This window comes from Urocampus carinirostris, chromosome 3 (assembly GCF_059441175.1).
Source record: "Urocampus carinirostris isolate Australia breed hairy pipefish chromosome 3, RoL_Ucar_1.0, whole genome shotgun sequence".
NCBI lineage: Eukaryota > Metazoa > Chordata > Actinopteri > Syngnathiformes > Syngnathidae > Urocampus > Urocampus carinirostris.
Genome location: NC_142351.1, coordinates 36,519,119 through 36,768,203, shown reverse-complemented (window position 1 = coordinate 36,768,203; position 249,085 = coordinate 36,519,119). Strand labels below are relative to the sequence as shown.

General features: G+C 39.6%; 13 protein-coding genes and 1 long non-coding RNA gene across 29 annotated transcripts in view; 8 read left to right on the top strand and 6 right to left on the bottom strand.

Moving 5' to 3' along the window:
* The first annotated feature begins 1,125 nt into the window (after positions 1 to 1,125).
* gpr61 (G protein-coupled receptor 61) lies at positions 1,126 to 10,623 on the top strand. 2 transcript variants are annotated; one of them, XM_088331673.1, is made up of 4 exons: positions 1,126 to 1,159; positions 5,647 to 5,709; positions 5,858 to 5,900; positions 8,921 to 10,623. In XM_088331673.1, exon 4 carries the CDS (start codon positions 9,134 to 9,136, stop codon positions 10,490 to 10,492), a length of 1,359 nt encoding a protein of 452 aa, XP_088187799.1. In that variant the 5' UTR covers positions 1,126 to 1,159; positions 5,647 to 5,709; positions 5,858 to 5,900; positions 8,921 to 9,133; the 3' UTR covers positions 10,493 to 10,623. The 2 variants fall into 2 exon arrangements, with proteins under 2 accessions (XP_088187799.1, XP_088187800.1); XM_088331674.1 differs by lacking the exon at positions 1,126 to 1,159 and having other exon boundaries at positions 4,460 to 5,709; positions 5,861 to 5,900.
* A 10,400-nt stretch (positions 10,624 to 21,023) lies between these two features.
* Positions 21,024 to 53,328, top strand: gnai3 (guanine nucleotide binding protein (G protein), alpha inhibiting activity polypeptide 3). Its single transcript, XM_088331671.1, has 9 exons — positions 21,024 to 21,565; positions 35,495 to 35,537; positions 35,897 to 36,038; positions 38,060 to 38,217; positions 40,986 to 41,114; positions 42,484 to 42,613; positions 42,706 to 42,859; positions 46,317 to 46,517; positions 47,883 to 53,328. The coding sequence occupies exons 1-8, from the start codon at positions 21,448 to 21,450 to the stop codon at positions 46,505 to 46,507; spliced, it is 1,065 nt and encodes a 354-aa protein (XP_088187797.1). The 5' UTR covers positions 21,024 to 21,447; the 3' UTR covers positions 46,508 to 46,517; positions 47,883 to 53,328.
* On the bottom strand, positions 51,854 to 58,706 carry gnat2 (guanine nucleotide binding protein (G protein), alpha transducing activity polypeptide 2). Its single transcript, XM_088331672.1, has 9 exons — positions 58,399 to 58,706; positions 56,391 to 56,433; positions 56,076 to 56,217; positions 55,732 to 55,889; positions 55,514 to 55,642; positions 55,310 to 55,439; positions 55,084 to 55,237; positions 53,173 to 53,381; positions 51,854 to 52,601 (listed from the first exon to the last, which is right to left on the bottom strand). Exons 1-8 carry the CDS (start codon positions 58,502 to 58,504, stop codon positions 53,191 to 53,193), a joined length of 1,053 nt encoding a protein of 350 aa, XP_088187798.1. The 5' UTR covers positions 58,505 to 58,706; the 3' UTR covers positions 51,854 to 52,601; positions 53,173 to 53,190.
* A 9,515-nt stretch (positions 58,707 to 68,221) lies between these two features.
* On the top strand, positions 68,222 to 104,175 carry ampd2b (adenosine monophosphate deaminase 2b). Of its 5 annotated transcripts, none has more exons than XM_088331669.1 (18): positions 68,222 to 68,563; positions 83,483 to 83,607; positions 83,709 to 83,822; positions 89,085 to 89,153; positions 89,235 to 89,337; positions 89,402 to 89,600; positions 92,477 to 92,618; positions 92,756 to 92,845; positions 93,813 to 93,942; positions 94,029 to 94,223; positions 95,139 to 95,270; positions 95,958 to 96,121; positions 96,184 to 96,310; positions 96,391 to 96,554; positions 98,914 to 99,034; positions 99,177 to 99,350; positions 101,166 to 101,276; positions 102,725 to 104,175. In XM_088331669.1, the coding sequence occupies exons 2-18, from the start codon at positions 83,582 to 83,584 to the stop codon at positions 102,938 to 102,940; spliced, it is 2,277 nt and encodes a 758-aa protein (XP_088187795.1). In that variant the 5' UTR covers positions 68,222 to 68,563; positions 83,483 to 83,581; the 3' UTR covers positions 102,941 to 104,175. The 5 variants fall into 5 exon arrangements, with proteins under 5 accessions (XP_088187795.1, XP_088187792.1, XP_088187791.1 ...); XM_088331666.1 differs by having other exon boundaries at positions 83,692 to 83,822; XM_088331665.1 differs by lacking the exon at positions 68,222 to 68,563 and adding an exon at positions 76,081 to 76,248 and having other exon boundaries at positions 83,692 to 83,822.
* Positions 104,176 to 106,295: 2,120 nt separating this feature from the next.
* On the top strand, positions 106,296 to 111,960 carry LOC148369584 (glutathione S-transferase Mu 3-like). Its single transcript, XM_088331664.1, has 8 exons — positions 106,296 to 106,454; positions 110,688 to 110,763; positions 110,834 to 110,898; positions 110,966 to 111,047; positions 111,211 to 111,308; positions 111,373 to 111,468; positions 111,550 to 111,660; positions 111,736 to 111,960. The coding sequence occupies exons 1-8, from the start codon at positions 106,425 to 106,427 to the stop codon at positions 111,826 to 111,828; spliced, it is 651 nt and encodes a 216-aa protein (XP_088187790.1). The 5' UTR covers positions 106,296 to 106,424; the 3' UTR covers positions 111,829 to 111,960.
* On the bottom strand, positions 110,480 to 130,219 carry eps8l3b (EPS8 signaling adaptor L3b). 2 transcript variants are annotated; one of them, XM_088331663.1, is made up of 19 exons: positions 129,999 to 130,218; positions 129,516 to 129,614; positions 127,911 to 128,148; positions 127,696 to 127,766; positions 126,557 to 126,621; positions 126,315 to 126,473; positions 125,164 to 125,313; positions 123,907 to 123,992; positions 123,677 to 123,801; positions 123,105 to 123,223; positions 121,554 to 121,692; positions 121,415 to 121,485; positions 121,265 to 121,339; positions 117,187 to 117,332; positions 113,998 to 114,232; positions 113,819 to 113,932; positions 112,507 to 112,595; positions 112,300 to 112,432; positions 110,480 to 112,227 (listed from the first exon to the last, which is right to left on the bottom strand). In XM_088331663.1, the coding sequence occupies exons 6-19, from the start codon at positions 126,366 to 126,368 to the stop codon at positions 112,186 to 112,188; spliced, it is 1,578 nt and encodes a 525-aa protein (XP_088187789.1). In that variant the 5' UTR covers positions 126,369 to 126,473; positions 126,557 to 126,621; positions 127,696 to 127,766; positions 127,911 to 128,148; positions 129,516 to 129,614; positions 129,999 to 130,218; the 3' UTR covers positions 110,480 to 112,185. The 2 variants fall into 2 exon arrangements, with proteins under 2 accessions (XP_088187789.1, XP_088187788.1); XM_088331662.1 differs by lacking the exons at positions 127,696 to 127,766; positions 127,911 to 128,148 and adding an exon at positions 128,450 to 128,574 and having other exon boundaries at positions 129,999 to 130,219.
* Positions 130,220 to 130,373: 154 nt separating this feature from the next.
* Positions 130,374 to 137,083, bottom strand: atp5pb (ATP synthase peripheral stalk-membrane subunit b). The gene is made up of 7 exons (XM_088331661.1): positions 136,929 to 137,083; positions 133,758 to 133,794; positions 133,529 to 133,674; positions 133,288 to 133,451; positions 132,478 to 132,603; positions 130,842 to 131,021; positions 130,374 to 130,633 (listed from the first exon to the last, which is right to left on the bottom strand). The coding sequence occupies exons 1-7, from the start codon at positions 136,954 to 136,956 to the stop codon at positions 130,556 to 130,558; spliced, it is 759 nt and encodes a 252-aa protein (XP_088187787.1). The 5' UTR covers positions 136,957 to 137,083; the 3' UTR covers positions 130,374 to 130,555.
* A 2,538-nt stretch (positions 137,084 to 139,621) lies between these two features.
* On the top strand, positions 139,622 to 171,508 carry traf3ip3 (TRAF3 interacting protein 3). 5 transcript variants are annotated; one of them, XM_088331656.1, is made up of 14 exons: positions 139,622 to 139,763; positions 141,402 to 141,773; positions 145,651 to 145,726; positions 145,808 to 145,856; positions 146,042 to 146,069; positions 146,140 to 146,169; positions 150,822 to 150,917; positions 151,098 to 151,169; positions 153,297 to 153,455; positions 154,634 to 154,771; positions 154,845 to 154,977; positions 157,949 to 158,082; positions 159,642 to 159,758; positions 171,139 to 171,508. In XM_088331656.1, the coding sequence occupies exons 2-14, from the start codon at positions 141,426 to 141,428 to the stop codon at positions 171,352 to 171,354; spliced, it is 1,596 nt and encodes a 531-aa protein (XP_088187782.1). In that variant the 5' UTR covers positions 139,622 to 139,763; positions 141,402 to 141,425; the 3' UTR covers positions 171,355 to 171,508. The 5 variants fall into 5 exon arrangements, with proteins under 5 accessions (XP_088187782.1, XP_088187783.1, XP_088187784.1 ...); XM_088331657.1 differs by having other exon boundaries at positions 157,956 to 158,082; positions 171,139 to 171,358; XM_088331658.1 differs by lacking the exon at positions 141,402 to 141,773 and having other exon boundaries at positions 139,625 to 139,763.
* Positions 171,509 to 172,931: 1,423 nt separating this feature from the next.
* Positions 172,932 to 179,784, top strand: dnase1l1l (deoxyribonuclease I-like 1-like). 2 transcript variants are annotated; one of them, XM_088329982.1, is made up of 8 exons: positions 172,932 to 173,156; positions 173,226 to 173,314; positions 175,227 to 175,313; positions 175,379 to 175,500; positions 178,270 to 178,382; positions 178,480 to 178,637; positions 178,752 to 178,848; positions 179,647 to 179,784. In XM_088329982.1, exons 1-8 carry the CDS (start codon positions 172,989 to 172,991, stop codon positions 179,725 to 179,727), a joined length of 915 nt encoding a protein of 304 aa, XP_088186108.1. In that variant the 5' UTR covers positions 172,932 to 172,988; the 3' UTR covers positions 179,728 to 179,784. The 2 variants fall into 2 exon arrangements, with proteins under 2 accessions (XP_088186108.1, XP_088186107.1); XM_088329981.1 differs by having other exon boundaries at positions 172,932 to 173,314.
* A 2,707-nt stretch (positions 179,785 to 182,491) lies between these two features.
* LOC148369579 (uncharacterized) lies at positions 182,492 to 185,854 on the top strand. Its single transcript, XM_088331655.1, has 6 exons — positions 182,492 to 182,905; positions 183,011 to 183,112; positions 184,542 to 184,573; positions 184,661 to 184,686; positions 185,079 to 185,135; positions 185,360 to 185,854. The coding sequence occupies exons 1-6, from the start codon at positions 182,821 to 182,823 to the stop codon at positions 185,574 to 185,576; spliced, it is 519 nt and encodes a 172-aa protein (XP_088187781.1). The 5' UTR covers positions 182,492 to 182,820; the 3' UTR covers positions 185,577 to 185,854.
* LOC148369578 (uncharacterized) lies at positions 185,050 to 195,218 on the bottom strand. 2 transcript variants are annotated; one of them, XM_088331652.1, is made up of 8 exons: positions 194,861 to 195,217; positions 191,652 to 191,690; positions 191,260 to 191,568; positions 190,180 to 190,488; positions 189,472 to 189,786; positions 187,524 to 187,673; positions 187,249 to 187,315; positions 185,050 to 187,077 (listed from the first exon to the last, which is right to left on the bottom strand). In XM_088331652.1, exons 1-7 carry the CDS (start codon positions 194,889 to 194,891, stop codon positions 187,269 to 187,271), a joined length of 1,200 nt encoding a protein of 399 aa, XP_088187778.1. In that variant the 5' UTR covers positions 194,892 to 195,217; the 3' UTR covers positions 185,050 to 187,077; positions 187,249 to 187,268. The 2 variants fall into 2 exon arrangements, with proteins under 2 accessions (XP_088187778.1, XP_088187779.1); XM_088331653.1 differs by lacking the exon at positions 187,524 to 187,673 and having other exon boundaries at positions 194,861 to 195,218.
* A 7,425-nt stretch (positions 195,219 to 202,643) lies between these two features.
* Positions 202,644 to 216,490, bottom strand: slc25a33 (solute carrier family 25 member 33). Its single transcript, XM_088331646.1, has 7 exons — positions 216,226 to 216,490; positions 214,042 to 214,215; positions 208,212 to 208,289; positions 205,549 to 205,649; positions 205,307 to 205,373; positions 203,557 to 203,837; positions 202,644 to 203,489 (listed from the first exon to the last, which is right to left on the bottom strand). The coding sequence occupies exons 1-7, from the start codon at positions 216,264 to 216,266 to the stop codon at positions 203,290 to 203,292; spliced, it is 942 nt and encodes a 313-aa protein (XP_088187772.1). The 5' UTR covers positions 216,267 to 216,490; the 3' UTR covers positions 202,644 to 203,289.
* A 1,789-nt stretch (positions 216,491 to 218,279) lies between these two features.
* spsb1 (splA/ryanodine receptor domain and SOCS box containing 1) lies at positions 218,280 to 226,670 on the bottom strand. Of its 4 annotated transcripts, none has more exons than XM_088331647.1 (4): positions 226,509 to 226,656; positions 224,018 to 224,077; positions 220,432 to 221,286; positions 218,280 to 219,530 (listed from the first exon to the last, which is right to left on the bottom strand). In XM_088331647.1, the coding sequence occupies exons 3-4, from the start codon at positions 221,120 to 221,122 to the stop codon at positions 219,403 to 219,405; spliced, it is 819 nt and encodes a 272-aa protein (XP_088187773.1). In that variant the 5' UTR covers positions 221,123 to 221,286; positions 224,018 to 224,077; positions 226,509 to 226,656; the 3' UTR covers positions 218,280 to 219,402. The 4 variants fall into 4 exon arrangements, with proteins under 4 accessions (XP_088187773.1, XP_088187774.1, XP_088187776.1 ...); XM_088331648.1 differs by having other exon boundaries at positions 226,447 to 226,550; XM_088331650.1 differs by lacking the exon at positions 224,018 to 224,077 and having other exon boundaries at positions 226,509 to 226,670.
* Positions 226,671 to 238,609: 11,939 nt separating this feature from the next.
* The window catches only part of LOC148369575 (uncharacterized), a 10,553-nt gene continuing 77 nt past the window's right edge, over positions 238,610 to 249,085 (top strand). The window contains exons 1-4 of the long non-coding RNA XR_015850024.1: positions 238,610 to 238,913; positions 242,486 to 242,667; positions 248,125 to 248,267; positions 248,660 to 249,085. The exon at positions 248,660 to 249,085 is cut by the window's right edge and continues 77 nt beyond it. This is a non-coding gene — a long non-coding RNA (uncharacterized LOC148369575). The remainder of the gene's footprint in view (positions 238,914 to 242,485; positions 242,668 to 248,124; positions 248,268 to 248,659) is intronic.

Sequence of the window (249,085 nt, the reverse complement as noted above, 5' to 3'; positions counted from 1 at the left end):
GAAAAGGTACACACAATACAAAATCTAACTTACAGCAATGTCTGGATATTTTTCGACATCCGAAAAAAATGATCTTATCTACCGTTTTGCGTAGGTCGAATGGTCGTGAGTAGGGGAGCGTCTATATTTTTGCATCACCCACTGATGATACCTGATCATGACAATGGCGCCTTGAGCTTGCAGTGTCATGTGCAAGTAGATCTGTATTTTCCACACCGACTGGAGCTTAGTTCTTTGACTCCCAACCAAGCATAGCAACTCTTACTTTAGGCCTTCTTTGGACTCCGCAGCAGATTAGTCTTTTATTTTTTTTTTCACACGGTCGAGTAAAATTTCATGCTGATTCAGTTAAGTACTATTCTATTTTATACCTCAACTGTGTTGGATAAAGATGCACTTTATTTGGCCATTTCTAATGAAATATTTTGTGACGCGTTTTTTTTCTTATTTTGTATGGCGCTGTCACCCTTAATGTGGGTTTTGTCATACCTGGATTTACATACAGAATAGAACTTTTTAAGTGAGCATTGTTTAAAACTAGATTAGAGGACAGGCTCCAGGATGAAAAAATTAAATACTGTATAATGTAAATAAAGAAGGATTCTCAATATTTATAAGGTTTTCCCGTAGACTAGCCTACAGTTTTGCATGGCAAAAGTATTGCACCCCAAAAGTCTCCCCCCACCCATCCGGAAGAACTTTTTGAAGTGTTGCCATATTTCAGGCTTCAAATTTATGGTTAGAAAAAACGTTGTTTTTTTTTTTTTAAATTGATTAATTTCTTGGTGTTTTCCTGGTTGTAGGAAATTGGCAATGTTACTCCTGCGCCAAACGTAACGTTTTGCATTCATCACCAAAAGTTTAGTTTTGGTCTAACCAGAGCACCTTGTTCAACATTATTTATTTCCTTATGTGGCTTCTTCCAAAGACTAAACATGCCTTTTTTCTGTTTTTTTTACGGAAGGGCTTTCTTCTTTCCACTTTTCCATAAAGGGCAGATTTATGCCCAGTACGACTAATAGTTGTATTATGCATAGATTGTCCCATCTCAGATGTGTTTGTCGGCAGGTCATCCAATGTGATCATAAACCTCTTGGTGTCTTCTGAGATTAGTTTTCTTCTTCTTGGGGCGAAAATTGAGAAGGGAGGCCATGTCTTGGTAGGTTTGCAATGGTTTAATGCTCTCTCAATTTTTATATTATTGCTCACACAGTGCCCCGGGAGATGTTTAAATATTGTGAAATCTTCTTGTATCCCAGTCCTGCTTTGAACTTTTCCAAAACTTTTTTTCTGGACCTGCCTGGTGTGTTATTTTGTCATCATAATGCTGTTTCTTCTCCAGGGTCTACAAGCCCATCACAGAGCAGATGCAGTTAAACTAAGACTTAATGACTGATGAGTGTGCTCTGTTTGTCATTGTTAGTCATTTTTGTCGACATTTGACCCTTCAAAAGTCAAGAGGGAAACCGGAGTCAGTTGGCTGGGCTGAGAGAACAGGGGGACAAATGTTTAGCAACACCGACTTTTAGTTTTTTTTTTTAAATATTACATAAATTGTTGAAATAATTTAGTTCCACTTCACAATTGTGTCTCACATGTTCTAGATTCTTCGGAATAATCTTCAGTTTTTCAGCTTTACGTTTGAAGCCTGTAAGTTGGCAGATGGTAAAAACGTCCTTTATTAAAAAAAACAATATTGATTTGAATAATAACCTAAAATACACACACTATCATAAATGTGTTCTTTTAAATGCTTGTAGTTCAATAAATTTGTATTTATTTTACATAATATGAGGCTAACCCAGAGGGCATCTAGTGGTCAAATAGTACGCATTGTCCCTAGAAGAGAAAAACAGTTTGTTGTAATAAGTTATGTATGTTCTGGATATTTATCATTTGACCAAGGCCCCAAAGCTTTTGCGTTACAAAACTTTGTGTTAATGTAGTTTCTGTGGATGGCAACATTGTAATGCTGAAGCCTTTTTGGTCATCACCCTGGGATAGACCGTCGGGATGGAGGATGCTTGGCTGGTTAATGGTGAAGGTTGTTGTCAGAAGGGCTGCCGGCTGTACGCGGAAAGGCTGGAATAAGTGTTGCTATGGAAACCATTGTATTTGCCTCCCCTGTGATCGGTGCTGCTGTCTTGTGAAAGTATCTGCTATCTCTGTAATGCAACAAGGCCCCAGACACGAGTGCAGTCACAGGACACACACGGGTACGCCACAAAAACCTTGTACTTGGAACTTTTTGAGACGTTCATTGGCATGTTGCATTTCTTAGCCCCTAATAGTCACAGCAGATTGCGAAACCAAAACCAAAAAGTCTTGGGAGCTCTATTAAAATGCCCGCTCACAAGTATGGTTGTGCGACAAAAATAATAAAGAGAAGAAAAAAAAAGGGGGGGGGGAATAAATATATATATATATATATATATATATATATATATATATACTGGACCGTCTCAGAAAATTAGAATATTGTGATAAAGTTCTTTATTTTCTGTAATGCAATTAAAAAAACAAAAATGTCATACATTCTGGATTCATTACACATCAACTGAACTATTTCAAGCCTTTTATTATTTTAATATTGCTGAATTTGGCTTACAGCTTAAGAAAACTCAAAAATCCTATCTCAAAATATTAGAATATCATGAAAAAGTATACAAGTAGGCTATTCAACTAATCACCTGAATCATCTAATTAACTCGAAACACCTTGCGAGGGTTTCCTGAGCCTTAAAAACACTCAGCTTGGTTCAGTAAACTAAATCACAAGTATGGGGAAGACTGCTGATCTGTCTGCTGTCCAGAGGACCATCATTGATACCCTCCATCAGGATGGTAAGACACAAAAAGAAATTTCTCAAAGAGCAAGCTGTTCACAGAGTGCAGTTTCAAAGCATATCCACAAAAAGTCTGTTGGAAGGGAAAAATGTGGCCGGAAACGCTGCACAACCAAGAGAGATGACCGCAGCCTTAACAAAATTGTGAAGAAGAGCCGCTTCCAGAATTTGAGGGAGCTTCAAAGACAGTGGGCTGAAGCTGGAATCCAGGTATCAAAAGCCACAGTTCACAGACGTGTCCGAGAAATGGGCTACAATAGCCGTATTCCCATGGTCAAGCCACTTCTGAACTCAAGACAACGGAAGAAGCGTCTGACTTGGGCTATGGAGAAGAAGCACTGGACAGTTGCAGAGTGGTCCAAAGTCCTCTTTTCAGACGAAAGCAAGTTTTGCATTTCATTTGGAAGTCAAGGCGCCAGAGTCTGGAGAAAGGCTGGAGAAGAGCAAAATCCAAGTTGCTTGAAATCCAGTGTGAAGTTCCCACAGTCAGCTATGGTTTGGGGAGCCATGTCAGCTGCTGGTGTTGGTCCACTGTGTTTCATCAAGTCCAGAGTAAATGCAACTGTGTACCAAGAGATTTTAGAGCACTACATGCTTCCATCTGCTGAAAAGCTCTATGGAGATGAGGATTTCATTTTCCAGCATGATCTGGCACCTGCCCCCAGTGCCAAAACCACCAGTAACTGGTGCACTGACCATGGCATCACTGTCCTTGATTGGCCTGCTAATTCCCCTGACCTGAACCCCATCGAGAATTTGTGGGGTATAGTTAAGAAGAAGATGAAAGACACCAGACCTACAAATGCAAATGAGCTGAAGGCCGCTATCGAAGCATCCTGGGCATCAATAACACTTCATCAATGCCACAGGCTGATTGCCTCCATGCCACGCCGGATTGATGCAGTACTCCGTGCAAAAGGATTCCCAACCAAGTACTGAGTGCATCAATGGACATTTTCAAATGTTTGATTTAGTTTTGCTGTTATAAAATTATTTTTTTTACTTGGTCTGAGGAAGTATTCTAATATTTTGAGATAGGATTTTTGAGTTTTTTTCAGCTGTAAGCCAAATTCAGCAATATTCAAATAATAAAAGGCTTGAAATAGTTCAGTTGATGTGTAAGGAATCCAGAATGTATGACATTTTTGTTTTTTTAATTGCATTACAGAAAATAAAGAACTTTATCACAATATTCTTATTTTCTGAGACAGTCCAGTATATATACTGTGTATATATATATATATATATATATATATATATATATATATATATATATAGAAGATAATGAAATGACAGCCCTGCAAATAAACACTGGCTAAAAAAAATATTATGTGTTAGCATTTCAGAGTCAGCCAACTTTAAGTAATACATCTTTCACAACGCCAAGTGATGGATTTGATACAAGCACCAGGCTAAAAAGTGATTTTGTTGACCTAATCAATTACAATTATTGCCAATATCCTTGGTTTTATTTAACCGCTTCAATTATCTAAATATCAAATATAACAATGTTTTAGAACATTTTGCTGTAGGCAATAGTGTAGTTTGTTATGAAAGTTATCATTTCCCAAAGCATTTGTTTTCATTTATTTATGAACTTAATACCGCCCTTTTGTGATTACTCCACATGTGTACTTTCATGGTTACTCGGATCAGGCACTCCGGGAATCATCAATTTATCAAATCATGAAAGAAACAAAATAAATTATTGATACTAAATTCGGGAAAACGGTTATTAATTACAGTTACTAGTTACTTCATTCAAAAAAATATTTTATTGGCAATCAGCCGCACCCACCCCGAAGCGACAACATGTGTTTCGTTATATCATATATATTGTTAATTAACATTTTGTTGTGAGATACTGAGTTGCTCTACATGAATGAGGTTTATTATAAAAAAAGTTCAAAAATTTAGTAGCTTGGACGTTCACTGTAGAAGGAAAAAATACATGCAAATATAATTAAGTAGCATAATACATTTTCTTATTCAAATTATTAATTCATTTTCTGCATTAAATTATTGTTGCTAACATACTGATTAAAGGGATAACTACAAATCTGTGTTTTTTCATTTTCTCATTTTATACTTCCTTTTTTTCTTAACTTCTTGATACAACATAATAATTCGTAATATAATGCATCAAAGCAAGTGAGCTGTTTGAGAGCCGGCTCTCTTTAATGAGTTGAGCCGAAAAAGCCGGTTCTCTAAAAGGAGACGGACCTCCTTTCACTACATCAAACTGCTCTCTTCGTTTGCGACGAAAAAAAGCATACTGAGATAGAGGCTACCACGACAAACTCGTTTGACTTGAATAATTTGCCGTTTCGTGATAGTCGGTGTATACCGGATGGTACACATAATTGACAAATTTGCAGTTTTACGTGCAGATTTTGTCGTACACGTCTTAAAAAGCATAATAAACGTACTTTGTACGGCAAAAACGTACAGGATGACAGGTATGCTTATTTTTAGTAGGGAAATAAAGCACTCTAAGTAATTCTTTGTTTCCATTTTAAATCAATATATATTTTATTACGAAGAAGGTTTTTTTATCTCGACAAGGCGCTGAATAATACACACGTCCCTTAAATAACCTTTTTCTAATAGAAACGGGAAAGCGGACAATAAAACAGACTTAGTTTAGCGCTAGGACCCAGCGGGGAGCTGTGAAGCTGATGCTGGCTGCCCACCCATCCTGCTTCTGAGCGCTGCATGCTGATTTAGTTGCCCCGGGCGCACAGTGAAGCCACCACATGTGTGCATGAAAGTGTGAGCGTGTGTTTTTGTGTTGGGTGTAGGCGGTCAGTCTTTCAGAGGAGGAGGCTTGGAGTGGGAGGCCATGACAAGATGAAAGGGGGCAGGTGAGAAAGAGACACAGGACTATAGCACTCTTCTTTGACCCCTCCATCCCCTCCTCAGCACTCACAAATTCATTGTTTGTAGAAATGCATGAATGTGCTTTCTGTGTGTTTTGGACAAAGATCAAATAAAGCTCATCGTTTTTTACAGCAGACTCGTCAGAGCAGAAGTGAGGAACTCTTGACCAACTGAGGTATGTTGCATACTTATTGCCATTCACACATCCTTTTCTGTTGATGGAGTGTGCATTGAGAATTAAAGATTTGGGTCAAACGCTAAATCGGATGCGATCGTCTGCTTCTAGTTTCATGTTGTTTATGAATGCGTGTGCTATGAGTAAAAGTGAAAATTTGTTTCATTTGCATGTGAACAAGTTAGGTGGTTTCCCATTCTTACACTTGAGAGAAACTGCGGGGAATATTCCGATGACCTCTGAGGTCGAGTTTCACTGCTGTGTGTAAAGCTGTGGACCGGTACCGACACGTGGGTTGTTTAATACCGGGCTGCCAAGAGAAACCCATTTATTTATATGTATAAGAATTTTTTTTTTTTTTTACCAAATAAATGTAAACGTTTTTGAGGTTTTACGCGTGTAAATTGTGGGTGATTATCTTTTTGCAAACAACACTTTGGTGTCGTGAGTTTTGAAAGAAAGAATCCTAAATTTCCTGGTTTTACGATTTTATTACAAAACTCATACGTTTAACACTAAGAAAGACCAAGTGGTCAAGCTCAACTTTTATTTATTATTTAAAAGGTGTCTCTATATGTGTTACATCCTAACAAACATTTTACCAACAAGGGTTTTTTATGTTTTGTTCATAAACATATACACTTATACTATATGAATTTAAAAATATCACTATAATATTAATAATATAGAATGATAGTATTAGTATCCTAATTCTCATATCCCAAATTGCTAACATTTAATTTTCAAAATGAATTTATGTTTAGTGCCGTTTTTCCAATTATTGAAGAAAAAAAATATTTTATAATTTTCTTGGGGAAGTTGATTGACTTGCACTGGGGACACAATAGAATTGAGCATGCGTGTCACCAAAAAGTTATCTAAAATACAAAATAATATTTTTAATTGATTTTATTAAGGGTTGAATGATTGACAACACTTAAACAATATTTTTGAAACATTTTGCAGATTTTATAGAAAAATCCGGGTAAGAGGAAGATGCGGACATGAAATGTTGCTCCCTTTTAGTATTTGGACAATGGTTAATCAGTCGACGTATAACGCATATCATATTGTTTAGCATAATATGCAACATAATTCAAGCCTGGATCATGGTAATGAAAGCCTTGTCGAAGACATAGGACTCATCGCCTCGTCATTATCACACTATATTTACTCACGGTATCACGTTTTCCTGCCTTTTTTCATAATGCTCCATTACAACGTCTTAGAATGTGGCACCCACTGTAATGGAGCATATGGCGAATATGTTCAGCCAGAACAACATTGTACAAAGATTGACTAATCTCATGCACCTTCAAGATAAAAAAGGCGAGGCCATGTGGTATCATGAGTAAAAATAGTCTGATGAGATATAATTGAAATATTTTCCCCTTGTCATTTAGATCCTTTGTGATATTGGCAGGTTTAGGCCTATTATTGATGTAGTTGTTTGTATTATTACTAATGTTATTGTTGGGTTGTGCAGTGAGAAAGATATCACACATTGAAGCAGTCGGTGGTACAGAAAAAGTTGCCGACCACTGTAATAAGGTAACATTTTGGCGTTTGTGTATGTTTTTTTTTTTGTCAGTTAAAAAAAAAAACATTGATAGAAGATTTTGTTCTAACTTAAACGCAAAATTATTTTATACAACACCAAACAATAGTTTCTTTTTATCCACTGCCACATTGTGATCGCAATCACAAATGGTTGCTTCCCTGAAAGAGTAACAACATTTCAACTGGATTTACTGCCTGCCGTGTTGGTAGCGCTAACACCCCAAGCATCATGTGTGTATTTTGCAAACACGCTACGAAAAAAAGATGGCAAAAACAATCGATAGAAGACGCGAGAGGCAAATTCCATTCTTAAAGAGACGCTCTGTGTTCGTTGCGCATGCTGAGATGTTGTTTATGCTCCGTTTAATTAGGCTGAAGGTGACTGTGACCCATTGACCCTTTTTATTATTGTGACGCTAGCTCTGTACATGTGGGCAGGAAAAGAGCAGGCGCCTAGCTAGCATGCCGGATGGAAAAAGGCGCCCGTGCAGGTGTGCAGCATGTGGAAATGTACTAGAGCTTTAAACTTTAACCGCCATGGACTGTCTAAGCCAGGCCACGAGAGGTCCAAAATAATTTGCTTTTCAATTACTACAGACAACACAAAGTTCAACAAGTTGGGTTGGACTTTTGAAGGGAACATATGGTGTTTTGAATTCGTGGTGTTGAATTGGTGAAGCCCGAAGTGCTGTCACTTTAATTCTTATGACTTGAGAGTGTTGTGTGCAATTTCCAAAGCAGAAATTGCAGAAAAGTTAAATTCATTTTGAATGTATGTATAGCAGCATCTAAACATCCCTTTTGTAGGAAGAATTTATTGTTAAAAATCTGGGTGGTTTGGGCATCAACGGAGGGGACGTGTCCCCCCCAATATCAAACAATCAGTATGATGTGATCACTTAAATTTGTGTTCCGTCGCTTAAGGAGTCCTTAAAAAAGTTGAAAGTTTAATATTTTCTCTATTAAGTGTCTGTTACCGACTGAGTTCAAAGACCCCTTATGTTTTAATTTCCACCATGCCTTTCTGCTTTTTATCTTACTTTTGGGGCAGAATAATTACATAGGAGGAATGTGGTTTGGGGAAGAGTTGGAGACTGATGTCATGCTCCTCTCTTTTTTGTTTATTACTGTATCATGAAAATAGGTGTGAGTAAGAAGCGGCCTGCACGTCTAGGAAATGCACATACTTGCACGCGCATCATGAGGGAGTTTCCTGAGGCTGCAATCATGACTTAGGCCAGGAGATGGCAGCAAGTAAAAAAAATCCATACAGTTCTTTTGCAAAAAAAAGTCCCTACCAATGCCAATAGCAAACATATGCCCTTGTTGTTAATTGTTTATTTTTCTATTGTTGTTATGAGTTATTGAATGTTTTTTTCTCACAAATGTCACTGCTTTTTTTCTACTGTACACTGCTTGTCGATTGTTATTTAAAATACTGTACTTAAATTATCTTCCAGATAAGCCTGCTTACACTTCATGGTGGAACTTCTAAGCAACGCCATCTTTTAAAGGGTAATGCTCCCTGTGATCCTCGCGGCCCAATGAAGACCTTCATTTCACGGACCGGTGTCGGAGGATCAACTTCCTGATCTCCTGTTTATAGCCCTACGTCAGGGGAGGATGGGTGATGGGCCCGTGATACTCAGCGGACTCTCTCAACCCGTCCTCCCATGGAGCCCCCACAGAATGCCTCCTTGAAGGTACTCTCGTCACCTCCCCCCAATGAAGAACTGGCTGGAATAGACCTTAACCAGACTTTGGCTCTGTGCGCCATGCTCCTCATGGATGTTCTGGCCGTGGTGGGGAACCTGGCGGTCATGATCGTCATAAGTAAAACGCCACATTTGCGCAAGTTTGCTTTTGTGTTCCACCTATGTTTAGTGGACCTGCTGGCGGCACTAGTGCTGATGCCCCTGGGGATGGTGCCCAACCTGGGACTGGCAGACGAGGCACTGTGCCGAAGTTACCTCTGCCTGAGCGTTGGCCTGGTGAGTGCCGCCATCCTCACCATCTGCGCCGTTAATGTGGAGCGCTACTATTACATTGTGCACCCCATGCGCCACCAGGTGAAGATGACGGTAGGGGTGGTGGTGGCAGTACTGGTGGTGGTGTGGATCAAAGCTGCCATCATGTCATTGTTGCCTTTGCTAGGGTGGCTTTTCCAAGGCAACCAGGCCACGGCTTCTCATTCACTGCCTGTCCCCGTTCAAACCCGATGCTCTCTCCACTGGGCAGGGGGCCAGACCACACGTTTGATCTTCATGGTCTTTTTCACGTTTATCTATTTCCTATGTCCCATGCTGATCATACTGGTGGTATACTGCAACATGTTCAAAGTTGCACGAGTGGCAGCTATGCACCAAGGTCCGCTACCCACCTGGATGGACACGACCAGACAACGGTCTGAGTCGGCCAGCAGCTGCTCCACGGCGGCTGCCAGTCTTGCGGGGACTGGTTGCCGCAGCACCCCCCAAAGGAACTTTGGCGGCGGGAAGGCGGCAGCGGTTCTGGTGGTCGTGGGAGGCCAGTTTCTCTTCTGTTGGCTGCCCTATTTTTCATTCCATCTGTACTCGGCCGTGGTGTCTACATCGCCCGCCTCCCTGGCCCAGCTGGAAGACGTGGTCACGTGGATGGGTTATTTCTGCTTCACCTCCAACCCTTTTTTCTATGGCTGCCTCAATCGGCAGATTCGGGAGGAGCTAAGCCGACACCTTGCCTGCCTTTATAAGCAGGCCGGATCCGGCCGGGAAGAACAGCTGGCCAGCCGCGAGGCCTCAATCGAAGAGAACTTCCTGCAGTTCCTCCAGGGCACGGCGTGCAATCTGGAGCCGTGCGACTCTCACAGCCTGGCAAGTCAGGAGGATGCAGAACGTGAAGGCCCAGATGAATCATCCGCTTTGCAGAATATGCCAGATGACGTTCATGTCCCAGGGCAGATACTTGAAGAAACCTCAGAGTTCATTGAACAGCAAAAACTTAAAAATCCTATCAATGCATTGGGAAATTCCAAAATGTTAACAGAGACCTAGATATTCCAAACACATTATCAAATTCATATACCTCTACTTTGAAATGATACATCAGTTGTTATGTTCTTTCAAACAATCTTTCTGAACCATACCTCTTACGAAACATTAAAGGAGACATGAATGAACTTGTAGAGCTATTTCTGACTACATCTCAGCAAACATGTGTTTTGCTTCAACCCCCAGTCTGAGAATTCGGTGCCCCCCATCTTATCTTGTGAAAACTTCAGGGTGCGTACTTTTTTACGTACAACTATGGGGGTCCTTCACTGTTTTATTAATTTATACAATTAGTGAAGCTCATTTGAAATCTTGATTGTGAAAAAAAAGACTCAAACTTCAAATATCCAGATCATTGTGCCCCACAATTTTTTTTTCGGGGGGTGGGGGTGTTGTTCTGGCTGTTGAATACACCACAACTATAGCACAAAACATGATTGGTTGCGTCACCTGGGCGGTTTTCATGAGCAAAGTGTCCTACTTTCTTATTAGTATAGTCTGTTCCAAAATAGCTTATATTTCATAAGACAATGTTTCGCCATTGCATTAAAAGTAACTATTTATTGCCAATATTTTGAAAGTATTTAAAATCAAATTTTATTTTTCTGTAAAATATGCAGATATTTTGCAAAAAAGCATTGGCAACCACAGTACATCATGTGCTGCTGTTGCTCTTGGCATTACATGCTCAAAAGACCTGGAACTGCGCTTTACTGTATCTTCAGTCACGTCAGCATGACATTTTAATCCAACTCCTTCATTTTATGGTACAAAGTTTGGTCTTCTATTTCTGGCTTGTGATCATTATCTCAACAAAACCTGTCACATTTTGAGACTTGTGATCTCGGACAAAGAATTGTGCAGTTCAAATTTAAAAAGGCATTCCGACCTGAGGCTGTTTGTGCAAATTTACAACAGTAAATTGTAGTGACTTGTAAGTTTCCAAACAGCATATTTAAAAGAGGACATTTTCTGTATTTCTAAACCCTTTCAAAAAGCGTAAGCGATTAAATAATTAGACCTTAAAGGAACACTTTGTAATAGTTGACCACTATATGGCACTGTATTGCGTTGTGCAACAGAAAAAGTGCTACAATGTACAAGGAAGAATTCAAACTACGGAGAGCTCAATTTTTCTTCTCACTTTTTTGCCCAGCATTTCACAAGATTTTTGTATTTTGGTGTACCCATAGTAGCAAGATGGCAGACAATTATGTTAGCAACCTCAAGGTAAGCCTAATGCTATGTAAAATGAATACAAATTTCTATTAGTATTTAACAAAAAGGCACATTTATATAACAGTTTTTATGTAGTTCTGCTTGTTCATCCAATTAATATTGTTTTTTTTATTAAATAAAGTTGTTGTTTTCTTACCACTGAGAGGCGCTTAATGACAATGTCCTGTTAACATTAACATTAATGATAAAAATAAAATAATAATAATACGTTCTACTTCAAAGCGCCTTTCAGGACACCCAAGGTCACTGTACACAGAAAACCAAACAACAATAATACAAAAAAAAACAAGCAAGTATTTTATATATATATATATATATATATATATACATAATATGTATCTATAGTAGTGTAGTAAAAATGAGAGACTGTATACATATATATATGTGTATTTATATATATAGGGCAGCACGGCGGCGCAGTGGTTAGCGCATGTGCGGCATAGTTCTAAGGTCTTGGGAACCTGTGTGGGCTCAAATCCAGCTACCGGACCTACTGTGTGGAGTTTGCATGTTCTCTCCGTGCTTGCGAGGGTTTCCTCCGGGCACTTCGGTTTCCTCCCACATGCCAAAAACATGCATGTTAGCTTACTTGGCCGGACCAAATCGTCCCTAGGTGTGAATGAGCGAGTGTCTGTCTTTGTGTGCCCTGCGACTGGATGGCAACCAGTTCACGGTGTCCCCTGCCCACTGCCCAGTGATAGCTGGGATGGTGGGATGGGCTCCAGCACCCCCGCGACCCTACTGAGGATAAGCGGTGCACCTAATGAGATGAGATATGTATATAGATATAGTGTTGTTTTCAGAGCGTGATTTACACCACACCCTTTTACAGCATGCACCAACATGTTATGAATTTTTCAAAAACTAGTCCACTATTCTTAAAGGTGAGTTGATATCTTGTCGCATAGATCATCTTCATTATAACGACAAAATTCTGTGACCTTGGAGTCTATGATCACATACCTGTCAACCTGTACGTTTTTGCCGTACAAAGTACGTTTATTATGCATTGTAAGACGTGTACGACGTACAAGAAAATCTGTACAGAAAAACGCAAATTTGTCAATTATGGGTACGATCCGGCATACACCTAATATCACGAAACTGCAAATCAATCAAGTCAAACGAGTTCCCCAGTGTAGCCTCTATCTCTGTATCGTTTTTTTCGTTGCAAACGAAGCGAGCGGTTTGATGTTACTGTGCACATGCGTCTGCCGCCTGGGGATTTGCTATCATGCATCATTCCGATTACACATGGACAAAGCAAAAGCAGAGCAGTAGGCCTACATTACAACATAGTTTTGAATTTTCTTTGGATACAATCATCAAGTTGCAATGGCCGAACCTGAATTAAAACGCCGTAAGTCATTCTGATCTGAAAACAACAGGCCGGGTTGATTGAGTGAATTTGACATGTGGTCTTAAAAAACATCGGATTTCATGTGGTAGTTGTGCAGTGAAAGGAAGTCCGTCTCTTTTTAGAGAACCGGCTTTTTCGGCTCAACTCATTAAAGAGAGCCATCTCTCAAATGGCTCACTTGCTTTGATGCATTATATTACGAATCATTATGTTGTATAAAGAAGTTAAGAAAAAAAGGAGGTATAAAAGGAGAAAATGAAAAACGAAAAATGAATTAATAATTGGAATAAGAAAATGTATTATTCTACTAATTTGCATGTATTTTTTCCTTCTACAGTGACCGTCCAAGCTAATTAATTTTTGAACTTTTTTTTATAATATACCTCATTCATGTCGAGCAACTCTTTATCTCACAAAAAAACGTTAATTAACAATATATATGATATAACGAAACACATGTACAATATAACATGTTAAACTACCTAATTTCATCCATCCATCCATTGTCTTCCGCTTATCCGAGGTCGGGTCGCGGGGGCAGCAGCATTAAAAGAGAAGCCCAGACGTCCTATCCGCAGCCACCTCCTCCATCTCATCCGACGGGACCCCGAGGCGTTCCCAAGCCAGCCGAGAGACATAGTCTCTCCAACGTGTCCTGGGCCGCCCCCGGGGCCTCCTGCCGGTGGGACATGCCCGGAACACCTCCCGAGGGAGGCGTCCAGGAGGCATCCTTATTAGATGCCCGAGCCACCTCAACTGGCTACCCTCAACGCGGAAGGAGCAGTGGCTCTACACCGAGTCCCTCCCGGATGACTGAGCTTCTCACCTTATCTCTAAGGGAGAACCCAGCCACCCTGCGGAGGAAACTCATTTCGGCCACTTGTATCCGGGATCGAGTTCTTTCGGTCATGACCCAAAGTTCATGACCATAGGTGAGGGTAGGAACGTAGATCGACCGGTAGATCGAGAGCTTTGCCTTTCGGCTCAGCTCCCTCTTCACCACGACAGACCGGGTCCGAATGACAGCAGACGCTGCACCGACCCGTCTGTCGATCTCCCGTTCCATCCTACCCTCACACGTGAACAAGACCCCAAGATACTTGAACTCCTCCACTTGGGGCAAGACCTCCTCCCCGACCCGGAGGGAGCATACCACCCTTTTCCGACTGAGAACCATGGCCTCGGACTTGGAGGTGCTGATCCCCATCCCGGCCGCTTCACACTCGGCTGCGAATCGCTCCAGCGAGAGCTGAAGATCACGGCCTGAGGAAGTCAACAGCACCATGTCATCTGCAAAAAGCAGATGATGTGGTGCTGTTGGCATATTTTATTTCGTACTTAAAAAAATAATTCCTAAAAAAATATAACGGTTTTAAAATGACCAGATAGTTTTCTATACACACGGGTTTCCTACTGTGTTAGACACTGTGAATGCAACACTCCTCATTATCCCTTCGCACGTGGGGTCACGTTGCATTCCCCAGAATGATGGCGTAGTCGAGGAAATAAATCATCTTGAACATGTGTGTGAAGTATTTCCCTGTAGGGGTTGATTGCTTTATGGGGCTTCATTTTGCAATCACTGCAAAGAAGTCTAACGAAGTCTAACGAGGCTCCACTCATTTTTGACTCACTATCGGTATTAAGACACTTGTTCACAGCCTCGGTCAGTCACACTCCTAACTCCACTATGGCCAAGACCAAATAGCTTTTGAAGGACACCAGACACGAAATGCTATGGAAAAGCGCTTGGTGCAAAGAAATCAACTGCAGTAGGAATTTTAAGAAAATAGAAGACATACAAAACCACTGATTATCTCCATCAATCTGGGTCTCCATGCAAAATCTCAACCTGTGGCGTCAAAATGATAATAAGAACGGTGAGCAAAAATCCCAGAACCATGTGGGGGGACCTAGTGAATGACCTATAGAGAGCTGGGACAACAGTGACTGAAAAGTAATTAGTTACAGCTATAGTTACTCCGTTTAAAAAGTAATTACATACCCTCAGGTTACTAACACACAAAAGTAACTGGTTACTCTTAAAATAACTATATAGTTACAAATTATTTTATATACTTGCATTGAAGCCAATCCTGTAAAAATGCTTAAAAATCATAAAATAAGTAGAAGAAAATGTGAACCACAACCTATGGAAGCAGTAAAGCCTTCAAATTTATTTGGCTGGTTTATGCAATCCTGAGAGCCTGCAAACGATCCCTTAGCCGAGGCACTCTATATCCATATTTGGTTCAGACCACTTAAAAGATTTACTTCTCCATTTCTAGGTCCTTTCCAATACATTTTCTTTTTTTTTATCTCCAGGCAGGCTGTTTTGCGAATAAACTATTTACATTTAATAAGACAAGTTCAGCACACGTTTACTGTACATTCTGTGCTCACGTGTTCACTATTATTTGAGTAGTTCCTGTACTAGCCACGCTCCATTTGTTACAGGAGACACATAACCAAATATGCTTATATAAACTGACCCCTGATTTCATCATTTTGTTTCATACTTGTTGATACAGCTTGGATGCGAGTGTATAGTTTTGAGAGAGTACATGAAAAAAAATTCAGTGTCCCTCATATTCTGTGCTTAAACCAGCGCTACCGTAACTGTAATCTGGTGTGCTTTGAAGGTATATAAGTTGGTGGTGATGACTCGTGTTGTTACTTTGTGTGCAAAGAACTGACAATTAGCAAAAAGAGGTCGTTGTTACTTATTATTTGTCCTTTGTAAGCAGTGGAGTAACGCACCGTATTGTAACAACAGTTGCGTTACAATATTTTATTACTTAAGCGTTAGTCTTTGTTACAGAGAACAGTAATTGCATTCCAGGAACGTGTTTCTTTGTAATGCGTTTTGTACTGGAGGTCAGTAGCTGTAGTTGAACCCAAGCGCTTTAAGCTGTGAGCCAGATGTGCTAGCTAGTCGTCCATCATGCCACAACATCTGACTTTTTATTCACAATTACATTTTTCAAATGAGCTCCACTTGGTGAACTCTAATGGATTTTGGCTCGATGTGGTTACACTGCAACTTCATTAAGTCTTCCTTACTGTAGGATTGGCGTGTTGACTGGTACACAAAAAAAGAGCAAGCGCTCCCTTGTTTGTGATTGAAACAAGCCATGGTGTTGTGGCTACACAAATGTGCAGTTGTGACAATGCATCCCCATTTGCAAGCTTGTTGCCTTTGGCCTTATTCAGCTTGACAAAAAGTCTTGAGACTTAGATTGGAAATACAAACACTTGGCACAAGCCGTGACCAATGTTCCAAAGAAAATGGCAGTAATCGTTATAGATTTTATGCCTTCTTATTGCTAATTTCCATATTCCGCATGTGTAAAACAGGTTTGTGGCTTGGTCACAAGATGGGATTGTTGCCCTTTTGGAAAGATCCCAGCTTTGCTCTAAGTAAAACACAAGTCAAGTCAAGTCAAGTCATTTTTATTTGTATAGCCCTAAATCACGAAGAGTCTCAAAGGGCTTCACAGATTATTACACTATATTACACAGACTATTTTTCAGCCGACGAGAAGAGTAGGTTATTCATATGCTATGGAGTAGAAGTGAGTTTTAAGCTTAGATTTAAACATTTCCACTGAGGTTGCAGATCGGATCTCAGGGGGAAGAGCATTCCACAGCACCGGTGCCCGGATGGAGAACGCTCTCGAACCAGCAGAACACTTCTTTGCTCTTGGGATCACCAGAAGACCGGCACTCTCAGATCGTAGGCTTCGGACCGGGACATAGGGGCAAATCAGATCTAAAAGATAAGAGGGAGCAAGTCCATGTATGATTTTGTATAATACTAAGAGAACCTTGAAATCACATCTATGGCTAACTAGGAGCCAATGCAGGTTAGCCAAAATCGGTCTTATGTGATCGTACTTTTTTGTCCTAGTTAAATGCCTCGCTGCGGCATTTTGCACCAGCTGAAGAGACTTGATTCTAGACTTCGGGAGACCAGAGAGTAGTGCATTACAGTAATCGAGACGGGAGGTAACAAATGCATGAATTATAATTTCCGCATCAGACTGAGACAGTATAGAAAGGATTTTAGCAATGTTACGAAGATGGAAGAAAGCGGTTCTAGTAATTTTCTTTACATGTGTTTCAAAGGATAGATCAGGGTCAAATGTGACACCTAAATTTTTAACTGAGTCACTCTGTGTGATGTGACATTTGTCAATGTTCACAGCAGTTTTTGAGAACAAGTCACAGCATTTAGATGGACCAATGATTAACATTTCGGTCTTTTCAGGGTTAAGACGCAAGAAATTGAGTGACATCCACTCTTTTATCTCAATGAGGCAGGCCTCCAAGTTTCCACAGTTTAGTGTGAGAGATTCCTCCAACGGAAGATATAGTTGAAGGCAGTGATGTCCGTACAGTAAACTGGGTGATACAGTCAGGTGAAGAGCAAGTTCATTCAGAGATGGAGGATAACTCACTAGACAGCAGATCTGATGTCCAGTCTGACTCTCTCACAGTCAAGGAAGTCAGCACATCCCCGAACAAGATGATGATCATACTGCAAGTAAAAGTATCTTGTTAAGATGTAAAAGTGTATTGTGATATATATATATATATATATATATATATATATATATATGGTCCCTTTTTGAAAGACCATGATGAAACAGTAAGAGATTTTAAGCCTGTTTGACTGCTTTAAAGATATTTTAAAACCAGTTTGAAGAACATTTTGACCCAAAATATTGAGTGTGAGTCAAAAGTCACTGTCACTGTAAGTTCCACAGTTTGCATGTGGTTATTTATAACAAGCACACTATAGCCCAGCTGTTCATTAACAAAACCCGTTGTTCCAAATTTTCAAATTAGATAATTGTGCTGGACCAGACACGTTTGGCACCCAGTAAATGGCGGTTAATAAAAACATTAGTAAAACCTGAGTAAACTTCACTCTGTTTTATGAACGTAAACTTTCTTTAACTTATTCTACAGTATTTTGAATTTAATTATAGGAGAAATTTCAATCACTATGAATGTTTTGAATGTTAAATCAATGGGTTTTGTTTTCAAATTAACATTTCAAAGTTGAAAGTTGTATACAGCATCTTAAAAATGTTAGCTTAGCTAGCCATGGATCAGAACTGCATTGTGGGAAAATCTGCTGCTACACTGCTGTATCGACCTATCCATGTGACAACACCATGACGGACATCAGTAAACCGCAGTAAACCGTATTCCCCGTGGGTGAGGCCAGTCAACAGTAGACGACAACGACAACAAATTATATAAAATTCCACACCATTGGCCATAACTAGCAAAACAAATATTGGTTAGCTGTCAGTTAAGCTGGGTCATCTTGTCTGAAAGCACAAAGAGCGGTATCCAAATTGTCCAGTCTGTCTGACTCCATTCCACATGATCTGTATCAGTAGCCTATATTGTAAACGGAGTATGCCCATACACTGGCGCTGATCTATAAACTTGTAAAAGTCTGAATGCTTACCAGTTCTTCGTAGCTGGTTGGGTTACCTGGACGCGTTGCTGTTCCTCATAATGGCAAAGGTAAGACATCAACGTTAGCTGTATATTCTAATATGTTTTGTAAAGGGTGCCATCAAATCTCAAAAGTTTAATCATTTATGGTCATTTTAAATTGTCCAATGTGTTGATCCACTGCAGATGTCAGACACACTCAACTACAGTAGCACTAGCTAACTTATCGCTAGCTACATAGAATGTCTTTGACGTGGCTCGTACCTACTCAACATAAATTCTCTCGGAAACACGAAAAGCGTAGCTGGTAAAAAATGCTCGCTGCAAATCCTGGGGTATTTTGAGGGCTGCCAGTCCCTCTGATTGATTTCAAATGTCCATCGCTGTCTTCTATTTTCATAAGAAGGAATGCGATAAAATGCCAAATCTGGCAGAATAGCAAAAATAACCATTGTAAAAAGTTGTGGTTATTGTCTTTTGTCATGTTATTGATATTTGTTTCACCTCAACTGGTTATTCAATTGATGTCCGCTCAGGTGCTTTGGCCGTCCGTCATGGCGCTCAAACTTCTGGGGAATGCAACGTGACGTAACGTGCAAAGAGATAATAAGGAGTGTTGCATTCACAGTGTCCAATACGGTAGGAATTTTCCGAATTATCTGAAATAGAATATAGCTTGCATCCATAGGATGGATGAACCTTCCCTCCATTGACAGCAAAGTACTATGTCTGTGTTCAGGCACAAAAAAGAACAAATTGCTTTTATCGTACTGTGCAAGATTATGAAAAGAAAGTATAGGTCCAAAGTCATGCTCAAAAGAGCCCACAACCCCTTTTGGTTGAAGTACTTATGTATTCCCCATTCTCTCTATCATTCAGGGTAGCATGGCTCTGTTCAGAAAATCTGCCACATAGTACAGATTCCACTATGCCCCAACCAGAGGCTCATGATCCACATCCTGACGTTGTTGTCTTCCAATTCCTTGTACCTGCGTCTCCCACCAGATAGAATGACTCGCGGCTTTCATGTCAGGCTGTGGAGCAAAGGAGCAGTTCAAACAGCCTGACCTTTGCTATGGGCAGCAATTAACCTGAATGTCTCCTAGGAAATGGCTTGTCATTGTTGAGCAGAGCAAAGGTACATTCAAGACTCTCTTTTAGCATGTATACTGTATTGACATCATCTTCTCTAACTGTTCTAAAAGGTGTCCCAAAAATGTATAAACATTTAAGCAACGGATAATTGAATTATTTATTCTTTTTTGATAGACTGAACCAATTGAACTTAGAGATAACAGCTAGACTTGACTTGGAAGAAAGGATTTATTTCTAAACTGCCACTGGAAGTATGAAAACAAAATAGAAGTGCAAAGACAATTTTGGAAGGAAGTTAACAAAAAATCAACAACACGAATTACCATCACTCGAATTTGACACATGTTTGAAGCTGATGGGACTTTTTCAGACATCCATAAGAAGTGTTATTGAAGACCACGTACATCGACAAGCCCCACAAAAGAAGAAAGATTACAGGAAAGGTTTTAACAAAGTCCACGAAAGTCTTTGCGGCAAGCTAGTTAGGTAGGCATTTCATTGCCTCATGAAACATTGTCAATGGAAAAGTTACATTCCAAGATTAGTCCGTGAATAAGATACACTCTCCCACAAAAATTGCATGGTGTAATGAAGGCACATTGAAATGAAATGATTCGAATAACAAAAGCAATTGCACCTCCTGTGGGGCATCGAATCCTCACTTTATGCTCAACTACCATATTAATTTACCAATTGGGTTTTGATACTTCCCGTAGCATTTTAGATTAAATCACTTTTCTTCAAAGCCAAGTCTGTCTGCCATCACTCTGCTCAATTTAGTCCATAAAGAAAATAATGGCGTTATCAGCTACTTAATTCTAGGCACATTTTGGGACACCCTGTATAGGAAGGTTTGGTGGTTCTTGACCGCTGAAAGTTCAGTAATACACTTATTATCAATGTGCAACTAAGTAAAATACCAAGCTATTTCTTGGTACCTTTTTAAAAAAGAAATAAAGAATTCTTACCTGACCAACAAACTTGCCGGTAGGATCCCTACACCACCTGATTTTCCCCAGTGAACCTTACTAGAATCGTCTTTTTATTTCCATCGCTTATTTTCAAAAGGATTCAAACGAATTTATTTCAAGTTTCTATTGATCATTGAAAAATTAAACAATAATTATTCTTTTTTTTTTGGTTTGTGTTACAGTGACGCAAATAATCGCGAGAGGGTGCTGTCACACCGCGCACACGCGCTCCATCATTGGACCCGAGTATTTCTATGAAGTTCAAAAACACGAATTGTTTTTGGTTGTCAAATAGCACCAAGTGATAGATTTGCATAAACATGCAACAGGATAGTTAATGATGTTTGGTTGTTGGACTACAATTCCCACGCATCAAAAATGCAGGGAGGGCCCACATTTTTTCCTGGTGTGTGCGCTTTTCGTCTGCGCCTGCTTCAACTAGTTGACGAGAGTGCGTTTAGCGAGCGCTCTGTTTCAAGGAGAAAGTAAGCACGTTTTAGTTTTTAATCGTTATCCGTTCAAAACATGTGTTTGAATATTTCATAGCGTATCCAGTTTTAATGTCACTCTGAATTTAGTCGTGTTTCGAATACATCTTGGGGGAAGACCCTGTAAATTGTCACGCGTTTCCCTTGCTTTCTCGTGGAGAACACTTGTGGCTGCAGAGTAGGAGTTGAGCATCGGACTGTAGCGCAAGTTGGAGAGCGAAGCTTGCCAACGCCTTTCTGGAATCCTCACAGTTCGACTTACTCTCCACGACCCATGAGCAACTAAAAAGGAGCAGACGACGGCTTTGAACAAGTAGTTTCAAAGTCACAATGGGCTGCACCATCAGTGCTGAAGATAAAGCTGCGATTGAGAGGAGCAAGATGATTGATAAAAACCTGCGCCAAGACAGAGAGAAGTTACTCAGAGAAGTCAAGTTGCTCTTGCTCGGTAAGAAAACAGTTTACTCTTCGGCATTAAAACGCACCGCGCCTTACTTCCGATGAGCGATGAGCTAACTTGCGCGTTTTGGTGAACCAGGTTCTTGTACTGAGCTTTTCATTCATTAAGTTTGGAAGACATGGACCAGATGTTGCGAGATAATGAATCTCCACTGGAGACTAGGACAACAAGGTCCTAAATTACACATCCAAAGTTCAAAACCTTTCATATTTGGGTTTAGTTTGAAAAAGCTGTGTCTTATTGTAAATCTAATGAATAATGATCAATGATTGAAAATAATAAACGATAAAAAAAAATAGGTGTCATGGAAAATGCGTAATTGCATTTAATGGGCGTTTCCAAAAAAGTGATGGGATTTGAGTCAGTGACGTGCTCTGAGGTTTGTGTCTGGTGAGGCACAGTCAGATTTACAAAATAAATGAACCTAAGTATGAATGAGTGAGTGGATTGTCTGTCTCTGTGTGGCCTGCGACCGGCTGGCAAGCAGTTCAGGGTGTCCCCTGCCCACTGCCCGAAGATTGCTGGGATGGGCTCCAGCACCTCCGTCACCCTACTGAGGATAAGTGGGGCAGATAATGGCGAATGGACATCCCTTTCATCTTCTAATTAACAGGACAAGAAAGCAATATGCAAACTGTTGCAAAGGGAACAAATGTATTACCCTATAGATTAGGGTGGTGAACATGCGGCTCTTGACCAATAAGAATGCGGCTCTTTGCCTCATCATATTTTCTATATACTGTGGCTCTTTGTCCTGTTTCATGTTTATTCTTTTTTGTGTGTATTTTCTTGACATCAACACAAGAACAATACTTGTTGTATTGTAAGTAGAGGAGTGTGTTATGGTGTTTTAATAGTGTGTGTTTTTGTGTGTCTGTCATGGGAGGTCAGTGCGTGGTGTGGTTCTTTGACTCTCACAGTTAAAAATTTCGGCTCTTTGTGTCAAACTTGTTCGCTACCCCTGCTATAGATGATCGTTTCAGGTGTCCTTTAAATATTTGAAAGTTAAGCACTTTTTCCATTGAGCATGTGTTAACAATTTCCAAAGTGAGTTCTTATGCATTTTCCTTACCACATCTATCGGCTTTTATCTTACTTTTAGCAAAGCCGTTCCGACAGGGTTGATGTAACAGCATTACGTAAATAGTATACAACAAAAACCTAATTGTATTCTCTTAAAGTTTCAGAAAAAAAGATGCAATCGATTTACAGGTACATTTAGCTAAAATAAGTATTGCCTTGCACGACTACAATTTTATTTAAAACAATATTTCGTATGCATAACGCGCTGATGGACGAACTGTGTCATAATTTCAATCGCGGACACGAAATAGACAGAGAGATTAGGTTTACACACGGCATGTGCAAGCCGTATCTGTTTCGCAGATTATACGGACCGGCACATTATCCACCAATGCAGGTTTTTCGGAATGTGTTGCAGGTAAAACCATTTTCTTTATGTCTGTATTTTATTTCTCGTAAATGTAGCACTTATTTTGTTAAATTGGGGCACGCTTACAGTCTCGTGAGGCTGCTAACGTGTGTGTATTGGGCACTAGGCAGGCTCTAGCGGTGCCTTCAGGGACATTTACATATGACATATTTACGGCCGCAGCACGGCGGCGCAGTGTTTAGCGTGTGTGCAGCACAGTTCTAAGGTCATGAGATCGAACTTTCCTGTGTGGAGTTTGCAGGTTCTCCTCGTGCTTGCGTGGGTTCCCTCCGGGCACTCTGGTTTCCTCCCACGTTCCAAAAACATACATGTCAGGTTAATTAGCAGGTCAAAATTGTCCCTAGGTGTGAGTTTTATGAGTGTGAGTTGTATGTTTTTTGTGCCCTGTCACTGGCTGGCAACCAGTTCAGGGTGTCCACTGCCCACTGCCCGAGGATAGCTGGGATGGGCTCCAGCACCCCCGTGACCCTACTGCGGATAAGCGGTGCAGATAATGGATGGGTAATGGATGTTTACGGCCATACCAAAGTGAGAAGGCCCGATCTCTGCAAGCTAAGCATGGTTGGGCCTTGTTGGTACTTGGATGGGAGACCGCCTGTGAATACCAAGTGCAGTAAATCGGTCACTTGGCGCACTCTCAACTGAATAAAATATTAAATTGATAAAAAAAATTCGATTCTGGAGAATAGAGCTAGATACCGGACAGGACAAGACAAATGGGATCAATACCGGATACTAGAGACTGGAGGAGGTTACCGGAACAGGACGAGACAGGCCGAATCGATACTAGAGACTGGAGCAAGATATTGGACAGGATGAGACAGGTGGGATCGATACCGGATACTAGATACATAAGCAGGATACCGGACAGAGTCAAAATACACGTCTTGCATGGCCGGAGGTTCGTTAACCGACTGACATGGAGTGAATGAGAGCACCGAGTTTAAATAGGAGGGAAGCCAATCAGGCAACGAGCCACAGCTGGTGCCAAAAGCGCGGGGCCAAGTGAGGGCAATGGGCGACCTTGACAGTATGAACTCATCTGGTTCCCCTGTATGCACGGCTCTGGTGAAAAGTCACGTGAACAATAGAAACAGTGAATACAAAGGAATAAAGGCTAAAAAGTTAAATTGGGTCTCATAGAAAGTGCAATCAATCATACATCTAAATAGGAGGTTTCCATGTTGTATTCGATCTGACTTCTCCTGGACATACCCGTTTATTAAAATTCAAAGTAAAAAAGTCTCATATGAGGTTACACACGCTCGTTGTTTGTCTACTTTGTGTTCATCGTTTGTCGCTTATAATTGTGAACGTTTTTGGCATTTGCGTGTGGAAATTCTCCAGACATATGTCAAGGACAACATTTGAATTGTGTTAAAAAATTAACTGTTCTCACATTGGAAAATACTGGAGGGATGGAGTATCAAAGGACTTTCAAATTGGCAGAAATGGCATGGCTATAAAGAGTAGTTACAATTACCAAAGAGATAAGGATGTATAATTACACAAATATTCAACAGATTTAATTTTTACTCATGCGTTTAGCAATGAAAGCTTTCCTGACAAAGGACAATGGCATAATATAAAATGAAAAATGTGTACACATTTTGCTGGTTGTGATCAAAGATCAATGTAAAATATCTTAATATTAATGATATATGAACAAGTAAAATGAGGGTGTAATACTCAACCTGAACCAGATGCATATATGCATATTTCACAAAGTGTCCCAATTACCAGGCATACACTGGAGGTGAGGACTACATATGTGCATATTGGTGAGATGCCACTTGTATGAGCACTGGTTTCTGTCGCCTCCTGTAACAGAAATATTCTGAAACCAGCCACCCTTCGAAATAAACCAGAAATGACCTCATATTGGTTCCATGTGCATGTTTGTTGGAAGTTGTTTCTGCTCATCATCTCCTGTCAGGACCTGTTGACTTGACCTATAATTTTCAACCCTGCATATTTGGATTGCTGTAGTGAGGAAAATCGGGAATCAAAACAAAAGTTTGACTTGGAAAACAATCTAATTAGGACTATTATATATGATCCACAAGTGACGGGTTAACCAGCCATAGATCTTTCGATTTATCACAGATGTTTAAACAAACAAAACAAAAAAGCACCTCCTCAAAACAGAAGCCATGTCTTGTGCGTGAAGGCATAAGAAGATATGGTTTTCAAGTAACCAAGATTGCTGCATTGTATTCCACTGCTGTCAGTACAAGCAAGCGAAGGATAGACTGTTGGTCTTTTAGAGGCTGCTGCCAAAAATCTCATCATTCATTGACCGCACCCTTGCATCCAATTTGGCGGAAGGAAGTCTCTCCATGTTGCTTATTAGCTAAATGAGTACCTGATATTGTAAAGTCAGGTCTATTTTTCAAAATATAAGTGACAGCAAAAGCAAAATATAGTTGAGAAATATCCAATACATTTTTAGCGTTTTTTGCAGTGTTTCTCAACCAGTGTGCTGTGGCCCACTAGTGTGCCATGAGACTTTGCCATGTGTGCCGCAGGACAGTGTTCAATTTCATCTAGAGCAGGAGAGTCAAAGTCAAACAATTTAAAGGTCAGAATGAAAAATTAAGCTACAGGACAAGGACTGGACGGATCGAATGTTAAACATGTTTTAAAATGACGCATATCGTCTAGAAAACATAATTAAAGCTAGTAAAAAGCTATGAAATACATTCCAATATGATCAGATAAATAAAGCAATATTTATTTATGGGTGTCAGTAATGTTTTATTTTCAAAAATCACCACGACACATTTTCTTTTTTATTACCTGGACATTAAGTGAAAGAAGCTGGTATTACTCAGCCAGCATCAGAAGCCTATATTTTAACAAAAGTGTGCTCCAATCACTTTAAAGAAAAAAAAATGCAATTATCTATCTTCACTAAACTGCAGTAAAATGAAGTGAGTGGATGAGTGTAAAAAAAATGAATGACTTAATGAATGAATGAGGGAATGACGCCATCTATTGTCATTATATAATCGTACATTAAAAGAGAAGAGGCTCTCCTTTCTAGGGGGCCAGGTGCGGCCTGCGGGCCTTAACTTTGAGAAATGCGATCTAGTGGATAATTGTCACTGTCCAATATTTGTGCTGTCTTACAGTGATCAGGAGAGTAAATTTAGTATTTTTTTTATATCGATTCACCGATCCCTCTACCAACAGGGTAGTAGGGGCACCACTTCTTGTGATGTGTCTTGGGCAAGTATAGCATGGCGGCGCCCATTCCTCTCCAGTCTTTTGTGTTATTAGTCTACTCCTGCACATGAAACAGATAGTACTGGTTTCCATGGTTACCAGTAGCAGGGGAACCCTCCTGATTTGACTCAGATACAGCACCTTCAACATATGGTCGCTGTTCTTTTTTAGTGTAAAGCGTTATCCAGCTCTTTAGAGATGATCTCAGCACTGACATGCAGTGTTGTGTGAGGGTTACAGCAAATTTCTCCCTCTCTCTCCTTCTCTCACTCTTTCCCTCTCACTCTATGTATCTATCTGTGGGTCGGTTTGTCTGTCTGCCTGTCTGTCTGTGCAACGCTTCTTATGTCGTCAAAAAATATATAAAATATTTGAAACATTTCTAAGTTGACAGGTATGCAAGCACAAGTGAAAAGTCAAAACATAATTGTGACCTGGGCCTTTCTAGAGAAAAACCTCTGTAACATGCTTTCTGCAATCCGATTCTACTCGAACATGCTACTACGATCCATGGAAGATATATAAACTCCACACACTTTTTCCAAAGCCTGCTAATATGATCTCCAACATAAATAAATCAGTTGAAACAGTAAAATATAAATCAAAAATGTCAGGAAATGCCCACTAGACCATATTTTCAGCCTAATTTGCAGCATTTGAAATGGGAGCAGGTGTGCTTTGACTGGCGGCATCAATGTATCTTGACTTGCTTGCTCTTTTCACACAAATAGGCATCCCCATTTAGAGAGGGGGGTGAACACTTGTGCGGCCATACACTTCCAGTTGGTCACTTTTTCTTCATGTCATAATTTCCCTACGGGGATGAATAAAGTATCTATCTATCTATCTATCTATCTATCTATCTATCTATCTATCTATCTATCTATCTATCTATTTACCTATCTATCTATCTATCTATCTATCTATCTATCTATCTATCTATCTATCTATCTATCTATCTATCTATCTATCTATCTATCTATCTATCTATCTATCTATCTATCTATCTATCTATCTATCTATCTATCTATCTATCTATCTATCTATCTATCTATCTATCTATCTATCTATCTATCTATCTATCTATCTATCTATCTATCTATCTATCTATCTATCTATCTATCTATCTATCTATCTAAAATCTCATTTTTCTATGTCAGTATGTGTGTGTGTATCCTCTGGACCTTTCCTGATTATAGTTCCAAAATCACATTAAAAGTTTAACATTTTTTCAAATAACTCACCTTTTTTGGGGATACATGAGCTGTAACAGTGTTTAGCCTTTTTTGATCCAAAGAACACTTGTTCATACACTGTGCTTCCCCAAAAAAACCTTAAATTATCATGTTGCCAAAATTGACAGTGTAAGGTTTTTCTTTATCCTGCATAAAAAAAAAAATAATCAAAATGAGAAGAATTATTAGCAAGATATTTACTTTATTTGATTATTAGATTATTTTATTTTGCCGCAGAATCTTAAACAGCTACATAAAAGAAATGTGTTGTTTGATATAATTGCCTGTGCAACCTCATGAGCAAATAATTATTATATAAAAAGTATCACAGGAAAGAAAGGAAAGATACATTGGCATTCGATTTTGTAATGACAGAATTTTCCTGCAGCACTTTACAATACTGTGCTGTATTACCCAAAAGTCTTTGCCATGCTACTTTAGATATTATTTTCTTCATGACATACTTTACCTCCTTCACATCCATCCAAGTTACTGTCAAATTAAACTTAATGTCTAGAGCCAACATTGGCAGGTCTCAAATGTCTTAAATAGGAATTTTATTTATTTTACAATAAAACTTTTTCCAATCCATTTTTTTGTTTTATGTTGACATTTTTTTGGTGTATGATCTGCAACAGTGGTTCGCCACTGGTTTGACCTGTATTGTGTCAGGACCAAAACGGAGACAGGACCCACTTGCGTTTCTCTCAGTTTTATTGGGAAGAAGGGAAATGATAGTACACATGATCCGTAGATCGCTGGTCGCAGGGCTCAGGTTGCTCAGACGCGGAAGTGGTATTTCCGTGGCGAGCAATGGAAGTGTCGAGAGCGGAAAAAACAGATCAGTAGCCGGGACGGGGGAGCAAAATTGTAGTCAAGATCAGAAAAGGGGTCGGAGACGGGAAACAGACGGGAACGGGAACAGGAGAGAGTCAGGGTCGAAAAGCTGGCCTAGCATAAGCTGAGGTTCGCAGACGGACTGACATCCGGTGACAGGAAGACGGGGTATAAAAAGTGACAGGGAGCCAATCAGCGTCCGAGGCAGTTGGCGCCAAAGGAGCAGGCTCAGGTGCCTCGCATAAGTAATCATGACAGTATTCAATAATTGTGCGGTTTAGTGAAGTCTTTTTATGGACAAAACGACCAGAAAAAACATAACAACTTCAAGTCCTAATATTCTCTCAATTGGTTGCATTTTTAAAGGAACAATATGTAATATTTAGCACCTCCTTGTGGTGAAAAAAACGTGTAATTCGTAAAAGAAAAAGCCAATATTGATTTCAATAATAATCAAAAACTCATGAACTATTATATAAACATGCAATTTTAAAAATACTCATAGGTCGAGAAATTAGCATTTAGTTTACATGACATCAGCCTCACCTAAAGCAAGCTGACCTACTTGTCTACCATCTTGTTGGTACGGGTGCCCAAAAACCTCTAAACGGGTGGGTAAAAAAAAAAACGAGACTTAAAGTGGTGCCGTTTGGTCACTTTGAGGCTCCGTTGTTTGGATTCGTCCTCATGTTTTTCAGCACTTTTTGGTAGCGCTACATCATACAGTGTCCCTTTAAGGAAATCCAAAAGCGCTTCAGTTGAGTAGCTCAACATGCACGAACATGAAATGAAAATGTTCAACTACTGAGATATATGAGGTCTTTGTTCTCAAGATAATACAATCCATATTTCATGTATTTCGTACTTTATTTTCGTTTTGCTATGCTCAACTTATGTAAAAACAGCGGTTACTGCTCTTTTATCTGTGTTGTCAAATTGCAGGTTGTAGCTTGCATTTGCGGGACATTATCGTCATCTACTGTTAACGAATGTAATTGAACCTCAGTTATTTTTTGTTGAGAAACACTGATGTACAATACATGGTAGAACACAAGTATTCCTGTAAGTTAAATTCCTTTTCATATGCTTGGCTTGAGTTGTACCCTTGTCTCTTTTAAAAACATCTCTTTGAGTGTTGCAGACAAAGAAACAGCAAAGCTCAAATCACTTTCACATTATAATAAATAGATGCGTTCCAAAACTTCTGGTTTCTAGTTCAATGTCAGGAATTCATCGTATCTTCATTGTATGCTTGTGATCAATGTTGATGAGTGAGTTGTTTTTCACTCTCTTGCTCTTGAATGGTGCATGAACAGGAGAGTTATGCAGGGAAGCAAAGTGAGGCGCAGAAGGTTGTTGCAACAAACCACAAAGCTGGAAAGATAACATGCCCCACCAATGAAAATGGTCTTGTCAAACCACAGAGCAATTCACCCCCACAAAAGCGGATCCCCCCCCCAAAAAAAAAATTCTCGTCAAATGAGCCCTTGCGGTATCATTCCTGCGTCCGTTCCGGTAACAGTGAATGCGAGTTGGTTTGGCTGGTTGCCACGCTTGAAAATCACTCCTAAATTCTTGAGGAGTTCAATATATTTTGCTGAAACCACTGTTTTGATTGTTGTTTAGAACTTACATTTCACTAACTGTTTAGTTTTGATGTGTGACAAAGTGACATGTGTTTCTCCTTCAAGGGTCAAAATGCTTGTCTGTATGACAGGTCGTGATTTTTGCCTAATACTCTCATCTCATCTCATTAGCTACACCGCTTATCCTCAGTAGGGTCGCGGGGGTGCTGGAGCCCATCCCAGCAATCATCGGGCAGTGGGCAGGGGACACCCTGAACTGGTTGCCAGCCAATCGCAGGGCACACGGGGACAGACAACTCACTCGCTCATTCACACCTAGAAACAATTTGGACCGGCCAATTCACCTGAAATGCATGTTTTTGGAATGTGGGAGGAAACCGGAGTGCCCGGAGGAAACCCACGCAAGCACGGGGAGAACATGCAAACCCTGCACAGGAAGTCTGGAGCTGGATTTGAACCCACGCAGGAGGTTCCCAAGACATGAACTGTGCCGCACATGCGCTAACCACTGCGGCGCCGTGCTGCCCTGCCTAATACTCAAATAAATAAATTAATGTATTTTAAAATATAGTTTTTAACCACTAGGAGGGACTTAATAATACACAATGTCCCTTGAATGAGCCACATCTAAATAGTATTTTGACTTGGGACTAAAATCTCTGATAGTCTTTCCCGTTTTCTTAAATGTTTAAGCAGGGTTGGGTAGGGTTACTTTAACTGGATTACTTTCAATTACTTTTGGATTACTCCAATACCAAATATGCTAATAAAAGACAGAAGAAACTAAATATGAATGAAATGATGACTCACAACATGTGGTAAGCTTTCTCTCCTGGCTTTGATCTCTTTGATCTCCGGCAAAACTAACATAAAATACGACAGAAACAAAATGAAAATACATCCAAACAGCTTGCCAACATCATTTTTGCCGTTCCATGTATTCCGTTACTCCCCAAGCCAGCACAAAATGTAGTACTTTTATTCATATTTAGTTTCTTTTGTCTTTTATTAGCATATTTGGTATTGGAGTAATCCAAAAGTAATTGAAAGTAATCCAGTTAAAGTAACCCTACCCAACCCTGTGTTTAAGTCAAGTCATGTTTATTACCTTCCTTAATCTTCTCATCAATACATTAAAACATTGTCAGACTAGATGTGAATGGCTTTTCCTGGACTGCAATCTAACTGATTATTCTCGTGGCATGCATGGATGGATACTAGGTGGTGCTGGAGCTACTGCCCTTTTAGAAAGTTAAAAAAAATTAAAAAAATTTATGAAACCGTCTATTGAGGTCAAGATCATTATTAGACGGGACGGTGGATGAGTGTTTAGTGCGTCAACGGTGCAGAGGTCCAAGGTTCATGTACAGCTACCAGCTTCACTGTGCTGAGTTTGCATTTTCTCCCTGTGCCTGTGTGAGTTTCCTCGGGCACTCTGGTTGCGTCCCACATTCCAAAAACATGCATTTTAGTTTAATTGGCCGTTTCAAATTGTTCCTATAGGTGTAAATAAGCAAGTGAGTTGTATGTCTCTGTGTCCCCTGCCCACTGCCCCAAGATAGCTGGGATGCTCTCCAGCACCCCTGCGACCCTACAGCGGATATGCTGTATAGAAAACGGATGGATTGGTGGATATTAATATTTGTATTTATATATTTATGTTAACCTGGTCCAAAATGTATAGATTTTTGGATGATTTTACAGTCTAAATCAAAGAAGAATTAAAAAAAAGCTACAATTTCCCAGGGTTGTATAAAAAATGCTAACTATTGCAGCTGGGAGCAAAGTCCGTCACAGGTCCAAATTGGGAAACCCCAATTATTAGAGCATTTACTCAGATTGTAATGTCTGATCTAGTGTTAGCTGTAAAATGTTTAAAATAATCTTGTGTAGAGTATTTCACACCCCCAAAAAATAATATATTGAAAATGTACGAAGCCTGTATTTGCTTTCCTTTTGCCGAGCGGATGCCCTTCAGATCTCTCGATTGACCTGTAACAATTGCTAAGCTATTTAATTGATGATCTAAATTTAGACTCCTAAACAGAAAGTCAAAAAGACACATAAATATAAATGTTCCAAAAACAGCACTGCAGTATATTGATTTTAAATATGTTTATTTATACATGCAGTATAGCTCTGCATTAAATATTCATACAGACTCTACTCATCTCTCCCCTAATGTTGGTTGCCACTGCTGCTTCGTGCCAGTAAAAAATCGTTTTGTTCAGGCTTATATTGCGCCCCAGTTGGAGATTGTAATACAATCACCGATGGGATTGCAGTATATCGCTCAGACAGGCGATGTCAGATCCTACAAGAGGAGAACGATAGTAAAAAAAAAATTATACTATCTACTTTGTCTTTAATTGATTTCTATAAAGATTGTGTCACTGACGACAATGGTTCGTTATGGTTTTCATTCTGGTCAAATATCCGTTATCCTTGCTGTGCAAACAAAATGCTTTGTCAGCCAGATGCATCCTGTGTGTCTTAATGTTGAAATTCTGAACATTTTAATTATAGGAAGTGATTCTCACACCCTCTGTTGCGACAACCCCAATGTCTTAATCGTTTGCGTAAACCGTCACGATTGTTCTAGCTACAAAGGAAATGCGTACAGTGAGGCTATCTGCTACTTGTATGCCTAATATTGTCAGGTTTATGCTATCATTAGATTTCTTTTGTAACAAAACATCTTTATGACAGTGTGCTCATCAATTTAAACTCGGACTTTAAGAGAATGTAGAAAACATTCAGGCTTGTTTTAAATGGACTTTTTGGTCACTGTATAAATGCAAACTGATATCCTTTGAATAATTGAATATTGTAACCAAATACATGTATTTCCCTGTACTAACTCACAAGCAGAGTGTTTTTCATATAAAAACAAAAAAATAGTAATCTGCTGGAGACTGTTACCCAAGATATGCTTCAGCGTGTTTGTCAGGAGCTGGAATACTGACATGACATGTGCCATGTCTCAGGCGGTGAACATATTGAACATTTTTGTCAGACCGTTCACATGATTCACATTTTTTTAAAATTCTCATTCAGATTTGGATGAATAAATCTTATGATCTTCAACATTAATACTTTTAAATTTAGTTTGCCTTAACCCCTTAAAATTATGCCGGCCCGCCGGCAACCATCAGGCTATTGAGAAGCAAAGACGTGTCTTCACAATGTCACAAAGTATTATTGGAAAGCATTTACAACTATTTCACAGTGTCTAAAAAATCGCCAAAAAAAAGTACGCAGCTGCAGAGGTGTAGAGCTACAAACACATCATCTCCAAATGGTTTCAAGGTGTTGCTTTTCAAAAGAGACCAAAACCGTCGTCGGTGTTCTTCAAACGGTTCAAGAGCAGCATTAAATTTACTTTGGGAATGTGTTGTTTCAGGTTTTTAGACAAATTTTACAGGATTGTTAAAGGGTTTTAATCATGTACGTTTGGATATCTACATCTCAAAGGATATTAATGTAAAACACACTGTATTTTGACGCAGAAGGATAAGCAGTTAGACAATGAAATGGTGTCACTTTTATCCCATTTTGAAAGATTAAATTAATTAATTAAAATGGGCATATTTATTCGATATGGCAGAGAGTGATAATTCTGATTATTTTGTGTAGTCCTGTATTCTTTGTAGCTTGGTTAAAAAGTGGTATTAATTATTTGCCATAAATATTTTAAATCTTTCTTTTTTTAAAACAAAAAACATTTTAATACAATAAAATAATCATTTAAATTCTGCACATGTGTACCGAATTAAGACATAGTAAAGTAAGAAAAAGTTTTCTTATGTGGCACATGGCAGATAGTGGTGCCAATTTCATTTTTATTTTAAAAAAAAAAGCCCTCTGACAAGATATTATTGATTTCATTCGAATGTTGAATTTCATTTATTTAAATAAAAAATGTAATTAATAATTAGCAAAGTTGTCTGATAAAGCAGGGGCAGGAATTGATTTTAATTCAATTAATTCAATGAGTTTAAGCTTAATTGTATCTTAAAATTAGGTAATTTTATAATATGTTATTTTTATAATCTACCATTTTAGGTAAAATTGCCAATTATAAAGATTGATTTGTGTAGGGATTGTATTTTTTTAAGTTAAACATATCTAAGACTAGTGTTTAGTCTACTGCTGCATTATTTTTAACTTTGGAGAACCCATGGGTCACAATTTTCAAAAGGAGAAAAGTTTTTGAAGGATAAGCGAGACTACCGTAAATTCCGTACTATAGAGCGCACCTGATTATAAGCTGCACTCACCACATTTTAAGAGGAAAACCGATTTTGTACTACAAGCCGCACCTGTATGTAATAGCCGCATGCGCCCACATTAAAACATGTATCACAATCACAAAATTAGCCCAAACCCGGCTTTTGAGTCATGTGACTGAATATTAAGTACACAGTCTAAAAACCACAACCGGCAAAATGAACAGTAAATGATACCGGTACTTAAGGTTTGATGCAGACCTGCAGAGTCCGGGTACCCGTTGAAACTAATCCAAGGAAAAAAAGTCTATATTTCCAAAGGTAAGGGTGGGAAAAATATATATCCACTATTGTCCGCCGCGACAACAGGTCTCACTCACCTTTACCCCACTTCCTATCAGCCCGCGTTTGCTCCGCCCCTCTTTTATTAATACGCAAAACATATCAGAATAAGTGTCTCAAATAAATACATTACAAAAATATACAGGTGCAAATACATATTATACATCGGTTACACATATTTACAAAGAAAGACGGTATACCGAGAGAGTTTTCAAAGCTTTAATTATAATATTATAACTTTCATCCCAAACCGTGCCTGTGAAGGGTAGCAAAACGCTACGAGGAACCAGCTCACAACACAGTTAACGGGTCTGTTAAAACAAACATATCGTAATTGTAGAAGCCACGGTAAGCCGTCCTCATATTCCTCCCTAAAACTGGCATCATCAAAGTCGTCTTCCCCAGTATGGGAAAGAGACCTTGTCGTATAGAAATCGTCCAACGCTCCCTTATTCATAAACACGCTGGCAACACGCTCGCAAAGTGAAGTTTACATGCAGTAGCCCTATTTCCTTCTTTATCGGACTGCTCGTTTGCTTTTAGTTTGAAAGCCACGTCATGTGCCTTTCTTTTTTCAATTTGCATGATGAGGATATGTCTACGCTAATTTAATTTGTGCACAAGATAAGAAGTTGCTGTCTTCCTCGGCGCATATATTCCACCGGTCTAAATCTTACCTTTTGTAGTCGAGCGCCGCTGGCGGCTGTTAGAAAAATTACATAAAGTGGCCGCATCACTGAATAAGCCGCAGGATATAAGGTTTGGGAAAAAAGTAGCGGCTTATAGTCCGGAATTCACGGTAAGTCTATACGTGTGAATAAACTACTCTAATGATTGTATGCGATTTCCGTTTTGGTAAAAGTTTGCCACTTTCAATTGGAAATAGGCACATGCTGTTTTTCCTTTTTCTTTGTTTGTATTTTAATATACTGGAGACAGATTATGCTTTATTATCAGTGAAATCTGTGGCTGTGTTCCTACCTAATCTGTGTCATTTTCTTTTGTAGGTGCTGGGGAATCAGGGAAAAGCACACTAGTCAAGCAGATGAAGTAAGCATGAACTATGCATTGTACAATTTGCATTTTTTTGGGGATCCCCATTGTATGCGGTAACAAACAAGGTTCCCCTGTGTGGAATTAAAAGAGAACACTCATTTTGATGCCGCCTGGCAGCAAAAAAGCCCTACTGTTTAGCACAACATGTTAAACAAAGGCCACCGGGGCCAGTCATAGCCTGGCAAGATATGAATGGCTTCCCTCGGTTCCCACATTAGACACACTGCCTGCTCTCAGGAGCCTGAATTCCATCTCTAATGACATCTTTCATCAAATGTTGCCCCACATGAGTTCAAGCCGATCTTCTCTTTTAAATATTTATACAACCTGAAAGCTTTTTCTTTTATTGCTAGAATCATTCACGAAGATGGCTACTCGGAAGAGGAGTGCAGCCAGTACAAAGTGGTGGTCTACAGCAACACCATCCAATCAATCATGGCCATCATCCGGGCAATGGGCCGTCTTAAGATCGACTTCGCCGAGGAGTCCCGGGCGGTGAGCTTCCGGCACAGAGATCACTCCAGCCAACAAGAGGGGTCGGGAACGTATGGCTCCTTTCATGAGCTTAGAGATAAGTTAGGGAGCATAGTAATCTTCTCTGTGACTTTCCAATTTTAGTGTATGCAAAGCCAACGTCACTCAGCTAACCAATAGTTAAGTCAAAAATATATAGGGCAAAGTTTCGACTTCAGTGTACATTCGTAGTCTTACACCAACAGAGCCAATTTGGCTGCCTTTCTATAAGGAATTATTTATATAGAAGCTCCTTTAAAATCTTTGTTCACTGTTGAGACACTTTTTGATGAAAACCCACAGAACAAACAGTAAACACCCAAAGAAAGTCAGCCTAACACCTGGAGCAATTTGATTGGGTGAGCAGTAGGGGTGGGCAGATCACTGCACACATAGCGCATTCCTTCTTGTTTGCAGTATTTTGTGAAGTTTTATGATAGGAACTTTGCTCGTGCCCTGCTTTAAAACCATTATTTAAGGCAAAAATGACGGTCAAAATGAGCCTCAACGATCTTAAGTAACTGTAGGACAGAGACAAATTTAAGGTGGTTTGTTTCTTGATATGGGACACAGGCTTTATTATTATATTATGGATATTATATCATCAAACGTCACACAGTGAAAAAAATGTGCTGAAAAGTTACTGTATTTTCCAGATTAAAATACACACTTTGCACTTAAAACACCCGATTTGGCCAGACATTGTTTGCCTTTAAACCCAGTACACATTATATACATGTAAGAATATGGCGGATAAGATTGGAATTGCATACAGTAATTATAAGTATGTGTTACCATGCAAGATTTTACAGTAATACTGTATTCAAGCAATGCATTTGCAATGATTCATCAAACTGTTAAATATTGCTGATCCAAACTGCAGAACGTTGTATGTAACTAGAATCAAACCCTAGTTGTGGCGGTGGGTGTGCCGACACTTGACACTTTACCACTAGACCACTAGTGGTCCAAAAGACATAGGACAAGGAATTAGATCTTATCTCATTATCACACTGTTATTACTCACAGTGCCAGGAACACAGATTTGTCTGGTGCATTCTGATAGATTAAACGGTCACTCTACTTCTTCATCAACACATTTTGGATTTTGGAGAATGAAAACAGAAAGTCTTTTAACACAATACTATACAAGCACTTTCACGTCAGATGTACGCTTATTGTTGCAAAGGTGAACATGTGGAAAGACTGTTTATCCGAATGCACTATGCAAATCTGTTTTGTGACACTGTAAAAATTGTGTGATAATGGGACAAGCTCTAATGCCATTTTGTATGTCATCTGTACCACTGATGGTCTAGTGGTAAGGTGTCGGTGCTCTCTCAGTCAATACTCGGGTTAGATTTCCAGTACATACAATGATTTGCAATTTTTGTCAGCGACGCATATTAATGCCATCCATCCATCAATTATCTGCACCGCGTATCTTCAGTGGGGGCGCTGGAGCCCATCCCAACTATCTTCGGGAAGTGGGCAGGGGAGCCAGTCACAGGGCACTCAGACAGACAACTCACTCCCTCATTCACACCTAGGTACAATTTGGACCGGCCACTAATGCATATTTTTGGAATGTGGGAGGAAACCATGAAAGCACACTGAGAACATGCAAACTCCGCACAGGAGGATTCGATCCCATGACCTCAGAACTGTGCCGCGGACGCGCTAACCACTAATCTGCTGTGCCGCCCTCATATCTATGCATTACATCAATATATACCTGTCCTGTACACACAGAAGCTCATGCACCTTAAATACTGGTTTCAAGAGGCTATTCTTGGGGGGTGCGCCTCATAGTGTGGAAAATACAGAAGCTTTTGTCTGGACAGCAGATTTGGTGGTTTAGTTGAGTTTTGTCTTAAATGTTTGGTGTGATTCTCAAAAAAAACATCAAAATACTTAGCTTTCTTTGAGTCAAAAAGGTTCCCGACCCCTGAACCAACGTGTCGTGATCTGCACTTAACAGAAAGGAATGTGCTCGTACTCAGGACGACGCCCGGCAGCTGTTTGTGCTCGCCAGCTCTGCGGAGGAAGGCGCCATGTCGGCAGAACTCGGCGGCGTGATCCGGCGCTTGTGGGCCGACAGCGGCGTCCGAGCTTGCTTCCAAAGATCCCGAGAGTATCAGCTCAACGACTCGGCCGCATAGTGAGAGCCCTAGATTGCTTTGTTTCGATGAAATGTCTTCCCACCTCTGTGCAGGGTTCCCACGGATACTTGAAAAGTCTTAAAAGGCATTTAAAAGTTTTACATCCAACTTTGGAAAGTCTTATAAATATGAACATATAAATATGATTTATATTTGTTTGAACTAAAAAGATTTAGTAACATTTACCAATTGTGTTTTTTTTAATAAATCACAGATTGACTTTGGTGGCAAAAAGTATCAAAACGGTGATGTGGTCTCAGTCGGACGCAAGTCTTAGGTCACAATACACATAACAACATGTTTAGAAGTTTGGACCGTGGGAAAGTCGCCATGGTTAAATGCGGTGCCTGGTCATGTGTCTGTGGGAATTGGAAATAAAACATTGGCAACAAAATACATTGGTACCTCTTCATAAGAGCTAAATTCGTTCATCGATCACGCTCGTAGCTCAAAGTGCTCGTGTAACAAGCAAATTTTCCCCGTATGAAATAATTTCCTGAAATTCCTTAAAGCATTGAAGTGAAGCCTAGATAGCAATACAACGCATCTTCCTGATCACTAAAATCGCATTCAAATAGTAACTCAACATAAAAATATGGTAATAAGATAAATATGATATTAACAGGATAAAATGCGAGTTTGGTATGAGCACATACCATGAGGCGGGTGTGGAGAAAGGGCTGGCCGAGTAAAGGTGATCGCAAATTTGCCAACTTGTACCTATTCCCCTTATTTCATACATTGTTCTATCATTTCAAATTGTGTACGCCATATAACAATGATTATATAGGAACATTTTTTTCTCAAAAGACCGAGCTGGTCTAGAACATTTCAGATCTAATCCAGATCATCTCTGTCACTGGTAGCAAACGACAAGGTTATCGTAGATTGCTAATATTGGCGCGGTATTTTACATTCTAGTCTATATTGCTTTCAGTAAATAGGTGCTGCATTGTTTTTGTAAGTTTTATTATGGCAAATGAAGAGAATTTGGATTTGTAAAAAAGGGGGGCAATTGACGAACGTCGACAGGTACGTGATCAAGAAGGTGTTGATGATACTGAAGCACTTACTGTAAAGTTAAAGTTACTGTAACTTTAAAAGAACATAAACATGAAACTTTTTTCTAGTAGTAGCCTTTGGGATTGCTCATGAACTGGATTATCCTTCGTAAAGTTTGAGAAATTTTTCGTTTTTAGTTTAAAAAAAACTCATATACCGATATTCTCGTATTTAAAAGTGTTTGCAAAAAGACGTACCATTGTATTTCATTCTGCTGCTTTGGAACCTTTACTTTATTCCGAGCTATTATTTGTATCCATTGGCTTCTTATGACATTTATATCAGTTTTTCTAGGCATTACACCTTCATTCTTGTCAGATTTTAATACGAATCTCGCTTCTGCCTCCTTGGTGCATCGCTTCCACTTGAGCCCAATTCAAGCAAGACGTGTCTTGTTTTTAAAGGTCGCTGTGTACGCTTGTTCCTCACTTGATCGCATTCCTCAGTAGGAGCAGAGAAGGAGCACCTACGGCCATTTCACGTTCAAGGCGAAATTTATCATACAAATGCCGCAAGGAAAGCATGACAATATACTGCATTTAAAAACTTCTTCCTCCCTCACACCTCGGTGTTGTCTCCTTCACTCTTGCGTCATCTACCAAAGACCTGAGAGTATATATATATATATATATATATATATATATATATATATATATATATATATATATATATATATATATATATAGATAGATAGATAGATAGATAGATAGATAGATAGATAGATAGATAGATAGATAGATAGATAGATAGATAGATAGATAGATAGATAGATAGATAGATAGATAGATAGATAGATAGATAGATAGATAGATAGATAGATAGATATAGAATTTGAATACGGCATTTTTGCTAATCTGGAATAAGTGTCACTTTCACTGTAAAGAACTGAAGAACATGTAGGTTGTTTTGAAAACAGGCAATCCATTGAGACACTTTGTCTCTACGCCACGAGAGAAGAGGGAGCAGTACAGTCTGCTCTTACTCGACTCATAATGTTTATCAGACACCCAAATAGAAGCCCATATTTAGCAACTGTGTTTAGAGGCCTTGCTTTTACAAAATCCACACCTGAGAAGAAAATACTTAGGCCAGAACGGATGTTGCGTATAACCTAGTTAGCGCAGACACTGTTCAGAGATATTTTTTTTATCCTTTGTGTACTGTTTTTTTTTACACATTCATTTATTTTGCTAAATCATGCTAGCTCCCAAGTTAAGTCAGGTGAAGACATGTATCAGGATTTGGTTTTCTTCGTGTCTGTGTGTAGGGGAAAGGCAAGGTTAAAGAATAATTCAGGCCCCATCATGCTCTCTTGTTTTATTGAAAGTGTTTATGTGTTCCAGAAACAAACCTTCATGTTATACTTCTATAATTTGTGGCCTGATTTCTTTAGCCTGTGACCTTTTTTTTATTAAGTGGCTTCTTCTTAGCCTGGCCATGACACTTAGCAAATCACTTATTTACACATTTGAATTTGTATTATTATCATTATTAGTTGTGTTAGTTTTAGTATTATTAGTTGCAGTAACAGTAGTAGTGGTATAACTAGTCATAATTTAAATAGCAGGGCTTCACCCAATGGCTCAGTCCTGAATCCCAAAACCAATGTTCCTTGGAATTGTTCTCGGAGTTGAATGAATGAATAGTTCTTAACGCTGTGATGGTATCACGTAATCGCACTTTTTCCAACTTTCTTGTGCTGCAGTTACCTTAACGACTTGGATCGGCTCTGTGAGCCCAACTACATCCCGACACAGCAGGACGTGCTGCGGACGCGTGTCAAGACCACTGGCATTGTGGAAACTCACTTCACCTTTAAAGAGCTATACTTTAAGTCAGTAATAGTTACATTTTGGGACAGGTGGATAAAGGTCTTGGCACCTAAAACAGGCAATCGGGGTCTTTGAATCTTGATTTTGCCATGTTGATCATATACTCAGATTGATGGGCGCCAAATCGATTATATCATGAACCAGTGACGTACGGTGGAGTTTGTGCCTGGTGAGGCACAATAAGATTTATAAATAAATGAACCTACATCTCTTTGAACTTTCGATTAGCAGGGCAAGAAAGCGATATATAAACAAAGCACAGTAAAAAAATTGTCTGTCTTATCTTACCTTATAAATAATGTCTGTGTAATGTTATATAGGTATTTCTTCCTTATGAAAAAAACTCCATGCAACAAAAAGTCTTGACATGCTGTTAGCTTGGTAATACTACCATAAATTAACCTGTTTAGAGCTGAGGTGTGCGGCAAATCAGAATCCTTGGTCCCAACATCCCCTCTGTATGAGCAGTGTTGGGCACATTACCTAAAAAAAGTAATTAGTAAGAGTTACTAGTTACTTTATTTAAAAAGTAATTGTGTCACCCGGAGATTCCAAAATTAGACTCTTACTCTAAAAGTAACTATCTATTACAAATTACAGTATACACATTGAAGCCAGCCCCCTAAAACTGATTTTAAATAATGAAAATAAAGAGAAGAAAACAAGTACACCAACCAGTGGAAGCGGTGAAGCCTTCATTTTTTGAGGCTTGTGCAATCTTGAGAGCTTACAGTTGAGACACTCCATATTCAATTTGCCTTGTGTCTTTAAACTATATATATAATTCCTTCTGAATTTCTGGGTAATGCCTTAAGACATTTTATTTTTTTCCTCTAAGCATGGTCTAGTAAAAAAATAATTTTATAAATAAAAAGACCAAAATTCAGCACTCTTTTACCGTAAATTCCATGCTCACGTTTTCCACATTGATATAGTGGTTCCTGTATGAACCCCAAAATGCAGTAGACTTTGAGATTCAGGGTCTCCATTTAATAAGTAACACAATCGAGTTACAATATTTCATCATTAACAAGTTATAGTACTCGTTACAGAAAAAAGTAATTGCGTTCCCCTTTAACGCGTTACTCCCAACGCTGTAAATACGTGACATACTATTCGCATCAATAATATAATTCAATGAGTTTAAAAAAAAAATCCCGAAATCATGAAGTTAAATGAGAAATAATTTGAACACTGAATACATATAACCATTGAATATATTTTTGATTTTATGTTTTGATTATGAACGTTGAAGCACAGCTTCACCTCCCTTCCCTGACTGCACTCCGCTGCCATGAACCACAGTTGACTTTTTTCAATGATGTTGAGACTAAAGAGATATAAATACAGCCTTTGGTTTTATCCGTCCAGGATGTTTGATGTAGGAGGTCAGCGCTCGGAGAGGAAGAAGTGGATTCATTGTTTTGAGGAAGTCACAGCCATCATTTTCTGTGTGGCTCTCAATGACTACGATCTGGTCTTGGCAGAGGATGAGGAGATGGTTTGTCAGTTTTTCTCACCCCGTTTCGGACGTAAATGTTAACGTGCTTGGGTGTGTCAGACGCCATTCTGGTGCTTTCTTTTTCCTCTCAGAACCGCATGCATGAAAGCATGAAGCTGTTTGACTCAATTTGCAACAACAAGTGGTTCACAGACACCTCCATCATCCTCTTCCTCAACAAGAAGGACTTGTTTGAGGAGAAAATCGGCAGGAGTCCGCTCACAATCTGCTACCCGGAGTATACGGGTAGGATAAACCGCTGTATCCTTGTTATGTTGTATTAATACAGATTTTGTTTTCTTAAAGGGACAGTGTGTATTATAGGAATTTGCATTTATTTGACATAACATGAGTGGTTAGCGCATGTGCGGCACAGTTCATGTCTTGGGAACCTCCTGCGTGGGTTCAAATCCAGCTCCAGACTTCCTGTGCGGAGTTTGTATGTTCTCCCCGTGCTTGCGTGGGTTTTCTCCGGGCACTCCGCTTTCCTCCCACATTCCAAAAACATGCATTTCTGGTGAATTAGCCGGTCCAAATTGTCCCTAGGTGTGAATGGGTGAGTGAGTTGTCTGTCCCCATGTGCCCTACGATTGGCTGGCAACTAGTTCAGGGTGTCCCCTGCCCACTGCCCGATGATTGCTGGGATGGACTCCAGCACCCCCGCGACCCTACTGAGGATAAGCGGTGTAGCTAATGAGATGATGAGACTCCCCGAGAGTGACCTGACATAATTGTCCGCCATCTTACTGCTACAGGTACTCAAAAAACAAAAAACTCTTGGAAGGGCAAGCAAAAAATGAGAAGAGAATGTTGCAGTTTGGTCACTTTGAGAGTCCGTAGTTCGTATTTTTTTTCCGTGTGCTTTTCAGTACTCGTCCTCGGTTGCATGACACAAAACATCGACATTTAGTGGTCAAATTATACACAGTGTCCCTTTAATTCATCAATATTTATGTCCTTGTTTTCTTATGATTGTAAAATTTCTCATTTTGTAAACCTTTAACCCCTTGACGGACTTTTGCTAAACAAATACGTGTCCTAACAATGTCACCAGTGACTGAAAAATGTCATGCCACATATCATTGGGAAGCTTAAACTCTTGGGATTCAAGACATTTCAATATATACTCATCACAGAAACATTACGATCAGTCTGAAACAAGATAACCGAAAACTGTAAAAATCGGACAGTTCAATCAATAGCGCTTGGAACCATTCTCTGCAAATGTGGTGTCGTTACATTCACGAGGATTCAGTAAATCCAACCGTGTAGAATATTTAGTCCAAAACACGCAACACCGACAGATAAAAACAATCCGCTTAAAGGCATTCCTGGATTGTTTGATAAGCGTCATTGTAATCCATCTGCTTGGCTTCAGTACTCCCCTTTAAAGATAAATAGATTCATCAGATAATTTTCAATAATTACATTAGCCTCTGAACTTTTGATTAAACTCCTTTTGGCCAATTGCAAGCTTTTTCCATGATATTTTGCCTGTGACGACCTATGAGGGCCTTATTGAAGAAAAAAAAACGGCAAGACCCTTTCAGGTTCAAAAATCTTTAGCCAATAGTGACCGATTTAAATGTGGATTGACACATTGGTTAGCCAAAGAAATTTCCAATGTAAATATGGACAAATTTACGGTGTATTTTCTGATCAGAGCCAAAAGTAAATTGCGCAAAGCTAATCATGATTCATTTTTTACATACCATTATTACACGCAAGTGTGCACAGTCACTGTTTGACTCCTGGAAAGAGAAGTCAAACCTTTACATCTCTTTCACAATGTCTAGAAATTGGCTAAAGTAGTCCGAGTTGGTGTGTGAGGTTGAGAGGTTCCTTCTAGAAATAGTCGGACTCACCTCCACACACGAGTTGGCACGACTCGTAAAGGTCTGTGGGGAAGGCCTAGCAGAATCTCCTGTTAGAAAGAGTTTCTATTCACACCTCTAGCAGAACTTTGCCCATGTCCCGAGAGAGGCGGGGGATATTGAGTCCGACTGGACCATGTTCCGTGCCTCCATCGTCGAGACGGCTATTTAGAGCTGTGACCGTAAAGTAGTCAGTGCCTGCCGTGGCGGCACCCCTCAGACCCGTTGGTAGTCACCGGCGGTTAGTGATGCCATCAAGCTGAATAAGAAGTCTTATCGGGCCCTCCTGGCCTGTGGGACTGTGGAAGCATTTGGCAGGTATCAGCTGGCCAAGCGGAATGCAACTTCGGCAGTCAAAGAGGCAAAAACTCGTTCATGAGAGGAAATTGGCGAAAGCACGGAAGGCGACTTCCGAATGGCTTTGAGGAAATTTTGGTCCACCATCTGCCATCGTAGGGGGGGAAAAGCGGTGTGCCATCAACACTGTGGATAGTGAAAATGGGGCGCTGATGAGCAAGACTCGGATGTTGTGAAGCGGTGGCCAGAATACTTCGAAGATTTCCTCAATCCCACTGACGTATTCCTTTGTGGAAGAAGATCCTGGGGACTCTGAGGTGGGATCTCGTATCTCTGGGGTTGAAATTACTGAGGTGGTCAAAAAGCTCCTCGGTGGCAAGGCTCCGGCGGTTGATGAGATCTGCCCGGAGTTCATTAAGGCTCTGGATGTTGTGAACTTGTCAAAGTTGACACGCCTCTGCAACATCGTGGACATAGGACACAGTACCTCTGGACTAGCAGACTGGGTTGGTGATCCCCCTCTTTAATAAGGGGGGCTGGAGAGTGTGTTCCAATTACAAGGAAATCACACTTCTCGGCCTCCTTGGTAAAATCTATTCAGGGAGGGTCCGTCAGGAAGTCGAATCTTAGATTCCAGAGGAGCACTGTGGTTTTCATCTGGGCTACATGTGTTTTGTAGACTTGAAGAAGGGATTTGACCGTGTTCCTTGGAAAGCCCTGTGGGAGTATGTGTTACCGCACAGACTTAACCGGGCTGTGCGGTCTCTGTATGCTAGGTGCCTGAACTTGGTTCGCATTGCCGGCAGTAAGTCAGATTCGTTACCAGTAGGAGGTGGACTCCCCCAGGGCTGCCCTTTGTAACCAAATATGTTCATAACTTTTATCAGGTCTTTTACAAGTCATTTAGCACCCGGTTCCCTACGAACAAGTGGTGATCGGTGTAGTGGAGAGGGAGCTCCCATAATCCGGGCGCCCCCCGGCCCAGTATCGAAAGGCAGGCGCGGCTGGAGTGCCAGCGGACCCTGTACCTTTCATTGTTGTGAAGAAAGGGCTGAGCCGAAAAGCAAAGCTCTTGATTTACCGGTCAATCTAGATTCCTACCATTACCAATGGTCATGAACTGTTGGTTTTGACTAAAAGAAGTTTCCTCAGCAGGGTGGCTGGGCTCCCACCTTAGAGTTAAGATGAGAAGCTAGTTAATCTGGGAGGGACTCAGTGTAGAACCGCTGCTCTGCTGCATTGAGAGGAGCCAGTTAAGGTGGCTCTGTCATTTGATAGGGATGCCGCTTAGACGCGTCCCTCGGGTGGTTTTCCTTGCCAAAGTAACGTTTCCTGTTAATATGAGAAGAATCCACCAATGCATGAAACGTGTAAACTAAACAATCACACTTGGCTCTAAACAAGTGAATTGCCTCATCCAGTGATGATGTTTCCTTTCCTTTCATTAAACGTACACACAATTGAAGTTTATCTTTGTCTCCAAAGTTTTGTTCTGTTTAACCATTCTATGCAACCTTTGTGCATGTGTGAAGGAGAGAACACATATGAGGAGGCAGCAATGTACATACAAGGCCGCTTTGAAGACTTAAATAAACAGAAGGGCAGCAAGGAGATCTACACACACTTCACATGTGCAACGGATACCAAGAATGTGCAGTTTGTGTTTGATGCCGTCACTGATGTCATCATTAAACTCAACCTGACTGACATCGGGCTCTACTAAAGCCACAAAGGTAAGAGTGGCAAATAACTGTATTATGCAAAAATATGTACTATTATTCAGAGCACCTGCCCTTTTACACAAGTAGAACAAACTATAAGAGTGGAACATAGAAATTGCTAAAAGATGGCATCCATATATTTTAATTCTATTAAAAAAATAGTTTGAATTAATACAAAAATACTTGTTTTGAAACAAAAGATGCAATATTTTGCTTTGAGTCCAAGCAACTTATTGCAACTTTTTGGGTAACACAGCAAACAACATTATGTTTGTATCTTAAATCAAGAACCCCGGTTTTGGGGCATTCGATCAATAGTAAACCTTTTTTACTTCTTTTCAAAAAATTGATAAGTTATAATCAAAAAACAGGATTTAGGGGAGTTTACATTTATTTAAGTTTTTGTACAATCCGACCCATTTTTTTAGATTGTGACAATAATTGTTTGTTGTGTCCTCCAGTCCTCTGGTTCTTAGTTTGAAGTAGAATAATCTAATCTGATTGTTTAAAAACAAATTGCACTGGATGAAGCAATATGACCAGCTTTTTGTTAGCTCTTAGTTGTGTTCTCCACACAGTTTCTTAGTTTGAAATAGAATTACCTAATTGGATTTATTCAAACAAGCAGCACACAGCATGAAACTAAATGACCGGATTTTTTGTAATGTTTTTTTAATCACAACAAGCCATTTCTGAGAGGTTTGCTTTTTATGAAACAAACTAATTTATTTATTAATTACTGAAAAACAGACACAATTGTTGAGAATATGTTTTACAAAATAACTGAAATCCGGGCCGAATGAACAAATTCTTGCTCAAGTGTGGATCCCTAAAAATACAATTGCAGTCTCATGTCTGACTGCTAGAGATGGCAAATGTAACATTTATTTGTGTAATACGAGTGGCACCAAAACTAAAAAAGTATTTATTTATTTGTGTATTATATCGGTCAGAAGCTGACATTTATATCTCACCATCTCTATTCATAACGTTATAAGTATTCAAAAAGAAAAGTTTAGCTTGAGTTCGATCTTTCCAGTAGCGCAAGAAAAGAAACATCTCGTTTTCTATTGCAGTATTCTTAAGCAGGAAATACTTCTTGTTTTAGTAAAGAAAATCCCTCTGCTAGAAATATTATTGCTTTATTTTTATTTTTGTACATTTTATTTTATGGATCAGTATGACAGTACTGTCATGTTTTTTTTGCCTGCAAATGGTCCAAAGATTGGTTTGCTGAATTTTTTTCATCTAAATTGGATGATGAGGCCTATTGAATGGTATGAGAATAAGAATAGAATAATAAGAGTAGAATCAGTCATCATCCAAAAAGAGTCTACAATAAACTAAAAAGTATTTACCTTTTGTATTCCACAACAGGAGTCTGGTCATCTGGCTGCTATGCGGTATCCGCATATTGTCCAGAGTTTTTTAGAAGGACCAAGCTGGTGCCGTCTGCAACGACAGCCATATCCACCCAGTTGGGGATTTGCTGCCAGACTCCCTTTTCTCGACCTGTTTTTTTTCTGGGACGAACTGATTGGTGAGAGTAGCTGACGACTACTTGTGGCTCTATCCATCCAGAGACCATCAACCTTCAATTATTTCAGTTTTGTCACACACCAATAGCTGACCCATTGGTACACTCTTTATGGTTGAGTGTTTTATGCACGTTTTTCATTTTTTTAATTGGATCACAGTTGTGCTGTCGATTTTACATTGTATCCCGAGTTTACTTATCAAGTGTAATAAATTTCACAGCAGCACAATCTGATTTTATTGTATTGTAGATTTCACCACTTCACTAAAGTTATTAACTAGTTCTTTTTTCTGAGGAAGCTCAATACTCAAGATAACCCTTGTACCTTTTGTTTCACATCCGTCCTCATTCCCAATGAAGCCTGCTTTTTCTCCCAAGTCCTGTTCAAAGAAAATTCCGTTACCATCTTCTTACTTTACAATGTGCATGTATTTGCCCTGCATTTATATTGACTCATTTTAACATCATCATGCGTAGGAAGAGCACTACGCTCCCTTTATTATGTTTGAATCAAAAGCTCCCAACAGACATCTGATTTTCACCTTGAAGACTTTGAAAGGCCACTTGCAAACAAAGCGCTGAGGGTGAAATGTACATTACAAAAATGTCAATATTAGGGACACATTTAAAGCATGTTGACCACAGGCCTGTGTGGTGTGAGGCGGATATCAAAAAGGAAACCGAATTTAAATAGAGGCACATAAATGTTGCTGTTTTATTATGTTCCCTAATAAGATTTAAAAAAAAAAATAGGGATGTTGTGATTATGTATGTGTATTTTTATCTCTTGGTAACTATCTTTTCATGCTTGCAGACATGAAAATCTCTCACCTTTTGTAGAGATTCACCGTTTTGAGGTCAAAAATGGTAACCTATGTGAAATGTGTAGAACCCAGAAGAAAATGTTTTGATGGTGGTGGGGGGCAGTTATAAAGCCCATTATTTTTCACACTCAAGTAGTGCCTGATTTATCTCTGGGGATTATCTTAGCCTATTTGCTACCTTGTTCAGGAGCAAGCTAGCTGTAGGGAACAAATCACCACAGTAATTGAGCTAAGCAAAATGAAACCTGCTTTCAAGCAACCGACTTGAGGCTAAATTCAGCCAATATAATAAACTTATCAATATTTTTTTGGGCTGTAAAGTGTCCTGGAATATATGTCCTCCATACCTCTCACCTTTTAAACCACTGACCCATTTTCTGACATTATTTACACTTCTGATGTGTCCTAGATTGCCTCAGAGGGTATAAGTCATCTGACTATCACTTACCTCACATGACTCTTTGTTTCGATTTGCGGATAGTTTTTAAAACAGAGGATTCTAATGAAAAGAAAACTGAATGCTGAATGTAATAAACAATTTGCGTCATTGCATTTCAGCTTATTTTGCAGTGGGGGATAAAAAACTTAAAGGAGGATTTTTGACTGAATATTGCTCAGTGAATCCATATTAAAGTGTGAGACATCCCAAAGGATATCCTAACAAAAATCATATAATATTATAAGGTCATATGGTATTTTGTGATTTTAGAATATAATTAAAATTTGCAATATTGATCTATTTTTTTCTATTTTTTGGGACAGACATTTGGAGAAAGAGTGTTAATTAGAGGTAAGATCTGGCCTAAAAAAATCCAGCCCGACGCGGCCCCCAGTTATTAAATTGCAAACCAGCCTGAGCCAAACCAATTAACTTGATTTAAGGGACCGAGCCGGAAGCACACACGAATTTTCATATTTTATTTGTGAGGGCTCAAGAGGAGGAAGGGTGTTTTTGTCCGTCTCCGAATTTCAGGTGAGGCTCGTGCCTAAGATCTTACCTCTAGTGTCATTGTATCTCAGTCTATGACCAATCATAGCTTTGCCACAAAAAGCAAAAGAATGGTGATTGGCTGTTAGCCAAACTGGGGCAAAATCAAGTAATGATTCCTAGACACCGAATTTTATGATAAAAGGTGGACTTTTTTTCTAAACTCAACTCTACAAACAAGCTGTGCATTATTTATTTATACGAGTGGTAGCCCTTATAAACTATAATTCAAGTTGACCTTTACAATGAGGTCACACATCATACTTTCTATGGGATTGGTATTTGTATTTATACCCTCTGTGGATTAATTATGAGAGACATTTATTTTCAAAGCTTTATTAGCAATATAAATTTAAATTGCCAGGATATTTTTCAACATGATTCTTGATTTAATTCCTGACATTCAACCACTTAGCAGTTTTCCCCCAGTAAGCATTATTCTTAAGTTCAATCACATTAAATAGAATTAGTGTTTAGTGATAGGTGGAAACCTATACCAGGTGTCATCAACAGTCCCAATACCAGCATTTTTAAGGTATAGGTTCTTGTTAGAGGGCCCCTCTAGTAGCTTTTTAACAATCACAAACTTGAAATAAGAGGAAAAGTAAAATGCCATTAATCAAATGTAATACTGTAATCCCTCGGTTATCGCGGTTAGTCGGGACCAAATCCACCCGCGAAAAGTGAAAATCTGCGAAGTAGTGACGCCCCTTCAAAAATGCTTGAATAAAAAAAAAAAAAAAATATATATATATATATATATATATATATATATATATATATATATATATATATATGTGTATACACATATTTTTTTTATTTTTAGGTTAATGGGGACCAAAACCACCGCAAAAAGTGAAAATCTGCGAAGTAGCGCCGCCCCTTCAAAAATGCTTTAAAAAATAAATAAATATATATTTTATATCTATATATATATCTCATCTCATTAGCTGTACCGCTTATCCTTATTCGGGTCGCGGGGGGGCTGGAGCCCATCCCAGCCATCTCCGGGCAGTGGGCAGGGGACACCCTGAACTGGTTGCCAGCCAATCGCAGGGCACACGGGGACAGACAACTCACTCGCTCAGTCACACCTAAGGACAATTTGGACCAGTCAATTCACCTGAAATGCATGTCTTTGGAATGTGGGAGGAAACCGGAGTGCCCGGAGGAAACCCATGCAAGCACGGGGAGAACATACAAACTCCGCACTGTAAGGCCACGCAGGAGGTCCCCACGACCTCAGAACTGTGCCGCACACGCGCTAACCACTGCACCGCCGTGCTGCTCTCTCTCTCTCTCTCTCTCTGTCTCTCTCTTTCTCTCTTTCTCTCTCTCTCTCTCTCTCTCTCTATATATATATATATATATATATATATATATATATATATATATATATTTATATATATATATATATATATTTATTTTGTATTTTTATTTTATTATTATTTTTTCAGACCCGGTTAATGGGGACCAAAACCACCGCGAAAAGTGAAAATCTGCAAAGTAGCGACGCCCCTCCAAAAATACTTAAACATTTTTTTTAAATTACAATATTTTATTTATTTATTTTTTTAGACCCGCGAAGCTCTTAACCCGCGAACGTGGAACCGCGAAGTAGCGAGGTCCCACTGTAAAAAGGAAAATATGGCAGGTGATAAAAGATGTTATTTTGTAAATATGTTATAGTGGTATCAGTATGTTGTATCAGTATGAAAGCCGACAGAAGAGTTTAGTATTGGTCAGGAAAAACGATGTTTTGAAAATCCATAAACATTTCATAACCTTTGGCATTGATGTGATGCTTTTGTTCAGCCAGGCCTATCTCTGGTTTTGCATGAAAGATGATATTTCTCAAACAGTTGAGTTCTTTTTCTTCAAGTATGTGGTTCGTATTCCATCGGTTTGTTGTTATCTATATATTCTTTTCCATTTGGAACAGTTGAGCCTCTGAATGCTGTGAATGAGTGAGTATCACAAAAACACAAGGAGAGAGAGATCTGTGATGCAGCTTTAATTCAGGACTCTACATTTCATAAGAAAGGACAAACTGAATGTGTGTATTCCCTTTTAATATTAAAGCTTAACCATTCCATATAGTTTCCCTCTTGCTTTCTTACACTCTCTCATATACACTGTGTATATGTAAAGAATACATCGCATATGTGTTTGATTATTGTTCAAAACAATGATGGATAAACTACTCTTATGTACAAATTTTGTCTAACATGTTTGCCCATCCGGAATAGATACTTCAATGTATGGAAAACATCAACTCTATTTTAAATTAGATACAATTTGGTTTGTAATCTGGACAGTCTGCAAACACTGAGAATCAGATATTTGCTCTGCAACAATTTACAGTTATATTAAGACCACACAGACTACGGTACTCAAAGACAAGGATGCAGTGATGCTACACACAAGTTTTAGCCTTTAACTCTTGAGTCATTGTTTTTTTTTTCATTAAAAGTTGGTTGTTTAAAAAAAAAACTCTGTTGAAGTGAAGCAAAAGAGTCTTCAAATAGCATCTGCAGTTTTTTTCTTTGCAACTGAAGAACCAGTAAAAATGTGGATGTCCGTCAGGGGGGTGTTTGGACCCAGTCGGGCATGACCAGCCCTGTGTTGCAGGAGGAATGTGAGATTGGACATAGTCTCTTGGCATTAACACAATGAATAGGGAATCTTTGCCGCTCCATTTGTATACATCTCAGTTAATGCCAGTACGAAAGGGACAAAGTGAAGTTCTGCAAAGACGAAAGAAAGCAGAAATTCAGTTGAATCTCTGAACAGACGTACAACTGATAAAAAATAATATTTTTAATGCTGCTTCAGTGGTCTGGTTGCAATGCAAAAAATGTTTCTTTGACTCACATACACAAAAATAAAAACTTTTTTTTTTACTTCCACCAGATTACTGGCCAAATTGGTTCAATACAAGCAGAAAAAACAAATTTTTCATGTAATGTGGTGCTTAATTTTTTTGGGGGAACCAGAACTTTCTAAAATATTTTCATAAAGGAACACCAAAGAACTATGGTCTTTCTTGGTGGAAAGCTAAATCTAAAGCAGGTTTTTCTTGGTGGAAAGCTAAATCTAAAGCAGGTTTTTGCTACTCTCTGTGGCAAGCGTGACTGATTTGTCATGCTTATGCTAATTATTGTCGTTTTTGAATACCAAGCAAACATTTTCCATTGATGTCCCATGACTAGCAGCTTACTTTCCCTTTTCGAATTTAGGAAAAATCTAAAAAGTCAAATCAAATGAATGATTCTGACGTCAAGATCTTTCTTGTATGACATGAGGGTCCTTGCATACCTACGACTTTGGGGCAGCTTAGAAGAGACCGCAGTCCTTAAGGTTCTCCTTGATGATGATGTCTGTGACAGCGTTGAACACAATTTCAACGTTTTTAGTATCCGTGGCACAGGTCAGGTGCGAGTAGATTTCCTTAGCGCCCTTCTTCATGTTCAACTCCTCGAACTGGGCCTTGATGTAGTTACTAGCGTCGTCGTACGTATTTGGACCTACAACACCATACATGGAGTGAAGATTCTTTATATGACTCGGGCATTACTTGACTTTTACAAAATATTATATAGAAAGGTTGTGCATTGTGATAATCTGTCCAAATTATATTGTCAACCTCAACAAACAGATCTCATTTGTGTTTTAGTTTGCAAATGAACCAGGTCAGTGACCCCCAAGTTCATAGCTTTTATTTGTTGTTTTGTAGGAATTTATAATTTCCATTTGGTTCTAAAAAGATAATTTACATTTTTTTCAACAGTCCATGTCATTGATATATTGCCCATTTTGCACATCTGGTTAGCTGCTTCTCTTGCACATCTGTTCTCCCCTGCACTATCGTACTCCAGTGTTATTGTTATTGTATAATGACCTGTTTACCTGACTGCCCATTTTGCACATCTGGTTAGCTGCTCCTCTTGCACTCTTTGCACTACTGTATAATACTATACATAGCTATAAATGATTTAGCATATTATTAGTACTTCAATACTCTAACTCAGTACAACATTTATTTACATCAGTACATTCAAGAAAACTGTGCGGGTCAGATGTATCGACATTTCGTTTTGTATACACGTGTACAAGAATGACAATAAAGTATATCTGAATCTGAATCTATTTCCCATCTCATCTCATCTCATAAAAATTGATGTAAATGCTAACAGTGTGGCATCATAGAGCTAAATTTGGGATAATTGGTAGTGTCTTGTTTCAATATAAATGTGTTTCTTTGGATAAAGGATCTACAGGTATATGTCAGAAGGTAACAGTTCACAGAGAACAGAATGTCAAATAAGTTAAATTTGAGAAATCAAATCCTATTATCTCAGAATTTAGAATTACCACAAGTTCATACATATATGTGCAAAATGAGAACTAAAAAATACAGTACTTGTCTTTTGCCCTTGCGAACTGAGATACTCCATTTTGAATTGTGGTGAAGTCCCACTTAGTCAAATTGAATCAAATCAGTTTATTTTTGAATTCAACTTTCAACCATTTACTTATATTTTATGTATCGAAACCTTTGGGGAATTGTTTACACTCCTATTAGTTTTATACTTCCTTTCTCTCCTCCGGCTGTCTCAAAACCATCAAGTCTCGCGATTCATAGTTTTTTAAAATACCACCAGGCGTACTTTCATACAGTTTGTTCCTTTAACTCAGGGATTTCAATCTCGGTTTGACTCTGGGTCCGGATCTAGACTTTCTGTTCTGAAGCGGGCCGGATAAGTAAAACAATGTTGACTCCAAAATTTTAGATTTGTCTTTCAATATTATGCTTTATCATTCAGCATACAACCTACCCTACATATTATAATCATGGAAGATAAGGGATCTTTTCTAAACACAACACACTTATTCACATATCAACGACTGGGGAGGCGGGGGGCCATGTTAATGTTTGCCATTAAATGTGTTAATTGGTGTATTCTAACAGTTTAGTAAATGCAGTTTTACACATGAACCAACTCACCACGCAAAACTCAACACTGCCCTCTAGCGGCTGGAGTGAGCATTTGGTTTTGATGTATTTATAAAAAGATAACCTTTGATAGAAATGACTTAGAGACTCGTTTTTTTGACATACTCAAAAATGTATGGCAGGCCAGATTAAATCATTCAATGAGCCGGATCTGGTCTGCATGTTTGAAATGCCTGCTCTGACTGATATCTTGATTTTCTTTTTTTCTTTACCGTCATAGTCCGGGAAGCAAATGCTCAGGTGGACTTTCTTGATCTTCTCCTCAAAAAGATCCTTCTTGTTGAGGAACAGAACAATGGAGGTCAGCGCAAAGAACCTGTGGTTGCAGATGCTGTTAAATAGATGGAGGGACTCGTGCATTCGATTCTGAAAGGGTCAAATGGGAAAAGTGTCAGTATTTTTTCAAGTTCCACTCCCAGGACTATGTGGCCGACTCACCACTTCGTCGTCTTCTACCAGCACCATGTCGTATGCACTGAGGGCGCCGCAGAAGATGATGCAGGTCACACCCTCGAAACAGTGGATCCACTTCTTTCTCTCAGACCTTTGGCCTCCCACGTCAAACATCCTGCGCACCAAATAGGTTGTTAGCGCCCGGATTCCCAGGAGCAGGGTGGCGATGTATCCGCGTCTGACCCTTACCGGAAGTGCAGCTCTTTGCAGGAGAACTGTTCTTCGATGATACCAGTCGTCTTGACTCGAGATCGCAGCACATCCTGCTCCGTGGGAAGGTATTCTGGTTTGCAGATTCTATCCATTTCATTTAAATAGCTGAAGGATAAACACAACCATCTGACTTCTGCGACCTTAAAACGATTTTCCACCCTGTTTGTTTTTGAGAGCTATAGAGGTTGACTCACTAGCCGGCCGAGTCGTTGAGCTGGTACTCAGCGGCTCTTTCGAAGCCCGACTGTACCCCAGAGTCCTTCCACAGCTGCTGGATGACATCGGCCAGCTCAGGCGGCATCGTGCCTTCTTCGATGGAGTCTGACAAGTTCTGCAGTTTCTGTGCGTTCTCCTGCAGTTATTCCAGAAGCGAAATTCTGTAAGAGCTCCTTGTCACCATACCTCATTAAAGTCAGTATAACTTTGATTATTACTGTATACGTGTCTCTAATTATAAAAAATGAAGGCATGGATAAGCTTGTGTTTCAGAGTTTGCATTGTAATATCAAGACCATGTTGTCAAAGTTTCATAGGAGACCTGGGCAGACGCAGAGCCAAAATCAATCCCCAGCATTTCCATGCCTCTGATGATAGCAAGAGCGGACTGCAGTATATTGCCATAGATGACGGCTCGAAACTCCAGTTGTTCCTCTTTGGTATAACCACCCTGATGCAAAATCCTGAACACAAAGTGCAGCGCAAAATGTTTGAAATAACATACATTTATCTTCCGTTCCTAAACGGAAGGGAACTGCTTGTCTTCCAAATTAAAATTGTTGCACGACTCAAAAAAAATAAATACTGAAGAAACTGTGATGGAAAAGTAATTGCAATTTAGTTAACGTTTGCTTACTTCATTTGCTTGACAATGGTGCTTTTGCCCGACTCACCAGCACCTGCAACAAGAGGTTAATGTTAAGCAGATGTTGGTCGTCTGCAGCATTAACGCCCTTCGGTCCATAAAGGGCAGAAGAATGCGTTTTAATAAAACCTAAAGGTGCAGTCTGGAGGACATTGAATACGAATGTAGCTTCCTTTACTCCCAACTTGCTCTGTCAGTTCGGTAGTGTACATTTTACTCTTGGTCCCTATCTAAAATGAGGTATATTTTCAGTTGGAAAAGATCAAAATATTCAGAGTAACAAAATATTTTGTCAAATCGAAAAAAATCCAAGGTTACTTTTTACGAGCATTTTTTTTTAATGTTTTAATCTTAACTTGTAAAAAAGTAAAAGTCACTCAAGCTATGAAAGAGTCCTTCGCATCCCTGAGATTTGTTCAAGCCGCTGAGCTACTTCTTCCACAGCTATATCAACGAGGTCAGATAGAATAATTTGGTCAAATATGTTTACAAACTCAGATTGTTGACTCTCAGCCCTACAAAAATCATTCTTGGAAAATTTAGTTAGATTAAAATATATAAAAATAATTATAATAATCTTGTGGTGAGGTAAAATTTTCTTGTTCCTGTGTCAGATTTTTTTGCCCAATGAATGCAATTTCTATTGGAGAAATATTTGTTGCAAAATGACAATAAATATGCTTCAATTTGGATGAGATAGCATAGGTAGCTAGAGTTGCTCCATTTGAGTCTCATTTTTTAATTTGATACAAAAATACCTTTAAAATGTGTTAATTGTTGAGAAATAATATGAGCATATAATTAGCGAATGGAAAAAATATTTTAGGAGGGGCAATGTTAAACCTGAAGGTTGTGTAGGTTTTTTTCTTCCTCTATACATCTGGATTTCTTTGGAGGTTTTTTTAATTACATTTTGAACATTTACCAAAGGAAAATGTAAATCCAATTATTTTTAAATTTTATTATAATGAAAGGAAAATAAATGCTGTTTTGCTAGTTACATTTTTCTGTATCTATTTTGAAAATATATCTTAAAAAAATGATTGGATTACCGGTATTTGTACCCATTCAAAGTCTTTTGGGGTATATTTTTTCCAATATAATCATTATTTTGTTTAGAATAAGATCAAATATAGCCTTTTTAGAGAAAAACATTTTGTTCAATAAAAACTGCCAAGTATTTTTCTTTTGTAAATCTTGACGTCTCAACATGACCTGAAGGATATTACTTGAAGGTGAGGTGTCTTTTCGGACTAACGCGTTTGCAGTAAAATGGGAGGAAGGTCTCCGAAATATTCATATTTTTGTGTCATCTGAAGGTTCAGCAGAGTCCTCTGCAAGTAGATCTGCCTTAAACCTGTTAGTTAATTGGATTGGCTGCTCTGTGATTCATTTAGACCAAAGGCTATGATCTTTTAAGCGCCAATGCCCTTACATAAGAGCACAAATGTCTTTTCCAGCTAATTTGCTTTTCACACTTTTCCACTTTTCTTTAAGAACCTTATTTGGAGTCCTGGAAACTGCATGATATCATTCGTTTTTGTTGTTTATTTTGCCTTGAAGCCTTACTTCAGTGTTGCCAAGAAATCTCTGATGTTCCAAGGTTCCATTGTAGAAGAAAAATGTCTTGTGCAGGAAAAGAAGCCTACACAACATCTCAATTATCCTCTTGGAACAGAGTTAACAGGAAAAGGAGAGCTTCTCTCCAAGTTCCGAGATATATAGCAAGCCAACCTGAATTATTATATCTCAAACACTATATGTCACAAATATCTTAGTACTGATTCCGTACATCCATTCTGATTTAACTAAATGATTTCTAAATCTTAAGTAGCCTCTTTAGGTTAACCAATCAAAATATTATTTTATTTTTTTTACTTTCTGACTCCTAGCTGACTTCCTTGTTCCAATCTTTAAGAAACAACGAGATCCTCAAAACATTATTTTTTTTTCACCGACAAAAAAAGAGTTTCTTATGATGTCCCTCTACTTCGCTTACCCAGCAGCAGAAGCTTGACTGTTTTGGAGTCTTTGTCAGCATCTTCTTGAAGTTGCTTTTCCAGCTCCTTTGATTTTTTGTCTTCGGCACTTGCTCCAGCGCCCATTCTCTCTGCCTCCTCACACTCAAGATCCTCTAGGAAAGAAATTTTGCCGACCCTATGTGAGCTGTTGCAGAGAATCCTGGTGGAGCACTAATCGCGCCCAAAGGTGATTTCTGAGCGGAAGGGATTGGAAGGGAGGTGCTTGAGTCTGTTGGCTTGGCTGGCGTCTTATTGAGTCACTGATCAGATAGGACTCTCAGGTCTTCTCAAACGTAAAACCACAGTATAATTCCTTGTTCTTAAACCCTTTAGGAAGGTGAGGCCTCTTCCTGATTGGCCAATCAATATAATTAGCCTAATGAATGTGAATGATGTCAACAGAAGGCTGACTACATTATGCACACTTTCACTTCTTATGAAATTCGTACAACATTTAAAAGAGGATCGGTTTGGATTTTACACATATATATACAGTACTGCATCTTTGTTGGACAAGTATTGTATTTTCTGGTCTATAAGGCGTGCCTCAAAGCCCCAAAATTGGCCAGAAAAGTAAAAGTGCACTTTAAAACATGGTGCGCCTTATATACTGAAGAATACAGAGGATAAGATTGGTAATGCATTCAGTGCGGCCTGTAATTGTCAACATTGGTAAACCCCAACCATGAGAGACAGAATGTGGGGGTAAACAGAAAATCGCATTGGTTGATTTTGAAATAATTTATTGGTAAATCATAGTGGAAAATTAGAATTTGGTCAGTACCAAAAAGTTCATCTCAATACTTTGTTATGTACCCTTTGTTGGCAATGACAAAGGCGATGACTTTGTTGGCAATGACAAAAAGATTTTCACTAAAAATATCTTGATACAGGGCGGCACGGCGGCTGAGTGGTCAGAGCAACCCTGGCACAGTTCAGGGTTTCCCCTGCTACAACCTGAAGATAGCTGCAATGGGCTCCAGCACCCCCGCGACCTTACTGACCGGTAGTCCTGGTCTGTTTACTAAAAACAGCCCCAAATCCTAATTTTTCCAACCCCATGCTTCACAGTAGGTACGATGTTCTTTCAATGCAATCTAGTAATATTTCTCCTCCAAACACGAAAGCCTATGTTTCTACCAAAAAGTTTTGCTTTGGTATCATCTAATCATAACACATTCTCCAGTCCTCTTCTGGATCATCCAAATGCTCTCTAGCGAAAAACAGACGGGCCTGGACGTGCAATGGCTTCAGCAGGGGGGGCACGTCTGAGTTCCTGTCGGCACATTGCGTGACTGATAGTAGCCTTTGTTACTGTGGTCCCACTTTGTGGTTCTGGGATTTTTGCTCACCTTTCTTGTTATCATTTTGAGCCCCGACGTGAGATCTTGAATGGAGCCCTAGATTGAGGGAGATTATCAGTGATCTTGTATGTCTTCTATTTTCTAATAATTGCTCCCACAGTTGATTTATTTTACACAAAACTTTCTATCTATTGCCGATTCCCAGCCTGGTGCAGGTTTGCAATTTTGTATCTTGTGTCCTTTAAAAGCTCTTTAATCTTGGCCATAGTGAAGTTTGGAGTGTGACTGACAGATGTCTTTTTTATCGATGATGAGTTAAAACAGGTGCCGTTAATACATGTAACAAGTGGAGCCTTGTTCGACCTAGTTAGAAGAAGTTAGACCTCTTTCTTAGCCAGTCAGAAATCTTGCATGTTTGTATTTGACTAAATACTTATTTTCTACTCTAACTTGTATTTCTTTTTGTATTTTTATCAAACACTGTGATTTTCTATTTTGTAGTTTTTTTTTCCCCCAATTCCGTTTCTCGTGGTTAAGGTTTACCCATATTAATAATTGCTGGCCTTTCTAATCTTTCCAAGTAGGAACACTTGTACAATTGGTGGTTGACTTAAAACTTATTTGCTCCGCTGTACAATGGAGTGTTAATACACATGTTTTTGCGATATTATATTTGTTCTGCTAAGGATCAAATGATAAACATCACGGAAAAAACAAAATATGGTATGCAAGGGGATTTGAAGCAGGGTTGTTGCAGAGAGGTAGCCGAGTCTTTATCAGCAGTATAAAAGCTGTTAGAAAAGGCATTCAATTTTATCTCATGATCACACTATTTAAGGGTGCCGGAAAGGAACGTTAGATCATGGAGGAATCCGAAAGTATTTTAACAAAATAATATTCAAGTTCTTTCATGTACATATACAATATACACAGCATTATTGAAGCAAAGGTGAAGAAGTGGAGAGAATGTTTAACTTATCAGAATGCAGAACAAAATGCACCATGCAAATCATTGTTTTTAGCACCGTGAGTAAAAATAGTGTGATAAAAAGATAAAATCAAATGCCTTTTTAATGTAATTTGTATCACTGGTGGTCTATAGGTTAAGTGTTGGCGCGCTGACTGACTCCACCCATCTTTAAGTTAAGTGTATAAAGAACCCAACGGTCATACATCAATAAACACACAAGCTTTTACTGTAGTCTCAAATTGATGCACCTTATAGTCCAGTGCGCCTTACATATGAAAAAGATTTTACAAGATACTGTTTTTAGATGCGTCTCATAATCCGGTGCGCATTACAGTGCAGTAAATACAGTGTGGGATTTGTTTATTGGTAGGTTGATTTACTTTGTAGCGCACGTAAATCTGTTATGACTGCCTTTTTATTGATAATTCACAAAAAAATATTTGTAATAAATCAGAGAGCAGTGCCCCCAACTATCAACAGAGTTCCCTTGCTGGGCTCTTGACTCAAATCACGTGGACGAGCAAGGAGGGAGGCATTAAAGTCTCCTAAACTCCTTACAGTTAAGACGTTTAAATATCAGGTGGTGTGGTGACTGCTAAATAGAGCGACTGCCGCCGTTCAGTGTTCTTTACTTCGATGTGAACGTTAGTATGACCTAAATGTGTGCGTGATTGCTTACATAATCCTCTCTTCAATAAAAAATGTGTGTTTTATGTGGACTGGAAGTTTTGAGGTGAAGATGAATGTCAGTGAGGCAAGAGACCCAACTGCGACCCATTCATTATGGCTGACAAGTTCATGCTGTGCGTGTGGTCCATCTTGCGTTGACATGCTGTTTTTAGTGAGACGTGAGATTCCAATTTTTATTTAGAGCCACTAATGATATCACAAGCCTTTATAGTTTTTTTTAAAGTACCTTTGAGTCAGGAAAAGTATATTTTGACTTGGAAATCTGGATTTCAAATTTATGGTTGTCATTAATGTGACAAAGTGTAATAATACACTCCAAGGAGGTGCTCTGTCATAGAATGGAGCCCAAGTGTGTGCATTCAAATATATCGCACCATGGAATCCCAAAGGGGGCAGCACGGTGGCGCATTGGCTAGCGCGTGTGCGGCACAGTTCTGAGGTCATGAGATCGAACCTCCTGTGTGGAGTTTGCATGTTCTCCCTGTGCTAGCATGGGTTTCCTCCGGGCACCACGGTTTCCTCCCACATTCCAAAAACATGCATGTCAGGTTAACTGGCCGGTCCAAATTGTCCCAAGGTGTGAATGAGCAAGTGAGTTGTCTGTCCCTGTGTGCCCTGCGACTGGCTGGCAACTGGTTCAGGGTGTCCCCTGCCCACTGCCCGAAGATAGCTGGGATAGGCTCCAGCACCCCCGCAACCCTACTGAGGATAAGCGGTGCAGATTATGGATGGATGGATGAATGGAATCCCAAAGGATACAACTTTGCTAGCCCACTCCAAATTTTGATTTGCTTAAGGAAAAAAACTGTCACATGACAGGATTTAAGAGACAGTACGAATCCTTGCAAGTAGCAACTGAAGACCAAGCGGCCGCTGAAATAGCAGCCGGCTGGAGATGGTCAAAGCTGAAGTAGGCACTGGGATTCAATTCAATTGGGGAAATGTGGTTGGATTCTTTCTTTGCCCCAGAATAAGAAAAATGATTTTTGGTGGCTACCGTGCTAGAGAGCACGTGTACAGTAGAGGTAGATGTAGACCACATGCATATATTTTGGCTTTGTCAAACAATACAAGACTACTGGAAGAAATTATGGTATGCTTTAAAAAAATATTTTGGGACACCCAAGAATCTAATAGGACAAATATTGCAAAAAAGGGTGATTACAAGGTAAATGGTCTTCTGAGAGCAAGCAGAAAAGAATTAACAAGACTTGGAGCAGTGGATGTGCACTGTGGAAGAATTATTTGCAATAAAGAGGACGACCCTTTGAATAAGAATACAGGACATCAAGGTCAAATGGGAAAAAAATTGATGGGATATAGGAAAACAAATGGCAGTACTTCTGAACAATGAAGACTTGACTTTGAAAATCATTTGGTCTTGGTTAATATTCCCTAACACTGCTGTGTTGTCACTTTTGTTGTTGTTTTTTTTAATGGGTGTTTAAAAAATAAAGCACAATAAAAAGCAAGTTACAAGAAAAATTGTGAGAAGGCAACAGTCTAATTTGAGTGGCAGGAAAATGGGACTCAGCGACATTCACTTGGAAGTGACACCAAAAGACTAACAGGTAACAATTGCCATGGAGACTTAGGCCGCAGCAAGTGGCTAACATGAGTGGTTTGCAGTGAAAATTGGTAAAAAAAAAACGCTAGTAAAAGCTTGCTTAAGTAAAGTACGAGATGACAACTAGTGACAAGTATGCCAGAAAAACGGGACTCATAGACCATCACCTCCTGTGGAACGTAACTGGGTGTAAAACCAGTTCTAAAAGCACCAGCGGATCAAGCAAACTTTGCAAAATTGGTGATTTAAGTCAAGTCACATTTATTTGTAAAGCTCTCAATTATAAAAAGTCTCAAAAGCTTGCACAGACCACCATTAAAGTATCAACATTCAATATATGTAAACAACATGGTCACTCTATCAGAGCTAACCAGTCTTTTTTTATCATGAAAATCATTTTTTTCTCAGACTATGAGAGAGAAAATAACTGTTTTCTGACAAGTCAATGATGGAACATTTTACTTAAATGCCAGGTTCTAATTATGAAGAAACCAGACACTGCCTTTCAACAGTAACTGGAAGAAACAGTCAGGCCCAAACCATAAATGTTCATAGGCATGTTTGATGAAGAGATTAATCAAATCAAGTCAAGTCATGTTTATTTGTACAGCCCTTAATCACAAGGTCTGCAAAGTCTCAAAGGGCTGCACAGACCACAGATGATTGCAAACCACAGTCTATCACTACACCATCCCCTGATTTAAAACCTACATGAGGGCAAATAAAAATTCAAAAACCTCAGCATGAGGAAAATGAAGAAACCTTGAGAAGGAACGGTACATGAGGTAATCTTTTCCAGGATGACCAGGCTGCAACGGATGTTGCAATAACAAATAATACACAGATATTGTCAACATTAAATATAGGTCATTCATAAGCTATTGAATACAAGTGTGTTTTAAGCTTAGATTTTTACAGTTCCACTGAGAATCTCAAATTATCCTGTCAAAAGTAACGTGTGGAAAAATGAAACACTTTCAATACTTCTCATTTACTGCTATTGACGACAATAGAAGTCACAGATTTTAGCTATGATATCTAATCAATTAGCAAGATATCATTTGAGTTTTTAGTGTGTTGCAAAAAAAATCCTTTTCTAGTCCTGTCACTCTATTAATCTGGTACTGTTAATTAGAAGGGGGAAGATGCTTCAAAACGGGCTAACGCTAGTGGCACATTGAGTGACGGCGACCAATCCCATTAGGAAGGGAATGGCGCAGCCCCACTTTGTGCTCCGTCTCTGCAGCACTGATCTGTTGACGAGATTACTCGGGGAGCTTCAGCTCAGGCACAGAAGCCGAGGATTAACACTTGCCGTTCTGCTCTGCGCTCAACAATCTTTCATGTCGGATTCAAGATGACCGTTACGGCAGAATTGATGAGGACGTGACGAATCGTCAAAAGATGTCAAAACGCTGACTAGTGCACAAAACGAGGACAGGACACAATGGCGAGCAGTAGGTGTGCCTCCTGTTCAAGTGCGGGTCTTCATTGAGGTTGGCCTTCCCTTGGTTTCATCCTTTGGAGAGATCATATAGATTTTCTCCACGTTAATCCAAAGAAGGGCCTTACTCTCACTGGTGACGCAACGGCGAGCTATCTGACGCCATGTGGTCACATTCACTACTTAATCAACATTAAAAATTACACTGACTGTTGTTGTCAATCGTTAAAGTTCGCGTTGTTTTGTGTTGCAAATCCAGTGGTGGTGATGTGAGAACATTGTACTTGGTGGATTCCTCTAGAAAGACCTGTCAGGAAGACTATCAACACATATAATTTTCATATGTACGCAAGCCAAAGTAGTTGCTGAATCCCATTCAACGAGACGTTAGATGTTACCAATTAATAGCCCACTTGTACAAGGCAACAAACATATTCTTGATCCATTGACAGATTTTGCTCATTTTGATCATTATCTTAATTAATTTACTGAAAAAAAAGTTAGGAACGTGGCAACATTGAGCATGCTAGATATTTTCATATTCTTTCGTGACATTTTCCAGTTCTTTTTTTCTAGTGAAAATTAACAGCAATACTCAAAATGAGGGAAATGATCTAATACAGCAGTTGGATGATCATCTTGTTCATTTTAAGATTTTCACTCTTTTTAAAAAAAATATATATTCTAAAACTAAATATCCAAATAAGAATAACTATATTTAAAATAAGAAACAGGATGTATTATATTTGAAACAAATAATCCTTAATATATGTTTTGCAATGGAAAAACAAAACACAAAATGTAAAATAAACACATTTATTTGTAGGTGGATCAAGAACCACATATCTTTATTTTGAATTCCTCTATTTGAGTTTTAAACATTATTATTCAACCAGTTCCGGGTCTCGCCCACTGCCCGGAGATAGCTGGGATTTGCTCTGGCACCCCCGCGACCCTACTGAGGATAAGCGGTGCAGATAACCGATGGATGGATGATGGCATTATTATTTACTTAAGTTGTGTAAAGGATACATGCATAAAAATCATGAAAAGAGGTGCGTAGACATTTACCAGCAAGTTTTTTTTTCTTTTGTGATTGCTAAAATGTAAATCTTAACAAACAGCTGTCTATAAAGTCTTTAATGAAATCACATATGTTAAATATTTTCAATGGGGTAATTAAAATTAAACAAAATAATAACGTCTTTCTGCAAAATTTATAAATAGGGTAAAATATGCCTTGCATTTAGTTGCTTAATATCAAAGCTCTATTACCATCAAAATAATAACCACTCTGGATGGCATGTCATGTGCTGATGTGACTGGGGAGGCAGGATCGCAAAAGTATCCAAGGTCAGTTTCGATGGCGCTTAATGATTCTTTTGCTGCTGCCAGAGACGGATTAGCCTCAGAGACAGATTAGCAGTAGTGAGTTCAGTGTGATTTCAAACAAGGAAACACTTCATTACCTTCTTCTGTGTCAGCTCGTTTTTCACAAGACATCACAATACTTGAAACACAGAGAAAATCAAAAAAGTAAACACTTCTTAACATGTATCTTGTTAAAATGTTATCATCTAAAATAGCTCTATATAGTTTTGAGATGAACTTTTTTGGAAAACAATAATGCATGTCATACAATGATCGAGTTTATTTTACATTTTTCAATGATATTTCATCGCAATAGACGCCATGGAGGAGAAATGCGAATTCAGAAAAATATAACAATCCAAACATATGCAAATAAAACAATTTTTTGGTGGCTTTTTATTTAGAAACAGTACACACTAAAACCACATAAAGCACTAATGATTCATAGAAAACAAGGACATATTTGCACAAAAACAGCTGTACAATACAATGGTAAATGGACTGCATTTATATAATGCTTTAACCAGTCACTGAGGACCTCAAAAGCGCTTTACAAGGCACCTTACACTCTACCCATTAACACACACACTCACACACCGATATCTGAGTCAGCCTACCTGTTTGTTCGTGGCATTGTTCAGTGGATTGCCCAAGGACGCTTCAACATTTTACTCAGAGGAGCCAGGAATTGAACCTGCAACCTCTTTGATTTATCACAACATGCCCCCAAAAGGAGAAGTCGGAAGCATAAGCTTTTAGTTGTCTATCTCAGGGGGTCAGCATCAGGCAACTCAGGAACCACATCCGGCTCTTTGGCGGTCTCTAGTGGCTCTGCCACTTTTTCCAAAATGTTTTATCATGGAAAATCATATGGTTTCTGTAGGAGGAAAAACATAACGTAAATATTTTCCAATTAATTAAAAATAAGACTTGAAAGGTCCCTGGTTTGAGACTGGGTGGAAGCATCTATTGGCCTGGAGAGGGATGGGCGCCACCTGGCTGTACTTGCCCAAGACACATCGGGAAATAATGTCCCTATGTTCGCAGTTGTTAAGGGATCCAACCAACCAACCAACCTTAAATTTTTATTCTTATAATACCTACTGGATATGAAAATTTTATTTTTTGCAGCTCCAAACAAATATTTTGTTTCTTATTTGTCATATATGAATCTCTAAGGGCAGCACTGCAGCTGAGTTGCTAGCGCGCAGCCCCACGGTGCGGGGGTCCAGGGTTCAATTCCAGCTACCGCAGCCTCCTTGTGTGGAGTTTGCATATTCTCCCAAGTGCCTGCGTGGGGCTCAGCTACTCCGGTTTCCTCCCACATTTCAAAAATGTGCATGTCAGGTTAACTGGCCAGTCTAAATTGTTCCTCTGTGGGACTGAGCATGTGAATGGTTGCCTGTGTCCGTGTGCCCTGCGACCGGCTGGCCAACAGCTCAGGGTGTCCCCTGACCACTGCCCAAAGATGGCTGGGATGGGCTCTGGCACCCCTGCGACCTTACTGAGGAAAGCAGCGCAGAAAATTGATAGATGGCTCGTTTAACATTTTGGGTTGCAAAACCCTCTACCCCCTATTACATTTTTTCTTGCGTGAAAAACATATTCAAATCAAAACAAGAAGACAGAACACAGAAGGAAAATTAAAAAAGCAAAAAATAATAATAATTTCATTTCAGACCTGAAATTATAACGCTGGAAACTCCTAGAACATATAATATTAAAACAAACAATTGATATTAATCCTATTTGGCATACGTATCAACTGTTCTTTGTACCCAGCGTTATGCACAATGTTAATAGCTTTCTTCTGTAGTTGAATAAGTATTTCTTTACTGGTTCTACGTATGTATTTCTCCTGAGTCTTTACAACAGCTTAAACAAGGCAACATTAATTAACTGCACTATACAAATATTCACCCTGAGGTTATTCTTTTATTTGAATTCTATTTTCATTTTTAAAGTCTTTATCACATGCTTATCCTGAAGTGTCACGTTTTTGTGCGCTATAAACAATATTCACTGGGTTGTTGACAATTCTCATTCTGGAGAATAGGTTATAGTTTTCCACGGGAGGGCGCTGTCACCTTTCTGTTCACAGTGGATGGAGAACGCCGCAGGGACAAGTTAAATAGATGGCTGGAAACATTTATCATGGTCCAAACGTACGTTTTTCACTCAAGATTAAAAAATGTTTTTTCCACATGCTGCCTTCTGAAACCTGTCATGTGTCTTATAAGGCTCCAGGTTCAAGTGTCGCCAGCTCATTTTGGAGCTGTTTTCATGTTTCGTTGAATACACATTTTTGTTAGACCCATGCATTACATCTGTTTTTAATAAAAACAAACAATTTTCGATATCACGGGGGGCGGGGGATCACAACAGCCACGCCTCTTTGCTCCATTCCCCCGCATTCAAGAGCTTCTTGTGGGCGGGGCCAGATTTTTCTGCAGAGGGATGCTCTGATGCGCTGCAGCTTCACATCGTAGCAACCTCCAATTTCAAAAACGCACACACCTAGGCACAACGAGACTCTAATGACCCGCCTCAAATCCAAACCCACCTTACCCCAAAAGCCCTCAGCAACTCTACAATATCTGCTATTGCCTGCACTCCACCACCATTTCCCCATCGAATCTACAGCCTCCGCAGCTCTGACTCATCCCGTTCGTCTTGTTTCCAGTGGATAAACTGGCAACTGGTAGCATGTCCTCCAATGTGCCTCCAGGGGCTTCCAAAAGCAAGCCCCTGTCCCCGTTCAGGAAGCGAGGAAGCCTCCAGTACACAGCCACGACAGGTGAGTGGAGTGCGATGTGACAGAAGCCTAGTTTACTGCAAGGTTTGTTTTTTCAACATGCCGGATGACCTGTTGAATGGCAAGATTGCAGCCTTATTTGATTTTCCGGGTGCCGATACAAGAAAACATCCATTTTGCTTATTTTTATTCAAGGAGCGTTTACCTTTTGAGTGTTCAGAGTAGACTTTTACTACAAGTGTTGATGGCATACCTGTCCACTTCTACGTTTTTATGGTTTTTGATCATTTCAAATTTTGTACGCTGTATTAACATGGGGGGAAAATGTATACAATTGAAATAAAAATACAGTAATGAAACGTCTTTTTTGTTATACCAAGCTCGTCTTGTCCATTTCGGCTGTAATCCGGTGTTCTGAAATTTCTTCTTACCCATCAAAACGTCCCAGCAATTGAATTTTTTTTCAACCTACCTATCTATGTGCCTTTGAAAGCCATGATACAGTCAGTTGAAAGTAGAGTAGTAAGTACCTATGATTTGGTTTTTATTTCATTCTGTTGACGGTTGAAAGCCAGCTACCTATCAGGAACAGAACAAGAAGAAGACCCAGATGCGTAACATTTACTCACAAGTTTATTGAGATATAGAGGAAAAACAAACGCCAGTGCTCGCTGGACGAGGAAAGCAAGCCGCTCAAGGGATCAGAGCGTGTTCGGAATGCGGAAGTGGATCTCCCGTAGCAGGAGATCGTAGCGTGGTCAAACGGGAAAAACATGTCAATGGCCGGACTGGGGTATAAGAGCGTGGAGGGTGGTCAAAAACGGGTCGTTAGCCAGGACGGGAGATTAGAACGTGGTCAGTGGTCAAAAACGGGTCGTAGCCGGAGACAAAAGGGGAATCAGGAACAGACGAGGTGTATACGGATGAAAAAACAGGACCGACAGGAGCCAGAGTCAAAGTGCTTGCCTTGCGTAAGCAGAGGTTCTCTGACGGACAAGGGCAAGTGAGAGCAGTGAGCTTACACAGGCGGCGGTACCAATCAGGTAACCAGCAGCAGCTGGCGCCAAACGAGCGGGCACAGGTGAGTACAATGAGTAATCATGATACTACCAGCCTTCCTGTGTGGAGTTTACATGTTCTCCCCGTGCCTAAATTGGTTTCTCTCTGGGGACTCTGGTTTCCTCCTCCATTCCAAAAAAACATGCATCTCAGGTTAATTGACCAGTCCAAATTGTCCCTAGGTGTGAATGAGCGAGTAAGTTGTCTGTCCCTGTGTGCCCTGCGACTGGCTGGAAACTGGTTCAGGGTGTCCCCTGCCCACTACCTGAAGATAGCTGAGATGGGCTCCAGCACCCCCATATCCCTACTGAGGATAAGCGGTGCAGATTATGGATGGGTGGGTGGATTTTTTCTGACGTAGCTTTCAAGCCGTGTGTTTTTTTTTTTTTTTTGTGGCAGCTTTTTGTTTGTTGACTAATCACGCAGTGTATGTATGCATGCATGCTTACCTTCATTTTTTGTCATCAGTAAAAGTTCTATTTGCTATAATTCTGAGTTTCTGTATTGCTGGTTATACTTGGTTAGAGAGAAAACAAAATTGCTGTCAGATTAGAATACAGTAGGAGGTCCTGTCAGAATAGAACGTTTCGACAGAACACCGGATCGTCACGATCACTGGTGGAAAATAACGTCACCAGGTTGCTAATATTGTCGTGGTACACAGGCAAATATTTTCCTCGATATGGGATTTATTTGGTAAATAAAATAAACTAGTTCAATAAAAATATCTTCGCTTTTATTCTATATCAGGGGTTGCTAACATTCTTATACCTGGGAGCTATTTTTTTGTTACTGAGTAGCGCAAAAGGCTACCAGTGTGGAATGCATTTATAAAATAGAAACTTAGGTTATCAACTATGTTGTTAAAATGTTATTATTGAGTTAATAACAAGTTGTAAATATTAGAAATAGGGTTAAAATAAACACAGTCAACCTCAGTCAAACATGTTTTTTAAAGACACTTATCATGTCAACGATTTCTATTCCCAGTTACCAATCAAATACCCTAGAAAATCCTCTTGACCCATGCTTGGTTAGCTATTTTCAGAAAAAGGACGCAGGCTCTTCAGGTGCTATCAACAGTTTACCTGGTGCCCGCAGCTACCATGTTGTAACCCCTTTTCTACATAGTTTGTTTTGAGTAAATACTGTGTTTGTAATGTTTATTATTACTTCATTAGGTGAACAATTGACTGAGGTTGACAGGTATGTGATGCGAATCCCCCCTGTTTCAGGGCAGTGGAAAGTGTCCTGCAGTGAGTCCTGCGTACCGGGCTTGATCCCCAGCATGAATGAGTGGATTAGCGTCCCGTCCCGTACATAGTGGGCACAAACTGCCCATCGGTCAAATGTAGAAACAATTCTGATTGTTCATTAAGCCCTAGTCCTGTTTGGAAACAATGCCGCCTGTTTGCTTTATTGAATCATTGAATTATAAATGACCAGTGACACGCTGTCAGTGGAGTCACATGATGGTTGTATTGACTCATTGGGAAAGTTATTTCTCATTTAACATCACAATTTTGAGAACTGTTTTTTAAAAATCTCTGAATGTTCACAATGTATTATTAATATTACTAATGTAGCGTATTACTGTGCGGAGCGTCTGCAGATGCTTAGTGAGGCCTACATTTCTCTTGCCTTGGCAGAGGGAGATAGTGGATTCTGATTTGGTGCATATATCAGCCTAACTGCACATCCGTAGCTACCAATGGGCCAAACGAACTGCCTTAATGGACTGAGAGCAGTAGCCCTTTTTGAGCTGCATGAGAGAATAAAATAATCCAGGAGCAGCTGTCTCAGTCCGTCCAAACTAAACTGTTGTAAAAGTGCTATGCTTCAGATCTGGGATAGAAGTCTTTGTGGTAGTACCAGCAGATTGCGATATAGGATTGGCATGTCACATAAGAGCTTCAGAGGGTATTTGGCCAAAATAGAAGAGCTGCAGCTGATTAGATTCGGTTGTTTTTCATTCTAGGTTCGGTCATCTTCTTTGTTTTATTAAAAGTTGCATTGAGGTAATTTATGCTTATCGATTGACATACACAAAGACACTTCAGTTGTATGCGTTAGACAACCAATTTTCTCCCCTAATAATGCCTACTGATTAAAAAAAAAACACTTTTTTCATTCAAACAACAACAAAAATCTTGACTCAATACTAGTATTTTAATCTATGGCTGCTTTATATTGAGGCGAGACGAAGTCTTTGTGCGCGTATTAACCGCTCCGACGTTCGCTTTAGATTTTCGTTATGGTGAAAGTTTGCCTCCTCTGGTTTTAAATAAGCACATGTTGGTGTTGTTGCGCAATAACATCTACCGCTTTTAACTTTCAAAAGGTAGGCATGTATGGGTGGAGGTTGCTTTTCGACTAGTATAGTTTAAAAAAGAGATTTTCTCATTACAGACTGTTTAAAGCAGGGGTTAGCCACCTTAAATGTTGAAAGAGCCATAACAAAATATTTTTTTAATGTCTGGAAAAAAAAAAAGAGAGAAATAAAAATACAATTCAAAAGGTAGTCATACATGAAATTTACTCATCAATATTTATTATAAAACTTACAGCCTTGGAATACAAATAATACTATTTTTGGCCTCCTAAAAGGAACCGATTTTAAAAATGTATTTCCCGTTTCAATAAGGATTCATGGAGCCAAGGGCGGATCTAAGAATCGCATGCGGCTCTAGAGCGTAGGTTTCTTATCTTCGGTTTAAAGTGTCCAAGTTGTCAAGGGTACAGGAGAAAGATTAGCTGCAGCTTGACCCTCTGGACATTTTGTTTTCATTTAAATTATTTTGTTAACTTCTATTGTTGGACTTTTTGCTGAAATGCATTGGAGGAGAAAATAAAATGGCCACAACAACAAGAACACAGCTGACTCCTGGGCAATAAAAGCGGTTCTACACTTTAATCAATTTATGTCCTGAAAAGGTTTAATTGAAGACCTTAAAAAATGTCCTGTGGCGTTCGTTCGATGTCAGCCAAACGGTGAGAGCGACTATAATGAGGATAAGATGCAGCAGAATGCTCATTGATTCTTGTATGTCGATGATGAAATATCAACCAAGAGACAAACAACAAAGCAGTGAATCTACAGAATAATCCTTGTCACGCTGTCAACATGAACTCACATAATGATCTCAATTATGCTACCTTTGCCATCCCGTTCAGTCCTAAGACACAATTAACGCGTAATTGCCACTCTTTGTGCATCTCGAACAGCCATGGAGAGGAAATCAATGTGTCAGTTGTGAAAAAGCTTCTTGTAATGTTCCACTTCATTATTTTTCTCGTTGGCACGTATTGTGTGCCACTTAAACTCAATTAGCTCCAAACCTTCAAGTCCAAGGTAAATATGTCGTTCAGGGGGAATGCATGGGGCATACTTTTCATTGTACATGAACTCAAGGGAGCACAATTGCATTTTCTGTAGTCTACTAACAATCAGGCTGAGCTCCCCAAAATATTCAATATTTTTCAATCATTTGGACCATTTACACTTGTAATGAATAAACCTAACCCAACAATCCTTTATCTAAACGTGAAGTCAACCCAAGGGATTTTCCTATAAACCCCAAACACAGAGTTATTTTGTATTTTTTGAAAAAAGAAGTAAAAAGCTTGGGAGAAAAAAATAAATAAGTAAATAAGAAAAAAAAACAATGGAGAAAAAGGAAAATAAACAACAGTTGTACTTTAGGCCTCCGCGAGTGTCTTAGTGGGTTTCGTTTCAAGGCATCCCCCAAAAATACAGACAAAATCAATAAACATCTACTTTCGTGGGGTCTCTAATGTCTTCTGGCGGGCAAATTGAGTACTGTTACTCCAAGAAGCCGATCCAACCTTCTATCAGCCTTGCAACGCTGGGCCATTTTGTTTGTCCAATACGTTTTAACAAATACACTACTGTTCAAACGTTTGGGGTCACCAAGACAGTTTAGTGTTTTCCATGAAAGGTCACACTGTTTTGTTAAATAAATGAGTTGCAAAATAGAAAGTGTAGTCGAGATATTGAGAATGTTAGATACAAAAAGGTATTTATTTGAGAATATAATTTTATCCTTGGAACTTTGCTTTTGTCAAATAATGGAAATTTGGAAGTGACCCTAAATTTTGGAACGGTAGTGAACTTAATACCCAGCAAAACGCAAATTCACAGCTTATATCCCACCACAATTAAGTTGTTCATGAACTAGCCTCAGGCTAGTCTGGTTTTACGCCATCAAATCCACAATTCTGCCACTTTCAATAGTTTTTAATAATCTGCACCAGTTTTGAATGATTTAAATGTAACTCTCAAGTAATGAATTTTTGAAATTGTCAGATAATAAAAGGCTAAATATGATATTTGTTTTAATACATTTTAGAAACCACTCCCAAAAAAAGAAAAACGATTTTTTTTCCTTTCGAGAAGCTTGAATATAAATCTTCTGATCCTTTTGAACTCTCACTTCTATCATCTCACACAGTACCTCCATGTGCAGTAAAGCCTAATGAAATTATGCAAGGAAAATCATGAATTATAAATCCCTGTCATGCCCTCCCATGACACAACCAACATGAGAAATGTGTCATCTTGGATTGAGTGGTTGGTTAAAAGCCGAGCATCCCACTCGCCAATCTTAGCTTGATCTGCGCTCGATTTATCTGCTGCTGCTCCTGCCAACGTGTGTTCAGTTGGAGGCTTTATTGACGTGTCTTGACAATCGGTAGCTATGCGTGGGCTAAAACATTATGTTTTCATAAAGGAGGAATCAAATACTCACGCGCTCTTACGGCAACAAAGTAACTGTGTTTATTGTCAGGGAATGGTCAATTTATACATACAAGGTCTTACATCCAACTAACTACTCATGGGGTCGGAGGTTTGTCACTCAATGACACTCAGTGACCTGTTGGCCTGTGTTGGGCGCATTACTGAAAAATGGTTATTAGTTAATGTTACTAGTTACTTCATTCAAAACGTAATTCCGCTACCACCCAAATTACTGACACCCTAAAGTAGCATGTTACTCTGAAAGTAACTATCGAGTTACCAAATTACTGTATATGTTTGCATTGAAGCCAACCCCCGAAATAGCGTCAAAATAACCATATAATAACAGAACAGCAACCTGTGGAATCAGTGAAGTCTTCACTTTTATTGGCTTGCGCAGTCTTGAGAGTTTGCAAATTAACCCTTTGCCAAGACACTCTATATCCATTTTGTCGCTCCACACATTGGAGGAGGGGGAAAAATGATGAACAAAAAACTGTCTGTAACAAACACATGGCTGGCAGGGTACAAGAAGTCTTGAAATGGACACAAAAAGGTGTCAAGGGATCGGTAAACAAGCGCAGGCAGTACATTAATGAGGAAAGCAACAATCTAGCAGTTTCTGCTGTCGGCACAGACATTATATGCAGGACTTTTAATGAGCATCGGCTGTGGGAGATTAGTAGCAGGCATGGGAATCCTCCAGTCAATTGTTTGCTGGCACCCTGTGGGCTTCTGGGGTTCAAGCAACTTTCCTAAAAAAAAAGAATACTTACGTATAAATACATTAAAAAATATATATTCTTGTGTGGGAACTACAATAATATCAGGAACCACAACCCATTTACTCATTATAGGGTGTCCAATAATGCCTGTGTCTTTGTCATTTTAGACACACTTTGTTGTAACTCGAAATTATAAAGAGAAAAATTTACTGTACCTTGCATGCAGCCAGATAACAACAGAAAGTAACTGTGTCTTTCGCAATACTTGGTCAATACCGGGTAGTGTTGGTAAACGGTCTGCATTTATATAGCGCTTTTAAAGTCACTGAAGTCCTCCCAAAGCGCTTTACAATATTCTTCACACTCACCCATTCACCCACACACTGACCCCCCCCTCCAAACACACACACACACACACACACACACACACACACACACACACACACACACACACACACACAGATAACCAGAGGCAGCCATGCAAGGCGCCTACCTAACCATCTGGTTCAGTGTCTTGCCTAAGGACACTTTGACATCAAAATAACAAACAAAAGTAATAGTCAAAATAACAAACTGGCATCCTATGCAAGCACCTTTGCAATTAAAAAACAGAATAAATATCACTGCCTATGGTCCTAACTTAAGATATGTATTTTGTGATGAATCTGTTCTATAGCCACCCATATTATGTGTAGGACTTAAACAAATGTAATCTGTTTAACCCATGCTCATCTGGGATATGTTGTTGCCCCAAAGCATTGTGGGTCTTGTCGTACAGATAGTAATGTGTTTTTGTACAGTTCAAATGCATTCAAGGGAACGTGCCCTCCCTTAATTCAAATGGGGTCAAAGTGGTGGCTCCTTAGTTTTATCCTTGTGAGAAGGGATGGGGGCATTCGAAGAATTTAGCACATTTTTTCATAAACATACTACACAAAAGGTGGGAGAGGAAGTGGCGGGAGGAGGTCTATACTCTGAGCTGCGGACCTTCCACATCCTTTGGTGACAAATGCCTTTGCACGTCACCCCCCTTGCCTGAACTGGCCGTGGTACATCCCAGTGAGATGTCAGAGGGGTTTAAAAGAGGAAAATGTGCTCCAAAGGCAGGCAGTGCAGCAACGGCCGGCCTGAACCAGAAAGGGGGACGCGAGGGGGAGTTAATGGATCTGCTGGACCTTCTCCTTGTATGTATGACAGGGATGAAGCGAGAATGCAGATGAATGTGTGTGAGTTTTTGGGATGTTCTGTGTTTCACGTTATCTTTATTCTGGTCTGTAAATCTCGTTCTTGGCTATTGGTTTGCCTTTAGGCAAGAATGCTCTAGCTCTCCCTTTCCTCCTATGCTATGTTTCTCCCTTTTTGGTCTCCATCTATGTATTGAGAAACAAGCTTTAAAAAGACCGTTCCTCTGCTGGATAGCCTTTCCCCCCAAAAAATAAAAACATCCCGATGTCCTGCTTTGACCTGATAAACTCACCTACACCCCATTCTCACCCCAACTCTTGACTGATGTTCTCATTTTTAGTACTGTGAGTGTGCTGAATTGTATTTTAAAGACATATTACATAAGGGTAAAACTGATTCTTGAACTAGTTTAAAAAAGACTGTAGAATCCACTTTGCCAATATACGCAGCACTTGGTTGTTGGTTTTATTTTCTTCTCAAGACTTCATATCTGCTTATGTTAGGGACAAAATTGGATTTTTCATGCAAGTGTTTGCATAAAGAGTGTTCCAGTTTAAGAAATCTCTTATGGGCTCAACTTTAAAACAGTGTCTTCGAAAAAGGAGATATGGCAGCTGCTGTGACCCAAAATGTAAACTGCAAATGTAAACACAGAAACGAGAGTTTACTTTTTACTAATCACTAATGTAAAAAGAACAAAACTTGCATGTGTGTATACAGAGCAGTATAAAATTATCATGTTTTTTCTGAGATGGTTATTGACTTATACAGTACCACATGTTTTCAACTAGTACAGCTCAGTTATATATGACGCACAAAATACACCTTTTTTATAAGGTGTATTTAAGTGACATTCGAGGAGAGTTTATTTTCTTAACTGTATTTGAGCAGTTTTAATATCCAACACCAACATAATATTACATTTGGTAAAGAAAGTTCTTCAACATCCAAGCCTTGCAGCATTTTAATGTTGAAGTGATGGTTTGAAAGCCTTGGACCTTGGAGAGGACAAACATTGGTATTGGTTGTCTTTGATGTGATCTCGAGATGTTTGTTGGGAACAATTTATTGTTGTTGGTCCGGAAGAATACTTTTTTGTAAAAATTTTCGCTGAAAGGACAAAAATGGGATCTTAGTAAGAATTAGAGAGTAAATCTCTTTGCTTAAAATGTGTTAAATGTTAATGAGAAAAGAATCAAAGTCAAGATTCAAACAAGATTGAACTTAATTTCAAAATAGTAAATTGCTGGCAACATCACCAGTTGATATTTTCTTCAGCAAGAGTCCCTATCCAATTAATTGATATCAGATCCAGGCAGATCCAAAATAGGTAAACTATTGAGACAACGGTGTTTGTTGAACACTCTGTTTTCTGTATTTCATGCTTCATAGCGGATTATCTGCTGAAACTGATGAAATATTATTGCGCATGCTGTCTCTTGACAAGGTTTATGAATCTGACTCAATACATGTCCAGGTTCGCTGATAGAGAGTGGAAAATTATGCGGATGATTTTCAGACACCCGACCCCGTCTAAAGATTATTTGCAGTTTTTGGTTTTCAACCTCAATGCATTTGTTTTTTTCTTTCAGGCCAAAACAAACCCACTATGACGTGATTATGTGGCATCATAGGAAAAATCATCAGTGTCATATATTCAGTAGATAGACAAATGGTGCTGCGTAACCCCTTAAGGTTCTGCCGGCCCGCCGGCGGTCCTCCGGACTTTTAATAAACAAATACGTGTATGCAATGTCACAAGTCACTGAAATGCCACATATCATTGGAAAGCTTAACTCTTGGGATTCAGGATATGATGACAATTTTAGATTATACTCATCACGGAAACATCACAATCAGTCTGCAAAAGGATACCCGAAAACTATTAAGCCGGCGTATCTAACCAATAACGTCCCCTCAATATGGTCGCAAGCCCCTCTCCTTTCGATTGACACCCTTCTCGGCCAATACCAGGGTATTTTTCACGGTCCACAGCCCGTATTAGCCTATTCGGACCTGTTTGATAGAACGGATATCGCCTCTGTACCTCCGAATATCTTCAGCCAGTAGGAACCTTTTGAATGATGATTTACACATTGGTTTGCCAATGAAATTCCATACATAATTTGATGCCATTTTCCGGGGGTGTATTCTTATTAGTGCGCAAGGCATTTCTTGATTTGTTTTTACACACCATTATTACGCGCAAGTGTGCATAATAATTGATTTGACTTTTGGAAAGAAAGGTCAAACATTTACAAATCTTTCATAACGTCTTAAAATCTCGCCAAAGTAAAATACTAATTTGCAAACATTTTAGTGTAGTAAAGGGGTCGTCACCAAAAGGCCACTTTTGGAAAAGTCTAAACCTAACCTTAGAAAAAAGTATAAAATACAATGTTTGGTTATTTAGATTGAGATGACATTTGTCAAGGTACCAGGTAAGGCTTCAAGCTATTGTCTCACATGTTTTGCAGCTAAGATGCCCTTGCTACACTCATCTGCAGGCATTTAATTGCAAAAAACTTGGGTGAGGATAAAAACCTTCTATTTTTGTGTGTTCCAATACAGATTACTTAATGTTAGTTGCACTTTCAGTGATTAAGCTGAGTTAAGCTTTCCCCAAAAGTTTCTGCTTTGTAAAAAAAATAATTTTAATTGTTTACTGATGGTATTTTGTGCCTTTAATACTTGTCTTGAATTCAACATTTAATGCATTTCTTTTTTAATGCTGAAAATGAAAGGTACAAACAGGACTTAAGATATAAAGTTGTGGTAAAAGGGTCTTATGTTCAGAATGGCGCCATTTTGTTCTTCTATACAATTGCAGCTGGGATCAAAGTTTTGTTCTGACACAACATGAAAAACCTACAATTTTTGTGGTGTAGACATCCATTGTACTTCTTAATTTTACCCGGGTATAAACCTGTTGTGTGAAATGTTGAAAAACTTCAGAGAAACTGACACATTCTTCTCAGATAGTATTCAACTACCTATACATGTTGAAAAGTTAGCGTTTTTCTCTCTGAGCCCCCAAAACATCTGTGCAAGCTACTGTAAATCATGAATGACGTTGTATGAGCGCTCGCCTCTCGGCTTTTGTGGGGATGAGCCATTACGTAAGCATAGATGCATCTGATCCAAATATAGCAGCAATTGGGAGATTAGCTGCGGGTGCGTTCAGCTTGGCTTCACCATGGCCCTTCTTGGATGTCTTTGCCGCTGGTCAGAGGCTGTACTGCTCAGCGGTGTCCTTTGATATCAGCAAGAACTGATATGGCCCAAAGTGACGGGCAGCGAGCATGACGTCTTAGCGGGCTGCTACTTTACATGGCACAAGAACATCTGCGGCTTTTTGATTCAGGATCATGAATTACGGCTCTCATTTAGTGAATTGCAGTATTATTTGAAAACCTTGTCCAATTAGTCAAGCCAGATTTATTTGTATAGCCTGTAATCACAAAAAACATGTTTCAAAAATGTTTATTTTATATGATTTTTACTTTTTTTGCATCAGTAAACCTCTCCTATGGTGAATTTATAGGAAATCGTTGGTGCCAGGAAGCAACTTGATAATGTTCACTCCCACACTGATTCGAATTGTATATTCTAGCTGTGCCTGTCTACGAAAACAGAAATAGAATAAAATAAAAGCAAGGCTGTAGGGACCAGGGAGTGACGGTTAAAAGGTGTCAATTACACTAATTGTGTTCTCCAGGCCAATTTGGGAGATGCGTTGAGTAGGATATGTTGAGAAGAAGTTGCAGCACATCACAATTTTTGGGGAATATGTGGTCTTCTTTTGTCTTTGCTTGTTTTCACTCCACTTTTTATAGAAACGGTGTCTGATATTACTGACTGTATATGTATACAGTAATATATATATATATATATATATATATATATATATATATATATATATATATATATATATATATATATACTATTACATACACTTCTAATCAGTGCGACTTCTGCAGTCACTCAAACAGTGACTGTAGCCTTCAACCAGGAGAAGATGTCTTCAGGTGGTGTCCAACCGTCACTGGGCGTTTCGACCCTTAACCACAACGCCCTCGAGTTGGCGGGCCAGCAGTGATGGCCAGTCACTGCCCATCTTCTCCTGGTCCACAGCTAAACTCCTCTCTCCTACTCCAGAGTCAGCAAGAGGCTCTCTCTGCGGCTTCCCCCACCCTTTTGGTAGCTGCCTTCCTCTCCCTTCCACTTATTCCCAGAGCTGTTAATGTGTCCCATACAGACTGTGTTGGGAAGCCCCTGCACCCGACCTCCAATGGGAATAGCCAGGTCTGCCATCCCTTGTCCCTGCACTGTTGGACCAGCTCTTGATATTTGGCGTTTTTCCTTTCATGGGCTTCGCTGTATCCTTCTTCCCACGGTACAGTTAGCTCAATCAGGATGATTTTTTAAGCCTCTTCTGACCAAATCACGATGTCTGGCCTCAAGGAAGTTTGGACTACCTGGGGAAAGTGTAATTTCCTTCCCAGGTCTACCTTCATCTCCCACGCTGGTGCTGTTTGCAGGAGGCTCTTTTTGGTCTTCTTGGAGGATGCTGGTTTCTCCCCTTCCCTGTCGAACTGGATGGAATGTATTGGACTGGGTTGAGGTTGGTGCTTCTTCCGCCTTTCCTGCAGGCCAATTTGGGAGATGCGTTGAGTAGAATATGTTGAGAAGAAGTTGCAGCACATCACAATTTTTGGGGAATATGTGGTCTTCTTTTGTCTTTGCTTGTTTTCACTCCACTTTTTATAGAAACGGTGTCTGATATTACTGACTATATATATGTATACAGTGATATATATGTATACAGTGATATATATGTATACAGTAATATATGTATACAGTAATATATATATATATATATATATATATATATATATATATATATATATATATATATATATATATATATATATATATATATATACAGGGTTGGGTAGGATTACTTTAACTGGATTACTTTCAATTACTTTTGGATTACAGTACTCCAATACCAAATTTGCTTATAAAAGACAAAAGAAACTAAATATGAATACAATTATGACTCGCAACACGTGGTAAGCTTTCTCTCCTGGCTTTGATCTCTTTGATCTCCAGCAAAACTAACATAAAATGCAACAGAAACAAAATTAGAATAAATCCAAACAGCTTGCCAACATCATTTTTGCCGTTCCATGTATTCCGTTACTCCTCAATCCAGCACAAAATTTAGTAATTTTATTCATATTAAGTTTCTTTTGTCTTTTATAAGCATATTTGGTATTGGAGTAATCCAAAAGTAATTGAAAGTAATCCAGTTAAAGTAACCCTACCCAACCCTGTATATATATATATATATATATATATATATATATATATATATATATATATATATATATATATATATATATATATATATACATGGAACATTCATTCCCCCTTCGCTCTTCCCAACCTAATACTGAACAGTAAGCCCACAGCACAACAAGGGTGAGTTGCCTTCCCATGCAACCCTTCATCAGCAGAGAAGCCCGATAGCAGACTGGTTTACCCCCTCCGCATAATGTGCGTCAATAACAGTCATTCCTGCATCCATTAATATAACCGACCTCATATCCAAAGCACGTTTCACCCCATACATCCAACCATATTCAGACCCTCCTCTTGTTGTGTTTCCCACCACCTTTTCACAACATACTCCCTGAGCCGAACAGCCTTCATCCATTCTTTACATTTGTCCAAACCATCTCAAAAGATTTTCACCAACCCTCTCAGCAAGCTCTCTCACTTCACCGGTCATCCTCCTTACTTCCTCACTCCTTAACCTATTCAGTCATGTTGCGCCAAATATACTTCACATACATCTAATTTCAAAGATATTAAAATTATTAAGATCATTTACTCCCAAACCCATGTCTCTGAGCCATACATCACTGTTGGTACCACTACAACTTCATACCATCCTCACTTTGAATCAAATTACAGATTTTTACATTTGAATAATCTGTTAACCACATGTGTATTTTTATGTTAGTTAGTTAGTTAGTTAGTTAGTTAGTTAGTTAGTTAGTTAGGTAGGTAGGTAGGTAGGTAGGTAGGTAGGTAGGTAGGTAGGTAGGTAGGTAGGTAGGTAGGTAGGTAGAGATATAGAGAGAGAGTCTTTTAAGCTTGCCTACCAAAGTGCATAATAACATTGACTCTATTAGATAAAATTAAAAGAAAGATTTGACCTACCAAGAGGTGCGCAGAATCAAGCGAGAAATGTTTTCCGGCCAATTTTCATTTCGATCATTTTCCACAAAGAGGCTCGAATAATAACCCATTTTTACTGATCTTACAAGAGATACAGAAAAATACTGTGTCAGGGCTATATAACACAAAGATTACCAAATTAAAGACTACTCCCTCATCTTTGACCAGAAAAAAATATTTCGGTTTCAAACCTATTCTGTCTTTCTGCCCTAGGAAACACTAGGTTTATTGCAGCAAAATTCTAAATTTATTCGCAACATTCACAGAAAACAAGCATCAAACAGACAAGTTAACAGTAAGTTTGCCTGATTTCTTGGGTTACTGATAATGCCAAGACACTGTCGAATCCAAGCTTTTAAAAGTAGATTTAACACAATTTAAAGTACTCCTCATCAGATGTCAAGTTTGGGCTGTGCAAAATGTTCTGTTATGTATCGATCGTTCCGGAACTAGCATCACAAATGTCCAAGTAGGTTTGTTTGCTGGTCGAGATATGTTAATTACAAATCTTTGTGCCTTCATTGCATGCATACAGCAGCCAATGGTTTGTCAATGCTGAAATGTTTGCTTCTACTCCATGGATGTTATTTTCTTAGAAAGTAAAACTGATCACTTCTCCTACTTCTTATATTCTGTACTTTTACTTAAGCCTCAAGTTGATTTGCTCAGAAAGGGACATTACTGCTTCTGTGATTTAAGGCCCTCTTAGCCTACTGACTAGAGTTAATCAGAACAGTATTGGACAGGCTTGATGCTCTCAGCAGAAATGACCAAGGTATTGCTCAGTCTGTTACAATCATAAAATGTCACTCGATGGCAGTGTCGACAATGGCACACAACACTACGGCCTCCCTTGACGGTCATGTGCTGTCAATGGCACTCAAAGAGGTAAAGAATTATACGATTATAATGGATGAAAAAGCAGTGCACTGGTTTTAATTGTACTTTGGGTGTAACATATTTACTTGCTTGCTTCTTCCCTAGTCGACCTCCGTGGTTCCTGCCACCTCCTCACGCCGCAGCATTCCTTGCCTGGGATCCCCGTAGCCTTGAAACAGTCCATAGACCTGCGGACATCGATGGATGGCAAGTACAAGGAAATTGCTGAGGTTGGTTCTAAGCGGTAGTATACCTTATCGGTGAAGTTTTGCATTTGTTATTGTAATCCTACCTGTACATGTGCCCCTGTGAAGGAACTGTTCTCTCGCAGTCTGGCGGATAGTGAGATGCGCAGTGCTCCTTATGAATTCCCGGAGGACAGCCCCATTGAACAGCAAGAGGAGAGACGTCAACGTCTGGAGCGGCAGATCAGCCAGGATATCAAGTGAGCGAGCGGTAAAACGAAGAACAAGCTCAAGCTAAGCAAAGCGGTCATCGGGGCTTCCGTATTTAAATCACATGCTCTGTCCTCCCACCGGTGCCCGGATGGAGTACGCTCTCGCACCAGCGGAACACTTCTTGGCTCTTGGAATCACCAGAAGACCGGCGCTCTCAGAACGAAGGCTTCGGATCGGAACATAGGGGGAAATCAGATCTGAAAGATATGAGGGAGCAAGTCCATGTATGATTTTGTATAATACTAAGAGAACCTTGAAATCACATCTTAGGCTAACAGGGAGCCAATGCAGGTTAGCCAAAATCGGCGTGATGTGATCGGACTTTATTGTCCAAGTTAAAAGTCTCGCTGCAGCATTTTGTACCAGCTGAAGACTCTGGATTCTGGAGTTCGGGAGACCGCAAAGTAGTGCATTACAGTAATAGAGACAGGAGGTAACAAACAGGTGAATTATGATCTCCACATCCGACTGAGACAGTATAGGACGAATTTTAGCAATGTTGCGAAGATGGAAGAAGGCAGTTCTAGTAATTTTCTTCACGTGTGTTTGAAATGACAGATCAGGGTCAAATATGACACCTAAATTTTTAACTGAGTCACTCTGTGTGATGGGACATTTGTCAATGTTCACAGCAGTTTTTGAGAATAAGTCACGGCATTTAGATGGACCAATAACTAACATTTCGGTCTTTTCAGAGTAAAGACGCAAGAAATTGAGTGACATCCACTCTTTTATCTAAGTGAGGCAGGCCTCCAAATTTCCACAATTTAGTGTGGCAGATTCCTCCAACGCAAGATATAGTTGAGTGTCATCTGCGTAGCAGTGGAAACTGATATTATACTTGCGAATAATACCACCTAATGGATGCATGTAAATGCTGAAAAGAAGGGGGCCAAGCACTGAACCCTGCGGAACACCACAGGTAACACTAAAGGGCTCAGATGTCATTTCGCCAAGGTAAGATCTGAACTGTGAGAGGACGGTTGCTGAGAGACCAATCCATTTTTCCAACCGTTCTAGTAAGATATTATGGTCCACTGTGTTAAAAGCAGCACTAAGGTCCAGCAGCAGCAAAAGTGATGAAGCGCCAGAGTCCATTGCCAGTAGGAGATCATTGGTTACCTTAATCAAAGCTGTATCAGTAGAGTGGTCAGCCCTGAATAAGCTTTCTGGATCAAGGTTAGGTCGTTTCAGTGTAGGTTTAATAACAGCGGACTTAAAAGCCACTGGAACTACACCTGAGGAGAGTGATATGTTTATAATATATAGAACTGAAGGTCCAAGGACCCCAAAAAGACCTTTAATATGGTTCCCCCTATGTTCCGGTCCGAAGCCTTCGTTCTGAGAGCGCCGGTCTTCTGGTGATCCCAAGAGCCAAGAAGTGTTCCGCTGGTTCGAGAGCGTTCTCCATCCGGGCACCGGTGCTGTGGAAGGCTCTCCCCCCTGAGATTCGATCTGCAACCTGAGTGGAAATGTTTAAATCTAAGCTTAAAACACACTTCTACTCTATAGCATATGAATAACCAATACTTTTCGTGGACAATATACAGGGAGTGCAGAATTATTAGGCAAATGAGTATTTTGACCACATCATCCTCTTTATGCATGTTGTCTCACTCCAAGCTGTATAGGCTCGAAAGCCTACTACCAATTAAGCATATCAGGTGATGTGCATCTCTGTAATGAGAAGGGGTGTGGTCTAATGACATCAACACCCTATATCGGGTGTGCATAATTATTAGGCAACTTCCTTTCCTTTGGCAAAATGGGTCATAAGAGGGACTTGACAGGCTCTGAAAAGTCAAAATGAGTGAGATATCTTGCAGAGGGATGCAGCACTCTTAAAATTGCCAAGCTTCTGAAGCGTGCTCATCGAACAATCAAGCGTTACATTCAAAATAGTCAACAAGGTCGCAAGAAGCGTGTAGAAAAGCCAAGGCGCAAAATAACTGCCCGTGAACTGAGAAAAGTCAAGCGTACAACTGCCAAGATGCCACTTGCCACCAGTTTTGCCATATTTCAGAGCTGCAACATCACTGGAGTGCCCAAAAGCACAAGGTGTGCAATACTCAGAGACATGGCCAAGGTAAGAAAGGCTGAAAAACGACCACCACTGAACAAGACACACAAGCTGAAACGTCAAGACTGGGCCAAGAAAAATCTCAAGACGGATTTTTCTAAGGTTTTATGGACTGATGAAATAAGAGTGAGTCTTGATGGGCCAGATGGATGGGCCCGTGGCTGGATCGGTAAAGGGCAGAGAGCTCCAGTCCGCCTCAGACGCCAGCAAGGTGGAGGTGGGGTACTGGTACGGGCTGGTATCATCAAAGATGAGCTTGTGGGGCCTTTTCGGGTTGAGGATGGACTCAAGCTCAACTCCCAGTCCTACTGCCAGTTTCTGGAAGACACCTTCTTCAAGCAGTGGTACAGGAAGAAGTCCGCATCCTTCAAGAAAAACATGATTTTCATGCAGGACAACGCTCCATCACACGCATCCAAGTACTCCACAGCGTGGCTGGCAAGAAAGGGTCTAAAAGAAGAAAAACTAATGACATGGCCTCCTTGTTCGCCTGATCTGAACCCCATAGAGAACCTGTGGTCCCTCATCAAATGTGAAATTTGCAAGGAGGGAAAACAGTACACCTCTCTGAACAGTGTCTGGGAGGCTGTGGTTGCTGCTGCACGCAATGTTGATCGTGAACAGATCAAAGCACTGACAGAATCCATGGATGGCAGGCTTTTGAGTGTCCTTGCAAAGAAAGGTGGCTATATTGGTCACTGATTTGTTTTTGTTTTGTTTTTGAATGTCAGAAATGTATATTTGTGAATGTTGAGCTGTTATATTGGTTTCCCTGATGAAAATAAATAATTGAAATGGGTATACATTTGTTTTTTGTTAAGTTGCCTAATAATTATGCACAGTAATAGTCACCTGCACACACAGATATCCTCCTAAAATAGCTAAAACTAAAAAATCCCCACTCCAACTTCCAAAATATTCAGCTTTGATATTAATGAGACTTTTGGGTTCATTAAGAACATGGTTGTTGTTCAATAATAAAATTAATCCTCAAAAATACAACTTGCCTAATAATTCTGCACTCCCTGTATCTGTATTATTTGTGATTGCAACATCCTTTGCTGTCTGGTATTCCTGAAAGGGGGATTCCACATGTGCGGTCCCTTCTCAAGGTTTCTTCATTTTCCTCATGTTGCGGTTTTTGAGTTTTTCCTTGCCCTCATGTTGGTTCCATATCAGGGGATGATGTAATAATAGTCGGAAAAAAAGTCTGTGTAATAACCTGTGCAGCCCTTTGAGACTCTTTGTGATTAGGGCTATACAAATAAAAATGACTTGACTTAAACTATACAGACACATTTATGTACTTATCTGACAAATAAAGCTATTGAAATTAATAGCTGACAAATTATATTGTAATATCGGTATTAAACCTTTTTTCGCAACAGGAAAAAAAGTATACTCTCACACTTTCTGTAGGCATAAAAATCTTGATTGCAGAGAACAATTTTCCTGCTACTTTCTGTTTTCATTTCCTTTTTTACTCTCAGTTTCAGTCAAACTATAGTTACCTGTAAAGAGAGTTTGCTAAAAACAGATTTATTAAAAATTACTCCAAGAATAGCAAGACCACAAATGGGGAACTGGACAGCAACTGTCCCTAAAACAGATAAATCAAATGTCAATAGTAAATGTAAATAGTCAAAATCAAATGGACAAAGGGCCCAAAAGATTATTGGCTTACAAGCCACTGATCAAATGTTTAAAATGTATCAAATGATCATCATATAATCTAGTGAACCTGATTGATTCTACTGAAAACCTAACATATATATTCCAATATGATCGAATGAATACAATTTTATTTTTTTAGGGCTCTGTCCATCATCTTTAGGTTTCAACAGGCACAAAAGACAAATTTCCTCTCTATAAAAATCTCTAAAACATTTAATGAACGATGCTAATATTATTCAGTAGTCTATATTTTCTATTTTGGCATAAACTCGATTAATTCGCTTCAAATAAAGAATAATGCTAGCAATTTTCTATCACTCTCTCAATTGTAATAATTTTTTTAAACGTAATCATTTTAAATGCAAAAACATAGGGTGCAAACATCTATTAACCCCCCCCAAAAAAAACACTTCAATTAGGAAAAAAAATACTCAATGATTCCTGGTGTTTGATATACAATAGAGAATCAAGATTATCTCAAGGGTGACGGAAAACGTTCTCACTGCCCCGTAGGCCTTGACTTTGACAAAGATGCCCTAGATGGTCCTTTATGGTTATACAGACGCTGCTCTACTTACGAACGAGTACGTTCCAGACGATCGTTCGTAAGTTGAATTCGTTCATAAGTTGCTTCAGTGTTATATTTTGTATGGAATGTATGTTTAAGGTTTATATAAGTATGTTTAAGGCTTGTATAAGTGACCTGTATTGTTTTGTACTAAAAAATAAACATTTAATAAAATAATATGCTCTATAAAAGATAAATAGAGTTAAGTTTAACTTACATTTGTAAAATGAGCTTCAAGAGTTAGGTGACTTCCTCCTCTGTGGTAGAAAGTGGCCGAAAAAAAAGCCATTTTCTCAACCGCATCAAGCTTTCTTATTCCATTTTCATTCCAAAAGAAACAGCTCGCCTCTTCTTTACACTTTACACCAACCACGTTGAATGGATGCATGAGATATTAAACAATAAAAATGTCAACGTTCTTAGTGCGCTGGATATAAAGTATAATATGTTTACACACGAACTAGGAAGAGGAAGCCGGATTTCTTCTTCAGGGTGGATGCTGGGTGTGCTCTCACAGCGCCACACGCCGGTAGCGGCTGGAAGAAGTGCTCCAGTACTGTCCTGTACTCGGAAAAAGCTGCACTATACAAAATCTAACTTAGAGCAACGTCCGAATATTTTTCGACATCCCGAAAAAAAAAAATTATGTACCGTTTTTCGTAACTTGAATGTTCGTACGTAGGGGAGCATCTGTACTATTTAATCTTCAAAAACCAAAAGAGAGTAACAGTTTTCCCCATTGTTGCAATACAGTAATGATTTCAAGTAGAATAAGGTAAGCAAAGCACTTGACAGATTACAGCCAAAATAACAGCAATTTCTGCTTGTGTAGGACAAGAACATTCTGATCTATTGGGGTGTTCCTAATAAAGTGTCTGGTGTGTGTAAATACAGTGACCAGATTAAGCTCGGGCTCTCTTTCCACAGGTTTGAACCAGACATCTTGCTGCGAGCCAAACAAGAGTTCATGAAAACAGACAGCGCCACAGATCTTGAGTGAGCACCTGCTAATTATCTGCTCCATAACCTAATCTGTGTGCACGAGATGGAAAAAAAGAACATGCTTTTTTCTGTCAGATATCTAAAACAACAGAGCCAAGCGCCAGACCTGCTGGAGAGAGAGCTGCTCCCAGAACGAGAGTACCAGCGGGTCACCATCTCCGGAGAGGAGAAATGTGGGGTATGGCGAGACCTTTTTACTTATACGCTTTACTTTTTCCTCACTAGGTTTTGTTCTATTGCAGGTTCCATTTACTGATTTATTGGATGCTGCAAAATGCGTGGTGAAAGCATTGTTCATAAGACAGAAGTATATGGGGCTGTCACTGCAGAGCTTCTGCAGGACCACTGCCCGTTATCTGCAAGAGCTAAGCGAAAGGCCTCTCGACCTGAACTTTTATGAGGAAGAATTCCAAGAGGCGACTGAGACCTCTTTTGCAGCAGGTTCGTTGTCATTAATCATTCAGGCCAGAATTTTAAGTTGAAGTATGTGCTAGCTTCTCATATATAAATGTGAGTTTCCCCGAAAGTGTTCCTGTGTCTCCCTTAAAGAGAAAGGTTCCAGGTAGCTAAGACAGCTTCAAAGTTGCGACTAGAAAGTGTAGGGATTTTTTTAGCTTTAATTTTGAAAATCGTTAAGATTGAAACAAATTATTATTTACTGCTATCAGTAAACTAATTTGCCTCTAGGTTTTGCTTGTGTTCCATTTTATTTATCTGAAAGATGCCAGAATTTCCTACTCTGATAAAAAAGATAAACTACGTTATTACTTGGCTCTTTGAGTTCTGATAGGAATTACTAATCCCAAGTAAATGGAATTAATGAACCAGGCTGATAGAAATAACACACACAATTTATTAACACAGAGAATTATTGAAAAAAAGGAGAGGGGGACTTCTGGAAGTTTTCGACTTCTGAAAGTTACTAGCACAAAAAGAAAGTTTCCCCGCTATAATGCTGGATTTGGGGAAATTCCTTTGTACAGAAAAAACACTCATTCCCAAGAACCAGCAAACATGGTGTTGAATCTGAAATCGTCCTCTTACTTGTTGTAGCGAAGAGATTTGGTCTCGTGCTCCGTCTGGTCACAACATATAGCCCGCGTACTCAAGGCTGCAGTGCAGGCCTGCACGGCCGGATCAAGCGCCCGCCATCTGAGCAGTAGAAAAGATCGATCAGTTCCTGGTTTTATATGGACCAAAGATGCTTGACCAGGTCATGCCTCTATGGGCGTGGTCTTAGATATCTGATAGTCATAGTATCGGGTAACGGTTATTGAAGTTGCTAAACTTGTTGGAAAGTCAAAGAAGGGAGAAATTTGCATAATGTTCTGTACTTGAGAGTGACCCTCCAATCGACATAATTACGTACGGTGAGAACATTATTTTATCAATACATAGCCATGGATGTTTTAATTACATTCAAAACTTTCATTATGGTACATGGTGAATTGGTACGTTCAGGAACTGTCCAAAAAGGGGACGCAGTCGTTCCATCCATAATCCAAAGTTCTGAGTTGCTGGAAATTCAATTTTGTGCTGGTCTTATTTGCTCTACAAAAGTAAGAAAAGCTATTTTAAGTGGCTAGGGATCTATTAAAGATGCCTCTGTTGTCACCCCAGGAAGGTGTTCTGGGCATATCCCACCTGGTGGAACCTCGGGGACAACCCAAGACATGCTGGGGAAATTATGTGACTTGGGGTTCTTCGTAAAAGTTGGACGAAGTGGCTGAGGTGGAGGGAAGTTTGGCCAGACAATCACTTCTGTCACAGTGCAGCCGAGCGGCCGTGTTTTTCAGAAGTAGAAGCTGTGAAAACTGTAATAAATAAACAAACAAATACATAAATAAACGAATGAATAAATAAATAACTGCGATTGGCTGGCAACCAGTTCAGGGTGTCCCCTGCGCACTGCCCGATGATTGCTGGGATGGGCTCCAGCACCCCCGCGACCCTACTGAGGATAAGCGGTGCAGCTGATGAGATGAGAGATGAGATAAATAAATACACGAATAAATAAACAGTCAAATCAATATGTGTTGCTAATTTGTTATTATTTTCTGTTTTACTAAAAATGAAACTAAATATAAGCAGTTGAGGTCCCACAGAGGATAAAACTCAGATTACTGGATTCAAAGTCCAGAGTACTAACTATTACAACCATGCAACCGGTGTAAGATATAATAATTGCATATTGTACACTATTTGTCCTGTGTCAAAAAAGTAGCCGGGAATATCTGAGACGAGCCAATAGCAATTACCTCAGAACTCCAAAAGATGGTGGCAAAGGTAACACAATAAAATAAATATCAGTTTAACAATCTGAAGCTGGCTACACATAATTAATAAAATAAGACAAACTGATATTAAAATACAATTGTCAGATGAGTGGAACTTTTTTTCTCCTTGAATAATTTTTTGGGGCACTTTATCCAGCAGCAGAATTCAATAAGTTCATAAAAAATATTTGATTGACTATAAAAAACAGTACTGTGAACCTTTTGTTTTTGCAGTGTTTTATTTTAAACGCCGGATTTTTTTTGTCTGTGTATCTGATATCAACCAACTTGCCAGTGTGTTCAACGGTGCTAATAGATTAAGTTGTTAAAATCTTTCTGAAATCAATCGTCCAAATTATTATTATTTCCCAACTAAAAATATTTTGGGGCGGTATGGCGGCTAAGTGGCTAGCACGTCAGCCCCACGGTGCAGAGGTCCAGGGTTAAATCCCAACTACCGGCCTCTCCGTGCAAAGTTTGCATATTCTCCCCATGCTGTTTTGTTATTCTCCCATATTCCCAAAACATGGCAGGTTATCTGGCTGGTCCAAATTGTCCTTTGGTGTGAATGAACGAGTGAGTTGTCTGTTTCTGTGTGCTCTGCAGCTGGCTGGCAACTAGTTCAGGGTGTCTCCTGCCCACTCCCTAAAGATGGCTGAGATGGGCTCCCACAATCCTAGTGAGGATAAGTGGTGCAGTAAATGAATGGATAGATAGAAATGTTTTTGGTTTTCTACAACCAAGCCAATTAATTACAACACATAGACTGCATTTGTAGACTGCAGTTTTGAAGTTTCAATTTAATAGTGTATCACAAATCTCTCCATAAGCTCACCCTAAAAAACGCAATAGGAGTAAACATGATTTTTTGGTAGTCTTCATTGCCACATCTTACTAAACAAGCGCTTCACTATCACCATGCCGTTGCTCCCACTTTAACACCTAACCACCATCCGTCTGCTCACACCTCCGAGTAAGCTGTGTGTTGGTTGCAACCTCCTTCTAACCTACCTCACGTTGTGACATTTTGTGCTCTTTCAGATGCAACAGTGCACCCACCTGTTTCTGTAACACACCCGTACAAGAACACGGACCCGGCCAGCATGCCCCCAGACATGGGCTACGGCTGCAAGATGGTGGATGGCATCATGTATGTCTATACGTCAAAAGAAAACATGGACAAGTGAGTCACCTGCAGTGTGGAGAACAAATACGTGGATCCTATCATATCTATGTTGTTATTTATTCAGTTTTAGTGCTAACTTCTGTTGACATTTTAAAAATGAATCCCCACCATTCAAATTTGCATGTTCCTTGCAGGAGCACAGAGTTGGACCTTCCCTATCCAGACCTGCAAGAGTACATTGCTGACATGAACGTCATGATGGCGCTCATCATCAATGGACCAGTGTACTTAAGCCTTCTTTTTTGAACACAAGGACCCCCCCAAAATGATAGCATTTTTTTAAAACACCTTAATAAAGGACAGGATATGCTTAAATCTAAATAAAAACACTAGCAAAAAGTAAAAAAAAAAAAAATTAGAACAACGCTGCATCAGAAATATTCTGCTGCCTTGAAACTCAGCTAGTGTTACTTGCAGCACAGCGGTGGAGTATGTGGAGGCTCTTCTGTGTTACCGGGAAAATATGTAATTATGGAAGCCCAAGAGTGCCATAATTCAATTTAAAAAAACTGCCTTAAAACAAACATTTTTTGGATAAAAACGGCCTGTGCAAATGAAAAGCCTATGACAACATATCTCAATTGTTATAATTGAACTTCACATGTTATATCACCTTAAACCTAAAATTGCCTAAAATCAGTTTTTTAAAGATTACTGTGATCCCTTGTTTTTTGTGAGGGTTGCTTTCTGAATAGGACTTCCGATAGTCAAAATCTGCAAAGTAGAAACGTTTATTTGTTTATTTATTTATTTATTAAACACTCTATTTTACATTGAAACTGGAGAACAAACGCTAATTAAAGGCTAATGCATTTGTTTAACAAATAAAATTACTGTACTTTATACTCGTTTTTATTTTTACAAATAATTTATTATTTGACAGTAAGGAAGTTTAGAAATAATTCTGTTAGATTGCATTACCTGGAATCCACTTTTTTTACCTCAGATTATTTTTTGTCACCATCACGTACGTGTCCAACTTAGACCGCAAAGTTATTGGTGCGCAGGAGGAAAAGGGGCCGTGCAACTGTTTTGCCAATCAGAATGCAGAACAAAGTGCCCCATGAAAATCCGCTTAGTATCGAAACCGCAAAAACTAAACCGCGATATAACAAGAGATTACTGTACTGTATTTGTCTCTCCCTAGTTCGGTTTACTGAAGATGACAAGTTCTTCTATTGCTTGACCTAGGAAATCCTTCTGCTATCGTCGTCTACAATATCTGAGCTCCAAGTTCCAGATGCACATCCTCTTGAACGAAATGAAAGAGTTGGCGGCCCAAAAAAAAGTCCCGCATCGAGACTTTTACAACATCCGTAAGGTAGCGTCAATATCTTACTTTCTCAAACCTGAATTTCCAGAGAAAATTCTGGTGCGTGGATCAGTTTGCTGTTGGTGTGCCCGCAGGTCGACACCCATATCCACGCCTCCTCCTGCATGAACCAAAAGCACCTTTTGCGCTTCATTAAAAGAGCCATGAAGAAGTATCCTCGGGAAATTGTGCATGTGGAAAGAGGGAAGGGTCAGACGCTGATGGAGGTGTTTGAGAGTATGAACCTGACAGCTTTTGACCTCAGCGTGGACACTCTGGACATGCATGCGGTGAGTCCAAGCCGAATTAATAAATCCGACAGAGAGCGCTCAGCCGCGCCCACCATAGTTACAGTATCCATGTATCACACGCGGAGTAAATAGAGCTACTGAAACAACAGCGAGCGACTCTTAGTCACTATACCTGATTGCATAATAAGGAAGAAATGATACGGTTATGCTAACTTATCTCAACAGACAGTAGAAATGGGTCTCAATCATTATATACAGTTTTATTCATGCCATCAAGGTGTCCATATATGAAATGAAATGATCTGCATTTATATAGCGCTTTTTAAGTCAATGACTTCCCAAAGTGCTTTACATTGTGCTTCACATTTCCCAATAGCGGCCGTGATCTGTGCAGCCATGTAAGGCGCTAACCTGCTTATAGACGCTAATAACCCTGAAAAAGCGGATGTAAACTGTTGGCAATCTATGAAGAAGTTAGAAGCCCCGTACCAACTACAAAAAGGTTTAGATTTGTGAGAAACAACGGCATATAGAGCTAGAATAATTTACAAGTTTAACTTCAGTTACGAAATGCCACCTTTGCATTAATTGTTTTTGTCATATGCTAACGAGGGCGCAGTGACAATACTCTAAGAGTGTGTAAGTAAAGCGGCAGAAGTAACTTCCAAACTTCTCTCACTGACAAATAACCGACCCAACCGCAACGTAATAAAAATAAAACACTGTAGAACAATAACTTTGTTTCGGTTCCCATCAATCCTATGCACATTGTGATGGTGAAGCCGCTAGCATTCAATGCATTGTGGTTAATACAAAAAGGGGCAGGGCTGTCATCTGCCGCGCATTCTGAACAAGTGCAGTCGGATCTGTTAATAACCAGAATGCTGGCGTTGAAACGATGGACGAAGGGACTCATGTTCGACCCCCCCCCCCCCTCCCTCCCTCCATTTGCAGGACCGCAACACTTTTCATCGCTTCGACAAGTTTAATGCCAAATACAATCCCATTGGCGAGTCCATTCTGAGAGAAATCTTCATCAAAACGGACAATCAGGTTGAAGGGAAATACTTTGGTCACATTATTAAGGTGCGATCACAAGAGACTGGTAAACAATTTTTATATGATCATATTATGTTAAGTGTTGTCTAAGTAAGATCTATTTTGCTTTAACTCTAAGATTTTAACCCTGCACTTTTACTCCAGAGTCAAAGCACACTTAAAGGTTTTTGGGTTAAAACTAACTGTGGACTTTAGCTGTGCGTTATATCCCCAAGTTTGCAAGTTTAAACCTAAACCCTAGACCAGGGATCTGGGAACTTTTTGATATTTTGATTTTTTTGGGGGCAAGAGAGCAATATCGTATATTTTAAGACAAAAGTAAAAGAAACGCTAAACTGCTCTTCCAAAAAAAAGCTTATTTTTCAGCACATCTATTTCACTGTGTGACGTTAGATGACTTGATAAAATTTAGGAAATAATAATAATGCCAGAGCCTGTATCCCATATCAACAAATATATAAAGGCTCTTTGAACTCAGTTGGGCACTGTGGACACTAAGAGAAAAAAAATAATTTAAACTTTTTCAGGCCATCTTAAACTAGACACCCCACCTATACATAATACTGCCAAAAGCAATTTGTTGCTTTTGGAAATAAGTAATAATTAAATAATCACTTTGAACTAATAAGTTATTAATGCACCGGTAATACAAACGTGTAGATTATCTTCCCACAATGCAAAACCCTGTTACCCGAGTGTTCGGCTTCGACGCAGGAGGTGATGGCCGACCTGGAGGAGAGCAAGTACCAAAACGTGGAGCTGAGATTGTCCGTGTACGGGCGCTCCAGGGACGAGTGGGACAAGCTGGCCAAGTGGGCCGTCAAGCATCAAGTCTACTCGGACAACGTGCGCTGGCTGGTTCAAATGCCGCGGCTTTTGTAAGTGGAGCACGTTTGCAGTCGCCGCCATCGAACCATGCCGCCTTTCCTTTTACTTCAAGTGACGTCTACCACACCAAGAAGCAACTGTCCAACTTCCAGGAGATGCTGGAGAACCTTTTCCAGCCCCTGTTTGAAGTCACCATCCATCCGGGCAGACACCCAGAACTGCATCTCTTCCTTCAGCATGTACTCTGTTATCCCGTCTCACATCATGTTACACCCTGTGCAATTTCATAGTGAGATTTGTGCGTATATGCTGCTCGCAGGTTGTCGGATTCGACAGCGTGGATGATGAGTCCAAACCTGAGCAGCACATCTTCAACCTTGACAGTCCGCTTCCAGCCAACTGGACAGAGGAGGACAATCCCCCCTACTCCTACTACCTCTACTATATGTATGCCAACATGACCGTTCTGAATCACCTGCGCAGGTATTTGGGCTTGTATTAAAGGGATAGTGTGTGTTTAGCACCTCCTAGTGTTCAAAAAATGAATTCATTTAAAAAAAAATCAAAAAACAATATTGATTTGAATAATAGGTAAAAAAAAATACAAGAATACATGAACTACAAGACATTAGCATTATATTACATAACAGGACCTTCACCTTAAAGGAGCAGGCATGATTTTCCGACATCGCGTTGCGACGTGTACCTAAAAACCTCAAAAAGGCTGGGCAAAAACATGAAAAGTAAATGGTGCGTTTTGGTGCGTTTATTCCTTTATTCTTTGTGCTTTTAGCACACATTTTGGTTGCACAACGCCAGGGATTTGCAACCCAAATGTTAAAAGAGCCATACTGTATCAGACAAAAACAAAAACGAAACAAAAACAAAAAAGATTTATACAAACCTCATAAGAAAGGAAAGAAATACCACATACACATATATAAATACATCAATCCATCCATTATCTGAACGCTTATCCTCACTAGGGTCGAGCTGGAGCCCATCCCAGCTATCGTTGGGTAGGGGACACCCTGAATTGGTTGCCAGCCTGTTTATTAGAAAATGGATAGAACGTTTTTTTTATTATCAAAAGTTATTGAAAAAGCACCCAGTAGCCACTAGGGAGCACCAAAACCCCCCATGGCGTGGCTCTAGAGCTGCTTTTTGCCGACCCCCGCACCACGATATACACTGTACCATGAAGGTCCTTTAGATTTATTGCAAATTAACCTTTTTTTTGCCATGCACAGATTCTCACATCTTGTAGTAGGCATTTATTCATGGAATTTTGTTACGGTGACATACAGTATGAAAACCTACAGTAAACAATGGAATAACAGCGGCGAGGTATTTGGCGCCACAAATAGATGCACAAACGCGCACGGCTGTTGCTTGGCTACACCGAAAGTGTTAGGGAGATGCGACGAGCATGGACATTGATATAAAGAGTATAAAAACCTTGTGTATAAAAAAATACATAATCCAAATGGAAGAAATTTTCAAAGAGATGTATCCGATTTTAAAAAATGTGATCACATTCCAACCTAGGGGTCAGGGACCTTTTTGACTCGAAGCTAAAATAAATAAAATTATTTATGCATTTATTTATTTTCAGCGATAACCACACCACATGTTTTAAGACTAAATTAAATAAATTCACCAACCTGAACTCCAGAAAACAGTATTTAGTGCATTTTATTATATATATATATATATATATATATATATATATATATATATATATATATATATATATGTACAGTAGATACACACACACACACATACTAACAAATATCCCACATAAAATTTGTCTCCCTTTCAGTTACTTAAGCACATTTTCCATTCTCCCTTTCACTTTTTTCGCTCTCTATTTCTTCCTCTCTCTCCCATTCTCTCTCACTTTTTCTCAATTCGTTTTTCATTTTCTCTTCCGTTCTTTCTCTTTCTCTCACTTGTTCTCCTGCTCTCTCTTTTACTCCTTCCCTCTTTTTTCTTTTTCTCCAATGTTCTGCACTCCCTGTATGAAAACCTACAGTATACAGTATAGTATAATGTGATATTGGCTTGAGGAGTGATAGGCTGTATGGCCTTTGCATTGCTTGTAATAACTTAGGAGGGTGTTGGTTAATTATCTCATCTCATTAGCCGTACCGCTTATCCTCATTAGGGTCGCGGGGGGAGCCCATACCAGCCGGGCAGTGGGCAGGGGACACCCTGAATTGGTTGCAAGCCAATCGCAGGGCACACAGGGACAGACAACTCATTTGCTCATTCACACCTAGGGACAAATTGGACCGGCCAATTCACCTGAAATGCATGTTTTTTAGAACGTGGTAGGAAACCGGAGTGCCCGGGGGAAACCCACGCAAGCACGGGGAGAACATACAAACTCCGCACAGGAAGTCCGGAGCTGGATTTGAACCCACGACAGGTTCCCATGACATGAACTGTGCCACACAAGCGCTAACCACTGCGCCGCCGTGCTGCCCTTGGTTAATTATACATACATATATTGTATATAATGTTGAATTTTGTATAAAAAAAGACTTACTGGTTACCTGGCATTTCATTTGCACTATAGCAGCAGCATTGCGAGATAATATGATCTAAATTGTATATATTATATATCATATTTAAACTAATATCGCTGCCATGCCCCACCGGAAGAGGTTTATTCTGTGCATTATTGTACAGAACATTAAAGAAAACGTGTCTGTTCGGTATTCACTCAAAACAGGATCTGTCCCATTTCGACACCAACAGTCAAAGTTTAGTTCACTAAAAGACCGTAAATTATCGCTTCACTTTCTCTGTATTTTTCCCTGTTTGTGTTTGAATCCAGGCAGAGAGGCTTCCACAGTCTCGTTCTACGTCCTCACTGCGGCGAGGCAGGCCCCATCCATCATCTGGTGTCTGGATTCATGCTGTCAGAAAATATCTCTCACGGACTGCTGCTGCGAAAGGTTTGGTGCACCCCCTAAAAAAATCAAAGCAAAAAACTTCTATTGTGCGTTCCCAGCCCCGCAGCCATCTAGATCAGGTCGATCCAAATAGGAAGAGGGGCCGTGGTGTATAACAATCGTATGATGTCTTCTTTGCCCAAAGGCTCCTGTGCTTCAATATCTGTACTATTTGGCACAGATTGGCATCGCCATGTCTCCGCTCAGCAATAACAGTCTGTTCCTTAGCTATCACCGCAACCCTTTACCGGAGTACCTCTCGAGAGGCCTGATGGTGTCCCTGTCCACAGACGATCCCCTCCAATTTCATTTTACTAAGGTCAGCACCCAGCCAAATATCCTTAGATGCATCTTTTGGGAAGCGGGTTTCAAACCAGGGTGTGCATTATTTCACACAATGAACTGAACTGATGTTTTTTATCTTTTTAATTAAAGAAAAAAAAATAAACATGATAACTTTAAAAGGACATACTAACTCCATTTAGGGGAAAAAATATTTCTTTGAAGGACAGTGTATTATTTGACCACTAGATGTAGCTCTGGTGTTTAGCACAACCAAAAAAAAAAACCGAGTACCACAAAGCAGAGTCCAAATTACGGCAAATCAAAGTGACCAAATAGCAACTCTTTTCTTCTCAGAAAGAAAGGAAAAATGAAAGAAAATATGTCATAGAAAACAAAAGACAAAAATGAAGGAAAAGAAAAGGGTAAAGGAAGGAAGAGAAAAAAGACAAGTGAGGGGAAAGGGAAGAAAGGTGGAAAAGGGAAAAGAGAAAAAGGAAAGGAAAAAAAAAGAAATAGATCAAAAAAGAAAAAAAAAAGAAAAACAAGAAAAGAAAAATTGAAAAATTAACTGAAGGAAAGAAATAGAAATAAGAGAAGAAGAAAAGAGAGAGAAGGCAAGAAAAATGAAATATTCAAAGAAGAAAATAGGATATTTTGGGAGCACCCCTTAGCAGCAAGATGGCCGACAATTATGTTAACTCACACTCGGCATGACTCATCTTATGTCAAGCAAATACAAATATCTCGACCTGCAAGTATTTTTAAAACATTAACGATGAAAGTAATTTGCGTATTATTCAAACCATTCTTTTTTTACTGAATGAGGTTTCTTTACCGCCAGAACAAAGGTGGTCAAACTACAGCCCGTGGGCCACATGCGTCCTATCAGGCATTTTCACCCTGCTAAACAGAAAATGGGCAAAATATAATGACAGTATAGGTAGCAGTAAATAAAGTAATGCTCATAGAACAACCTTGTTTTGGGTGCCCACTTTCTCCCCATTGTCCTTTTGTCCTACTACAGAAACACTTAAAATATTTTACAAAACGAAATATCAAATGTAGTGCTTAAAAACAGGGATTTTTCTTCAATTCTCAAAAGAAAAAAAACATAAAAAAATACTACAGAAATAATACTGGGGAAATACTATATAAAAATACTACAAAACACTTCTACAGAAATACCACTGCCGTGATACTGTAATCCCAAAAAATCTACAAGAGAAACACTACAAAAATACAACTATAGTAATTTTACAAAAATACTAAAGGAATATTACAAAAATACTACTGTGGAAATACTGCAAAATACCACTCCAGTTATACTATATTACAAAAGTAGTACTTCACAAATATTACCACAGAAATACTACTACAGACATATTATAACAGAAATACTACAAAAATAAAACTATAGTAATACGACAGCAGTAATACTTCAGAAATACTAAAAAAAGTACAACTTAAGTAATACGAGAAAACTAAATATCAAATTTAGAGCTTAAAATAGGGACTTAATATATGATTTTTCTTTAACAATGAGCATTTCAAAAACCAATTTGATGAAACGTGTCTATTTTAAAATGAATATAAAGTCATGTGACATTTTAATGTCTGCATGTATATATAGTATATGTTCATAAATGAAAATATTGGATCAGTCTCCAGAATGAGTTTGTTGGCCAAATTTGTTAACCCAATACGACCTGTGACTCCAAATTGCCCACCACTAGAAAGTACAAAATAATACACACTGTCCCAAGGATCAATTACTGCAGTTGCAGTCAAAAAGATGCATACTTTCTTGACAGAAATTCGAAAATAATTCATAAGTTTGCTTCCTGTTCAGGAGCCTCTAATGGAGGAGTACAGCATCGCTGCTCAGGTGTGGAAGCTCAGCTCTTGTGACATGTGTGAGCTGGCCAGGAACAGCGTGTTGATGAGTGGATTCTCTCATAAGGTAGCTATGAAAATGAAATTTGTGATTGAATTTGAAGTTGGCAAACTTTTTCTTCCTCCGCGTGTTCTAATCAACAACCGGGTTGCAAGACTATACGGGTAAAACCAAGCGCTGGAGTGAGCGGTTTGTGGTTTTTAGTACAATAAAACAAATGCAATAAAGACAACTGAATATTCTAAGCTTGTGAGTACAGAATAAGGCTGTAATGATATCACAAGTTCACTTTGAAAATTGCTGACAATCATTTGTATAGCAAAGGGAGAGATCATGGGGAGCTATAACAAATATAAAACATGAGTCAGTGGAGGGCAAAGTTCTGAGAATGTCATCTTTACACCAGTCCTTTGTCCAAACTGAATCCTTTAAGTAGTTTGATAAGCCTCAAAGCCTCCCTCACAACAGTCAATCTGAACACCATTTCGAACGATGTAGACCACAGGTGTCAAACAGGCGGCCCGCGGGCCAGATCAGGCCCGCTAAGGGATTGAAACCGGCCCACGAGACAACACTCAGAGAAGCGCAAGGGAAAAACAAGCTGCAGGTTGAAAGATGTCAACTTGATGTTGCCAAAGCCAGGTGCCTCAAACAAAGACACTGTAATTGATTTTATTTCTCTCTCTCTCTCTCTCTCTCTTTTTTTCTTCCACCTTTTTTCTCCCACTCTGTCTCTGTCTCTTTCACTCCTGTGTCTCTCTTTTTCTCTTCCTTTGTTGCTCTTTGTCGCTCTGTGTCTTTTAACTCTTTCTTTTGCTCTAACTTCCTTTTTTCCTTTTCTCTTTTCATATCCTTCGCGCTTTCTTTTCTCTTTTCTCCCCATCTGTCTTTCTACTTCTCTTTGGATTTCTTTCTTCTCCTCCTTTTCTTTTCCCCCTCTCTCATGATTTTTTATGTTTTGTTTCTCACGCTCTCTCCCTCTTTCTCTCTTTTTCTTTCTTTGTCCCGCCCTCTCTCCTTTTCCCTCCCTCTTTCTCTTATTTCTTTATCTCTCTTTGTCTCTCTCTTTAATCTACTAGTCCGGCCCCCGACAGAATGTTTGTTCTATCGTGTGGCCCCCGAGTTAAAATGAGTTTGACACCCCTGATGTAGACTGTAACGACACCAAATGAATGAATATATTGTGGCAAAGTGAACAAGTCAATAACTATTTTCGAATGTATGAATAAACATGAGGTGCATTAAATTACAACAAAAAAATTAACTTAATCAAATGATTGACGTAATAATTAGCATGGAAAATGCACTTTTCTTGTAAAATCGAAAAGCGCAGCGAAATTGCAAAACAGGTCTGAAAATCGTTTTTTCCTAAATCGTACAGTCCTAGTTCAGACCATCCGATTGTGAATTTCCCTACGGGGATGAAAAAAGTACCTATCTATCTATACCTCACTGGCATAGACTAAAAAACAGACACATTATTTGTCCTGAATTGATTGAATTTTTCTGATCAGGTGAAGAGTTACTGGCTGGGTCCTGACTATGTCAAGGAAGGCCAAGAGAGCAACGACATCCGGCGCACAAACGTCCCGAACATCCGAGTGGCGTATCGCTACGAGACTATGTGCGAGGAACTGAATTTAATAACGCAGGCCATTCGCACGGACGAGCTGGACACCATCGAAGAGGAAGAGAGTCTGTGCATGGCTGCCGCACAAAGAAAGCAATAAACTGTCAAAGGGCTTTCTGAGAATCACAACTTCGTGTCCAAAATACTTCAACCACTGTGGCAAAAAAGGGCAACAAATGTGTTGGGAATGAAGTACCCAATTATTTTCATACTGTGTGGCATTGGAAAACCTCACCAGCAACCTCCAAACTGCTGTTGTCATAGAGCGGGGGTCGGCAACCTATAACACGCGTGCCGGCAGTAGCACGCGAGGGGCTTAACTAGTGACACGCGAGCGCACGGCAAAATAATAATGATTCTTTTTTCAAAAACATGCGCATTTTTTACCTGAGAGCGTTGTACCTCGCACATCAAGTGTTAAACGTCATTACGAGACGAAACCTGAACACGAATTCAAGGATGAGCCTGACAAGGCGGAGACATTAAAATACGCTGTGTTCAGGTACTGCAAACAAACACTGCTAAAAACACCACCACTGAAGCAAGCTATCATATTGCTCATTGCATGGCAAAGCACGAAAAACCATTTAATGGCAAATACATTAAAGAAGCGTGTGTGCGATTCAAGTTTTGATATTATCTGCAATAGGGTTTCATTGATGAATAGTATGGTAGCTGTCCATATCACTTGTTTTTTGATTGTATTTCATTGTTGATGAAGAATGGTTGATTATTGTGAAAAAAAATTGAGGTCGTGGATGTCTACAGGCCTTTCCACATGTTGCTCACATTCATTTTTTAGTTTATTGATGAACAAGAATAGTGGAACATACATTGGTCAGTTATACGATTTCAATGTCTATGCATGTTGTATATTTGGACTGGTAAAAATGACAGCTCTGTTGGATGTAAAAAAAAAATGTTGTGCGGGTCATTAATCTTGGTGTGGCACTCTGATTTACAAGGATTTTTGAAAGTGGCACTCCGCACCGAAAAGGTTGCTGACCCCTGTCATAGAGTGAACATCTCAATCGTTATCTTTGTTATCGTTCTATTTTCTCCGTGTTTTTCCAACAACGAAACAAGAATTCGTACTTGTGTGAGAGAATGCATGGTCGTTGCTGTAGTTGACCTTAACAAGAAGTCAACTGTTGCCAAAGCTCTTGTTAAATTCATCTTTTTGGGAAGCGAAAGTCAAATGTGAAGCTTCTGTTGAGTCACTCAATGCCTTTTCGACTTTTGGTGAATTAGAAAATGCAGTTTGAGGGAATGCATGTGTCAAATGACTTATGTTGTGTGTTGTTATGTAAAATAATAAAGTCGTTGTTGCCTGTGGATGTATGTGTAGTCACGTCAGAGCTTTGTTTTGTTTAGTCATGAAATCTAAAAAAAGAAAAAACTTCAATGCACAAACGCGAGTAACCGGACTAAAGGGCATTCGAAAGACACGTGATAAGGTCAATATGAGGTAATCTACGGATGGCTAGGTCAAAGCAATTCAACTGTGACATGGCGTTTGCGTTAACAGTGTAGATCTGGATCTGCAACTTGTACCGGGCCACGCCCTTTCACAAGGTCTGCCTTCAGCGACTACAAAGATAACACAAGCTCATGAGAAAAAGGGTTTCGTGATTCCCTGACATTCCAACAAAGTGATGGTGATAAATTGACATGTTTGTCTTCACTTTGGTAAACACAATTCCTTCAATTCATGCTTCGTCACACTGAATTATGAGCAAGAGTCAACTATGCGACTAGTTCACAAACACATCTAAATCAAATAACTATTGTGTATAAATCAATAATTAGCTATCAGGACTACCTTCATTGAAATAATGTAACATGGGGTTTGAACAATTTTATTGACACTTTTAACAGCAATTAAACACATTCACAATTTCATTATATCATATTCTAACAATATGAGGTTTGTCCTTAGAGGCGGCAGTAGCTCAGGAGGTAGAGCGCTCGTCTTGGGATCAAGGGATCCCAGTTCGAATCCCGGCTCGTCCTTGTTACATGCCGAAGTGTCCTTGGGTAAGACACTGAACCCCTAATACCCCCAATAAGCAGGTTAGCGCCTTACATGGCTGCAAGGCCGCTATTGGGAAATGTGGAGCACATTGTAAAGCGCTTTGGGAAGTCATTGACTTGAAAAGCGCTATATAAATGCAGATCATTTCATTTCATTTCATTTCCTCTGCAATCACCGCTTCATTGAACATTCTGACAATGACTATCTTGGTAGCATTGTCAGTCAGCTTCTCCACCGTAAAAGCAGAAAACTTGGGCCTCACTCCCTAAAAGCGATCCCAAAACTCGCCAAAAAGGGCCGCCGATGTGAAACTCACATCAAAGCCTTTGTTAAATGGCATGGTTATAACTGCATTTAAATCCTCAGTTTCAAATTTCAGACACTTTCCAATAAACTTCCTCGAAAAGTCCAACCTTGACATTTTGATGGAATCAGCTCCCACATCTTTAAAAAGGAAGCGCATGCTGTGAGGTCTCGGCCACCTGGCCATGACCGCTAGGTGATGTTGCTCCTTAAGCAGTTTAGATATTGCTTCCTTGCTGTGTGTCTGAAACTAAAATAGCAACTTAAACGAAATGGCTAGACTCCTGGTGCTGCTGCTTGCATCTTCCCGGGTGCCACTATAGTCTCAATGTAAGATGCACCCACTCCAGTGTTTTCAAAACTAAGGAAGCGGTAGCCCGATAACTTTGTGGATTAAGGGATCCGTGAAGTCAGGGGTGTCAAAGTCAGATGGACAGGGGGCCGAATAAAAAGCTACAAGCCAAAGGCTGATTGAATCTTGACAACTTTTAAAACGGGGCATATAGTCCAGTGAAACTCATTGAAAAACTCAAGTGAAAAACAATTCTAATTCCAACGTGGTCAGATAAATAAAGCAATATTTCCATGATCAGTGATAACAGGCACGAAAAGACAAATTTCCTAGGTATAAAAATCCCTGTAAAGAAAGAAAGGAATAAAAAAGAAAAGAAAAAAGGAAAGTCAAAAAGGAAGAAAAGAAAAAAAAGTAGAAAAACGTACAGAGGAAAAAAAGGTTGAAAGTATAAAAAAGGAAAGAAAAGAAAAGAAAGAAGGCAGAGAAATAAAGGAGAAACGAAAAAAAGAAAGTATAAAAGAAAAAAGAAAATAGAAAGAAAGTAGAAAAGAAAAAAGAATGTAGAAAGAAAGGAAGTAGAAAAAAAGAAAGTAGAAAAGAAAGAAGAAAAGAATGAAAGTGGAAAGTAGAAAAGAAAGAAGAAAGTAGAAAAGAAAGAAGAAAAGAATGTAGAAAAGAAAGAAGAAAAGAATGTAAAAATAAGAAAGAAGAGGGTAAGAAAAGTAGAACAAAAGGAAAGAAATAATCTGATCGAACACTGTACTGCATTTATTCTTTGAAACGTCGTATGTCGAGACATCCTTGAAATAATGCCAGCATTGTGTAACTCTCTCCGCCCCCCCAAATTATTCGACTGGACTTCAGTAGAAAAGCAAGCGACCAGTCTATGCTCGGCGGCCACCTCGTTCTCTTCACAGCAGCAGTCGACTCGCAAGGAAATTTGACTTAAGGATGAAACTTGTTTACTGGGATATTCGTGGGGTGAGTTGAACAACCATTGCTGTTATTTAGTCAACGAAACATGCGAGCCAGAAAGAACGAGTCAGTCATTTTGAAAAGAAAACTGTGCAGACGAGTTCTCCACAACTAGCTTTAACTTACGTAGCGACCACGAGCATGCAGCTTTCACTTAATAATCCTCTCTTCGATGTGTATAGTTTATGTATTTTAGCTCCACCTGAATGGAAGTAACCTCGCACGGGCGTCGGGTGCAAGTGCAGTCCATTTGTTACACGTTATTTCGATTTTATTTAGTGGTTGGACAAATGTCGTTAATTGTCTTTAAGTCGCTTGAAAAATGAGCCTTTTTGCACTTAGTTGCATAACATTTTGCAAAGAATACTGCCTCCCCTTTTTGCGAATGGTCACATGAAGACTTGTGAGTTGCATGATCTCCAATAGCTCCAGGAGGCAGGAGAAAGCACGTGACATACTTCAGCCAATAGCTGAATAGATCCAGGGTTCCCGCGAATCCTTGAGAAGTCTTAAAATGCGTTGAGTTCATTATTCTTCTCAAGTCATGTTTATTTGTATAGCCCTTAATCACAAAGGGCTGTACGGATCAAAGACTAATGCAAACTACTGTAACAGACTATTAACCTACATGAGGGCAAGTGATACACATATTACATACCTGTCAACCTCCACGGCTCCATGCCCGTACCAACTGTCCTATTTTCCCATACAAAATAATCGTACACCATTTTTTTTTCCCCGGAATGATGCATGATGGGAAATCCCCAGGCGGCAGACCCATGCGCACAGTAGCATCAAACCGCTCGCTTCGTTTGCAACGAAAAAAAACCATATCGAGATAGAGGCTTCCGCGGCGAACTCCTTAGACCTGATTTGCCGTTTGATAGTCGGTGTATACCGGATGGTGCCCATCAATGTTCCCTCTAATTTTCCACGGGTCTGAGCGTTCACCAAAGTCGGTGAGCAACGCTTGAAACAACAGTGAGCAACCATAATCCCAAGAGTGGCAAGATAATTAATTATCAAACATGTCCAAAACTTGACACCAAGTTACATTTTGCTGTTTCCGGCAATGCAAAATTATTTTTCTCTTTTGAATGAATTGACTTATGTACTATTGCAAAGGTTGTACGGCCTACAAACGTCGTTTGTTCTTACAATTCTTTCCCAAGATATCCATTTCTTTTTATTTCCTGATATATTTTGTCGCATAATATTAACATTTTTGGGGGCTTATTTAGTCGGTTGTAAGATACAGAACTGTACTTAATCACACTTTTTAGTGGAAGTACAATGTTGGCAACACGATTCACTTGATTTAATTGGAAATTATTTGAATGCAACACAAACTTTTTATTCTAATTTCAGTGTTTTTTCTACTTCTTTTTTTTAATTCCTTTAAAAAAATCTCATTGTGTTTATTTTTTCCGAGCTGTTACTTTTTTCTTTTTGTTCTCTATTTATTTTTTTCCTACATTTCTTTCTGACTTTTTTCTAAATTTTTCCTTCTTTTTTTCAGATTCAGATCTACTTTATTGTCATTCTAGTACACGTGTATACAGAACGAAATGTCGATGCATCTGACCCCCACAGTTTCCTTGAATGTACAGATATAAATAATGTTGTATTGTATTTTGGCTACGTATAGTATTTTAACATAGTGCCGATAGTGCAAGAAGAGTAGCTAACCAGATGTGCAAAATGGGCAGTCAGGTTAACAAGTCAGGTACACAGTAACATTAACACTGTAACAACGCTGTAATTACAATAGTGCAGAGAGCAATGTGCAAGGAGTGGCAAGCTATTAAAAAAAAAAAAAAAAAAAACTGCCAGTAGTGCAAAAAGTCAGATTAGCAGCCGTTTAGATTTAAGTTAACTATATGTTAGATTGACCATTTAACAGTCTAATGGCCAGGGGGACTAGACTATTGCGGAGCCTGGTGGTCCTGCACCGCACACTGCAGTACCTCTTCCCAGAGGCTAGCAGAGTGAACAGTCCATGATGGGGGTGAGAGGGGTCCCCGGTAATGTTTTTAGCATGGGATAGGCAGTGCTTCTGGCCAATGTCCTGAATGGAGGGAAGTGTAGTCCCGATTATTTTCTCTGCTGTCCTCGTTACCCTCCTCACACTACCCCAGTCGGTAGCGCTGCAGCCTCCACACCACACAGAGATACAGCTGGTCAGGATACTCTCTATGGTGCCCCTTTCTCTTCCTTTTGTTTCTTTTTTTCTCAGCTTTTCACTACTTTTTTGTTTTGGTATTTTTTTCTTTTTTGTTCTATTCCCCCCCTTCCTTTAAGTCATTTTGTGCATAATTTTACTTAATATTTGGTCATGTTGGGATTAAAGAAGCAAAAACAACCTGAAGAGCCGGTTCTCGACATACTCTAACTTTACCCAACTTCGTTCGACTTCAAAATACCGCATTTAGGACACAACGTCAGGGAAACCCGTGTATTTTTACCTTCATGCACTGTAACTTTGACTTTAGTCGCTTCTTAATAAGTAATTTTGAGCCCTCATTTTTGTGCGCTGGCTAGATTTTCTTGTGCGCCGAGAATGTGCGAGCAGTGCGCAATTGCGCAGCTTAGAGGGAACACTGGTACCCATCATTGACAAATTTGCCTTTTTCCATACACATTTCCTTGTACGTCGCACTCGTCTTAAAATGCATAAAAACGTACTTTGTACAGCAAAACCGTACAGGTTGATAGGTATGATATTGTCAACATAAAGTATAGGTTATTCATATGCTATGGAGTAGAAGTGTGTTTTAAGCTTAGATTTAAACCTTTCCACTGAGGTTGCAGATCAGATCTCAGGGGGAAGAGCATTCCTCAGCACCGTGGCCCGGATGGAGAACGCTCTCAAACCTGCGGATCTCTTCTTGGCTCTTGGGATCACTAATAGACCAGTATTTTCAGAGCGAAGGCTCCAGACCGGAACATAGGGGGAAATTAAATCTGAAAGATATGAGGGAGGAAGTCCATCCATGATTTTATATACTACCAACAGGACCTTAAAATAAAATCTTAAGCTAGCAGGGAGCCAATGCAGGTTAGCTAAACTTGGGGTAATGTGATCAAACTTTCTTGTCTGAGTTAAAAGCCTCGCTGCAGCATTTTGTACCAGCTGAAGGCTCTTGATTTTGGACTTCGGGAGACCGGAGAGTAGTGCATTACAGTAATCGAGACGGGAAGTAACAAATGTGTGAATTATGATCTCCGCATCTGACAGACGGCATAGGACAAATTTTAGCAATGTTGTGAAAATGGAAGAAAGCTCTTCTAGTAATATTCTTTACGTGTGTTTGAAAGGACAGATCGGGGTCAAATATGACACCTACATTTTTAAATGAGTCACTCTGGGTGATCCTACATTTGTCAATGTTCAGAGCAGTTTTTGAGAAAAAGTCACGGCATTATTCCCAAAAAAAAGTCCTTAATTGGCATTAAAATGTCTTAAATTAAATTTTTGTATGGTCCTAAAAATGTGAACACATTAATAAAGTGTATATTTGTTGGAACTCAAATAATTAGGTAACATTCATCGATTTGTCTGTTTCAAGAATTCACCAATTTACTTTCTTGGCAACATGGCGTGATCTCAATAACAGAACTAACAAAACCGTAATGTGGGTTCAGTCGGACGCATTTCTTAGGTCGACCCACGATACACATAGCAACTTTGGACAGAGACGTTTACTTTGGACCATGCCTGGAAAGTGTAAATTCAATGAGAAGTGGCTGTCCAACAAACTTTTTGCCATGGCTAAAAGCTGTGTTAGGTAATGTGTCCAAGGCATGATGTATTGTGTTCAAGATTATTATATTTTTTTGTTGACTTGGTCTTAAATTTCATCTCAAATAGGCAATAAAAGACTTAAAAAGTCTTGTATTTAACTTGCCTTATGCTGTAGGAACCCTGATCATCCAAACAATATTGTAGACTCAAGTCTCGTACAAAGGAGAAAATTGACACATTTTATTTGTTGGAATTTTCGTTCATTTTAAATTTGTAGTATGAGGTAGTAGGTGCATGTTTGCATGCAGTTCTCATTGTGTAACGTATAAGTGTGGTGGTGGTCACCGTGAACACTGTCTTGACTTAATCTTAATACCCAGTTTGCAGAGATTCCATCTCTGCAGTCGTGCTATATAAAATGTCAAATAGAAAAAGCTACTAAGGCACGTGTAAACTGAAAATGATTCCCTCTTTGTGGTTTTATTTTTATCCAGTTGGCCCAGCCTATCCGCCTGCTCCTAGAGTACACCGGGACAAAATACGAGGACAAGTTCTATTCGTGCGGTGAAGGTAATGACAACAAATATCCTTCATACTGTTGCTTTCAAATCGATCATTGTCATAACTTCTTCCCATGCAGCTCCCAACTATGACAAGAGCTGCTGGTTTGATGTGAAACACACCCTTGGAATGGACTTTCCCAACGTGGGTAATAAACAACATGAATAAATAGAGAGACTTTTTAAATCATGGATATTCCCTTTCATTACAGCTACCTTACTTGGAGGACGGAGACAGGAAGATAGTGCAGAGCAATGCCATCATGAGATACATCGCTCGGAAGAACAATTTGTGTAAGTGAAATTTTACACTTTTTAAGTCAAACATGTTCTACATTGGTTGGGTCATCCTTAAACTTGCCAACTCCTTTATTAATAACAAAAATAAACATTTTAGTGACAAAAAGTGCTCTCGCATTGTGAGGATTTAGTTAGGTCATATCATTTTTGATTTTAGGTGGGGAGACTGAGGATGAGAAGATCCGGGTTGACATCCTGGAGAACCAGGCCATGGATTTTCGGAACGGATTTGTGATCTTGTGTTACACGGACTTTGTGAGTTTTCTTCTTCCTTAAATCCCATACCCACGGCTCAAATTCTTCTCTATTTCTATCACAGGACAAAAAGAAGCCGGGGTACCTGGAAGCACTGCCGGGTGTACTAAAGCAGTTCTCCAATTTCCTGGGAGAGCGAAATTGGTTCGCTGGTGACAAGGTATTTGGTTTGTCTGATGGACAGAAAGTGATTATGACTGGAGTGGCAATGGTGAAAATGACAATTTCTCGCCTCCCCCAGATTACTTTTGTGGACTTCATCATGTATGAGTTGTTGGATCAACATAGGATGTTTCATCCCACATGCTTGGATGATTTCCCAAACCTCAAAGGCCTCCTGGATCGTTTTGAGGTGAAACAAAGAGTTTTCTATTGTTTTCTCTATTTGAATCACAGTATTAATTAATTAATTTTGTCACCTTTGCAGGCGTTGGAAAAAATTGCGAGCTACATGAAGTCCAGCAGATTCATGAAGACGCCCGTCAACAACAAAATGGCCAAATGGGGCAACAAGAAATAGTGAAGTCTTCAGTAAAGCTCTTCATAGTCCTCCAAAATGTTGAAATGTGGAGTATCAAAAAGAGGATACTATTATGGAATGGTGAAAAGCACTGTCAACATCCGATTCAGCACATAAAAGTTCATCTTCTCAGTTGGCTTCTACTTTATGGACTCATGTTTCTGAAAATGTTCTCAGGCCAATGATTCAGGCAATATGCTGTGATACCAGTGTTTAAGATCAATTGCTTATGTTATTTATAGATAAGATATTACACAAAAAAATTGTTCATTCAAGATTAATTCAATATGGAAAGTGTAAAGGATAAGACAAACTCATTGCCGATCAGTAAATCTGGAACGGAAACGTGACTGGTCATCAGTAGCGGTCATCATAAGGGCCTGATGGTTCACTGGCAAGCTGCAATGAAAAAAAAGGAATTGGAGGAGGAAAGGGGAACATCTACCATCGCCATATACATTTGATGCTTACTGCTATAGCTGATTTGATGGCCTGAAGGTAGAAGAAGACTTTGGCTCCTTCCTCTGGACACACGGTCCTCATCTCATCTTTGCCCATTTGCAGCAGCATTCGACCCGTCAGCACCCCGAGACTGGCCACGGTACTGCGCCGCACAAATTGTTACATTGTCACATGCGTGTAAACCCGAAAGCCTTCCCTTTGGATCATGCCACTCACATTTTGGAGAAGCCTTTGTATTGTAGCCACGTTCGCACCTCTGCAGGTGAGGAGACCATGTCCAGGTTCGGGGGGCCGCGACGCGGGCGCTGGGTCAAGAGTTGTGAAGGCGAATTAAACCACCAGGAAGTATTTTTAAAAACACTAAAAACAACATTCCTTTATAGTTGTTAAGGGAAATAAATGTACATAAGGAGTTCTGGAAGCTGTGGGCCTCCCTGTCGTAACAAGATATTTTCTAAGACAGGACACAGAATTCAAGGTTTTCATAACATCCGATAACTTTTCTTCCCAAACAGTAATGTAAGCTGTGTTTTTAAAAATACTAGGTTGAAGTTTCCTTTAGGAGCTAGAACATCCACTGGGAGTCATTTTGTGTGGTTCCATTTGGAACGGACATGTTTTTAAGCCTTTTTACAGTGATGCATCTCCTATCAAGCATGTTTTTGCCATGTACCCATAACTTGCTCAAATTTTGTTGGGCTGCCAATACAGTAATATTAATCACAACAATACACAAACTTCCAGGTTTAAACAACTTAAAATGAACCTTTCTCAATAATATTGTAAACTGCATTAACACCATTAGGTTGTGTAGTTGAAACAACCATAGGAGGTCAATTTGTTGTGTTCCATTTGCACCCAGGATGTTTTCCATCACCTACAATATTCTTTCTTTTTTTCAACCATTTGTGTTTAATAGGACAATGCCAACAGTGGATTACTGAAAGAAGTGATTCTCAACCTTTTTGCAGTGTTGTATCTCCTTGTAAATACATATTTTGCCATGTACCCATAACCTGATCAAATCGTTTTAGGTTGTGATAGTAATAATCACAATAATACACAGGTTCAAGGTTTGAATATATTCAATTTTCTCTCCAATTGGTAATATAAGCTACATAAGGTTGATGTTTGGTTGTGTAGTTGGCATATCCAAGGAGAGCCAATGTGTGGTGTATTTCAACAGGCATGTATTCGACTAGCTTTACTGAATGTTTTTTTAAATGGGAGAATACTATTAGAGTGGATTATATAGATCTGTTATTCTCTACCTTTTTGGACCTATGAATGCTCGTGACATGCTCCAGTTGCATAAGGTACGTGCTTACTCTAAAGTATTAGACATAATTAAGTGATATATCATTTAGTTTAGTGGAGCTCTCCGCACTTTATGTGTGTCTCACGCCTTACTTGATCCATAAATTGGGGGCATTGTATAAGCCACCCGGTTCCAAAGAGAGAAGAAATGTAATTGCTAATAGTTTTTTTTCTCTCAATGTCGTTATTTGGAGGACAGTGAGATACTTACCATTTCTTCCAAAGGCAGGCCGCTACTCATGGGTTCCAGAACATTTTGAGGAACGTAGCCTTCTTCTCCACGATTGTTTTGCACAAGCCACCACTGCTTGGACTTTTGAACCACCTTTTGAAAGGAATAAACCATTTCCAATGTATGATATTAACAGTCTCCAGTTGACATCATCTCACCTCCACCACTTGGCCCTTCATTACAGTGAGCTCCCTGTTGTTGCGGGCCATGAAGTCATAAATGACCCGCATTTGGTCACGACCTTCCTTAGCAGTTGAGCGATGGCTGCTGCTCCTGCTCACTCGACCGTTCTGAAAGTCCGTTTGGGTGGACCTTTGTGAGAGGGGTGGTGGCCTCCAGCCATCATAGAACTCTGGTATATAAGGTGGGATGTCATCATCTGGCCACCGAGATCTACGTGGAGGATGGGATGGTTTAGATCAGGGGTCTCAAACTCTATTTACCCAGGGAGCCGCCGAAGTTAGGGCCTGGGCAAGGTTGGGCCAAATCATTTTTCACCAAGCTTTGATAAAAACAACACAGTTTTCAAATAGCTTTTTTTGCTACACAAAACAAGATCTAAAATAAGAAAATATTGGAAATTAATACAGAGAATAATCCACTCAATCAGTAATAACTGGATCCATAGTGTGCATGAGCTGCACTTGCATTACAGTGACATTGTGTATTATTTGACCACTATATTTCGCTGAGTTGTTTCATGCCACCAGAAACGACTGCTAGAAGGCGCAAGGAGGAATACAAAATACTACCGCGATGGTTCGCATAATTTTTTTGCTCAGTCTTTAGCGAATCTTTTTTTGGGGGGGTAACCGTAGCATGGCAAGATAGCAGACACTTATATCTGCTCCCTCTGGGTGAGGGAATTTTTATGTAAAATGAATACCAGTGTTAAACCTTTGAGGTTCGGGAAATCTTCCAGGCATGTGGGATGACGTAGATGGTAGGGCGCCCGCTCCGAGACTGGGAGGTCGCTGCTGGTTCAAGCCTCGGCCAAGACTTACAACATTGGTGCTTGGCGCTCGGCATTAAGGGTTGGAATTGGGGGGTTTGGTCACCTAATGACTCCCAACACAGCAGTTTGGTCTAAAATGGCGGCGGCCTTTTTGGCTGCGGCTGCATCGGCTCGCTACTGTTTAACTGTACGGGTCAGGTGTATCGACATTTCGTTCTGGGTGCATGGTTACAAAGAATGACAATAAAAGTACATTCTATTCTAATTCTAGTTCATGTATTTTGCTTATTATTTTATGATGATTTTGAATGAATGAAGTTTTATTACCACTAGGAGGCGCTAAACAAGATGCACTATGCCCTTAAATACAAGCCAAATCAAATTCAAGGCATGTTTATTTGTATAGCCCTTAATCACAAGGAGTCTCAAAGGGCTGCCAAGACCACAGACCATTGCAGACTACAGACTTATTGTGACATCCCCTGATCTAAAACCTACATGAGGGCAAGGAAAAACGAAAAAAAAAAAAGTCAATACTTTTTTTTGCAATTTTTTTTGATAAATATTTTTATGTGAATGAATTCTATTCTACCGCTATGTGGTGCTAAACTAACATATTAAAATGGGGGCCTTCAACAATCTACCCACAGGCTGCAATTGTCCTAATGATCACAAGTGATACAAATGACTAATTCGGTAGGCATTTCTTAACTGCACATATGCAAAGTTAACAATCAGTGCTTGAAGCACCGCCCATGGCGGTCGTACGGTACTCATACGACTGTAATAACATTCGTAACTTTTTTTCTTTTTAAGTTATTTATGACCTCAAATACTCTCTGAGATTCCCTTAAAATTGCCCAGCCCAACAATCACTATTAGAGAACCACTGGTTTTAAAGAGCAAACAGAGCATCGGCAAAAGAATAGGAGCATAATTACTGTATCATTTAAAAAAACTGTTGTTTTTATTATTTGAATTGGAAAAACTCATGGCCTTTTGTTTGTTATCATGTTTCTATAGCGGCAAATCCTTCACCTGGGAAGGGCAATAAGACTTTAAACATGTCACGCGAACAATGACAAGGGATTAGTTTTCCCTCCAATGTCAACAATCCACACTTTGCAACAGGGCGTGTCCTATAATTTTTCCTAAGTATGAAAAAACTATTCCACCCACAGGGAGCATGAAAGGAAAAATGGTTCACTTTAAAAATAGTTGGGTCAAAAATAACCCAATTTGGGTAAAAAAATAACCCAATTTGGGTCAAAAGGAGACTCAGCCATGTCTTGGACTAATTCAACCAAACTATTTTGGTTGTTTTGCATTCACAATGACCGAAAGATTTAGTTTTTTTTTTTCATTTACCTCATATAAGAGGGTCTTTTTTTAAAAATAATTTTGAAAGTGGTGTCTGAAATTTCAAAATATCCTACTTGCTGAAGCCATCTTTTGGCTAAAATCAACATTGCAGCTCCTTTTGTTGCGCATGCAAGTATGTGAAATTCTTAAATGCACTCCAATAAACTCTTCCTTTTTCATCTTTTTCAGGCTTTGGGTTAGGCCTTTGGACTGTACTTGAAGCAGTCCTTTTCTTACATTCCGCATTTTCATCCTGGAATAAAAGTGGGTTGGTGGCCACCCGTGTGATATCACTCTTTCTGCCGGGCCCTCTCACAGGAATATGGGATTGAGGAATTAGACCACAGCCACAACCAGGCATTTGATTTTAGGCAGGTCAAAACAGCACACCTCCTGACAAAAGTGCCAATCCCCTCTAGCAGGAATATGGGTATAGGGGTAATGTGTCATGGCTGCATGAGTGCAGTTCACTTTTTGGTGTACAGAATGGAAAAAAGAAGCGCCAAGCCCGACAAAAACGCGCTCTGTTGGTCCCCACTTGCAGCAGTAGGCAACCGGGGATATTGGTTTACCGTCACCCAGTACAGTTTATTTTAGGCAGGAAAAAAAATGCTCAGTGATCGGGCATCAAGGCAGAAAGGCTTGAATTCTAAAAAAATATCTTAAATGAATATTTTTTAACCAGCGATGCACTGGAGATGCAAAGTATGTAGCGCCAATAAGCGAGGAATCACAGTACAACAAAAATAAGGATCAGTTGTAAAAACAACACGAAAAAATCTGATCATTCTATTGGAAAGGGCTGTTTAGGAGTAGAATAGTGTATCAAATTGTTTCCAGTTGTGTATCAGTGCATTTTTAACCAAAATAGTTATTTTTGACTTGATTTAGCCGATTTCTTTCTTTGGTAACTTAAATCAAAATCTCTCGTTTTTTCATTGCAAGGTTATTCTTCCCCACCAAAGCAAAACAGTTATCCTAGCACTACTTTAGCCTCTTATTTGTCTTTGACTCCCACTGGTGTTGCTACCTGGGGATGTTCCAACTGTCTCCCAAAGACCTCCAGAGCTGGTCCTCCTCCAGGCTGACCACCTGTCTGAGTAGCCTCAGGGATGCCTCCGTCAGCATGGGGGATATTACAGTATGGGGCAGATGGGCTTGGTAGTGAGGCAGAATCTGAGGGGAATGCAAGAGGAAGATGGATGGATGGACAGACGGTGTAGAGCAAAGGTCTTATTGTGACTAATTAGAGCACGGGTGTCAATCAGGCGGCCCGCGGGCCAGATCAGGCCCGCTAAGGGATTGAATCTGGCCCGCGAGACAACACTCAGAGAAGCGCAAGAGAAAAACAAGCTGCAGGTTGAAATATGTCAACTTGCCTCTCACAAAGACATTTTACTTGTATTATTTTTCTCTCTCTCTCCCTCTCTCTCTCGCTCTCTCTCTCTTGTCCCCACCCCTTTTCTCCCACCCTGTCTCTGTCTCTTTCACTCTCTGTGTCTGTATTTATTTCTCTCTCTGTGTCTCTCTCTCTGTCTCTCTCTCTCTCTCTCTCTTTCTCTTTCTCTCTGTCTCTTTCACTCTCCGTGTCTCTTTTTTCTCTTCCTTTGTTGCACTTTGTATCATTCTCGCTCTGTGTCTTTTAACCTCTTTTGCTCTAACTTCTTTTTTTCCGTCCTCTCTTTTCTCTTTCTCTCTTCATACCCTTCGCGCTTTCTTTTGTCTTTTCTCTCCTTCTGTCTTTCTATTTCTGTTTGGATTTCTTTCTTCCTCTCCCTTTCTTTTCCCCCTCTCTCACGACTTTTTATCTTTTGTTTCTCATGCTCTTTCCCTCTCTCTCTCTTTTTTCTTTGCCCTGCCCTCACTCCTTTTCCCTCCCTCTTTCTCTTATTTCTTAATCTCTCTTTTTCTTTCTCTTTAATCTACTAGTCCGGCCCCCGACAAAATGTTTGTCCTATTGTGTGGCCCCCGAGTTAAAATGAGTTTGACACCCCTGAATTAGAGGAAAGGGCAGCCCCCTTGATATTTATTTGTAAAATAACAACTTATCATGTTATTGCTATGTCGTTACTATGTTATTACCAGGTTAATTGCTGAAAGTAGGGTTGAAGACATACAAGTAAACTACAAAAAAAATCATCTTACTAGAAAATCACAATGACCCAGCACCTGTGAGCTATTTTCAGAACAGGTCCGCAGGCACCACAGCTGTCTGTAGGGGGTACACCTTGGTGCCCGCAGACACTACGTTGGAGACCCCTGGTGTAAAGGGATGATTTTTCTTCCTCGGCATGTTCGTTTAAAGCCAAGTGTATTAATATCTATTAATGCGTACTTGCATTCCTGCTACAGACTTTCTACCCCAAGATTCCCACACGGTGCTTTTTCTTCTGTTAGTTATAAGCTTAGACTCTATTTTGATATGTTCTGTTTTGTTTTGTTGTCTTTTTTATTTGGTGTTCAAGTTTCTTAAGTGGATTGTTTTTTTAAAAAAAAAAATCAATAAACCTGGGACTGTGTGTTAATCAAGATATGTTAACTATCAAAATATGGTGACAAGAAAATCACATCAAATTGCTACGTGGCCAATCCTTTACATAATTAGACTGAAAATGTTTTTCATTCTGTTTCCCTGATGTAATGTTCTAAAAATATAAATGTGTTGCTCCAAAAAAGGCAAAATGAGTTCAAAAGGAGAACTCGCCCTTCAGTTTAATCGGTCAAATAATTTATTAACCACCCAAATATTGACACATATCTCAGGAAGTAAATACCGTATTTTCCGCACTATAAGGCGCACCTAAAAGTCTTAATTTTTTTCAAAAGCTGACCATGCGCCTTATAACACAGTGCGCCTTATATATGGCTCAATATTAAATTCGCAAGGTCTCGCAACTTACTCAACAGCCGCCGACTAGATTCTCCCCCGAGCGCGAAGTCGTCCGCGGTGTATGCTGGGATTTATATACCGGCGTTTCATTGGCTAACCAATGTGTCAATTATCATTTGAATCGATCACTATTGGCTGAAGTTATTCGGAGCATCGGATTGGCTAGATGCCCAAAACAAACCCTCCAATCGGCCGAGTTTAACAATGGCGTAGCAAGTCCGCGGTGTATGCTGGGATTTATATACCGGCGTTTCATTGGCTAACCAATGTGTGAATCAACATTTGAATCGATCACTATTGGCTGAAGTTATTCGGAGCCTCGGATTGGCTAGATGCCCAAAACAAACCCTCCAATCGGCCGAGTTTAACAATGGCGTAGCAAGTCCGCGGTGTATGCTGGGATTTATATACCGGCGTTTCATTGGCTAACCAATGTGTCAATCATCATTTGAATCGATCACTATTGGCTGAAGTTATTCGGAGCCTCGGATTGGATAGATGGCCAAACCAAACCCTGCAATTGGCCGAAAAAGATGTGTCAATCATCAGTTAAATTGATCGCTATTGGCTGAAATTATTCAGAGCCTCCAATAGGCTAGATGACCAAAACAAATCTTGCAATTGGCCGAGTTTAGCAATGGCGTAGCAAGCTTGCTAAAGTACACCATAAAGAAACATGTTTTATTAGTCTGTATCTGCAAATAATTTACTCTCCTGGATTTACTTCACTCACGGTTGTAAGAAGACCACGATTGCGTATCATTATTGAACGTGAGAACTTAGGTGAGTTATGCGGCTTTATATTTTCCCGGTATCTTGTTTTAGAATGATCTTGATGTTGCTGTGATGAGTTGAGTGAATTAAACTCAATTCCAAGTGTTTATTGTCATATGCACAGTAAAGATGCGAGCGAAAAAGAAAATAGAAACTTAGAAATGTTTGGGGTTTCTTGAATCCCAAGACTTTAACCTTCCGAATGATATTTGAAATGATGCATTTGAGTGACATCGTACGGACACCGCATCCGCACGTGTCTACGACACGTATTTGCTTCTTTGCAAGCTTTGGGAATGTTAAGGGGGTAATCAGTTGGACTGAATCATCTGACTGTTTTGTCGACGTTCCCATTGTAGCGCCTTATAATCCGGTGCGCCTTATCTATGGAAGATATAGGACCAAAAACTATTTTTTGGGGGTGCGCCCTATAACCCGGTGCGCCCTATAGTGCGGAAAATACGGTAATTAGACTTGAATGAATAATGATCAAGGCTTATAATTATGATCAAATAAGTGAAGGAATTGTAGATGACTGAAATGATATAAAAGGTTATAAATAAAGAAGTCATGCAATTGTGACAATACAGACATACAATTCGGCCAACCATAAACACAGATATGAACACTTTTTTTCGAGATGTCGAAAAATATCCGGTCATTACTGTAAGTTAGATTTTGTACTGTGTGCACATTTATCCGAATAGAAGACAGTAGTGCTTCTTTCTGCCGCGTGGCGCTGTGAGAGGTCATCCAGCGTCCATCCCGAAGAAGAAATCCGGCTTCTACTTTCTGGTTTGTATGTATACACACTGCACTGTATCTCTAGCACACTAAGAACGTTGACATTTTTATTGTTTAATATCTCGTGAATCCATTTGATATGGTTGGTGAAAAGCTTAAAGAAGAGGCGAGTCATTTCTTTTGAAATGAAAGTGGAATAAGAAAGCTTGATGCGATTGGGAAAATGCTTGAATTGCTTTTTTTTTCGTCTACTTTTTACCACGGAGGAGACAGTTGCCTAACCCTCGCAACAGTAAGTTAAACTTAACTTTATTCATCTTTATCTTTATAGTCAAGTCATGTTTATTTGTGACACCCTTAATCACAAGGAGTCTCAAAGTGCTTCACAGACCACAGAATGTCAACGCCTAATTTTTTTTTTTTCAGTACTATGCTTTATCATTCAGCCTGCTTTGTAACGTTATAGAGCTTATTATTTTATTAATATTTTTCAGTTTCAAAACAATACAATTTAATTATATAAGTCTTAAACACACTAATAAAAACCTTAAACATACAAAATATAGCACTGAAGCAACTTACAAACAAATTAAACTGACAAACGATCGTCCTGAACCTATCTCGTTCGTAAATAGGATAGCGTCTGTATATTTCATTATTACAACAATTGAGGATTGGATGGATGGATTTAAATACTCACAGTTGCTAAACTGCTAAAGAAGAAGTGAATGTAGTCAGAAGCACTGGTGTTGACCAGCAAGCCATCCAGCTGTCCCTGTTGGAACAGTGCAATTTTGCAGTCCTAGAAATTCCTTACGGCACTCTCCGGTGCAGTGCCAAATTTACTCACCAAAAGATTGAATCCATACTTTATTTTCTGCAGAGATGAAATAAATTCCTGTGGAGGGGGGAGGCGTGCAACTGTAATCAAGAATAACAATGAGTTACTTGAAAACCCAGTCTGTCCTGCGCTTGGCTCAAAAGTTTACCTGAGCCTTTGGGATTCTTTTTGCCAGAGCGGCCTTTTTTTTTGCTTTCATCCGCCTGCGGCATTGTTGCCACTGCCGTCGCAGCGAGGACCTTGTCCATGAATATCTCCAGGTCACTCAAAACATGGTTTAATATCTCCTGAGAAAACAAGACAGGGAGGTTGAAATGCTTGAAGAGTAAGAGCATATGGTCAATAGTGGTTAAACTCCTCATGGGTCTTGGTGGCCACTGTGTTCTTAATGAACAACCCTTAAACCTGTACGTAACAGGCCACATTGGGGTAAAAATTGGGCCAAGGGCCGATTCTGGAGACCCTATCTATTTTTTTCTTTATGAATAAATATACATGCAGACATATAATGTTAATTTATGTTTGTTTTTAAATAGATTTGTTTCCTCAAATTGATTTTGAAATACTCACAACTAAAGGAAAATAATATATTGGGTAACTTTTTTAAACACTAATTGGATATTTAGTTTTGTAGCATTACTGTGGATGCCCAGTTTTAGTACTTTTGTAGTATTTCTGTAGATTTTTTGTAGAATTACCATACCTGTCAACCTGTACGTTCTTGCTGTACAAAGTACGTTTATTATGCATTTTAAGACGTGTACGACGTACAAGAAAATCTGTACGGAAAAAGGCAAATTTGTCAATTATGGGTACCATCCGGTATACACCGACTATCACGAAACGGCAAATCAATCAAGTCAAACGAGTTCGAGTTGTGTAGTGAAAGGAAGTCGGTCTCTTTTTACAGAACCGTCTTTTTCGGCTCAACTCATTAAAGAGAGCTCAAACGGCTCACTTGCTTTGATGCATTATATTACGAATTATTATGTTGTATAAAGAAGTTAAGAAAAAAAGGAGGTATAAAATGAGAAAATGAAAAAAAGACAGGTTTGTGGTTACAGGTTGACAGGTATGAATTACTTATTTTATATTTCTGCAGTAGTATTTATGTGGTGTTTCCATTGTGGATTTTTTGTAGTATTTCGATTGTAATATTTTTTTAAAAGTTTGTAGTATTTTTGTCATATTCCTGTCGTAGTATTTTTGTAGTGTTTATGTAGTATCCCTGAAGTGGTGCTTTAGTAGTATTTCTGTATTTTTCCATAGTAGTATTTTTCTAATATTACTCTAGTTTTGTATTTGAAGTATTCCTATTGTAATATTTCTGCAGTTTTCTTTTTGTAATTTTTTTGTATTATACTTCTACAGTATGTTTTTCTTTTGAGAAAAAAATCAATATATTTGGTCCCTGTTTTACATTTGATATTATCTTTAGTAGTAATTCTATAATATTTTTTTGTACTTCTGTAGTAGTATTTTTGTAGACACACAAAGGGAAACAATTTATTAGTACTATATATATATATATATATATATATATATATACACATACTGTCATTACATTTTGACTATTTTCATTTGGCGGGACGGATGAAAACGCCTTACGGGGCCGCATGTGGCCTGCGGGCCGTACTTTGCCTACTCCTGATGTCAAGTGTCATGCACAACAGTGCTTGCATCTCTTGGCAGTTCTGACCGTGTTCCTCTCAACATCTGTCAGTCCGACAACGTCCACAAAAATGGGGGGTCCGTCGAGCTCATGCTGGTACCTGGGATCCTCTTTTGGGGCGTAATAGCGGGGTGGAGGAGGAATGTCTTGCAATTGAAAACAAAATATATAAGTCAAAATGATTATTAAGTATACTGAGACAAGCATGAAGCGTATTTACGGGGAATTTTCACACTCTGCAGGATTTACACGAAGAATACTTATATAATGTAACACTTGCATGGATATTTGTTCATTTGTATTTTTTCCATTTGGCGTTTAAACCAAAATCTTGAAGGTACACTGTGAAATATTTGATCACTAGATGTCGCTGTATTGTGTAGTACAACCGAAAACGAGTGCCGCAAAGTACAAAGGACAAACTGCACATTTTAGTTTTTTGCACAACCTTTCACAAGTTTTTTTTTTTTTTTTCAATCAAAAGGAGGTACATCACTGTGAAAAAGGTTAAGAGTCACTGCTCTAAGTAATCCACACTCTTGATATTGTGCGCAAGGTACAACTGGTTTATTAATACTAGGATAACTGCAAAAGATTACCAGGTTCTCTTTCATCCCAAGGCTGAATATTCCGCTCCGGTGGTAGTGGTGAGTTCCTTTCTTGAGGCGCAGGTCTTTGGAAGCTGCCAGGAGCTTGAGGGCCCATTACATTCTCTAGGTTACTCCTGGAAAGCAAAACACAGTTAAAATAACGTTACTTACAATGTAGATATAAAAATAAAAATATTTAAAAAAACTTGAGTTTGTTCTCCGTTTTGGGGTTATCCTACCTTATGACTGGGGGCTCTCGACGCGGTTCCAAGGGGCCTCTTCCCCTTTGGAGAAACGTATCTAGGTCACTCTTGAGAAGGTCAGCCTGTTGTTACAAAAAAAAAAAAAACAATATGGATTTGGGTGTGCTCATTAAATGATCATGAAATTAGAACTCAAAGTGGCCTGCACGTAGAAAGTTTGCATTTGCGGAGGCCATGTCAAAAGCTATGTTTAATTTTTGTGTTTTTTTCCCCTTTCCGTGATTTGCTGATGTGCAGCTCGGGGACACAAACAAAACATACGCCTTTGAAATTTCAGGCGAAATTGTAAATTTATATTTATTAACGTCAGTCAGGTCCTAAATTAGCAAAGTAGCCCTAAGCTATCACACCACCACAAACGAGTGTTGCTCTAGTTCTGAAATATTGTGTCACATTTATGTCCGTTTTATGTCTCACTTTAATTTCAATGTATATAAAATATTATCATCTGAGTCTTAGTGATCATTAAGGGGGTTTCTAAAAAAGCTACAAAATCATTTATTTTTTTGTAGGTACTAAGAAAGTAATTTCCGTCAGAAATTCCATTCTATTCTTGGATCTGATGTGTTAAAAGAATTTTGCCAAGATGTCAGATAACTCAACTTTAACCCCTCTTTTAATCTGTTTACATCCTGCACAAGAAATACATTTTCACCCCATTGGCAGAGATAAAAAACTGCTAATTTTAAGCATTGTTGTTCGTTTGAGTTTAGCGTAAAAAAAAATCCTTTGAAATAACAGTGGATAAGTTCATTCTGTTTTTGGCATTGGACACCTGCACAGGAGATTGCATAGAATGTGTTTTCGTTATTTTGACCAATATGCACTGTTTACATTACATCATTGTCACTGTCGGCTAGTAATGTTACTTTTCTTTGATTTTTCACACCCTTTAGGGTAGATCTGCTTTCTGTAACCTAAGAGACTTAAAAATAAAGCGCTTTGGATTTTGGCATTGAGAGGGTTCTTGTAAAGTCCTGTCCTGTTCTCCTTGCAGTTAAAAAATGTTGATAATTGTCTTTCTTATTCTTTTAGTGTCTTTTTAACTGTAAACTTATAGACTGGAATCAAATATTTTTCTCATTTATTTCTACCAAAATAAGAAAAATAATACTTCAAATTGGTCAAATGATCTGCCAAAGTGGATTTTATTTCAATGTGATTTTCTTTTGTTTTACTTAACGGGTGGTCCTGCTTGGACTGATGATATGACAGGGTGGGACAAGAACTCACCCCGGCCTCCTCACACTGGAAAATAAAAACCTGTGGAAAGGTTTTGCTGCGTTCCCTGGCGACCACCAACAGCAAGGAGTCATAAGCGCAGCTGTCCAACACGGCTTTGGTATGCTGGATGTTGACTAGAGGGACAGCCTCAAACTCTGCCTTTATTAAGAGACACGCTCTGAATATTATTGCAAATCTATGGAAAATGCAGGTCATTACTACAGTTTTTTCCCGCAATATTAGGTGCACTAGAATATAAGGTGCACCTTCATGGTCTTTCGTCAAATATTTATCATACACGAGGCGCACCGGAACTATAAGGCACATGAAACTGTGACTACAGTACGGTAATTGAAAGATACTGTATGCATTTGTGTTGAACCATTCGGCTCGTTGTACATGATCAGTCGTTAAGTGTCACAGACCAAAATTGCAAAATATTGCATGAAATGTAAATCATACCCTGTGGTGGCTGTGAGAGCACTAACACTTTAGCACTAAACCACCAGAGGTACAAGTGACAAATGAGAAAGCATTAAAGTGCATCTCATTATCACACTATTAATACTCACGGTGCCAGACACAGTAATTTGCATAGTGCATTTTGTTCTGTATTCTCAAAGGTTAAACACCCCTCCACTGCCTCCCTTGTGTGGCAATAACGTTGCGGTTTGATTTGTATACATACATAAAGGAACCTGTATTGGATTTTGTTGAAAAAACATTTTGTTTTCCATTCTCTAACATCTGCTGGGGGAGAAGTGGAGAGACTGTTTAACCTATCAGAATGCAATATGCAAACCAGTGTTTTTACGACCGTGAGTAAAAATAGTTCGATAAAGAGATAAGCTCTAATGCCTTATTTGACAAGTATGTCACCTTTTTCACTGGTGGTTTACAGATTGGTTGACGATGCTCTCACTGCCACCACTCGGTTCGATTCCTGTTGCAATTCATGACATGCCAGTTCAGGTCAGCGTAGTATATCAATTGATCAATCATTGCGCAAAAATGCAATACAATAATTACTGGATGCAGCACCAGTATTATCCATCGTCCGTTTTCTGTGGTATACAAGGAGCACAGGGTTAAAATTTCCGACCAAATTTGAGTTTATAGGTGCACTTTATAGTCCAGAATACACAGTAGATAGTACAGACTTTGCTCTCTGTGTCAAGCAGAAGAAGGTAGCCTCCTTGGGCCTCCATGATCATCTCCTGCGGCCACAGGCGACCTTTGGCATTGAGCCTCTTGAGCTTTAACACGCAGTCGTCGGCAGAGGCCAGATGCTGCCCGTCCAGCTCGCAGGTTAGCAGGTGCTACATGCGATCGCAAGCAGAAATGCTGACTTGGGGCAGAGCCCATAACTTCACTCACGCAGCACACATGGTGTTGGCTTTACCTCCACTTTGACATTTAGGGTGTCGGACTCCCGGTTCAGCACCTCCGAGTACTCTTTTCTCTGCACTAGATGCAAAAACAAGACGTGAGAAGTTGTGCCGATGTAAAGTACTGTGTAGTATAGCGTTGTTTCTCGAGCTTTTGTCAGCCAAGGCACACTTTTTCAAAGAAAGTAGAAAATTATAGATTTCGGGTAGCGTCAGACAAAATGAGTTTCCCCCGCATATCGTCTGGCCTCTCCATTAGAGATATTTTAAAAAGCTTGGTCATCTGAAAGGTGCACAATGTAGTGCCACTGTTTCTCTGTAATAAGAGGAGACTTTTGTTGGCTCATAAAACTGATAAGGATGCCTCCCTTGGGAGATGCTCCGGGCATGTATGATCACCAAGAGGCCCTGGGGACCAGCCAGGACATCTTGAGATAGTCTGGGATGAGCTGGACAAAGTGGCTGGGGATGGAGGGGCACCCTGCTGAGGCTGCTCCCACACTAACCTCATTTAGCAGTAAAAAGATGGCCGGATGAAAACATTTAAATTGTCATGGCAGACTATCGTGTAGTTGACGTTATGCTTTTGTTATCTTATTTCAATAGGTATAATTCTGGTTGCAACTGGTCCTCGAGAGCTAGCACAAGGAAATAATTAGGGTAAATTATGGCCTAGTAATTATATATTTAATTTAACTTGTTTGGGTTTCTCTTTTAATCTTGTTAACAATGTTATCAAAGACAATAAACATTATTCTAATTTTAATGCAGGAAAATTATACTCAATAAAAGTATTATCCGTCAATATTTTTTATTTATTTATTTATTAATGAGCCCTCATCGGATAAATATTCTTTTAAATGACATTCTGCTTCTTCCTATTGGATGGAAGAAAGGATACACTTGTGATCTATGTGAGACCAATCCTATATGTAAAAATGAATCCATTTATAAATTCTTGCAAACATGTGCCATATAAATAAATAACTACATATATAAATCGTGTTATACCTAAATTTATGGCATAAATCCCATGGATTCACATACTTTGCATCTTTTCATTTGTCATTTACTAATTTCAGTATTCATTTTGTCACAACCAAATATTATTCAAATAAGGGGGGGGACGGGTCAAACTGGCTGAGCTTTTCACCTATGAGTCTATTCGTTCATCACGGATCAGCAAATAGGAGAAAAGCTGGGGCTCCATATTTGAAAACAATTCTGTTGAGAAAAAATACACAACAAAATAAATGACAAAATTAGTTAAAAAAAAAAAGCGTAAATTAATAAATTGCATTTATATTATGTATTTAGTTATTACATGATTAATTTATTTATACGGCATGTATTAGTAGGTAGGTCCACCTGACAGTTCTGAGGTCCCGGGGGTAAATTCCATGTTCTCCATGTGCCTCCACGGCTTTTTCTGTGCACTCCCACAATCCAAAACCATGCATGGAATGTTGATTGGCGGGTCCAAATTGTCCCTAGGTAAGAGTGAGCGTGTCTCTGTGTGCCCTGCGATTGGCTGGCAAGCAGTTCAGGATGTCCCCTGCCCTCTGCCCAAAGTCAGCTGGGATGGGCCCCCAGTGTCCCCGCAACCCTGGTGTGGATAAACGGTGCAGAAAATGGGTGGATGGATATTTGTTGGTATTTATATATATTTCTACATAAGGCAGGATTAGTCCTAAGTGATGGTTGGAAGACAGCACCAATACTCAAGAGCAGCACGCTTTGGGCAAGTACTTATCAGTTTGTTGTCACCAATTACAGTAAATTGGACAATTTTTTGCAGCACACTAGTGTGCCTTGGCTAACCAGTTGAGAAACATTGTTCTGTGCCGACTTTACTGGACAAGACAAAGCATATCTCAAATATGTTATCATGTGATGTGTCAGCATACTGTATATTGATTTGGCATTCAGTTTGGACATGCTTCTCTGGGAGCTCTGAGGTGAAGATTTCCTGGAATCATCTTGCTGGAAGGCCCACCTGGACTGCGGGAGGAGCTTTTCTGACGGAAAACCCCTGAAACAATTTTGGGGGTACAGAGAATACTATTTTATCGATTGCAATTGAGAGCTTTACAAATAAAGATGACTTGACTGAATTTAAAACAGGTAGCACCCTTGCTCCCACCAAATAATTTCCTAAACAATAGTGGGAAGCAAATACTAAATGTTGACATGCTCTGTGTTAGCAAAAATAAGTTATTGTGCTAGCAAAAGTGGCAGCAGAATTTAATCAAGGCATTGAAATACAGTGATCATTCCTGCCCCACAGCTCTGCTTACCAAAGTGATGAATATACCACAAGATGAACACATCATAAAAATCAGCTGTCAGATTTTTCATAACAAATGTGGAAAAGCACAGAACAGCTCGCACAACGTTCACAATCTTGTTTCTATAGCGATAAAGAAAAAAGTAAGAAGGAAAATTTCGATCAGTTCTCATAAATGCATGTTTTGAATAAGCCCTCACAGAAATGCTGCCTCCAGCCACCAAATACTATTGGATAGCCTCCTGAGAATATCTGGGTAGCTAGTGGAAAAGTTATGAAAATACAATTGCTCAACAGCTATTGTTCGTTGAGATAGTGTAAGAAGTTTGAAAATTGAAAAATGTATAGAAAGTGTTTTAAGTTTGTGGTATCTGTTTAGGAATTAACGTGATCAGTGCATTTACATAGTGTATGTAAGATAAGTCTGTGTGTTTTTAGAATTCCTGGATCAATTATGTATGCTATCGCCCTGTGTCATTTTTCAATGATTATATTTTGGCTAAATAATGAAGTAGTAACAGAACAGTAACATGATTGTAATACCATGAATATATATCTCAGAAAAGCATACCCAACTGTTTGCCTTTTGTACCAATCAATAAATAAAAGCATTCCTCTGCTTCATAAAGGTTGGTGCTCCTTGCTTTAAAATAAAAAAAATAATCTTTCATAAGAATGACACTGACCGAGGTGAGTAAGTAAAAGGACGAGAGTTTCCCAACATTTTCGATCTTATCTTTACTGTGCTTCACTGGGGCTCGATAAACAGCACTCCTACGACGAACCTAGAAAGGAACACATGATTTAGTATCGTTCAGTGTGTCATGTATTACGAAAGAACGAATTTTGTTAATACTGTATATTAGAATAACATCTGCGTTTAAATATTTAGGAAAATTAAAACACGTACAGCAAAAGCTTTACTCGAGTAAAAATCCGTATCTCAATAATGGTGGTATGATTGAATAAAATGTAGTTTTATTAAAAAAAAAAAATCAGGACAATTTATAATCTCAATCTTACATAACTGGATAATGTCCAAAAATCTACTAGAATACTTAAGTTTAATTATGTTAAAAGAGGCAGTATTAGAGAAAGTCAAACTTCCCAAAATTGAATCTTTAAGATTTGTTTCTTTAAATTACACCACCATCATTGACTTTGTTTACCTGTTAGACTTGTTCCTTCAGCATTATTCCTTCGTCAGGATCACGTCTTCCTCACACAGCATGAAAGCAAACTGTTGCCACCGCTTCCTGCTTGTACGCGTTGTGTTCAAAGATCAGCAGGCTTGGTTCCTGTCGGCTAGTTCAGCTGGCCATCACGAGTCCAAAGGTTTCTTAATGCGGATGTTTCCTTGCGGAGCTCCGACGGTTGTCAAGACTTCAGAAAACACTAAGTGTTTGTGTATTTTGTCAGAAGGTAAATTCATGTGTATTTAGTTCGGCGCCTTACCACTGCAAACACCTAAGCAATATCAAAAAATGCTTGTAAAATAAAAATAAAAACGGAAAAAAGCCACAAAGAACAAAAACACTCAGATATTTGAAGTTGATTAAGGACATGTGTTTATTGGATTACCAGCTGTTTTGGAAATACTGTACACACCCATAAAAGAGACCTACTTATAAGGGGGCAAATAGTTTATTCTTTCAAAGAAAAAAAGCACCCGTTTGATCTCGAAATGATGAGGTGGAAGGTCAAGTGGTGCTGAAGACTTGACACTTCAGACTGCAGCTTTGGCCTGGGTGGCCTTGGCCAAAGCCTTCAAGTCGGTGATGCACTTGGCAATACTCTGCTTCTCCTAAAACACAACCATAATAAAAAACTAAATCAAGGACTACCCAGTGTTGCAACCTGATGTCATTTAACAGGTTAGAGGAAAGATTCGAAGAAAATATTCTAATTTGAATTGAATATTCAATTACACCAAGAAAGTGCTAAACACTTCCAGAACTTGAGACAAGCATACGACAAAGGACTAAGTTGGAAGAGAAAAAACATTATTTTACCTGCTGAGGCGTGATGCTGCTTACGACGTTCTTCTCCACCCAGTTGACCATATGCTCCTGAGCCATGCGGCGCTGGAGGTCCTGCAGAGCAATCTGGAAGTCCAGGCGCCTCTTCACCTCATTGGTCACCATGTGTAGCCTTTCTCTGTAGTTAGTCTCCAGAAGCATGGCTACATTGTTCTGAGAAAACAAGGAAACTTTGTTGGGACAAGTCACATCAACTTCAAGACAAAAGCGGTGCAAAAAAAAAAAAAAAAAAAACCCAAACAAGAGCAACTTGTTTTTAGACAATCTGATCTAATATGGGGCAGCACGGCGGAGCAGTGGTTAGCGCGTGTGCGGCAGTTCTGAGATCATGAGATCGAATTTCCAGTGTGGAGTTTGCATGTTCTCCCCGTGCTTGCGTGGGTTTCCTCTGGGCACTCTGGTTTCCTCCAACATTCCAAAAACATGCATGTCAGGTTAATTGGCTGGTCCAATTGTCCCAGGGTGTGAATGAGCGAGCGAATTGTCCGTCCCTTTGTGCCCTGCGACTGACTGGCAACAGGTTTAGGGTGTCCCCTGCCCACTGCCCGAAAATAGCTGGGATGGGCTCCAGAATCCCCGCGACCTTACTGAGGATAAGCGGTGCAGATAATGGATGGATAATTTAATATGGAAGCCAAAATGGATCAAGCACACAATTTTCAAATATCGTCACAGTAGTTACTCCTAATTAGAGGAAAGTTCTTAGGCCTGGGCCTTAACCCAGATCGTAATTTAGGTCAGGCCTAAAATGTCTATCATTAGTTTGGGCTCAGGACAAAGTTCTCTCTCGCTGACTTCTTTTTAAAGTATCCACTCCACTTTGTTCTATGTTTCCTTTTCTTTGTGGAGTATTCACGCAGCGCTGCATGCACGCGGAGTCGGGCAAAAATTAACCTTTCACCCTCCGCCTAAGTCTTCAAAGATAAAATAGGAAAATTCAGTTCATTTCGGCCTGGTTCTTCAAATAAAGTTAATTTGTCGGGCGACTAAATTTTGTAGCTTGTATGCTATTGGCTGGAAGCGGAATTTCCGTTTGACGTAAGCCACATAGAGGAGGAAAGAGGAAGCGGTGCATCTTTTACGGAGACATCAAGGATGAACATTTCTTTGGATTTACTGATCTGGAATTAAACTGATAGTTTGGGAAGCATGTTTTTTATGATAAGAGTTATCCGAGTAATATAACTTTGGAGCAGAAATGCGCATTTTGGCACCAAACTGCTGCGCCAAAGTGTGTTATTCAAGTAAATGTACTGTTACTTCAGAAAAATATTACTCAGGTAAAAGTAGGAATCAGTCACCTAAATAATTGAGTAAAAGTAACTGCATGCTGTGCAGATCATCCATGAAGGAAAAAAAAAAGAAAAAAAAAAACAGCAAGAGAAGCATGGCCCAGCCCGACTTAATGATTGACATTTCAAGCCCGAACAAGGCCTGAATTTCGCACCGGGTTCGGTCCCAAGATCTTACCTATAGTGCCTCTGATTGTTTAGCGACAAGATGAAATTCAACAAAGGTCGGTTCAAATTCTGTAGATGGATGCTTTTTTTTTCTATGGCAACCACCTCTGGGTTTTGGATATTCGAAAAAAGCCATAGTATCAAGTTACCCTTTTCGTGTCGAAGAGCATTGATCGGCCTTCAACACGCCACTGTTCCTTCTTCTCATCCTCGATTGAGTTTGTGAGGCTGGTTATGGCCATGTCCGTCACCTCCTGAATTTTTGACACTTTTTCCTTGGAAGAAGACATTAGAAACGCGACACTTCAAACAATCCACAAAGTTACACTTTTAGATTGAATTTTGAAAAGAATCTAAAACTTCTCCAAAAGGATTTTAGAATGTTTATATTTGCTACAAGGCTTTGCTATCAAATATTTTGTTTATGGTTCAGTTCACGGATCCATTAACCACCTGTGCCGTAGTGGCAACACCTCCTGTGGTGTCTCGGACAAAAAAAACACACAAAAGGTTTGCTTCCCCACATGAAACTGGTTTCCATAAATAGCAGCCTCCTGATTCGACTAAGATACAACACCTTCATCATCTAATTGCCGTTATCACGGTAAATCAGGGTTTACCAACTGTTGAACTGGGAGCTACTTTTTTGAACTGATTGATACGAAGGGTAAGCAGTTTGACATACATTTCTAAAATTATTAGGTAGGGACTGAAAATATGGCAGAATTTGCTGGGAAATTTTAGGTTTGTCAGGTGTGACTATAATAATCACCCTAGGGTTTTAGGGGCACATATGAGTCAATTGGGTACAAACAGTAAAATATTCTGACTAGTTTTAAAGAAAAACTATCGTTATAAACTAAGGTATAACACCTATAACATGAAATAACTTTCAGCAATGTTGCAGAGCCCTAGATTCGCATTTGAATAAAACACTCCCGTTTAAAGTGTAAACCAACCTCAACGAGTTTATCAGCAAAAGCTGCAACATCTGGGCCAAATTTCTTGACACCATACACAACAACGGTGCCAGTGGTAAAAAGGACAAAGGTTTCAGGGTTGATGACGTAAATTTCCTTGGACAGCATGTAGACGATGAGGCCTGTGCCTAGCATGTAGGGTCCTTGATGACAAGAAGGGAATACTTTTAATTTCAAATATCGTCCACTCACAGGAATAGAGCAGGTAAAGACAACGAACCTGTAACTCCTGTTTTGGGGTATAGGAGTTGGAAAAGTTCCTCTGGGAAGAGGCCATGGCGGACTTTGCCACCATACTCTGGTAACGGGGGCACAGGGGCCAGACTTTGAGATGATGTATTCAAGGAGCGAGATGCCTGGACCAGGCTAATAAGAAGAAAAAGAAAAAAAAATTAAGGAGGCAAAACAAAAAGCAGAGAAAAATATGTTTTGGAATTGTAAGCACATACCAAGCTCCGAGGTGGCCCCTGCTTTTCAGGGCATTCGCTGCGAGAGAAAAAAAAGAAAACAACATTGATACTTAATTTGAGTAACTTTCACAATATTCAATTTTCTAAACCACTTAAAACCCCAAAAAGAAATGGCTTATAATGTAATTCTCACATTTAGTCCTCTTTGGACCCTTGTAGAAAAATATACGCTCACCTAAAACTTTAAAATGATCATATAATGAATGTTTTCTTTTATCAAAGATCGGGTGAGAATAACTAATCACGGTTCACGAATTCCTTAACGGCATGGGCCGCCGAACACCAATGAGGACGCCCTGGACAGCTTTCTTTACTGTTGACGGGTCCTGGCCTGCTTTTACAGGGAGTGCAGAATTATTAGGCAAGTTGTATTTTTGAGGATTAATTTTATTATTGAACAACAACCATGTTCTTAATGAACCCAAAAGTCTCATTAATATCAAAGCTGAATATTTTGGAAGTTGGAGTGGGGCTTTTTTAGTTTTAGCTATTTTAGGAGGATATCTGTGTGTGCAGGTGACTATTACTGTGCATAATTATTAGGCAACTTAACAAAAAACAAATGTATACCCATTTCAATTATTTATTTTCATCAGGGAAACCAATATAACAGCTCAACATTCACAAATATACATTTCTGACATTCAAAAACAAAAGAAAAACAAATCAGTGACCAATATAGCCACCTTTCTTTGCAAGGACACTCAAAAGCCTGCCATCCATGGATTCTGTCAGTGCTTTGATCTGTTCACGATCAACATTGCGTGCAGCAGCAACCACAGCCTCCCAGACACTGTTCAGAGAGGTGTACTGTTTTCCCTCCTTGTAAATCTCACATTTGATGAGGGACCACAGGTTCTCTATGGGGTTCAGATCAGGTGAACAAGGAGGCCATGTCATTAGTTTTTCTTCTTTTAGACCCTTTCTTGCCAGCCACGCTGTGGAGTACTTGGATGCGTGTGATGGAGCGTTGTCCTGCATGAAAATCATGTTTTTCTTGAAGGATGCGGACTTCTTCCTGTACCACTGCTTGAAGAAGGTGTCTTCCAGAAACTGGCAGTAGGACTGGGAGTTGAGCTTGAGTCCATCCTCAACCCGAAAAGGCCCCACAAGCTCATCTTTGATGATACCAGCCCATACCAGTACCCCACCTCCACCTTGCTGGCGTCTGAGGCGGACTGGAGCTCTCTGCCCTTTACCGATCCAGCCACGGGCCCATCCATCTGGCCCATCAAGACTCACTCTCATTTCATCAGTCCATAAAACCTTAGAAAAATCCGTCTTGAGATTTTTCTTGGCCCAGTCTTGACGTTTCAGCTTGTGTGTCTTGTTCAGTGGTGGTCGTTTTTCAGCCTTTCTTACCTTGGCCATGTCTCTGAGTATTGCACACCTTGTGCTTTTGGGCACTCCAGTGATGTTGCAGCTCTGAAATATGGCAAAACTGGTGGCAAGTGGCATCTTGGCAGCTGTACGCTTGACTTTTCTCAGTTCACGGGCAGTTATTTTGCGCCTTGGTTTTTCTACACGCTTCTTGCGACCCTGTTGACTATTTTGAATGTAACGCTTGATTGTTCGATGATCACGCTTCAGAAGCTTGGCAATTTTAAGAGTGCTGCATCCCTCTGCAAGATATCTCACTATTTTTGACTTTTCAGAGCCTGTCAAGTCCCTCTTCTGACCCATTTTGCCAAAGGAAAGGAAGTTGCCTAATAATTATGCACACCTGATATAGGGTGTTGATGTCATTAGACCACACCCCTTCTCATTACAGAGATGCACATCACCTGATATGCTTAATTGGTAGTAGGCTTTCGAGCCTATACAGCTTGGAGTAAGACAACATGCATAAAGAGGATGATGTGGTCAAAATACTCATTTGCCTAATAATTCTGCACTCCCTGTAGGTCGCCGCAAAGATGGCACCAGTCCTTTCCCTATTGGTGTCGGCCCAGTTCTTCTTTGGTCTTTCTCTCTTCCTGCCCACTGGCCCATTTCAGATATCCAATATTGATATTAAAAAAAAAAAAAAAAAAGTTATGTTTATATTACTTTTGAATAAATATTCACACAAAAGTCCAGCTTGTTTTTCTAGATTGTGTTACATTGTGATTCAATAGATTGGAAATCATCTTCTAACAAATGGGGAGAGATGGGATCTACCAGGCTGTACTTACCCAAGACACACCACAGGAAATGGTGCCTCTACAACCCTTGTGGTTAAGGGATCCAACCAACCAGTTTTTTAACCTGTTGAGGCACTCAAATCTATGGATCAGTTCACAAATCCCTTAACCTGTTGTATCTTGGGCAACCACAACCTGGCGGCACCCATCCATCTCCAGGCGTTTTTTTTTTTCCCCTGGTAGGGCTTAGCTGCCCCACTGTGAAACATCTTAGATGAGTAGTTGTGGAATATCACAAGGGTCAGGATTACGACACACACAGGTTGGTTGGTCGGATCCCTTAACCACCAGGGTCGTAGGGGCATCATTGCCTGTGGTGTGTCTGTGGCAAGTACAGCCTGGTGGCGCCCATCCCTCTCCAGACCTACATACGCCTTTATAATTCATAGAAATATTTCAAGAAGAACACTAATTAATCAGCTATAGGAATTTGGATTGCCATCATTGTCTTAAAAAAGTTGGTAAGTCATGAAATGAATATGAACAGGTCCTTCATCGTTTAATAGACTTAAATAGTGAGAGGACTTATTTGAAGACATAGACGAAAATGGAAAAACGTAGACACGTGCAAAGAGAGTATAAATATTGTAATTTTTATATTCTATGTGCCGGTTATGGCCGAAAACAAGCAGTTCTTGTTCTGGCTGTCAAGGAAGAAAGGTGACACATACAAAAAAGCATTAAGCCGTCAAGTATCATTTATATTATAAGCTCGTTGGTTATCTATTGACACAACGAATAGAAACTGCACACTGCACAACTCGTCTAATTACAAACAGCAGACAGTGTATGCTTACGATAAGCGTGTTTAGATGACATCCTCGCTCGGGAGGTTAGCTAGCATTAGCTTGCCACTCATTCAATACACGGCCTTCGCGTTAACCTTCAGCTTTATCGAGAGTATATGAGGTCCTAAACCATGAGACGGCCGTTCTGCGTTATCTTAAACTAGTCCAGGAATACAGACCTGAAACGATAGCAAGCCTGGACAGCATGCTTGCTGAATGAAGAGAAAAGTTGTGAGCACCGATTTTCGGGTCTCTTCGTGCCCTTCTGAATGTAACACAGAGCAGCAACTATGGCGGAGAAAACGAGAATTTAGTCTCGCGAGATCATGTGGAACTTGTATTCACTTGTAGTTTCCGTTAGATGTCGCTCTTTGGCCTTTGTTAACAACGTGGCAGAAAAGTCAATTTTCAAGGACAGGCGCCAAAACAGCAAATGAAAGGCTGTTTTATTGTGATTATTTTTTTTACAGAAATTAAAAAAAAACTATTGTAACTGAAAGCACACGTGTATTCCTCAGCTATTGTTTATTGAAAGTTTTTAGTTAACCAGTATGTTGCATTTAAGTGTTTATAATTTTTTGCACAAAACTCAAAGTACAAGATGCTGGTATCAAAGGTACCATTACAGATGTATATGTTACACATTAAGAATTATGTTTATCTTTATTGTAATTGAAAACAACATGGATGGATGAGGAGTGAAGGATGGATGAGGAGCAAAATGTTGAAGAGGATCTACAGAGCAGAAGTCAATGGAAGGAGACCAAGAGAAAGGCCGCGATTGACGTGGATGGACGGTGTTATGAGTGCGCTGCAGGAAAGAGGTCTAAATATACTGCAATCTAGAGTTCTTGTTGGTGATAGGAAAGAGTGGAGAGGTGTTGTAAAAGGATAGTGGGATGTTTGGGCGCGTTCTAAGGGATGGGTGACTCGTATGATGCGGCCGGTGTAAACCAGTGAAAACTGTCGGGCCCTGCTGTTGAACAGAAGAGTGTGCTGTGTCACCCTGACCCGAGTGACATGGCCGCTTTCTTGTGTCCCGTTTCATCTGGAGGGATGAAAGCATGACCAACTTGGGGTGCCGAGGTGTTAAACTTGTTTGGGTGTTTGGGCGTTTGGGTTGACCATGGTCCAAAAATGTCTGTGTGTTTTTTGCTACTTTTCCTTTTATTAAATTTGTTTTTGTTTTTGTATGCGTGTGCTGTCGGTCACCCCTCTTGAAGGATATGACTAGGGTAGATAGATTGGTGGAATTGAAAACAACATGGTGAAAATCGTTTACAACGAGATAGACATGGCACTCCTGGATAAACACGTAACAAAGATTCAAAAGAAAGTGCAACCTGCGGACCAAAACTATTTACAAGGTAGTTCCTGGAGACTGGCCCAAGTGCATCAAAACCATAGTGCAATGAAAAAGTAGGGAAATTACATTGAGCAGAAACATAATTACAAAATAAATTGAGAAATGAGATATCAATACAATTTTTTATACATAAGCAAGATATATATTTTGAGAAATCTTGAGCCCTTGTTTAGGACGGTGATGGTCTACTAGTAATTCCAAGAGCCAAGAAGATTTCCGCAGGTTTGAGAGCGTTCTCCATCCGGGCACCGGTGCTGTGGAATGCTCTTCCCCCTGAGATCTGATCTGCAACCTCAGTGGAAAGGTTTAAATCTAAGCTTAAAACACACTTCTACTCTATAGCATATGAATAACCTATATTTTTTGTTGACAATATCTGTGTATTATTTCTTATTGCAACATCCATTGCAGACTGGTCATCCTGGAATGGGGATTACCACATGTGCGGTCTCTTCTCAAGGTTTCTTCATTTTCCTCATGTTGAGGTTTTTGAGTTTTTCCTTGCCCTCGTGTAGGTTTTAGACCAGGGGATGGTGTAATAATAGTCTGTGGTTTGCAATAACCTGTGCAGCCCTTTGAGACTCTTTGTGATTAAGGGCTATACAAATAAAAATGACTTGACTTGATGGCCCTGGGGAGAAAAACAATCTCCTGCAGTCGGTCAAAGCGGTAGTGTCTGGGGTGAGAGGAGTCACTTATACCAGTAATTGTGTGGCTCTGCTGCGTAATCGGACGCCGGCAATGTAAATGGTAAATGGTCTGCATATATATATATATATATATATATATATATATATATATATATATATATATATATAGCGCTTTTCCAGTCAATGAATACCTCCCAAAGCACTTTACAACGTGCTTCACACTTACCCATTCACACACCCACTCACACACCAATCGGTAGTCAGCCATCTAAGGCGCCTACCTGCTTATTGGGGGCATTAAGGATTCAGTGTCTTGCCCAAGGACACTTCGACATATAACACGGAGAAGCCGGAAATGTCCTCAAGACTTGGCAGAGAGCAGCCAATGATTGTCTGGACTGTGTTGATGACTGTATGTTTTTTCTGTCTGCTGCCGTACTCACAGCATATCACACTGTTACATAGTAAATATGCAAGGGTCCACATTTGTTTAATTGTTCTGTAATTTTTATAGAAAATGTTTGAATAACTAGAAATGGTTTAATAGTTTGCATTTTATAAAGTCAATCATGCTTTTGTCGGATTCAGTGCAAGTATAGAAAGTAAAGTTATAAATATTGGCCTCATTCAGTTGGTAGAAAGAAGAATAGAGTTATAAATATTGGCCTCATTCAGTTGGTAGAAAGAAGAATAGAGTGCATTTTTAACGACAAAAAAAAGAGTCGAAAGTTAGAAAGATTTGCCCCAACGAAAAGCGGTGGCATGTAGGACAAGGGTTTGTCTATCTGTAATCTATGGGCCCTCCCTGCTAATGCTTCAATTTGGCATGAGTGGCTTTTGAGATAGCGGAACATATGACGTTGCAGTCTCTTCTACTTCCTGAAAAAAAGAAGAGTTGTGTGAGAAAGACTACAGAAAAAACTTTGACTACAGTCGGACACATGGAAGATTTCTGATGAGATGCATGAAGACTGTTGCAGTCTGAGGTGGATGGCGTGGTAAGTGGGCTACTAATATATGCATTTAGAAAAAGATTTTCTTTGAATCTGTATTTGCTACATGTTTCACAATTCAACAAACAAGCGGAAATCAGCATAGTTGGTCTGTTTAATCATACATTACCAACACAGTTTTTCATTTGTGACCCATTTCTACACATTTATTCAATATATTTGCTCCTTTAGTCATTGCACACTAGTGTGCCGTGAGACTTGGTCTTGTGTGGCACTAGAAAATGCCTTATTTTATCTTTGTAAACAATGCATGTTACTGATGCTGTTGTCGTTTTTCGCTCTACTCTGAGTTCGTTACGACACGTCTTTTTGGATTATGTAACCATTCAAAATACCAAAAAGTTAGACAGACATTACGAACACAGTATTTACTAATGCCAGCGATTTCAAATTGTCCCTAGGTGTGAATGAGCAAGTGAGTTGTCTGTTTTTGTGTGCCCTGCGACTGGCTGGCAATCAGTTCAGGTTGTCCCCTGCCCAGTGCCCGAAGAGAGCTGGGAAGGGCTCCAGCACCCCCACGACCTTACTGAGGATAAGCGGTGTAAATAATGGATGGATAGTTTATGTTTTTTGGTGTTTTTCTGTGTTAACGTTTAAGTGTTAATTATGTTTTATTTTTTTCCCTTTTGAAGTCATTCATAATAATACATAATAAATAGTAATATATGGATTAAACAACAAAACCAACCTGAAAAGCCATTCCGGAGCTGAAAGAGTAGACTCTTTTTAGTGAGCCACGCCGAAAAAGCAGGCTCTCTAAAAAGAGTTGGAATCCCCATCTCTACAACAGACTATTCAAATTAGATTTTTATTCATTAAAATCACTTTATATTGTTAACTGGTGATTATTATTTTATTATATTGTTTTCTTCATGTGTTGCTGGTGAGAGTCAATAATTACAATTTTCTATTACCCAACTAACTATTCTTTTCTATTCAACTGACTCAAATCCTGCTCAGGAAATTTCAAATTATTTGACATGCAATTTATTTTTGAAGCAACAGAAATGGTTACTTTCCCTGGTAATTCATTACTTTTTCAATCGAGGAATTCAGTTACTTTTTGGAAGAAGTAGTGAAGAACTATAACTCATAACTTTTTCAAAGTAACATGCCCAACACTGTTAGCAGTATATATTTTTTTTTTGGTTTGAACAAATTTATTGACACTAATAACAGAAAAACAATCATGACTATCTCAACAGCAATTAAGCACATTCACAATATTATATTTCAATATGACTTCTTTAACAGCAAGCACAATGTGAGGTTTGAACAACCCTTCTCGAAAATCTTAATAGCAATCAAGCATATTCACAATTGCATTATATAACATCTTTGTTAGTGTCAATAGATCAGTTGAAATGGGCATGACGACATCGGTCTCACAGAAAAAAAAAACAACAACTTTATTTTCTTCCCCGTGCAAAAATAGTTTGAGGCTACGGCGTAAACAATTTGAAATGACCACCAACGTATAACCACGTATTAAATGACAGTTATGTGATTAATTGCAATTTGAGCCAGACGCTTTATGATAGATGTCGACGTTGTGGAATCCATTGATGTTCTCGGGGCTTTTCACGTGACGTGTCTGCGTGCGCTCCGTCTTTGTGTGTGCAGGCATCGGGTTTGTTGACCCGGGCTATGGATGAGCGTTGTCTCCGCGGTCTGCAAGTTCCCCCCGGCCCCGTTCGAGACTTTGATCGCAAAGCTGAGATCAGAGCAGAGAAACACGAGCAGCTCCGAAAACGCACGAACGTGACGTCATGCCGCATCCCCGCTAGAGAGCACCACGCTGCGGAGCACAAACACGCGCTTAAGAACAAGAGGCAAGCGGAATTAATGAGGAGGAGGTCGCTTCGTTTGTTGCCCCCAGGAAGCTCTCGGTTGTCCGGCACCACAACTTGCTATCCTTCTTCTTTTGCTTCTACGTGGCTCGCGTCAGAGTGGATTCATATCGGTGACGGTGGCGGTCCGGACACGGACGACCGCGTGAGTGTCTCTCCGTGTCATCGCTTGACGTCACTAAAGTACTCACGCAGATGTTGCCTACTTTTGTAGTTTTTAAAATAATGACAATAGGTAATGATTAAAGTTCATGCCAAATTCTTAAACGTGCGAAGGGTGAGGACATAGTACATGGATTTTGCAGAAAATCTATATTTCATTGCAGGACCGGCCCAAATCTTCATGGGGCCCTAAGCAAAATTAGATTCGGGGTCCCCTACTACTTGATAATTTTTATACCTACTAGAACTCATTCCATGTTTTACTCCAGGGTTGGGGAAATAAAATTAGCCCCGGGATTGGATTTTGAGAACCGTTTTAGGTGGGCTTCAGAATAGAAACAATATTTATTTACTTGTTCATCCATTGGCACATTGCATCTAGCCAATATAAATGTCTACCACCAGAAACAGATCACAGATTTTCTTTATCATCCTTTTTTGGGGGGGCTGGGCCAATATTCCCTTTAATCTTCCACGGGTCTGAGCGTTCACACAAAGTAGGTGAGCAACGCTTGAAACAACAGCAAGCAACAGCAATCCAGAGTGTGGCAACTAAATCATTATCAAACATGTCCAAGACTTGACATTTTGCTGAGTTTCCGGCAATGCAAAATTATTTTTTACTTTTGAATGAATTGACTAATGTGCTATTGCAAAGGTTGTTCGGCCTACAAACGTCATTTGTTTTTACGATTCTTTCACAAGATTTCCATTTTTTTTCCCTGGTATCTTTTGTCGCATAATACTAACATTTTGGGGGGCTTATTTAGCCGGTTGCACGACACACAACTGTAACTTTAATTACATTTTTTTAAGGGAATGTCACGAGGTGGGATCGGACCAGAACGGAGGCAGGAAGGGAGAACGCAATTGCGTGACGATCAAAATTTTGGAAAAAAAAGTCATCCAAAAACTCCGGGACAAAACAGAACAAAAACATTCTTACACTCAGAATGGTCAAGTACAGGTTTCCTCCGACTCAAACTAAACAGGACAGGGCATAACAGAACAGAAAAGGTGTAATGAGCCAACACCCGCAATACCCACAACCCAACTTTAAGTAGCAGCCGCGCAATTAGCTGAGCTGCTTCAGCTGGTGCCCAGGGGGCGGGGCAGACCGGTCGCCACGGCGACCATGACAGAGCCCCCCCTTTAAGGGACAGCTCCTGAGGTCCCAAAAAGAAAAAATTACTACCTCGCGCCTCGGAATGGTTCGACGCTCTCGATTGGGGCAACCCTGCTCCCTCCTCCGAACACGCAGGAACGGGGAGAGGCAGGCGCCATCTGCGTCGGGCGGATAGGAATCGGCGCTCGGCAGGGGGGGTCCGGCGGGCAAACTGGACAGGCGAAAACAGACAGGCAGAACCGGCGAAAACAGGACAGGTAAACAAGGGAGTCGGACAGGCGGAATCAGGACAGGCAAAACAGGAGAGTCGGACTCAGGACAGGCAGAATCAGAAGAGTCGGACTCAGGACAGGCAGAACCAGAAGAGTCGGACTCTGGACAGGCAGAATCAGGAGAGTCGGGCTCAGGACAGGCAGAATCAGGAGAGTCGGACTCAGGACAGGCAGAATCAGGAGAGTCGGACTCAGGACAGGCAGAATCAGAAGAGGCAAGACAGGACAGGCGGAATCAGAAGAGGCAAGACAGGACAGGCGGAATCAGAACAGGCAAGACAGGACAGGCGGAATCAGAACAGGCAAGACAGGACAGGCGGAATCAGGACTGGCAGGCAGGGGAGTCGGACTGGCAGGCAGGGGAGTCGGACTGGCAGGCCGGGGAGTCGGACAGGCAGGCCGGGAAGTCGAACAGGCAGGCCGGGAAGTCGAACAGGCAGGCCGGGAAGTCGAACAGGCAGGCCGGAGAGTCGAACAGGCAGGCCGGAGAGTCGAACAGGCAGGCCGGGGAGTCGAACAGGCAGGCCGGAGAGTCGAACAGGCAGGTCGGAGAGTCGAACAGGACAGGCAGGGGAGTCGAACAGGACAGGCGAAAACAGGACAGGCGGAGTCGGACTGGCAGGCAGCGGAGTCGGACTGGCAGGCGTCAAATCCTCCCGGGACCCCATTCGAGGCACAGCATTGGCCACGACGGGCGAGGCCGTGGTTCGAACGTGCAGGGAAGGTTACCTCAATGGGTGCTTGCCAAACGGCGTCCTCCAGCTCTCCCCAAATCGCGCTGGGATCGTTCGCTGAGTTCACTTCTGGTTGGCTCATTCTGTCACGAGGTGGGTGACCGGACCAGAACGGAGGCAGGAGGCAGGAAGGGAGAACTCAATTGCGTAGACAATCATAACTTTTATTTAACAAAATAAAAGTCGTCCAAAAACTCCGGGACAAAACAGAACAAAAACATTTTTACACTCAGAATGGTCAAGTAAGGTTTCCTCCGACTCAAACTAAACAGGACAGGGCATAACGGAACAGAAAAGGTGTAATGAGCCAACACCCGCAATACCCACAACCCAACCTTAAGTAGCAGCCACGCAATTAGCTGATCTGCTTCAGCTGGTGCCCAGGGGGCGGGGTAGACCGGTCGCCACGGCGACCATGACAGGGAAGTACAATCTTGGCATCAAGATTGACTTGATATAATTGGAAATTATTTGAATGCAACACAAACTTTTTCTTCGTTTTCCCTGTTTTTTTATAGTCTCATTGTGCTTATTTTTGCCTAGCTTTTACTTTGTTCTTTTTGTTCTCCATTTACTTTTTTCCTCTGTTTCTTTCTTTTCTTTTTTTCTGTTTTTTCCTGAAAGTTTCCTTCTTTTTTTCTCTTTGTTTTTGTTTCTTTTTTCTCAGCGTTTCACTACATTTTCATTTTGGTATTTTTTTATTTTTTGTTCTATTGCCCCCCCCATTCCTTTAATCATTTGTGCATACTTTTACATAATATTTGGTCATGTTGGGATTAAAGAAGAAAAAACAACCCGAAGAGCCGTGTAGGTCCCGAAATAGCTGGTTCCTTTTAACGAGCCGAGCCAAAGAAGCCGGTTCTCGAAAAACTCTACTAACTTTACTCAACTTCGTTCTACTTCGACATTAACTTCAAAATGCTGCATTTATAACTCAGCGTCAGGGGAACCCGTGTATTTTTACCTCCATGCACTGTAACTTTGACTTAATTTGCTTCTTAATTAGCAATCTCGAGCCCTGATTTTTGTGAGCTGGCTAGATTTTCTTGTGCGCGGAAAAGCTCTGGGCAGTGCGCAATTGCACACACGCGCAGCTTAGAGGGAACATTGGGCTGGGCACTTAATGAATAAAAAACATTTCTCATGGGGAATGTCTTACTTTTTAAATGTATTGATTCATCACTGTAATGCTTCCTGGCGTCATTTAAATATCTCCTTCATTAAGTATGCGTTAACTGTGTTCAAAGAGCACTTATGATTTGTTTACCACTGCATTTATCTTATTTTTATCAGAGCTGTTTTGGGCAGAACACATTGGGAGCAGTGTTAGAGAACGAGTCCATGCTTGTCTCTGCTGGGTTTTTTTTTATTTGTTAGTGTAGCATAAAAAAGATAAAGGTAGGAAGAGGCCTGCTTCTAGTAGAGTCCAAACACCAGCCCAAAACCCCCTAAAATATAAATAAAAAGCTTGATCGAGCGTGTCTAAGAAATGCACGTGTTAGCACGAACAACATGAATTAGCGGTCTGAGGCGGAGAACATGACTTTAAGCCAATAGATGTTGGCAGCGAGTAACAAAGTTCCAAATTGCGTACAGCTTCTTTAAGTAAAGAACATACACTGTACATGTGGTATAATCTACAATTACATGGCACATACCTTATGACTTTTTCGCACTTCTTGAAACGTGGATTAAAAACAAAGCACTTGTTCCTTGTTGCTACTCCAGAAGATGCTGAAGATGATGGTAAAAGAGGAGGTCATCAAGGTGGAAAAAAGCGCTTGTGAAAAGGATACAATTGATGGTAAGTGGCCGAATAGTATACTACAGTATAATGTGTTTTGTATCGAAATATTTGTATTTTGTGTTTTTGTCCTTTACCAAGCTGCAAAAAATGTTCGTCAAAAGATGAGAGAAGCAAGTGTCCAGACAGAGTGAGTGTCATTCAAGCCATCTTCAGGCGTCTTCTCTAGAGAAAACTTGCTAGAATGTAGCCCATTTTGACACACTTGTACACAAAGTTGTGTGCTCAATTTTGTTGCTGGAGGAAAGTTAATTTACACTTTAAAAAAAGAATATTAAAAAATCTATACATTAAATTGTTGGTTCACTTTTGCAGGTCAGGCCTTGTGACCATCAAAGAATCAGTGAGTTGACACACTTTTATCAAGTTTTCCAACACAAAACCATGACGGATCTCATTTTTGGATTTTCCAGGACCTTCTACAGTTACAAGATTACATGCAGGTGAGTTTATTTCTTGCAATGTCGTTTTTCAATGTCACTGATGTGATGTTTGCGGTTCACGGATCCCTTAACCGGATGTGTAGTCGGGGCATCAATGAGGACGCAACTCTGGACAGCCTGTTTTGGGGTCGTGGCAAAGTTGGCAACAGCCTATTCCTTAATGTTGTCGGCTCAGTTCATTTTTGGTCTTCATTTCCTCCTGCCCCCTTGGACTGTGCCCTGGAGAATTAATTTGGACAGTCCTGATGATCTTGTGACATGAGCATACCACTAAAGTTTCCGTCTGCGCACAGTTGACAACAGTTCTTTGTAGGTTTCGATGTGTCTTCTGATGGTGTTGCGCAGCGTTTGCAATTGTGCTAAATAGCTGATGCCTAGAAGTTTCTTGTACCATAGCATCTCCATTGCATGGATTTTCTTTTTCAGTTTTGCTGTTAAGAGTCCATGTTTTGCAACCGTATATGAAAATGGAAGTAACAAGCGCTTGCATGAGTCTGATCTTTGATGTCACTGCTATGTCCTTGTCCCTCCAGATGGCTTTAAGTCTGGCAAATGTGCCTGTGGTTTGGCTATGTAAATGATTTAAACGTGATTTTACTTATGATATTACTTTATATTTATTTTACTACCCATCTTGGAGCATATACTGGACTGTCTCAGAAAATTAGAATATTGTGATAAAGTTCTTTATTTTCTGTAATGCAATTAAAAAAATAAAAATGTCATACATTCTGGATTCATTACACATCAACTGAACTATTTCAAGCCTTTTATTATTTGAATATTGCTGATTTTGGCTTACAGCTGAAAAAAACTCAAAAATCCTATCTCAAAATATTAGAATACTTCCTCAGACCAAGTAAAAAAAATAATTTTATAACAGCAAAACTAAATCAAACATTTGAAAATGTCCATTGATGCACTCAGTACTTGGTTGGGAATCCTTTTGCACGGATTACTGCATCAATCCGGCGTGGCATGGAGGCAATCAGCCTGTGGCATTGCTGAGGTGTTATTGATGCCCAGGATGCTTCGATAGCGGCCTTCAGCTCATTTGCATTTGTAGGTCTGGTGTCTTTCATCTTCTTCTTAACTATACCCCACAAATTCTCGATGGGGTTCAGGTCAGGGGAATTAGCAGGCCAATCAAGGACAGTGATGCCATGGTCAGTGCACCAGTTACTGGTGGTTTTGGCACTGTGGGCAGGTGCCAGATCATGCTGGAAAATGAAATACTCATCTCCATAGAGCTTTTCAGCAGATGGAAGCATGTAGTGCTCTAAAATCTCTTGGTACACAGTTGCATTTACTCTGGACTTGATGAAACACAGTGGACCAACACCAGCAGCTGACATGGCTCCCCAAACCATTGCTGACTGTGGGAACTTCACACTGGATTTCAAGCAACTTGGATTTTGCTCTTCTCCAGCCTTTCTCCAGACTCTGGCGCCTTGACTTCCAAATGAAATGCAAAACTTGCTTTCGTCTGAAAAGAGGACTTTGGACCACTCTGCAACTGTCCAGTGCTTCTTCTCCATAGCCCAAGTCAGACGCTTCTTCCGTTGTCTTGAGTTCAGAAGTGGCTTGACCATGGGAATACGGCTATTGTAGCCCATTTCCCGGACACGTCTGTGAACTGTGGCTTTTGATACCTGGACTCCAGCTTTAGCCCACTGTCTTTGAAGCTCCCTCAAATTCTGGTAGCGGCTCTTCTTCACAATTTTGTTAAGGCTGCGGTCATCTCTCTTGGTTGTGCAGCGTTTCCGGCCACATTTTTTCCTTCCAACAGACTTTTTGTGGATATGCTTTGAAACTGCACTCTGTGAACAGCCTGCTCTTTGAGAAATTTCTTTTTGTGTCTTACCCTCCTGATGGAGGGTATCAATGATGGTCCTCTGGACAGCAGTCAGATCAGCAGTGATTTAGTTTACTGAACCAAGCTGAGTGTTTTTAAGGCTCAGGAAACCCTCGCAAGGTGGTTCGAGTTAATTAGATGATTCAGGTGATTAGTTGAATAGCCTACTTGTATACTTTTTCATGATATTCTAATATTTTGAGATAGGATTTTTGAGTTTTCTTAAGCTGTAAGCCAAATTCAGCAATATTAAAATAATAAAAGGCTTGAAATAGTTCAGTTGATGTGTAATGAATCCAGAATGTATGACATTTTTGTTTTTTTAATTGCATTACAGAAAATAAAGAACTTTATCACAATATTCTAATTTTCTGAGACAGTCCAGTATACAGGCACACCTTGATTTTTCATGGAAGTGCAAGATTCCTTTTTCATGTTAAATTGAGCCATGCTGAAGGTAGTGACAGAATGAATGCTGGTGTTCTTTTGGTCTTATTCAGACACCTCCGGACTCATCTTGTGAACTGGCAATGTCATCGGCTAACTTGGGATAGAGTAGAAGCAAAGTGCAGAAAAGTACAACAAACGGTAGTCTTTTAATCAGGCACTGTTTGGTACACAAGAAGTCAGGTAGATAGGCAACAATTGTGATCCAAGCCCAGGCGAGAGTTAGTTTAGTCAAGTCAGGTCGTGTTTATTTGTATAGCCCTTAATCAAAAAGAGTATTAAAGGGCTGCACATACCACAGATAATTGCCAACTACGGACTATTATTACACCATCCCCTGATCTAAAACCTACACGAGGGCAAGGATAAACTCAAACTTCAACATGAGGAACATGGAGAAACCTTGAGAAGGGACCGCACATGAGGTAATCCCCCTTCCAGGATGACCAGGCTGAAATGAATGTTGTAATAATAAATAAACAGATATTGTCAACATAAAATAAAGGTTATTCACATGCAATAGAATAGAAGTGTGCTTTAAGCTTAACATTTCCACTGAGGTTGCAGATCGAATCTCAGGGGGAAAAGCATTCTACAGCACCGGGACCCGAATGGAGAACGCCCTCGAACCTGGGATCACAAGTAGACCAGCATTTTCAGAGCGAAGGCTCCGGACCGGAACATAGGGGGGGAAATTAAATCTGAAAGATATGAGGGAGCGAGTCCATGCATGATTTTGTACACTGTACTACCAACAGAACCTTAAAATCACATCTTAAGCGAACAGGGAGCCAATGCAGGTTAGCTAAATTCGGGGTATTATAATCAAAATTTCTTGACTTAGTTAAAAACCTCGCTGCAGCATTGTGTACCAGCTGAAGGCTCTTGATTTTGGACTTCGGGACACCAGAGAGTAGTGCATTACAGTAATCGAGACGGAAGGTAACAAATGCATGAATTATAATTTCTGCATCCGACTGAGACAGCTGAGGGGGAATTTTATTGTTGTTGTTGCAATGTTGTGGAGACTGAAAAAAGCTGTTCTAGTAATATTCTTAATGTGTGTTTGAAAGGACAGATTGGGGTTAGATGTTCTAGTAAGCCCACACAGTAGAGGTAAGGTAAAAAAATCCAGCCCAATCCGACCCGGCCCGAGGGTATACAAGGCCGAACACGATCATTTGACTTGATTTAAGGGGCCGAGCCCGAAGTAAAGCTGAAGTTTTACTTCGGCGCTGTGCATTATTTGACGCTGAAGTGTGCGTTTCGGCTGAAGTACGCAGCTTGGGGTTTACTTCGGGCCAGAGTCCCTCAAATCAAGTGTACACTTCGAAGTACAGCACCGAAATAAACACTTAGGCGCCATAGTGCGCATTTTGCCGAAGTGCAGCGAAATGAAACTGAACAAAACGGAACCAAAAAGGAAATCATATTCTGCAGATTCCAAACGCAAAAAGTAAAGTATGCAGCCGAAAAGCAGAAAGTTTGTAACGCTTGTAAGCTATTGGCGAGAAGTGAAAATGACGTCTGACAGGTGGAATCAGAGGTGGAAATAGGAAGAAGCGCAACTTCTACTGTGACACAGAGGATGAACATTTCTTTGGATTTTGTGATTTGGTGTTAAACTGATAGTTTGGTAAGTATGGTATTTATGATAAAGTTATCTGAATTATATAACTGCATCCCCAAAGTGTGTCACTCAGGTAAAAGTACTGTTACTTCAGAAAAATATGACTCATGATCCAGAAGGGCTGACAAGGTTCGGTACACTGGAATGACAATAGTTTAAGACAAAGTGCTTGGGACGTGAAATGGAAGACAATGACTTAGCGAGGAACCAAAGGGTCTGTTACTAATAAAGGGAAGAGATGAATCAAGACAAGTGCCACCAATGGTGAGGAGGAAGTTAGCGACTGGCATGGAAAGGGATGTGCGCCACCAGGCTGTACTTTCACAAGACACACCACAGAAAATGGTGCCCCTACAACAGTAGTGGTTAAGGGATCTAACCAAACAACTAAGCAAACAAGTGAATGACCAAGTGACCCAAAAAGGTAAGGTTGAGCAAGAGGCGTGAGAGAGTGACAGAGAGAGACCATACAGAGAAGCAGATCACAGAGTGCAGGATTGTGACAGGCAGCTTAGAGTAGACAAAGCTTTAGAGTTTAGACCATCTAAAAGCAGGTCTATGTTGTGGTGCAGGATGTCTTACATGTTTTTTCTAGATTAAGAAAAAAATCAGAGGGACGGTTCATTTTTGGCTCTACTATACACAATTGATAGTGAGAATTAAAAAAAAAACACTATAAAAATCACAGATCTATATAATACCCACCATTTCTCTCCCCAGGAAGGTCTTTGGAGGGAGCAGGCAATAAAGAACAAAGTGGCAGCGCTGCAGAATTGTTGCGCCCAGCTGCAAAACGCTCTCAACACAATATGGAAAGTAAGCACCATTATTCAGACACTGCAAACATCTCAGAAACGTCGGAAGCGACGGCAGCTGTCACCTCGGGAAGTTCCACCAACAGTGCGGTGTCCCGCCTTCGCTTTTGTTACGTTGTCATAGTGTCGCATTGATTTCAAAAGGTGCAGCGTGACATCCGTTTCCTTGCTCAACCCGCAGGCGCGTTGCAGTGAGGATGTGCTGAGAAGCAAGATAAAGCTTCTGGAGACACAGCTGCAAGCTTGCCTACAGGTAAAGAAATAATATACAGGAATCGGAGCTCCACACCTTCGGTGGACCAAAACCTACAGCGGTTAACAGGCCAAAAACTCTATAAAATGAGGTATCAGTTTCAGTTCAAAGCTACATCTAATCCAATTTGAAACCCCAAAATCGAACTCAGCATTCTCAAGACCAATAGATCACAAGTGGCAAACATAAATCAGCGAGACGTTGGAGGCTAAAATGAGAAGATAACGTAGTAGTCTCCATCTTGACCTCCTAGATTAGGGGTCGTGAAACTTTTTGACTCGAATTGAGTTAAAAAAAAACTATCAAAAGGGCAGGGAAGAAAAGAAGTCGTGATTTTATTTTGTGTACCTACCGATACAATCTCGAATCTGATAGCTCGGCAATACATGAGGGAGAAAGGTAGGAGGCTGATTTTATTTTTGGGCATTTTTCAAAATATTTGTTGGCATTCTTCTCAGGCACATTTTTAGAATAGCGGTTTATGAATAAACAAACATGCAGTCATTTACTTATACATTTTATTGTATATTAATTTTTGTCATCAAACTATTTACCGTAAATTCCGGACTATAAGCCGCTACTTTTTTCCCTAACTTTCAACCCTGCGGCTTATTCAGTTATGCGGCCAATTTATGTAATTTTTCCAACGGCCGCCAGCGGCGCTCGAGTGTTTCTACCATTAACTGCCCTGTCAAAGCTATATTATTATTATTAAAGCTTTGAAAACTCTCTCAGTGTACCATCTTTCTTTGTAAATATGTGTAACCATGTATAATATGTATTTGCAACTGTATATTTTTGTAATGTATTTATTTGTATTTATTTTAGACACTTATTCTGATATGTTTTGCGGGTGAACGAAAAATGAGGGGCGGAACAAATTCGGGGTGCCGAGTTTAAGTGGGGACCGCTAAAGGTGAGGGACAGACAAGGAAAGAAGAGGGGGTAAAAAGTTGGTTAAAGAAAAAGGAGTTGAGTGAGTAAATATGTTCATCTGATATATTTTTCCCACCCTTACCTTTGGAAATATACACTTTTTTCCTTGGATTACTTTCAACAGGACCTGGACTCTGCAGGTCTGCATCAAACCTTAAGTACCGGTATCATTTTCCGTTGATTTTGCCGGCTGTGATTTTTGGACTGTGGACCTTAATGAAGGACAGCAGCGGCCTCAGATCCTCGTGGGATATTACATCAAACAGAAGCTGCAAGCGCTAAATTTGCTTGAGAGATGAACGCTTTCTGACCACGATGGAAAAAACAGATAGAAAAATGGACCCATGTAAAAAGAAAATAAAAAAATCAGGGGTTGTCGTAATGGTGGTTTGTGCAGATTTTTTGTGATTAAGGGCAATGCAAATAAACAAGACTTGACTTACAAAAAAAAAAACATTTATTTTCAATCGCGGGACTTGAAGTCGGGTTTGGGTTAATTTTGTGTTTGTGTTACATGTTTAAATGTGGGCGTATGCGGCTTGTATACAGGTGCGGTTTGTGTACGTACAAAATCGGTTTTCCTCTTAAAATGTGGTGGGTGCGGCTTATAATCAGGTGCACTTTATAGTCCGGAATTTACGGTAATCAAATTGGTTGTAAAATGGGCGGCACGGCGGCTGTGTGGTTAGCGCGCTACCCCACGGTGCAGACGTTCAGGGTTTAAGTCCAGCATCCACAGCCTCCCCATGTGGAGTTTGCATGTTCTCCCCTTGCCTGCGTGGGTTTCCTCCGGGCACTCCGGTTTCCTTCCACATTCCCAAAAACATGCATGTCGTGTTAATTGGCCAGTCCAAGTTGTCCCTAGGAGTGAATGAGCGAGCGAATTGTCTGTCCCCGTGTGCCCCGCGACTGGCTGGCAACCAGTTCAGGGTTTCCCCTGCCTACTGCCTGAAGACAGCTGACATGGGCTCCAGCACCCCCGCGACCCTACTAAGGATAAGCTGTGCAGCATGCATTTTTTTATGTTTATTTATCATCAATCCCTCTACCACATTGTACAATTAATACATTAAAATTATCCTCCTTCTACAAATACCTGGTACTCGTCTGTCTATCTCAATTTTGACATAGCAAAGAAATAGATGCATTATTCTTCTCTGCGCTTCTAAAAACACATGCGTATACTTGCAGAGGTTTCCCAAAGAGACGTCAACAAAATTGGCTCACCAAATGCAGAAGCAGAGAACCATGTTTGAAGAAAACACTCTGAAGGTCACAGAAGAGAAAAATGAGGAATTTAACAAAGCTGTTGAGTTTATGTCTCTGAGGAACCCAGCCATGCAATCCCAGGTATGTAGTTGATCAATTTATTGTTATGGAGACACTTAAGATTAAGGAAAGAAGACATTAATGAATTTTGAAACTGCAAGGAGAGCAGGAGAGGACTGTACACAAACCCTCAAGATTCTAAAATTCCAAACTGTTCGAAAGGTATTAAAGGGACCGTATGTATTATTTAGCACCTCCTGGTGGTAAAAAAAATCCACTCACTGAAAAAAAGAAAAATTGGTTTAAATAATAAGCAAACACAAATGTAATATTATATGAAGATTATTTTTTTTTAAATATATTTATTAGACTTTACATGAGGGTAACCTGGGGGGAGTCGTCCATTTTACTGCTACAACTGCACCAAAACCGTCTTTTTTCTTCTCCTTTTGTTTTTTTTTCTTGTTTTTCTTTTCCTCTTCCTTTTCCTATTCTATTCTATACATTTTACTTCATCCTTTCTTTTTACTTATTTTTTTCCCTTTTTTTCATATGCTCTTTTCCTTTCCTTCTCATTTTCTCTTCTTTTTCTTTCTTTTTTCCTTTGGTACTACATTTTTTTCTCTTTCCTTTTTTCTAACTTTTTCATTTTTCTTTTGCTCATGTTCTTCTCTTTTTTTCCTTTCATTCTTTCTCATTTTATTTTCTTTCCTTTTCTCATGTTTTTCTTTTTCTCTCTTATCATTTTATTTATTTTCATCTATTCTCTTCTTTTCTGTTCTTTTATCTCTTTTGGGGGAAAATGTGGGACAAAAGAAGAAAATTGGTACAGTTTGGTCTCTTTGACTCACCATAGTTTGTATTCTGTTTGTTTTGTAGCTCTCATTTTTGGTTGCATGACACAATTCAGCAACATCTCAGGGTCAAATATTACACACAGCCCCTTTAAATCTCCTAGGTTACGGAAAGCAGATTCACCCTAAAGGGTGTGTTAATCAAAGAACATAAAAATTACTAACCAGTTTTTGATAATGATGTAAAGAGTGCACAGTAGTCAAAAAAGTGAACTACAGTGGGCAATAATAGTCAAAGTAACGATCAACCCTGGCATCCTGTGCAATCTTGTTTGCAGGTGTATATACTATGTTCTTTATTGTAAGAAAACAGAATGAACTCGTGAGTAATAGTGAACGTTAAATAGATTATGTTATAGTTCTATAATTGATCTAACACTGCTATTAAAAACCATGTGTCACCAGGAAGCACTGATTACGGCCAAGGCAGATGTCCTGCGACTTCAGAGCCTTTATGAGGAGCTCAAGCTCACCAGTCAGAAACTCAGACAGGAGCTGGACGTCAGCAGTGAACAAGCTCGCCAGCAAGAAGTGCAGATCGAGGTCGATACACAGAACCCTTGCTGTACACTGTACGGTACCCCAATCTGACATTTCCTTGCGGGTGTGTGTGCAGCTGTCCAGGGCCAGAGAAGCGGTGCTGAATGAGGAACTGGCGACACTGAGATGCGAGAAGAACAAAATGCAGTTCAACAAAAGCATGCACGAGGATTACTATCAATTTATGAAGGGGCATAAGCAAAATTTAGGTCAGAATCAGAATCGACTTAACTGTATTTGATAACATTGTAGTAACCGTTGTTTACAGTTAGATTAGACACAACACTCCAAGATAAACACAAAATAGAGACTTAAAAGAGAAGAATGAAATAACAACCATATCAGGATAAGTAGCTAAAGTAGTGCTTAGAGACTGGCCCAATTGTAACAAAAGTAGCTTCCTCGGTTTTCGCAGTTAACGGGGGCCAGGAAAACTGCAAAATAGTGTAGTGTAGTGTAGAGCAGGTCACAATACAGTATAGAAGACGCTATGATACGAATTGGCCAATCGGCATCGGCGACCTCAAGTTAAGGGGTGCTGATGCGATCTCTTTTTTTCTCGCAAAATAGTCAACCAGCGAAAACTGGAAGGCGAAGTATCAAGAGGTGTCTTCATTGCCTAGAATCCGAGTTTTGGCTGGTTTTGGCTTCTTCTCCCTCTGCCATCTTGTGGCTTTGTTAGCGGCCTGACTATACACGCAGATGCCGGGGTCCATAAGATGTTGTTCGGGATATTGTGCATGTTGTCATCCATCCATCCATTATCTACACTGCTTATCCTCAGTAGGGTTGCTGGGGTGCTGGAGCCCATCCTTGCCATCTCCGGGCAGTGGGCAGGGGACACAGAGACAGACGGCTCACTCCCTCATTCACACCTAGGGACAATTTGGACCGGCCAATTAACCTGACAGGCATGTTTTTGGAATGTGGGAGTAAACCGGAGTGCCAGGAGGAAACCCACGCAGGCATGGGGGGAACATGCAAACTCTGCACGGGGAGTTAGAGCCGAATCGACTTTTCTGTACAAGAACTTGTAAAACATTCCACTGTGCTCAAATATATTTAAACAAAATGCTACACAAAATAAAATCAAAAACTAAAAAACATTTAAGAATTTGTATAAAAATAAACCAATGGATCAGTTAAAAATGAATACATAATTTGCATGGGCTGGAAAAACATTAGAGGGACAGCGTGTTTTATTTGACCACTCGTTGTTTCTGTACTGTGTGGTGCAACTGAAAACAAGTACTACAAATTACAAGGAAGAATACAAAGTGATCAAACTGGACCATTTTTCTTCGCATTTTTGAGCAAGCATTTTGTAAGGTTTTGGGCTTTTTTAGGTACTTGTAGTAACAAGTTGGCGGCTCCCTCTAAGGGGCCGGTCACACAGACATTTGCGGCTGAATCACGGCCAGAAATTTCTGCCTGTGAGGCGGACGCTATTGGACGCTTTGAGATCGCCATACAGACGAGATACAGCGGTGCTTAACACGCAGTCGGAAATTCGGGCGCGGGTGGCAGCGCGAAAAACTTTTGCGTTGCTCAATTCTTCAGAGCGCGGGTACACAGCCTTTCACGAGCGTATCGAGGCTGAACCACGGCCAGAAATCTCTGGCCGTGAAGCAGACACTGTTGGGCGCTGTTGGACGTTTAGAGACCGCCATATAGACGAGATACAGCAGTGCTTTACTCGCGGTCGGAAATTCACACGCGGTTGGCCGCGCGAAAAAGTTTTGAGCTGCTCAAAAGTTTGAGCACGTGTTAAACCGCGTGCTGCACACGTGGTCAACACGAGGTAATGACGCGCAAATGACGCAGAACGACGTGCTCTGGCCGCGGCCAGGGCGTGGTTACACATGGGTAGGACGGGAAATTTTTTTAATCGTGGGTGGAGCATGGTAATAGCATGTTCTGCGCCTGTATCGCTGTGTTATTACGTGAAATTAGCGTGTTACGCGTGTGACAGTCAAACGCCTTTCTCCGCGTATATACAGCGCGATTTGCCGAGCACACGTCAGTTGTGCTCGAGACGTCAAGGGGGTGAACATGGATTCCCGTCAGCGTAGTGACCTCGTCTTAATCCATTTTTATTTCTTGACATTTCTTTTCAAGATAATAAAATAAAAGTGATGCCATAGCTTGAAATCTTGATCTTCACGGGACTGTGTCTTGAGTGGTTATGATTTCTACAGCCCGGTGTTATCCGAGAAATGCATCCCTGCCGAGATTTGCATCCCCTCGCTACTACAACCACTTTTACCTCGTTTTATCTCACTTTTAGGGAATGTAATGGCGAACATATAACCAAAACCACTTCGTCTTGCATTTGTTGGGAATGTAATACAACTTAAACCATTCTTTGTTTTTGTTGTGAACGTAATCGAAAGGTAAATCCTCGCGTGAACGCGCATTCTGCTGCGCTTCCAACAAAAGCGATCGTATTCTATATAAAACGCTTATTAAAACAATAAAGCGAGATAATTATAACAATTGGGAGATCCTAGTCTATATAACGCGTTTATTTAAACAATAAAGTGCGATCGTATTCTACAAAATGCGTTTGTTAACGCGGATGAAAAAGTCAAAAGCGATCGCAGCAGAATGTGCGTTCATGCGAGGGGGTGGGGGTGGGGGGTTGTTGCGTAGGAGTCGGATTTGGGCACAACACCGGCTCGGGAGCTTTCATACCCGTGGTCCACACGAGAAAATGACGCAGAAATGACGCGATGAGGAAGCGGAACAGGCGCCGGCGTCTGTTTTGCGGGCATACCACCGATGAACAGCGGGTTGGCCAATTTTGCGCATTTTCCATCGCGGGCAACCACGGGCAAAAAAAAACGCAAAATTTTAGCCGTGATTCAGCCGCAAACGGCTGTGTGACCGGCTCCTAAGAGAGGCTAATGTTATGTAAAATAAATGCTAATTTTTTGGCCCACCAGTATTTCATTAAATGCTCGTTAATATTATAGTTGATTGTTTTTTCAACACCAGATAGGTGCTTAAAATACACACAAATTAGGGCAGGGGGCCTCGAACTATCTTACCGCAGACTGTTCCATTTGTTTTGAATACAACATCAAATATGCAACTGCTGAAAAAATGATGAAAACCTATACTGGACAGCTTTACAGTTTCTTCTAGAAAATGGGTAAATTCACATCTGATTTATTTCAGAAAGCAGAGTCCAAAGGCAGGACGCGGCTATTCAGTGTATGCCTGCAGAAGATGAAGCCCAGCCAAAGGGGGAATACTACATGGAGGAGCAGCTGCCGCGTATTCAGGAGGAGCTCCGCTTCAAGAAAGAGGAGGTGACAAGGAACACACCACAATCTCTTAGGATTGATCCTGTGTCACATGTCCGATATTGTGTTTCTTGGTCTGTGATTTTTAAAGGCCGTGTTTGCTTTCAAGCATTGCTAGACAGTGTTGGGCGCGTTATTGAAAAAAAGTATTAGTCAAGTCAAGTCTCATTTATTTGTATAGCCTTTCGTCAGAAAATGTCTTAAAGGACTGCATAGGTTACAATAACACCATCCCCTGATCTTAAACCAACATGCGGGCAAGGAAAAACACAACATCAGCACGAGGAAAACAAGAAACCTTGAGAAGGGGCCTCACAAGCAGTAATCCCTCTTCTAGGATGACCAGGGTGCAATAGATTGAGCATTGGGTAACAGTACATAAAACATAGTGAACATCAATAAAAGAAAACAATAGGTAATAGGTTGAAATCTGTCCGGACAGTGCACAATAGCAACGACACCTCGAGCCTGTAACAGTCCATTACTTTAATCAGCTACTGTTACTGGTTATTTTATTTAAAAAGTGATTCTGCAAAAGACTGACACAGTGCTGACAGTAGCGCCTTACTCTGAAAGTAACTAGTTACATCCATCTATCCATTATCTGCACCGCCTATGCTCAGTAGGGTTGCGGGGTGCTGAAGCCCATCCCAGTTATCTTTGGGCAGTGACCAGGGGACACCCTGAACTGATTGACAGCCAGCCGCAGGTAAATAGTTACAAATTACCATATATACTCGCATTGAAGCTGACCCCTTGAAACTGCTTAGAAATAGTCTCATAATAAAAGAAACAGAAGAAAGCATTTAAATCAACCTGAGAAAGAGGTGAAGCCTTCATATTTATTGTGTAATCCTGAGAGTTCAGCTGACAAACACTTAGCTGAGACACTGCATTTCAATTTTGAATATGGGCTTCAAAACACTCGTAGATTTCCTCCGTCATTGCTGAGTATCGTCCAAGCCAGTTTCTTATTTTCCAGGCATGGTGTATTGCAAAAATAATTGTACAACGAAAAAAAAAACAAAATTCAGAACACATTTATGGTTAATTCTGTGTTGACGTTTGATCCATTGATTTCGCGTTCCTGTATAAGCCACACCCCCTTCCCAATATTCTGCCTACCATTTGCTACTGATTCGTGACACACAACCAAACTTTTGCATTTAGGCTGACCCCCCGATTTCAGGATTTTATCTTGTAATACATAGCTCCCAACACTGATGGTAGATGAGTTCAAATGTACAGTATATCTAATATTGCCTTGAGATGCCGCAGACCCATTGAAATGTTATTTGGCCAGTTCAATGCTTTGACTGCAAACGGTATTTTATCACTGCAGTGAACTCTAATTCTCTACTTGCACCTGCCCTCTGTGGCTTCAAATGTAACTGAAGCCTCGGTGTCAAGATAGTCCTGCCATCTGAAACTCCAGGTTATTCGTTCAAATGAGAACGATCACTATAAGAAAAGCTTTTGTTAAAAAACTTGTAATTGAAGTTACTGATTTGAAGGTCCTGCCTGTTATTCCTCTTGAAAAATATATATATATATATTGTGTGCAGTGTGAGGCCCTGCAGACTGAGCTGCACACTATGGAGCAAGAGTTCCAGTCCAGTCAGACTCGACTGTCTCAGCGCAGCCAAGAGCTTGGCCAGCTCGGTCAACATCGCAGCAAAACGGTAACCAGTATGCATTTTGTTTTTAGAGTCCTGCACTTATAAAGTCTGGAAAATAAAACTGTTAAAAAATATATTCCTAAAGCAATATTTTATTACTCTAAATTGACACAATCTCATTATGAAATGGCACACCAAATTGCTTGTACCCACTGAAGAAACATCCACTTTTAGTCACTAAAATAACATTATTATACATCTAGTGGACTAGTGATGCCGTGATATCCAATTATTATACTAAAAAAACAATGAAAACGAAATAGCAATAATAATATTTCAATTGTGGTTAAATGAGAAATAATGTCATTATAAAGGCTAGACAAAATTATTGGACGCTTCAAAATTCAAATTGACTACAGGGATATCTTGAACGCTACCAACAAGACGCTCGCACACCTGCAAATTAGTCCGTTAAGGAAATAATGCTGCAATTGTTAGAATCCCGGCAGACCATCCGCTTCTTCCTCCTTGGTAATGACTTCTAAGTTGTCTTTCTCAATGTCGGAAAGAAACTTTATCATGATGACATCGTTCCACGCTCCCTTAATTCAAACACCCCAGCAATAGGCCCGTTTGCTTCTAACTTGGAAGCTGCGTCATAGAATAGAATAGAATAGAATAGAATAGAATATACCTTTATTGTCATTGTTACAAAATGGGTTAACATATTGTGACAACGAAATTGGGCATGACACTCCAGTTTTACACATTCACAGTGAGGTATGAGCCAAGAAGATAAAGGAACAGAGAAGATAAGGTTATAAAACAAGGGGGATAAGGCTATAGTTATAATTTACATGGTATTTACACAAGAAATGTCGGCATGTGGAATGTTACATACAGTGTTGAAAGTGTCATGAGCCTTATGTTGTGCAATTTGCACGATGAGGGTATGATTACGCTCATAAGTTGTGATCTTCTTTGGCGCATAAATCCACCGGTCTAAATCTTACCTTTCATACTCGAGCGCCGCTGGCGGCCGTTAAAAAAATTACATAAATTGGCCGCATCTCTGAATAAGCCGCAGGGTTGAAAATTTGGGAAAAAAGTAGCGGCTTATAGTCCGGAATTTACGGTAATAACATTAATCACAAATACGGCCATGTTGAAATAATATTTTACATAGACAACAACAAAATAAGTCTTCACCTTGTAAAACCAAGAGAAACAGTGACGTGAAATGGCGCCGCTGAAGACGAAATTAAAACAAGGGGTCTTGACTGGGAAAAAATAAAGTCACCTGATTTATTTGCAAAAGGAAAATCAAAACAATCGACTGTGAAAGCGCGCCCCCCATTGGCTTTAAAAAAACACCAAAGTGAAAGTTCAGCTTTAAATGGTAAATGGTAAATGGTCTGCATTTATATACTGTAGAGCTTTTCAAGTCAATGAAGACCTCTCAAAGCGCCTTACAATGTGCTTCACACTTACCCATTCACACACACACTCATACACCAATAGCGGCCATGCAGCCAAGCAAGGCGCCGACCTGCTTATTGGAGGCAGTAGGGATTTAGTGTCTTGCCCAAGGACACTTCAACATTTTAAATGCACACTTTCATAAAAGCACGTTTTTCTCACTAGCTTGGTTGGAAACAAGTATTTAAAAAAAAAAAAGCGATATTCAACTGTTGTTCACCACACAAGGGTAAAAGATAGAGGCATCCTTTTTTTATTAAAAAAAAAAATAGATGAGGCTTCCAGCTTTCTTTTGAAATGCCCTTTGCTTATTTAAGCTACAGAGCATCATTTTCTGTAGGTCTTCAAAAATAAATCAAAATATGCTGGCACCGAAACTTCCTATTTCAGAGAAATGGTTGGCACTAAATAAGTTAAGGACTCCTATGCCCTCTGGCAGACGTTTCACAGTCCTTAAAAACAAAGACTAACAGGCTCAGAGACTGTTTCTTTCCCTAAGCAATCACCACCGAAGCGCAAAAAACTGTAAAAAAAAATATCTTGGGAATTGTTCAGAAAAATGTATCTCCATATTATGTTTTCCACTTTGCACGATGTTGCTTCTAATGTCATTTCAATATTTGATTGCACTATTTTATGATGCACTTACAACTTAGGTACTACCTTATACATATATACGTATATATATATATATATATATATATATACGTATATATATATATATATATATATATATATATATATATATATATATACACACACAGTGGAACCTCGGTTCTCGACCATAATCCGTTCCAGAACCCTGTTCGAAAACCGATTTGTTCGATCACCGAAAATCGTTTTTCCCATTAAAAGTAATGTAAGATCGTTTTTTTTTTTTTAACTTTTTATTTCTCACACCCATTTTTGACAGAGGTTTGATTCCCCCATCTTACATCAACACAAAATATATACACTTGACACACTCATAAATAACAGAAGGAACAACAAAGAACAAAAAATGTTATTAATAGAAAATAAGAATAAATGCTCATACAATAAATCCATACAAAAAGAAATATATATATATATATATATATAAATTAATACATCAAAATATACACCCAAAAAAACAAAAACAAAAAAACAAAAAAAAACAACAAAAAAAAAAAAAAAAAAAAAAAAAAAAAACACATAATAATTAGGGGGAGGTGTTTAGACATCAAGTAAAATTTGTGTGATAGGCTTCCATCTTTTCTCAAATTGGTCAAGTTTCAGTTGAAGTCTTGCAGTGATTTTTTCCATAATGTACATTTGTTTTAATTTGTCTCTCCATTGTTTTATGTCAGGCGGTTGTGGTTTCAGCCAGGACACTGTGATCATTTTCTTTGCTACCAGAAGCATTACCCTTAGTATATATTTCTGTTGACCAGATAGTAATTCTTCTGGCAAAATTCCTATTATGTAAGCCTTTGGGTCCAACCGCAACTCCCAGCCAGTGATTAATTTTATTTCTCTCTGGATACTTCTCCAAAAATTTGATATTACAGGGCAATTCCAGAAAATATGCGTAAAGTCTCCGACCCCCCCACAGTTACGCCAACATAGATTCGAGGTATTTTTATACTTTGAAGTGATAGAGGGTGTATAGAAGAATCGCATTTTTACTTTCCATTCAAACTCCCTCCATGTCGGGCTGTTGGTTATTTTGTGTCCCTCTTTCAATGTTTTTTCCCATTCGTTGTCTTTTATCGCTACATTAGTTTCTTGTTCCCATTTTTCCTTAACTGCCATGTCCTCATTACTGAGGTCCATTCTCAGGGCTTTATATAGTTTTGATATAACCCCCTTTATTGATTGTCCTTTTGTATACGATATTAATAATTGCTCTACCTTAGTCGGCTCCTTACATATTTTCCCCCATTCCTCGTGTTTCTGGAGGTAATGTCTTAGTTGCAAATATTTGTAGAAATCATTTCTGGGTAGGTCAAATTCTTGTTGGAGTTGTTCAAATGATTTCATTGCCTGTGCTTCCAATACTTGGGTAATCAACATCAGTCCTTTTTGGGCCCATTTTTGAAACCCTACCTCCATAACCCCAGGTTTAAAGTCTGGATTTTTCGCTATTTTGGTAGCCCTATTCACAGATCTTGATATTTTTAATTTTTTTTGTATTGTTGACCAAGTTTTAATAGTTCCCTTAATCCATTCATTCTGGATTTTTAATTTATTCCACCTCGTGACTGATATGTATGGTAACGATTCCACAGGCATATTTGGACAAGATCGCTGCTCCATGTCCACCCATATCGTATCTTTGTCTGTAGTAATCCACAAGATGAGTGCTTTAATTTGAGCTGCCCAATAGTAATATTTAATATTGGGTAGGTCTAGGCCCCCCTTTTCTTTAGGAGCTAACAGGGTTTTGTATTTTATTCTAGGTTTCTTGTTTTGCCAAAGGAATTTTGCTATCAACTTATTTAACATTTTAAATGTGGATGCCGGGATCAGAATTGGAAGGGATTGAAACAGAAATAATAGTCTTGGTAATATGTTCATTCTGATTGTTTCTATCCTGCCGATAAGACTTAAGGGCAAAATTTCCCATTTTTCCAAATCTTTCCTTATTTCTTTTATCAACATTCCATAATTTGCATCAAACAGCTGTGTGGTATGTGGTGTAATGGTCACCCCCAAATATTTAAACCCTTTATTTGTCCATTTAAAATCAAATCTTTCACTCACATCTGTTGGACATTTTCCTGATATCATCATTGCTATTGATTTGCTCTCATTATTTGAATACCCAGCTACTTCTCCATATATTTTAAGGCTCTCCAACAGTGGTGGTATTGATAACGAAGGTTCCTCCAGCATTACCAACAGGTCGTCTGCAAACAATGATATTTTATGTTCTGTTCCTCCTTCATCCAATATCCCCCTTATTTGCTCATTTTGTCTAATTGATTCTGCGAGTGGTTCTATGCTTATTGCAAACAAGAGTGGGCTTAAACAATCCCCTTGCCGGACTCCTCTTTTGATTTCAAAGAAATCTGAACAGTGACCATTTACTCTAAGGCGAGATTTAGGATTTTTATAGATTATTTTCACCCATTCAACAAATATTGGAGGGAAGCCAAAGGCTATAAGTGATTGATGTAAGAAGCTCCATTTCACCCCATCGAAAGCTTTTTGTGCATCCAAGCTCAGTAACATCGAGGGTTGGGTCTTAGATTTTGTGCTCGTAATTATGTTTAGTATCCTCCTAATATTGTTTGCACCCTGCCTTCCCGGAATAAACCCTGTTTGATCATTTCTAATTAATTTCGCTATAAATTTCTGCATTCTTTTTGCAAGTATGCTTGTAAGAATTTTTAGATCATTACAAAGTAAACTAACTGGTCTATAGCTTTCACACAATATTGGGTCTTTTCCTTCTTTGTGCAGGACTGTTATGATGGCTTCCGACCATGCTTTGGGGGGATCTCCTTTTGTTAGAGAATAGTTAAATACTTTCTGCAGTACTGGTATTAATTCTTCCTTAAAGCTTTTGTAGAACACCCCCGGGAATCCGTCCGTTCCTGGTGATTTATTTATTTTTAAGTTATTTATTGTGTCTTGTATTTCCTGTTTTGTAATGGGGCGAATAATTTCTAATGTATCCCCTCCTGTTAGTGTCGGTAAATGTAGTTTTCCTAAAAAGTTTTGTGCCGTGTAGCTATCTAAGTCATTTTCTGAGTCCTTGTATAATTCTTTATAATAATCTGCAAATGCTTCTGCTATACCTTTGGGTTTTACTAAACATTGTTTAGAGATAGGATGTTTTATTTGTGATATAATTCTATCTGTTTGGGCCTTTTTAAGTTGGAAGGCGAGCAGTCGACTGGCTCTATTGCCCATTTCATAGTATCTCTGGTTCACAAAGCGCAGAGCCCCTTCTGCTTTATTTGTCAAAAGTTCATCTAATTTGCTTCTGGTTATTTTTAATACCTGTAATCTGGATTCACTTGGTGTTTTTTTATGTTCTTCTTCTAGTTCCTTAATCTTATCCTCCAATTCCTTCTGATCCTTTAAGCGTATTCGTTTCAGCCGGGACGATATTTCAATTAATTTCCCCCTTATTACAGCTTTCCCTCCTTCCCATAATATTGATGGAGAAACCTCATTGTTGTCATTGATTTGGAAATATTCTTTTATACACCGTTTTATTTCCTGTACTACGTTTTTATCTGAGAGGAGAGATACATTCATCCTCCAATACCTAAAATGGGGTTCATTGTCTAAACTTAGTTTCAAAGTAATTGGAGAATGGTCACTTATAGTAATATTCTCTATACCACACTCTACTACTGTATGCATATGTTGTCTTGAAATGTAAAAGTAATCAATTCTCGAATAGCTGCCATGCGGGTTTGAATAGAAAGTATAGTCTTTAGTTTGGGGATTCTTCTCTCTCCATGGATCTATCAATCCCAATTCTTTAGTTATGTTATTCAACATCCTCGACCTCTTTGTGTTTGTTCCATGTACTGAAGGATACTTGTCCACTTTGCAATTCTGTACAGTGTTAAAGTCACCTCCTATAAGTAACATTCCCTTCGCACAGTTGGTTATTACTTTAGCTAATACTTGAAAAAATGTCCCCTTTTCCTCAACTGGTGCATAAACATTCATTATTGATATTTCCCAACCGGCCATTGACCCTATAATCATTATATATCGCCCCAGATTGTCCTTCACTTCTTTTTCGACTTTAAACGCCACCCCTTTTCCAAGTAAAATTGCTACTCCCCTCCTTTTACCATAGGATGCGTAGAACACCTGGTTCACCCATTCTCTTTTTAGCTTCTTATGTTCAATCTCGGTCAAATGTGTCTCTTGTAATAAGGCTATTGAGCTCTGCAATGTCTTGAGTTGATTCAATATCTTCTTTCTCTTGATGGGGTGGTTTAGCCCATGTACATTATATGAAACAATATTTAGATTGCTCATGCTTTGTATTGAGTCTCACTGATTTTTGAAGCATACAGAAACACTACATTAATTACTAACACCTCCATTGACAAAACAAACCAAATTACTAACAAACATATTGACAAGCACACATAATTTCTCACCAAAAAGAAAAAAAACACACCCAAAAAACAAAAACCCATGTCTTCCAAGAGTCCAATTGGAGAGTTGTGGCTACCCTCCTGGAAATATGCACTCAGTGCGTGAACAACTTTTGTACCGTCGTCCATAGTTATAACTAACTAAATATTTTAAAGTAGCTCTATGCCAATATAAATACATACATTGTTTTGATTTAAAGATAATAATTTTACTTGGTATTTTACTTACTTCTAACTTATTGAATTTATAATAGAAAGGGCAGATATGGTCCTTACTCTTTCTCCCCAAATCCGAATATGGCTTCGTTTTGCTCCATAGGAGCTTGTAAGTCACCTTCTATGATGGGGCTGTTCCCTTGTCTTTCTCTCGATTCCGGTCACTGTGGTCCAAATGTTCTTTGACAACATCTTTTGCAGTGTCTCCGTGTTGTCCTCTTCCACTTCGATCCCCATTTCTTTTAGCAATGTTGCTGCCTCCATCAGTGTAGAGAATGTTCTTATTCCTGTGTCCAAAAACATCTTCAGCTGGGCGGGATATGGTGATTGTGCCTTTACGTTCTTTTCCTTTAACTTTTTGATAACGTCCCTTACTTGTTTCCTCTTTTTTTGGATTTCTGTGGTGTAATCTTGGTTGAAGTAAACGGTCTTGCCTTCGTACGTTGTCTTCTGCTTCCATGCTTCTTTCATTACGGATTCTTTCACTATGTAGTCGGTGAAACGTACGATAATTGCCCGTGGCAGTGCTTTACCTTGAAACTTGTTCCCCAGTGAGCGGTGTGCCCTCTCAATGCGCACATCCATATGTTCGGTTGTCGGAATGTTCGATTTAATAAAGTTTGTTATGAAGCCGATTGTGTCGTTTCTTTCGGCACCCTCAGGAATCCCATGTATCCTTATGTTGTTCCGCCGTGATCTCGACTCCAAGTCCTCACACTTTGTTGCTAGTTTGGCAGTTTGTTGGAGCAAGGAGAATGTTAATTGTTCTAGTTTTGACGTTCGCTCTTCCGTGTTAGCATGTAGCTCCTCCATGCTTTCCACCCTCCGCTCCAGCAACCCAGTGCGCTCCAGAAGTTCTTCGATGCTTTTTTCCAGTCTTGTCATCGAAATCTTGTTCTCCCGGGCTGCTTCCGTGTGTTCTTGCCGTAATTTACGGATTTCATGGAGGATGGCCGAATCACGTCCTTCGTCAACCGATGACATTCCTTCTGCTCCCTCGATCTTTTTCTCCTTAGCGCCCTTTTCCTCAACAAGTTTCCCCTTCTTGACCATGTTTTGTTGAAGAATTTCTCATAAATATGGGTCACAATTTGTACCCTTTCTGTCTTTTCTCCAAGTAAGTATTACATTACTCTTTAGTGATTTTTGTCAGAGCTACTTTCCTTGCTGCCGTCTACCTCATTGCGCCACCGGAAGTCGTAAGATCGTTTTAATCCGTTCCAACACCCTGAATGTTTACCATGAACGTAAACATGAAGCTAACCCAGGCTAATCGTACGTTCGCGTTAGCGTAATCTTCCGTACGAAAGATTACGCTAACATGAACGTGTACAACTAAAAAAATCAGGTCGTTTACACGTCATTTAGCACCCGGGTCTCCACAAAAAGTGGTGAGTGATTAAAGGATAAAGAAAAGAATTATGAATAGGATTTCTTACCTTTGTGGTGCTCAGCAGAATCCATGCTGTATGTATTGCAAGATCGGAAACTCGCACACCTTCTTCATATTTTGCTATTATTTCTTTCTTAAATGCTATAGTTGTACACACTACCCTTCTTTTTTCACCTGTAGCAACTTTGCTGCTTGCACCGACCTTTTTCCAAGGCATAATTAGGGGTTAAAACACTCGGTTCACCGATATTCAAAACGAAAGCGAAAAGAAGTGCGCGCGCACGTCATAACAGTTCTTCACGAGGGGTGGGGGCAATCTACACCCGTACGCCGCTCAGCATCGCACCCTAGCGTACCGGCGTTCGAACTCCGATTTTTTTGAACGAAAAGCGAAGCAAGAATTTCTCTAAAATTTTGGTCGAGAACCGATTTGTTCGAACTGAGAGGCGTTCGAAAACAGAGGTTCCACTGTATATATATATATATATATATATATATATATATATATATATATATATATATATATTGCTTTTTCATTCTAATATCTTTTTTAATCTATAATTGTTTTTGTATTACACGTTCATCCAGGAGTACCACATTAAATCTCGCAGTAAACAATTGGACACTATGTTGTAATCAATGACAATAAAGACAATTTAATCACATGCCTGTCAACCTCCAAGGCTCCATGCCCTTACAAACTGTCGTATTTTCCCTTACAAAATACAAAATAATATTATTTATTATATTTTTTTTCAAACGTGTTTATTTATGTAGTTTAACATGTTATATTGTACATGTGTTTTGTTATATCATTCTGTACATATTCTTAATAATAAAAATAAAGTTGTCACGAAACGGAACGGGTCTGTCATGAAACGGGTCGGGAATCAGGAAATTGAACTCATTTGCGTAGACGATCTGTCACTTTAATTGAGAAAGAAAAGTTGTCCAACACACAAACGGACCAAAAACGAAACAAAGCAGGCTCAAAGGCAAGGAAAATTACAATTTAGTCATTACTCAGATCAAACAGGCATGAACAGGTTTTCAACAAGGGTAAACAATGATCTGGCAAAGGGCAGTTCCAAAGGGAACGTTTAAGTACCCATAGGAGTAATCAGGAAATGCAGGTCAGCCGGGGCCATGACAACCGTGCAGTACATGACATAAGTAAAAAAATCAAGAACAAGTGTTATCAGCGTGACTAAAATATCTATTAATTAGACTATAAATTTAAATTTGTAAATAAATATATTTTTGGGAGGAAAAAATGTTGGCATTTCTAGTTTGTAAACCAAACCACAATATCAACCATTGATGCTTGTATCTTAAATTTCAAACAGACTATTTAACAAGGACAGAAAATACAAACCTTTGCAGCCTTGTGACTGGGAAACATGTTTTTCATATAAGCCTTGTGAAGTGATCGGCAACTGTCGGAGGTATGTTGTGCTTTGCGATGAAATGGCAAAAAATCACTTCTGTAGTTCTTGTGTAGTCGTCCGGTGTAGTGCCTAATTTCGACTCCACTGCAAAATACTCCCCCCTCGCGTGAACGCGGATTCTTCTGCGCTTCCGACAATAGTTTTATTGTTTTAACAAGCTTATTATATAGAATAAGATCGCTATTGTCGGAAGCGCAGCAGAATGCGCGTTCACGCGAGGGGGGAAGGATTTTGCAGGGGAGTCAAAATTAGGCACTACAGCGGCAGACGCTTGCGCACAGTAGCATCAAACGCTCGCTTTGTTTGCAACGAAAAAAACGATACCGAGATAGAGGCTACCGCGGCGAACTCGTTTGACTTGATTGATTTGCGGTTTCGTGATAGTCGGTGTATACCGGATGGTACTGATGAAGATAAGACCAATTTGATAGATAGATAGATAGAAGATAGGTCGAGAAATCGTCTCATACGTGTTCAAAGAATGCAGGAATTTAAATTTTTTATTGATACAACAATTTCAACGAGAAACTCAGCAAATCTCAGATATGCGTGGGTCTTTATAGTTTCAACATAGCACGTGTACCCAGTTTGGCCCCGTCCTTTTCACGCTACACCCTTTCACGTGTACATGCCCAGGGTTCCGTCCTTATTTGGAAGTATTTTTAAGTTTATGCCAGTTTATGTCACCTTGCCCTTTGCCGTTATCTCTTGTCCTCCCTTAAGGAGGATTGTTTATACTAATTCGTCCGCCGAGACCTTCTTGAGATGTAAGCAACATTTCTCCCAACTGTACGCTAGTCTTTCTACATGGCAGCAAGTCTCCTGAACAAATATATACAAATCTATTCTACAAATGCAAGTTTATATTCTACAACAGTACCCGTAATTGACAAATTTGCCTTTATTTATTACAGATTTTCTTGTACGTCGTACACGTCTTAAAATGCATAGTAAACGTACTTTGTACGGCAAAAACGTACAGGTTGACAGGTATGTAATCAAATAAGATTAAAAATGAGAGTATCGTCATGATTACTCATTACACTCACCTGTGCCTGCTCGTTTGGCGCCAGCTGCTGCTGGTTACCTGATTGGTTCCCCATCCTACTTAAGCTCAGTCCTTTCACTCGCCGGTTGTCAGTCCGTCAGCGAACCTCTGTTTTCACAAGGCAAGCATTTTTGACTCTTGACTCCAGGAGGTCCCGTTTTGTCACCCGTTTTCCACTCGTCCATTCCTGATTTCCCCGTTTGTCTCCTGCTACGACCTTTTTTTTTGACCCCGACCACGTTTTGATCTCCTGTCTCGGCTAACGACCCGTTTTTTTTTTTTTTTACCCCGACCACGTTCTGATCTCCCGTCCCGGTTAACGACCGGTTTTTCCGTCTAACTCCTGCTCCGGCAGATCCATTTCCGCATTCGGAACACGCTCCGATCCTGTGAGCGGCTTGCTTCCCGCGTCCAGCAAGCACCGGACCGCTGGCACTGCCTTACCTATATATTTCAATAAACTTGTGAGTAACGTTTAAACTTGTGAGTAACGTTACGCATCTGCGTCCTACTTCTGTTCTGGTGGTGACAAGTATAACAGTGGCCTATTCTGTAGGGCTTGAGTCCTACACTAAATCTTATTGTGGTAAGAGCAGCAAAAAAGCACAACCAAAAACCCTAAGAAAGAATTTGCTCGAAAATAGTGAGTTTTAAAAGCTGCTTGAATAGGGTGTCTGTTGAGTATGAATTTAAAAGCAGCATCAAATTTTCTTACTCGTGATATTAAGTATACTCGCCTTTCTCCTTTTTAACCTCTTTTGTGCAGACATGGAGTGTGGCCCGATGGGCAGTGTGCTTGTTCCTTGTCCTCCTGCTGTTGTTGCTGCTGTGGGCTGTGACCGGAGTCGCCATATTGGAGGCGTGGCAACCACTTTTTGGAGATGAACTTCAAGACTTCTACTTGGACATCGGAAGACGAATCGAGAATTACTTCATGCAGAGGGCCTCCTCTACGCGCTCGGGCTGTTTCAGGCCGGTGTGACCAAGTCACATTTGGAGTATTATCATTTCTGCCTTGGCTTTTTAATTGTGACCCATTTGAGAGGTTTATAGCTATTTAGTTATATTTTCTATGATTTTAAAGGATGTGTTATTGAAACATTATTTGTACAAATAAACATTATTTTCCCCTTCCATTTGATCTCAGTGATCTCTATTACGAAAAATAAAAAAAATAATACTACAGTAAAACTATAATAAAGAAATATTATTACAGAAATACTACAAAAACACTGCCACAAAAATACTACCATAGTAATACTCTAATACAGAAATACTATTACAGAAATACTACAAAATACTACTACAGTTATACTATAATACATAAAAACTACTACAGAAATACTTAACTACTAGAGAAATAATATAAAAATATATCTCCGGTAATAATGGAATAGAATGGAATAGAATAGAATAGAATAGAATAGAATAGAATAGAATAGAATAGAATAGAATAGAATAGTCTCTATTTTTTTTTATATCAACGTTGCAAAACATTGTATGCAAAAAGATTAGACATGCCACTCCTGGGTAAAACATGTTATAAATACTTTGAAAAAACTATCCGGATAAATAGGCAAAACCATAAATATATCTACAGTAATACTACAAAAATACTTCAGAAATACTGGAAAAAAAAAACTACTACGAAAATACTACACAACTAAATATCAAAATTAGTGCTTAAAACAAGGACCTAATGTATTGTTTTGCTTTAATTGTGGACGTTCTGAAAACAATTCGATGAAAGTAATCCCATCTGTCCATCCATTATCTGCGCCGCTTATTCTCAGTAGGGTCGCGGGGGCGATAGGGCCCATCCCAGCTATCTGCGGGCAGTGGGCAGGGGACACCCTGAACTGCTTGCCGGCCAGTTGAAGAGCACACAGACATACAACTCACTCCCTTATTCACACCAAAGGACAATTTGCACCGGTCAATTAACCTAACATGCATGTTTTTGGAATGTGGGAGGAAACTGGAGTGCCCGGAGGAAACGCAGGCAAGCACAGGAAGTCTGATAGCTGGATTTGTACCCATGACCTCAGAACTGATCCCATGACACTCAACCGCTGTGCCGCCCCTAAAACTAATCCCGTTCAAGGCAAATATTTAAAACAAAACAGAACATGTAGATGCCTGCATGATATATTTATTCATTAATGAGAAAAATTGGATAGCTCTCTAGGACTGGCCTCCTTGGACAACTTTTTTGACTCCCAAAATTTGCCCACTGGTAGTCTGGCACGATATCTGTCGGACCTGCACTCAAACCTTCCGGGTCAAAATGTATTCAGGTTCCTCTTGCACAGAAAGCTCATGGGAAAAAACAAGCTTATTGTCTCATTGCACTGAAACCAAATTTTCTAAAAAGCGACAAAGCATTCAAAGGTGAATTGTTTGGGGTCACGTGGGCATTTTCAATTGTCACTGGCGAGCTCTCACACTTCCAGATGAAGCTCTATTATCATCTGGCACACTGACACAGCACATCCAGTGCACAAACCTGCAATCCACCTGCACCTTCCCTGTCACTGCATTTGTGGATGCCACCTTTGCTGGATGTAAGAGGAATCACTCTGCCCTTAAGAAGGGAATCGTGGCAATTTTCCCTACATGGTTGGGCGAACATACGTCTATGAGATGAGGAATGTGGTCCCAATGTGTGTTGTGGGGCTGTGCGTTTTAAACGCGGCCTTTTCGGTCAAAATCTGCGCTTTTAACGTTCAGAGCTTTGGAGAATCCAAAGCAAACAATAAGGAAGTGATGGGGATTCTACTAAAGGTAGGCTATAAAACTTCACCGCGAGAATTTCTCAGTGGATCTTTGACAGCTGAACATGATCTCCCCAAGATTCTTTCCCGATGTGACCTGTGCCTCGTTCAGGAGGTCCGAGACTTGAAAGGACGAGCGATACAAACTTTGGTCAAAGATCTGAACAGGTTGGTCAACTCGAAAATCCTTTGGATAAAAAAACTCAACGACATTCCAGCGAATAATTAACACTTCATTAATAGGATCAAATTCATTCAACTTTCTGGGTTGTTTTGTATCAAACAGAACAATATTTAGAATGGCTACAAATAAGTGATAAGATTTTGGGAGCCTTAGAGGGACAGTGTGTATTATTGAATAGCTCTTAGAGGTAAAAAGGAATCATTAGAAAAAAACTTTACTTTTTCATATTATTCGTACCAAAGCACTCGATCCGAGTAAAGCACGATTAACCCAATGCTTGTTTTATTTATATTTTAAGCTATTAAAGCCTTTGTGATTAAATTACTGAACAAACGTGACTCCTTGCATATGTATTTAATCAAATGTCAGCTATACATCTGTAATACTAGGGCTCCAGGTTGTACAGATGCTGCCTGACTTACGAACGAGAGGTTCCGATCGTGCCTTCATAAGTTGAATTTGTTTAGAAGTTGCTTCACTGCTATATTTTGTATGTTAAGGGTTAATTTACGTATGTTTAAGGCTTGTATAAGTAACCTGTATTGTTTGGTCCAAAAAAATAAACATTTCATAAAATAATGTGCTCTATAAAGATTAATAAAGTGAGGTTTTACTTACTTTTTTACTTGCGCTTCAAGAGGTCCTCCTCCGTGGTAAAAAGTGGCCAAAAAAAAGGGTTTCGACCATTTTCTCAACCGCATCAAGCTTTCTTATTCCACTTTCATTTCAAAAGAAACAGGTCATCTCTTCTTTCCACTAAATGGGTGCACGAGATATTAAACAATAAAAATGTCAAAGTTCTTAGCACGCTGGAGCTACAGTATAGAATGTTTACACACAAACTAGGAAGAGGAAGCGGATTTCATCATCGGGGTGGATGCTGGGTGACCTCCCACAGCGTCACACGCCGGTAGCGGCGGAAAGAAACACTACAGTACTGCTCTCTACTCGGAAAAAAAGTGCACAATACAAAATCCAACTCACAGCAATGTCCGGATATGTTTCGACATCCAGGAAAAAAATGTACGTATCTACCGTTTTACGTAAGTCAAACGTTTGTAGGTAGGGGAGCGCCTGTACTTTTAAGTTAGGTGCAAAAAAATTAAAAGGACTTATAGAGACAGGGAGAATAAATTAGCGTCTCCTAGTGGTAAACAAAGAAAAAAACCTTACTTCAAAATATTAGATTGATTACTAAGCAAAAACACATGGACCAGCAAATCAACATGTGTTTTTAAGTCCTGGAAGGTCGAGAAATTTGCATTTATTTTTCATAACACGAGCCTCACCCAGAGGTAGCGGATATAATTGTCCAACATACTGCTGCTACGGGTACCTGAAAAAACATAAACCTCACAAAAGGTTGGCCAAAAAATGAGGTGAAAAATTGTATAGTTTGGCCGGTTTGGATCTCTGTAATTTATACTCTTCCTTGATATTTTTAGCGCTCGCAGTCGGTTGAACGACACACTACAGCGACGTCTAGTAGTCAAATAATACACACAGTCCTTTTCAAACAAAATCATTCTTTTTTAATCAACCAAAATTACCTGGTTACTTGGGGGTAGTTTTGTCCTTTACGACCCAATTAGATTCTTACACAGAAATGGGTTCAAATAAAACACCCACACACACAATTTGGGGGGTTTCAGACAAAATGACCCTTTTTTTCCCCCCGCTCTTCTTCCAGAAAAGAATGACTTATTTTTGGGATGTCATTTTTTCTTATGAAACAATGCCATTTTGGTGTTGTTCTGTACAAGGCTAATACATTTGGGGTAGTCTTTTTTTAACAAAATGACCCAACTTTCTGTTTAAGTTTGAATGCAACTATTTTATTGTGAATAAAACAATTTTCATACTTCCTCCTGATACTGTATACGATTTTTCCAACAGATTTGACAAATCCAACTCATATTCCTACGTGGAAAGCCAGAGGCTGGGAAAGAAAACATACAAGGAACAATACGTCTACGTTTACAGGTAAAACAGAGTTTCTGCCCTCAACATGTCATGTCGGCGTTTGATCCCTCTCATCATTTTCGCAGAAACAACGTGCTAAAAGTGAAGGAGCAGTATCAATATCCCAAATTGGATATGCAGGGTACCAATGATACTGAGTTTTTTTCCAGAGAGCCTTTCATCATTCGTGTTCTCTCACCGACCACTCGTAAGGGAAATACACGGCACTCTCACGCATTGTGTGCAACATCCGTTTTCTCTAAACATCTGAGATTGAAAATAAAAGAATGGGAAAAAAAACTATGAAAAAAATGAGGTTTAGACATATGAAATGCCTAACTCATTAGGTTTTGGAAGTTTGGCCTTGTTAGCAAAAAATTGAATTGTTTCTGGTAGCTTCTGTTAGGAGAAATCGAAGCTAGAATGGCGGTCTTGGTACCCATCCGGGTACTTAAAACACTTTAAAGGGTTCTTGAGATACGAAAATATATCCATAAAAAGTAACAGCATTGAAAAATCACAGAACTTGCTTTCTTTCTGCTGAGACTCAATCGACAAAATGTATTTTGTCCCAGAAGCAGATTATTTTCGTTTTTTACATTTTATTTTATTCTTACTTTCCAAGAAAAATAGATTAAAAAATGATTTTTTTAAATTACAGTTCATATGATATGCTCAAAATTGGAACGATGTATTTGTACTTGTATTTTTACTGCACTTTTCTCGTCAAATAGAAAGAATTATGTTCCTTTGTTTAGTAGAAAAAATAATAAGAAATATAAGAGCTGTTTCTTACTTTACTATAAGTTTTTATTTTATTCAAACAATTACGTTGAAACATAGTAATATAAGAAAATACAAAAATGTATAAAACAGAGTGAAAAAATGCACATTTGAAGGGAATTGTGTATTATTAAGCGCCTCCTATAGGTAGAAAAAAAACTAGTTCATATTTTTTAAAAAGTTCTAATCTAAATAGGCAAAATAATATGAACTATCAAAAAACCTTTTTTTTTCAAGTCAGGGGTAGAGAAATGTGAATTTATTTTACATATAATGAGCCTCACCTAGAGGGAAGTGACATAATTGTCAGCCATATTGCTACTACGGTTGCCAAAAAACGCCAAATTTCATGGAAGGCTGTTCAAAACAGTTGAAGAAAAATGGTGCAGTTTGGTCACTCTGAGTTTCCGTAATCTGTATTTTCCCGTGTGTTTTTAGCACTCGTCACGAGTTGCACTACACAATACAGCAACATCTAGTGGTCAAATAATACACACAGCCCTTTTAAACTTACTTATCAGACAATTTTATAATCTTTCAGATTGTTATGGTCAAATAAAAAGTATTATTTTCCTTAGTTTATAACAAAAAAATAAGTTAAAATATAAAGATTGTTTCTTACTGTACTACCAGTTTTATTTCATTAGAAAAGTGCATTAAAACATAGGAAAATGAAAAAATACTCCGACAGTACAAAAGAAAAGGTAAATTTAAGAAAAATCAACAGCAAAATGATTTTCTAACGGGAAGATTTTTTTTTTTGCAGTCCCGCTGATGTAGCTCCATTATCTTAGCGTCTTCGCCGCTTCGTAAGTGGGTTGGCCACCCACGGAGATCCTGCAACCCTTTTGTATTTTTTGCGGGATATCAAAGGTGGTATAAAAAGTGCCCCAAAAGTCGAAATTTAGACGCAGACCCAGATGTATAAGTTCCTCCCGACTATAGGTATTATCGGCCAAGCATGTGTCTAGAAAAGAAAGCAAAATAGACAAGAGAACGGTAATAAATAGAAAATGAGCCGTTGCGTCCACGCCATCTTTTTCCAATTATTCAATGTCTAATCTCCTCAATGAAACACTTATGTCGGGATGAATTACAAATGTAAAAGGACCAAGTGAGTTTGCTTGGAACTGTGTGTTTATCACTCTAAACGATAATTCAAGGCTGAAAATATATATATATAATGAGATTATGACCAGCACATTTAAAAAGTGATTAGTTATAGATACAAAAATTAACTGAGTTAGTAGCTAGCGAAATTTTCCGAGGAATATTCAAGTCATTTTAATAAACTAGAAAATACAGATATTTACTGTATTGCACCTCACCAGCAACAGATTTATCCTACACTTGAAGTGACACAAAAATAAACAATGGCATAAAATAACAATCGGCTGGAAACATTAAAAGTGTGTTTAATACATTAAATCTAATTGGACTGGTTCGTTTAGAAAGGGGAATACCGACTCTTTTTTAATTGAAACCGGATTTTTCGGCTAGGTTCACTAAAAAGAGCGGGTTCTTTTGGCTCCCAGATAGCTCTTTGTGATGCTTTGGTGGTTTATTCCTCATTTTACCATTTATCATGTATTATGAATGACTTAAAAAAGGGGAGAGATAAAGCTAAATTAACGCTTAAATGTTTACACTGAAAAACACAGGAAACAGGAAATATTTATAAATCTACAAAAAAAAAAACATAAAATACAGTACCATTTGTTAAACATTTTTCATACTCAACAAATTCAAAGTTAAAAGTGCAGAACCCCTGAAAAAAATGCATTCTGGCCAATCACAAGAGAAGAATAGCGTATGCAAGGGAACCGGCTCTCGATTAGTGTGTAGTTTATTCCTAATTCCAAGAGTCGGTTTATAGAGACGTGTCGTTCACGAATGACAGCCCTCATTTGCCTTTTATTTCAACAAAATAATAAATACTACATTCGCAATCGCTATCTAACTATATAGTAGTCGCTCTTTTGAATGGTGAGATGATCCGAAAAGACATGAACGTAAACATACTTGGAGGAGAGTGGGAAACCGCTTCATTTCAAGTAACGCACTGCTTTTGACCGTCAGTAACGATACCGGCGTTTTTGCGGCAGAAAGAAACAATAAGTTTGATTACTCCGTTACTAAAAAATATTGCCGTATTCCCCAACACTGATTATGACACTATTTTTTTCTATTTTAGTAATGAAGGATTTCATCCTCATCGGGCAGCACACCAGCCCCAAAAGTGCCATGAAACAGATGGATGGGCTGTATGATGTGTTCAAGGAGATATACCGGAAGTGGAAGACACAGGTGTTTGTTTTTTATTCCTAAATCTACACGGACTTTGAGGTTTGTTCTCGTACTTGACAATGCTACGACACTAGTGTAAAACCTTCCGTTTTTCTAGAATGTGATGATCTTAGGTGACCTAAACGCTGCCTGCGGTTACGTCACCGTCAAAGGCTGGCGAGCCGTTCGCCTAAAAACCGACCCGAAATTTTGGTGGCTGATCGGGGATGAGCAGGACACGACCGTTCGGGAGAAGACGCACTGTGCGTACGACAGGTCGGAGTTACTGGCGTGTGGTAGCTCTTAAGTCCTCTCTAAAGTTAGCAGAAGAGAAAACCTGCTATGCAATTTGTGTTTTCAGTTGATCATGCATTTTTGTCTACGATTCAGGATCATTGTACATGGACGTGAGATTATTTCCAGCATAGTTCCAGGGTCTGCACAGCCATTCAACTTTAAAGAGTATTTTCATCTGACAGAAGATGAGGTATACATGTCTCAAACTACATCTTACTTGGGCACATTTATGTAGTTACCTTAATTCCTCGCCTCAATGCGGTTTACTTTTCGCGGTTTCGCTACTTCATGGACGTGCGTTTTGTTCTGCATTCTGATTGGCAAAGTAGTCTCCCTGCTCCTTATCCTTTGACGGTACAGTTGGCCTGGAGAGGGATGGGCGCTACCAGGCTGTACTTGCCCAAGACATACCACAGTAAATGGTTCCCCTTTGACCCTAGTGGTTAAGGGATTCAAGCAACCAACAATAACATACATGCTAACATTTTGACATTAAAAAGCGGTACATTCCATTCTTCACTCTATTTTAATGTGCGAAACACAATCAGTCGCTAGAATATGAATAAAGTCAAGATTTTGTCATCGTAAGTAATGTTGGAATATAACTATCAAAATGTACCATTTACCAAATTGTTTGAATCAGTTATCTGACTCCATTAACCAAAGACGTCCTACGTTCATCCAACAATTATGCGCGCTCGTTTCTTGAGAGAAAAATGACCAGGAAAGCCGACATTTCACACGGGGGCGGATATTTATTATTTCTAACAGAAGAACTAAATGTACTCAGGAGACGGCCGAAGTGACGTTGGAGTCTGAGGGAAGCCTTCTTCTAAACTTCGTTAGCTTTTTCTTATTGGCACTGTATTCTTTTGCATTCATGTTTCAGTAAATGGTTTAACAAATCAACACGTGCAACCAGTTTACTTTTCCACAATTATTTATGTTTGTAAAAGTTTCACCTGCTTTTTGTGATGACATTTTTTAGGCCCTAGCAGTGAGTGACCATTTCCCTGTTGAGGTCGACATGAAGCCAAACCACCATTACCTACTACGCAGCGAGCTATAGACTGAGAGCTAAATTGACTCAATGATACTGTTTTTCCTTCCCAAGTCTGTATGAATCAATTAGAATACAACAGTATGCAGAATGATATTTATTTGCAAATAAAAATATATTATTGCCTTATTGTATTTATATCTGTAATGTGACTTCAATTAAACATGATTTTCTTTTTCAAAATGTGTGGTTGTAGTGAAAAACTTTCAAAAAATCCGTCACAACTCTTTTTTTCCTTCCGTTTCTGCAGCACATCATTAAAACAAAACTTTAAATAACAATATCAGCAGGTTGAGTTGTAAGTAAAATTACAATGGCTGGTGTTCAGCCAAAACGTTCTACTTCCAAAATTGAACTCTTTTAGTAAGAGAGTCTCAAAATTATTTATATATATTATTTAACATGTAATCATCAAATGAAGGAAACGCATTTTCTACAGTTTAGTGTGTAATATTGATTAATGATAACACATGTACACATACAGACTGATCAAGAAGACCTATTTTTTTCTAAAAAATCAATAAGGTTGTCCCGACTGCCCATTGCCCTCACCTGGGCCCGCTTGTTTGGCACCAGCTGCTGCTTGTTGCCTGATTGGCTCCCGTCCTATTTAAACTCAGTGCTCCCATTCACTCCTTGTCAGTCCGTCAACGAACCTCTGCACTTGCAAGACGTCCATTTTAAAACTCTGTCCGGTATCCTGCTTGTGTATCCAGTATCCGGTATCGATCCCTTCTGTCCCGTCCTTTATCTTGCTCCAGTATCGATCCCGTCCTGTCCGGTATCTTGCTCCAGTATCCAGTATCGATCCCGTTCTGTCTGGTATCTTGCTCCAGTATCCGGTATCGAGCTTGTGTGAAAATTAAGATATAATCTAAGATTTTTTTTTTAAACAAAATCCTTGAATTTTTCATTTTAGTGTCACTGTGGTGAGGGGAGTGACCTAATTTGTTTATTTAGATTAGAGGTTAAAAACAATAGATTTATGGACTGTAGTACATTCTTAGATCGGTGGTCTCCAAAGTGGTGCCCGCGGGCATCAGGTAGCCCTCTAAGAACATCCGAGTAGCCCGTGGACAGGTTTTGAAAATAGCTCATCAGTGATGGGTTATTGCGATTTTTCAGGGAATCTTATTATGTTTTGATGGTTGAGTGAGCCTTTTTAAATTCACTTCCAATAGGTACAACCTGGTAACACCGTAATAACACCTTCTTATAACATAAGTTGTTCTTTTTAGAAATCCATTAAAAAAAAAAATTACTCAAATCACTTACAAAAACTAGCTTTCAGCCTCAAAAATGTTGTTGGCCCCTGCTCTATACAGTAGACTCTGGGTGTCAAAGTCAATTGGACAGTGGGCCGAATAGAGAATGTGATCAAATGTTGAATATTTTTAAAATAGTGCATATGATACAGTTCTTCGCTCTGAATCTGCTGGTCTACAACTGATCCCAGGAGCCAAGAAGAGAGCGTTTGCTATAACTTACGAATGACCTATATTTCATGTTGACAATATCTGTGTATTGTTTGTTATTGGAGCATCTGTTGCAGCCTGGTCATCCTGGAAGAAGGATTACCTCATGTGCTTTTCAAGGTTTCCTCATGTTGAGGTTTTTGAGTGTTCCCTTTTCCCTCATGTAGGTTTTAGATCAGGGGATGGTGAAATAATAGTCTGTAGTTTGCAATGATCTGTGAAGCCCTTTGAGACCCCTTGTGCTTAAGGGTTATACAAATTAACATGACTTGACTTGACACGGACCCAGACTGAAACTACTCGAAACCTGACCGATGTATTCCACTATGACCATATATGGCTCTGTCAATAATCATTAGTTTTCATCAGGCACACAAAATAAATTTCTTGATACAAAAATCCCTATAGCATGAACGTCGAAGTGTCCTTGGGCAAGACTCTGAATCCCCAACGCCCCCGATGAGCAAGTAGTTGCATGGCTGACGCTGCTATCGGTTAGTTAGTGTGTGTAAAAGGCAAAGTGTGAAGCACATTGTAAAGCGCTTTGGGAGGTCTTCATTAACTTGAAAAGCTCTATATAAATGCAGACCATTTACATTTACTATTCAGGCACCTTCGGTGGTCCAATGTTATCTATTATAGCAAAAGTGGACTACATTTACTTCGCTCAACTGAAAATTATTCAAAATGTGATTAGATTTATTTTTATTTAACACAACTTTTTCTTCATGTATTAGGGACGTACAGTGAAAAATCACTACGAGCCCTGGCGTATGATACAACAATGTATAAAACGCATCGGGGCGGCAGTAGCTCAGGAGGTAGAGGGCTTGTCTTGGGATCAAGGGATCCCAGTTCCAATCCCGGCTCGCCCGTGTTACATGTCGAAGTGTCCTTGGGTAAGACACTGAACCCTTAATACCCCCAATAAGCAGGTTAGCGCCTTAGATGGCTGCAAGGCCGCTATTGGGAAATGTGGAGCACATTGTAAAGCGCTTTGGGAAGTCATTGACTTGAAAAGCGCTATATAAAATGCAGATCATTTCATTTTCATTTCATTTCATTTCATCCCTAAATTTGGCACATTCTGTGCCCCCAAAAAAGTCAGATATATTTGTCGAAAAAGAAACAGCTACCCTCAAAATAACAAAACATCATTTTAGTTTTAAAATCAAACTTAACACATTGTGAAGGAATGTCGCTACCACCAGGAACCACTTGGTAGTGCTCGATTTAGTGAAGCCTGCTAAAAAAAGGCGGGGTGGAACACGGAAGTAGACGCTCTCAAGGTGCGATTGGTTTCAATATCAGGGCAAAAACGAGGGGTGGTTTGCAAGGAACTTTCATTCACATAATAGGATGGAAACGAGAACGCAAGGATAACTACGACAGAAGAACCAAACATCCCGACAGAAAAACCGTGTTATTTTTTTCCCCCCGGAAAAAAATAGCAAATCCGAACGATGTCACAGAAACTGTTGATCTGATCGCTAGTTACACGGACGACGTGTGGGGAAAGGAAAGAAGCACCGAGGTGTTGTGCAAAGACTGCCCTTGCCAGCCTTAATTATTTTTAGCAACCGAAATATTCCGAATATTGATACGCATTTTAGCAATCTGCAAGCACATGATGTATACCTTGAGCTCCAAATCTTCTGGCGAGATTAGTGACCTCCTGGACGAATATGGGATAAAACATGGTCCTGTAGTCGGTCAGTATTTAATTTTAATCCATTTGTCTGCGGCAATAGTTTTCTTATTTTGACTTGGATTTCTCTGTGCTTTTCTAATTCTGTTGTCGCTTGCTGATACTGAAGAATCCACCCGAAGTTTATACGAGAAGAAGATTAGAGAGGCGATGGTTAAAGAGAAAAGAAGTCCCTCTAAAAAACCGGACAAAACGTTCTACAGAGAAGAAGGTAAAGGGGAACTGGAAATGTTTTCCGTAAAAAATACGTAACATTGGGGCATTGAGGAAAATGTCCGTGTGTATGTGCTGCGGATAAGTTGTCCTACGCAAAAAAATGAGAAACTACAAATCCCAACATCCAACTAAAGTCTGCGATCACCAGTAGACTTCTGTACTCTCGAGACCACAATAAAGCAAAAATGACCATATCAATCCCTACCTTATTTGGGAATTTTTCGAAAGCGCCTTATTACTCTGTAGCAGTTTTTAGAGAATTGTGCGCAAAATTTCTCGTTCATTTATTGAGTTTGACAACTTTTTGCCTGGAACATTCTTGTCAAGCAACACAATTTACTATTTCAACAGTGTCGGGCTTGGTAATTTATTGAACATGTATACACACAAACATTCTCTCCTTGCTTGATATTTTTTAAGCTTCTTATTAACTTCAATGATTGAACAATTGATTGGTATTCTCAAAATGTAATTACAGTACATACTGTATATTTCCCCCAATTCAAGGTCACTCTTGATTTTTATACAGCCATTCCATTTCCAAAATCTTGACCTCACCACACCTTTTTTGGTACACATTTATGCAAAAATGTTTTTTAAAACGAAAGATATGGTCAAATGTAAGAGTTAGAGTAGGCCTAATTGTGAAGAGGTAGTAAATGTTTTTGTTGAAGGAGATATTGAAGTGTTCTTAAGTCTTACATAAAGAGTGTTCCCAGGTTCCTTTGTTGCCTGGGTTGTCGCCACAACACTTCCGGTGGTGCATCTTGGGCAAGTACAGCCTGGCGACTTCCATCCCTCTCCACGCAGGTTTTCTTTTTTTTTTTTTTTGGGGGGGTGGGGGGGTTTGCTCCTCATATTTAACAGATAGTACTTGCTTCAATGCTTACCTGGAGCAGGAGAAGCCACCTGATCTGACTCAGATACAGCACTTTCATCATCTGGTCACTGTTGGGGGTGTCGAGCGTCCTACACACCACTTTGAAGTCATAAGCTTCTAAATCGTAAAGCTGCAGGTTTTTAGAAATTGCAATAAATCCCAGGAAATTTTGTGGACAGTAAAAATATCTGGAAAATACTATGGAGTTATGAAAAAGTACATTTGTTTCACCATGTTACATGTCCCAGGGGTTGGGATAATAACAATAGCTGTTAGCTTGTGATTTCAACAAGCAAACAAAAAATAAGATCAAATAAACTCAAGTTAACTGATGAAGAAAAGTATTTTGAGCACCCATCACTCAGTCCTAAACATTCCAGTCTGTGTACTAGAACCACGGCACCATAGCACAATACTACTTCAACTGATTTGGGTGTCAAGGGTGCATGGGAAAATCCCCCAAGATATAAATAATAATGCAGGATTCTTATCATTTATAATTTAGCTTGTCTCATAAATGTTTGTTTTGTTTTCTCTATTTTAGAGGAAGAAGTAACATATGTTTACAGGACACCTGTAAGTAAGGCTTGAATATGTTTTCAGCTTTCTTGGCCATCTTATAGGTTTTTATTTTCTGACATTTGATCATGTCCTTTTTTGTAGACTCGAAATGATTTGCCAGAAGACAAGTAAGTTACATATCTCAAATTCTTGACAATATATACTTTTATCAAGTTTTTGTTGCGGCGAACTAGCAATTTCTTTGGTTAGAAAAGCACATGTAGAATCTCTACATTCTTGTGTATTGAGATGTGCGACATTTTAAATTAAAAAGGAACGTCACGGTGTTGCTACTTCACATATTTGCATAATGTTCTGCATTCTGATTTGCTAAACAGTCTCCCTGCTCATTAATTTGATGGTACAGTAGTTATTTGTAAAAAAAAAAAAAAAAACTTGTTTTTACAGTACTTTGACCCTGTAAATAGGGTTTTATTTTTTAAGTTTCACATTTTTAGAACCCAACCGCCACAATAAACGAGGGATCAGTGTAATATATATATTTGTATTTTATCTCCAGCAGTCGGCTTTATATGAGTGCAAAACCAAGGTGGACAGAGAGGGAGTTTCAACACGAGTGAGTACTTGGTCTAAAAATCTGCAGTTACCTGTATGTTTGTCCTGTACTCAGATGTATTGTGTTACATTAAGCTATCATATTGTGCTAATTAACAAAAATATAATATGGATACTTTAGTGTCAGATCATTTACTATTGTGATTACTGTTCGGTTTGTTTAGTTTTCAGTTCTTTCATATGCAATATAGAAACATGTGCGACGATATTCCTGTTGGGTTTCAGACACTACACCTACGACACTGCTTCCCCGTATACAAGTACCAGGCTGAGATCAACATCCAAACAAATTCATCAAAAATCAGATGTTCCCAAAGAACCTCAATCGTCTCGCTTCCTCCCAGTCTGGGTCCAGTTGGTGTTCTTCCTCATTGTGGCAGCCTTCCTTTACCTTGTCTTCTCCAACATGGAAACAAATGATTACACTAAAAGAATAGAATGATCCAAGAAAAAATCTCAACTTGAAAGAAACATTTTATCAAGAGGTTTTATTTACGATAACGCCCGTTTACCTTATTGTGACTTCATAAGAAGTGACCAATGTTACCCGTTGCTGCCGACTAAGGGCAGAGTTCACCCTTTTTGCATTGGAACAGACAAGTTAAACATAAGTTTTATGCATGCTCGCAATTAAAAAAAAAAAAACTATTTTTGTATGGTTGTAATTATAAGGTTTTAATTGTTGCCAAAATAAATAAAAATGGTTTAAGGAAAGCCCAATCTGTGTTTGTGTTCAACTCAACAAAGCATTTTTAATTATTAGTGACATATTACAATTAAATGAAACAATGGAAATAAATGCATTGATGGTTTTGAAGAAAAGTAAAACAATCAGTATAAATCATTGCATAACACATGATAGTGTTACACAATAAGTACCTAATGGCAAAGTCACATTTTACCACTCAAGTGGAAACTTAAAGTGCATAAATGCGTAATTAGGCCCTTCATTGCTTTAAACGAAACAGCTTTTTTTTTTTAATTTAAGTCTTTTCAGGTTTAACTTATTTGCTGGGCGTGCAGTATTAGCTTACAGACAGCTTACAGACTTAGATGCAGTGCAGGTGCAAAATCAAAACACCAATTCTGTGTTGAAGACTTTACATCTCAATAAAAACTAACCTTATTATGCACAGGTGTTTATGTTAATCATTTTTTAAAGTGGAATGCCTTTGGGTTGATACTAAACAATTAGACCATTACATGACCTAACAAACCTCCAGAATGTCCCATTACAATTGCTGCAATAAACAAAAACAGCTGACCATTTGAGATGTTTTAATGTGCTGTAAAATATATCACTTGTCCCAGTGTCACTAAAAATTTACCAGGTTGATTTGTTAAAAGAAAAACATTTCATTTGCCTGCTACTTTCTTGTAACCATCTTGGGCCAAGCTAAACGAAACGTTATGCAGTTTTCCTCAGTTGTTGTTGAGGTCATTTGGTTCATTTAAACTTAGGTAAAGGACAACAGCCCACACAAAATTCAATTGGGGGAATATTTTGTAGATATATATTATTCAGTTACCAACTTTACAGCTCATTTCCTATGGGCAAATTCAGATTCAAAAAGTCATAATAATTATTCTGTTTCTTTTCAGACTGGGCTGAGGCAGAGGTACCCCTCACAACCTGCTACTAATATGTGTAAACAAGAACTAAGTACATTTTATTATACACTACTTTAGAACAAAGGTCATTGCTAGTAAATGGAGTTGAGATGCAGTACTATGTAGGAAACCTAAATTTGAATAAAAATACAAAATAAAACATATACCATTCAGAGTCAGAATGAGTTTTAGTAAGGATAGCTGATGAAGCCAATAGAATCCCTTGTAGATGCAGTCCTTTCACAGTCAGCTTTATCATGTTGTAAAGAAGAATTGCAAGCTTCTTTACAAGTGCTTACATGTCTTCTCAGAGCAATCACCAGCAAAATATACTGTATAACAATAAAAAACATTCAAAACTTATTTCAAGCATTTGTTTCTATAAATTAAAGTGACAATACCACATTTTGCATAATGAAATCAATAGACTGAAATTATTTAACACATTTGATAAAAGGAGACAAAAATCAAACACTGGATAGATTTTAATGTATAACATGTACCTTTGGGAATGTGCCTAGCTTCATTGTAGCTTGTTGATTGATAAGGCAACATAAGAGTTTTCCACACCTGTAGAAAGAAGCATACATTGTTATCCAAACAGTTTAAACAAATGTTAAAATACCAAGTTATGATAATGTTTCGTCAACTACCCCCCCCCCCCCTTCCCTGTATTTTTAACCAATTAGAAGTAACTTTCCTAGTTACATTCAACAAATCTCGACTACAGTTGGTCATTGTGGTAATTTGGGGCTGGGCTTAAAAACAACTGACTTACAAGTTCTGGTCCCTCGCTCGAGTTCAGACGGTTTTCTCTCCTTTTTGCACATCACATTGGCAACAATAACAATAATAATAACAGCAACAATAAATGTGACGCCAGAGACAAGCCAGCTGATCATCACTGGACTCAGAACTGGGTCTGGATCTGAGGGTGGAAGATTTTATTGTCAGTGACAAGTGCTCAATTTAATGGATAAGAACAACAAAAATATCAGCAAACAGCTATTCATGACACATTCAAACAGAGTAAAAGGGTCATCGGTAACGTATGTCCTTGTGAAATTTAAATTACCGTGCTTAAATGTAGCTGTCCCGGTACTTTAATGTTCTACAATTAGTGCATTCAAATACGTATGTACAGATACAACGTCCACTTTTCACATTGTCATTATCTTACATTTATTGACTTTTACAATTACCGTATTTTCCGCACTATAGGGTGCGCCGGGTTATAGGGCGCACCCCCAAAAAATAGTTTTTGGTCCTATATCTTCCATAGATAAGGCGCACCGGATTATAAGGCGCTACAATGGGAACGTCGACAAAACAGTCAGATAGTTCAGTCAGACTTTTACCCCCTTAACATTCCGAAAGCTTGCAAAAAAGCAAATACGTGTCGTAGACACTTGCGGATGCGGTGTCCGTACGATGTCACTCAAATGCATCGTTCCAAATATCATTCGGAAGGTTAAAGCCTTGGGATTCAAGAAATGCCAACCATTCCTTAGTTTCTATTTTCTTTTTCGCTCGCAACTTTACTGTGCATATGACAATAAACACTTGGAATTAAGTTTAATTTAAAAAAAAGACCCATCACAGAAACATCGATATCACTCTGAAACAAGATACTGGGAAAACGTATAGCCGGAGTAGCTCACCTAAGTCGTTGTGTTCAATAATAATGTGCAACCATGGTCCTCTTATATCCGTGAGTGTATTAAATCCAGGAGAGTAAAATATTTACAAATACAGTACAGAATAGTAAAATACTGTTTCCTCTATGCCGTAGTTCGACCTAACATGCTATTCACATTCATCTTTTTCGGCCAATTGCAGGCTTTGTTTTGCCCCTTAGCCTATACAAGCCTGTAAATGATAAAAAGGATCCGCCCCCTTTACCTCCGAATAACTTTAGCCAATAGTGATCGATTCAACTGATGATTGACACATCTTTTTTGACCAATTGCAGGGTTTGTTTTGCCCCTTTAGCCTATCCGAGCCTCTAAATGATAAAAAGGATCCGCCCCCTTTACCTCCGAATAACTTTAGCAAATAGTGATAGATTCAAATGATGATTGACACATTTGTTAGCCAATGAAACGCCGGTATATAAATCCCATCATACACCGCGGACTACTTCACGTTCGGGGGAAAATCTAGTCGGCGGCTGTTGCATTAGTCACAAGACTTTGCGACCCACCATTGAGCCATATATAAGGCGCATGGTCAGCTTTTGAAAAAAAATGAAGACTTTTAGATGCGCCTTATAGTGCGGAAAATACGGTAATAAAGTGAATGTAAACTGACAAAAAGCCCAATTAAAATAAAAATCCTATTTTCTTTTAAATACCATGTTCAAATTAAAAGATAAATGTTTAAAACTGGTAAACGTGCAAAGAATAAAGCGGCAGTCAAATATAGTGCATAAAGGTGCTTTTATCATCCCTTTTCCGTTTTTTTGGGCTTATTTGGTGCGGCTAAAACAGCAGCCAGGGACATAGTTGGGTTGTTGGCATGTGTCATCAACTGTAGTATAATGACAAACAAAGGTGGGCTACGTCTGACACACTTAAACTAATAAATTCTGGCACCATTTTTAATGTATATTTTATAAGTAATGCATACCTAAGAAGAGGTAATACGCATGTTAATTTCTGCCTGTTCTTACATTTAATGCCAACTACAGTGCTGCCCTTGAAAAATAAAAGCCTAAGAAGTTTCACCTCTGACAGATATTGGTAGTGCCTGGCTCTCCCTTGAGACAAAGGTACGTCCTCCCAGCTGAACCCGATACAGGCAGTAGTAGTAGCCCTCATGTAAGCTGTGGGCACTGGTGAAATTGAAAGTGACGGAGGGGCTGAGGGCCGGCAGAGACTGGTGCACTGTGCCATTAGGACGGATGAGACGCAACTGAAAGGAGCCTCCGGGATACGGTTGTGGTGTGGAGCACGTGATGTTAAAACGCTGGCCCATGATGACGGAACCAGCTGGGGCCTCAGATGATGTGTTGTACCAGTGCTGAGGGGTCAGGAGCTCCACTGCGACCACAGCAAAAAAATTCCAAAAGATATTTCACTGTAAGGAGAAGCCCTCTAATTTTGTTTTACTTGTGTGAAATGACATTCAAGTCAAATTATGTGTTCTTTGTTATTTGTAGATCTATATTTGTTATTGTGTTACAATTGTATACTCTCAGTCAGTAAGGACCTCATGTCGGGACAAGTTTGCTCCAGGGGACTTTTATAAAAAGGTGCGATGCTACTTAGCAGGTTTTTAATTTTCACAGGTTGTTCTGGTCCCCATTAACCGTAATAACAAAGGGATCTCTAGTCTGTGCCACAAAACCAAACATCATAGAACAACAGCCTGGGACTAACTCTTAGGCTGAATAAATGTGTGATAGTTAAATAATGAAAACTTTACTGACTTACCTACAGTAATATTGACAGGGTTGCTTGGTGGGGAGCTAAGTATCTGAGAAGCCGAGCTGCCTCTGACCCAGTAGCAACAGCTATAGCTGCCCTGTTGAAAAGTCTCTATGTTGGGCAGAGTCATCTCCACCCTTGACTGACTCATATCTGCTCTCTGTGTCACCATGGGCGTGGAAACGCCATTCCTGTACAGGTGGAAGTCGCTGATGTGGTGACCTGGCAAAACGCTGCAGCTGAATCGAACTGCTTCCCCGGTGGAGAACACGTTGTGGGGGGACAACAGGGAAAGAAAGGGCATAAACAGGGTACCTGTGTGGCAAAGAGAGGGTAGTTACAAGATATTACATGACAGATTTGGGGGTTTACTTAACACTTGGGCTGAATTGCAGATATCCTCAAACTTGTTAATGATAAAACATGTTTCTTCAGACCAAAAACCGTTTTATTGTTTTCTTTATTATCACAAAAAATGTAAAACACAATTACATTTGTATTTGAATGACCAAATTATTGAGGACACCTTAATTTGCAACAAAGGTTATTAAGACTTTTTCAACCAAAATAAACAAAGAGCTGCGAAACATTGAAAATCATATTTCAGAACGCATCAAAAGACTTTGAAAACTTATTTGTGGAATCATTTAAAAACACAATTTTTAAGTCAAAAGTGGTTCTGAGAAAATGTCACACACAAAGGAACCACACACCAAACCTGCCATTTCTGCATGTGTCCAGCAGCGCAATAAATAACCAAGGAACAGATGGACTCGTCATGTTGCGTATGTAAAAAAATACAAACATTACAAATGTCAATTTCCTTGTACTATCTAATTCAGTCCACATGCAGGATGACAGCTATTTTGCACATTTACTGCCCTCCAGAGGACAGAAAGAGCATTTAGTTAGCATTTATTTTTAAAATCATATCATTTGATCGGAATAAACTAGAGACTAGCTTTTATTGACATATTTAGGAATTTATGAGTGTCCTGACGGAATCATCCAACGGGCCTGGATTATTGTATTTGGTAGCACTGTAGACATGCAAACATAAAGCACCTGATTGCTTCATTTGCTCACCTGAGCATTTGACCCCTGCATCATTTTCATGGGTGCAGTGGGGGTGACTGTGCAAAAGGACGGCACACCGGGTCAAACTGGACTCGTGTCCAGTGCACTGAACGTGCCGTAGCCAGATCTGTCCCCGGCCCGCACCGAAGGCCGCACCGTGGAGGGCCGACTCCGCCAGACCGCAGGCCAGCTCTAGGCACACCACGTCAGCCTCGCGGAGATCCCAGCCATGGTCGCAAACTGTACCCCACTGGTTATGGCGGAGAATCTCAACACGGCCGGAACACTTGTTCTCTCCATCCACAAGTCTGAGACTTTCTGAAAAAAAAAACAGAAACAACATTTAGGAGGATTACATCCAGCATTGCGAAGGAAGACTTTGGTTCCAAATCTTAGCTTACCAAAAGCAGTGACTCTGTCCCGCAGAACACCCAAAATACCTTCAGAAGGAATAGACAACTAAATTATAGACACTGAACACAAGTTTCAACTCTAGCCACTGTGTTGTTAAATTTGACAAGTAAAATAAACACCTAGGGCTGGGCGATATGGCCCTAAAATGAATTGTAAATCTTATCAGTAATTAAAGTAAAACTGAAAATATGGGATGGATAGGATGTGCAATTCGTGTTTGGTGTATTGGATTTGTAAGGCTAGTGATGCGGTTCCCATATGTTCCTCGCCGGAGACTCGGAACCGGTGGAGATGGCGCCACTCGTTTTCGTGAATTTGATGTGCTGGGTCACTCATTTGTAAAACCTCAATATACCTGTAGCTCTCAAAAATCTGAATCCATTTCTATTTGTAGTTGGTATGGGGCTTCCTCATATATCACCAAAATTTTGCACCCACCCTTAAAAAAGTTATTAGCGTCATTGGACACCTTGATGCCATTAAAATATAACTCCGTATATAATAATTGAGACCATTACTTTCTGTCATTTGAGATAACGTTGTATAATGAGGAAGAAATCATACGGATATGCTATCAGGAATAGCAACTAGAGTTGTTTCAGGGGCTCTATTTGCTCCCCGTGTGATACATGGATACCATAAATATGGTAGGCCTGGTTTTGCGCTCTGTGTTGGATCTATCAATTATGTTTGTTTGATTAAATAATTAATTCCATGACAAATGCTCAAAGATGAATAACTAAGTTACAGAGACAGCTTGTATTTCCCATTGATTGAGAGTAGCTTGACTAAATGCCATAGTCACCTAGTACTGAGGTCGGGAACGTATGGCTCGCAATAACGATATGGCTCTTATCTAGCTCAGAGATCAAATACAGCCATGATAATCTTTCCAATACCATTCCAATTTTGATATATGCAAAGCCAAAAAGACACAGTAATTGCATGGTTCGGTCCAGAATACATAGGGCAGAGTCGCAACTACTGTACAGTTTATAGTCACGGTGTTACAGCAACAGATCCCGTTTTGGCTGTACATCTCCATGGAATTCTCTATAGGGAAGCTCATTAAACAATGTACGGTATGTGCACTGTTGAGACACGTTATGATGAAAACCCACACAACAAATCAACACCCAAAAATGCTAGCCAAGCACCCAGAGCAATTTGATTGGCCGAGTGGTAGGTGTTGGCGTTCATGTAGGTAGGGGATCATCCCTATCCTTCTTGTTTGCAGTATTCTGTGACATTTTTAGAAAAGAACTCTGCCGGCACCCTGTTTTGAAACAATTACATATGACAAAAATGACGGTCAAAACGAACCTCAACGACCTTGAATAACACTGGCTCTGCCATTATTACCATTTAATAGATTTTATCAAATCATCAAAGATCACACAGTGAAATAAAATGCTCTGAAGAATTAGCTTTAGTCTGGAGAGCGGGTTTGGTGGTTTAGTTGAATATATTTTTTTAAACTATATGGTGCAGCTCTCAAAAAAAAAAAAAAAAATCTTAGCTTTCATGGCTCTTTGAGTCATAAAGGCTTCCAACCCCTGAACTACAGTAGTTGGTAACGATTTGGTAGTCAGCACTATTTTTTTAAATTAATCTTAAGAATTTCTACCGTGAAGATTCACAATGTAACAATTTTTAAAATTGACAATTTTTAAATTAATGAAATAATGATATTGATTCTGTTAATAGCCCTTCTACAAGGACATTGATGACAGCTTGGTTTAAAACAGAGACTGGCAACATTATGTATGTATATATTTTTAATTACACTTCTGATAAATACTGCAACCGTTTTGTAAACAAAAACTGCTTGAATGAGCAACCTGTCGAGTTATTTGTAGTTTCAAGCGAGGGTTGCAGTTCGAAGATTATAATTCATGCGTTTGTTACCTCCCGTCTCGATTACTGTAATGCACTACTCTCCGGCCTCCCAAAGTGCAAAATTAAGAGCCTTCAGCTGGTACAAAAATCTGCAGCGAGGCTTTTAACTAAGACAAGAAAGTTTGATCACATTAGCCTGATTTTAGCTAACCTGCATTGGCTCCCTGTTAGCTATGATGTGACTTTAAGGTTCTGTTGGTAGTCTACAAAATCATGCAAGGACTTGCTCCCTCATATCTTTCAGATTTAATTTCGCCCTATGTACCGGTCCGGAGCCTTCGCTCTGAAAATGCTGGTATACTCGTGATCCCAAGGGCCAAGAAGACATCTGCAGGTTCGAGAGCGTTCGCCATACGGGCGCCAGTGCTGTGGAATGCTCTTCCCCTGAGATTTGATCTGCAACCTCAGTGGAACTGTTCAAATATAGGCTTAAAACACACTTCTATTCTTTAAGATACGAATAACCTGTATTTTATGTTGACAATATCTGTGTATTATTTGTTATTGCAACATCCATTGCAGTCTGGTCATCCTGGAAGGGGTTTTTAAGGGTTATTGTTCTATCTTCGTTATTCATTATCCATTATCCGTTATCAGTCAGTTCATAATACGCTACAAAGCCTAGGAGCCGGGACACTTACTCTCAGCCAAAAGGGCAAGCTAAGGTCCTAGCCCTAAAGCCTTGCTGCGATCATTGCGAATGCACCGATCCCGGAGGTACTGCAATACCGGGCCGATGCGTGCAGTGGACAGAGCAAGCTCTGCATAGACAGTACACAATCTTATAACCACAGTTGGCATCCTGGAAAGGGGATTACCTCATGTGCGGTCCATTCTCAAGGTTTCTTCATTTTCCTCATGTTGAGGTTTTCACTTGCCCTCGTGTAGGTTTTAGATCAGGGGATGGTGTAGTAATAGTCTGTGGTTTGCAATAATCTGTGGTCTTTGCAGCCCTTTGAGACTCTGTGTGATTAAGGGCTATCCAAATAAACATGACTTGACTTAATGTGAGTGTTTACTAGCAACTTGAAAGTACATTTTAGGCCCCTTAAATATCAGAATTTCATGGGATGCCAGAATTTGGCTTTCAAAAAACATTGAAAATTTACAATTGGGCTTTGAAACAATAATTAGGGTTCATAATATTTAAATGTAAGGCACTTTGGTGTATTACAAAAAAAAGGTGATATATCAGTCAGGTAATATTGTCCAACAACACGAGGAAATTTACGTTGCTTACTAATGACACGACCATGCTTAAATTATTAGCACACCTAATTAAAAACTGACAGCTTACCCGTCAGCAGAATGTGGAGGAACGTTAACATCGTTTCCCCCTCACCCTTCCATTAAGCAACGGTGTCTGAATGATGCACGTCCGGCGGAGTGCTGAAGGAAGGACGGAGACTGCAACAAGTATGCACCATTTGCTAGCTTAGTTGAGAGTGCATGCTTTCCGACCAAGTGCTAACTAATATAATTTTAATTAACTGGACGTCACTAATGTAAACTTCTAGTAGACATTACCGAAATTGAATTGACAAGTACGGTAGGTTTGAGATTGAATCCGTCACGATATTCGCACCATGTCGGGATAGATTTAGTTTAGTTTGCACATCCGGGTCAGTCACTAGATTCAGATTAGCAGTACTTGAGAAGTCCGCCAGGGTTCAGCAACTGCAATTTATTAGTGTATGTTTTCGCTTGTGCCGCCAAGGCAGTTTTTCAACAAGTTTGCCAAGAGACCTCGTCTCGTGTGCCGCAAAATTTTGTCTTATTTTATTTTAGAAAAAAAAATGTTTAGTGTCTTAACTTTCATTCAATGAACAACGAGTAACTGAAAAATGCATCCAGATATAGGTTGCCAGCAGATTTCATTTTTTTTAAATAATAAATTAATCTGTCCATGAGATAGCATAGGGATTAATATAATTTATTTTGTTTGGTATTTTTATTATTTTAAAATTATTATCTTTCTGGACACAAAAACAGAAAAAACGTTTGCTGGCAGATAATTTCTGCCAGTTTAAAGACAGAAATATAGTAAAACAACAACAACAAAAGCATGTTACAAATATATTAAAATTCATATTTACAGAAAAAGTATGAACCAAAATAAATAATCTGCATACCTGCCAACACTACTGCTTTACAAGTTCGACTAAGGCTTAAAAAAATATATTAAAAAATAATTTAGATTTGTTATTTTTTTAATCTACCGCTTTTTAAATTGTAAACAACAACACAAAGTTGACTCACCTAGCGTTTTAGTCTACGGCTGCTTTATTTTGAAGCGAGACTTTAGTCTTTGTGCGTGAATAAACTGTTGAAAAGTTTGCAGTTTTCGGTTTTAAACACGCATGTTTTTTAATATTACGTTTTTTTAGTATTGTGTTTCAAGTGAAAAGCTAGAGTATGTGATCAAGTCTAACCTTTTTTTTAATGCCAAATGGTTCGCATGTATAGACAACAGTCTCCACATAGGTTTAAAAATGTCAATTAAAGCTACATAGTTTAAGGTGATAGAACGCATCCAAGTTGTCTTCGGGCAGTGGGCCTGAGCTAGTTGCCAGCCAGTCGCAGGGCACACGGACAGACAATTTGCTCGCTAATTTCACAACAAGGGACAATTTGAACCAGCCAATTAACTTAACATGCGTATTTTTCGAATGTGGGCAAAAATCAGAGTGCCTGCAGAAAAGCACTCAGGCCAAGGAGTACATGCAAACTCAAGGCTGCAGCAGCTGTAATTAAACCCTGGACTTCTTTACCGTGGGGCTGCGCACGAATCAACCAACCGCCGTGCCCTAAGAATTGATTTTTATAAGTGTTAAATGGAAGGTGTGCCGTGCCCCTAGATGTTTTAATGAAAAACATCGACTTGGCTCAAATGAGGTTAAGAAACATTGGCTTAAAGAGAAGTACCTTTTAATTTTAAGTCAGTTCAAAATAAACTATATGTAACAGAGTTGAAATTTGATTGTTTTGAATGTTTTTTTTAATTCTCACAAAATCTGTGTTTTTGTTGTATTACTGTTAATATTCCGGTACCTCATTCAGTTGTTAAGTCATGGGCGTCTGCGACTGTTTTTTTCGTTTGGCACTTTATGGGCTTCAGCGCTTGCCGTAGCTTAAGTGATTTTTGTAAGCGTTGAAGGTAAGCTGTGCCCAATATCAGTTGGATAAAAAAATGCATATTTTGCTAGACATTTGAGCTGCTTTCGAAATTATTTTTGTATATAAAGATATATAAGTTGTTCTAAATGATGTGTATTAAAAAAGCACTAAATAAGAAGTTAATACAGCTTGAAATGAAAATGCAACATGTTTTGATGCAAACACGCCACGAGGTGCGGCCTGTTGAGTGATGACCCGTTCTTTTGTATCTTCAATATTTTAGATAATTGCAGTCGAGAACAGAGACCCCTGACTTTTGTATTGTTTTATTTACTGAATGCAGGTACGTGGGAAAGTTATGTTCATTGTTATTATCGAAGTTTCATTATTAATGTGCTCGCATGTTGTCTGCTTGCCGTTGCTTAAGTGATTTTTGTAAGCGTTGAAGATAATTGCAGTCGAGAACAGAGACCCCTGACTTTTGTATTGTTTTATTTACTGAATGCAGGCAATAAACCCAGAGATTGTGAAACCTTGTGTCGTGCATTAACGAGGGTCGCTACATATATCACAATTATATATTATCTTTGGTGCCATGACTATGCTTATTCTTACAAAATAAACATTTTAGAGACCATTTTCACAAATTCAGAGTGCATTTTTTGGACAATAGCCACATCACATATTACATGGCCAATTTAACTAACTGTCTTAAACATGAATGGAAAAACCCAAGTAACGTGGCTGTTTTTATGATTATAGCCTCCATGTTATAAAGCCCCAATGATTAAGAGTTCAACACTAGATGGCACTGAATTCTCTAATATGAACAAAAACCAGTGCCATATAGAGCATAGTGCAGGAGCAAGTTGACAAAAAAATGGGGGCGACTTTAGGTAAGGATTACACTGTAGTGGGTTGTACATAATTCACCCACGGAACTATTGTTTAGTTGGCGAGTTCCTAGGGGGACTCTTAATTCGACCGGTTCTAGCCACTCTCGTGTGTTTGTTTTGGTTATCGCAAGTTTACATGTTATTAAAGCAGCGTCCGTTGGCACCTTTGTTTGACACTCCGCCTACGACTCCCGTCTCTGCTCGCTACATTGGTGACCCCGACATTAGTCTCGTGGAAGTTTCCGAGGCTGTGCATACTACTGAGCATACCGTCATGGCATACGCGCCCATCCTCAAGCTCCCCGAGTTCTGGGAGTCATCAGCGCTAACGTGGTTCGCACAAGCAGAGGCTCAATTCGCCCTGCACGGAATCACTAATGATGACTCTCGCTATTACCACGTGGTGTCTGCTCTGGGGAGCTCAACTGCAGCCAGAGCGGTGAGTTTCATCACATCCCCTCCTGAACTGGATAAATATAAGGGACTGAAGGCATATCTCCTCAGAATCTTTGAACTGTCGCGTTCTGAGCGTGCTCGACGCCTCCTTGCTATTCAGGGCTTAGGAGACAGTAAGCCATCGGATCACATGGAAATGATGTTAAACTTGCTTGGCACCGAAGAGCCAAATTTTCTTTTCATTGAACTTTTTCTGCGTCACATGCCGCCGCATGTCCAGACGGCGCTTGCGAATACAACCATTACAGATCCGCGTGCACTGGCAGAGGAAGCGGACCGGTTTTTCCTGGCCACACATAGATACACACATGAGGTGCTGGCCCCTACACGCACTTACAAACCATCAAGTGCGACGCCCCCAGCCAGCAAGGCACGCGCGGCCACCGACGATCAGAATGTGTCAGGTCTGTGTTACTACCATGCACGTTTTGGGCCCAGGGCCAAGAAGTGCCGTCCCCCTTGCACCTCCAACGCGACGGGAAACTTCAAGGCCTGCACTCTGTAGCGGCCGTGAGTGCAGGCGCAAGAAACCGGCTACTGTTCATCCGGGACGCCATCTCCGGCCAAAAGTTCTTGTGTGACACCGGCGCCCAGAGGAGCGTCCTCCCTGCCACTGTGGACGATGTGGGGGGGGGGAACACATGGACCTCCATTAACTTCTGCCAATGACACCCCCATCCGCACATATGGGACACGGACAGTGGACGTGTGTTTTGGGGGTCAGCAGTTTACATGGGACTTTGTCACTGCGGATATTGCTTTTCCTCTTCTTGGTGCAGATTTTCTGTGTGCCAATGGATTACTCGTCGATGTGAAAAATGGCCGCCTCGTTGACGCATTGAATTTCTCCTCTCTCGCGTGTGTCCGCGACAAAGGGATTTTTGAGGGTCTGTCCAGCTCTCTCTTGGACGGTGATATTTACCACCGGCTCCTCGCCGAGTTCCCCAGTCTGGCGAAGCCCACCTTCTCAGCCTCCACGACCAGACATGGGGTTGAGCACCACATTGAAACCAAGGGGCCCCCGGTTCATGCCAGGGCCCGACGACTCAATCCAGACAGACTGGCAGTTGCTAAATCCGAATTTGCTAACATGGAACGTCTCGGCATCATTCGCCGATCAGACAGCCCCTGGGCCTCTCCACTACACATGGTCCCGAAACCAGGCGGTGGCTGGCGCCCATGCGGGGACTATCGCCGCCTTAACGAGGCTACCACGCCCGACCGTTACCTAGTCCCGCACATTCAAGACTTCTCTGCACACCTGGCGGGCAAACTTCTCTTTTCCAAGGTGGACCTAGTGCGGGGATACCACCAACTGCCAGTGCATCCCTCAGATATACCGAAGACGGCCGTGATAACTCCATTTGGGTTGTTCGAATTTCTCAGGATGCCGTTCGGACTGAAAAATGCCGCTCAGTCCTTCCAAAGGCTGATGGATTCAGTGCTCAGGGACATGCCTTTTGTGTTCGTCTACCTGGACGACGTCCTGGTTGCCAGCTCCTCAGAAGAGGAACACTTGGAGCACCTCAGAGACCTCTTCACCAAGCTCAGTCAGCATGGCCTGATTATAAATCCCGCGAAATGTGTTTTTGGCGTACGCTCCATCCACTTCCTTGGGCATCTCATCACCAAGGATGGGGCTTCCCCCCTACCGTCTAAGGTAGAGGCCGTCTCCACCTTTCCTCAGCCGCCAACAGCACGGGGCCTCAGGGAGTTTCTCGGCATGGTGACATTCTACCATAGGTTTATTCGCTGAGCCGCTGATGTCATGCGCCCACTCTACGAAGCCCTCAAGGGCAGGTCACCCAATCAAGCTGTTGAATGGACCACTGAGAGGATCAAGGCATTCGAGGACACAAAAACCGCGCTGTGCCAGGCAGCCATGCTGGCTCACCCAGCCCCCGGAGCCCCTGTCGCACTGACTACAGACGCATCAGACCTCGCAGTGGGTGCCGTGTTCGAGCAGTGGGTTGACAATGCTTGGCAGCCACTCGCCTTTTTTAGTCGCCAGCTGGTCCCCAGAGAACGTAAATACAGTGCATTCGACAGAGAACTACTTGCCATCTGGTTGGCGATTCGCCACTTCCGTTTCATCTTGGAGGGCCGTGAGTTCATCGTCTTTGTTGATCATAAGCCTCTTACGTTCTCCATGTCCAAGACGTCCGAACCATGGTCTGCCCGCCAGCAGCGCCAGCTGTCATTCATATCAGAATACACGACTGACATCAGGCACATTGCTGGGAAGTCCAACGTGGTTGCGGATTGCCTGTCCAGAGCAACCATCAGCGCTGTGCAATTGGGGCTTGATTATTCCAGTATGAGTGTGGACCAGGCTTCTGATAACGGCATCCAAACGCTCAAGAGCTCAGACACTGGTTTGCGGCTGTAGGAGGTTGCGGTCGGAAACTCAGGGGCCAAGCTTTGTTGTGACGTCTCCATGGGTTGGCCTAGGCCGCTTGTCCCTGCTGGCTGGCGTCGGGCTGTTTTTGAGGCAATACATGGCCTGTCTCATCCTGGCAGGAAAGCATCCATTAAGCTAGTGGCCCAGAAGTTTGTGTGGAAAGGGATGAGAAAGGACGTCCGGGACTGGGTCGACTCATGCGTGGCATGTCAACGCGCCAAAGTGCACCGTCACATCAAGGCCCCATTGGTACCATTTGCCATCCCCGAACGGAAGTTTGACCATGTTAACATTGACCTGGTGGGCCCACTGCCCCTTCACACGGTTTCACTTACCTCCTGACGATGGTGGACAGGACGACCCGTTGGCCTGAAGCAGTTCCGCTGACTTCCACCTCAGCTGTCGATGTGGCCCGGGCGTTCATCGGAACCTGGGTCGCCCGTTTTGGACCCCCTGCAGATCTCTCATCTGACATGGGCGCACAGTTCACCTCCGAGATGTGGAACACGGTTGCCGAGAGCCTTGGAGTCAAACTTCACCGCACCACTGCCTACCACCCCCAGGCTAACGGGTTGTGCGAGCGGTTCCACCGCTCGATGAAAGCGGCCTTGCGCGCCAGCCTGACCGATGGGGACTGGGTCGATAAGCTACCCTGGGTCATGCTGGGACTGAGGACCGCTCCCAAAGAAGACCTTCAGTGCTCTTCAGCTGAGTTGGTTTACGGTCAAGTGCTGCGGGTGCCAGGTGATTTCATCCCAGACCCAACGACACCCTGGGCTGCATCCAGGGAGAAGTCCATCTTGCAGGGCACTGCGGGAGCGTTTGTGCCTATCCCCACATCGCGACACGGCAGGCCAGTTTCACGGGTTCCCTCCAACCTGCGCTCGGCTGGTTTTGTTTTCATTCGCCACGATGCCCACCGCGGACCATTGCGCCCTCCTTATGATGGACCGTTTAAGGTCCTGCAGCATGGCGACAAGACCATGGTCGTGGACATTGGTGGTAGGCCAGAGACTGTCTCCGTGGACAGGGTTAAGCCTGCCCACATGGATATGTCCAAGCCATTGGAACTGGCCCAAGCCCCACGGCGCGGCCGTCCTCCTGCGGCACGACCCTCCGGTCCCGTGGGTACCCACTCTGACCCTCCGCCCCCAGCAACTGTGGGCTTTCCAACTGAGTCCACAAGCTCTCACCCCCCCGCTGTTCCAACTCCTTGTACCCGCAGTGGCCGGGTCAGCGTCCCAACCAGGCACAGAGACTTTGACTATGGGTGAATTCTGGGGGGGCTTGTGTAGTGGGTTGTACATAATTCACCCACGGAACTATTGTTTAGTTGGCGAGTTCCTAGGGGGACTCTTAATTCGACCGGTTCTAGCCACTCTCGTGTGTTTGTTTTGGTTATCGCAAGTTTACATGTTATTAAAGCAGCGTCCGTTGGCACCTTTGTTTGACACTCCGCCTACGACTCCCGTCTCTGCTCGCTACAACACCAAGTATAAAAAGAAAAAAAAAAGTTCTAAACCTGTGTTTTTTTTAAAATACAAATTAACATTGGTATGATAAGCTAAGTATTTTAACTGAGTATTCGAATCAATGTTCTTTTTTACTGAATGAAAGTCTTTTTTAACCACTAGAATGCACCAAATATTACACTGTCCCTTAGGTACTGCAATTCACAAAGAGACGGTTTTCAAAGTTTAAACGAATTTTGTGAATGAATTATCACTAACCATTGAGTGGTTTTGAATGAACCAGATTACGTAAATAATTCCATTACAGCCAGCAAAACCTGGTTGACAAGACGTTTAGAGATGTATTTGGTTAAAGGTTGAAACACTAGTTTTTCATCACTTCGAAAAGACATTTTGAGGACCTCGTTTGGACCATCGTGGACAAATTAAATGCAAGTATTAATACTAGTGTTATTCATGTAATAAATACTGTGATTGACTTTGAATCTACTAGAAAGGGTATTCCCATCACCATAGAGGAACTTTCACTGAAATTGGCCTGTTGTGCTCAACAATCTTGTAGTTCGAACGTAATTATACTCATAATAAGAGTCATTATGAGCACAAATTATGTTCTTTTCTTTAAATCATCAACACAGCTCAATAAAACATTACATTTGGCTTTAGCCGTAATACATAGACATGCCAAGATTTATAAAAATACAAATCAAAAGGTTTTAACAAATTGGATAAGCTGAGTCCGTGAGTGTAAAATTATTGTTTCTCACAACATTTTTGTACAGCACACATTTTAATGTATGTCACTAAAAAAAAAAAACACATTGTGTCATTTGTCTCGATGCATTATAGCCATTTAGTTCTCACTTGTCAAATATGAACATTTTTCACCCCAAAAAGCATGAAAATGTTATGGTATGTAGAAGAAAAATATAACTCATCCTCTATAAATGTAACTTGAAAACAAGCAAAATTGTTACAGAATTGTGAGTAATAATTGAAATGTGACCATTTGTGCCATCACTAGAGCACTTTAGCCGAATAATTTCCCTTCATATTAACTACATGAGCAAATTCTATTGTCATGTAACAAATTCAGCACCCCCAATAATAACATTAAATAACAGAACAAAATAACTTAAGTTAACTCAACACAAGTAACCACAAAGGTGGCATTTTTTCCACAGGTAATCAACTTTTTTACGGTTTTTGTTCTTTAAATAACAGAACAAATTGCTTCAGTTCAAAAATAGAAGTCTTTCAGGTGCTACACTGATATGAACGTGCTAAATTCAATCTTTTTTGTGTATTCAGCCAAGGTGCCACATTTTACATTTGGGGAAAAAGATAAGAAAACTCAAGTCACCAAACAGCTTTCTTTTTTTTTTCACTTTGACTTTCCTAGTAGATGGATAATGAGTTCGTAGGTGGACAGGACAATCGCTGTGTTGGGGATTTGTCTAATTAACTGTGGAATGAGTCCTCTATAAAAAGCAGCGTAGCCTTCCTCCAAAGCTATTAACCTCCCGGTCTGAAAGAAATGCTTGTACTTGCTTCCTTCCTCTCGCAACCGTGTTCGAATCACCTCTGTGGAAACAGACAATACACTATTTAGCTTATTAAGTCCTCTGGTTGTGACAGAAAGCGTGCTTACCGTGTGGATAGGCTATGCAGGATGCACAGCCCTTTGAGAAAGCGGCTGCCATCATCAGGTGCAGAAAGTCTGATGCTTTTTTCTCATTTTCGCTATTCGGAGAGGCAAGCTCGTTGTCGGCGAGCTGCTTCTTGAGCGTCTCATAGATGAGGAAGCAGATCATGGTCTCAGAGATGCCGGCGTAGGATGCGGTCAGGCCACGGTAAAAGCCCCGGATGCCCTCAGTCTTGTATACATGACGGGCGCACTGCAAGGCATTCATTTTTTTCTCTCCTCGGGCTCTGAAAACGCAAACAATCATACTTTTGATACTAGTGATGACCACTAAATGACTAGTGATGGTGTGTGTGTGTGTTAGCTGGGCGTTACTGCCTGTGTGCGCAACCTAGATAGGCTTAGTGACAGCGGTCTGTCAAGTCAATAAAGGACACCAAAACAAATTAAGAAGCATGGCGACAGCTACTTCATTAATTAAATCAGACTGAGTAAAAGTCAGAAAAGCACAAAGAAACGGTGATCACCATTGGATGCTCAGTGGCTAATTATCAGGAGAGAAAGCCATAACGGTGCTGCAGATCCAGCCTATTGCTACAGCTAGGCTACATAACAAACGATGCAGGTGTGCAGCTGCCAGCCACTTACTAAACTGCTATCTTACACTGAAAAGAGAAGCCTTCCAATTTTGTTGTATTTTTGTTTAATGCTAACAAAAACCATACATTCAACTGCAATTCTGCGTTACCGTTTTTTTTTTTTGGTAAATGTATAGTTGTTATCTTGTTGTATACTCTCAGTCGGTAAGGAAATCATCTCGAGCTAAGTTTGACCTTTGGGAGATTTTAGGGGCATCACTACTTTGTGGATTTTCACTTTTCACAGGTGGTATTGTACACAACAATTATTGCCCAGTTCAACAAAAGCATCTTAACAAGCTACAAGAAATTTCTTCTATCGTATCTCAGAATAAACACAATGTGAAGTGTTCTGCAAGAGCTCTTCAAATATTAATCTTTTGGTTAACTGTTTACTTATCTAGGAGCTGTTGATCTCTAACTGAACAGTTAAATGAAAAACTTGACTTGGATGAAGCTTATTTTGTGGAATCCATTTTTACTTCCTTAAAAATGAATACATTTTTTGTGACCTTGCATATTGAACACCCTGCCCATTCCCCCAATGCAAGTGTAAATATAGACTCTTCTTCTGCACACAGGCCAATGCGTCAGCACTGTTTATTTACGGAGCCAGATCACAAGCTAAGCGTCACATAGTGAAAGGCTCAAGGACAGCGAGGCAGGTGGTGTAGTTTTCAGTTTAAATGACATTCTACACAAGGACTATCTGCTTTCTGCGCACCTATTCTGATGATGTTCAAATGTTACTGAGCCACGTGTTTAATATTGCAAAGAACATAAACAATTTAAAAAATGCCACGAAAGGCCCAATAAACTCACAAATGGTTGTACAAGATTTTTGTTACTTCAGTCATTTCAAAAACCTTTCGTTTTCACACTGTCCCTATATTTTGGGGATAAACACATATTTGCTTCCCAAAAATGCTTAGACATCTCAAAATGTAATCCAAATTTGGCAATATACATTTGTAAATATCTTGTAGTATACAAAAGGCAGAGAAACACACACAAAAGTCCCCAAACAGGATTTAAGGGTCATTCAGTGAGTTGCTGGACAGCCAGAATTAGTGGTTCCATGGCAACTAATGGTTTTGAAATTATGGCTTTTAACTCACTTTTTCTCTAGCTGCATCCTCGTTTTGACCATCCACACTGGGTTCATCAAGGAGTTTGTCACAAAAGCTGAGGAAAAAAAACACAACATTGTTACTCTAACAACAAACATTCCAAATTTGTTAAGGAATGAGCACCAATATATATATATATATATATATATATATATATATTGAAGCCCACCCAAAGATTTTAATCAGACAGTTTTTTTTTGCAAGGTGGCAAAAAAATACTTAAGTCTCACCTGCAATACCCGCCGAGGACATGTGAACAGGACCGCTATTGGGAACCAGCAATCCATTGAAAAGTTCTTTGGATTTGGAATATGCAGCAAAGTAAATGGCTCTAAGAAACATGAAAACAAACATGTAAAAACTCACATGCCATTAAATGCCCCAGAATGATTTTCACTACAGCAAAATGTGAAAACATTGTCACGTTGGGAAATTGGTGAATTTAGTTTTAGCAAGGTGGTGGTGTGACGTACGGGACTCTCGGAAATTTCGAATATTTTGGATTACATCATTCATGTTCTGTAAGGCAATCAAAAACATGTTTTACATTTTAGATTCATATGAATCAACAAAAATGCAACACTATTTGTTTTATTATCTTACCGCCTATTCATATTTTTTCATGATTTTCTAATATTTTGAGATGGGAAATGTGAGTTTGCCATAATCAGCACTATTGAAACAATAAAAGACTTGCAATATATCAGTTGATTTGTACAAAATGCAGACTGGATGACATTTTTGAATTGCATTGGTGTCCTGTAAACAGCAGACTAGCTGTTTCCCTATACTTCTTTATGGGAACACACTGTTACCGTACTACAATGGGTTGAATAACAGAGAGCAACAGAGGCCACAAGAGCTGTCCTGAATGGGAACATGTCCAAGTTGGCTAGTGGAACAGTATGACAGTCACATTATTGAATAAAATACTTGTGATGTGGCTAATCATCAACCAAAGGGCAGAGATAAATGTAGAAATCAAGCAGTGTCAAGGTCCAATCAATGTTTTACAGAGCATCAAATGATTTATGGAAATAGTACAATACTCTGAAGTAAATATGTATTTTCTTGTTACAAAACAAAACTGGAATGTGGAAAATCATAAAACCTAAACAAAATATAATGAAATTATGTTGTGTTAACGATAGGTATGCACGCTAATTATCGGGTGAATAGCAAAAAAAATACTAATTAAAAAAACTGATTATTGATCACTTGGAGGCATGCTATAAAATCCAATCAGAAGACACTACTTGTTAGAAAGATTCCAAGTATTCATGTTCCTTATTATAATGTATTGAGATTGCTTTATGTAGTATTTGTGCAACTTAGTGTCTCCTCGATACCTCTAGCATAATATCTGAGGCATCAGAAACCTTGAAAAGCCCTTGTTGAAAGCATAGCTGAGGACGTGTTCAGCACTGTTGTGATCGTACAGGCTTCTGAACTATAGTGACTATTGAGTTGTTTTTTTTTGTTGATGGAACTTTTTGTGTCGCACTCCATGTATGTTTGTCCCCAAACATTCATTTAACTAAGATTGATAGCTGTACGTGCACTAGTCTTAATCATGGCACAATGTGTTCCTTTATTCGACTTAAGTCACTAGACATACAAAAAGTGTAATGCACACATTCAAATAGTTTGTAGTCATTTAGCAAATTGTAGCCATCATAATTGTGTAGTCTGCCCTCTATGCATCAGCATTTGTAAAACTATATTAATACAATGTGTCCAGCTAAAATCATTTTACCTGATAAAAACGAGTGATGGATTTTTCATAGCGAAGGCTTGCATACCTATAACTATTGCAGTACGTGTAGAATGTTTCCAAGTGAGGTTTTCACATGATGAATACACCCATAATTATACACAAAGGCACTTTCTATATATCATTATAACGGTGCTCATAACAATTAGTTATTATAGTTTCTATAGTCATTATTGACAAAGGAAGTAATCCACCAACCTATTGATATTTTTCCCCTAAATTTATCATGCAGTTTTTACAAAGGTGATTGGGTATCTGTGTCTATCTAGCAGGATTTTATTGCTTTTTGGTAGGAATTTTTTTTTTATTGTACATGCCTAGTAAATAATGATAAATTGGTCAACACTTCATGGAATAACGAATTATATTAAAAGCAGCAGAATAAATTTGAAGAATAAACAAAAAGCAGGAGCAACGTGGACCATGTTTTTTGCATTGTGTGAGTTCAGTGTGGTAATGTATTGCTTTGAATGTTATAAACCAAGCCCGTTTTGGGTGTGCGTAGAACAAACAAAAAAATAAACACACATGAATGTTTGAACCTATGACAACTACAAAAAGTCATGTCATGAAGCAAAGGACCCGAGATGAAATAACTTAGTCGTGAGAACCACAAACGAGTTTTATTTGACTTTGCAAACATTTTGAAGTCATTTGAATATATTATCCAGTAAAATATGTCACGTTGTTACGTGAGTTGGCTCAATTTTGTTTGGTTCAGTGGGAATTTTCTGAATCCAAATGATAAAATCATTTTGTGGATTGATTCTCATAATCTTAACAATAGTTTGTTTGTAATTGCCTTTTCCCGGTAGAACAGAACTACATTCAAACAGTGTAAGGAATCATGCTTTTGTGAAGAGAGGAAAAAATATACATTTCAGTTCAGTAATTGTTCTCGTAAGGGCAATTAAGCCTACATTTTTAATATAAAGTTGTTTTTTTAGGGTTCAGGTCAAGGACATCTCATGTGCAAACAGCTACCAGTGAAACTACTTGCAAGCATCGGGGCATTGCCACACACTTAGACTTTGGGCTTAAAAATAATTACATAAGCATGGTGAGGGTTGTCTAAATAACAAAGAAGAAAGTCTAATGTGTAGCAGAGAACTGCTTTACCTCGAAGGAGCCACACCAACAAGATTTGGCCCCAGACCACGGAAAAGAGATCTTGGTCCCTCTTTCTCTAAGATTGATCTGAAAGAAGCAAAGCAGAAACAAAGATAAAGAACGCTTTTAGCAGCAGTATTACAACAGCTCGGTGGCCTTGGGGGTATGGCGCCCGCCCCGAGACTAGGAGGTTGTGGTTTAAGCCTCGGCCGAGTCATACCTAAGACTTAAACATTGGTACCTGCTTGGCGTTCAGCATTAGGGGGTCTGGTCACCTAATGACTCCCAACACCTCAGTTGGGTTGAGCGAGGGGGCTGGGAATCCCCTCCTCTGAATCAATCTCCCAAAAAGTCAGAAATGACTCTAGCCACCTCCCACTAGGGGGATATGGCTGTGGTATATATATATATATATATATATATATATATATATATATACATATTACAACATTTTACAACTGCCGATTTGAAAAACTTGTTTAATTGTCGTAAAACGCACACAAAAAAACATGCAAGTTCTTTAAAAAAGAAAAACCTGCCTAACAAGAAAATGCAATGGATGAAGTAACACTTTTGAGAGTTCTAAAATTCAAACAACAGAAGCAAGTCCTACTAGAGTACATGGCTGCACTGGATGTGTTTTCAGAGCAAAAAAACGCGGCACTGCCATTGCAAGTTGAGTATTTTCTGGACAATAAGTCGCAGTTTTTTTTTTCAGTTAGGCTGGTGGTGCAACTTATACTCCAATGAGAGTTAAATGTTAAGTTATTAACCCTTTATACCAGGGGTGGCGAATGCGTGGCTCTAGAGCCGCATGCGGCTCTTGGCCAATAAGAATGTGGCTCTTTGCCTCATCATATTTTCTATATACTGTGGCTCTTTGCCTTGTTTCATGTTTGGTTTTTTTGTGTGTATTGAGGGTGGACACTTTCCTTGAAATCAACACAAGAACAATACTTGTATTGTAATGAGGAGTGTGTTATGGGAAATAATGTTTTTAATTGTGTGTGTCTGTCATGGCAGGTCAGTGCGTGGTGTGGCTCTGACTCTCAGTTAAAAATTTCGGCTCTTTGTGTCAAACTTGTTCGCCAATCCTGCTTTATTCATACCATTGAGTTTTAAAATTCACATGTTATTTTCACACTTCAGCAAAAGAGGGTGCTAGACTTGTGTTGATAACTTGAGGGTGGACAAGATGAAGTGGCTGATGATCCTGAGATGGATTTTTTTTACTGGTAAAAGTGACACTAGGATGAAGATTTGACTGTTTTCAGTGGAGTGAATGTGAGCATGTTTGGTAAGCATGTCCTTTATATAAAGCTAGAGCTTTATGAAAAACTCTTAATACGTTACGCTGTTACCAAAGTTTTTTGTTATCAAGCGTGTCTTGTCTCCGTATATGTAGCAGACCGTACCATACAGTGTTCCCCCCCTTTTTTTTTCTTCGAGATAAAAATAAACTCCAAAAACACACTTTTTATCAGATAAATTTCCACCAAAAATGTGGCTTGTATAGGTTTTTTCGATCAATATGCATTTTTGGGCTGGTGCGACTTATACTCCCTGAGAAGCTTGCATTAAAAAAATTGTTATTTAGAAAGATTTGTTTAGAGCAAGAAAACATTTTGTTGGACTAGGGCTCTAAATGTAGCTCATAAGTTTCCTGTTGCAATAACCTCTTCTAAACCATTAAAGAATAACAACCATTCAAACACGATCACAAAAGCAGCAGTACTGATATTTAATACTGTAATTTACCAAACCATCGATAGAATTATTACCTTAAATCTAAAACACACATTGGATGATTTGGTCAGTATTTTGACCAATACCTCATCAGCACAACATTAGTTATTTTTGGTCGAATTAGATGAAGAGCAAATGAGTTTAACTTCTGTCCCCTTGCTGGATGTGACGCGTTTGCTGTGTGATTGCCTTTCAAAACAAGTGTATTCATGATTAAAAAGTTTACAAGGCTGCACATTCATCTAAGATCTAGCATCTGGGTTGTGCATTAAAAAGGCACCAGAATCATGCATTTGAATTTAAAATGTACAAAATATTCTTCTGAGGGGAGCATGCCCCCAGACTCCCTAGACTGACCATCCACCAGGGTCTCACAAAATTCTTTGGAAAAACAATGCTGTTACCATGTAAAAATCAGCCAAAATCTAACTAGTGGCTTAAACAAACATAGGAGCAGAGGAACAAACAAACTTTTGATAAAATGTCTTGTTGGTATAAGCTTGATCTGGTTCCCATTTATGATAACATTGGTAAAATGGCGGCGCCCTCTGTTGGCTGCGGCTGCATCGGCTCGCTACAACGGGTCAGGTGTATCGACATTTCGTTCTTACAAAAGAGTGACAATACAAAGAAAATTATTATTATTATTATTATTATTATTATTATGCAGCATCCTCAATATATTTTTGTGTGAAAAATAAATAAATAAACCCCCCCAAAAAACAGTCGCGTCCATGCAAATGCTCACGGCTCGCCTCACCGTTAGGCTTGGCGTCATTATCATCTTTCACCCAAAAGTCTTTTTCTTGGTTTTGTTTCTCTCTTCGGGTTAAAACACTATTGCTCATTTTTGGAAGAGAAAAATGTAAAGTGCAAAATATTTAATCAGAATTGCTCCCTTGAGAAATCTCAAAACCCTAAGTCACGTGCAATTCATTTATTTACAACACACAACCACAAATGCACACATTGTCTATTTTGCTTTTGGTGACCTTCATAAATCTAATGGCTAAAAATTCAATGTTGGCAAAAAGCAAAGAAATATATATATATATATATATATATATATATAAAAAATATATTATATATAATATGTTTGTACGTTAGCCCCTGAACCGCTCTCCCACCTACTAACCACCTGTTCTCCAACAACAGCCATGTTAAAATGAAACCAAGTGCTTTGAGGTCAGTCACTTGCTAGGTGTTGTTTATGGGTGACAAAGAATAATACTACTCTATGTGTCTTCTTTTTACAGTGTAAAAGTATGTAACATGACAAAGGCAGCACAGACTGTAGACGCAAAAGTGAAAAAAAAATATTTGCAGTATAACCACTTGCAACCATAATTGGTGCAATCTTATCATTGCATGCCGCGGGTCTCAATGTTTTTAGAGCTTCACTTGACATTATTGTAGATCAACTAACAGTCTCGGTCATCCGCTTGGCATTTAAAAATGCCGCAGTAGCACACTATTAAAGAAATATCTTTGCAAATTCCCCTAGTGCTTCCCTGTAGCATTTGTAAAAAAAGAAAAAAAATGTTAAACAGTCCCTTCAATGTATAAGTCTGTGTATTTTTTCCCATGGAATACTGGTTGTGTCACAGCAGGCAACTGTTTAGAAACACTACGCAAGACCAGGAATGACAAAATGTACTCAATCCTATAGGACAAGATTAGTGCTCTCTGTAGTGGTTGACTGCACCATTTTTTAGCGCCAAAAAGGCATGCATACAACTACCCTTGGGGCTTTCTCCTATGTAATGTAATAGGCCTTTGGTTAGTGGAAGGAGGAGTTTGTAATGCCTACATGTTTTGGAACATAGTGTCCCAGCCGTAGCAAATGCCTGAAAATGCACAATGTACAGTCTGAGCATTTAGGAGTCTCAATACATTTGACTAGGGATGTATAAAAATGAAAAACATTTTGGGGAAAAAAAATAACACAAGTGAAACGTTTGGAAGAAGGAAAAAAAACAACACTGAACATCCAAATAAATTACAAAAAAAGAAAAATAAAGGAAACTTTTAATTTAGCACTGATTTTCTTAAAAAAAAAAAAAAAGTACAATAGAAAATGATTGATACAGTGCTGTGAAAAAGTATTTGCTCCCTTCCTGATTTCATTGGGGTTTTTTCACATATGTATCACTCCCAAAGATTTCAGATACACACGCAGCAATTTCATTACCGCACAAAGACAACCCAATGAATACAAAATGCGGTTTTGAAATGTTAATTCAATGTATTAACGTACAAAAAAAATTCAAAACCTATTTGGTCCTAAGTGAAATAGTAATCGCCCCCTAAACCAGATAGCAAGTTCTGCCACCTTTAGCAGCGACAACGGAAATCAAAGATTTACAATAATTGGTAAAGGGTCTTTCACAATACTTTGGGGGACTTTTGGCCCACTGTTCTAAGTGGCCGACCAACTAAGATAACTTCAAGTTTGCGACAGCTCATCCAAGAGGGCGCAAAAGAACCTCAAAAAATATGCAAAGAACTGCAGGCCTTGCTAGCTTCATATAAGGTGAATTATTTTGTATCCTCAAGACTTTTGGAAAAACGTTGTCTGGACAAAGATTGAACTTTTTGTAAGGTGTGCAGCCTGTTACATCTGGTGCAAAAATGGCACATCTTTTGACAAAAAGGACGTGATGCCAAGAGTAAAGCATTATTGTGGGAGTGTAATGGTCATATGGGTTGCTTTGCTGCCTTAGCACCAGGACAACTGACAAAAAATAATGAATTGTGGTGTTTACCATGAAGTCCTGAAGGAGAACATCTGGCCATGAGTTCATGCCATCAAAATCAAGCGCTTTAGGATAATGCAGCAGGACAATGATCAGAAACACGCCAGCAGGTCAACCTCTGATTGGCTCAAAAAACAAAATGAAGGTTCTGGAGTGGCCAAGTCTGGATCTAAATCCAATTGAGATGCTCTGGTTGACCTTAAACGGGGAGTTCATGCTAGAAAACCCTCCAATATGGCAGATTTGAAACAATTTTCAAAGAAGAGTGGTCCAAAATTCCTCCACAACGCTGTGATAGACCCATAACCAATCATCATAAACGTTTGATTTATGTTATCGCTGCCAAAGTTGGCCACGCTATTGGGTTTAGGGGTCAATTACTTTTTCACACGGGGGCAGACATGTTGATTTCGTTTTTTTGTGCCTTAATAAATGGAAGCAACATTTCAAAATTGAATTTTGTATATTCTTGAGTTGTCTGTGTGATATTAGAATTGGTTTGATGATTTGAAACCCTTTTAGGCGATGTATATGCAAAAAAACCAGAAATCAGGAAGGAGGCAAATACTTTTACAGCACTGTACATGACTGGCGTATTGCTAGCTGCATTATTAACTATGTTATTAAGGCATATATTTTCTTTAGAAAAAATCTTAAGAGATCTAAAATGCAAACAACACAAGCAAGTTCATTCAACTTTAGTATTTAAAGTAAGGGAATTGTTATGAAAAGAGATGCCCTGTAACTGCTGCACTCAACAGTCTCTCACAACCACTTTTTTTAAGTACCGGTACATATTTTGGGGGCATTTTTTGCCTTTAATGGACAGCAGAGTGTAAAGACGCAAAAACAGGAGGAGAGGAGGGGGTGATGATGGTGGTGGTGATAAAGAAATGAGCATTGTCCATTATAAAAAGTAACACTTGCAAATAATAATAGTAAATTGAACAACAGACACTTAGCTTAGTAACGGACAATCAACTTTGCGGAAGAAATGTCACACACAAAGTTCGATGAAGAATTAAAACTGCTGAACTGTAATAAGTAGGCTTTGCAGTTTTAGCATTTAAACCTTAGCCAAACTCCAGCGAGCAGCTACTAAAAACATGTGAGCAGAAAGACACAGAAACTTTAAATAAAATGTCCTGTCAGTAACAGCTTGGCAGTTCTCCCATTTTGACAGCCATCTCCATCTCCTCCCATCAGCAAACACTAGGTTTGTGAAGATTGTCTTATAATTGACAGAATGTCATCACAAAAAAAAATTTTTAGATAGAATTTTTCTTTACCTTCAGCCAAAACTGATAATGCATTTCTGGGTCATCACCACATTTTACCTTAAGACTTGTAACAGCCCAGGTGTAACAGTTCCAGGTCGGATAACTCCAGTCCCAGTCAGCGTCCCAAGCTGGACTTGGAAAACGGGCCGGAGGGTGAGTCCGGAAGACTGTAGTCGGGTCTTTAACACCTCCAATGGACAGGTCACGATGGCTCCCACTGTCCCGCTACACCTGCAAAGGGTTATAACGTGTATAAATGTTGTATCCCAGTGCAGAAGAAGTTGTGTCAGAAGACCAAAGCCAGGGCCTTTAGGGTGCGCGATACTAAATATCCACTTTGCAGTTTTGCTTTTTTTGGTGCAGCCGTTTCTAGTTGGAGGAAAACATGGAACTCCAGGGTAAACACGTAATAAAGACATTAAAGAGAAAAAAAACATAATAGACATTCAGGATAAATAAGCAAAAATATTTGCAACATGCATGATATTAAAAATTGGCCTAAGTTAAAATAATAGTGATATGAATAGAATAAAATAGAATAAGAATTAGAATAGAATGCCTTTATTGTCATAACACAAAGTGTGAAAAATAAAAGTGCATTGTAGCAATATTATATTGAAAAGTAGTGCAATTACATTTGGCAGCAACAGATATTTTCAAATAAGTCGCCATCTATATGTATATTTTTTTTTGGGGGGGGGGGGGGGGGGTTGTCCTTATTGCCCCTGCGACCCTACTGAGGATAAGCGGTGCAGATAATGGATGGATGTCCTTATTGTCATCGATATCAACGTTGTGATACTGCAACTAGACATGGCACTTCAAGGTAACGTGTATTAAAAAAAATCAAAGAAAAAAAGAAGATAAAAGACTGTCGGGATAAATAGGCAATATATTTCTTAATTTGTGCTTAACAAATGGCCAAAATCTTGATAAAAGTGCAACGAAAGAATAGTGCATTGTAACAGTAGTGCAATAAAAGGTGTTGGAATAACATTTGGCAGTAAAATCCATATTTGCAAGATATTTATTTTTCTTTTTTTCAGCACTTGTTTCGAGTTGTTATGCTCCTAAGGAGGAAACTGTCTTTTAGATGGTTTATCTTTGTTTTGTGGGACCTGTAGCACCTACCAGAGGGCAACAGGTCAAAGAGGTGGTGGCTGAGGGTGAGAATAGTCCTATGTAATGTTGATGGCTCTGCTGTGGTAACACAATGAGGCAAAGTCCTCCAGACTGAACAGAGAGCAACCAGTGATCTTCTGGTCTGTGTTTTCTTTCGGTCTACTTCCTTAAACAGTTTTGTTTTTTTTTATCAGCAAAACAGCCACTTTACACGGGATAAATAAGTTCAGAAAAAAACTTGGAATAGGCAGATTCAACCGCTTATTTACTTATCAGCAACTGGGAATTTATCTGGATTGTATAAAAAGGAGGAAATATGCGAGTTATCGGAAAAGGCTGAGCTGAATCTTACCCCATTTTGACCATTGTTGCGTATGATGAGCGTTTTAAGATTGAATGGTGTACGGTAAGTGATTTGTGCAATTGCAGGCAATGTCAAAGTTAAAGCGACTTTTCAAGGTTACAATGGCGTCATCTAAACATAGGCTGTCAAATATTTACTGCAAAATTAACGTGTCACCTGTTAAGTTGACAACCGACTTGCACCCCGACAAGCATTTTCTTTTCGCTAAAGTTTAGCTTTGTACTATCCGTAATCGTTGACGAGGAACAGTCTCTTATTACATAACAGCAGCCGGCTACAACACGCTCAATCAGCCATCGTGCCAAGAAAGTATTGGACAAACGTCAGCCATAGCGTAGCCACATAGTGGATCATGTAAAGCACCAAAAAGTAGCGTTATCTGCCCGGAACGTGACACCAAATATACATACGACGTGCTGAGCTCGCAAGCTAATATCCGCTAGGACGAAACGTGATATTTGTATGAATGATGTTAATGAGGTATTTAATGAATTGTTCCGATTTATGTGACAAGATTGAAATTCACAGCGTGTGTATAAAATACATAAAGTATGGACGTAATTATACAATAAATTAAACCCGATTGATATTTATATGCTAACGCCAGCTAGCTGGCGCTAAACGTTAGCACGTCGGCTAACGGCTCGGTACTATAAATCCAGCAAATTGAAAAGCAATTGAGTGTAAATGTGACGCATTAAAAAAGACGTTTAATTTTGTTTAGGGATTTTTGCACATATTTAAAAATGACTTACCCCCCGGCGAAAAGATGCAGAAGCGTGTCTTTTTGCGCCATCGTCACACTTCTTGGGTCTCCCCCTTTCAAATAGCCACCATATTATTTTATTAATGTCCGAAGAAAAGTCACTTAAGCGCAGAACAGGACGGGTTGGGTGTTCCGAGCACTGGGCGTCCTCACGTGGAGAGTTCTGGGTGCCTCTGTGTGTGTGTGAACCGGCAGGGCGGAGCTGTCAGAGGGAGGCAGATCTTGTGTAGGCGTCGCTGACTTGGGAGCGTCATTTGATCGGATGAGGGCGTAGTCTATGACGCAGAACACGTGTTTGCCGTACCACGTTGAGACCTTTTCGAGTCTTGCTATGTTGTTTCAACGGACGTAAAAATAAAAAAGGATCACGAGGTCGATCGCGTTGGATTGGCAAGTGGTTCAAAAAATGTTTCTGTTATGATGTCGAATCCCTTTGTCAACAAAGCACAGACGATTTGTTTTGTGTGTGTAAAGAACTGTTAAGGATGACGTAGCCGAGGCCTTTCAAGTGGATTTATTCCAGTGCACAAAAAGCGGTTACAGTTTATCACTGTTTACGGTTCCTTGGTCCTCCTGCTGTGGGGCCATGAGATGCGAGTTAAAATCGTGCCTTACTTCGCTTTTAACCATACCCTTAAAAAATATTCTGGCATTGAAATGAAAGGTTGATGACTTGTTCCAACCCCCCAAATAAGTTTAAGTGATCTACGTTTACGTGGTTATGTTGGCGTTTATACAAACATTTTCTTGCCCACTCAAGCTTTGAGATTTTATTTCCTCCTATGTTCCTTGCTCGGAAAAAGCTGGTCTACTAGTGCTCCCAAGAGCCAAGAAGAAATCCGTAGGTTTAAGAGAGTTCTCCCTTTAGGTCGCGGTGCTGTGAAATGCTCTGCCTGCTGAGAATAGATCTGCTACCTCAGTGGAAGTGTTTAAAACTAGGCTTAAGACACACTTATATTCATTAGTTTATGAATGATGTTGACCTCAGGAAACTCAACTGGGCATAGTCTGTACAGCCCTTTGAGACTTCTTGGGATTAAGGGCTGTACAAATAAAGATGACTTGACACCTATCACTCCAATAATATACCTTATTTCCACACTTAAAGTCACACTCTCAAAATACTCATTTGTAATACATTCCCTCCAGAGGCACCTGGCAACTACGTCCCTTCTGGTTTGTAGTTGATATCACTAAGGAATTCGTTGTAATCTGTGCAAAAAAAGATGAACCATCATTTATTGTTTTAATACATATAGGTCGAGAAATTTGTATTTAATTTACATAACACGAAACTTAGCTAGAGGGAGCGGACATGAGTGTCCTCAAAAAACCTTGGCCAGGCAAAAAATGGGAATGATAGTGCCGTTTGGTCATGGAGTCTCTGTAGTTCACAATCTTTCTTGTGTTTCATTGCACTAGACAATACAGCGACATCTGTCAAATACTACATTAAATCCCTTTAAAGTAGGGTACTTTTTACCGCAGCAGATGTGCACACATAAAAAGGTGAAAACAATTGTAAGCTTAACAGGCAATGTTCCACAAATTACTTGTTAACGCCATAGCAGGACTTTTTTGTTCAAAGTTCTCAAAATGGTTAAATACATTTCATGCTCAATGCAATCCAGTGAAGTACATCAATATTCAAAGAGAAAAACGTTCGTTATATCTTAGGAAAATATATTGAGCCAATACATTTTTAAAGGACATACAAGATATGCTCATTGAGTCATACGTCATTTCTTGGTGCAATAGTACATCCTAGTGTTTACTAGCTAGATGTTTATCTACCAGCAGGTAGCCCCCGCTCGTTGTGATAAGAACTGGAAATAACAGGAGATAATGAAACAAGAAAAACAACTTTTCTCCTGAGAGTACAAACAAGGAATGTTGCTGGGTTGGACAAAAGGTGCATATGACGCAGGTGCAGTTTTATAGACAGTTGAGGTATAGTTACACAACCACAAGTCTGGTACTGTACATCTGGGAGTTCAGATGTTAGACAAGTAACATCAATGCTAAGGGAAAAAAACACAGAGATTCAAGAAATAAACTTTAATAGTTACATAGAAACATCTATAAAGATTAAGAAAAAGACAATAAAATGCAAGTAAAGAAAAGACAGATGTGGCACATTGAGGGCTGAATAAAGATGACAGAACAGCATGTTTAGAACAACCAGGATATGATAGTAACTGTATATCATCAACGCAGCATATTGTGGATTGTCAAACTTTGATATGATGCTATAAACAAATATATTTGTTGATCCATAGAACAAAAACGCCCCACATCTCCCTTATCATTAACTTGGTAAAATAAGTGCCCTGGTATGTGGAGATGGAAACAAGCTGTGAAAAGTGACTGTGGGAACAATAAGTCAGAATGGCAAAGAACCCCAAAACTGACTTTAAAAACGACGCAATTTCAGTAATAAATTATTTCAAATACATGCTATGAATCATCACAGTGACATACTTCAGATTTCTGCTGATTTGTTAGTTCCTGTCAGCTGCCTTGCGTGAGCAGAAGTGACCAAGTCAACGTCTCGCTACATTAGTCTTACTGGAATGGTCAGCATTTCAGGTAAGTTACAATAATTGTTGGCATTTTTAAAAAAAAAACTTTAAAAATAAAAAAAAAATAATAAAACTTCATAACAATCCTTATTATAGCTTATCCCCAAGGATGAGAGTAAGCCTAATTGTATGCCTTAGTTTTTAATTGTGCGCATAAATGCTACCATCTGGTGGTCAGCCGTCACACAACAGCATGTGAGCGGCAAATCATGTCTTAGCAATCAAAATCTTTTCATATTGCCTAAACAGTCTCATCTTTTACATAGGATACTGACAACTATAGACTTGACTGTTAATGCATAACTCCCCCATCAGCATGTGCATAGAGCTCAGTGATTCCTGAATTATTTTTATGTGAAGAGTAAAACTGGACAAGCGTTTAAAACAGGTTGAGAACTTTAAAAGTGAGTTCAGCCAGTATCACAAAAAGCACATTTGTTGAAACATCCATGAGCCAAGTCTGTCCAACAGGCTTTAGAAATGCTGTCAAACTAGTTTAGGCCAAAAATGATCCCAGAGACGCTCGAGAGAGAAAATAGTTCGGGAGAAAGGGGAGGGGTGTGCTAATGAACTTGAATGTGCCATCATTGATAGAGCAAGTAGTTCTTGAGAAAGGCCGGCAAGGGCAGTCTATTAATTTCACCCAGACGATCTCTCCCTAGAGACACCCGTACCGAGCGACGACACAGATCCATCAGGGACAGAGGTTCAGCTGGGGGAATACAACAGGAGAGTTTGTCAAGATTATGAGAAGTGAATCAAAACACAATTTTTCACTCAAACATTTACAGCTCTCCTGCAGTTGACACATTCAAACCAGAAAATAAGACAAAAATGACAAAAATGCAACTCAAGCAATTGATGTTCAATAGTTTTAAGAGGTGAGCAAATCTGATGCGCTAAAAGTTCTGCCAGTAATTTAAATCTCGTATAAAAAGACTGTTCTTTGTTAAAAAACAAAACAAAAAAACAATAATACATTCTGGATTCATTATCAACAGAAACTCAAGTCTTATTGTTCTGAAATTGCAGATTACAGCATATACAAACATTTCTCTCAAAATATTTGAATATTATGAACAAGTATACTTGTAGGATATCAAACTAATGAGCAATATTATAACTGACTTTTATAGTGAACTTGTAATAAATCCATAATGTATCACATTATTTTAATTGTATTACAGAAAACAAATAACTATCAAGATATTCTAATTTTCTAGGACAACCCTGTATAACATTACAGTGAGAAAAAGCAGAATTCCCTTAAAAATTATGAGGGAATGGAACAACAGAACGTTGAAGCACACTTCAGTGAATGGTCTCAAAGTAAAAAAAAAGCTTAGTGTAACAGGCAACTCTAACAGTCATGTTAATGCAACATGACCAACAAGAGTGCCATTAGACCATAATAATAATGTGACCATTTTATAACTAAAAAGATAATTCGTTGCAATAAAAAAAAAAAGACGTATTTCCATTATCTTTGCACTTTATGCAAAAAGTCAAAAGAAAAAAGTAAATGGAGGCAAGTTATTTAAAAATAGCAATAATGACCTGTTCACGTTGATTGGATAAAAGCAAACAGATGAATAGCAGCAACTTGTACTTACGATCCAGTCCGTTTATGTACCGCATTCGGATTTCACAGTGTCCCCACACAGCGCTCACAACTGGATACAGCTTCTTTCCTTTTAGTCCTTTGAAGGCCGCCCCCAGGTAATGGCCATCCACAACGTAACCCAAAGTTCCTTCGTCCATGTCCAAAACGACTAAGAGGGAGTCTGGTATGATAAAGGTGTCGTCTGGCTCCAGGAAGGACGGGTATGTTTTCCCAGAATGATTGCTGTCGTGATAAAGTTTACTGCGGCACAAGTCCCAACCCCAAGACTCGCCGTTGCTTCCCACTAGTGCCGTGTAGCCCACCGAGTGTAGAGGAGCGTTGCCTGTGGCCACACCGACTACAGCATGCGTGCCTCTCTGACGCATGGCCCAACTGATTTCCCATACGTGCAGTCCCCTCGTATACCCAACACGGCCTCGGATGGCGTCTGTGCTTTGCGCCACCGGGTGCCTGTGAAAAACCAGTTTGTTATCGTCTTTGACGAAGATGTTGAGTGAGCGGTCGTCATTATTCCATGAGTGCTGGACTTGGATGTCCGTGCAGACAGGCGGCATGTCCAGCAACAGGTCGAGTCGAGATGGCTTGGTGTGACTCAAGGCCTGTAGCTCCAGCTTCAAGGGGCTGAATGCTGGATCTCGCATGTCAATAGTTTTAATGCCGACTGGGACTTTTTGCCCCATACTATTTTTATTTATGGAAGCAGTGTCGTTTTCGTCCTCCCCCCTTCCCAAAGTCTAATGGGGGAGTAGTCAAACTCCAGTTTACTCTTGTGCTCATACAATCCAAGAAGCAGGTTATTGCTCCTCTCTCTAGTTTTAGAAGGTCAAAATGTCATTCGGCCAGCCTACAAGGGAATACGAGACAATGGGGCAAGGGAAAGAAAAGAAAGTTAGTCTAACGAGTATGCGCTATTTAACATTTGCAGAATTAAAACTTGAAGTGGTTAATTTTTTTCCAAATACCAATTTTTAAATGAGAAATTTGTGACAATTCGAGTTAAAAGAAATTTAACACTGCGTCCCAGCAGATTAAAAGGATATCCTTGGTCAAAGACATAGTTCGAATACCACCATGTGTGTTTGGTGAATCCACAACACAAACACTGATTGAACAACTTACAAGCAGAACTGAAACGTAAGCCATGATAAACGCTTTACACAACAGTAGTTTTATTTGTCAATCTAAAAATGTGAATAGTGTTAATGTATTCTTGGATTGCAGCACAAAAATCATGAGTATGTGTATTAATATATTATCGCTCTCAACCTTATAATCAATAAATGGAGATGGCATGTCTCAAAAAATAGTAACATCGGTTTTCTTTTTTTCAACCACTTCATTGGCATCTTTAAGGCTTTAATAAATATTCCCAAGCAAAATAACATGAAATGTGCAGGAAAACGCAACATTTGTTTGCGATCTTGCCCGGTGAAATTCACTAAAACAATCTGGGACACCGAGCATATTTAACAGTAGTTGCCTACCCCTCAATAAAATTAATTCTCATTTCGTAAATCTATGGCCTCATGAATAAGTGAGACTTCTTGTTTTTCATTGCATCCTTTAAGAATATTGTCATGTGTTGCAGTATCATTGTGCAATGGGGAGACATGCTGCAGGGAAAGACTAATTGAATTGTAGACAAGAGTTCATTGAGAAGAGACTTAGCTCGTCTTCTAATGCAAGTAAACAACCATTTAAGTGGGTCATGTCTCCTCAACGATTGGCAAACAGGGGGCATGAAAAAGCAAGCAGCGGGTGGCCAGCATCTGAATGTAAACAATCTTTCTGAATGGTTGTCCAGCATTAAGTAAGATTAAACAAATTGCACACTTTGGGGCTAGCACTTTAATATTTCCGCTACCTTTGGTCAAGAGCCACATGATGACAAAAACAAGAAACAGAACAACGAGAACTTAGAATTATTCAACCCACATCAAAAAATTTTTTTGTCGTAGGTAGGCTATGCATGTTTCTGACCAGTATTGGTTGGTTTTAAGGGCCTCTGGGTTGGTTCGGCACTGATAAGGATGCACGAAAAAGAACTGAATGTCTTTGCTAGGTCAAGGAATCAGTGCATAGTTCTAAGAAGTTACTCTGAGTTATTAAAATCATGTTAGCATTTTGAAAACTGCATAATTCAATCTATTCACACGCTTTATTCGTAAAACTTATACTGCTTTATTTATATACATCTGACTTTTCAAACCACTTATCCACATAAACTTGGTCAAGGTATGGTATACATTCAGCTTGCCAGCTAATTGCAGGGCACACAAAACCCAGTGTTTATTTTACCTCTGAAAAGTGACGGGTCCCGGGGACTCGCATGCTCAAAAATTTGTAGGTCCCAACAGAGATCTATGGGTCCCCAAAATTTAGTGTTATCGAGGTTGAAATTGTAAATCAGCGACTAATATATAAATCTATATATTCATTCAGTTTTAATCATCACACTTAATTGGTAATACAAAGCAGTTATCACTTTAGATTTCTCAGTTCACAAAAATATTGTACATTATACAAATTAATATTGCTGAAATATTAGTCTATATATCCATGCAGTTTTAATCACTTCAGATTTTTCAGTTCATATATTCTTTGTGGTTTGCTGACCCGCCTTCTCAAGGTCCAATTGCAGCAACGGAATTTCCATAGCTAATTTGTGGTTTTCATTGTCGTTGTGCCGATCCAATGTCATTTTATGAAAGTTCATATTGCGAAATGATTTATGCAATCCAGTTTTTTGTCACGCTGGGTAAACACATCACCGAACATGTAGCCTCCATTATCATCCTCATAGCGTAACCAGGAATATAAAAGAGTCCATTTTGGCAGAGAAGTCCTTTTCTTGCTAAGAGCTCTTTTGTTTATCTTTCGTCGAATCGTTCGCTTCAAAACACGTGTTTTCCTTGCCTTCGCGGTCTTCTGAAGAATTTCTCTGCCGTTTTTTTCGTGCCGGAATTATTGCCGTTTTGTTACCACTTTCTGTATTATGTTTCGACTTATTACCGACACTGAAGAAATTACCAATTTTTTGTTGATTTGCACTTAATACCAACTGTTTTTACGGAGGCATACTTCTTTCTCTCAACAACCACCAAAACAATGACGTCACCTCAAAGCAACGAGATCTCGTTTGCCGAGATCGGCGCAAGACCAAAACAACAACGGCGGATCTGCCTGACGAAAAGTTTGGAGTGCGGTAAATCTTTGTTAAAAAAAAAAGTAATCAGGTAATAATGACAATTTGGTGTCAAAAAAGTTGCGTCCCGGGGACGCACGTTGATTTGACACAATGCGTCCCCAGCAAAAATGATGTGTCTAGGACGCAGGGAAACGAGAACACTGAAAACCAACATTCACTTTTAAAATGCACACCCAGGGACAATTAACACTTGCCATTCAAACAAGCATGCAAATAGCCATGAAAGCTGGAAGCTGGGAATTTAACCCTCGATGTTATATTTTATAATAAAGAATCATTACACCAAGTTATCAAGTACTTGTTAAAAGTGATTGAACAAGACTAAATCAGGGCTTAAAGTGTTATGCATCAATAAATGAATACTTACCAAACTGACCAAATATATGTTCACAGGCCAGAAACGTTTTCCAAGGTCATCTCTTCCCCTCTGAATAAACAGCAAAAAATAAAAAAAACATTCTAATACGATTTTATGATACTTGCCCACCTACATCAAAATAATAAAAATAAAAATTATTGATTTAATATGAACTATATAGACTCTTGACTACCAAACAAGTTATTTAGAGAGTTGGGAAATAGGTTAATTTCATTCAATATTCACATAAAAGAAATAAGAATTTATTAACTAAAAGAAAATACATCCTGAAAAAAAATTCAGACAACGATAATTGATTCACTTCCAGTTTCTTCACACCCAGATTAATTGCAGTTAGCTTTCACGTTAGTTCCGTTGTCTTATCTGACCAAAAGAGAAGGGAAAACATTGTCAATTGGGTTTGGAACAAGGGGTGCACTGAATTTTCTACACCTGTCCTCAGCCATGTGTGAGGACAAATATAATTTACTATTATCATTATTATTATTATATTACTTTGGCAAAAATTCGAAAGACTTCTTGCATTAGGCTGGGCTGTATAGCGCATCACCATCAATGTCAGTTCCAGTCATCGTTTTGTCTTCGCTAGGCACTCTGCCGATTCAAAGCTAAAATGCAGCCAAAATATGTACTCAAAAAGCGAGATTATTCAGTGTACAAATTATTTTTCATTATAATCAGCCAATTTACTCAAAGTACAATGAATCTGCTTGTGTTATTTAAATTTAAGATCCATGTTTTACTTCTGCATCACTCAGTTGTCTGACTGCACCGATTTGCTTTTTGTTGCCGTTTTGTTTGAGAATTTAATAATTTAAACAGTAAACAGGCATGGAAATGGGTCAGGGCTTAAAAATGTTACAATGGTGCAGAGAATACACCATATATATGTGTATAACGCACTAGGCCAGGATGATAAAACCATGACGATTATCGTAATTACACCATCCAAAGATCGTAGGAAATAAGGGGGGATAATGCAATGAAAAAGAGCTCCAGACCAACATTCAGGAGACTAAGGTGACGAGGCCTAGCCAATTATTTTGCAGAAATAGGGGCTCACACAGTGAAAGCGCAAGGACTACAACGCGGTCAAAATGAGCAATAAAGAGACTAAAGACAATAGCCAGCATACCCACTGAAAACATGCTGAAAGAGCTGTAGTAAGTAGTCTATAGGTACTTTGGCTACTTAGAGTTTGGTGTTAAAAAAAAAACAAAAACAAAAAACAGCTGTGACGTGCACTGCATACTTTATCGCCCAAGACAAGCCACATGACAAACGCATTTCACCTTTTAAAACAGTATTGCCCACTACAATACGCTAAGGGGAAAATAAAAAGGCATCCAGTCCCAATCAAGTGTAACTTAACTTAAAACGTGAATGGAAAAAGACGTGATAATTATCGGATTAGACCGAAAAGAAATGTTTTATAGTGATAAAAATTTCATATGGCCTATTCCAACAATGAGCATCCCTTGTTTTCAGTTAAAAATTGGTAGAATATGTTATCAGCTAAAGCTAAGCATTGAAAGTGACAAACATTGAATACATGCGGCAATGATTCTAATCATTTATTGACAACTATGAACACAATACAAATATAAAATTTGCGATATATTCATTTAATGTCCTTCAGCAAAATGTTTCCCTCTTCATGCATTTTTGTGTTTTATATCTTTCAGGAACAGTTTTCTCCATTCTCGGACGTTCCTTTCTCGTACCGTGATTAAAAGTAGAAAGATAATGAGAAAACAAAATGTGCATAAGACACAATTCAGTACTCCAGCTCCCGTAAACTATATAGATTTTAATTCAAACGCATCACCTCAAACGTCCATTTCACTCAATTTTCACAATTCCCCTCGTCCCTCCTCGAATCCTTTTCTCCTGGGATCTTTACAATTTACATAGGTCACCCTTTGGGACTTCAAAACTGAATTTCTGCTCATATGAACAGTTAAAATTAACAACGAATACCAAACCTATGATGTATAATTCCATATCGCATTTTTTTAGCAAATCAGCGCAACATAATTATTTTAACTTTTGTCAAATTTTGATGCCCCTAATAAAAAATGTCGGTGCATCCCTAGTTGGTATACAAACGTTTATGGCCACACCTGATACTTATATGCGGTCAAATAAACGAGCTAATGGAACACAGAACGCTCAGTCATGCTAGCAGATAAAATATGTAAGCTAATCTTTTCAAATGCGCAAGTTCGACCTCACTGCCGGTGAGCTAAACGCCGACGCGAAACCTCTTCACGACACAGAAGGCGAAACGCGTTAGAATGCAAAGTGTCGTATTAAAGGAGGAAGCGTTAAAGTAAATTGCGGCAAAAAATCTATAAGCCCGCACCCGGGACAAGCAGGTGTGTGTTTGAAGCAATAACGGTGAAAATTGATCTCACATGAAAGACCGTTGTGTGCCAAGATAGCGTTGAGGTGTCGATACGTCTCGGCATCGGCTTACCTTTGGCCATTCTACTCTGGACGCCATGAATTAGGTGAAGTGACGACGGCTGCTAGCTAACATTTCGCTGGTCACGTGGTGAAATGCACCCAGCTGCTGTGTACGAGTCGTTAGGACCTCCCCGTCCCAATCACCGTGCGTGCTCAGCTTGCTCCACCAGCACTGCCTGCCGACGCATTTTAATGAGACAGTGTGTATTATTTAGCACCTCTTGATGGAAACTAGTTCTGTAGAGCAGTGGTTAGCACATTTGCCTAATAGGCGAAAGGCCCCTGGTTCAATATAGTATGTTGGCCTGGAGAGGGATGGACGGCACCCGGCTGGATTTGCCCAAGACACACTACATAGTGCCTCTATGACTCAAGTGGTTAAGTGATCCAACCAACTACAAGACCAAGATCCATACCTGTCAACCTGTACGGTTTTACCGTACTAAGTACGTTTTTATGCATTTTAAGACGAGTATGACGTTCAAGGAAATCTGTATAGAAAAACGCACATTTTTCAATCGAATGTGTCTGCCGCCTGGGGATTTCCCATCATGCATCATTCCCCCAAAAATATATACAGTGTACGATTATTTTGTACGGGAAAATGCGACAGTTTGTACGGGCATGGAGCTGTGGAGGTTGACAGATATGAAGATCTAACCCATAACCAACCAGTAGTGACTAACTTCAATCATTAACTACATGTAGCCATCCATTCCATTCATTGTCTGCAACGCTTATCATCAGTTGGGTCGCGGGGATGCTGCAGCACATTGTCAGATATAACGAAATTGTGAATATGCTTAATTGCTGTTAGGATTGTCGAGAAAAATTGTTCAAACCTCACATTGTTTATTTGCTGTTAATAGTGTCAATAAAATTGTTCAAACTATCCCAGCCATCTTTGGGCAGTGAGCATGAGACACCCTGAACCGGTTGCCAGTCAGTTGCAGGGCATTACACAGAGACAGGAGATTTACTTGCTCATTCACACCTAGGGACAATTTAGACAGGCCAATTAACCTGACATTGATGTTTTTGGAATGTAGGAGGGAGGCTGGTAGCTGGATTTGATTCCATGACCTCTGACTGTGCCGCGGACGCGCTAACCACTCAACCGCCATGCCGCCCAACCAATATATATATATATATATATATATTATACAGTATATTATACATTATATTGACAAAGATTTGCAGAAAGATCTGGCAAACAGGACATTAGCCATCTGCATGGACAATATAGCTATTAATTATGCTACCAGAGAAAGGAAACCTTTAAATCATAAGTCTCATCAGCCACGCATGTAAAGTTATGCCAAGGGTCCTACTGAACAGATTGACACACCATCTAAAAACATCCTAGCCGAAGAACAGGCAGATTTCAGGAAGGAAAGTTGCACCGCAGAAAATATTTTTGATTTGCGCATTCTATGTCAGTGTAGGTGAGTACGTTTTAATGACACGAGAGAAACCTCTACCACGTTTTTTTGTTGATTTCAAGAAGGCGCTCGACAGAGTATAGCAAGCTGATGGGCCACCATGCGGAAGTAAAATATGGGCCAGCAACTGGTTCGGACCATTGAACAACTGTATGCCAATGCCAACGGTGCAGTACTGGTATCAATGGTATCATTGGAGCATGGTTTCAAACCAGTCGGTGTGAGACGAGGCTGCATTTTCTCTCCAACTTTATTCAATATATTCCTGGAGAGGATCACGTCTGAAGCTCTGGTCAATCCGAAGAAATCAAAGATTTCTGATCAATCGGCTAGACAAAGTATCAAACCAGAATGAGATGGAAATGAGCAGAGAAAATAAAGTAATGACCAACAATCCCCAAGGTATCACCACAAACATCACCATCGACATCTGAGAGCTAGAACCTGTCACCTGTCAAATTCAAATATAATGGAGCTGTCATATCAAAAGAGGGGTCACAACCAGAAATCATGGCCAGGATAGCTCAAACCACAGTCACACTTGCCAGACTTAATTAAACCCATTTGGTGGGACAAGAACATTTCAGTCAAATCAAAGATCAGATTCATGCAAGCGCTGGTTACTTCCATCTTCCCCCAACCTTGCAAGACATGGACTCTCACAGTAAAACTGGAAAATAAAACCCAGGCCATGGACATGCGATGCTGCAGAAAACTTCTAGGCATCAGCTACTTAGCCCATGTGACATACGAAACAGGGCATAACACCATCAGAGGGCACATTGGACCCCAAGAAGAACCGTTGTCAACAGTGCGGGGATGGAAACTTCAGTGGTGTGGTCACGTCAAAAGATCACTAGGACTGGTCAAGATAATTCGGCAGGGCACACTCCTTTGGGATTTACAACTGAATGTTGACAAATGTGGTCTTCTGGCGATCAGCTCCCCAACAACCCGTCTTCTAAACTTCGAGCCTGATAACCTGCCCCTACCAGAGATGAACCAAGCAAAAGACCTGGGCATCCTTGTCGACTTGTCCTTTAAGCCGTCAGCGCAGTGTTTCCATGCAGCAAACAAGGCTCGTGGTATCCTGTTCCTGATTTACCGGTCATTTGACACAGTGTCAGTTGACCTCTTCATAACCCTGTACGTGTCTCTGGTGGGACCCGTCCTTGAATATGGGGTGCAGGTATCTTGTCCCTATCCTGTGAAGGACATTCAACACCTTAAACGGGTTCAGAGACTGGCGACTAAAATGATCCATGGGCTCCGCAACCTGTCTTATGAGCAACAGCTGGAGTTTCTCAACCTCCCGTCACTGGAGACCATCACAGCTCGTAGTGATTTAATCCTGGCCTAAAATATCATCAATGTCAATGTGGATCTCCCACGAGAGATGTCCTTAACCCCTGCATCGCAAAGATGGTTACGAAGCGACTTCCAGAAGATGGAGCTGCTACGCTTCCGGCTAAACCGGCGAAAGACGCCCTTTGCTGTTTGTGTTTCTGGGCTCTAGAACGGCTTGCCTGAAAGGTCGTCAACAAGCCAACCACCAAGAAATTCTTTGAGGCGCTAGACCAGGGGTCGGGAACTTATGGCTCGCGAGCCAGATGTGGCTCTTTTGATGATAACATCTGGCTCGCAAATCTGGCTAGCAGATTTGGGTTTAAAAAAAATGATGGTTTGTTTAAATCCATCCATCGATTTTCTACTGCTCATATCTTGTGCAGAGTTGCAGTTGCATGAGCGATTGTCTATCATTTTAATTGGATGATTATACCCTACGTTGGCCGTTACTGGGCCATTGCTGGGGCACAGGTACACGCCCCCTTTTGCGCCCCTTGGCACTTGGTCATTAGCTCAAAGCTAACCCTTCGATGGAGAAGATGGCAAAACGAAAAAAAAAAGATGATGAATATCGTACATTTCAGGACAAATGGACCGAAGAATTTGCCTTTCTGGAGAGGTATGCCCAATTAGCAATGACAAAATTCCATCGATGAAACGGTCGAATGTAAAGTGGCACTTCGACACACGCCATGCCGCCTTTGCGCGGTCTTCTTTTGCACAACAATGTGCGCTGGTTTTCAAGAGGGAAGATGCTCAGCCGTTTTGCGACTTTCCTTGAAATGGAAGGCAACGAGCATCCTGAGCTAGCGAAAACTGAGTGGCTCCTCAAGTTCTATTATCTCGTGGATATTACCGAACATCTGAACCAGCTCAACGTTAAAATGCAAGGCGTTGGAAATACACTGTTATCCCTTCAACACGCTGTGTTTGATTTTGAAAACAAGCTGGAGCTCTTCATCTAGGATCTTGAAACAGGTCCCTTACTACATTTTGGAAAACTGAGAGAGTTTGCAGAGGCATGCACAACAAGTGAGCCCACTCAAAATTTGAAGCAGAAGTGGCTGACCTGAAGGCCTCAGAGATGTGGATGAACAAGTTCAAATCACTAAATGGAGAGTTGGAAAGAATTGCACGACAGAAAGCGGAGTTGGCGAGCAAGCAATGTGGACAGAAATGAACAAACTTCAACCTGAAGACGAGCTGATTCTCAAAACTTGGAACGCGCTTCCAGTCACATACCACACACTGAGGCGTTGTGAGTATTGGTGTATTCATGTGAGCAGTCATTTTCACGTCTCAAAAACATCAAGTCCAACCTACGATCACATTTAACGGATGAAGGCCTCAATGCCTGCATGAAGCTTAAACTCACCAAGTACCAACCAGACTACAAAACCATCAGCAAATCCATGCAGCACCAGAAGTCGCATTAATGGTGAGTATTATAAAAACATTATTTAAAATAATAAATTAAGACACTTATTATGCTCACATTTAATTGAATTCAGTCTTAAAATATATTATATGGCTCTTACTGAAACAAATTTCCAAAAATTGTGCTTTTATGGCTCTCTCAGTCAAAAAGGTTCCCGACTCCTGCGCTAGACGAATATTCGGCGGCACAACGCAGCAAGTACCCAAAATATTTCTTCGTAGTAGTATCTCCGCCCTGCGATTGGCTGGCAACCAGTTCAGGGTGTCCCCTGCCCACTGCCCGATGATTGCTGGGATGGGCTCCAGCACCTCCGCGACCCTACTGAGGATAAGCGGTGCAGCTAATGAGATGATGAGATGAGTAGTATCTCCAAGATACAAATAAATCGGAAGCTTTGCACTTTCTTTTTTCAACATTCAAAAATCATAGCAAGTTTTTGTCGCGGTGGGTACCTGTAATAGTGAGACAGAAATGGTGGTGACCTCTTGACAGGGATTCCAAGAGGTAAAAAAAAAGGTAGAGAATTTTTTATAAGAATTAACATTAGTACAATTGTTTATGTATTTTTGCTTAATATTAAAACATGTATGTTTTTACCACCAGGAGGGACTAAATAGTGTGTGTGTGTGTGTGTGTGTGTGTGTGTGCGTGCGTATACCTCTTAACCAATAGGGTAGTAGGGGCAAGTCTTGGGCAAGTACACTATAGTGGCGCTCATCCCTTTCCAAGCCAACAACAGTATTATAGGCTACTACTATAGTGTTATAGGCTTACTGTACAGTAAAACACATCATACCAAATAACTTCTGAAAAATAAGTGTGTACATGTTAGGAAGAACCAACAATTTTTCTAAACCAATAGTCAGAAAGAAACAGAAAGATGTAAGTCGGACCAGGATGTCAATTGATCGGACAATCTAAATAAAAAATTACAAACACCACAACCCATTTTTTTATTTATAAAAAAAGCTTACAAATAATTTTAAAAAACATGTATGATTTATAGCATTAAACCAAGTTTGTATTTCTCATTCCATTTTCTTTCCTTTTTGCATACATCCTGGTGTTTGTAATACATTGAATTTGTTAAGGTGCAGGTGTTTTAAGTTTTTCTTTTTTTGTGGAGGTGGGGTCGTTTGAGGTGTCCTTAAAAAGTTGAAGGTTAAATCAATTCTAAGTATGTGTTAACAATGCCCAACTGAGTTGAAAGATCCCATAAGCTTTAATTTCCACTGCACCTATCTGCTTTTGTCTCACTTTAAGTAGAGCTATTTGGGGCAGAACACATTGGAACACAGGAATGGAGGCTGGGGGGGAATATTGGACAATAACATCATAGTCACAGGTTCTTTTTAAATTTCTATTCGTCCGTGCAGCATGAAAACGGTGAAGCTAAGAAAAGTCCTGCTTCAAGTAGAGTCCAAACGCCAACCCAAACCCCAAGAAAGATGCAAAAAGATTTTTTCGAGGGTGTTTAAGAAACGCACATACTTGCACGCGCATGACTGAGGCTGCAATGATGACACAAGCCAGAAGAGGGTGGCAGAGAGTAACAAAGTTCCGAATTCCGTACAACCCCGTTAAAAGAGTGACATAAGAAATTACTACTCTGTATAAACTGAATTACGATATTGCACAAAAAAATAATACTTAATTTGTGAAGCCTAAAATGTTGCTGTGCTCACAAGTAAAAGGTTCCCTATTTCTCATGTCAAGTCAAGTCACATTTATTTGTATACGCCTTAATCACAAGATGTCTCAAAGGACTGCAGAGGTGACAATTAGACTATCCCCTGATCTCAAGCATTTAGATACTAGCTGGATGTTGATATGTAGTACTGTACTCAGATCCCAAAACACTCGGCTCTCCTTTTCCAGCGTTTGTGTCTTGTCCACTGGAGGGCAGTATAAAACAGACTAGGAGTGAGCAAAACTATAAACAATTTGATGTGTCACAATATTTCCATCCTTAATTAAAATAAATACTGGTATAAATGTTTTTTTTTCAACTGCTAAGGTTTTCCGTGTGGTCTTTTGAGCCTCAAGTCTTTTAAATTTTTAACCAACATCTTTTTTCCAAGGGGTTTCTGAATAAAAAATAAATAAATAATTTCTATTTAGCTACAGCAAAAATATTAAAATATAGTACAAATATCCTTGGCCTCCCAGGACCCTGCTCCTAAAGAAAAAGCCAATGTTTTAGTGCAGAAATGTGCTGAGCCATTTGACAATGCCAGGGCCCTCCTACAGTGGAGGAGGGTAGCAGATATGCTTGCTGCCTCCGCTTCAGACATCGATTAGGCGCTCCTTCCTGGCTGGGAAAAGTGCATGCAGCGACTGTGAATGATGGCATGCAGCGTCAGTTGCTTGGCTCTTCAGTAATGTAATGCTGTCTTCACCAAATTGCTGCAGTCTCGGGCTACATTCAAACATCCTTGATTTAAGGAGTTAAGGAGACATTTGAATAGGAACAATTAAAATTGCAATAATTGCGTCTCCAGTAATACAGTGGTCGGCAACCACCAGAATCAATACTAGGCAACAGAAAAAGCAAAAAAAGTTTTTTTATTTTTCTTATAAAAGTTTACGTGTTATACCGAGCTATACTACTGCATTAGTGCATTGACCGATCAGTCGACAAATACCCCTGACCACATTTGCTCAGCATAGGCGGCAACGGGAATCAGACCTAGATCGCGGTAGTGTAAGCGCCAAATCATAATCACTCCACCACTAGGATTGTATATTACATAGGAAAAGGTATTCAATTTGATCTCATCATCACACTATTTTTACTCACCGTGCCTCGTCCTACAATGCTGTAATGGATCATTACAAAAAAGAGTTCTGCCAAAACAAATTTGTACCGTGAGTAAAACTAGTGTGATGATGAGATAAATGCCATTTCCTCTCCCATCTAGAGCCCTAGTGGTCAAGTAACTACACCGTGGATTTAAGCTTATTATTATTGTTATTGTTATTTCTACTAATGGTATTAATGGGCTGGGCCACATGAATATAGCCGGACATTAAACTAGTCTGTGGGATAGAGAATATTGTGAACCACTGTAAAAATAGAGACCTGGCAAAGCAAACATCAAACTACATCTCTTTTCTTCTGCCTGTTTCTGGAAATGTGTGTACAACATCACAATAACTCCCCTGCATGGCGAATTCTTTTTCCATTGATAACCAAGATTGGTTGAACATCCTGAATGACCTCTAAGCAGCCAGATGGTAGCTTGACAGCAAACTCAGCGCGAGCCGCAAGTCTGAGTTGCAGTGCACAAGGAATAGAATTTGAAATGTTATTATACAACTAGACATGCTGAGGAGTACGAAATATACCAGGGAGATGAGAGTCAACCAGGCTGCCAGTCTCAAAACATCTTTAATGAGGCAACAAGATTTCTTTAAGAAAGCAACCAAAAAGAATGATTCAGCAGTTGAAGCTAGCTACGTTGTTATTGAGATGATTGCTAAAGCAGGAAAACCCATCACAGAGGGTGAATTTGTAAAAACAAAAAACAAAACAAAAAAAACGTAATACAGGGTGCACATATTGTCTGCCTAGAAAGGAAGGGGCAGTTTACAAACACCAGCCTTTTTGCCAACACCATGGCAGAGCGCATTCCTGACCTGTCAAGTGACATTTATGAGTAACTGCGTGAGAAAGCAAAATGTTTCAGTATACATTCAGTGTCTCTTGATAAAACCACACACAACACAGACACTGCCAAGCTCGCAATATACTGTATGTCCATGGTGTTGATGGCAATTTTGAAATCATGGGCGAGTTGCTAACAGTAGTTCCAATGCATGGTCAGACCACCGCTCAAGAAATATTTCACCAGCTGTGTCATGCCACTGAAAATGCCAGTTTGCAATGGAAGAGTTTTGTGGGAATAACAACCGATGGAGCCCTATCAATGATAGGGAGAAAGAGTGGACTGGTAGCACTTGTTTAAAAAAATGGAAGAGTAGGGTGTGGAGGAGGCATTATCCATCAGCAGGCCTTTTGCGACAGAAGCCCTCAGTTTGACAATGTGATGCCTGTCGTTGTTAAATGCATCAACAAAATCAGATCCAGGGGCTTAAAGCACAGAATGTTCGGGTTTATTGTCATATACATGTTCAGAAAGTTTAAGGTTAAATAATTATGAATACAGACGTTTGAAACTGAATACAAATAATTCATTTCACTAATCAGCCAGTCAGCCAATATGGTGTTTCTTTAGTCCTCTGTATTGGCTGTATCTATATTTTCATTTATTTATTTGGGTTATTATTTTGTGTTAAAAAAAAAGGTATTAGAGAACATTGGGTGTTTTATCAGCGCTTTTCTTGTGGGAATCCTGATGCAGCCCAGCCTCACTCAAGCTATGCCCCCAGAGGCCCCAGGTCAATTGAGTTTGAGACCCCTGTTCTACAGTGTATGTAACACTAATGTGAAGAGGCCCTACATAAATACCCAGATAAAATATCTCCCCAAATGGCAAGCAGAGCTGCAATGAAGTTTTATGAACTTTAATTAAACTTAATGTGAATTGCGTTGACTCATGCCCTACATTCATTGTCACCATCTGTTACTGTCCCATCTATGTATAGTGCGGAGGCAAGAGTAGACTGCTGTACAACATAAAAGTTGACACATGACAGAATACGCTGTAATAACAATGAGAGAAGTTTGTTGTTTGATAAGCTTGTCTATTTCTATTAAAATCAATATCATATTACAATCAGAAAAATGTAAAAAAATGAATAAAAAAATAACAGCCCAACACAGATTATGTCTTCAATATCCTTCCATCCATCTGAACGGCTTCTCATTGTTCCACCTAATGTTAATTGTCGTTGTTTTAGCTAAATTAATAAAACAAATTACTTGCTGTAAATCATTTTATTATGGATTAAGCGATGCATTGAAATGGAGCAACACTGGTGAAAATGAGACACTGAATGAAAATGTTCCCACACCACACAAAGTAGTAAGGAATCATCACAGTAACCCTATAAATGATACTATGGATTGTTCATGCTGCTGGTGGTATGGAATAAGGGTGCTCTTAAAAGCATTTTCCCTCCAGGTGCAGACAAGGAGAGCAGTGTGCAGACCCATGTACATCGTGTTGACATGATATTGTCACGCTAAAGTACACTACAAAAGTTTTACTAAATAGTATGGGGCTGAGCCCAAATGTTTCCTGATGAAATTTATGATTCTGCAATCTGCAGTTACTAGACAAGTCTAATAAAGTCAAGTCAAGTCACATTTATTTATATATCCCTTAATCACAAAAAGGTCTCAAAGGACTGCACAGGATTACAATTACACAATTACGTGATCTTAAACCAACATGTGGGCAAGGAACAACTGAAAACCTCAGCGTGAGGAAAAAGAGAAACCTTGAGAAGGGACCTAACAATTGGTAATTCCCCTTTCAGGATGACCAGGGTGAATTAGATTTAGCATTACAGTACACAAACAGAGTAAACACTAGGTAACATGATGAAAATTTGTCCGGAAAGTGCATGACAGCAACGACGCCCCCAGCCTGTAAACTAGTCCAGAAAGTCTATGACGGCCACGATGCAGCTTTCCATCTCTGCCAGCTGGTCAATGCAGGCGTTGACATGCTTCTGGTCAGAAGCTGGTCCGCTGACTCATCTCAAATCGTCCTTCTCCTTCGTATCACCGCCAAGCAGGCAGTCGGAAAAAGACAGGACAATACAGAATATGAGGTGGGCGTCAATCATAAGCTTAATAAAAAATAAAGCTTAAGTGCATGAAACACAGAAACATTTTTGAAAAGGAAAAAAAAGGGGGGGGGGGTTAGAAGCCACTACTGTTTATCCTGCCCCACACTTCAATTCCAGCCCGGGCCTCCTCAAAGTCATGTCCTCCTGCAGTAAGAGGAACAAAGTGCTGCACTGCTGCAGCAAAAGCTGATGGCTCATACACAGTGATCTTTTTAAAAAAAAAAACATGGTGGGTGAGGCGTACTGGACAAACATCGAGAGTGCCTCAAGCTCACGCACTGACTACATGTTTGGCTGTTGTCAACTCATTGTGTTCAATGGTGTTCGCTGACACCCTGGCCAAATTTTGAATTGTAATGCATTGCAGGCTAGCAAGTGGGATTCAGAGCTTTGGCATTAGGTGAATCATATATATGTTTCACTTACTTTACATTTTCACCAGTATTTGTAGGAATGCAAAATCCTGTAAACAAATAGAACTACATTCATCGCGTCAATTCAGATATAACTAACAATTTAAAGAAAAAAAGATAACAATCCCACCTTTTGGCTATTTGCCATGGCATGATAAATTATTAGTTTAATGCTCCTTTTTTAATTATACATTGGGCACACGGTTGTACACCTAAAGGTCCTTCTGTGTGCTATTTTCCATTCAGCAAATAATTAACAGTTAAGGGATCCTAATAAGGGGAAGTCCCTTGCTGGACATTTCCCAGAAGTTATGATTATGAGCATGTGTGCATTTTATATTTTTCAAGTTAAGTCAAATAGAACAATATGACTTAAATGAATGCTTACAGGGGGGCACTCCCAAGGAGCAGGATCACCTATAGCTAAGTGTCCTGATCTGTGCATTAAAATGACAATACATGAGAGCTTGAGCCAGCATCAAAACTCCCACTTGTCTGCTCTAACTCTGAATTATGCGGATATGTTTGTTTTGTGTTCTTATTAAAAGTTATCTCTATGTGATTGTGTCTCCATGTATTTAGTTTTTGTTTAGTTTTCAACATTATCACCAACATATTTATTAACCTCATTATTTTGCTTATAAATACAGATCTAGATTTTAACGAATACGCATAATACAATGGTGACAGCAATATAACAACAATAACAATGCTTAACAATAACAATAAGAATAGTCATAGTTGATGATAACAATGATAACAATAACAATACCAACAAAAACAATATGTCATGATAATAGTTATAATACTAATAAGCTTAATTATTAGCTTGACCCATCTATTGACTGTATAAGGCTTCTGCCCCACCATTATATGGATGCTAATAATGCTAATAACAATAATAGTCACATACAGTTATAATAATAATCATCATCATTATAATAGTTATTATAATACCAGATTAATTATTATGCATGTACATGTATGTAGAATTCATTTAATTGCTAATTCAAATTCATTTTGTGAGCATAATTTGTACTATTCAAATATAATTAAGCTTCCTCTGGGCCTGTCTTTTATTGCCCAGCTTGCTCACTTTCTACTACGGTACTCCCTATTCAAAATCAGTCAGACATTTTTCAGGTTCAGCCAGTTCACACAGGGTTCAATTAGCCATTGGGTTCATTGGTTATCGATAAATGATTTGTGATTGGCTGGCGAACGCAAAGTCAGCTGATAGGCATGGACATCCTAAACGGTATTGAAAATGGGTGGGAATAAGTGTCTATAAATAGGATTATCTCTGAAGTTCTAAGTGTGCATTTCCAGACAATGTGTTAAAATTTTGGTGAAAAAGTTCAATCACACTGCTAATTATTTTATGTATTGTTTTATTTTTAAAACAAACCCTCTCAAGGGTATGGACGTTTGCAAGAGATGTCACATCCAAGTTACACTTTCTTTTGGGAAATCTGAGTTCACACTTTCTTACCAGATTCAAAGCCTGTATCAGGAAACATCTTTCTCAAAGATTTTTGAAGAGTGACGACCAGAGCCAAAAGCTCTTGAAGAAGAGGACTAGGAGGAGGGAGAATATGAGCAAGAGAGAGAGTTAGGAGGTTGCAGTCCCCTTTAAAAGTCGCATCCCACTTTGATGCGCAGAGCTCATGCAGGATCTGCTGCGGCAGTAGGGGAACACTGCTGAGCTGTGCACTTTAGGCTGCCAGCAAGCGTGCAAAGGAGAGTTAGGGGGGTGCTCACAGGAGGAGGAGGAGGGATGGAGAGAGAGTGTGCAAAGAATGTCATTTTGTTCAAGAGGTAATACTGCAGTCAACTTTGCAGCACCACTCAGGCACACCATCACACCAAGAGGCTTCAAAGTTTCTCTGCTCTGCCGCTGCAGCCTGACATTTGTCCGCAGGTATTCGTGGCATTCCCCTCTTACGTTACCTGCGGACTCGTCATCCATTACACACTTTTGAAATGGGCCATGCTGCAGCTGATCTAAGTACACGGTAAGTGCATGCCTAATATCATATCACTTTTTGCCTCCTCTGCGCCACCGGGCTTGAGTCAGCCAGATGGGCTTGTCTTTTTTTAGTCCATGTTTAGCACAGGGTACTGTCTTCGGAAAGCCGCCAGATATCCTGCTGAGGGTGCTCTATTTCTAAGATAAAAAAAAAAATACTGTACCAACTTACCAAAATAGTTCTGGCTTTTAGGCGAAAAAAATCCACTGTTTTCTGAAGGTTAAGATTTAGCAGTTGCGCTGCTAGAAATAATACATGAGGACAGTCAGAGAGTAAAGCTACAGCATCCTGCACGGGACAGGTGGGCTCTGATGCATTCATGAAGTTTTTTGCTCTAACAACTTACGTAGTTGATACTCCATGCTTTCGGGGAAAAAACAAACAAAAAAAAAACATTTTGTCCTTTTTACGGGACAAATTAATAAAGTGTCCACTTTCGGAAGCATCTTAATTTTAACTTAAGAGTCGTTATAAAAGTTATCCTCAAAAATTGCCATGTCTAACAGTCCTAAAAAAATCAAAACTTGCAAAAATCAGCTATGATTCGAGTGCGTCCTGCCAGCTTTGCTATGAGTTCAAACCAGGTAACTGTGCTAAGACCTTGGAAAGAGTTGTCAGGCAGCGTAAAATGTACACCTCCAGAGGGAGGTCACCATGCAGCAGGATGTACGACGAAGGGTAGGGAAAAGCTAACTTTTTGCAGAAAAAAAGATAAGATGGTCCAACGCCATATTTGATGCCTGTCATCTTCAGTTTCTTATGCTTATACTTCTTGCAAACATGACTGCAAAGAAAATCTGCCGCACTCACCTGACATTCCTTCTACCCCCCCCCCCCTTTTCTCTTTTTTTCCCTCCATCTCTACTTTCTAGTGTCTCTCGAAGGTACAGTAGCTCAGCACAGCGCCTTACCGGCATGCTTTGCAACCCTTCCATTCCCCTCCATTCAACCCCCCTCCACCCCTCCCCTTCTGAAAAAGTATGCAGCACATGCACTCATCATCACCAGCTTGCTCCATGAGCAATTTGCCTGAGCAAAGAAGAGAGGGAGAGAGCAGCAGTGCAGCAAACCTGCAATGCCCTACAGCATCAGCTGACTTCCTGCAGAGCTGACACACACACACTCGCACATGCACGCAATGCAGGTAGATACCTCACTCTAGATGGGACCTTGCAGGAGTTTGGCGACAAGAGCTTCACTCACATGCACGCGCGCACACACACACAAGTGCCCCCCTCCACCTTGGGATGGTGCATTGTCCCATTCAAGCACTCCAGTTGTGATGATGTAATCAATGCAGCAAGCTTTGAACTCACTAGGTTCCGGGTTTCTCCAATTCTCTCTATTTAGCCCCCTGCGATGTTCCATCAAGTTATGAAAATAGATAACGGCCTAAGTAAGAAAATAAACATTGCCTGCGTATCTTTTGAAGCAACCGCGCAAAATATTTCAGAATTTCACCAGTGAGCTGTCGTAAAATGCAGTGCTGCAGTATTAGCTTCAATAAATGCACTGGTCCTAGGACCAATACATCATTTTTTTTTCATTCACTGTTAGCAAGGAAAAGACAAACCACCGTGCATTGTTAGAACTGCACTCTGGGCACCAGATCAGTGACTCTTTCATTGATAAGGTCATCAGTCTGCTGCCTGATGCTGCGGAGAGAAAAGCCTACATGGCTGCTCCTAGGATGCTCAGGGAGCCTGGCTGAGAGCATATTGTAGCAGGTGAGTTTTGCTGAGCTGGTTTTTGCAGCTGCAACTGGAATCTTCCTCGTGTTCAACTTCCACTACAGTAGAAATGACTTCACCCTTCCTCTGAGGAAAGAATTAAGGGGGGGGGGGTGTCAAGGTCTGTACGAGTATGCAAGTAACAGAGTAGCACTGCATAATTAGCCCTCACGGACGCTAATGAATCTGCACATCTGATGTGAAGGTTTTGTGTTTCAGTAGGAAAAGAGCACACGAGGCACTTTTGGATGCATCCGTATAACCAATATGCTGTAAATGTAATCAAGGGACTAATCCTGCATTGTATAATGCTATATGATGTATTCACCTCATGCCTTATTAGATGCTTAATGGGCTTTTTATTTGACAGTATGTTTAAGAGTAAGTAAGAGTATTAGCTATAAAAATGGAGAATAAATCATTTAATTAAGATTTTATAGGTCGTTTACAGCAAGCAAGGCTGACTTTTTTCGAATGGTAAAATTACAATTTTATTAATAAAAAACTATAACCCATAAAATTTCAATTTCTTTTAATGAGTCAAAAAGAAAGAAAATGTTCTTTAAGTGAAAATCATTAAATAAATTGACAGCTGTGGACATTTGGGATTATTTTCCAGTCTTATTGGCAATAAAGAAAAAAAAATGTATGAGACTTTATGTTAAAAGATTATCATTATATAAAGTCCAATTGACATTCATATTTTTTTTTCTTGAAAAAAATCTCAGAATCCACATTCAAAATTATTTACACTGTTCTGGATAGATTTTGTAAGAGTATTAAAAAAGTAATTCTAAAAATTCTTATTCTATACGAATAATGTTGAAAACATTAATCAAGCCTAATTGTATACTCGCTTAAGTCATTTTTGTTTTTATGCGTAAAAAAATGAGAAAATAATTTGATTTAAGTTTTCTTCAAACTTCACAGATTGGATGTGCCAGGAACTAACCTTTTTTCCGACCTGGCATATATTGATACTAAAATGGTAAAAATTACCTAGCAAGTAATGCTAGCTAGATGGGTTTTTTTAAAATACTATAAAAATGTAACTTTTGACATTTGAAGTGTTGCTTTGAACAACAAAAACATAACAAAATCAAGATATAATGTAAATAGGTTTACTAGAATTGGCCTGGGTTTAAAACATTTTGGGCTTGCCTTCCTATTCACTATAAACTGCTTTACGATTAAATTAGAAATATTGGTTTATCAGAAAACTTAATTATCACTATTTTCTAGATTTTCATTGATTGGTATTTGGCCATTCCCTTCCCAGATGGACTGTTAATTTCCACCAATCTCCCATCTATTTAGCAAAAATAAACTGCTAAAACTGCCATTTGAATTTTATTCTTTTATTAAGAGAACTGATTTATGTGGCAGTAAAGAACTATTTCATTTCTTTGCAGATATTGTCAATTGACCTAAAAGTGAAGGTGTGTGCAACGCATAATAAAAGACACATTGCCAAAAATGTAGATAAGTAGAGCTGACTTTTACAATATAGGGGGACCAGCGATCAACCAGAAAATTTGCACACCCCGAAACGTAAACTAAAAGACTTTGCACAACAAATCAGACAAAATCACCAAGACAACAAACATCAATTCAACGTTAAGCCTAAACCACAGTAATTCCGCTTTCTGCAACACATAATCCTTGACATACTGTATCTTTTTCCACAAACCTTAGGAATTGCTTGTCAATCATCCTAATGATCTCTGTAGCATGGAAAGTTTTGCAGGCAAACTGAATGGAGCAGGCTGAGTCATGCTGGCCCTTTTGGACTAGCCTCTCTTGACAGCTCTGCTCCTCCCCTCCCAGTCTAGGAGCAGTCTCGTGCACCAAGCCGGCCAGCTGCTGAGCAGGAACATGCCTTGACTTGTTGCCGGGTCCAATCCAAGTGCAGCTTAGACAAGAGAGCTTCGAGTGACTTTTTCTCAAAGACTGCAAGACACCAGCTGGCTAATACCAAACCAACACACAGGAGCAACTTTGAGCCTTGGGTAAGTGATATCAAGCACCTGGAATATAATATTACAGCTGTCCTGTAAATGTACAGGTTAAATATTATTGCTGAATGAAGCATAACACACAAGGGAAACTCTTCTTGATCAGAATGGGTGTTAAAAGGTCTTCCTTTTGCTTCAGAAAATTTCATGAAAGGTGAAGAAATGGTGACCTTTGGTTCCTTTAGTCATGCAAAGCATCAGTCTCATCAAGCAGCGCTGTGACGCTAAGAGGACACAATAGATGTACTAAGAATTTCCATAGGCAAAGTCCACTTTTAGTACATGCCGGATTTTAGTACGCTGGGACCTTATGTTGACCTAAATCATAACAATCACTTTATGACAGGGCTTGGGCTCCAGCTACTGCAGTATCATACCTGTAATCTGCAGTCTCCTCATTGCGACCGCGGTAAATTTTCTCTGCCCTCCACTGTAAAATAAAAATCAAAATTAGGGTAAGCTCTGTCATCCAGCAACATTGATGTTCACTATCATGCCTGAATTCTGACCAAGGTGTTCCTATTTACCACAAGTAGCAGCCTAGCTTAGAGTACCATATTTCGTAATAGCACTCCAATAGTACATACTAGTTGACTGCTATAGAAAAGAAGACAGAAGCTCAGGCAGTCCATATTTGTCTTCATAACGAGAGTCAATTTTACATTAAAAAAAACAACATTTTACATGTGGATTAAAAAACAAAATAAGGAGAGTGATAAAGGCTACAACCAATGATTTGATAAGCATCCTGAGGCCAACATGTGAATCGTGTGTAGTATTGTGTAAGAACATAGCTCTGCAGCAAATACTGATGTCATTGTTAACCATAAGGTGATTAGACTTGTGGAATGGGTTTGGATAAGAGAGCATGACTGTTGTTAGCCTGCAATGGAACAACCAAGTAAACTACAATTCAGGGATTAGCTTTAACATAATGTCAAAGTGCAAATGATTTCTGTCATTGAGTATTTCATATGGGAAAAGGTTTTTTAACAATAATTTAGTAGGGATGCAAGATAACTATTTTTACTACCGATAACTGATATTATCCTGCTCCTCGAGACGGATAATGATACATTTGAATGCATGCGATATTATGGGAAAAAAAATAAAAACAAACACAAAATCAAATTATTTTATGGGTTTCTTTTTGTTTACAATTACAATAATGTTCTAGAGCTGTGGTAAACATTTCTCCAGAAAGTAGTGTTAGAGTAAATATAATATATAATACATACATACGTTTTATATGCATATATATATATATATATATATATATATATATATATATATTAGGTTAATATTTTTAAATACTATGAAAATGTAACTTTTTATAGTATATATATATATATATATATATATATAATACATACAAATGAATATTGCGAAGTGATGCAGTCCGATAGTTTAACCGTTATATAACTTTTTATACATTTTTTATATATATATATATATATATATATATATTATTTTTTTTTTAGGTTAATAATTTTAAATACTATAAAAACATTAACCTAAAAAATAATAATAATAAAATAATAATAATAAAAATATATATATATATATATATATATATATATATATATATATATATATATATAATATATATAATACATACAAATGAATAATGCAGTCCGATAGTTTAATGGGTTTATTGTTCCATTTTGACATTTGAGTGATGGAATGTATGGCCAACAAGAACTCTCCCATATCGGAGTTTAACAACACTGGCCAATCAGAAGCAGTTTTTAATGGCACCAGCCAATAAAGGCGAGGCAAAGTTTGCAGGACATGTGTGCACGACTTTGATAGGCTGTTATAAGCTGTCAGTCAAACAGCTGGGTTCACAACTGGCCACCAGGACAGCTTGTAAAATCTTATAGCTTTGGTGGCCCGTTATATTGAAAATGAATTCATCAATCAGACCAGACTCTGAGGAAAGTCAGGAGAGCGCAATGAAAATCTGATCACCAGCAGGGGCTCCCTTGATTTTTATTGCGACCGGGAATTGACTGAGGTGGCGTTGGAAGGATGAGCTTACAGCTAGTCTAACAACTTCGAAGCCAGCACTGCTGAATGCGGCTAATCACCAATAGCAGATCCATTAACCATGAAACAAACGACTTGGAGCTACCACTCGTGGAAAACCACTACATTTGTGACTCATGTATTTTTATTATCACAAAGACCTTCCAGAAGTCGCGGTCACCTGTCAGTAGCTTGTAGCTAGCCATACGCTCTCTAAATCGCTTTCTCTGACTAAAAGGAGTAGCCTTCCAATTTCTTTGTACTTTTGTATAATGGCAATAAAGAAGATTCATTAATAATTCAGTTTTTATCTGTAGACCTATAATTGTTAGTTTGTTGCAGTAGAATACTCTCAGTCTCTAAGGACGCCGTCTCGAGGTAAGTTTGCATGTCACTAGGTTTAAGATATCCCCAAAAATAAAACAAGCACAGAAATGCACTTTTCTTTTAAAATCAAAAATCGCATCGATATTGCAATACAGGTCAGAAAAATCACAATATTTTTTCCCCCAAAATCATGCAGCCCTAATATGTATGTGAATGTATCTATGTATGTATCTATATTATATATATCATATATCATGTACCGTATATGTGTGTGTACAACTCATTATCACATAATCACAAAAAGTGCATACCCCTACAGTGTCTCTTGACTAAAGCTCCTTTTTTTGTCGATTTGTTGTCATTGACTTTGAAAAAGAGATGGAGGTCAGTCCAAGTCATCTGCAGAGTGTTGTGTATTATGACACGCTAATCAGGAACAGACCATTGACTTTTTCAGGAAATGCGTGCATTGCGGTGAAATCCTATTTTGGATCAGACTACAGAGGATAACCTTCGCCACTCACGAGGATATCAATCACTATGTTTACATGGACAGTTTAAGCTCACACTATAACTTGTGGATTTTTTTTACCAGATGCAAGTGTACACACAAATGTGTTATTTGCTTTTGCAATATAAATCTTTGTATCACTTGCCCGAATTAAAACCAAATATTAACCTAAAAAAATATATATTTTCGAAATAAAACTATACAAACACAAACAACATAGTCTGTGTAATATAGCGTAATAATCTGTGAAGCCCTTTGAGACTCTTCGTGATTTAGGGCTATACAAATAAAAATGACTTGACTTGACTTTAAAACCTAATTAGAACTACCTGCGTTTGAAACCAGTGAACAATCCAAACACTATTTTAATCATGGGGCGAAGTGAGAAAAATGGCTTCTATTTCTGGATGTGTTTGAAAGTATATGAGGGGAAAAAACGAGAACTCATAAACGATAATGACAGAGACAACCCATGGCTACCCGTTACTGCATTTCCTCCCCATCCCTGGTATACACGTATGACAAACTGTTGACGTTTACTGACAAAATAAATGTCAAGTGTTGTCCTCTCGTTGTATTACCTTTTTTCATCGCTACTTTGGCAAGTGCTGCACATGTGTATTTCTCTCCTGTTACAAAAGAAAAAATTATTTGCACAAAAGAAGATGCTGCATCTCTTACTATTAATTTGCAAATGATCTTGCATAAATGCAGAAGGAGCTCAACTCCTCACTGCCGTCAATAAAATGTAGCAGGACTATTTCAATTTGATGAATTTTGGTACAAATTAAAAATAATGTTGTCAGTTGGAAAATCCACATATTTAAATAAGGCACCACAAAAAATAACTATGAATCAAAATAATGAAATAAAATGTGTTATTATTGTATTTATTTTTTCAGTTTTATTCACTTAAATTGTGTGGTAAACATGCACAGCTTTAAATGCTTACACTGAAGCTGTCCCACTATCACAGCATTGTCCTTGCCAAAGGTCAGTCCAAAACCTTGAACATTCAATGGCAAATTAAAAAACAGCCATATTTCCATTCTTCCTTTATCTTACTAACTGGGGAGATTGTAATGAGAAAATATGTTTTACTGAATTATGGCTCACCATTGTTGATGGAAATGCTGATTAAGTGCTAAGTTCCAACATGGAGCACACATATACTCAAGTGGCACAAAAAAATGACTTGTTTGCACAACCTTAATTGATAAGTAAAAGCAAAATTGTTGTATATGAGTCAAATGGCACTTTTGGAGGTAGTTAAAAACTTAAACCCGTTTTGGACGACAGCATTGTGATTTTGGTGGACTGTTTATAGTGACTGGAGTGCCCGGAGGAAACCCACACCCGCATGGGTAGAACATGCTAACTCCGCACAGGAAGGCTGGTCGCTGGATTTGAACCCATGACATTAGAACTGTGCCACGGACACCCTAACCACTCATCAGCCGTGCCACCGTGATACCAGTTATCTCATCTCATCTCATCAGCCGTACCGCTTATCCTCATTAGGGTCGCGGGGGGCTGGAGCCCATCCCAGCCATCTCCGGGCAGTAGGCAGGGGACACCCTGAACTGGTTGCCAGCCAATCGCAGGGCACACAGGGACAGACAACTCATTCGCTCATTCACACCTAGGGACAAATTAGATCAGCCAATTCACCTGAAATGCATGTTTTTGGAATGTGGGAGGAAACCGGAGTGCCCGGAGGAAACCCACGCAAGCACGGGGAGAACATACAAACTCCGTACAGGAAGTCCGGAGCTGGATTTGAACCCACGACAGGTTCCCATGACATGAACTGTGCCGCACAAGCGCTAACCGCTGCGCCGCCGTGCTGCCCTGATACCAGTTATTACTTGAACAATTATACAAGTACAAACTTTTCCTTCTGCAAAAAAAACTTTAAATCCCAACAGGTTTTTTTCATATACAGATATTGAATCATTCTTCTTCGATCCACTCATCTTCACTAGGATAATATATCCATCTGGTACTTGCCTCATCCTAGCTCATCAGAGCTTGTTATTTTGGGGTACAAAATAGTAAGACTATGTGACATCCTATTGCTGACATTCTAAATACTTTGTTGTTGTTTTGTGGTTTGAACAATTTTATTGACACTATTAACAGCAAATAAACAATGTGAGGTTTGAACAATTTTTTTCGACATTTTTAACAGCAATTAAACACATTCACAATTTAATTGCGTTAGCTTTTCTAAATGTCTCAATAACATGATGCATAGAACCATTTCTGACTCAATCAAGCGCCTCAATTATCTTGAAAATGCTCTCTTTGCCAGCTAGATGACATAAGATAGTCCAAAGCATTTATTGTTATACATTGCTTTTATCACAAGATGATACATCATATCAAAGCAATTATTGTACTGTTCACTAATGGGTTTGACTAGTGACAACGTAAACCATCACCTTGCACAATTGTTTCTGATTTAAGATAAGGTGCAAATTGTCTAAGCACTAGCGACAGTCAAGGCAGCCCATATTGTACCAGAGTCTTGATGCTTATTCAAGCCGTATTCGCTTCTCTTACTCATTTCATTGTCCTCACAGTGGACCACCGCAGAGCCTTTTAACGCATCCACAGTGTCCTGTCAGCAACCTGAATCCACAGGGAGAGGACCATATAGAACGACCCGGCGGACAAAAATAGCACTGCAGAGATGGCGACAAGACTTTTAACTTATATCCCTCTGGTAAACAACACCTCAGCATTTGCTTTACATGACCAGAGTAGAAATGACAACTAATAAACAAATCAAGGAGAATCAATCGGAGTGCTTTGATGCAAAATTATGAGTCATGACTAAAAGTCTATTATTGGATTAAAAGGGAGGGAGAATAATTTGCTCAAGTTGTGCCAAGTTGAAGTGATGCTACAAACTAGACAAGGGGTGCATCAAAATGAGTAGACATTTGTAGACTCTGCACTTTTTGTCTGAAAAGTGTTCTACAAAGCTTTTTGATTTGATTTATATAAGCCAAAGTTGTTCATTTTTAATGAATTTTTATTTTTTAAATAGGTATCCTGTGTAGCGGGTCTGTATTTTACAGTTAAAATTAATAATCTTCTGCATTTCTTCCTCAGATCATCAGCTCTGAAAAAGTGCCAGTGTTTGAAAATCTGCACTCTAGTTGGACAGTGGCTGTGAGGACCAGCTGGCAGGAGGAGACATACAGCCGCTGTGGGTGTTTCTTTGGCAGTGTCTTAGCTGGTTGTTGTGAAGAGTGAGAACAAAGCAATCAGCAAGTATACTGCCGTAGAAATTCTTTGCAATATAAATTTCCTGCAAAGACGCAGACAAATGGATATTTGGCCATCCTTTTCATAATGTAATGTAAGTTGTCACTTGAAAGTTAGTACAAATAAACATTCGAGTAATGACGAATTGGTGCTTCATCAAGATTCTCCTGGATCAAAGCCTGACACTCGTTTGTGAAGAGTCCTCTGCTGCTATCTGGTGGCTGAGAAAAGCTCACAGCAAAATCTCAAACAATTCATTTTCTTGGTAGC

Excerpts from the sequence above, each read along its gene's own strand:
- gpr61 (XM_088331673.1), top strand. The coding sequence starts at position 9,134 with ATGGAGCCCCCACAGAATGCCTCCTTGAAGGTACTCTCGTCACCTCCC.
- gnai3 (XM_088331671.1), top strand. The coding sequence starts at position 21,448 with ATGGGCTGCACCATCAGTGCTGAAGATAAAGCTGCGATTGAGAGGAGC. Across the intron at positions 21,566-35,494 it reads AGTCAAGTTGCTCTTGCTCG|GTGCTGGGGAATCAGGGAAA; the intron begins GTAAGAAAACAG and ends TTTCTTTTGTAG. Across the intron at positions 42,614-42,705 it reads TGGCAGAGGATGAGGAGATG|AACCGCATGCATGAAAGCAT; the intron begins GTTTGTCAGTTT and ends TTTTCCTCTCAG.
- gnat2 (XM_088331672.1), bottom strand. The coding sequence starts at position 58,504 with ATGGGCGCTGGAGCAAGTGCCGAAGACAAAAAATCAAAGGAGCTGGAA. Across the intron at positions 56,434-58,398 it reads AGTCAAGCTTCTGCTGCTGG|GTGCTGGTGAGTCGGGCAAA; the intron begins GTAAGCGAAGTA and ends CTCTTGTTGCAG. Across the intron at positions 55,890-56,075 it reads TTGGCTCTGCGTCTGCCCAG|GAGAACGCACAGAAACTGCA; the intron begins GTCTCCTATGAA and ends GAATAACTGCAG.
- ampd2b (XM_088331665.1), top strand. The coding sequence starts at position 76,155 with ATGTGCTCCAAAGGCAGGCAGTGCAGCAACGGCCGGCCTGAACCAGAA. Across the intron at positions 89,601-92,476 it reads TGAGACCTCTTTTGCAGCAG|ATGCAACAGTGCACCCACCT; the intron begins GTTCGTTGTCAT and ends GTGCTCTTTCAG. Across the intron at positions 96,311-96,390 it reads TGCATCTCTTCCTTCAGCAT|GTTGTCGGATTCGACAGCGT; the intron begins GTACTCTGTTAT and ends TGCTGCTCGCAG.
- LOC148369584 (XM_088331664.1), top strand. The coding sequence starts at position 106,425 with ATGAAACTTGTTTACTGGGATATTCGTGGG. Across the intron at positions 106,455-110,687 it reads TTTACTGGGATATTCGTGGG|TTGGCCCAGCCTATCCGCCT; the intron begins GTGAGTTGAACA and ends ATTTTTATCCAG. Across the intron at positions 111,661-111,735 it reads GCCTCCTGGATCGTTTTGAG|GCGTTGGAAAAAATTGCGAG; the intron begins GTGAAACAAAGA and ends TCACCTTTGCAG.
- eps8l3b (XM_088331662.1), bottom strand. The coding sequence starts at position 129,553 with ATGTTGGGAAACTCTCGTCCTTTTACTTACTCACCTCG. Across the intron at positions 123,224-123,676 it reads TTGGGATGAAAGAGAACCTG|ACATTCCTCCTCCACCCCGC; the intron begins GTAATCTTTTGC and ends TTCAATTGCAAG. Across the intron at positions 117,333-121,264 it reads TCTTTAGCAGTTTAGCAACT|ATTCTGCCTCACTACCAAGC; the intron begins GTGAGTATTTAA and ends CATTCCCCTCAG.
- atp5pb (XM_088331661.1), bottom strand. The coding sequence starts at position 136,956 with ATGCTGTCCAGGCTTGCTATCGTTTCAG. Across the intron at positions 133,795-136,928 it reads CAGGCTTGCTATCGTTTCAG|CGAATGCCCTGAAAAGCAGG; the intron begins GTCTGTATTCCT and ends TTTCTCTCGCAG. Across the intron at positions 133,452-133,528 it reads CCCCAAAACAGGAGTTACAG|GACCCTACATGCTAGGCACA; the intron begins GTTCGTTGTCTT and ends CTTGTCATCAAG.
- traf3ip3 (XM_088331656.1), top strand. The coding sequence starts at position 141,426 with ATGGATGAGCGTTGTCTCCGCGGTCTGCAAGTTCCCCCCGGCCCCGTT. Across the intron at positions 145,857-146,041 it reads GAAGCAAGTGTCCAGACAGA|GTCAGGCCTTGTGACCATCA; the intron begins GTGAGTGTCATT and ends TCACTTTTGCAG. Across the intron at positions 146,170-150,821 it reads AGTTACAAGATTACATGCAG|GAAGGTCTTTGGAGGGAGCA; the intron begins GTGAGTTTATTT and ends TTCTCTCCCCAG.
- dnase1l1l (XM_088329981.1), top strand. The coding sequence starts at position 172,989 with ATGGTTGGGCGAACATACGTCTATGAGATGAGGAATGTGGTCCCAATG. Across the intron at positions 178,383-178,479 it reads ACCGGAAGTGGAAGACACAG|AATGTGATGATCTTAGGTGA; the intron begins GTGTTTGTTTTT and ends CCGTTTTTCTAG. Across the intron at positions 178,849-179,646 it reads TTCATCTGACAGAAGATGAG|GCCCTAGCAGTGAGTGACCA; the intron begins GTATACATGTCT and ends GACATTTTTTAG.
- LOC148369579 (XM_088331655.1), top strand. The coding sequence starts at position 182,821 with ATGATGTATACCTTGAGCTCCAAATCTTCTGGCGAGATTAGTGACCTC. Across the intron at positions 184,687-185,078 it reads AATGATTTGCCAGAAGACAA|CAGTCGGCTTTATATGAGTG; the intron begins GTAAGTTACATA and ends TTTTATCTCCAG. Across the intron at positions 185,136-185,359 it reads GAGAGGGAGTTTCAACACGA|ACACTACACCTACGACACTG; the intron begins GTGAGTACTTGG and ends GTTGGGTTTCAG.
- LOC148369578 (XM_088331652.1), bottom strand. The coding sequence starts at position 194,891 with ATGTTAACGTTCCTCCACATTCTGCTGACGG. Across the intron at positions 191,691-194,860 it reads CCTCCACATTCTGCTGACGG|GTATTTTGGGTGTTCTGCGG; the intron begins GTAAGCTGTCAG and ends TTCCTTCTGAAG. Across the intron at positions 191,569-191,651 it reads GGACAGAGTCACTGCTTTTG|AAAGTCTCAGACTTGTGGAT; the intron begins GTAAGCTAAGAT and ends TTTTTTTTTCAG.
- slc25a33 (XM_088331646.1), bottom strand. The coding sequence starts at position 216,266 with ATGGCGCAAAAAGACACGCTTCTGCATCTTTTCGCCGGGGG. Across the intron at positions 205,374-205,548 it reads GTCCTCGGCGGGTATTGCAG|CTTTTGTGACAAACTCCTTG; the intron begins GTGAGACTTAAG and ends TTTTTTCCTCAG. Across the intron at positions 203,490-203,556 it reads CTGCATAGCCTATCCACACG|AGGTGATTCGAACACGGTTG; the intron begins GTAAGCACGCTT and ends CTGTTTCCACAG.
- spsb1 (XM_088331650.1), bottom strand. The coding sequence starts at position 221,122 with ATGGGGCAAAAAGTCCCAGTCGGCATTAAAACTATTGACATGCGAGAT. Across the intron at positions 219,531-220,431 it reads GTACATAAACGGACTGGATC|CTGAACCTCTGTCCCTGATG; the intron begins GTAAGTACAAGT and ends GTATTCCCCCAG.